A 266962-nucleotide genomic window follows, 5' to 3' on the forward strand; every position below is an offset into this window, starting at 1 on the left:
AATAGAGTAAATAATGTATTTACGGAGGAAGAGTATGTATGTTAAATATCTAATTTAATTTTAAAGTAACATTTTAACATGTGTTGAAGTTTCTATTACACACTACACAGCGGTAAAACAGTCAACATTTTATATACCGGTAATATAACTTCTCATAAGATTACCGCTAGTAATATTTCAGGAATTAATAGTTAAATATTTAATTGTTCTGAATATTTTTAAGTTTGGTTTTCAGAGTATTTTCATAATGGTCACAAAGACAATTAAAGAGTGTAGTGCCATGCAGGAAGTTATGTTTGGTGTTAAAAGGGTAACTTCGACAGTGTCTCATCATAATAACGTGACTAACTATAATGTGTATCAGGTTTTATTGGACTATTGCATTCTACTTCCAAACTCAGCTATTCCAGACCATATATGTAAACCAAATATGGTATCTACTGATCAAACTAAAGCCTTGAGTTCTGTTTCATAAAGTTAGTAGTCTTGTAATACTACTGCATGGCTTATTAGTTAGTGGGGTTTAAACAGAGTGCGTCAGTTTCGCTTGTTATCTTGTCCAATTTTACTGGATATTATTGAATTAACATTAACGAGGTGTGGTGAAATTAGCCAAAAATTAGAAATATTACAACAAACATTAATTAAATCATGTTATATTCAAACACACATCCCTGAAATTATTTAAATTACTTTTTCAATGTTCGAAGTTTGGAAACATCTATATATAATTATAGATTTTATCATAATTCAGATTTTTATTTCATATTTCGTAAAAGTACCATCAGCAGTGGCTCATGTACCACGAGTAGTACGCGTACCATAGGTTGAGAACTGCTAAATTACACTATTAATTTCTTCCTTGTAGTTGTGTAACGTTTATTAAACAGGCCCCTGAACTTAACAACGACCCCTCTCAGAACCGAAATTTTTACCACTTACAACATCACAAAGAAAATAGACCTATATTCATTTGGTTACCTTCTTTGTTATGTGTCAAACATCTCCTACACTAATAGAGAATAAGTCAGTGAAATTCCAAAACATTACAACTCCAATAAAAGAACATTATTCAGAAAAAAGATGTCAGGAATAATTTTAAAATATTATAAAAATTTAAATCTCCTAACATTAGTGTTTGGCTGTAAAACAAAGATCAAGTGAAAATAATAGAAGCAGCTGAAATGAGAGTTTTAAGACATTAGTGTTTGGCTATAAAACAGCGATCAATTGAAAATAATAGAAGCAGCTGAAATGGAGTTTTAAGACAACAGAAGTATATTTTAATAGAAATGAGGACATCCTCATGAATCTAACCTTCAAAATGTTATCAAGAGTCATATAAATTATCGAAGGACCTGTGTAGAAAGTATGAATCCAAACAAAATGCCATATTAAGTTTTAATCTTCGAAAAAGGATATAGGGTGAGCCCAAGAAACTATGATAGATCAGTCTTGACATTCAAACGCCATCAACTGCTTAAACATGGAAATGGGTTAATAAATTTTTCGCCTGGAGGTACTGATTAACCATGAAATGATCAAGTATGTATTTAACGCAGAGCAAATATGTATACACTGACACCGAAATCAGTAACCTCATTACATGAATATCATGACAACTTCAAAATGTTAGTAATATAACTCAAAATAAAGACAATTCAATATTTTTCTCTGCCTTATTTACCTCTTTCTTTTTTATCGACATAGTGTAGAAGAGTATGAAATTAAAAAGTGTGATCTCAAAACTCGATCAGTTCGTTTGAACACTTTAATGATCTATTCATATTATCACCAGTTCTCAATGAGCAAGCAACCAAGTAAGACGTGATTGACAGCGAGCCTGCTAACTTAGCAAAGTGCAGTAGTATAAGGAAGCCGTTTCATAGTGATTAATAAGCGAGGTGAAAGATTTGTGGAGAATGGATACCACAAGTCTAAAGGCAACCATCGATAGTATTAACAAAAAATTGGAAGATCTACAAAAGGAAAACAATATATTAAAAAAGAAGGAGAAATACTTAGAAGAAGAGAAAAGGAGGAACAACTTAATTTTCTTTGGTATTGAAGAACAGGTGAAAGAACAGTCTATGGACACGTATGAAGTGATAGTAAATGTGTGCTGGGAATGGTTAGGCATTGACATTGGGAACGGTCAAGTGAAAGAGGTGTATAGAGTGGGGCATGGGGAAAATAGGCCCATATTGGTCAGACTAGCAAACCGGATGATTAAAGAGAAAATCATGGATTGTAAGAAAACATTGAAAGACTCGAGCATTAGTATAGATGAAGATTTTGAATACAAGGTGAGGTGTTGAAGGAAGGTGTTAGTGGCGTTTATGAAAGCAGCTAGGAATAATGGACATTATGCAAAATTAATTAAGGACAAATTGAAAATTAACGAGGAGTTATTTGATGTTGAATTTTGTTTGGAAAACTTGAATGCGTCGGAAAATGGAGAGAATATTGACGAAAGTAAAAGATTAGAGATAAAGGAGAGAGTTAGAAAGATTGTTAATAATAGTGGAAGAAATAGAAAAGGTAAAGTTGCGGAAGACATGAGGGCAGTGACTCAGGAGATTGTGAGGGAAGAATGTTGAAAGAATCCATCGTCAGCAAATTCCACTCAGGTGGTGAACCCTAAGGCAACAGCTGCACCATCTAGTAGACGACCAGTAATGACGTCACCCCAAGGCCAAGCCAGCGGAACAAGCATAGTATCAAATGGCAACAGAGTTGAAGACAGGCAGAAGGGGAGAGAGAGGAATGCTGAACCGACGAAAGAAGAGACTGGTGAACGAGGAAGCGAAATAAGTGTGGGGAATAGAAGGGGAAGTATTGAGTGTGTAAAGCGTGCCAGGAGTGTGAAAAGAGGGAGAAATAGTGGAGAAAAACCTGTCTATAATCTGAGGAAATGGTGCATCAGTGGGTTGAAATAATAGTAGATTCAGCTAGATAATGGATAAATAGAAGTGAACTGTTGTACGTTTTTCAGTGTTAAATAGTGTTATAAATAAAGTGAAAGCAATGTTGCTAGGATACGAGCACTAATGTGTTGTGTGAGAAGAGTTTAGACAGTGAATATAATAATAGTTCAAGTTTTTAGTGAAATAGTCAACAAGGGTTAGGTCTTATATATTAAATAAGTTATATGTATTGTTATTTAAAGTATTAAGTTAGTTATGAAGGTAGGAATGATTTTCAAGGGAACTGAGAATAAGAAAAGGGAAGTAGAATAGTAGTGGTCAAGTGAAAGTGAAGGGACATGAAAGACATAGCAAGAACAGGCTTCAAATGTCAAAGTACGTCTTGTTTAAAATTGTAAATTGTGCAAGTAAGGAAATGCTGGCCCGAATACAAAAATGTGAAGGGCCAGCAGGACCGAAGATTTTGAGAAATATATATCATATCATATCATATCATATTCATATTATATGATTAAGTTCGAGACATCTATCATATCTAAGCTTGCTTTCTTGCAAAACAATACCAATCTTCGTGTAAAAATTTGTGTTATTCTGTATGTCCCATGAAAACTCACTCAGTCTGCAGAGCAGTGGATAAAAAACTAATTCAGTCCTTTCATAAAAATGGACTTAACGTGTTTTGAGATCAAACTCTTCAATTTTGGACTAAACTAGACTCTTCCGCATTTCGGACTTCCATAATGGAGACGTCACAGGGCAAATACAGTACAAGGAACAAACACCCACTCTATTACAACGAAGATAAGTTACTTCCCATGAACCAGTTTGTTAAGTAGCAGATGCATTATCCACAAAACAATAGTGGCAGACACTTCAATATCCTGGAAATAATTCAGTTAGGAATCTGTATAAAAATATCTGCCAAAACATGAAATATATCCAAAGATGATTGCTTTTCGTAAAATGTTTTGGAAGTTAAAATAATAAAATTTTCGGAATTTCTTTCCCTATTCCACTTCACTATCACTTTACTGCATTTCTTGAAAAAGCACCACAAGTTAAATTAGTACACTTTAAAAAATAACTATGTTATTACAAAACTAAATCATCCCGCTTTTATTTCGAACTTCAGAACCTCTTCCAAATATTGTATTGCACTCTTATATTTCTATTTGAGGTTTGAACAAAAGTAAAATGAGGATTTCGAAAATAAATTTTAAATATTATGTTCGCAAGTCCTTCTTTCTCTGTCAACATAGAGCAACTATCGTAGCCTCGACTAACCATTTCAGCAGTGGCGGCTTGTGGCTAAAAATGAGAGTGTGCTACAATATGGGAAATTCACTTTTAAAAAGTCGTTAAAATTTGGTTGATCTACTCACTAGTGGAGTAGTGTGAAGTCCATGCTGTAGAAGCTGTCAATCAGTGTTGCCAACACATAAATTGTATCCCAGTCAGTCTAAGACGGTCAGAATCCGTCAAAATTAAAAAAAATAATAATAATAAGACTCACTCAATATATCTATATACAAATGAAAGCAAATATTAACCCAACTTCCTTGCCAATCTTGATTAAAATAATAATAATTCATCCATATTATCTGCCTCTAGTTCTGCAGTTGATGTGCTGGGTTGGCCTGCACTCCCCCAAAAATTAAACAATTAAAAATGACAGCAGCTAAAAAAGTCAAAAGACAATGTAAATCGTAATTTCCGCCAGAAAATCAGTCACCCATCAATCTTTTCCCATGCGCTACATGGCAATTCCGTTTTGACGGAACTGACGGAATTTCTGTACAGTTGGCAACACTGCTGCCAGTTACTTTGGAGTTGAACCCCTCCATGTCGGCAAGCAGCAATCAAAATTTTAAATTCTAATAGCATTCCCATGCATTCAGGTCATCTGTTGAATGGTTGAAGGAGTAGAATAGGAGTATAGCATCTTTTAATTAAACTGTATTAAATATCAATTTCATTTTTGTTTTGTTACCAATAAGCTGCTATAATTTAATGTGTAACACTTTTATTAAGCCGCCAATGCTTATCTACTATAATAGTCATTTACATGAATAAGATTTTTACATGAACGTTTTCGATACCATTTTTTGTATCATCTTCAGATGCATTATACCAATGGCTAGGTTTTCAATCATTTACAAATGTTAATTGTTAATTTTAATTATAATGCATCTGAAGATGATACAAAAAATGGTATCGAAAATGTTCATGTAAAAATCTTATTCATGTAAATGACTATTATAGTAGATAAGCATTGGCGGCTTAATAAAAGTGTTACACATTAAATTGTATTAAATATAGTACATATAAATAAGCTAATAATAAATATTATAAACAATACATTTCAGTTTTACAGAAAAGTTTAATAATTAGCATAAGAATAAAATAGTCGTCCCTACATTCTGTGATCAGGACAATTGGCGAAAGATACCTAGAGAAGAATAAAGAAGTGTATATAGTATTTGTGGACCTAACAAGGCGTTTGACAGAGTGGAATGGAATAAATTGATGGGGATCCTAAAGAAAATTGGCGTGGATTGGAAAGAGAGGAGGCTATTCAGTAACCTTTATATGAAACAAGTTAAAGACAGGATAGGAGAAGAAATGTCAGAAGGAAAAGAAATAGAGAGAGGAGTACAGCAAGGATGCCCTTTATCACCTACCCAGTTCAACATCTACTTGGAGTATTTAGTGAAGAACTGTTTTAGAACATGGAAGGAGTGATAGTAGGAGGAAGATTTGCTGTGTATAAGATTTGCTGATGATATGATGTTGGACTCTCACTTTGAGAGAGGAACAGAGACTACGGGTGTTTGAGAATAAGATTCTTAGGAAAATATTTGGGGCTAAGAGGGATGAAGTTACAGGAGAATGGAGACAGTTACACAACACAGAACTGCACGCATTATATTCTTCACCTGACATAATTAGGAACATTAAATCCAGACGTTTGAGATGGGCAGGGCATGTAGCACGTATGGGCGAATCCAGAAATGCATATAGAGTGTTAGTTGGGAGGCCGGAGGGAAAAAGACCTTTAGGGAGGCCGAGACGTAGATGGGAAGATAATATTAAAATGGATTTGAGGGAGGTGGGATATGATAGAGAATGGATTAATTTTGCTCAGGATAGGGACCAATGGCGGGCTTATGTGAGGGAGGCAATGAACCTCCGGGTTCCTTAAAAGCCAGTAAGTAAGTATGATGTTGTTGGCAGAAGAGATGATGATAATAAGGGACATGCTACTGAAGCTAAATGACAGCTGTGAGCAGTACCGGTATGGAATGAAGATAAATTCCAACAAGACGAGACCATGGTCTACGAAGAAAAGTAAAGAAGGTCAACTTGCGAATTCTAAATGAGGCAGTACAGCAAGTGGACAGCTTCAAATACTTGGGGTCTACTAAAAGCAGTAACATGAGTTGCTGCCAAGAAGTCAAAAGGAGAATAGCAATGGCAAAGAATGCTTTTAATAGAAAAAGGAGCATCTTCTGGAGACCTCTGAAAAAAGAACTAAGGAAGGGACTAGTAAAATGCTTTATGTGGAGTGTAGCATTGTATGGGGCATGAAACATAGACATTACGACGAAGTGAAGAGAAGCGACCAGAAGCATTTGAAATGTGGATATGGAGAAGAATGAAGCATGTGAAATGAACAGACAGAATAAGAAACGAAACTGGTTGAAGAGAGTGGGTGAAGAAAGAATGATGCTGAAACTGATCAGAAAGAAGAAAAGGAATTGCCTGGATTACTGGTTGAGAAGAAACTACCTTCTGAAGGATGCACTGGAAGGAATGGTGAACGGGAGAAGAGTTCAGGGCAGAAGAAGATATCAGATGATAGACGACATTAAGACATATGGCTCACATGCAGAGACTAAGAGGAAGACGGAAAATAGGAAAGAGTGGAGAATGCTGGGTTTGCAGTGAAAGATCTGCCCTTGAGCAGAACACTATGAATGAATGAATTAATTAAGTCTGAGTGCTAAGTCGTTGATATATATGTTAAATAAGACTGTGTTTAGTACAGCTCCTTGTGGCAGTCCTGTTTTTGCTTTTTTATAGTTGGATAACTTGTTATTGTATCTAACTGCGATTAATCAATGACCTAGGAAGTTTATTATCCATTGCAACATGATTTTTTATGCCTGATTTTTGTAGTTTCTGTATGAGTTTCTTTCTCCAAACTTTGTCGCAAGCATTCTTGAAATCCACAAATACTGCTAGTATAATTTCTCTTTTATTGAATGATTCTTTTCTAGCTTGTGTGATTCTTACCAGTGGATGTGCAGACGATTGGTTTGGGTGGAATCCAGTTTATTCTGGTACTAGGATGTTCTGTTTTACCAGAAACCAGGAAAGTTTGTTCATTACCATTCTTTCTATCCTTTTGACTAGGATTGATGTAAATGAAATTGGGAGATAGTTTTCTATGTTGTTGCGTGGTTTAATGGGTTTTGGAATTGGGACTATGATGGCTTTTGTCCACCGAAGGGGGAGGCTTTCCTGTTTGGTCCAGATATTATCTCATATGTTTAACAAGATTTTTTTGCTTTGGGTCCTAGGCGAAGAATGAGTTCTGGGAACACCTTATCCTGCTTGTTTACCTTTTTTCAAGGTTTTTACTGCTTCATGTAGTTCTTCAAATTTAAATTTTGAAGTGAACAGATTGTCATCTAATTACTTCTGTCATTGTGTTTTTGTTGAAGTATTTGTTTTTTTCAGCTTTCTATCTTTCTTCCCACCATATTGTTGTAATATGTGTGCTGTGAAATATTATTTACAAAACAGCGTACCTTTCTCTTTGTCATCTGTAATTTCTTTCCCCCAATACAAACTGGGGTTATTACTACTACTGGAGTTGTTTTTGATCTTGTTCACAAATTTTAAGAGCCTGTGGACATTTTTCTTCTTTCCTATATTATCTAGCCAATTGTGACAGGACTTTTGTTTTTCTGCTATTATTTTTTTTTTCATTTGTGCTGCCTTTTGTTTCCATTTCCAAATTTTTCTTTGGTCTCTTGTTATTTCTGCTTCTCTGTGGTACTGATCACGTTCTTGTTTCATTTGGTTTAGTTTGTCTGACCAGAAGGGTTTAAACATTATTTGTTTTCCACGGGGGATGTACTTTCTTGCACTTGTCTAAATTGTGTCCATTAGGCGTTGTAGATCCTTTGAACTATTGTGTGTGGATTGTGTTGTATTTATTTTTTGCTCTATGTAATTTGTGAAGAGATCCCATTTTGCTTTTTTGAAATTCCAAATTTTCCTTTTTTGGTGAGGGACAAGCTTTCCCATGTATTTTCTTTGTAAGATTACAGCATGATGTTCAGTACCCATATCTATTAATAGAGTCGACCTGGTTGGCGAGTTGGTATAGCGCTGGCCTTCTATGCCCAAGGTTGCGGGTTCGATCCCGGGCCAGGTCGATGGCATTTAAGTGTGCTTAAATGCGACAGGCTTATGTCAGTAGATTTACTGGCATGTAAAATAACTCCTGCGGGACAAAATTCCGGCACATCCGGCGACGCTGATATAACCTCTGTAGTTGCGAGCGTCGTTAAATAAAACATAACATAACATCTATTAATAGACGAGTTGCTTTATCTTCTTCAAGTGAGGATGCTACTAATGTCAAGTCTGGATTTGTTGTACTTCCACTATAGTGTGTGAAAGTTGGTTTATTATTTGGGTGTTATACAAGTTCGACATTGTTGGAATCTATGAAGCCTTCTACTATTTTATCCAGTGTATTACTTTATTTGTATCCCCACTTCTTTGATGCTGCACTGAAGTCTCCCATTATAATTGTGCATTCGCTTGTTGTTATGTTATCTAAGTTTAGATCATTATTATTCAATGGAGGACTGCATATCAGAGTCGTGCAGGCTGGCCCACAGTTCAGCACTGTGAGTCTTAATGCATCAGCAGCCCAGCCCAAGCAAGACCAACACTGCTTGACACGGCCGCTTCCTAGCCCATTGCACTGGGCTTCCAAGCCCAAGCCCGCAGCACTGCTCAGCACTGCACTAGTTGATTGCATTCTACTGCTTACCTGCTTGCACACATTGGTTGTGCTTTCGCTTGGCGTGTGGCATGAGCATACAGTTACTTGCATACTGGACACATTACAAAATTAAATTATTTTCCACTGCTGTCGAACACAGATTTAAAAACTGTCCCTATGGTACTTCTGTAATTTCCATCTGACTCTGTTGTTTTAAACTCTCTAGCAGCGATTTTCTCCTTTACTACTTTTTCTCTAGAGAGACTGTATTTTAGCATGTATGCTTTCAAGATCGGTGTCTGTGATGAAGGTTTTCCAGGCTGCTATTACACTATCAAAGTTCTTTGACAAAGATGTTTTATAAAATATATGACAATGTAATAGGTTTTCTTTTATAAACGTTTCTTTCATAAAAGGTATTTTATAAAATGTAAGTTCAGCTTGTTATCTTTGATAAAAGATTTCTATACCTTGAAACAATATGGCGGAACGTAAATGAAGAGTCCACTGCAAGAATGGTGGATGTCACTTTCTTGTCGAAAATGAATCAAGACTGGCAATGCATAGCTTAAGACAAACAGAATGTACATAGAGAGATATATGGCATTAACACTGATAGTCATTGTCCAGTAATGATCAGAAAATCACAGTTAAGCTTTGAGCGCTAAGCATTTCAAACTTTCAATTGCTTCTCCTGAAAAATGTATTCCAAATGACATCCATCATTCTTTCAGTGGACTCTTCAAATATAACTGGACTATTGCTACCACAAAAATTCTGATATGGGAGTATGAAGGAAATGAAATGTTGTAAATAAATAATTTTTGTAATATAATATTAATATTATATAATAATAATAATAATAATAATAATAATAATAATAATAATAATAATAATATTTTATAATAATCTGTATAACTTTTCAAGTCCTCGCATTGTAGCTCTTCCAATAAGTTCTGATGTATACCTCTCTTATCAAGTCTTGGCAGCCATGGTTTGACCCTGATCACATATTTGTATTGTGATCAGGAGTTTAACCCACAGTTGTTTCTTTTTCAGTAAAATGTATATTGCAATAATGGAACTAATTGTAGCTGTTCTTCATTCATGGTGTTATAAACATAACGCCTAAATATTAGTATAAACAAATCATAAACTTAACGCGTAAATATTAGTATCAACAAATCCTGAGAACATGTGTTCACTGTTGTGGAACAATAATTGTTCGGAGAGCTTTTGTTTCTAATTTTAGGTTATGTTTGATAAAAGTGTAATATACCCCAAATCCTATCCTTTATCAAAGATCTTTGATAAAATATTTTATCATATTCTTTGTCAAAGAACTTTGATCTCATAAAGAGTGTATTTTCTTTGTGATTATTTGGACTCATCCTGAATAACCGAAATCAAAAACTAAAACGAAAACGTTTGAAACAATAGCTGATCGTTGATCAACAGCACACACAAGCACAAGCCCAAGCAAAATAAATTCATAAGTAACTGATAGAAGCAGAAACTTTGGCCCATGCCTTAATACAAGTCCACTGTGCAAAACCGTTCCACAAGCAGTTCGCTCTGATCCGTGCGGTGATGCTGACTGCTGAGTGACGTGACGAACTAGTTCTGTGCGACACTGTGGAGCTTAGTGCTGTGCAGTGTGGAAGCAGCCCACGGGCTAAGCTGTTGTGCAGGGCTCTGCTGTATATTCCATAATTTTCTAGGTGGTACTTCTCTTTCCATACATAACATAATCGTTCATCTCCCTGATGAGTATTGACTTTGTTGTTAAATCCTTTTTATTGAAGACTATTATGCCTCTGACGATTTGTCTACTCTTGTATAGTATACTTTCGTGATAGTCTGCTGTAGAATGTTTCGTTCTGTTGGGTGATATTTACTTCTAAGATTATAATTGTGTTGACGTTGTTGGATATTGCCACTTTTCTCAGTTCTGTAATTTTAGATTGGGACAACCTTCCTGCATTACTTTCAATTCCATATTTGATTGGGCATTCAGAAGTGCCATTTTTGGTTTACGACTTCTGAACGCTATTATGTTTTTCTATCAAATTTATTCTTCCCACACTTTTGTCTCATATCAATGTGTTGGTAAATACATACTGTTCTCTGTGATACTAGACTCATTCTATTTCATTCCCTCCAAACACCAGTTCATCAGGCTGTAGGCTTTTCCATCGTTTGTTCCTCCTAGCTTTATTCGGCTACCCTTAGGTGACACTTTTCTAAACTTATACTCCTCTCTTCCTCTCACTTTCGTACCATTGTTTTATGTACCATCATCTCTTTCCTCTTTTCTCCTACGTAAATCTTTACCCATTATCCCATTCCCACCAACTAGTAGTAGTAGTATGGTGGAGCATAGGACATCAATGAGAGATCTCCATCAGACACGATTGGCAGCAATAGTCTTGACCTCATTCCACACTCTTCCAGTGCTCTGAACCTCTTCTCTCACAAATCTTCTCCATGTGCCTCTTGGGCGTCCCACTGTTCGGGCTCCTTGGGAATTCCACTCTAATGCTTGTCTTTCAATAGCTTCCCTCGGTTTCCTTAACAAATGTCCTATCCACCTCCACTCGCACCTTCTAATTTGTAGTTTAATTGGATCTTCATCTGCCAATCTCCATAGATTTTTATTACTTATTATTATTGGCCAAAAAATATTCAAAATTCTTCGCAGGCATCTACTGACAAAGGTCTGCAATTTTGTATTGATAGCTTTATTTGAGAAACAAGTCTCTGATCCATGAAGAAGAACAACTTTGACATTACTTCTAAAAATTTTTAATTTGGTATTTCTGGAGATATTCTGTTTGTAACATCCTCCAATGTTCCTTCCGACTGAGTGATTATACTTCCGAGATAAGTAAATGAGTTCACATGTTCTATTACTTGTTCACCAACCAAAAGCTGTCTTGGATTCCCATACAACTAAGGCACTCTAATTTGGTCTGATGATCTTACCTCTGCCTGTTGCTGTGTCCAGCTATTGCCCTCTTCTATCTATTGACTGCATTCTCCTCATGTCTGCTTTCCCTGTTCCTGACGTTGGCCTCTGCCACCAGCTGGTATTTTATTGTTCATCCATGCATTCATCCTTCATCACCTGACCTCGCTTCCAGTTGACTGATATTTAGATTTTAGATTTAGATTTTATTTAATAATAACATATACATAAAAACGTTACATTAAAATACCCCGAAAGAGCAAAGCTCGTGTTCAGGGACAGTTCCGTTACATAGATATACATACTTTGTAGACAAAATACTTAAGAAAAAAGCTCACATAAAGATGATAATAAAATTAGTAAATAATAATACTAGTAATAACTGAGTGAAAAAAGAGATGATGTTGAGATTGATGGATTAATATTAAATTATTATTAGTAGTATAATTAGTGCAGGTCATGTTGATATAGTAACCAAGATAAAATAGAAAAATACACTTAGGATAGAAATAAACTTGTTTTACAATACATGGTACGTAATATATATACAGGGAAGTCTGTCATATAAATTTTTTAATTCTGGATCTGAAAATTTCATTGCTTAAAGTAGTCAATTCTGGATGAAATTTTATTATTGAATTATATAGATGTGGACCATAATTTGTACTGTGTAGTAAAGCAGCAGATGTGCCGTTCAGCTTCACACTGCTTGTTCTCTCCTGAATGATATCTCCTTGTCTTTCGTCTACATCTACTCTTACTCTCTTAGTTCGTTCAAATATATTCATTGCCTCCATTGCTAAATCCCTTTTTCTCATTGCATTGTCATTTGTCCCAAAGTCCGAGTGATTTATATTTTCTAGACAGAATTCAAAATCATAAAGCTTCCCATTAACTTTCAGCTTATTCTTATACATCCTAGCAAAATGAAATTTATTTTTTGCTACCCTCATGATTTAACCTAAATTCCAGACAATGAACGAACACAGGAACTGTTCCATTTAAGGAAAAAATCCCTGTATACTCTTACTGGGTATTGAACCCAGGACCTCATGAACTGTGGCAAGAAACTCTGACCTCCAGACCATGAGGCTGGTCTATATAGCAAACGTTACTGTGAGAATATTACAAGACGACAGTTCAGGTGTACATTTTTTAATAAACTGTGAGCATTTGAAAATAATCAAGTTTTCCACCATAATTAAACTGCTTGACCAGTCCATGAATTTGACAGGCATTTAGTAAGACCATAGTCTAGTATATATAATCACGAAGCTCAATACATAGTAAATATGCATCCATAGATAGTTGCTAACCACTAGGATTGCTAATATCGCCTCATTACAGACAATGCGAAATAGTACCAGCACAGTCTATTGTTCCTAGCACCCTCACAACTCAAGCTTAGTGACTGTATATACTAGACTGTGGTAAGACATAGTACTGCCATTTTTAACAGATGCTGCAACTTACATGGTAAAAGCAGCTGATTCTCAATACAGTGAAACGATGCATGTGACATGTTTAGGTCATGCTTTCCATAGAGTCACAGAGGAGATTCGTAGTCAATGACAAGGTCCTGGGGGCCCTGGACTAATGTCTGCAGTTATTAGTGAGACATTTTCAAGGTTGTAAAAAATTTCAATTCATTTGAGAGCAGTGAAGCCACTTCAATCAAACATGCTCTGGAACTGATGTCTCAATATGAAATTTCAGTAAACTATCATATATCATATATCAAAGCAAATTTTGGATTCCTACCTGCTGCTTTAACATATTCAGAACAGTTAGGAATGCTACTAACGAAGCAAATAGTAAATAAAACAGCCATAAATTAAATAGTGCTTGTGATGAAGTAGGACAAGTAGTGTCAAAGGAAATGAAGGCAGTTTTGGACAAAAACAGAGAGTATTATTATATGTTGTGTTCCAATGTAAAAGTTTTGCCAGGAGAGAATTTTTCTACTGATAATCCAGAATTAGAGTTTAAATTTGCTCACACTGCAACAGTGGAAGTAGAAAGAATCTTTTCTATGTGTAATTTTGTTAGCTGACAATAAAATATCATTTTAATTTGAAAATTTGCACAAGGTATTCTTTGTATGCAACAACTCAGATCTGATCAAGTAGATACAATAAAAGAAGTTTTTGAAAATATTCTAGCATTTGCTTTTTTCAATAAAATTTAAATTCCTTAAATTTTACTTTTCCTCTGCTAGTTGTTATTCTATTTTAGTTTATACCTCCAAAGTGGGAGGAAGGGGGATCTTTAAATTGAACCAGTAGTTTTGAAAAGGGCTTCAGTCACTATTTTGCGTAAATGGACTTATGCATGGTACTATGTTCTAGAGGTTTTTTTTTAGTTGGTTATTTAACGACGCTGTATCAACTACGAGGTTATTTAGCGTCGATGAGATTGGTGTTAGCGAGATGGAATTTGGCGAGATGAGGCCAAAGATTCGCCATAGATTACCTGGCATTCACCTTACGGTCGGAGAAAACCCAATCAGGTAATCAGCCCAAGCGGGGATTGAAACCGTGCCCGAGTGCAACTTCAGACTGGCAGGCAGGTGCCTTAACCGACTGAGCCACGCCGGTGCCTTGTTCTAGAGGTCTAGAACTATCTTTTTGTATCAAAACAGCAATAGTCAACAGCACAGTATAGCAACAAGAAGCTAATGAATAAAACATGTGGTTTGAAAAAGACATCAGTCAGAGACTTGGGCTCTTTTAAAAACAAGGAGTTTTGTAAAACACATCAAACCTTGCATGATTATTTTCATTTGATTGAGGTTATTATATTATTGTGAACATGGAGAATATCACAGATGGTGGCAAAGTCTAATATTATTTGTAAATTTACAAACACACTGCATAAACGAAAATTTTCCGTTCACTATATGAATTGGTGGAAACAATATTTCAAGAAAACGACTTTGGCAACTGAGTCTTTATGGAAAAAAGTCTCAAGAGGTGAAAAAGTGGATTTTAACATATCCAAATACTACAAAATTCAACAAAAAATGTCCTACCGAGGTAAAAGCTTTTCAGTTCCTTTATGGACTGGTAGTTTATGATTTAAATTGGCTAAAACTTCAGCCATCTCTTTCTCAACTATGAAAGCTTATGAAGGAAAATGCCCAAACAATGTCAAAAAAATTCAGGATGTACACAAGCTAAAATCCTATAACTCTGACAACTTCATAACATTTTATGAAAAAACTTGTAAGTGGCTCAGTTGCCAAAGTCGTTTTCTTGAAATATTGTTTCCACCAATTTGTATAGTGAACGGAAAATTTTGGTTTATGCAGTATGTTTATAAATTTACAAATAATATTAGACTTTGCCATCATGTGTGATATTCTCCATGTTCACAATAATATAATAACCTCAATCAAATGAAGGCATCACTCATGAGACAACGGATATCAGCCAAGGGTAAACGTGATCAAGGATGAGAATGGTGACTTGCTTGCAGACTCTCATTCAATCCTGAACAGATGGAAAAACTATTTTGGGCAACTACTAAATATCGTAGGCCAAATAGAAATGATCGGGCGAAATTGAAATACAAACTCCTGAGCCATTTATACCCAAACCCACACTTTCTGAAGTCGAAATTGCGATAGAAAATCTGAAAAATTATAAGTCTCCAGGTATCGATCAAATTCCAGCAGAATTAATACAAGAGGGTGGAAGCGCATTATCTAACGAAATTTATAAGCTTGTACTTCCTATTTGTGAAAAGGAAATTGTACCAGAACAATGGAAGGAGTCCATAATCGTAGCTACTTTTAGAAAGGGGGACAAAACCAACTGTGGTAACTTTCGGGGAATATTACTTTTGTTGACGTCGTACAAAATTTTGTCCAATATTCTTTTGATAAGATTAACTCCATACGTAGATGAAATTATTGGGGATCATCAGTGCGGTTTTCGGCGTAATAGATCAACTACTGATCAGATATTTTGTATTCGACAGATAATGGAAAATATGGGAGTATAAGGGTACAGTGCATCAGTTATTCATAGATTTCAAAAAGAAATATGACTCATTAAGAGAGAAGTTTTATATGATATTCTTATTGAATTTGATATTCCCAAGAAACTAGTTCGATTAATTAAAATGTCTCAGTGAGACGTACAGCAGAGTCCATATAGGTCAGTTTCTGTCAGATCCGTTTCCAATTCACTGTGGGCTAAAGCAAGGAGATGCACTATCACCTTTACTTTTTAACTTTGCTCTAAAGTATGCCATTAGGAAAGTTCAGGATAACAGGCAGGGTTTGGAATTGAATGGGTTACATCAGCTTCTTGTCTATGCGGATGACGTGAATATGTTAGGAAAAAATCCACAAACGATTAAGGAAAACACGGGAATTTTACTGGAAGCAAGTAAAGCGATCGGTTTGGAAGTAAATCCCGAAAAGACAAAGTATATGATTATGTCTCGTGACCAGAATATTGTACGAAATGGAAATATAAAAATTGGAGATTTATCCTTCGAAGGGGTGGAAAAATTCAAATATCTTGGAGCAACAGTGACAAATATAAATGACACTCGGGAGGAAATTAAACGCAGATTAAATATGGGAAATGCGTGTTATTATTCGGTTTAGAAGCTTTTATCATCTAGTTTGCTGTCAAAAATCTGAAAGTTAGAATTTATAAAACAGTTATATTACCGGTTGTTCTGTATGGTTGTGAAACTTGGACTCTCACTCTGAGAGAGGAACATAGGTTAAGGGTGTTTGAGAATAAGGTGCTTAGGAAAACATTTGGGGCTAAGCGGGATGAAGTTACAGGAGAATGGAGAAAGTTACACAACACAGAACTGCAGGCATTGTATTCTTCACCTGACATAATTAGGAACATTAAATCCAGACGTTTGAGATGGGTAGGGCATGTAGCACGTATGGGCGAATCCAGAAATGCATATAGAGTGTTAGTTGGGAGACCGGAGGAAAAAAGACCTTTAGGGAGGCCGAGACGTAGATGGGAGGATAATATTAAAATGGATTTGAGGGAGGTGGGATATGATGATAGAGATTGGATTAATCTTGCACAGGATAGGGACCGATGGCGGGCATATGTGAGGGCGGCAATGAACCTTCGGGTTCCTTAAAAGCCACTTGTAAGTAAGTAAGTACTTGTAACTGGCTCACTGTTCCAGGCAAAGATAAGGATGATTAAATAGCAAACATTCTTGGAAAATATTGTCAATAAATTGTAAGCAGGAAATTAAAGCAATTTACCAATGTATAGGCTATGTTGTTGTTGTTTAGTCAACTATCCGAAGACAGGTCTGCACCCAAAAGTGACAACCACAAGGCATCACGCATGAGACAACTAGGCCAGGAAATAATGAGGTAAGGTGGCCAGTTCCTTTTCCTCTCCAATCCATATATCGCTGACTAGTAACATATTACACTAATCGGACTTCAGATGTATACAAACAATTGTTCTTCCTCTGACACATGTCAAGTGAGATGTACTGCCTGATAATAGATGTACATACAGCCAGAACCTCAATCAGACGTACACTGTATATGGCACTTAATAAAGAAGCATTATAACTATTTTTTAGTTGTTCTTTCCATTACTTTAGAAAAGGGACGTGTCAGCTCACTTGTTAATGGTTTTAGGAGCCAATTATAGGCGATACAAATCTAAAAACGTTATACAATATGTATTTTTTAGGCATTGTATTCCTGTAACATTTTTACTGATTAATTTTTACAAACATAGGAGAAAAAAATTTTTGATGCCCTTTTCAAAACCACTGATTCAATTTGTTATGGCATATTTTTTAACATTATACAGCATATTTACAGAATTTTTAGGTCATAAGTGTGTATTTTATTCTGCCCCTAGCGATGATTTTTCAACATATTCATGTGTCTAGTACAGAATGTCACCTGTAACAATTGCCTCAAACTAAATACAAAGATTGAATTTTTTTTAACAAGGCTTTTAGTCAATGTCCACTAATAACAGACTTCAATTTTCCTTCTATCTTATATGTAACGTACGGAGAGTTTTTTTTTTTTTTTGCAATGAAATAAATAAAATAGAAATCTGCACATAATGGAATTGGAAAATGGCAACAGATGGAATACTGATGTCTGTATCATTGCTGTTACCACCTTATCATTTGAATTATCATTAACCTCACAATTACCATTGTCATCTCTTCCCATTCACACAGGCCTAGTTGACCTGCCCACCCTCTATACCAAATCTCATGGCAAACTATCTTTCTCTATTTTAATCATTCTCCTCAATTTTGCCTATTTTCCAGAGAGTAAAAACTTGTACTAAAATCGTAACAAGTGTAAATGATTTATGGGAACGTCCACCATCAGTAGTGTCACACAATTTTTATTATTGTATGAAATTTAGCAAGTTATTTTTTATTAATCTCATTTACCAAATGTATGTATATACTCTTTGAGAACTTGCAAAGTCATGTACAAAATTTTGTTAACAACAGTCGAACTTAATTAATCCTACCTCAATTTTTTTACACGTCAGTAGTGTGACAATTTTTAGACTGATGTGAAGTAGTAGAAAACAATTTGATATGTTACTGCAAAATTGAAAATGATGGACTAATTACAGTGACTGATGACACAAATATGAGTCTTTCAGTGTATCTTGCATAATGTTTGGTTTAATTAACTACAACTACTTTAATTATAAAAAGTATTTTAGAATATAATGTGCGTCAGTAGTGTGACTGCCAATTGCATTTTCTATTTGATGTGCAAGACAAGTGTTCTTACAACCAGGGACACACTCTTCTTTACTAGTGATGAACTGGGCGCTTTCTCCCCGCCTCTTACGGACTACAGGGCGAAGATACTCTTCCAATTCACTGGAGTTCTGCGGAAAATATTTATATTTGATCTTATAGGCTGACACAGCAATAACATGTTGAATTTTTTGCATCCTCGTAATAGGTAGGGTATTTTCCCAAGCTTTACCCAGTTTCTGCGTCACAGAATTTATTTCCTCACTCTTAACATGAAACACATTAAACTTTGAGTGAGCTACAGGCTCGAGCAAATGTTTCAGCATCTTGCATGGTTACCTTTCTGGCTCTAACCAAGTTACAAAATTTTCGTTTCATTACAGCACCAATACCATCAACGGCACCTTTGCCATGTGACGTGGCAAAGAATGTCCAAGTCAGATTGGACAGAATGAACTGTTCCTGGCAGGACACCTGAAATCTTGTCATGAAGATTAGAGAAATTCTCATGATAGCGGTATACACACATTATGTGGCATATCCCTGTATGGTTTCACATGTGGAGGGCGCAAAGAGGCAAACTTGCGACAACCAACTTTCTTGTTTGGATATTTCTGCAGAAAAGATTATGGACTTCCCTAATTGGATAGAGAAGGTGTCGTCGTGCTGCTGTGATGAATCTTTGTGATGAGAGACCCTTCAGACTTGGATCAACATGACTGATCTCATCATTTACATAAAGTTCTGTAATGAGATTAGTTACATCATCAAAAAGTCTTTCCCTCTTAATAGCTAATACTTTATTTTCTAATGGAACACCGTATTTTGTGGCTAATTTTACAACCGTAGCCCTCTGCTTCCTTGGAGACCGAGGCATATTTCTATCAACTTTCTTGAATGCCTTTCCCAGTGCAGATGGTGAAGCCTCACTACTATCCTCGAGTAATTCTTTATTTTATTTTTTATTTTTCCGTTTTTCTCTTTTTTTCTGTTTTCCACTCTCTTAAACTAGTACGTACACAACACCCGTGCCCGAGGCGGGACTCGAACCCACAACCCTTCGGAACAAGCGATAGAGACATGCCTTGCCCCTACCACTTCTTGAGCCATCCGGGCCGGCTATTCAATTTGTCTTTGACTCTTCTGCTTCCTAATCACAGCCTTAGATTTTCTTATATTCCATTCCAGGATAGTTTCTGTCGATTTTCTCTTCTCTCTATAACGCTTATCAATGGCAGCTCTATGGCGTTTGTAGTCTTCATCATTCTTATTTTTTTTCTGCATATGCCCTTTGTCTCTCAGCTCCAGTTTTAGTCATTCTAGAACTTTAAAAATAATAAAAAGATGAAGTAAAAATATTTAAATTAATCTACAATAACCTAAGTTGCTTGTAAAGTTATGTTAAGTATGGATTCAAACTGAGGTACTTTAGCTTAAATATTGCACACATAATATAATACAATATTTACTACTTGTTATTAGGCTAGTAGACACAATAGAGCAATTTTTCAGATGGTATAGCACTGAATACACTTCAAACAGCACAGTGTCAGTAGTGTGACCAATGTTTGGACAATTATTAAAAAAAAACGACGTTGCTAGGGAAATAACTTTTTGCACCACCTATGGACCACTCAATAAACTAGCATTTCTTAAAATTTCCAGTAAATTGCACCAGTAATAATCTTATTATGGAAACTTTTAAAATATTTTGTCAGTAGTATGACATGAAGACAACCATTTCCAAAATTAAAAATATTGATTTTTCCTTATAGTGTACTTACATAAAAGGATTATATTTTTTAAATAGAAGATAGAGTGGATAGCTTGGTGCCTAAAAATTATGTGTGCCTCACTTATTAGACTTCTGAACATAACGTGAAATAATGTTATGAATTATCATAATGCTGTGTTGGACCATGTCATATTTCTTATAATGTAGTGTCCAATACATTCTTAAAATGAAGAAAATTGATATGTAGCCTAAAAATAGTAATTTCAAGCTTTCATTTGATATATAATACGTAGACGAAAATATATTTTTATTATTTTCATTTTTGGACATTTTCTCATGGACGTTCCCTTATATTAGGTAAGCTTTTTGTTTCGTTAGAACTGTAGTTTCATTTTGTCATTTGTTTCATTTTTTTCATCCTATCACATCATCGGGGTAATGTAACTCCACCTTCCAGGCGCCCCAACCTCAGGAGTGAGTTACAACTAAGCCACGGCCAGGAGAGAAGATCAGAAATGTCGAAAAGACAACCTGGTGGCATTGGATAAAAAAAAAAAAATTGTCACTTTATTCTACATAACACAAGATATCACAAAGAAAATCGTGTTATGTTTCTTGAAACAGATTGCCATTGTGTGTTTTGATTTCAAAAAGAGACTTAGTAATATTATACCGTATTCTTGATTTAAAATAGAGACTCATTAATATTTTACTGTATTTTGACTGAGGTTCTGACTGAAAGATCGATTATCAGGTAGTATATCTCACCTGACAATGCGTGTCAGAAGAAAAACAAATGTTGCATACATCTCAAGTTCGATTAGTGAACTGTATTACTAGTCAGCGATATATGCATGGAGGCGGAACTGGCCACCTTACTCCATTATCTCCTGGCTCAGCTGCTTCATAAGTGATGCCTTATTGTTGATACTTAAGAGGTTCCAAACAGTCTTTAGACTGTTGACCAAACACACATTCATCATTCCCAGATAAACTGACTAAAGATGCTAAATATGATCAAAATTCTAACAAAAGCTTAAGAAAAAGTTCTGCATACAAACAGGTGGCATTAGGTACACATGAAAGTGTTTTTTCTGTGAAAATCTCGAAATAGACTTTTTGCAGCATAGCAATACTTTTTATATTCTCTGTAAAATGGAAAACATGAAGTTTACTTCTAAATAACCATCATATACCACGTGAACTTAACATTTCAAAAAAAACATTTACCTTGTGAAGACCTTCATTCCAAATCTGGTTCAGTTGACACCATTTTACAACCATTTTCTCGGGGACATAATCAATGATCCATTAATTTTCTTCTTGCTGCAAAAATAAACGTTACTCATTACACCAGAGTCAGAACAATATACACTTGGTCAAAATGAAAGTGGCCGGTCTCTTGAGCAGCGAAAATTTTCTAAGTCTCTTTGGAGGAACGCACAGTTCACTAGCATAAACCTCCGTGCACCACTTTAGTTAACTCCATAATACAAGGCGCTGATTTGGGCTACCTCCCTCCACAACATGCTTCGAATATCCGTAGTGAATTTGTTTTACCCTTTCTTTTATTTTTTTCAACTTCTTTTAGTGTAATATAATCAAATAATTTTGCTTATGTTAATTCATGTTACTTACAGATAATTACAAAAATGGTGAAAATTTGTGGTTATAATTCCAGGAAATCAGAATATATTTTGTCATCAGAATTATGGTTTTTCTTCTTGTTTGCAATTACTACGTTTAGGCCCTGATGATCACGGATTTAGATTAGTATAATAATCATATTCCCTGTAGCACAACTTGCAAATTAATTATTATGAATTATTTAACCATCAACATATATTATTATTTACTGAATGTTCCTTACGCAATAGAGTGTAACGCAACAGGGATTAAGAAAATAAATAATTAACATAGCATTTTAAAACCTCCACAGCATGCTTGGCTTCGAGCAGTGGTTAAGCTACTTAACTTCTATGCAAACAGTTCGAGTTCGAATCTCCGTAGTGAATATTTTGTTTTGTCCTTTCTTTTATTGTTTACAACTCCTTTTAGTGTAACATAATCAAATAATTTTGCTAATGTTAATTCATGTTACTTACAGATAATTACAAAACTTGTGAAAATTTGTGGTTATAATTCCAGGAAATCAGAATATATTTTGTCACAGAATTATGGTTTTTCTTCGTTTACAATTACTACGTTTAGGCCCTGATGATCACGGATTTAGATGAGTATAATGATCATATTCCCTATAGAGCAATTTGAAAATTAATTATTTCCAATTATTTAACCGTCAACATATGTACTGAATGTTACTTAGGCAAAAGAGTGCAAAGCAGCAGGGATTAATAAAATAATTAACACAGCATTTTAAAATTAAAGACCCTAATTGTCGCCTTTAGTGTTACTTCCATCTAGCGTCAAAAATTTCTATTAACACGAAAAATATAATAAAGCGAAAAGTATTCTAAGGATAAAAAAATGACGAAAACCTGTTATATTTTCACTGATGCATTTTAAAGGCAAAAAAAAAAAAAATTAGTAACTCCACGAAGACTTGAATTTGCAACCTCACGAACTTTTAGTTATCGCTCTACAAACTACGCTAAGAGTTTTATTGCAGTCAGAATGGCATTTGTAACGAGTAATGGTCATGCTCCACTTGAGAACCTGTTATACAGTATATAGTGTTAATGTTACAATATTCATTGTTTAAATACACTGAACGATCCGTCTGTTTTAAATATCGTATATGAGTTATCTTCTCGGAAGATTTTAGTGATTAATAGTTGTGTTCCCCATTATAACTACTAGAAAAATATACGCAATCTTTTGAACAAAGCCTGGCTGTCTCGAGAGCTCACAGAAATACCTGATTCGAACTTAGTCTCAGACACCAGCCACTTTCACTTTGACCAAGTGTATTATTATAGCACCACATTCAACAGTAATCACAGAAATAAACGAAGACCCTAATGCAACAAAAAGGTAGAGGAGGTATAATGTTATGGTCTGAAAGTGGAATATGGAACAAGACCACATCCACTTTAGTCACTGACATGGAATGGCCCATTTTGCCACATCCAAATTTCGACAAAAGTGAAAAATAGTCAGTAATTTTGGAGTGCTCTTTTTCAGTCACAAGGTTTTTATAAACACTATAATCTAAGAAATGGGATCCCAACAGGTCCAATTCTTTCTTCGTTTATTCAGATATTATTGCTGATACACTGCTGAGTCTGCTAGCTTAAACTTTTAACTTAAAATACCAGTATCTTTATTAATTAACGAAACTGAACACATTAGTACATCAATAACATAGAACGAATTTTAACCATAAGTTACACAGATAACAAAATAAGCACAATTACAATGTTCAGATTTACAGAAGTATTTAATAAATTTTAAAGAAGGAAAAATTCGTCTAAAGAGCTGGATTCGGGAAGAGTACCTAAAACGCTCCTTACACAATTACAATGTTCAGATTTACAGAAGTATTTAATAAATTTTAAAGAAGAAAAAATTCGTCTAAAGAGCTGGATTCGGGAAGAGTACCTAAAACGCTCCTTACATTTCCGCGTTGAATAGCTATACTTAAGAGTTGATGCAAATAATTTGTTCATCAGCGATCATCAGTAATGGAGATTAAAATTTGGTCGATTTGAGATACCAAAACTTCAGCATCTTGACTCAAAGGACCGAAGGTCTCCACAGCAAAGGGGATAAAGATATAATTGTCTAAAAGATGTGCATATTCATTGACTTTTTTCCTTCACAGCTAATTCAGTAGCAGATGCTGCACATCTGGAGGTATTCGGCAAGTGAGATGGAGCTAGAGTGCCAACGCAAGTGGAATCCCAAATTAAAGATTTTCCTCTAGATCATGGGATTAAGGTGAGACCATCGGGTAGTTTTCCATCCACACAACTAATACCTAGTGGTTCCAAAAGAGACAGGATGCCACAAGAAGTTTCAGAGATCTTTTCATGATATCATTGAGTGATGTATGTCTGGGAATGCGACCCTTCCTCCTCATACAGTTGAGTGCATGATGGTTGTAAATATCAGCAATTCCTCCACAAATACATTGGTGTGGCTGGCAGAGTTCACAACCAAGACATAAAACCACTGCAATTTTAAAAAATGTACAGACCGATTATTTAGTCCTGACAGCTCAGTGATGCAAAAGAGGGGAAGTAACAGGAGTAGTGGAGAGAGCTCCGGAGTAGAGATAAACACGAATGGTCAATAAAGGAATACATTACAGCTTAATTGTACTAGAAACATACTGCTCTATTGCATGCATGACATCCAATCGCTTCAAAGACAAGCGAGTGACTAACCCAAACACCCCTTGATGTAACTAAATGGACTCACCTGACCCAGGTGCACATCTCCGGCAACTGTCAGGACTAAATAATCGTACTGTACCAGTGGTGTGCAGTAGCATGACGTGAAGAGAAGCAGTGACTGTACATATGCCATTGCTCGACTGGGCTTCGATATTTCCGAACGCCCACACCACCTAATTTAATAGGGAGAGAGGCTTGAGACCAACTAGTATCAATAAAACATATATTTAGAATCATTTCCAAACTGGATCAAAAAAAGCATCAGCTTTATGTAAGAAAGATGGAAGAAGCCATAAAGGACTAGTACACATAAAGTAAGTCATCTTAGGGATTAGAAAACAGTTTTTAAGAAGATAGTAAGAAATATGAGGATGTATTAGTTTTAAACGATTGATGAAATATTGCAAAGAAATTAGTTTTTGTTCAGCAATGTGATCGGCAGCTTTCAAAAAGACTGGAATTGTTAAAGTGGATTTTGCCATTAGTAAAATACCCGGAGCAAGTTTTTGAAAGGAAGAGAAAACAGATTGAACTTGGAACAAAAATACATTTCACATTTATCAGGATTAAGTTCTAACCCCATAACTGAACCTAATCGATTGACTTTATTAAGATCTTACAAAACATCTGAAGGGGCCCCATTTAAGCAACCATCATCTAAGTAAAAAAAAGGTTGAATTCACTAGTAAATTCCTTAATAAGGTCATTCGTTTAAAATGAAACCCAGCAAACTATATTTGGTACACTGGTTGACTATAGACATAGATATATGTCCACATAAATGTTCATATCATTAGCAGTTTGGATTTAGAAAATAAAAATCGATAGAGAATGCTGCTCTTAGGTTGGTGGATGGAGTACTAAATTCTTTAAATTCGAAATTACATGTCAGAGGTTTTTTTTTTTTTTCAGCTAAAGAATAAGGGTATAAGTACATAGGGAAACTCTTATATACCCTTATTCCGGGGGAGAGGGAGATATTCATTTGTGTACATCACAATATATTTGTAAAAAAAATTAAAAGTTTTATGGTACTCGTATTAAAGTTGAGACTTGGGTTGGTTTGCAGCTTACTTAGCAAACAGAAAACAAAAAGTTGAAAGAAATATACCAAATAGACACAAAGTTACTTATTCAGAATTTAGAAATATTAAACATGGAGTTCCCCAGGGATCAAATTTAGGTTCATTACTATTTCTTGTTTATATTAATAATTTAACCGTAACCATAAATCATTGATCCCAAGTAATTTTATTTGCAGATGATACAAGTGTGATTATTTCAAGTAAACAATACGATCATTTTATAAACACTACTAATACAATTCTGAATATAATGAATGAATGGTTCTGTGCAAATAAACTTGCACTTAATGTCCATAAAACCAGTGTAGCCAAATTTGACACACATAATAGTGCTCAGCTTTCTTACACTATTAGATTAAATGGAACTCATTCAAAGAATGTATAAGCACAAAGATTTTTCGTTTGGAGTTAAATAATTACTTGGAATTGGAAAACACATATGGAATATACCTAGGTATTACTCCTAAACTGAGCTCTGCCTGTTATGCATTAAGATCCTTTTCTTCTATTAGCGATATAACACGTTTAAAATGTCATTCTTTGTAGACTTTCATTTCATAAGTAAATATGGATTAATATTCTGGGATAACTCGTCTGAAGCCACTAGTTATTTATGTATGAGGGTATTATGTTGATAATTAAGCACAGAGGGCAACAGATTTGATAAACTGAGGGCCTGTGACTCGAAATTTTGTAAGTTGCCCGAGGTGTATTAATAATTATTAATAATTCCCGAGTTGCATACAATAATTTGTCTTACGTTTCTTACTAGAAATTATCTGTAATCATGTAATTTCATTTCAATTCCTCTGAATATTAATTCGTGTTTCATTTTATTAATTTCTGTATTTTGTTCAGTTTCAGAAGTTGTGTAAATTTAAAATATTACTCCCTTGGCTGGTGTACATAATCTTGACCTTACCTTGTGAGTACATTCTTTCCCTAATGATGTTTTATATTAAAAACCAGGATAGTACTACATCAAGACAGTCCTAATTTTAATACAAGACATAAATCAGATCTCCATCTAACTCTCTTAGTCTAAGCTGTTATATAAAGGAGTTCACTATTCATGTATTACAGTCCTCAATGCACTGTCCAATTATCTTAAAGCTTTGAAGGACCATGAGAAAAAGTTTAAAACAAAATAAACCAAATTTCTACACAATTGAGGAATTGTTTATGCCTGTAAATTGAATTAATCTACTTGACATGTATTGTACAATTTTATATAGCTCATCTAAAATAGCTTGTAAATTGAATTAATCTGCTTACTATCTATAGTATATTTTTGTATAGCTAAGCATGCCTATGGATGTGAAATATGGGGAGGAGCATCAGAAACTTATATACAAAAAAATTTCTGTTCAAAATTCAGCCTTAAGATTATGCTTAGGAGTACCAAAAACCACATCAACTGTTGCCTTAGAAATTGAATGTAATATTCAACCAATCAGACACTATGTATTAAAAAAGGATCTAAAAATACATTTAAAATTGCAAGCCTCATCAAGATCTCAGATGTTCTTCAAACTGTCAGATAATATCCTGTGTACTTTCTACAAAATAAAGAAAGAAGAAATACCAATCTATATCACAGACACGCTCATTGTTAAAACTCTAGTTGTGAACAAAATTTCTACATGGAAATGGGTGATTCCAGAACATAGCGTACAAATTCCAGGAAATCATTCCAAAAATGATCCTCCATAGATTCTTAAGTTAAATGCCATGGAACTAATCTGCAGCACATACAGAATCATCTTCAAATTTATACAGATGGATCTCTAAACCCTGATGATGGGACATCAGGAGCAGGATATTATATTTCAAAATTTCAAGAAAGTTACTTCATACCATGTTCATTCAGTCTTGACACTGAATTGCTAGCTATTGATGCTGCTCTTCAGTGTGTTACTCAATTTCTGAAAAATCTACTTGCATACTTACCGACTCCAAAGGGGCTATATTTAATATCATCAAATGGGTCATTCTAAGTTAAAGTGCTCATTACAGGAGGGGAAAAAAATAAATACAAAAGTTGCAGAAAAATTAAATTAACTTTATTTTCGAAGACCTAATAATATCTACATAACTGGAGAAATACTGACAGTGGATTTTTTTTGGCTTAAATATGATTATTTTTATATTTCTTTAAAAATATTTTGGGAACTGTGTCACATAAGTTACCCTGGTCTCTATTTATCACAAATTCAAAACATAACAACTCTTTGTTCAACCAATCTTAATAATTCAGTGTAAAATTACTTAATTGTACATTTTTTTGCAGAATGTACTCAAATTTAAAAGTAAAACTGCTAATCCAGTACGAGTAACTTATGTGACACAATAGTAACATATGTGACATGTATCACTGCTCTTTTTCAAAAGAAAAATTAAACATCTATCAAGAAGAGTGCAGAATGTTGGCAGAGGAATTACTTACAATTTAGAGTAAAGAACTTTTCCCATGTATTTTTATCTAGAGAGAGACAACGCTTGCTTAAATATTTGGGGGGATTTATTTTATAAATGTATCTTCACACCAATAACATATCTTGGCTTCTGATACAGGCCAGATAAACTTGTTGATTGCAATGCAGTGAAGAACTTTTATTTCATTATCATTTTCCCCTGTCTTTGTAATAACTCCTGCATAGTGTTTTTTGCTGTACTTTACTACAACCCACTTTCCTTCACTGAATTCTTGTTTATTAGGTATTATTATTTGAGAAGTTTCTTGGATTTCCTCATCTGGGTTAACAATGTTTTTTGTTCAAATCTGTTAAACCATAACATTTGCAAACTGCTGATGCTTTCTTACAAAAAAACAAGACAATATTCTTCCCTGAAGATACCAAATGCCATTTCGTTTGCCATGAAATTTCATAAAATTATAATAATTTACACTTAAAATCCAGGGATATCTGTGTCATTATTAAATTCTGGGATATTCTGGGGACGAATTTTATAACAAGGAAATTCATGACAAAATTTCTTATGAAGATTTTCCATTGTGTCACAAAGCAGTTTTTTCTGTTTCTTTACCTTATTCTTCACAAGTGTTCGTTTCTTTCCTGGAGTAACATTAGAATTATCATCACGACAAACAAAAAAACTACATTTTGCTGCAGATTCTTGAAAAAGGATCTTTTACGATTCTCAATTCCCTTTACTTTGAATAACAGCGAACAGCATTCATGCATTTTCTTATCAAACCATATTTTCGAAGAAGTTTTCCTTTCAATATCTGTGCAATACATTGTTTTGTTTTCTCATTTCGACTGGATGCACGTAATGATAGCATTATGAAACAGAAGTTTCCTTTTCATAATTTCAGGCATTATAATGCATTCTGTCCCCTTCATTACTTTGGACATCAGTGTCATTTCTGTGTGCATTGATCACACTTTTTTTTTTTTTTTCATCAGTGGTGATAGAAGCATTGACATTAACTTTCTTATTTGTTTCTTCCAACAATTTCTTTCTCAGCCTTTGCATGTTCTTTTTATACCTGTTGGCACATTTTTCAGCAGAAGCCATGGTCTCTGAAAGACTTTTAATTTCTCTATGGGCTTTGTTTCTATCTTCTCACTTTCTTTCTGCCTCTGCTTCTATTTTGACTCCTGAGCCAGTTGATTCCTGATGGAACAAGCTCTGCAGACTGTGGAGGAGTTATGTTGATAACAGCAATTAGTTGTCTGTTGACATTTCTTCTGTTTTCTCTTGACCTACACTGCCGGCATTTTTCTCTTTCAGACATATTATCTTTTACAGATGTATCAAGCTTTAACTCTCTTCTCAACTTTGCTCTCCCCCTAAGTATTATTTTTATTTTTCAGATATTCTGCCCTCTTATTTTCACCTGCTTTTACTCTCTCCCTGTAACGTCTTTGCTTCTCAGATGGTATAAGGGGCATTTTCCTATAAAATGAAAACGGGGCCTTGATAATCTTAATTTAATGTCTGATTAATAAAAAGTGTTATAAAAAATCATTAATAAATATAAATAACCAATGTTAGATTTATACTTTATTCCCTTTAATGGAGGTTTTGATGTTTCATGCCATATACGTTACTCTACAGTCACATACTAAGTTTTAATACAGCATGAGTAACTTAAGTGACAGTAACTTATGTGACATTTTGTGATACAAGGATTAATTCTGACATACCTTCAAAAGATTCGCATTTAATTTCTTGTATTAATTTTTATGAAATCAGAACACATAACAAAATATTTTAAAATAATGGTTTTTGACCAGATTCTTTGTAATTATGGTAACTTATGTGATATGCAATAAACATACTTACCCAATTTTGAAAACTTTATGTCAAATAGCAACTAAACTGTGAGTATTTTAGACAATCCATTATCTTAATCGTTTTCATAAAGGTTTGTTGTTGCTAAGTTAAGAAGTAAAAATATTATACCAATGCAGAGTTTTCAGAAATCATAATCTTTGTATGGTAACTTAAGTGACATAAAACATTGGGGACAAATTTCATTCATAAATTATACATGCATGTTTTAATTAAATACTATACTGCTTCATTGGATTTGACTAATTCTTATATTTTTAATTAATATTAAAAAAACTTACAAAATGTCACTACTGATAGAAATTTATACCAATGTATTGTGGACTATGTTAGGGGGACAGGTAACTTACGTGACAATTTGTTTCTTTACAAATGAAGAGTCCACTGCAAGAATGATGGATGTCACTTTCTTGTCGAAAATGAACCAAGACTGTCAATGTATAGCTTAAGACATATAGAATGTACATAAAGAGTTATATGGCATTAACACTGATAGTCATTGTCCAGTAATGATCGGAAAATCACAGTTGAGCTTTGAGTGCTAAGCATTTCAAACTTTCTATTGCTTCTCCTGCAAAATGTATTCCAAATGACATCCATCATTCTTGCAGTGGACTCTTCAAATATTCTAAACTAAAATAAATTATAATATCTGTTGTTTACTGCTGGAATATTTTTATCCAATTTATACATCTCTTATAAAATTAGAATTGCTACATTCGAAAAGAAGTAATTTTTAAGGGACATCACATGCAGACTTTAACTTAGAATGACCCAAATATTTACCAAACCTATACGCACATAGAATTATTCCAATTCTAACTAAAAAAAAAACTCCAAAAGGAAATAACATTTCAACGAATACCTATTCATTGTGGTATACCTGCAACAATAAAGTCGATAATATTGCAAAACAGGCAACATACTTGCAACCAAGACCTCTTCAAGTGATCTCTCTGTCTAGTGCCTTTGCTTCAGTAAGGTCTCATTTTATAAACCTATGGACCAAAAACTGGCTCTCTTCTGACAAAGGAAAAATTTTACAGTCCATTCAAAAGAAACCAAATGACCTGGAAATGTACAAAAACTTGCCCAGACATGTTCAAACATTTTTAACAAGAACTAGAACAGGTCATATTGTCACAGAATTGTACCTACACCGATTTCACCTTTCTGATATTCCTACTTATCTATGGTGTAATAATTATGAAGACCTGGAACACATTCTTCTATACTGTCCATCCATAAACCACTAAAAAAGTAAATTAAAATCATCAGTACCAGTTGCAGAAGACACAGCTATGCAGTATATATTGACTACACTCCAACTCTGGCTACTAGCCATAGGCATCTATACTGAACACCGATCAAAATACCCCTCATTTCTCATGAAAAACAAGACCTGAAAAGACTATAGTGGACTTTATGTTTTCAGCAAACAGCTGGATACATTAAGAAGATTGACTGATTGAACTGATGAAATTGTATATGCTCTAAACTGAATATTAATCTGCTTGCAATGTATTACATATTATTGTATAGCTCAACTGCTGAATTGTTTATGCTTTTAAATTGAAGTAATCTGCATGACATGTATTATCTATTTTTGTATATCTCAACTGATTGAATTGTTTATGATTTTAAACTGAATTAATTTACTACCTATGTATTATATATTTTATAGCTCAACTTTTTCATTTTTTTAATGTATTAAGTTTATTTAATTTACATAGTATTTGACAAGCAATATTGAAATCATGTTAAAACAAAAAATAGAAGGTGCAAACTATTAAACAGTCGTACATTAAAAGCTATTAAATACATTAAACACTATTGTACATAATAAATATTAAAACATAAAATGAAGTTAAATGAATTTATCCTCGTTTTGGAGTTTACATATTGTTTACTGTATTACAATAACTAAAAAATGTAATTAAGTTTGAGCTGAATGATGGGTTATTTAGAACTGTTGATAAGTCTGTTGATATATGGAATTGATCTCGATGAAGGTGATATAATAGGCATTCAGAAATTATAAGGCATATAGAGATCCTACTATGGCAATTGATGCATGTTGGAGAAAGAGTTCTGTCTAGCTAGAAGATAAGAATGCGTCATTTTGATGTGACCAACTCGCAGGCTGATGATTACAACTTGATCTTGACGTTTAAAATTCTGTAGTGGATATTTCATTCTGGAATGTTGTATTACTTCGTGATGTAATACTGCATTATAGATGGGCAGAAAAGGGAAAAATAGACAAATTTTAAACAATAAAAAGAAAACAGATTACAAACGATATAATAAAATAAGTAGGTATTTATTGCTACATAAAATACAGAGTAAATATATATTACACTGGGTAACAACGAAAACGTTTCTCTCGATGTTTTAATTGTTTCTCATTCAGTTTTTCGCGCTGATTTCAAATCTGTAATCATTTTGCTTGAAATGATAACCATTCCGGAAATATTTTTAATTATGATTGTTTTAGGTTGAAGCATGACTTCTAGAGGTAATTGCAGGAATTTACCGGACTCTTTCTGTTATGTTTGCGGATACTAAATCAGTACAAAGCAGAAGAAGCATAACATAACACCGGGCACCAAATATTATACAGCTTACAATGCTTACTTTGGAGTAGGCCTACCAATAGGAGACCAGGACAAATCATGGGCACCACATGTGTGCTGTGGTTCCTCTAATTCAACATTGGAAGGATGTCTACGAGGATCTCTGAAATGCATGCCTTTTGCTGTTTCCAGAGTTTGGAGGCAACCAACCAACCACCATGACAATTGCTACTTTTGCATGGTCGATTTGTCATCTTTGAAAAATTTAAAACATCGAGGGAGATTGCAGTATCCGGATATCTCATCTTCCATTGCTCCTGTGCCACATGGTCCAGCTTTACCAGTTCCTGAACCACCAACCATTGACTCAAACGAATCTGTATCACCAGTGCGGCATGTACCTGTGCCCGAAAGCAACTCAGACTACCGTGACAGTGACCGTTCCAGTCAGAATCATCATTTTCCAAATCAGCAGGAACTAGATGATCTAGTACGTGATCTTGAATTACCAAAATCGAGAGCAGAGCTCCTAGCTTCCCGTCTACAAGAGTGAAATTTGCTGGGCTGAAGCTGCAGGATCACAAAATATAGGAAGCAGCATCACACATTCGCACAATACTACAGTAATGATGGTCATCTCTGTTACTGTAGTGACATCAGTGGTCTCTTTGGTGAAATTGGAGTAGTGCACAATCCCACTGAATGGCGTCTCTTCATAGACAGCTCACATACTAGTTTGAAGGCTGTGTTGCTGCACAACGGATCCTAGCATTCCAGTTGGTTACTCTGTTCTAGAAGGAGGACTACAACAATGTTAAACAGGTACTAGAAAGGATCGCGTACGAGCGCTATAAGTGGGATGTTTGCGGTGATTTCAAGATGATAGGTTTTTTACTGGGACTCCAAGATGGATTCATGATCCATGATTCCTCTGTTTATGGGACAGTCGAGCAATAGAAAAACACTATATCCAACAAGAATGGCCTTTACGTAACAAACTTGTTCCAGGACAACTGAATATCCTGCATGAATCTCTCATTGAGAGGGAAAAGATTTTACTACCTCCTCTCCACATTAAATTGGGAATGGGGAAGCAGTTTGTTAAAGCTCTGGACAAATTGTCACATGCTTTGCAGCGTATTCGCTCCATGTTTTCACATTTATCTGATGCAAAGTTATTTGCTGGAGTGTTCACTGGACCTCAAATTAGACAGATGCTGGAGTCCACAGAGTTGGAACAAAACATGACACCACTCGAATCAAGTGCCTGACAAGCATTTTGTGATGTTGTGCACGGTTTCCTAGGCAATAAGAAGAGTCCAAATTATCGAGAGTTGATTGAGAACTTGTTACATACATTTCATAAATTAGGTTGCAGAATGTCAACAAAGCTGCATTACCTGCACTCCCATTTGGACTTCTTTAGACAGAATCTAGGCGATGTGTCTGAAGAACATGGAGAACAATTCCACCAAGACATGCAGACTATGGAATTGCGGTATCAAGGAAAATGGGATACAGCCATGATGGAAGACTACGTGTGGGATTTGGTCAGGGATAGTATTCAGCAACACAAAAGGAAAGCACGATCACATCTGCATTTCTAACATAATTAATTCAAGACTGTTATTGTATAAATATGTACTGTCCATCGTAAATATTATATTATATAGTAATTATTCTTTGTGGTAGACCTAATATATATACATATTACTTAAACATATATGGTTAATTTCCCAGAGAACTAATGATGCTACATTGAAAATACCGATATTTCTGAACTCAGCATGTGTGATTTAATGATATGAAACCAAAAACTCATGAGAAATAAAAAGTTGCCAAAAATTTGTTACCCAGTGTTATTTATACAGTACACACCAGTTTGAGTAAGCTCGTGTTCGAGGATGGTTCCTATAAATAACTATTTTGTACTGAAGGATATAACAAAGATTCAATAAAATTACAAAATAATACAATTATTTACAAAAGAGGGATAATTACGAAAATAAAAATAGAGAATCAAGTCAATAACAGAATAGAAGTTGGAATGAATTAGTACCGGTATATTGAAATTAAGGGGGGGGGGGGGGATGGGGAACTAAATAATTTGCTTAATTTTTTTCTTAAATTTATTAAACTCAAAATAACCTAGGTCAGGATTTACTATCGAAATAGAGTTGTATAACCCTGGCTATGATTTATTCCAGTAGTTGTGTAACATCTAGGTTCGGTTAAAGGACATGTCAAATTTCTTCTGGTAGGATAAACATGTTCTTCTTTATATTTCAGGCGATTTTTATAATAGGCTATTTTAATAATGCATATTTACAGTATATATTTGTTCAATTTGGAAAACATTAAAATCGGAATATATCAAATTTCTTGGATAAATCAATTGACTGATGAATAATTGTTTAGGTCTGTAAACTGAATTATCTGTTTCCTATGTACTATAAGCTATATATTATTTTGTAGAGCCACCAACATAGCTTAGTCAGCAGACTCACTTGCTGCTGATCCACAACTCAACTCGGGTTTGAGTTAAGACTCCTGTTTGGGCTGATTACCTGGTTGGGTTTTTTTCTGGTTTTCCCCAATCATAAGGCAAATACCGGGTAATCTATGACAAATCCTCGGCCTCATTTCATCTCTCCAAAAAATTGTATAACTCTTGACTTATTTCATATCTTAAAGCTTCAATGCTAATGTAAGATCTATGGAATACAATAAATGAAATGAAAAATGAACCATAACAGTACTCGCAACTAAGATTATGGTAAGCTTCTTACTCACTGTCGTCAAAAAATGCAGTCTTGCAAATAAGCATAGACTAATTAATATTATTTTATTTATTTTATTTATTTTTATTGGCAGAGTTAAGGCCATAAGACCTTCTCTTACACTCTACCAGGTCATAAAGTGTACACAAGCAGTAAAATTTAACAAAATATGAAAGAACAAAATACTAACATATTACAGAAAATAATAACATAAGAGTTGACACTGTACAAAATGGAAATAGTACGATAGGCTAATAGAAAAAAAAAAGTAAATACAGATCTAAAGACTGGAATATACCATAAACAACTCAATTAGTACAAATAGTTAACACGGAAAATGTAAGGAAGAATATAACAAATGTAATGTAATGTGATAATAAAAATATCTAAATTTAAATAAAAGCCACAATAAAAGGGCTATGATGATAAATTCAACTGGTGATCAAGAGAGTGTTAGTGCCAGCGTCAGTGTTGGTGAACAGAAAAGGAAGAAAAACATATTATTTATAAAACTGTTGCAGAGAAAAGGGCTTATAATTGAAGGGAATCTGAATTGGAAAAGTGCAATTTTAGTTTATTTTTGAAACTAGATAATGTCCAACAGTCTCTGACATGGTGTGGTAGAGAATTCCAGAGATGACCTGCAGAGACAGTGAAAGATGAAGAGTAGAAGGATGTTTTGTGTTTAGGAATGGAGAGTGTGATATGATGTGAACGAGTATCTATTTCGTGATATGAGGACAAATGTTGAGAATGAGAAGCTAAATAGGATTACAGTTCTGAAGAATACTGAAGAGTAATGTGAGAGAGTGAATAGTTCTTCGCTCTTTGAAATGGACCCATGACAGCACATGTAGTGAAGGTGAGATACGGTCAGATCTATGGACGTTGCAAATCGAACACATGCATTATGAATATGCTGTAGTCTTTCTGTCAGTCTCATTTAAACCATCTAACCTATAAAGAAACTTAAATCAGATGTCAGTTCTTTGTGTGGCGTGTGGCGATATCGAAGACTGACAAAATCTGTTCAGAAGAATATTTAAGAAAACTATAATAGATACTATGAATTATTTCGTGAATTTTGGGGTAGATAGTATCTACTCTGTCTTCCCTATCATAATGAAGACGTGCAGAAACAGGACAAAATCTATTCAACAACACAGCAAAGAAACACATTCTTGCTCACTTGTAATTATACATGATGGAAACTTCGCTTCACTGTAAGTTGCCAATGCCACAGTAGGTACACTGACACAAAACTTAGAAGAAAGTTCAGTTCCGTAATTATTTACTTTAGCAATACCGTTTGTATCCATTATTTCTCTACTTCTTCCTCTGTGATTTCCATCCAGCTATGCTTTAGACTATCCCTCTACTACTACTACTACTACTACTACTACTACTACTACTACTACTACTACTACTACTACTACTACTACTACTACTACTACTACTACTACTACGATGGCATCACAGCCCAAAGTCGAGCCTTAACCTCCTCAATTTTCTTCCTCCAACTGTCCCTGTCCTATGCTAATCTCCTCCAGGCAGTTGTTCCAAGATAGTCCTGAGAATCGATCATTACCGCATCTATCCATCTATTTTTGGGTCTTCCAATTGGTCTTTTATCATGTATTTTCTCTTCTAAGATCTTCTTTGGTATTCTGTTCCCTTCCATCTGATAGACATGTCCGGCCCATTCAAGCCTCCTAATTTGATGAAAGTAACAATATCGAAACTTCTATATAATTTATATAGCTCGTTATTATAACGTATTCTCCACTGCATATTTTCTTGCTCCGGTAGACTATCCCTCACTCTCCGGAAATTAGGTTAGATGGTGAAGGCACTATGAGAAATTGCTAAAATACCTTGAAAATGGGGCGGGCTTCCGAACAGGGGCAGCGACATTTTCCCTAAGATTAGAGCCCAGTTTAGGTGTGTGTGTATTAATCGAAAAAATGTCATATAAACATGCATCCTATTCTCAATATTTTCTAGCCCATAATTTTCGATTAATAAATACACACCTAATCTGGGCTCTAACCTTAGGGGAAATGCCGCTGCCCCTGTTCGAAAGCGTCTTGGATTTATATTATGGAGTTACTGAAAACTGGATGTGATCACTGAGAGAGCTGTATGCCCACCCAGCACGCCTCAAATACATACCTTACTTATATACCAAAATCATTGTGCGTGACAAGATTACGGCCATATTTCGTGAATGTGACGTAATTTGAGGGAGAGAATGGAGGGGTTTCAGTGTCGCTAACATAGTAATAATACTACACACCTAACCTAACGTAACCTCTCATAAAATACAACACACCTAATCAAACATAACCTAACCTGTCACATAATACTATACACCTGTAGTAATATTCCTCACGTCTAATATCATTTCGCAGGCGTGGGTACGATTTCCGCTTAGGCTGATTGTCCAGTCGGGTTTCCCCCCCCCCCCGAGATTTTTATCAACCTTAAGGCGAATGTCAGGTAATCTATAGCGAATCCTCGGCCTCATCTCGCCAAATACCATTTTGCTATCACCAATCCCATCGACGCTACATAACCTTGCAGTTGATATAGCATCACCCCTGCGGTGGTATCATTGAAAAATCCATAGTAACACTTGTGGCAGACAAGGTCGTAGTTGGAGTTTTTCTCGGGGTTCTCCCGTTTTTTCCCATACTAGGCATTTACATCATTCCGTCACCATTCCTCCATTTCGTCATCTTTCCATAGCATTCCCTGATTGCCAGCTGGCGACACTCGGAGAGGGCTGGCCTAGGCACGAGGGAGGTTGCCTGCTCAACGGTTGGGTATGCAGCAAACCTTAGTCAGTGTGGGTTTGGGAATGCGCCTAGCTCGAGGGTTAGCGCAATAGACTTTAACAGGTCGCAGTGCTGGGCCATAGTGCCCCCCCTCCCATAAATTCAGTTCAATTCAATTTGATACAGCATCGTTACATAACAAAGTAAAGTATAATCGTTTGCATATACTCTCAACCCTATGTGTCGTGTCGGGTGCCACATAGTGGAAGTGGATCATGATGGCGGAGAGGAAATATGACAACTTTCATAATTACATTTAGTTCGTTCAGTACCGATATATGTTTTGTGAAATAATGTGTTAATGTAGTGATAATTCCATATATATATTTTCTAATACAACATTTTAATCTCTCTCACTTCCGTTAAGCAGTATCACTGTTAAACAAATTTCTGGTTGTGTGATTGTCGAAACGGAGTAAGAGACTTCTAGTTTCTAATAATCGTTGAGAAACTGCTACAAAAGTTCGCCGATTAGTTCTTTGAGGAAAATGTTGACAGTACATCCTTGTCTCACTTGAATTAAGACGACTTTCTCCATAGATTAATAACATACGATATTCCTAAACTACGAATGACATTGTAAGTTGTTTATCGAATACCCTGTACTGAACTGCCATCCGCTCGGCAGTAGAGCTATGGACAGAGAGCTTGAACTCAGCTGACTCGTACTTATGTCTGTGCAGAGTAGCTACTACCTGCTGAACGTTGCCACGTCTCTCACGCCAGAATATTAACAAATTTAAGAATGCATTTTTATTTAATTTCACAAAAACTTAATAGAAAACACAAATATTTATTTAAACTAATATTAACCCTTTGCTAGATATACCTACTGATGTAATTGTTTTCGTAGTTTTACTAACAATATAAGCAATATAACGCAAATAAAATAACAAAATAAATATTTTTTTGGGAAAACTATCAAGTTTTGACCCTATGTTGTATGGACATTTTTTTATCCTGTAGACCGTCCCCGAAGACTGTGAAAAGGACGGCACTTATATCCCTTACACCATATATATATATATATATATATATATATATATATATATATATATATATATATATATAAATTGCAAAGAGAATTGAAGTGTGTTGTGACTGTGATAAAAATGTTGAAAACTGGGGACTGCTTTATAGCGCCACATTGGCAATGATAAAAGTGTGCAATATTCGTTACATTGGCAGACGGATGTCGATACATTGGCGAGTGGATGTTCTACCTTGTCCTTTGCTGCAATTAAAAACAAAACTGGATAAGTAGCAAGGGGCCGCCGGTCTTTTACAAGGTGCGTGAAAAGGTTAGTGGGTTAGTTGAGGGGATATCTAAATGATGTGAGGCCGAGGATTAGGTCTATATGAAAATATTTCAATGATCTTAATTCCTCGGCCTCAAGTCACAAATATCCTCTCAACTAACCCACTAACCTTGTCACATACGGTACCTTGTAAAAGACCGGCGGCCCCTTGTTAATTACTTTTACTGACCGCTCACTATGTCCACATACTCCATTTTTTATTATATCGTTCACCGCTTGTTCAATTGCTTTCATAAATAAGAGACAAGTAGGGTATCACTAAAATAATCGCCGAAAGTTCTGCTCCAGAAGCTCAAGAAACGCCCAATAATTAAATGTCTTTATGTATTTGAAGCATAAATACAACGGATAAACAATTTATCTACTTCACAAGTTACACACACGATTAATTCAGATAAATAACTTAAAACCAGTTGGAAAATACTTTCTACGCGCCACGATTTCATTTGCAATTACGGCGGCAGAACAGCTCAGTGTCGCCAACTGTAGGCTTCGGAAAGTCGTCAAACAGCAGCTCAAAAGTCGGACCAGCGCCATGACTGACAGGAGCTGGATAGGAACGAATTAACGAGTTAGAATTTCAATTGAATTGAATTGAAATTCTAACTCGTTGGAACGAATGAACGGATGAGACATGTTGTTGCTAGGTTGGCAGTTCATGGCTTTCATCACAAAGTGTCTAGCACAAGCGCTTTCCACACTGCAAATGACAAGTGCGTTTGTAAATTCTGTGATACCATTGCTGCAAATACCACGTTCTGATACTATTTCGCATTGTCTGTAATGAGCGATCCAAGTGGTTAGCAACTATCTATGAATGCATATTTACTAAGTATTGGTCTTCGTGACTGTATATACTAGACTGGGAATATACTGTGTCATAGTAGCGATCCTAGTGGCTAGCAACTGTCATTGAATGCATATTTCTTACGTATTGAACTTCGTGACTGCATGTACTATATGGACTGTGGTACTACCATAGAGTTAGTATACACTGTGATACTACCAAACTGTGTGATCCGGGCCAACGTCTTTGATCCGGGCAATGAACTAGAAAGAATTGGCTTGACTTGTACAGCGCTCTGGGTGGTGCCTTTACGAAATACGGCAGCCATTAAATAAGCGCCTTCCGTTGTATAATTTCATCTGCTTCTCAGGTATTTTATACGAATGTGACAGCGAGAAAGAAATGAAAAAAATATAATTACACTGATAAAGAAGTGGTAGATATATGACATGATATTTACTATTTCCAATGTAGTTTTTCATACTGATTTCAAATCTGAAAACCGTTTTGCGCTATCATGTCAGGTTTTGAAAATATCGACGAATTTTTTTTTTTTTTTTTACATGGAACACGGTTCGTCGATTTTTTTTAGATGTGTTTTGATACGTGTGCGGCTATGTAACAGACAAATTCCATCGGAAAACTTTTACACCGTTTCTTAAGAAAACATAATATGAACTATACTTTGATTCGAAAGTGGATAGTGGTAAGTCGTGGACACCACAGTTCATCTGTTTGATCTATGCATGCAACGTGCGGTTGGATAAGGAAGACGAAGAACAACAACCACATGACATTTGGAGTTCCTGTGATATGGCGTGAGTCAAGCAACGACACCACAGACTGTTATTTCTTTTTGTCAAAAGTCACCGGATTCTCCTACAAAACTAGTGCATCTGTAAAGTATCCAGACGTTCCTTCAGTTTCTAAACCAATTTCACATGACCCCGTCACTTGTCCAATACCAACAGCACCTGCAGAATACACAGTTAATGAAGAAACGCAAGAAGAAAGTCCTCTTTCATCTCCTACCAACGACCCAGACTCTGACTACTACCAACCTGGAGAAGATATTCATTTAATGAATAATGCTCAACTTTGCGATTCGTATGGGACCTGGCACTAACAAAAGGCCAAGCTGAACTGCTCGGTTCACGTCTTAAACAATTTAATTTCCTTCACAGTTTCGGCACAGACATAAAGAACTTGTGAAGGTCTTTGCAATGAGTGATACTATTTGATAATGCATGGGCATTCAAGATCTTATGTCAAGCTTCGGGGTAGAATACAACATTGAAGCATGGCGACTGTTCATAGACTCACCTAAGACAAGTTTGAAGGTAGTAAATAATATTAATACTCAATGGAAACAGATCTGCGTCAGTACCGGTTGCATAATCTGCGCTCCTGAAAGATACGTACGAAACCATGTTGCTATTTCTTGAAAAAATACGCTATCGCGAGTGCAATTGGCGTATCTGTGGTGATTTAAACGTTATCACTATTCTCATCGGAATGCAAACAGAGTACACCAAGTACTGCTGCTTCATCTGCGAGTGGGACATCAGAGATAGAAAGAACCATCACATAAAGAACAATTGGCTGTTCAGAAACAGAATGCAGCCTTCGTGTGCCGTGGGTTGAGCATGACAAAGTTATCATATTACCGCTTCATATAAAGCTGGGGCACTAGACACCGACTCAGATGCTTTTTGGTACTGTACCTGTGTAACAAGTTTCCAGAGTTGAATTACGCGAAAGTGAAAGAAGGTGTGTTCATATGTCCACAAATGAGGAAGACCATTGCAGACAGCCATTTCCACGACTTACAGGATAGTACTGAAATATTACTACTATAATTATGTGTCATGTGACGCAATTGCACTATTTTCTTAGCTAAAGCCATGTTCATTAGTACTCCATGTAGCAATAAATGCTCTACTGAAACTCCTGTCTGTGAGTTGTTATACATAATGGTTGATGTCGTATATCTCAAGAACGGTGGGTAATAGAGACAAATGGTTTGCATATTTGGAATCGGCATGTTTCAGTTGTCTTAGAACGCCTGTTGGGCACCAAGATACCCACCGAAAATGTTTTGTTTTTTTTGTTATTCAGTGTTATGCTTACTGTGTGTGCTGCATATAACTGCAGTAACAGAAGAAAAAAGACAAAGGATGTATCATATTTCAGCTAAATTTTATTAAGTTAAGACAAAGTCCAGCATATCCTAAAGTATGTACTATATATATATATATATATATATATATATATATATATATATATAAGTTATTTAAGGTTCACTTTGAAAAATAAAGAACAACTGATGAAACAGTGGTTAATAAATATGAAACGAGACAAATGGTATTCCACTGAGCACGGCACTTCGAAAATAAATATATAGTGAACTACTACGATAGAAGACGCCTGGTGACCTGCTACAACTTTTTAATTTCATTAAAAACAATACACTAGACCTCCGCCTTAAATGCTTTATGTGCTTTATTAATGAACAAAATTGTGTAATGTCCTTTATTTCTGCTCCTTATGTCCTTGCTGCTTAGAGAAAAAGATAGTGAGCTTGGGCCGTAAGAATAAAGTTGAGCATATCCTTTTACTCTACTATTTTGAAGGATGTGCTTCAGATTTTAATAATAAAATGCAGAGCAAAACCTTCTGCTCTTGATGACGCAATAGGAAAAGAGCACTTGCTTCACAGGAAGAAGCATTTGCTTCGAGCGCAACCCTTTGCTTCAGAATTAGAAAAAATGTATGAATAAAGTGAAGCATATCCTTCGATTCCGAAGCATATCTTTCTAAAAAGTGAAGTCTGGTCAGGAGCAGACTCATCTCTGTAGTTTACTGATCTGGTTGAATTACCAGTCGCATTACGTCGTGAAAAATACTACAAATTACGTTGGTGTACTGTTAGGGAGCAGTATAACAGTTTATATACACTTAATGAAGAAAATATCCAATGGATTACATCACATTTTCTGGAGGAAACACAGGAGATAAGAGGAGGGGCCCAAGTGCTAGCGCGCTGTCTACAATCCCGGAGGCCCGGATTCGATCCTTGGCCAGGTCGTGTTGGAATTTGTGGTAGACAAATCAGACGTTGCAAAGAGTTTTCTCGGGATACTCCCGTTTCCCTGCAACATTCCATTTCATCTATTATCTGCAATAGTAAAAATAGGTTAGAATGAATTCTTGGGAGTAGTACGGGTTTCCGATGCTGATATAGGAAGGGCTTGGAGCTCCGGTATTGCAGAAGAGATGGGTATACATTGGACCACTATGAGTAAAACTATTATTAGTGTATTTAAATATAACGGAAAAAGCGAACAAATGGCTCAATTTGTCACCATCATTACAAGATATAAACCTGAATAGTTATAGAAATTAAATTTTCCGAGTGTAATCAGTGTATTAGACTGCACTCATGCGTATTGCTAAACATACACAGCATGGTGATATGGTGATAAAATGAGGAGTATGTTGCAACCTACATGCAAAGCAAAAGAATGCTTTATTAGTGTTGCAGTTGGCCAGGGTCCGTTCTTGACTGTAGAATAAGGAAAAATTCATCAGTTCGTGATGTGTTCAGTGGATTTAAAAATACTTGTCCTATTGAGTGACGGCTTCGAACCATGGCTCATGGTATCATATCGAAATCGGATTTTTAAATAAAGAGACAGTTATTTATAACAGAACGTTCCTTTGGCCAACTATGAAGCAGGTTTCCCATTCTACAATACGCCTGTACAATGCTGCCTCAAACATCCCAACAGTCATATTGTTTGTTGCTTTGTGTTGCACAATGTAAGCTAGCGAAGTACCTATATGATCATAATTATGACTTTACAGACAATATATAGGATTTAAATGAAGATGAAAATACTGAAGAGCAAGAGGAACCTGCCACTGGAAGGACTTCAAATACATTCACGTCACTGCATTGGTACAATTTTACTACTCGTATTTTATTGATGCACACAGATTAACGTAGAAACTTTAATTAACTATCAGTATTTCTTATAGTAGGCTTAATTATAATATTTAATAATGCTGTTATGGGTACTTCAAAGACGCATGTTAAGAGGAATTTATTAGTATGCCGAATTTTCTTACAATAATTTTTATCATTTTCTGAAATGCTACCTCTTTTTTTTCCTTTTCACTTCTGGAACTTGTCACTTTTTTCTAATATTCCAGGATGTGTAGCTAAAAATATAATTGTACTTTCAAGGGGCACAAAGCTACCGCTGTCTGAATCGGAAGATGCAGTTTTAACCACGTGGAATCCTTATTTAGTTGTGATTGAAATGTAAAGTAAAAGTAAATCCATGGCTTAACAGCCCTGAAGGGCCAAGACCGACCAGCCGGCTGCTGGCGTCACGTTCACATGCCGAAGTAGAGGTGGACGATCATCCAACCAGAATGGAGGTATCGTGTGGTTAGCACGATGATCCCCCCAGCCGTCATAACTGGTTTGCGAAACCGGATTTTCGCTACCTATCGTAGCTCCCCAAGTGCATCACGATGCTGGGTGGGTACCGGACCCATACACTGGCCGAAATTTTATGAGAAAATTTCTTCCCTCACGAGAACTCGAACCAGCGTGCATTCCGTAACGCGAGTTCTAGGCAAGATGCCTTAGACCACGACGCCACGGTGCGGGACTGTGATTGAAATGAGTGTGGTTTATTAGCATCAGAAGGAAACTTGCTTTGTCATTGGGATGCCTACCATTGCTGCTTATAGCATTTCTTTATGAAACCGAACACCCGCACTCAGCTGACAAAGAGCGCCGACAAATACACAGTACTGCAACATGAAACGACACAACAACATTCGTGAGCACATGCTCCTGTCTTAGAAGCATAAGGTCGAAGGATAAGGTAGAGGTTATTCTTACAATTCGAAGCATATGCTTATACTTCAACCCCTTGCTTCGAAGGAAATCCTTCAGTTTTATTCTTATGGTCCTGCTTATGAAAAGTAGGCCTATTTAGGAGACAAACGCTAAACCAAATAAATGGCCCACAAATAATGGACTTAATCTAAATACGGATAAAACCACTATAATTTCATTTGAAACCCAGTTAAAACTTAAAAGTAATACAATATTAAAATACAGTAGTGTTTCTTGTCGCGATATGACTTCCTAAGTTAAAGCGACATAAAATAAATTAATTAACCCTTAAATTGGCAATGTATCCTATAAGATACAATAGGTTAATAGGCTATATATATATATATATATAATTTGAGCTGGTAATGGAACCTTTGTCGTACGTACATGGTAATTTTACTCAGTTATTTAAATCATTCTTAAGCGTTCCTTCTAAGAATAGCCTTACGTCAAATTTCGTACATAAAATTCTGTGTTTTAGATTAAGTTGGTACGTAAAGCAAATTTTTTACAAAACATCAGGTTTTTACATTTTACTTGAACTGATTTATGTACACGAAATGTTGACAAATTGCTGACTTCACCCTCACTTATCACCCTGTCCATTTTGTTTTGGGCTCTTATTAAGTCGCGGACGCATTTTCAATTTTCTTCAAATATGGAGGTGCAACAACCACTCTACAAATTCTTTCTAGGCTTGCTGTTTCTTATTTTAACTCTATCTTGATGGACGTTTTGACGTCCTTGTATTCTAGTGAGTCTATTTATTTATTTATATATTTATTTATTTATTTATTTATTTATTTATTTATTTATTCATTCATTCATTCATTCATTTATTTATTCATTCATTCATTCATTCATTTATTTATTTATTTTATTTATTTATTTATTTATTTATTTATTTATTTATTTATTTATTTATTTATTTATTTATTTATTTATTTATTTATTTATTTAGCCTAGAATAGCCTACAATAAAGTAGCTATTCATTTTCATAAAACAGTCATATTATGACTATTGATAAATCTCAAATGAGCTAGATGTTAACAGACTAACCACAAAATAAGATTTATTTAAATTTAAACCTAAAAGTTGCTTTGAATTTCGAGCATTGTGACATAAAGTAGGCTTATACAAACAGTGTACTAAATCTTCAGGAATTATGTAAATTGTCATTTTTTGATAGTCTAATGCCAAATGACAAGAAATTGTAGTATCTGCAATTATAATAAAAGTTTAGTCATTTTCACAGAACAGTTGTCAGGTAAAATTTCATAATCATTTATTGTGTAGATGAGTGTTTCTCAATCAGAGCAGTACCGCTCCTCAGGCGGCGCGTTTGGTTTTAAGGGAGATGGTACAATATAAAGGTGAGTAGGAGAGCATATTTTATAATTCTGAGGATACGTTTAATTACTTACGTTCATGAACACTTAACATAGATTATGTTATAACGTGTGTTTGATTCATGAGTTATGTATAAGTTAATAAGGGGAAAAAACAGTTATTTTGTTTGAATAATTTCGAGGGAAAAATTGTTCCGGAACCGGGTATCGAACCCGGGACCTTTGGTTTAACGTACCAACGCTCTACCACTGAGCTACTCGGGAACTCTAGAGTTAGAGTTCCCGAATATCTCAGTGGTAGAGTTAGAGTTCCCGAGTAGCTCAGTGGTAGAGCGTTGGTACGTTAAACCAAAGGTCCCGGGTTCGATACCCGGCTCCGGAACAATTTTTCCCTCGAAATTATTCAAATAAACTTTACAGGGAGTTATACCTGAAATCTTGATTTGCATAATACACGTCACTGTTCGTTAACAGAAAGCCACAATTTAAGTCACACGGAGTTAGTGTGCACTCGAAGTTGGTTGCTTGACGGTTGTCACCCCACTTTGAGGTCTGTGGATATAGAGGGAAAAATTAGATCGGTGTCGGTTAGAGTTCCCGAGTAGCTCAGTGGTAGAGCGTTGGTACGTTAAACCAAAGGTCCTGGGTTCGATACCCGGCTCCGGAACAATTTTTCCCTCGAAATTATTCAAATCAACTTTACAGGGAGTTATACCTGAAATCTTGATTTGCAGTTATTTTGTTTGTTTAACTAGGTAGTAGGTATTGTCGATCAGGCAACACAGTATTTACTCGAGGATGTGTGAGCAGACAGCCATTAATTAGAAGTGTGGACAAATTTGGGACTTTTGATAAGTGATAAAATCACATTTTCTTTGAATTAAAATGTGTGAATTTATTTTTAATGTTTAGCTTAAAGAAATTACATTATACTTTTGTTCTGAAAGCTTTGTCACATTTTACGAAAATTTTACATAAATAATATTACACTGTATTTCCATCAGTTAGACTTATTACTTGTAGAATCGTGAATTCCTTATATTAAATACCGGCCTATATGGCTATGTGTTTATTTTAATATCCTGATCAGTCTTTATTTAACGTCAAAGAATGGGTTGCCAGCCTACCAATCCAAAGATCTTCTGAATGTTTTCATATTGTGTGCACATAGAATAACATAATTTTTATTCGAAAAGCAACAACAGTTTATTTTAAATCTATAAGCAAAATAACACAAAATGGCGATCTAATCATGATCGTTTATTAAAATGTGTTTAATTTTACTGATATTCTACAAAGATTAGTCTTCAATAATTAAATAACAGTACAGATCTATGGTCTCATTAAGTGTTTGGTCCAGAGCAATGATTTCTTGTTAAACTTGATAGACCATAGAGTACTGCTGTGACAATTGGCTCTTGACCTTCAATGAATAGTCCTCTTACGGTGATCTGACATCTCGTTTACTGGCAAATTATTTATATTTGGTCATAGTGAGGCTAATTGTCAAATAATAATTTTGTTCGAACAAAGTCTGCAGAACTTGTGTTGTCTCCATAAGTTATCTGGCGAATATTTTTTTTTATTAATTAAACAGATAATTTTATTAACAATGATTGAAGAATATACAACATTCAAGGCTTGTAGGCCTACACAAATAACAAGAATTGCACTATTTAATGGAAAATAATCAGTTAAAATTATTCAAGATGTTAGACAGATAGATTCACAGTCTTATATTTTATTTAATCAGATATTTACATTATTATGCAAGAATAAATATTATAAAATAAAATATAGTTTTCAATCAGTCTAGTGATTCAATTGATAATAAGACGATCGGAAGTTGATATTCAATATGAAATATACATAAATGGAACAATATTATAAGTAAACAAATCATGTTGATCCTTAGAGAGAAGCAGCTACAACATGAATCAAAATAAAAAGAGTAATAAATAATGAAATAACTGACCAAATTATAGTTTTAAATAGGCCTACCTAAAATTCAATGTGACTTTAGCTAAAGTACAAGATTTACTAGATACGCCTAAAAAATAATTCAACTTTTTTTTCTGACAGGCATAACAATAAAACGTAGACAAAACTGCAAAAGCGTAACACTAATGAAAATAGCCTATAATTATATTTACCTCCATTTTTAAAGTGATTTTTAATTGGGTATGAATATTGGGGACAAAAGAAGGATTTTTTAAGGTGAATAGGATCTAATGAAATGGAATTCCTTAGACGAAATGAGGGTTATGTATTTCTGTACGGCAGACGTAACAAGAAGTAGGAGGAGAAGCAATCGTAACACGCAAAGACTTAAGTGATGCAAGACATTTTCAGGGAAAAATTTGGAACGTTCATATAAGTTACCTACATGCGTTTGTAACAAGATGGACGTCTTCAGAAAAAAAAAATTGTAACTTCCCGGCGTCGGATATAGAATAATTCTTCTCCGGTCCTCAGTCAGGTGAATTGGATTGTTACTTCCAAGCTTTCGATTACTAGTTCTCTCACGGCACTTCAATCCCTGGAGAAGATAGCAGACCTAGTCATCGAAATCAATCCAACTCACCTTGCTGAGAACCCGAGAAGAATTATTCCAAGAATATGATATTTTTTCCATACTTTACTATGGTGGCTAAAATGCTCAGTGATACAGATTTTAAAGAGTATGTTCAGGTATTAAAAGAGATAGGCCTACACATGAAATAAGAAATTAGGCTATTTAAAATAATTGATGACTATTTATTAATTTACAGATTATTTATACCTCATTTTAAGTAAGTACACATTCTATCCCTACCGAATTTCAAATGAAACTGAATGATCTGAAACATATTCGTAATAAAGAAAAAATTAAGGAGTAAATTTTGTAAGAAGCAAGATTTATGTGACTTCAACTGAAGAGGCAATTTCCAAGACTTTAAAACTGTGCTTCGGATCTTAAATATATTTGGAACCACTTACAGATAAGTACCGATATATAAATAGAGGATAGAATAGTAGGAAAATAATAAGTGATGTAAACGTTGTAAAATAGAGAAAATGGAAATGTAGATAAATAATTTAGGAGGAAATAACTGGAAGGTAGATTTGAGAATAGAAAAGAAAAAATAACGTAAATTATTAAGGAAAGGAATGCATAATACGTATTTAGTACTTGGGAACTAATGCTGACTGACTGATATTCAATTCAAAGAGAACTTTACAGACAGTCCTTATGTTATGAAAGAAAATAATAACGAACTTTCACAACTAGGCTATAAGCGTCATTGCTCAAATGTAGCCTATATTCTGGCTAAAGTAGCACAATACAACTAATTAATAATTTATAGGCCTACCTCATTATGTTACTGTTATTCAAAGCGACGCGACGGTACATTTACTTAAAGATTATTCAATTTAAATATAAGTTTGTTACAAGCAATCTTGCAACTTATTGAAGAATTTCCCGCGCATTTGTTTACATCAGAAACTAACTTACATGAGATGATGTAGTATAGTTCATTGTGGTTTCATAATAGAATCTAGGCCTAATGTTTTCATAGTTTTTAACTTGAAACTTTTCTTGATTATGCTCGTACATTGATAGTAGAACTATGTAACTCAGTCGAGAATTTTCATGAAATTAACAAACAGTTCCTAGTTTGTTGCGTGCAGATCTTATTCACGGGTTCAAATCCTGTCTAGGTAAGGAGATTGATCAATTATCAATAACTTGTCCTAGATGTTGTCTTGGTTGAAAGCTTGCCATCTTGCTGATTCCAAAACACGGAAGTCCGTTATTTATCTATTATTCGTATAAAGCTTAATGAAATACTTAAATTTTCTGAAAGGACATGAGTAAAATCTAACAAAGATTTCTAATAGCCTACATAAATAATAATAATAATAATAATAATAATAATAATAATAATAATAATAATAATAATAATAATAATAATAATAATCAGAAGAGACAAATAATTTATTGAAATTATACCTGTTTATATTGAAGCTTGATTGATTTCATAATTTCGCATGAGAAAGCGATTTGAACACTTCAAGAGAGATTTGAAATTAAGTCTTTCCATTGATAATGAAGCATAAAACATACGACAATTCGAAGACTGGATCTACTTTAGCCTTGAAATGAAAGGGAGAGAGGCATTAAATCCACTTGACTGACCCGAGTATGTCACACTTCTAATCCTTTGTCAAAGATGAAGATAGCACAAACCTTCCAAAATTCATTTCATCGTTATTTCACGAGCAATGGAAAAAGTCTAGCTCATATTCCTCTTGAACAAATCTCTCGCTATCCATACAAAACGATCTAAACACTCATTACACTGACAATCGCAGTCCACACTGATAACTAGCACCATACCTTTCAGTGGAAATTGATGTAATTCCCTGAAGACAGTCAATCAGCAAGACAGAACAATACTTTCCCATAATATAGTATAATAAGCCGTGCTTCATTAGTAGACTACAATAGAAATGTACACTATACAGGGCAACGGAGAAGTCACATTACTCTCTTAGAAATAAATGTAAGTAAGCCTACAATAATAACTTGTTATGAAAACAACGCATGTAGTTTGGTGCCAGTAATTTACTAGTGGCGTTTAATGTTGGTGTCATAGATAATCGAAGTTTTACGAGTTGGTAACGAAACAAAAGACAAACATTTAGGTTGAATTATAAATAATCGAAGTCTTAACAGGTTGATAACGAAACAATAAAGGAACAAAACAAATGACTAAAGCCCAGCGTAGCAGACTGTTGGCATGCGGTAACGTATAGTACATACAGGACCCATGATGCTTGTGGATAAATTCGATGAACTCTACTTCCAACTTTCTTTTAGGGGAAAGTAGCCATCAATGGATCACCTAAGGATTTCTTATTTTATCTAACAAAGGCAATGCCTTAAAATTCCATTCATAGGCTTGAACAATTACATCTATACTAATAATAAATCTGTAGCCGAAATTTTTCTGGTAATTTTCGATTTTCCAAAAATAATTGGTCCTAACATATATAATTAACCACCCTGATACCGAAAATAGTTTTTTTGACGTTTTTGTTTGTATGTCTGTCTGTCTGTCTGTCTGTCTGTATGTTTGTTTGTTACCTTTTCACGCGATAATGGATGAACGGATTTCGATGAAAATTGGAATATAAATTATGTTCGTTGTAACTTAGATTTTAGGCTATAAGGCATTCAAAATACTTTATTTAAAAGGGGGATTATAAGGGGGCCTGAATTAAATAAATCGAAATATCTCGCTTATTATTGATTTTTGTGAAAAATGTTACATAACAAAAGTTTCTTTAAAAATAATTTGCGATAAGTTTTATTCCTTGAAAAAGTTTGATAGGACTGATATTTAATGAGATAAATGAGTTTTAAAATTAAAATAACTGCCATCTAAGGCCGTATGATGAAATAAAAAACAAATGACCTCGTCTATAAGGGGCCTTGGACGGCAACAATCGAAAGCTATGAAAGATACCCTACAGAGAATGTTTCTGTGTTTGTATGAAGTAATATCGGAAGCTAAATTAACCGATTTGTATAATTAATTATTATTTCACCATTGGAAAGTGTAGTTTCTCTAGATGGACATAATGCTATAATGTTACTACAGTAACTTCTGATATAATATAATGTAATGTAATATAATATAATATAGGCTAATATAATATAATATAATATAATATAATATAATATAATATAATATAATATAATATAATATAATATAATATAATATAATATAATGTAATATAATATGTAATATTATATAATATAATTTAAGTTATTTGAAGGGTTCAGAACCATAGTGGGCCAAACGCCATTTACTGAATACGTAGAAAACAAGGGTTAAAATTAAGTTATTACCATAATTCAATGGAAACCTATAACAAGTAAAATAAAGTATACACATTAAATCTAAATGATGTCAATGTTCATTAAACTATGGTTGCATGTAATAAAAATTAGAAACATGTTGAAGGAATTGTCATTGCACCAATGAGCGGTCTCTGGAACAAAATGATCGCATTTTAATTATTTGGATGCAATTTAAATTAAGTAACATATTAAACGATTTATCCTTCTATCAAACACGAATGTTCCCTGGATCAAATGTCCTATTTTAATTATGTAATTACTTTATATTTATTTCTAACGGGTGCAGCGGAGCGCACGAGTACGGCTAGTTACTAATAAAGAATGATAAAATGAAGTTTCAGGACTACATCATATTTATATCTGTTTGAAGACTAGCTCATTTAAAATTCGGCTATTTGTTTAATGAAGACGACAGGGTTCTATGAATGGGCCACTATTGATTCTGATTGCTTCCTAAAGGGAATTGGTTTCCATGAATATTCATTTTAAAAAGCAGTCTATTCATGGGAACTTCAGCTGGTCCATCCATAGCGACTTCGCCGTTTTCTAATCACATTTAAAGAGCGCTGAATAAGTTATAAAAATTTATGAATATGCAACTATATATCCAGCTATATATGTCATTTCATAATTTAATGTCATTAAGCCAATGTGCTCTGTACTTAAAGTTGCTTTAAAATTACAGTAAAAATAACAAAAACGTATCTGAGCTTCTTGTTCAGCCCACGTGTTTGCTGCCACCACCAAAGACAACTCAGAAGTAACATAGGCCTACACGAGGGGGAACCTTGAGGTGATGTTTCACGCATACGCAGTCAATATGATCAAGAATGTGGAAACGGTCCATTGAAAGCAACGGTTCATCGATGGCTACTCTCCTCTATGCTAGAGATATCCGTGTATACTTGGATCGGGTAGGCCTATTTAGGACGGCGTACATCTATTGAATTGCCACCACATTCACCCGATCTCACCTCAATGGATGTGCGATGAAAGACTCAGTGTATTAGAGGAAACCACAAACTCTTGAACAGCTGAAGGGTTACATATGGGACGCCTTCGAGTTTTTGTGCAGGAATATTGAGTTGTGTCACATGTTCCATCAGACTTCAATTATGTGTTAATGTAGAAGAAAAACAATTTGAACATAAAAGGAGTGAAATCATTTAAGTGAGCTTAACTATCACAGAAAATAAGTGTAATGAAAAGTGTAAAGTGACTTTTGCACTATCTGGTATTTTTTATTTAAAAATAGATTCTACGGTCGTCAATTAGGGCTTAGAAGTACATGATTTAGTCAAAATACCTATGTATTTTAAAAAATAATGTATTTTAGCATATGAAAGTGAGCGTGACGTCACAAAACATAGGCCGTTATAGGCCTACACAGATTTATGCAGGTAAAATCAACTAGACGCTAGATTATAAAATAAAATTTTATTATTATTATTATTATTATTATTATTATTATTTTATTATTATTATTATTGCGGGCTACCGGGGCTACCGGCGGTAGCCCAAGGAAATTACAAAAGAAAAAGTTTATAATATAACATAATGTAATAATTTTGTATTATTAGTTTTACCATAGTAATTAAAACTAAAGTAATTGTTAGATATATTTTGTGTAATAATAGGGTCAGCGGTAGCCCAAACCCTTTAACCAGTATACGCCCCTATATTTGACCGTGGTTGAAGCTTGGCTGACTGAGGGGTTGCGTTGTTAAGGGGACACTATGGTGAAATAATGCTAAAAAATTAAGAAAATCCAGTCTTTTTGTTTTTATGATCGTAATTATATTTGAGATTGTTTTAAATATCTAACCATATAAACAAATGTCGTCAAACATACGGTGCATGAGTGAGTTCAGACAAGAGTTTTCTTTTAATCTTTTCATTGCTATTTTCTCGACTTTAAAATTTTAAATAGTTTATTGAATTAAAAAAAAGCTCTTTGCACAACAGTTATTGTCAGATTGGTCTGTAACTTCTCACAGAGGTCAATTAAATGTTGATAAATAAAATGTAATTAGCATTTATATGAAATATTAATATTAAGTTCCTTCGGGGCATATTCCGATTACACTTAGATTGAAAAATGCTGTTGGTAAATTTATGAAATTAAAAAATTTATTGTGACTCCCTAGATAGACTGAGCTCAAAAAAGCTAATTAATTTTTATTCCCATTACTATTTTCAAGCTTTTAAGCAAATATGAACTTTTTTTTTAACTTTGACGCAAGGAACCTTTTTAGTGACGTCAATGTAAAATATATTTTAAAATATAATTTCAAAACAGTGAGCCCTAATGACACCAAATTATGTACAGATAATAGTATTGTATGCCTGTTTATGTAGTTTAAATTCCACAAATTTTGGATAAAAATTGTGAAAGTTTTAAAAATCATATAAAGCCTATGTCCCCTTAATTCGGTAATCTGCTAGAAGTGTATTAGTTTAGAATAGCGTCCTGTGTAAAAGATGCTTCTTGTCGGCCGAAATTCGCGGCAGCAAGGTCACAGGATTTAAGCACAAGCATGGATTCTTTTTCAAATTATAATTCTGTCTATTGTCATAATCTGTAACTATTATAAAGCTTGCATTCTTCTAATTTTGTCGAGAAAATAATATTGAAAATTCTCTAGAAGACGTTCAGATTATTCGCGTTAGTAGCAAGTGTGTTGTGAAGCGCAAAATGGATTCTCACCACAGGTGAAGAGAGCAATGTATTTTTTAGACATGACACATTGTACCAGATATAAAGATATCTTCATGTACATCTTTTCTCCAGGAATAGATGTCATTAGAGCTATTAAGCTGAGGTAGATTACATAGAATACGAAATGGCAATGTAGAACACGGTACTGGTAGTTTTCCTAGTTGCATTAGTGCACGGATGTCAAAGCGCCTGCATTACGTGCTCATACTACAAGCAATACATTTCCAACAAGGTTCACTTTTTAGCAAGATAATGTACAATCATCTCTCTTAAGAAAATGTTGTGCGGGTTCTTGACAACACGCAATGCAGGCGCTTTGACATCCCTGCATTAGTGGAATGCAATGCAACCTTAAATACACTAAGGATCTCCTAGTTGCATAAACAACAGGCAATGTTATGAAGTTTAGTAAAGATTCTCAGAATACGTCCCATGTCTGAAATGTGCACTGTAATAATAATAATAATAATAATAATAATAATAATAATAATAATAATAATAATAATAATAATCCGTGGCGCTACAGCCCGTGAAGGGCGTAGGCCGACCAGCCGGCTGCTGGCCTCACGTCCACACGACGAAGCAGAGGTGGACGATCATCCAACCAGAATGGAGGTATCGTGTGGTTAACACGATGATCCATCCAGTCGTTATAGCTGGCATTCGCAACCGGATTTCGCTACCTATCGTAGCTCCCCAAGTGCATCACGATGCTGGGTAGGCACCAGTCCCATACACTAGCCGAAATTTTATGAGAAAATGTCTTCCCCTATGAGGACTCGAACCAGCGCGCATTCCGTAATGCGAGTCCTAGGCAGGATGCCTTAGACCAGTGAGAACTGTAACGATACAAAATTCATCAACAAGAAGGAAGCAAAAATCCAAATATTGCGTATTGATTTACCATAATACAGTGGAAACTGAACATTTAAGTTACTACTTTCACAATGTAGACTAAGTAAATAAACTGGACTATAAATCTAAAATTATGATAAAGTAAATTTTAACATTAAATCAAATTATATCACTGAGAGTGAAAATAAAATAAAACCCATTCTAACAATTTTATTGCATAACCTAACACAACTGTCACGGTTCAAAGCATAATTTCTAACAATTTAAATCTTTAACTCCGATATTTCATTTTCAACAATTAGGGTCTAAATGAAATTGAACATCTATTCTTATAATTTAAGTTACAATGTGCTTTTTCCTATAGAAGCTCTTAACATGCAATCATTCTGGTAACTTCTGATCTTTACTAGTTCAAAACATTGCATTCCAGAAAAATCTATTTCTAATACCAATATAGAAATATATATGTGATTGTTTAAAGTGGAATAACACATTCTTTCCACACGTCTAGAACTTCTAGCTCAATATCTATTTGACATCTTAAACATACACTCAAATTACCATTTACGCCAATTACAACACTCATAACTAGCTTACAGCTGTACTATTTGATTTGAGTATCCTACAAAAGCATTTCGTTGGTTGTTAAAACAATTCTGTAAACCTTAATTAAATAAAAGTACTTCGATTCCCATAGGTACACTCATTTAGGTTTCTTTACTGACCAATACCGGTATTACCAATTCTACGACCATTTGTACCGTAGAATACCCGATTTTCGTATTCTACCTAAACTACCGGACCAGTATTCTACAAGACCGTAGCTCTAGATATCATGACACATTTCTGTACCGGTTGACGTCTGGAATGAAGACTCTAAATGCGCAGTGCACGAAAGTTTCAGCTAATTTTGGCTTAAGTTGGACAAATGCTGTTGGAGCAGCTTTGTCTATGTGACGACACATCGATTCAATGACATTTTCGAGTCGTGTGATACATTATTTTAAAAACGAAAACTAATTTTATTTGTAATCAGAAAAGCTTAAGGTGTATTAAGTTTTGATTAACTTATATATTATAATATTATGTAATGTTTTCAAATAAAAGATCCACTTTCATTCGACAATAAATCCATGCTTGTTCAATAAAGAAGTGATAATCTGTAAATAGCTCATCTTGTAGGCCTAATAAAAAATAAAAGAGAGAAAAATACGAGAGAATATTAAACGTAACACTAACAAATACGTTCATGAAAATTTAATTTTCATCATGAAATACAGTTCAAGGAAGGGTCTCGCTTTATAAATTACTTCAAAGATTCTTTTTTGGTTTCATATTTCTTAAAAATGAAAACTAATTTTATCTGTAATCAGAAAAGCTTCAAGTGAAGTAAGTTTTGATTAACTTATATATTATAATATTATGTAATGTTTTCAAATAAAAGATCCACTTTCATTGGCCAATAAATCCATGCTTGTTCAATAAAGAAGTGATAATCTGTAAATAGCTCATCTTGTAGGCCTAATAAAAAATAAAAAAAGAGAAAAATACGGGAGAATATTACACGTAACACTAACAAATATGTTCATGAAAATATAACTTTCATTATGAAATACAGTTCAAGGAAGGGTCTCGCTTTATAAATTACTTCAAAGATTCTTTTTTGGTTTCATATTTCTTAAAAATGAAAACTAATTTTATTTGTAATCAGAAAAGCTTAAAGTGTATTAAGTTTTGAATAACTTATATATTATAATATTATGTAATGTTTTCAAATAAAAGATCCACTTTCATTGGACAATAAATCCATGCTTGTTCAATAAAGAAGTGATAATCTGTAAATAGCTCATCTTGTAGGCCTAATAAAAAATAAAAAAGAAAAATACGAGAGAATATTAAACGTAACACTAACAAATACGTTCATGAAAATTTAATTTTCATCATGAAATACAGTTCAAGGAAGGGCCTCGCTTTATAAATTACTTCAAAGATTCTTTTTTGGTTTCATCTTTCTTAAAAATGAAAACTAATTTTATTTGTAATTAGAAAAGCTTAAAGTGTATTAAGTTTTGAATAACTTATATATTATAATATTATGTAATGTTTCCAAATAAAATATCCACTTTCATTGGACAATAAATCCATGCTTGTTCAATAAAGAACTGATAATCTGTAAATAGCTCATCTTGTAGACCTAATAAAAATAAAAAAGGAGAAAAATACGAGAGAATATTAAACGTAACAGTAACAAATATGTTCATGAAAATATAATTTTCATTATGAAATACAGTTCAAGGAAGGGTCTCGCTTTATAAATTACTTCAAAGATTCTTTTTTGGTTTCATATTTCAGTTCACGTCGTCCATTGTGTTTAAAAGCTTCCTAGCTGCATTCTCCTGTGCAGATCTCTGAAGGTCAACTGCGAGCGATGCCGATGCTGAACTGGGATTGGGCAGCCTCGTCGACCACTCGTTGCCTTGAACCAGTCGAGTTGGTTGCGCCGCAGACCGCCAGGTGGCAGGCCGAGCATGACCCTGCGGCCTGCGAACACACACACGTATGCGCCACGTGTGTTCGTAGGCTACGAGCTACAGTGTTGCCAACATAATATTGCTATATGAGTATTCATTTTTCTGTTATGTTCTTATCTCAGATTGTAGGGCAATAACTAACTGATTTATTTTGGTTATAGGTGAATGAGTTATGCGCGCAAAACACAACTTGACATGGAGATTGCGCCCATCGTGAAGATATAACTTCCAGTTTATTGGTGACTTCACTCTTCGGTTCGGATTTTACAGGAGACTCCGTTGCTAATTTTTCTGTCGACTAATCAATCCCTAAAATTAGACATATGATATAATTTTATCAGTAAACATGCTGTCATACAAGCAAATATTTGTTCTCTAGAATTAACTAATTATAATATTTATTTTTTCTTCGTGAACTAATTCATAAGGATTTTTTTTACCCCTAACGGAATTAAATCTAACAAGGGAATATTACACATCAGTTTGATATCACTTTTGAGAGTTTGTACAAAGGTATTGTAAAGGAAAAGTAATTTACAAAAATGTAGTTACCGATACAAAATGTAAGACACAAAAAATTGTTTTGAAAAGTAGCGTAAAATACTTCAGCAACTATTATACTTTTCTTAGTTTATGTTGGCACAAGCGATTAGAACGATAATTTTATTTTATTTTTTATTATTTTTTTTTAAAGATCCGCTTCCACCCCTATGGAAGCAGAATGTAAAATTTTCATTAAGGCTTAGAATTTTCCGAAAGAACTTCGCTATTGTCATATCTTCTTCCTAACTGGCATGCCGTTTCAATCAGTCTGTTGGTGGTTGCTAATGGTGGTGTTTACATTGTGAAATATAAAGCTTTACAGTCAGATGGTAGAGACGGTTCCGCCACTGCTCTATCTAACAGCCACATACTAGGGGTTTCCCACCTCTCCCCAACATATACAGAGTGATTCACGAGGATTTACTGTCCTTTACGGAGTTCATTTCCGAAGACATTCTGAGCAAAAAAGTAATATAAACATGGGTCCTATTCTCAATATTTACAGAGTTACGTTTCGTTACTGGAAGGCATTGCTGTGAACGCGTGATCTTGCTCAGAGTGCAATCAGCAGCCAGCGCTAGCGCTACGGAAATCAAAGATAGCCGTATAGAGCGACGAGTGTCGTTCACAAGCGTGCGGCCAAGTGTACTCAAGCTGACGGCGACATTTTTTTTTAATGTGTTGTACACTCTTCAAGACTGTAAATTAGGATGCAAAACTGAACTTCAAATAATTAAGTCGGTGGAAATGGTGTGATTTGTAATAATTGTTATGATAAGTGCGTAAGAACAATGTTTTTATTTTTTTTATTTTATTGGTTTATTTTACGACGCTGTATCAACATCTAGGTTATTTAGCGTCTGAATGAAATGAAGATGATAATGCCGGTGAAATGAGTCCGGGGTCCAGCACCGAAAGTTACCCAGCATTTGCCACCTGGTTTCGCGGCCAGACGCGCTGACCGTTACTCCACAGGTGTGGACAAGAATAATGTAATTTTCTAGTTAAAATAGAGAAAGATGTCTGTACGAAGCAACTAAGGAGTTCACAGCAGATTTTTAGCTTCATAATACTTGCCAATTAAATAAATGATACTTCTGAATGGTTCATTCTATATTAATTGTATTATTCTTTTACCTTCAAACTAAAGAAAAAAAAACGTATTTTACAAACAACTTTAAATTAGTGTAACTCTGAAAATACTGAGAATAGGAACTATGTTTATGTCACTTTTTTGCACAAAATGTCTTCAGAAATCACGGTAAATCCTCGTGAATCACTCTGTATATTTGTTGAGAGCTTATGGCAACGATGCGGTGCAAGCGAGAGGATGAGTATTTCCTTCTCTTTATAAAAAAACCTGTGCCAACATAAATCAACTGAACTTTAGTGAAGGTATAGTCTACTTTATGGTACAACAAGCCAGATTGGTGTAACTTGTAGGCCTAATTTAAATATAGGGCCCATCAGAATCCAATAGGCTATGAATTGTGCATTATATTCTTGTCGAGCTATTTGGAAGATAAGGAATAAAACTACTTCAATAGTTGTACAACGAACCAGATATTGTGACTGGAATAAAAGTTAATGAGTTGAGATGGCTAGGACATCTGATAAGAATTCTAGATAAAACAATGGCAAAGGAAGTTTTCAATGGAAAGCCAGGTGGACGCCGGTTGAGAGGAAGGCCCAAAAAGAGATGGTTAGACAATGTGGAAGATGATTTGAAGAAAACGGGAGTGAAAAGATGGATATCGAAGACAAAGAAAGGAGCAGAATGAGTTAGAATTATTATTCAGGAGGCCATGGCCCTTCTTGAGCTGTAGCACCAAGATGTATTATAAGTATACTTGTTAACAGTTGTGAGAAATTCTCCACTTTATATGCCAGAATGGTATACAAATTTAGGAACAGATTGTTTTTTTTTTATTTTTATCTAAAGATACAGCTATAATCAGTTAAAGTATCTATAGCTCAATATGGAACAACTAGCCGCTATTTGACAAACATAGCAGCAAATTGACAGCAGCGGAAATGATTGGACGAGACCGAGTTGGAAATTAAAGAATAAGAGAAGTAAAAAAAAAAGCACTGCATAAAGTTGTTGAAGAATGGCAACCTGAAATGGTTTGGACATGCATAGGCTATCGTATACAAAAAAGAAAGGAAAATTAAGCCTAGCATGGAGATGAATGTTGAAGAATAGGAAGAGGAATACCTAGAATTTGGTGGAAGAACGTAATAGAGAGAATACCGTATGTCAGAAGAGAGGGAAACAGTGGTAGAAATGAAGAAAATGTGTACTGAGAGGAGATATTGGAGGAACTGAACGTAAACAGTAAACTCGACGCCTAACGGTATAGTGGTATGAATGGAGAAGAAGAAGAAGAAGAAGAAGAAGAAGAAGAAGAAGAAGAAGAAGAAGAAGAAGAATGTAATTAGGTATATGGGCTTTCTAAGCTGTTTTTGGAAGCTATTCTTAGGTCTTACATTTTCTATTGAAAGTAATATATTGTTTTTTCCATTACAGTACCAAAACGTGTGTAGGTAGACTGACTGTGAAGATCAGACCTGACCCAAACACGCGTAGAAGGAAATGCTCTTCCTCCCTTTCGCCAGCATGTACAATCAGGGCCGCTGACAGGATTTATGGGCCCCTGTGCAATATTGTGCTCGGGCCCCATTGAAAAAAAAAAGTTAAAAGTGACAAGTTACCAATTATTCTGACCATAATAATTATTTGCAAAATAAATAAAAGATAACTCCATACACAGATACGAATCTAAAAATATACACTTTTGTTACATTGAAAACTTTGAGTAAAACTTCACATTAGGACAATATATTATATTCATCACGCTTCATTTTCAGTAGGGCCTACATAGTATGTTTCGTGACGAAACTTTCGTCTTTTCGTTGTCGTTTGTTTCGTTTCATTTTCATAAAACATTATTCTTAAACAGCTGTAATTTCTGACCACAGTATAAAGAAGATATCTTCTTTATACTGTGGTCAGACTTGCAGGCCAACATCTACACACAACTCTCCTTGACTTCATTGATGCAAAATCATCAATTATATCATCAAAATTTAAAGACCTAGCAAGATCGCTCTTCAGACTGAGGAGGCCAAGATTACTCAGTCTTTCTTGACACATTGTTACTGTGAATACATTTTTATTTCCTTCATTTTGTTTGAAGTTGGTGTGAAATTGGGTGTTGCTAGTGAAGGTGCAGAAAATCAATCTCAAGCCCGTCTGTTCAGGTTGTCAAAAATGAAGACAGTTCATACTTAGAAGTGAATACTGATGGTTGTAGCTGCCTAGAAAAAAATTCTGATAATGTTGTATTGAATCAGAACAAGCAAACAATAGTAAAAATGATGTATTAATATGTGCAAGTGAAACAAATTTACCCACACCAGTTCCTGAGTCATGGCAAGTAACATGCGACCTTTGAAAACAAAAAATGGCAGACAAATTGTGTCACTGAATGTGTTGTTCGAAAAAGTACACCCAACCTTCCTAATAACATTCTAAGTGACGGAACAAGAGCCTTTCCAGTATTATTTTCAAAACTCAAGAATGGAGAATGTGTTCCCAGAGACTGGCTAATGTGGAGTGAAACAAATCAGTCACTGTACTATTTTCTCTGATTTTTTAAAATAGTGTAATACTGTTTTTGGAAAGGCTCTTGTTTTCGAACAACACATTCAATGACACAATTTGTCTGCTACTTTTAGTTTTACAATTTCACACCAACTTCAAAGTTCTACTCCCTTTCTTAATCTCTTCCAATTTTTCTGTCTCTCCTTGCGCTTCTCAGCTCCCGACTTATGCTTCTACTTGTCCATTGTCCACCGGTAACACAAAATTTACTAGAAAAACAACGAAAAGACGAAAGTTTCGTGACGAAACATACTATGTAGGCCCTACTGAAAATGAAACGTAATCCTCCGGCTTGGATTTGGGAAAGCCCACTAGCATATTGCGGTGGGCTGACAGGAGTTGTTAGTTAAGAGGACAAGCCAATTGAACGTGTTCGGTACAAGCGACGGGAACAAATTTCAGGCAAATACCGGAGCCCTCAAGTGTCGTGTCGATGATTGTTAATGTGGAAAACCGATATTCTCTTATAGAAAAGAAACATTTACACAACGAAGTGGTAATTGGTATTGATTCTACTATTGTTGGTTAATATGTCAGATTCATGTAACAAATGTTCTTACAAAATTTTATAGTAACGGTATGTATTTGTGAATAATTATTCGTGATAATACAAAGTAATCTGACGGGCCCTTACTGCTCACGGGCCCTTACTGCTCACGGCCCATATGCACTTGCCCCCTTTGCCCCCCCCTTCTCGGCGGCCCTGTGTACAATGAAGATTATGTCACCATAGTCTACTGCGCATACCATGTTTGAATCAGGTTTTACCAAACACGCGGAAAGGGGAAGGCATTTATTTACTCCCTTCCGACAGTCTCTTCAGAGGAGATGGTAATATCATAGCCTACTACGCATATCGATGTTTGGCTCATGTTTTACCTTCCTAGCTGTATGAATTTTCAAGGTTGAAAGGTTACCTTTAAAGCCACCTTTGTTCGCTCTCATGGTAGATGAACACATCATAGGAATACCACGACGTAAGAATAGCGTGACACTAACAACAGACTAGCATCGATGTCCTAGGCGGGAATCGAACCCACGAACATGGCTCTCAAGCATGCTGGAGCTATGCGCTTTAGTCGTTGCATTCACCACGACTCGACCGGCCATTTATTTATTATTTTTTATTAAGTGCTGTAAGTGTAAAGACATTCGAACTATTGTGAACCACTATACTATGATAATCCTTCAAGGACTGCATCATTTTATCCATTCTGCCCTACCTCTCATGGGATCATGTACGTAAGTATCGGACTCAATGTTTATTTCGCAATGTAACCTCTCTCGATAACTCATGCAAACGCAACACAGGGGATATTCAGTCCCTACAGAAGAGAAATATTCACTTCCCTGCCGGTAATCGAACTTTGTCCGTTGGATTTGTAGCCTCTTGAGCTATAATGAAGGACATTATTTTGAGAAATGCTATCAGTAATCGAATGCCTACTAATAGGCTTTCACTTTCTGTACACAATACATTTAACATTTCATTTCCAGATACTGATTTGCATGTAGGAAAAGTGGGTAATATTTGAAAAGAATTCTCAAGAGTTGGCAGCACTGGTCAGGGTCCGGGGCTGATAATAAGAAGAGCAGCGTCTGATTTGATGGTTGCTATTTACATTGTTGAGCTACAACATTATATACAGGCGCACATAGTGTCCAAGATATGTACACATCACAGTCAAGCGTCTCTGTAGAGCAAGGCGCCAGGAAGCACGAACTGCGCGAGCGCGTACAGCGCCTTGGCGTACCAATGGACACCAACAGGCGCGTCGTACGACACCGTGTCGTTGCCTCCCACTAAGTTCCTGACACTGGCCATCAGCCTAAAAGGCGCGTAGGTGAGGTGTGCGAGCCACTGACTGTCCACCACCGCGTAGCACGACGCCACGACGCCGTCCGCGACGATGGTGCCCTCTCGCGTGAGTGGCGCGAACACTCCCTGCATCAGCACTTCCTCGATGGCCACGACGGTGTCGGTTTGGGGCGCACCGTCCCCCGCCGGCACGAGGACGAGATCTCCGAGTCGCACCCGCGCCGCGAACACGGCCTGCGGGGGTCTCCGCCCCGCGTCCTGCACGAGCAGCAGGTGGGACGGCGTCACGGTGAGCGAGCGTCCGCCCGCGGTGCGCAGGCGCAGGAATTCGCGGCGTTGGAGCGGGTCGCGGTCCAGGAACAGCAGCACTTCGCTGTACGTGAGGCGTCCCGATGGCAGGTCCAGCGCCAGGACGCGATCTCCGACTCGCAGGTCGGCCAGGCGCACACGCGCGCCGCTCGACGTCTCGACGGTCGTCTCCTCCGAGAAGCAGCCACCCGACTTGGCCGCTTGCGACGACTCTGTAATAGACAATAAAAATAATCAGGATTCATTGCATCTAATAGGAAAGCGCAATGAGCTCAACACAACTCGACTTCCGTTCGGAAATCATCAACATTTCTTTAGTGTGGCAGTGTGCCCTGGATTGAGACAAGTGGACAATAGGTTTGGAGCTCACATAGATATGTTATTACATCTGAGCTGTACGCGCGTACCTCTAAAATTACGTTTTTCTTTCCCTTATCTATCAATAAAAGATATTTTTTCCGCAACAATTTATTTCAACCCTTAGTTACCATATCGTCATATCTCATGTGACAGCCACATACACAAGTTTTTTCACGAAGACTTGTTGAGGGAATGTATCCTGTATCCCACACTTACACCTTTCATTCCCTGTCTGAAAATGATCCAAGGTCTGTTTCTCTAAACCAGCGTTTTTCAACTTTTTTCAACACGTGGCACACTAAAGGTGTACTTTAAAAACCACGACACACTCAACACACTCATATAATCTAGATCAGTGGTTCCCAACCTGGGGGAGGGGGGAAATTTTAGAGTTTTAGAGGAAATGTGTTCGCTGAATGTTGACTCTCGTGAACTCACTTTTTATACTCTTTTCACTTTAATTTTTCCAATTTACTACGAAAACCTTCACTATTTCCATTTTCTCGCGGCACACCGGTTGAAAATGGCTGCTCTAAACAGTGCGGCAAGTGGAAAAGCCTAGTCACCACATCAGGCTAACCCTAATATAAAATTCTCTAATGCAATGGGAATTAAATCAGTTGAAATCCAAAACTCTATTTTTAATGCTTACACTTTTTATATTAATTTAAGAAAGGATTTTCCTTTCGTTACACTAATTCTTAATTAAATATAACAATCATGCAGAAATCTAGTAGGCCTATATCCTTCTCCAACCTTGTAAATTATTTCGCAGAAACATTGTAGTCCGAGCGTTCAATTAATATCCAACCAGTGTTAGAGACGACGCTTTCCTTTGAAGATATAAAATAGGAGTTGATTGATTCGGATTTTTCAGACGCCGTTTCAATCACGCAGTCTTTTAAACTTACTCATAATTTCTTTGTGCTTTTATTTTTATGTTTTTCTTTCTTTCTTTCTTTCTTTCTTTCTTTCTTTCTTTCTTTCTTTCTTTCTTTTTATTTTATTTTGTTGAGAATGTATGTGTATGTGGTTCCTGTTTTGCGTCATGAGGCGAAATTCTTTGTCACTGAATTATAAATATATGGTTAACAAAAATGCTTGCTTGAAAAAAAAAAACAAACAAACAAAGGTAACAGATGTATCCAATATGTCCTGCTACAAATCATATTAAAATATGCGGTCAGTTTCCACAACAGGTAAATAATTAAATCAGCAGCCTTGGTAGTTCAGTCAGCAGAGCAAAGACTTACGATGACTGAGTTCGAATTCCGATTACGGTAGAGGCGTATTTATAGTGGACAGAGCCAGAGGATTATTTTCGGAGTTCTCCCGTTTCCTTTCATCATCACATTGTCATTCTTCATTTCAGTAGGACTAATCATCATTACAGTCCATTCATTCATATCCTGTCACTCCACGTTGGAGCATAGGGCCGCTGTGAATGTTCGCCATCGGACACGATTTGATGCCATCGCCTTCACCTCACTGCAGGTCTTGCCCTGCTGTCCAATTTCATACAAACAGTTTTCCATCATGAATATTTATGTCGTCCTCTCCTGCAGGATCCGTGAGGGTTCCAATCCTGAGCTTAGGCTATTTTTATATGGCAGAATTACGTTTTCTTAATGTATGGCCTATCCATCGCCATTTTCTCTTTCTTATCTCTTATTCTATTGGTTACTCGCCTGCAGGTACCAATAGAGTTTAATTCTTTATTTTCTCTGGCCAGCAATCATCATTACAATAGCATCAACCAAGACGGTGTCGGTGTGATGTATTATTATGACTGGCGTACAGATTCTACCAGTCTGAGGATGAGTAGGCCTGTACCTTATAGATTTTATTAATTTATCCTTAGATAAGAATAATATCTGCAATATTGACAATTAATATTTGAGGAGAAAAATCGGGGATCGAGCCCGGGTCCTTGGTTCTACGTACCAAGCGCTCTGACCACTGAGCTACGCCGAATTCAATCCACAGCATCGGACCGAACTCTCCTCCTCCAATGTTTCCGTGGTCAGAGCGCTTGGTACGTAGAACCAAGGACCCGGATTCGACCCCCGTCGCCGGAGCGAATTTTTCTCCTCAAATATTAATGAGTATACCTGTTTTTTTTTTTTAAGATGGGACATGACAGAGCGTTGCGATCTAAAAAGCAACTGAATATCACATAGCGTGATAGGCCTGTTGCTATGGTAACAACGGTTGAGCTGCCAAACTTACCGTTCCCATGTGGCGAGTGCTTAATAGCTCTCTTGGCGACATTTATTGTGCACACAATATTAGCATTAGTAGGCCTACGTTTCGTCTTTGATTCTCTATCTGTTTTTGTATTGTTTTTTACCTTCGCGTCAATTGTCAATGAATGTTTTAATGTCAGCCATTTTAACGTCAGTTGTTAGCTTCCATCAGCTGGCAGCGCGGTAGTCCATATTGACAACATGGCACTGTAGTTCCAAGTTCGGCCGCTTAACTGTCATGTCACATCTTTCAAAAAAACAAGTATAGTACACTTTAGGGAAGTGAAAGAGCACTCTAGTGGAACAACCGGAATCTGAATCTTACATGGCTGAATCGACAGATAGCTCCACATAACTGAGTTACGATACTAAAACTCCAACAGAATGATAAATGATGTTTTATTTAGCGACGCTCGCAACTGCCGAGGATATATCAGCGTCGCCGGTGTGCCGGAATTTTGTCCTGCAGGAGTTCTTTTATATGCCAGTAAATCTACTGACATGAGCCTGTCGCATTTAAGCACACTTAAATTCTATCGACCTGGCCCGGGATCGAACCCGTAACCTCGGGCATAGAAGGCCAGCACTATACCAACTGCGCCAACTAGGCCGACACTCCAACAAACATTACTAAGTAAAAGAGTGGTAAGGTACAATTAATAAGCACATTCGAATCTGCGGTGCTAGTCTTCGGTTCCACCTCGATATAAAGGAAATAATGATTTCATTATCTTTAGCACATAGGCCTACTTGCATTAAGAAGTAGAAAGCATATGAAAGGTATGGTATGACGTTCAAAGATCATACATGAGAAACAATTTTAAATATTTATGAAATTGTTAAGTAAATATTTTGTAAGAAGTCATTGTTGTCGAAAAATAAAATATGACTCGTTATGATTCAAGTAATGTTTACTTTCAAATAATACTGCAACATTAAAAATTAAGATAGAATGTCAGAATATTTAAATACGTAGGAGGCCTAATAGAAAAGTGAATAATGTTTCATTAAACTGTTTAATAAGTACATTTCTTTACGTAGAATAATATCTGTTTTCAAAACATTTAATCGCGAATGCTAACATTCTCCTCCTGAGATATGACTCAGTACACGATTTTTTTTTTCGATTCGTTAGAAACACGTCCGGCCACTTTCTTTTTCTTCGAACCGACTGCCTTGCTTTAGGCCCTAATAGTTCATCTTCCTTATTGATCACTTCAATATCCAGAAATAACACATCAGCCAACCACATTGCACGAAATCAGAAGGAAACTACAAACAAAAATTAATATTTAACGAAATGACCGGCTTTGGTATTAAGTATCATGTGAACACAAAACAGCACTTTGTAAGTTTGTCTGTTCTTGTACGCGGCTGTTTACATTGGAGTGTAGTACAACATAGAGGTGCAGCTTACAAGGAAATAACTCGTAATGACACAAACAGGTGCTAATTGAAAGTGGACCTTGATTATTCTTCCTCGTTAATGATGGAAGTTCGAAGTGCATAAACACTTTAAGGCTGGATTACACGAACCCTGACCACTCTTACTGAAGTCCAGTTATACCACTTCATAGCATTCTTCTTACACTAGTTATAACTCATTTCCGAGTTTCTATGGACTTCGACCGACACTACCGTGTACCGAGAGAAATTTATATCGTTTTCCGAAGACTTCAGGAAACATGGTGGGGTACAGAGTCGTGCACAACTGGTTACGATAAATAGAAATTATATATTGCTATTGAACGCCTGGCGCTATAGTCAATATGTAAAGCTCTCCCATCTTGCAGAGGTCTCAGGGCCGGTTTATCAAATATTCGAGTTGTTTCTCTTTCTTCGTAGGTGGACGGCAAAGGCACACCACATTGAGCCATGCAGGAGTTAAACGAACCCTTGCAAGGATGAGTTTATCATCGTGTAGGCCTACCATTTAATTGATAATTCTTCCTCTCCCACTACATTCAATTAATCAATCATCCATCGATTCATCCATCCATCGACTCATTAATTCATTCATTGATTCACTGATTGATTAATGATTCATTGATTCATTAGTTGATTCAATCGTAGATACATTGATTGATTCATTCATCCTATCCAGGTATTACAGTTGGGTATCTTCAATGCCAACACATGCTTTGTGAAAGTACAAACATTTGAGCTACTTTTCTTTTGTTAATAACACTCTATCTTCTCAAAAAATGATTTATTAATGAACTAATAATGCAGCTCTTTAGAGTAGTAATTAAAAGACATATATTAACAATTACCGTTTTAGAGATATGCATTTTGAGTTTAAAACGTAAATATTACACTAGAATGTAGGCCTATGTACTTATTTGCTTTTCCCTTTAGTAAGTGTTGTAATTTATTTTATTCTTGCATTTCGTTACGCGCCAGATTTCATATTCTGCATTAAACTTATTTCTTTTCTTGTTACCAGTGTCCATTTGTTCATTTATTTATTAGTTACGAAGATAAGTGCATTAAAGTGTCCAATCAATAATTGTAGACCTATATCAAGCAAACAAGTTTTTTAATAAGACAAAGTAAATTTCCTCCAATTGTTACATCGTTTGTGTACTCAGAAAATGTCGGTTTCATGTATGATGAAGGTCCCCCGGTGTTCTGTCTGCCTGTACAACATAAGGAGTAACCGGTTGAAAATCGAATATTCGGTCGGTTGTCCGACCTTGACGAATGTTCCCTAACCGGTCGAATCTAAACCGATTGTAAGCGCTATTTTGCAGCTCTCTGGTACAAAGGTCTTCTCCTGAGATTAATTCTAAAAAAATCTAAAGACAATTGGTATGGTATTTTAACTTCATTAACTTGTTTTATCTGAGTTTTAAGTTATTCATACACTTATATTTTATAAAATTATTTATTGAATATCCAGTTTATTGAACCCCATTTTACCCTTGGGTATATTAGGGTTGTTTTTAATAACATTAATAAGAATAATATATTTATTAGTAAACTTACTATATTGTATATCCTATCCCACGTCCTTCTTTATTATACATGGATGGTTACATTGTCACAATCGATAGCCTAAGCTTGGGCGGCATTTACTATTGCTCGTCCGAGTGATTATGTCGCATCCCAGTTTCCCCCACCCGTTTATACTGGTCCCTCTCTGAAAGCTAGTGGCTGGTCTGTTAGATTATTTCCTGAAAATATTTGTTGTACGTATTTGAAAGTCTATAATCTAAAGAAAAGGCCCCCGTTAAGTAAGTAACTGTCACGTGATTTCCCCCGTTTCGACGACCCTGTGACATAACCACTCGGACGGACACTATCTGGTTTAAGAAGACCTGCTTCCCACATTCCTACGATGCGTCCACGCGTCACCTCAGATATTTTCTAAAATTTATTCTCAATAGGTGGTTTATTTAAAGCCTAGCCAAACAAGTTGAATGCCATTATGATTACACCAACAGTAGTATTTACATGCCTTCTGTAGGCCTATATCGACTTCGACGGGAATACTGACACTTCTGTACACTTACGTATTACGCTTGAAAATTCCTGATGCAGCACTCACAGGGTTCAGTTACGAAGACAAAACCGGAAGTAATTCTGTTAAATATAACGCTAAATTAAATAGTAAGGATATTTTTAATATTATAAATACGTTTCTAATTTATGCATATTTTTAATTCAACGAGGGCCATTCAAAAGTAAGAGCCGGTAGAATAGGCTATTATCGACGTTCAAGAGTATCAGGTAGATTCGCGCATGCGCACTTCTTGAAGTGAAACATTGGAAAGCTATGTGTCAAATTGTGGGATTGTATTATTATTTATTGATGTGAAATATGCTTTAAAAATGAGCAATACAATCCAGAAGTTTGTGCTATGATTTGCTGCAATCAAAAACAAAAGACGTGGTATGTTGAACCCTGTTTGGTTGCCCTTGTTTTCCGTGTCTTCCCTTTGCTCTCCTTGTCTTCCCCTTGTTCTCCTTGTATTACTATTGTTCGCCTTGTATTCCCCTTTTCTGCTTGTCTACCTCTTGTTCTCCTGGTGTTTTCACTTGTGAGCAGAAGCGGCGAGAGGGGGTTGCATTTTCATGTGACGGCCAATTCCCAAATTATCCTCTCATGCCTAGTGAGAAGAAAGACGTATGAAAACAAATTGTTTCAACAAACACGAGACTTCTAATGACTTTCTAAAATTAGTTTAATTTGTTTTACCAATTTCAGTAGTTCATCCCTTCAAAGTTGATGGAGATTATTCCGAAATAAAATATATTTGCTACGGATCTTAGCCAAAGATAACAAGTCAGAATTATGTATAGAATATTCCCATAATTACATCCAGAAAACAAATTTGCTCCAGAAACCAAAAGAGCAGATTCTGAAAAGTTTAAACCGTTCATCTCAAAATGAATGTCCTCAATAATTTGACCGTTGTTCAGTAATAATAGGCCTATGCCTAATTTATCACGGAGACTATTGTGATCTCTGAAAAATGTACACAGCGCTCTGCAAGGTCTCTTATGATGATAAAATATAGACAGAACTTTTCAGCAGATACAAGACTGCTGATGATCTTCTAAAATTAGTTTCATTTGTTTCATCAGTTTCTGTAAGCAATGAGCATGCTGAGAGAACTTTCAGCATAATAAGTTGTCCCTCGTCTATATAAAGAAACCACATGTCTCTGGAACTTGTCAAGAATGAATTATAAATCCGCTTGGGTCTAAAGTATACATACACTGAGTTTTTAGTATTTTTGGAAAAAGAAAAGAGCAAAATGTCCTTAAAGCAACTCACACACTATAAAATACGCTTTGGAATAAAATAATGAATGGAAATGTATGTCGAGGACACCACTTATGAATTGTAATGTTAATTATATTTAATTCCTGCCTTGTCACTTGACTGGTCTTATCACCTGAGTGCGAAAGTGCTAACCCAACTGAACTTGTGTTACAGAGGTGCAAGGAGAAGCTGAACACGCTGGCCATCTCGGTGATGAACCAGTGGCCCGACGTGAAGCTGCGGGTGACGGAGGGCTTTAGCCTTATTTGTAGTATGTATGCGAGCCTGCATTTCCTCTTGTTTTTCATTGTTATCAGTCAGGCTTCGAGACTTCGGACTCAATAGAGCAGTTCAGTGGGAAATCCGCATAACGACGTACTGAGTAGGTATAGTGGTAAAGCGTACAGTGGGTGGGGGTACTGTAGAATGAATGCCAACAAATACGCAAAGAAAAACGCTCTGGATTTGAAGGTTCTGAAGAATAATTTAGTTTTCATACAAACCTATTTTCAAACTGTGTCTGAAACTATTACACGGTTAGAAAAGTCAGAGCAAGAGATGCCGGAAGCCCTCAAATTAATTGAGGAAATGACGCAGGGAATTAATGAGACACCAAGTACATCGGTTACTGAACGTGTAAAACAGAAGCGGAAATCAATTTTATGTAAAAATAACAGATATGGAGCATTGTGTAATATAAATAGCAAATTAGTGGACTTAGAGTCACCCGAGAATGAAGGACTGTCTCTTAGAGACTGCAATGATGTTAGGTTTTTTCCGTTTTGCTCCTATAAAGTCATGCGACGTAGAGCGCAGCTTTTCACAGTACAAACTGTGTTTGGCAGACAACTGAAAAAGATTTACGTTTGAGACACTGAAAATGTATCTTGTAGTACATTGCAATTCGGTACTGTAACTGCACTTCCTAAAGACGACCAATAGGATAAATTAAGAAATTAAAATTGCTACATGTTTATTTCCACCATTAACTCTGTAGCCTATATAATTAAACACAAATGCTTATAAAAGACAGGAGAATAAATGTTTTTCAGTTTTTCACATTCTTTTGACAAAGTCATTGTGTAATGTATATTTACTTTCAGAATGTCCATATGTGTGCGTTTCCCCATACTACCGTACTCTATTCTAAATACCAACGTCGCTACCTCAACACATCTCTACCTTTCACTACCTGCAGCGAGTCAACAACCTATAGTACAAGCACAGTAAACTTATTGTATCGGGTCCAAAGTCTCGAAGCCTGGTTATCAGTCAGGTAAGTATCTATGTAGCCTATATGCTGACCACCTTAACGCTAAAATCTTGAATTACGGTATTCTGTACTCTATTCTATATCTTCTTTTTCTTGATTGAATTAACATATTTTTATTTTATTTTCATTTATTTTAAAATCCAACCTTACTCCTTTCCCTGCTAAAATCTTCAAAAACTTCTTCATAACTATTAATGATAAACCGATAAGATAATAAACTCTGCATAGCCATCTAGTAATCAAGTATACAGCTGATGTCAGCTGCCTAATATGTCTAACATATCCCAACACCAGATTAAAAACAACACTGGAACCAGCCCATTACCTTACTTCAATCCTTGCTTTACTTCGAAGGAATCGCCCAATTCTGCCTCAGGGTTGCCAGATAAAGGAATCGAAACCGACGTACTAACTTATAAAAATTGTCGTATTTCAGCATAAAATTGTCGTACATTTCTCAACTTCCTAATATACTTCTAGTCCACCGCTGTGTAGTAATGGTTAACACGTCTGACTGTGAAACGAGCGGGCCAGAGTTGAAATCCCGGATGAGACGAGTTATCTGGTTGACGTTGTTTCCCGGTTTTCCCTCTACCCATTAAGAGCAAATGCTGGTTAACTTTCGGCGCTGGAGTCATTTCACTCCCATTATCATTTTCATGTCATTACGCAGTTGATAAAGAATCGCAAAATAAATATATCTACCAGTAAATTTTAGTTCCAATTAAAAATACTGCTAATTACAGTTCACATCCACAATGACATTCAGCATTGAAACAAATCACCACCCATTTCTTCATCATCAACACTGTCATCGCAGTAAGGCGTGTACGATGACGCTTGGTTAGAAACAAATTTCTTATATTTAAAGTCAGCAGAATTTGATCTTTGGCCGGCGCGGCGGCAGATAGGCCAATAAATGCGGCGGCTGAAAATTATATCACATTAATTCATCTACAGCCGACTCAAACCCGACATCTCTATGTCGGCGCGTTTAGACTTCTAAATGCTACTGCGGTACTATTTAATTTATAAAAGATTTCCTTTATCGAACAATCAAGGAAGTTAATAAAATTAAACTCGTATTATTTTTATATAACTGCGCCGTCTACGTGAAACCTAGTGCTCAAGATGACAAATTATGACTTGCATGGCAAGCATAGTTACAGATCGATTTTCAAAGCATTCCCCCCCCCTTAAATCCATGTTTCTTTCATATTAGTCCAGGACATATAAATGAAGAAAACTTATCTAAAAGGGACGAATTAACCATAAATTTCATTTTAATTATAGACCAACATTATAAGTTCCCAATTATTTTTTCCCCTTTAGTGAAATAGTCGTACAAAATTGCGTACGACATAGAATGCGGTCGTACTTCGTACATTGAGTCAAAATAGTCGTATGCGTACGACTACAGTCGTACTTATGGCAACCCTGTTCTGCCTGATTCCGTAGAGGCAAATGTACTGTCTATTGTTTTAAAGCTGACGACGGAACACAGAAGAGCTAATACCCTCAAACTTACGCACGTCGGCAACTAAGTGCTGTGTTTAGCTTTTCGTGATGGCGTGTCCGAGCTTATGCTACATATGACCAAAGTGTAGTAGGTATCTACATAGTGTCAGCAGAACACTATCGCACGAAGCAGATTGCCAACTATCAATGGAGACGCTTGTCATTAACAGTAGCACAGGTTTCTGAGGTAATGGAGAAAGAAGAGTCTGGCATGTTCTAAAGTCAGGTTCAGAGATATTTTACCAACATTTTAAACTTCACACCTACTTTTACAGCACCGGTGACCAAAACTCGAGCTGCAGTGATGATTACATGCGACAGACAGCCTATGAAGTAAAGAGAAGGAGGAAAGGTACTTGGCATGAAAACTATAACCAGTGGTGGTTTCTGTACTAACATCTTGATCAATCCCGCGGATAAAAATCTCAAGCTTTGCTGTATCAGTAATGTCACTGCTGTCATAAACAGCCAGTGAATAATATAAGATTTTTCTTGCTTTTTTAACCTTTCTCTTGAATACAATCAGGAATTTTCTAAATTCTTCTCTTGATACTTGGTCGAGAAATTCATAGTTTTTCAAAATTAAAAACTTCTTACGGACAACTTATTTAAGCTATTTTAATCATTACTGTTTGATCAATTTTGTTCTATTAAAAGGCTTTAGAGCACGAGATATTTCAAACCCCATTAGGTAGCTGACTTAGGCCTACATTTATTTATCTCATCTTTCTCTTCCTGGCTATGATTTAAAACATGTCAATTCCTGGCGTTTAACAGTGCGTTGGCACATAATATTGAATCGGTTTTTCTACAGTATTATTATTATTATTATTATTATTATTATTATTATTATTATTATTATTATTATTATTATTATTATTATTATTAAATGATTAAGTAATAAATAGTTACCCTCATCTAAAGATTAAGAAGATTAAAATTGAGATAAAACCTAATAATTTTATCCTTCTAGGGAGGAGATCTAAAAATATCAATTATTCATGCACTTACAGAAGAATTATAGAAACACATACTTAGTGGTCAGTAGTAGTAGTAGTAGTAGTAGTAGTAGTAGTAGTAGTAGTAGTAGTAATAGTAGTAGTAGTAGTAGTAGTAGTAATAGTAGTAGTAGTAGTAGCGGTAGTAGTAATAATAATAACAATAATAATAAATAATAATAATACATTATTCAGCGTGGTAATTAATGTTTCAATATACTCCTAATTGAACTGTTGAGCAAAGTAAACTATTACATTTTGTCCGAAAGAATAACAAAAAAGTTCTTTTCATTCTTTACGAAACCACCTCTTACTGCTTGTAGAGACAGAGTTTGCAGAGCGACATGATACCGCCACTCCTTGCCTTCAGTACGTGAATGAAACACACAGCAATGTACAGGAAACCCTCTACCCGTTTGAATGTCTGTGATTGCACGATGTAATCACGACATCCGCTTTGGTAACTGCTGTTTTACAGTAATCTAAATTTTACTATGAAAGTTTTCTACATTTAATATTTCGATAAAATCGAAAGAATAAAACACACGGTAAGAAAATAGGCTCTTGTAGCAAAATAGTAAATAAAAAATGGTGAGAAGTCACGTGTTCAAATTTAAGCCAAAAAGACTTATTCCTATGTAGAATAGAAAGAAGTCTTCTGTATTATAGGCCTGTGCTAAATGTATTAATGACAAAAAAATCCGTTATGGAATTCGCTTTTCGATGCTTCCAAAGCAGACAGCTTTATTACTTGCATTTTACTCTGAGTTAAGTATTAATTAAAGGATAAATGTGTCCTCTATATGCGCTACGGAAGCGCTTGGAGTGGCATGGAGGTAAGCGCTCCACACTTTCTTGATCTCGGCATTAGAATGAGGTAGTGTGGTCGGCACCACTATCCGACAGTCTTTTTACCGCTGGGAAAAGTCAGGTACCGGTACCCAATTTGATAGGAGGATGAATGAACCTCGGGGCCTTTTGGAAGTTGGCAATAAGAATAATTAGTTTTATAATTTTAGGAGACATTTTAATTTAATAAAATTGTAGGCCTACGTTTAAATGTAAGTAAGTGGTTTTTGAATCATTCTGATGTAATGCTTATCCTTTTTACGAAGATATCACTTCTATAAGAATATTTCAGTTGAAAGATATGGCAACTCAGTTCTAACACAATATAAGCTCTTTCTACATTTTTCTTATAGGTATCTTACGTTTATTTTAGAATTAACTGTCTCAGATCTCTATCTTGGAAGTACAATAGAACATCTCCGAGATGACACTTCCCTGCAAATGAAAGTAGAAGTAGACCTATCCAGTTCTTTGCAATCACTATTTCAACGAAATTTCACGCTCTTCATTGCACTTCAACGTAGCATTTAAATGTTAGCTAAATAGTCTAGAGCTATGTTTTTGAGTGCCATTATTCTCTAACACTGCGTACCCTTTCAGGCGTCGGATTTTCATTTATTTTTCTACTCTTTACATTAGGCAAGCTACACACTTCGGACCTTCCTGGGCGTCTGTTTACTAAGACGCAGCACCACAACTAAGACTACAAGATAAGGGACACACACCCAGTCCCTCGGTATGAAGTTACATTTATCCCTTCACCATGCCGAGAATCGAAGCCAAGCTGGTCGGGATGCGCGTATGTTAATACTAATCTGTCACGGCGGCAAAATAGTCTGAATTTATGAAGTAACATATTAACTAAATGTAATAAGTCTGCATTTAAATTGTTATCTAGAATGTCGGACTTACTTCTTAATATATATTTTATTTTAGTGGGTTATTTTACGGCGCTTTATCATCTTAGGTTATTTAGCGTCTGAGTGAGATGAAGGTGAAATGCCGGTGAAATGAGTCCGGGGTCCAGCACCGATAGTTACCCAGCATTTGCTCAAATTGGGTTGAGGGAAAACCCCGGAAAAACCTCAACCAGGTAACTTGTCCCGACCGGGAATCGAACCCTGGTCACCTGGTTTCGCGGCCAGACGCGCTAACCGTTACTCCACAGGTGTGGACTTCTTAATAGATATATGCTTGCCATGAAAATATTAGCTTGTATGTACTACAGTATTTTACATACTTGAGAAAATATCAGTGGAAGTGCCATTTGTGGCTTTGGCTATGTTAACAGTGTGCAACGTGTCCTAAATGAAGAAACATTCATTCTTCAAAGCTACATACAGTATCATAAGCTCCATCATCAGAAAAGCAAGGAAAGGGGATCCTGTTTATGGATCCGTTACAAATGGGTAGTCTCCATGACTCGACTAAACTAAATTCCACCTAAGAATTGTAATTTAATATCCATCCGTGCGCTGACAGTGGCGGAATTATACGGTTATGGTCACGTAAGGGGGATGCGCTTTTACATACTCTAGATCCTCCATAGCATACAATACATTCAATTGAAGAGTGTCATAACACTCATAACTTAACTATGTGTATATTTTGTTTGCAGTAGTAATAAGTATATTATTACGGCATATGTATGCGTCATGGTTGGTCTATGGTTAGTCCTCTTTTTAAATTGAACTCTCTGTACCAAACAACTATTTTTTTCTCTCTGTTATTTACACTCGCTTTAACGTCTTTGGTCATATCGCGAGTTAATCTTTAGGGTGAAATCCGAAGGCCTGTGTACTATTGTTGAGACTGGTTCTATTGTTGTAAACTAGATGGCGACTGTATAGTCTATGTATTACCGATTTGTTGTGAATAGTCTACGATTTCGATGATGGATGAGGCCAGTGATATTCAGGGATGTTGTGGCCCGAATTTCCTGGCATTTGCCGTACGGTTGAGGGAAAACCCTGAAAAACCTCAACCAGGAAACTCAACCCGATCGGGAATCGAACCCGGGCCCTCTGCGTAAGAGACCAGCATGCTGAGCCCTACACCGCAGAGATGGTTCAAACAACTAACTTACTATCCAACCAACTCAAAGTGATTTTTAACGACGCTGTATCAACTATTAGCTTATTTAACGTTGATAGCGGTGATAGCGAGGTGGTATTTGGCAACCCGAAGCCGAGGATTCGCCTTACGGTTGGAGAACACCTTGGAAAGAACCCACCCAGGTATTCAAGAGGGAATTGAACCCACGCCCGAGAGCAGTTCCAGATCAGCAGATAAAGCGCTACTGTCTAAGCTATGACGAATGGATAATAATCGTAACCAAGAAATTTATTTTGTATCGTAAAACTTTATTCTAGAATTTTATAAAAAATGTTCGGCAAGATTCCATGTACTAGTCTATAGACCCTACGTTATATAGGCTATAATAATTTATATTGTAGGCCTACTGAGAGTTTCTTTAATTGCATTCCTCAATCTAGTCGATTTTCTTCTTTTTTATTGTTCAAATCTTGTTGCCTAAGTCCCTATTATATTTTTATTCTTTAAAGTAGTATTTTTCTGTTTTTTTTTTTAATCTTTTATGGCCATCTGAGATGCCAGGCAGACGACTTTAATCAATGAAGTATTTCTTTCTCTAAATATTCAACAAATAAGTATGCTAAATTTATTAAACGTTTCATATTACTAATATGAAACGTGATATTACGGAGTTCAATGTAGAACTATACCGCTCATAGGAAGGTGTGTGATGTCGTTATCTTTCTTAGCTGGCATGGGTTCAGCACCTGGTAACGGATCCAACAGATAAGATCTCCTTTCCTTCACCTTTTCTGATGAGGAGCCTATATCTCTTACAAGTAGAGTGTTTCTACATGTATGACATGGTGCAGAAACAAAAAACCTTCGCACTGCCTTCTTGAAAGTGTTATTTTGAGTAGGACCTATGTTCCTTTGTTTCTCAATAGATTACTTTATACATGAACCTGAATGTAAAACCATGCAGCTTTTTATCATAGCATGAGTCAAGGTCCTAGATTATTAAACAAATTTTATTCTAATGTTATTTTAACCACTAATCCTATCCAAATTAATAAACAAATTAGAAAAATTGTATTGGCTTTATAGTTTGGGTTTAATGATATTTAACTCTTTTTAATCTGTAATTTATTCACTCTTAATTTTATTTTTGTTTATATTGGAATCCTCTCCTGAGCACGAGTCTTACTCATTCAGGAGTGGGTAGTTTATATTATACTATATTAACTTGTATTCATTTGAAATTTACTAGCAATACAATAAAAAATAATAAAAAATAAATAAACATAGGGCTATTGATATGCCTATATAGTCAGTCTTGGACATTCGTTACAAACAAAAGCGAAAGCGGTTACCATGAAAAAGAGTATGTTGTTTGATAAATGGTTATTCCACGTTTGGAATAAAATGTTTGGCCAAATTATTTCATGTTTGTTGATAATAGTTTAGCCAATTCGATATCGTGATTTTTTAAAGAAATTTATGCGGATATGGTGGTCACTGTCATAAACAATTGGATTATGGAGTTTAAAAAAGAAAGAGAGGAGATCAAAGATGAGCATCGTATCGGTAGACCTGTTTCTGTGACCACTCCGAAAAATATTAATGCCGTACATGACATGGTTTTGAAGGATCGACAAATTGGGGTCAAAAGTGTTCATCAGATACTCTGAAAATTTCATATGGATGTGTATTTGACATCGTACATCTTGATTTGAACATGAGGAAATTATCTGCTACATTAAACTCTTAACTGCTTGAACATTGATCAGGAATGACTCAGAGTTACAATTTAAAGTCGCTTTGCCACTGTTTCTAATTTTCTGATCGTACTGTAACTATGGACGAAACATGGATCCATCATAACGATCCAAAATGAAAGGAATGAAACGCTCTGGTACTTCATGCCCAAAAATATTTCGCGTTCAAAAAACAGCAAGAAAGTTCCTCGCATCAGTTTTGTTTGGGACAAAAGTGTAGACCCTATTAATAATTATGTCAGATTAGGTACTTTGAACAAAGTAAAACTTTGACTGGATCATATTTTTCTTCTTTGTTAATTAGCTTCGAGGGGGGAAAAGTGGAGAAAAGTCGTGGTAAAATTTCCAAATGAGTGCTCTTTTTGCAAAGAAAATAATGCACCCGTTCACAGGTTTCTGATTGCATTGCATAATTGACCATCCTCCATATTCGCCAGATTTATCACCCTAAGACTTACATCACTTAAAAAAACACACAGGATGTTTTCATCACATGCAGCTGGAAAAGCGATTTGAAATCCCAGATTTACAATTACTTTTAAGGTTTAGAATTGCTTTCGGCCATTATGGTAGGCCTAAGTGTATAGAGTTAAAATGTGATTACATTGTACAAATACAAATTTGTTTTGAGATACAGTAACTTATTTCATGTTAGACAGCCTGGATTAAATGTTGTCCATAAATTATGTTCTAGTTCATAAACATCTAGACTCTAGTTTATTACTGCACGAAAGTGACCAGATGAGTGAGAAATGAGAGTTGCTAAGTGGTGACAACAAAGCCCTGGACTTGCTCGCTTCGAGTGACAACCCCGGCATCACTTCCCTCTCTTTGTCTGGACACGAGCTGCACGTTCTTAATGCGATTAGCCGCGACTGTACCAGGTGCCAGATGCTATCTGCGCCATCAATCACGCCAATGGACTCGGAACACGACAGCACTCGGCGCCCGGATTCCTGCGCGCTCGGCTGGCCGTGTAGCACGGGAGTCGAAGCCGGAGCCCTTGCGTCGCTCCTGCGCGCATGCGTCTTCTCGTTTTTAAACCTCATAAAAATTTACGATTACACACACAGGACCGGTTCGAGCTCCGTCAAAATGGCCGACACCGGGTCGCCGCTCTATTAAGAAATTAGTTGCTAGTGCTTGATAGATCGTCGTGAAACAAGGCAGGCCTCGCGTCACGTCCGCGTTGTGGGCTGTGATTATAGGTGTTGGAGGGGGCTATAAAGCAGCGGTGCAGGTGTGCGGGCCAAATTGTGGGTTGGAGGCCCCGCCCGCCACGGGACCCCACAGCAACACAGACCCAAGGGACGCATTTCGTGATTTCTTGCTTTCTGCGTGCAAGTAGGCCTATTTCCTTCCTCCATTTTTCACATTTTAGCTTTCTTTTCCCTTTCATTAACCTTTCTTCCTTTTTCAATTAATTTCTTTTTTCTCTCTACCTTTCTTTCTTTTTTCTTCTTTCTTTCTTCCTTCCTTTTCTTCCTTCCTTTCGATCATCCCTTCTTTCTTTTTTATATTATTTTATTCGTCTACATTTCTTAAATTATATTCTCTCTCTCTCTCTCTCTCGCTGAGAGCCGAACGGCCAGAGTGTCATCTTTCCAGTCTGGTAACCCGGGTTCGAATCCCTATGGGTTCAGCTGAAATTTGTGGTTGACGGAGACGTGTTAGGTAGTAGGCTTTCCTGGGTAATCCTGTTTCCCCTACCGGCATTCCACCATTGCTCAATTAATCACCATAATCGTGACACTGGCGCGCTGTAGTTGTCCCATGATGCACCAAGGACAAAGCTCTATGACAGGGATTTTTAACCTATGGTTCGCGATGCAGTGGCTCTTGGGATGGTCCGTCGTAGCTTCTAGAAAATTAAGTAAATTTTTTAAAAAGTTCATTAAAGTATTAAAAATAATGGAGATAATTATTACAGTTGTCTGAACACTATTTTTAAGCTTTACTTATGAACACTGTTGTATTTCGACCTTCTAAGTATTTATTCATTAAAGTAGTTATTTAATTTAAATATAAACCTTTTCATAACTACGTTTATACGAACAATTATGAAAATACGATTATGTCTCTCTCTCTCTCTCTCTCTCTCTCTCTATATATATATATATATATATATAATTACCTATATTCATAAGAATAATATTAATGATATAATAATAATAATAATAATAATAATAATAATAATAATAATAATAATAATAATAATAATGATAATAATAATACATTTCTTATTACTAGAATAGAACTGTTTAACTTCAGAATAGACTCATGGATCGCGCAAGTTGATCGCCAACTTGATTTTGGGTCCTGGTCAAAAGAGGTTAAATCCCTGCTCTTCAGAAAAGACTCTACAAGTTCGGCGTGTTCCTCTTAGAAAAGGGGGGGGGGGCGCTGGGGTGAATGACGCAATAAATATCCCAATTGCAAAAAAAGTTTGTTTTTTTTTTTTTTTTTTTGCTCTGACATTTTTCATATTTTCATCCATTCCTGGCTTTCTCTTTTATTTATTCCATTTCCTTCTATTTTTACTTAGTTGTCCCTTTTTGCGTTTCTTTCATCCTTCATCTTTTTTTGTTCGTTATTTCTTTCTTCCTGCTTTTTTACTTTCTTTTTCTTCCTTATTCCATCGTTTCATCCCTTTTACTTCCCTCCCTTTCTCGTTTCATTTCCTTTCTTTTTATTCTATTTTTATTATTTGAATTCTTCTTTATTTTTTTCTCTTTTTTTTCATTACTTTTTCCCTTTCTTCCTTTTTGCTTTGTTTCTTCTTTCACTTTACCCTTCTTCCCATCTTGCTATCTACTCTCCTTTCTTCCACATTATTCTTCTCTTTCTCTTTACTTCCCATCTTGTTTCCTTACTTCTTTCTTCCTCGAACTCCTTTTTTATTCCTCTCTTTTTTCGGCTTGTCGCAGGCTCGGTCCCCGTTCCCACACAATGGTTGAGGTCGGGCAGCGCCGCACATAAATCTCGGCTGCTTGCGCGGCGGCGGTCGTTGATGGTGTAAAGAAGATACAGCGGGGGTGGGGGTGGAACTCGCCAAAATCATGTCCGTTCCAGGGCAGCACTCGTTTATCTGGCAGATAACATCGCAGGGGTGTCACGTTAATGGGCCCAATTACAGCAGGAATGCGCCGCTCACCCGACTTGACGGAGCAGTGGATGTGCGCTCTGGACTCGTAGTACACCCAGTCGAAGCCCGCCTCCACGGCGAGGCGCGCCAGCATGCCGTACTTGGCTCGATCCCTGTCGGAGGTGGTGACGTCGACGGCTCGGCCCTCGTAGTGCAGCGAGTCCACGGCGTGGTGCCCCTCCTCGTCCCAGCCCTCCGTCACCCGCAGCTTCACGCCGGGCCACTGGTTCATCACCGAGATGGCCAGCGTGTTCAGCTTCTCCTTGCACCTCTGTAACACAAGTTCAGGTGGGTTAGCACTTGCGCCACTCTTGCACGGACTTGCGAACTTCAATTACCTTGTAGATAATTGCAACTCCTCCCTGCGGGATTTGAACCAGCGCCCATCCAGGTGCAGAGCGCGCTGAATAGGACGAACGCTGAGGACAGAATCATACGCATTAAACAACTGCATTTGTTAGCAAAGCTTTCATCAGTTTAACATGGGCAATGGTAATGAAATAAGACAATGGAAGCTTGGCAAGAATTAACAGCTGTGATCTATGATAGCCTATACTGCTCATGTCATCAGTTTCGGTAAGGTAATGAGAAGAGTTTGATCCAGCTAGCTGAGGGCTTGCTATTCGTTTACGTGGTGAATTTTTGTTTACCTATATACCTTCTCAATGGTAACTTCTTTAAACGTAGCGTCGCAATTCTTTCTACTTTATATCGTGCATTGTACGTCAGAATTATCCAGTTTTGGCCGTTCTGCAATGACGTCACGTCTCAATCGCGATGTTGGCACCACTGCCTGCTGGATCGCATCCTAGATCATTCTTACCCAGATTGCTCGGCCTTATAAGCTTTGACGGTAACAACTTTTGTCAGAATAATTTCAAGGAAAAATTGTTCCGGGGCCGGGGTATCGATCCCGGGACCCTTCGCTTAGCGCACGAATGCTCTCCCGACTGAGCTACCCCAGGAACTATACACGACACCGTTACAATTTTTCCTTTATATCCACACAACTCAAATGGGCTGACAAGACGCCAGAACCCAACTTTGAATGCACACAAATACTGTGTGACTTAAATTGTGGCTTTCTGTTAACCCTACCTCCAGTAACGAAAATATTATATATACATATATTTTTTTTTTCCTTGAAATTATTCAAACCTGGTTTACAGGGAGCTACTACCCGAAAGCCAGATTTGCAACTTTTGTCAGGTTTACTATGCTGCCATCTAGTTATTACATAAAGAATGACGTCATAACTCCCATTTGAATTGCATTAGCGACTGTACTGCCATCGTGTTTGTTTACGGCGGACGGGTGGCGATCCTGGAGGTTGTTCTCTTCAAAGTGCTACTGATTTTAACATAGGGATGATCAATCTGTTATATATGTGATCTGGGATCGCATCCTATAGCTGCTTACACTGCCTGCTCAATCAACGCTCACGTGCGAGTAGTCGCTAGATGGCAGGTAGTGCACATCGCTATTAACGTTATCAGTAGAGACTTGAATTCCATGCAAATGCATGTTTTTATAGGAACATAGGACATAGCTGAAACTTAGTACTTAGCCATTTCATTACCTTCCGGTTTTAAATATGTGTACTTTTTCCGTGCATATTTGCATGTTTTGGCCTTTTTGGGGATAAAAACATACATAATGCATATTTTAAGCAATTTTTAGCTTAATCATGCATATAATATAATTACATTATATTCAGTTTAAATGCATGTTTTAATGATTTTGAGTGGACATCTCAGTTTCTCGATTTTATCCTCCTTATTTTAGCTTCAGGAATCAAGAGTGAAGAAAGAAAGAAAGAAAGAAAGAAAGAAAGAAAGAAAGAAAGAAAGAAAGAAAGAAAGAAAGAAAGAAAGAAAGAAGGAAAAGAAAAGAAAAGAAAAGAAAAGAAAAGAAAAGAAAAGAAAGAAATAAAGAAAGAAAGAACTAAATGCCAGAAAAATGTTTATTTAAGTTTGCACCTATAACTTCTTGCGATGTAGAGAGGTCATTCTCTGCTTACAAAAACATATTGACTGATAAGCGTAGAAACCACACAGAAACCATTTTAGAAATGTCGTTAATTGTAAACTAGTCTATGAAAAAAGTGAAGTTAAATAAGAAATTTGGAACAAACATGAAAGTGCATATTTTAATGTATTTTCCGCTTGTTCGTGCATGTTTCATAGTTTGATAGTTCATGAATGCATGCATATTTGGGGATGTTATAGTGCATGAAATTCTCGTCTCTAGTTATCAGTATAGCCTATGCGTGTATTTTAGGGATGTTAAGCAGTGTGCACTGTCACCTATACCTGGTAAGGTTTATCTTGTCTCAGTAGCAATAAAACCAAGTCCCTTCAAATGAGGGTGGAGATTATAGGAGGGTTGTAAATTTTCAGGATTCCTTTCAAAATATTGTTATTGTATAGGCTGCTGGAACTCAGTTTCTTGAAAGACAAGCTCAGTGACGGAACTACACAGTACGAAGAGAGATATTTTGTTACTTTATTTTGCGCTACAGAATGTATCAACTAGTCCCTTCCGCCACTGGATGGATGGACGGCACCGCTCCACTCCCTCATCACCATAACAACACAGACGAGGTAAGACATATCTCCTTTCTCTCTCTTTTCACAGTGAGACAAGATACATCACACAGCCTTTAGCGGCAAAATAATTTTGATTGACCAGACAGTTTACGCAGCTATAGGATGCGATCCAGCAGGTAATGGTTGGCACATAAAGACAGAAGGAGTTTATTGCGGCTAGAAACATCAGTGCGGTAATTTTGCATGAATTATGTTTCTTTCACATACGCCCTACCTTAGATCTACGATTCGGGACATTAAGTTTTATTTCGCTTTTGAAGAAAACAATTGTAGGTTTTTTTTTTTTACTCCAGTACTATAAACAGTCTTTATTGTTAGTCAAAATCGTGTACAATATGTCACATTATTGCTCCAGTACCGTAAAATAGGCCTACTACCATGCCAACTAAAAAGTCACAACTTCTATTATGACGACATAACTTGTGTCATAAAGTAAATAAATATGAGACGATTTGCTATGCAAAAATATTTAATACATCATTGCTGTCAGAGCAACCCCTTCTTCATAGATCATCAAATTACCCATCATCAAGAATTTTATGTTATTTTTATTAATTATTTTATAATGCTCTCGTACAAAAATAGCGTATGAAACACGTTTATAATGAAATACAGTTACTGTTTTTGTCAAAATTAAGAAACCAGAGAAAGAATAACATACAGTAATAGGTCCCTAAACTAGTTTCATATATTAGTCTCTATTATCACCCCGATCTGAATCCGTGATGTTTGAGACCAGAAGTGAGTACTATAACAAACAGTATCAACGAAGACAACATTGTGGTTATTAGCCCTATCCTGATGGGGGGAGTGAACTCATAGCGCTACATAGCCTACGTGAACTATTATGATAAAATCCGGTTAGGCGCATTCTCACCCTCACCAGTCGACTGTGTAAGGTTCTCTGCTTATTCAGGTTCATGCAGGCATATCCGCAAGTCTCCAGGCTAGCCCACTTCGCACGTCATCAACCAGTGATCAGAGAAATGGTTATGTAGATGAGTATGAAATGGAGACCGGTCGCAAAAGTGTTAATATCTAGAAATGGGTAACGGAGAACCCGAGAAAACCCCAATTGGATTTTTCAAATAAAAAGCAATAGCTACACATCTTACTATGATGCATAGGTATATTTATACAGTATCTAAGCTGCACTCAAATCCACCAATAACAAGTTACTGCTTTAACACAATGGCTGTGAGTAATGTAATGGATATGCGGGTGTTAACTCGCAAGCCTATCACATCTGTGTGGGATGGGTCAGATTTTTTGTATTCGGCATATATTGGAGAAAAAATGGGAGTAGGCCTATAAGGGTACAGTACATCAGTTATTCATAGATTTCAAAAAGGCATATGACTCGGTTAAGAGAGAAGAATTACATGATATACTTATTGAATTTGGTATTCCCAAGAAACTAGTTCGATTAATTAAAATGTGTCTCAGTGAAACGTACAGCAGAGTCCGTATAGGCCAGTTTCTATCTGATGTTTTTTCCAATTCACTGCGGGCTAAAGCAAGGAGATGCACTATCACCTTTACTTTTTAATTTTGCTCTAGAATATGCCATTAAGAAAGTTCAGGATAACAGACAGGGTTTGGAATTGAACGGGTTACATCAGCTTCTTATCTATGCGGATGACTTGAATATGTTAAGAGAAAATCCACAAACGATTAGGGAAAACACGGATATTGTACTTGAAGCAAGTAAAGCTATAGGTTTGAAAGTAAATTCCGAAAAGACAAAGTATATGATTATGTCGCGTGACGAGAATATTGTACGAAATGGAAACATAAAAATTGGAGATTTATACTTCGAAGAGGTGGAAAAATTCAAATATCTTGGAGCAACGGTAACAAATATAAATGACACTCGGGAGGAAATTAAACGCACAATAAATATGGGAAATGTGTGTTATTAGGCCTATTCGGTTGAGCAGCGTTTGTCATTTACTCTGCTATCAAAAAATCTGAAAGTTAGAATTTATAAAACGGTTATATTACCGGTTGCTCTGTATGGTTGTGAAACTTGGACTCTCAATTTGAGAGAAGAACAGAGATTAAGGGTGTTTGAGAATAAAGTTCTTAGGAAAATATTTGAGGCTAAGAAGGATGAAGTTATAGGAGAATGGAGAAAGTTACACAACGCAGAACTACACGCATTGTATTCTTCACCTGACATAATTAGGAACATTAAATCCAGACATTTGAGGTGGCCAGGGCATGTAGCACGTATGGGCGAATCCAGAAATGCATATAGAGTTTTAGTTGGGAGACCGGAGGGAAATAGACCTTTCGGGAGGCCGCGACGTAGATGGGAGGATAATATTAAAGTGGATTTGAGGGAGGTGGGATATGATGATAGAAATTGAATTAATCTTGCACAGGATAGGCACCGATGACGGGCTTATGTGAAGGCGACAATGAACCTTCGGGTTCCTTAAAAGCCATAAGTAAGTAAGTAAGATGGCAACGAGCGAGCTGACCAACTTGCCAAAACTGCAGCAATCACCGACTTTGAATAGAACTACAAGAAATAATGTTCATTCTCATATTATATCAAGAAGGTTAGCAAAATCAGAACTACAGAAATGTAAAAATGACAATGGATCAACAGCACAACTGGCGCGTTAACCAAGCGGTTCTAGTTTAATACAGTTCAGGACCGACTCAAGTGCAGAAGCTTATCGACCAACTATGCTCTTACCCAGTTTCTGTCAGGACATGGTAAATGCGGCAACTACTTTTGGACACTTAATATCAATGTCACCAGTGGAAGTGTATGCTTGTGTGAAGAAAGTGATTCATCAGTAGGACATCTTTTGTTTGACTCTCGGTTTTGACACTTAAAAGATTTAATTTGACTGCACATCTCAACGGGGTGAACAGTTGCAGAAATAACTCTAGAACCCCCCTCAGTGACATTTTACTTCACAAGAGAGTTTGTTACGTTCATTAACTTAATATTCACAAATCTTCAAACTCTGAACTGAATTCACCATTCTATTTAACGTCCTCCATTCATTCCTTAAGCCTAGCCTATATGTGCTAAATAATCTGGTATTTGGTTAAATCACGATATGGTCAAGTTTAAATGTATAATTTATGTAGGCCTACATCTTCGTCTAAATAAGTGTTAAGTCACAATAGTTAATGGTATAACGTAGGCCTACATAGTTATTTTTGGAATGTTTCCAACTATAACCCTAATATATTTTGTACAATAGGGTTTTCCTTAACAAATGGTGATTCAATAATATTTTTACGTAGAACTACGTGTGGTTGGTGCGAGAAATAAAACAAGGAGAAGCAAGAATAACGGAAATGCAAAAACGAGAGGAATATAAGGAGAATAATGGGAAACGAAGGAGATACAAGGGTAAGACAAGGGGAACAAGGGGAATACAAGGAGAACAAGAGAGGAGATTGCATTTTTATGTGACGATCAATTTCATAGATACACCTCATTTATGCCTAGTGAGAAGAAACACGTAGTTCTACATGAAAACCCCACGTCTTATCGGGACTCGATCCCTGGACCGCCTGTGTGACATGCTAATGATCTAGACAACATAGCCACAGCAAAGTTAACTGTAAACCTATTTAGGGGAGAGTTGGGCAGTATCGGACATCGGGTAATATCGGACAGTGATGTTTCTTTCATCTACCACCAGATGATAGTACCTAAGTGACATGGTTACGTTTCTGTATGCAACATCTGAACACTGCTAATACCATCTGGTGGTAGATGAAAGAAACATCACTGTACTACCATCTGGTGGCAGATGAAAGAAACATCACTCTCTAATATTACCCGAAGTCCGATACTACCCAACTCTCCCCTACTGCTACGTCTGCGATATCTTTTGTCGTCATTATTATCATCATCATCATCATCATCATCATCATCATCATCCGAGCTCATTTATTTCTTACTCTTGTGGTGATGATCAACTATAAACAGAAATCAGTAATATTCAGGACTCCCTAGCAATGTGGTCAGCATGACTCAAGGCAAGCGCTTCAGATAACACAGGACACACGGAAACCATCTTAACAGAAATCGAACCCTGAGTCGCTGCAGATGGTCATGTCTTTTTCTTGTAATATTATTTTTGTAAGCATCTGTATTAACTACGAAGTAGCAGTTCTGTTTCTTCCGCTCTAAGCCGGATGGAATGAAAGCATTCGGTTTACAGAACGGAGTCGTACAAGTGTTTGAGAGCTTCTAAAATAGTAAACTGAGATCTGTACACAGTACGTCAACACTCCGGCTTCCGAAATTAAACGTTCCTTAGTCACGTGACTTACAAACGCCGATGTGCCACTGTTGCAGCGATGTTGTGGCCGGAGATGACAGGGCCATGTTAACACGACACTCGCGTGCTGTCGTGGTACGCGCTCCCAGGTTGCGTACACAATAAAGAGGAAGAAAGATTAGACGCCCGACTGAAAACTTTCCAAATATTTTGGCCTTTGTGACCGCTGATGGTGGGTTATTGTTTGACAGTGCAGGGCCCCCCGCGGCGCGGTGGCCACAGTTGATGGGCCCCCCTTGTCACCTCTCTCGTGCCCCCATCTGCCGGCCGACATTACCACCACATTTTATAGTTATTGGCTTGAGCTTGGGTACACTCCCGCCTCGCTGTAATGGACCAGTGGAGGCAATTCGTAAGTGAAACCGAAATACTCTGAAAAACCCTATTATAGCATGTACCGGACATCGAACCCTTATGAAAAGACGTCATGTGATATTCGCATTGTTATTGGTTTGAGCCGGGTACACTCGCAATGGACACTGGAGTCAGTTCATAGCTGAAACTGACCTACTCTATAAAAATCTGTCCCACAAAATAATATATAGACCTACAGCATGCAAATGCGCCGATTTCTGGAGAGAGGGGGCAGAGAATTTTCTGCCATTCTCTACCCCCTCTACTTATAAAGTCTGAAGCTTCGCTCCCCTATAAAATTAGTGTCCTAATAGAGGGGCTTTGCCCCTCCAAATAATTCTAAAAGAGATTCATCACGTTAGAAGAAAGTAATTAATTTGCTTGAAAGAGGAAATAGATCTTATGTAGCTAGGACATAAGCCAAAAATATTTATTTCAAGTCCATAGAGAAGATCAGCTGTCGCAATGACCATGTTAGTGACGCAACTCACAATGCCCCTTCCTTTCTCTACTCCTGCATTTGAGATCGCAATTCAGTTTAAATCTATTGTGATAGAACAGTAACAGTGATAAGTAGGGTGATTTCAAGTTGACTATCCGTTCACCAGTCACTATCGTAGCATGTGTAAAGAGTGTACCTACTGAATAATGCCGAAGGTTAAAGGTTCTCAGGCGCATACTTTTGCACCGGAATTTGGTAAGTGTCTTGAAGTGAATGACGGTAACATTACATGTAAATTATGTAATACAAACATACGAGGTGACAAGCGTTATTATGTGCAGAGACATTGTAGCACAAGAAAAGAAAGGAGGAAACTCAAACCCAAGAATAATTCTATGATAATTCCTCTGCACATAACGAAATGTAAGCTACGTAAAAATATACCTTTGTAATGCTATGTAGGCCTACTTACTGGCTTTTAAGGAACCCGGAGGTTCATTGCCCCCCTCACATAAGCCCGCCATTGGTCCCTATCCTGAGCAAGATTAATCCATTCTCTATCATCATATCCCACCTCCCTCAAATCCATTTTAATATTATCCTCCCATCTACGTCTCGGCCTCCCTAAAGGTCTTTTTCTCTCCGGCCTCCCAAGTAACATTCTATATGCATTTCTGGATTCGCCCATATGTGCTACATGCCCTGCCCATCTCAAACGTCTGGATTTAATGTTCCTAATTATGTCAGGTGAAGAATACAATGCGTGCAGTTCTGTGTTGTGTAACTTTCTCCATTCTCCTGTAACTTCATCCCTCTTAGCCCCAAATATTTTCCTAAGCACCTTATTCTCAAACACCCTTAACTTATGTTCCTCTCTCAAAGTGAGAGTCCAAGTTTCACAACCATAAAGAACAACCGGTAATATAACTGTTTTATAAATTCTAACTTTCAGATTTTTTGACAGCAGACTGGATGATAAAAGCTTCTCAACCGAATAATAACAGGCATTTCCCATATTTATTCTGTGTTTAATTTCATCCCGAGTATCATTTATATTTGTTACTGTTGCTCCAAGGTATTTGAACTTCTCCACCTCTTCAAAAGATGAATTTCCATATGCTATGTAGCGTATATTTACTTTTAAAGTTGTCCAGATTTGTTTATGTGCACCTTGTTAATCGCGTAATCGATCGCAGAATCAAGTCAATGTCCTCGTACTTGCTTACGTCCCCGGCGTATGTGCCATGCTGCAGTCAACTTGTGTAATCGATCCCCAACATTATAAGCCTAGTGATAAGTATTACTAAGCGGAAATCAAAATACGAAATATTTTATTTTGTATCCGCCTGTAATAACAGATGACCATATAAGTCCGGAAAACAATTAAAGAAATGCATATGTGGAATAGAGAGAAAAATCAATACAGTAGGTAGCAATCATAGTACAATTTACAATTTAGAAAGTTTGAAAAATTAAATGATTATGTAAAATGCCTAAGGATTTCTTTAAGATGTTTAAACAAATATTTGTAATATCTTGGGATGTCATATCATATTGTTTTAAAATGTCAGTAGTAGGCCTATAATTTATACGCCGATCCGCGGGTACCAAAAAGCAAACCCCTCACATGCCATGTGTAATGAGTTGCAATATTTAACAGTCCAATTAACCGTGTATTTGACTATGTTTTTATCTTGTATCCCTTTACAAATTGAGGCGGTAGTCGGAAAATGGGTCCATAGGTCTATAGGCCCTTTTGGGAGAATGTTTAATTCAATTCTCCGTTTTAAAATCTACTTGCTTACTTAGTTTCGTTTCAATAGTCTATCTTGTAAACAGAGAGTAGCGTAGCTAATTGAATGAACCCATGTACCCTTGCGTAGTTATGGAACTCAGCAAACATCAGTAAAGATGATCCTCAGAGTGAGTGTGAGTCCATCCAGGATGTGCACTAAAGTGTAAACTGCACTCCGAAGATAAACTTTGAAGTCAGTGTGAATCCATTATACTCGTAGGCCTACATTAATACTAAATAACCTGTAATCTATATTCTGCACCCAACAGATATTCTTGATTTTTACGTTTTCGATACAATTTATGGTGTAACTATGAGATATTATGTAAGAAATACAATTTTACTAAAATGATTTTGAACTTGTAACCTCTGTAATGTGTGCGCTGTTCAATGCTGATGTTTAATTTCTGATAAAATATAATCATATTGAAAGTATTTCGATAAAATTAACTTGTTTCCTGGAAAAAGGGCCTATAAAATGCTCTAATAATAATAATAATAATAATAATAATAATAATAATAATAATAGTAATATATTTATAACACTATTAAAGTCGGAATGTTACTCGTATTTAACAAGAACTTGTAGACAAATATTACTGCAACAGTATGCAAATTGTTATTTTTATAAAAGTGCATTCAAATCGCAATTACGTAAAAATAAATATTTCAATCTTTGTTTTCTTAAAACATGACTTCTGCTTAAGGGACCCTTTTTCCGGCTATCGCCTCAATTATTATTTATGTTCAATATTTTTTATAAATAATTACTTTTTACGTCATTTAAAATAATCGTTATCAAGATTCACCTTTAGTGATAGTTCCTTGTGATGATTTTCGTCGCGGTTGTGTCTTCGTTAAGTGATCACTGTGATCGGTGATTGTGATGTAACTCTTGATAAAGGATAAATTCTTAATCAAGAAAACTGTCCAAAATAAAACTCCAATGAACGGCAATAGAATAATAAATTTGATTGTAGCATTGGCAGTTATGTGTTCGGCATGTGTAAATGTATTGTGTCCTCTGGGTATTGCTTTAATGTGTTCTTTGTATCGAGTTTGGAATGATCTGCCTGTCTGTCCAATGTAGTAACTGTCGCAACTATTGCATGTGAGCTTGTATACGCCTTTGTGGTTGTATTTATTTGTTTGTGTTGTTTGTGTGTTGAGATGTCTTTGTAGTGTATTCTCTGTTCTGTATGCTATGTTGTATTTCTGTTTTCTGATGAGGATGCCGAACACATAACTAATACTAACCATACATACAATAACATAAATACAGACATGGAAATCCTACACATACAACCCAAAAACGAAAAACTCAACACACTAGAACAATATGAAATATACAGACACACTAAAACACACCCCAATCAAATTCTCAACACACAGATCAATTTCAGAACACACACACTATTTGACTCAACTCTTCATCACACGAACGCACCCACACAACAGGCAGAGATGTTGAGATGACGCCGAGACACAGAAGGCTCTGAAGATGGTGTCAAATTAGCACCGAAACAGCTGTAAGCCGCACATGCTTACACAATTAACACGAGTAAGTTCGCCATTTTATCAATTATTTATAGCAATTTATTAATTCGCTTCCAAGAAAATAATTTATTACGCCACCTAGAAAATCGTATAAAATTAATTTTTTCTACACGACGTAAATTACATGTAGTAGTTCCTGAGTTAATGCCAATTTACTCATTTACAAAACATATCTACAGACAATCCCAAGTATATAATACCGACTGAATTTTTCTTATAACTAGTAGGCTACGTATATCTTCGTAGTACATTCACATATTTCTCAGTAGAGCTCTCTTTTAAAATTATGCAATGCTGTCTTTTCCAGGAACATATTTCAGTTAATTTTATAGCGAATATGATATATTTCCAATTGAGCGAATAACTGGAGGTGTGATGTTTGCTCTAGTGTTCCGTTTACGTTGTATTTCTAACATCAAATTCTTATACTTCCAGATATTTTTAGCATTCATGCTCATAACGTTACTATGTAATGAAATTATAATTAAGCATGCCCAACTTCTGTTTCATGTTTCTATGGCAGGTTTATTGGATATACCACGCTCTAACTTATCTGTATTTATAGATCTAGATTGATTCCAAATCGCTGTTTCCTGTCTATCTTCACTTGTCGATATTGGGATGTCTTATGTTCATACCATTTGTCTGTTCCCATTTTCATTCCAACAACTTTACAAATATTACAGTGGATCTGCCAACACTCTGTCAAGCCGGTATAGGCATACACTTTGGCGAGAGCAAAATGGAACGTTCACATCTTAGTTGTACTATGATTTTATCAGAGTTCTTGCAGACCTAAAACCTGCACATCATGTTTTCGTCTTTTGTAATTGAAGCCCTATCTTCCCAAAGGAGCTAAGCACCTAAGACAAAAATTTGAGATATTAATTACTAGACTTCGTGGAATTGCCACGAGAATCGTAAGGTTTACTACGCACGCGGTATAGACTGTATGAGAAGGGGCCGTGCAACGGATGGAGTATGCCTCTTATGTAAACACTGAGCAGTATACTGCGGTTACAATAAAACCCGTATCCTGAATTCAAGAAATATAATGAATGGTCATTGACGTAGGAAATGTCTAAACATGTACATACACAATTATTTTGTAGTGAGATATATTAACTCTTAAAATGTAATGTAATATACTCACATCATCCTTGAATATGTGCATTGCAGTGAAGAGTTACGTACATTTTGAGCGACTGCAAAGTGAACCTCCTCCGATGGTCACTCAAACAGTTTTTATATTGGGAAAATGTACGTACAACATCACACGATGTAATAGGTGCATATTTGAAGAACGGGAAGCCACTACTTTTTAGTACACCAACTTCAGACGTCTTGTCGTGACCTGATAGTACATCATTTATAATACGAAGTTGTGAATAGGCAGAATTTTTAGCAATAATGTTTCTCAACTTACATTTCACTTTTTCTGAAATTAGTGAATTGTTATTTCCGATAACCATTTGTGATAATTTATCCACTATATTAAGGGCTTCTGAGAGTTGTAGTTTAGACGATTCTAACAGGGTGATGCTTTTGGACACGATTTTAAAATTAGAATCAATGAACAGAATATCTTCCAATAGCTGTTCAGAAGGCAATGATTTTATAGCTGCAACATCGGAACTGTCTGTGCTATCTAATACATCAATTACCTCCATTATTTTGCCGTAATATTCTGCATAATAATTAACAGCATCCAACCACGTTTTCCAACGGGTCAAGACTGGCTACGAGGGTAAGGGTATTCCAGGGGCAATCGTTTGGAACAGAAACGCTCTCATTGTAGTATGTTTGATTGAATTCTTGTCTGCACTGAACAAATGTTAAGCTTTGACTATTCCAACCACAGTAATGCAAAAACAAGTGCTTATATAGGTATACATTAGCTGTAGCTACTCTATCTATTTGGACAGGTCACATCTCTTAACACGAATTGCTTATACTACGAGACCGGGAGGTCACTCACCTCTTCTATACTACCATAAATCGGCAACCTGATTGCATGCTGCGTGTGGCAATTCAACGAAGTCTATTAATTACAAACACACTGCCAAATGCATGTTGAGATGCCTCCAACACCATTTTTGGGTGTGCGAATGAGTCACTTACAGTATACGTTAAACTACAATAGAGACCATTCAGTATGATATGCTAGTATGGATTGGATAAAATGAATTTCGAAAAATTGGCACTTAGTCCCTTTGGAAAGATAAGTAAGTCTTCATTTATGTATGCTGCACGATCTTCAGCTGTTATAATAATATTTTCTATTAAAATTACCTGGTGTAAGCATATTATTATTATTATTATTATTATTATTATTATTATTATTATTATTATTATTATTATTATTATTGTGTTGTTTTTGTGTATGCTTCAGTCATTCATTCATAGTTTTCTGTCCAAGGACGGGTATTTCACTGCAAACCCAGCATTCTCCAATCTTTCCTATTGTCTGTCTTCGTCCTAGTCTCCGCATCTGATCCACATATCTTAATATCGTCTATCATCTGATATCTTCTTCTGCCCCGAACTCTTCTCCCGTTCACTATTCCTTCCAGTGCATCCTGCAGCAGGCAGTTTCTTCTCAGCCAATTGTGTGTGCTTATAACATCAAATTCGCCATATCGATGGCTGAGAACCAGACTGTTCTAAGTCCAACGTTTTATAAGAAAGAAATCTGTGTTTCATTGTGTTCCAGTTCTTGTCTGCATATATGAATCGAACAAAATTGTAAAAATTCCTCTCCATAAGGTTGCTATGAAGCTATTATAAAGCTTTGAATATCAGGAGCTTAAAATAGCTTTCCTGAAACAAAAAATATTAAAATGGACTTGGAACAATCTGGTTCTGAGCCATCGATATGTCTAATATGTAGGCCTACAGAAAATATGTTAGTCGCATAAAACTGATTCAATTTGCAACCAGACTTTCAAAACGTTCGTGATGAAAGATTTCCTCAATTCGAATCATGTCCACCGCTGTGGAGTAACGGTTAACACGTCTAGAGGGTCCGGGTTCAAATCCTGGTTGGGGCAATTTAACTGGTTGAGGTTTTTATTCCTGGGTTTTTCCTCAACTCATTAAGAGCAAATAGGCTACTGAGTAGCTTTCAGAGCTGGACCCTGAACTCAACTCGCTAACGCTATCACCTTCATCTTTTTTTCACGACGCTTTATCAACATCTTAGGTTATTTAGCTCTGAATGAGGTGAAGGTAATAATGCCGGTGAAATGACGCCGGGGTCCAGCACCGAAAGTTACCCAGCATTTCCTCATATTGGGTTGAGGGAAAACCCCGGAAAAAATCTCAACCAAGTAACTTGTCCCGACTGGGAATCGAACCCGGGCCACCTGGTTTCGCGGCTAGACGCGCTAACCGTTACTCCACAGGTGTGGACTACCTTCATCTTATTCAGACGCTAGATAACCATAGCAGCTGATAAAGCGTCGTAAAATAACCAATTACAAAAATTCGAATCATAGGCCTGCAAATATCTACGGCTACTGCCCATCAGATCTTAATTTTGATGGAGATGAGAAAAGATCAATTAATTCTGCCTGCCTGCCTGCCTGCCTGCCTGCCTGCCTGCCTGCCTGCCTGCCTGCCTGCCTGCCTTGACTTTGGTAAAAGTACTAGAAGTCTACAGACATTATGTTCGGGTCCCGCCTTAGGAAGAACGGAACTCACATGTCTCGGTTTCGACCCCCGATGATTCTGAAGAGTTAGCGCTTCTGATATGTGACCAAGGCGGAACCAGAACCTGTAATTTAAGAACACCAGATCTCATCAACTAAAGTTTAGCGACAGATTTCGCGCCTTTTTGTGTGTCCTAAGAGATTATGTCCTCTATGCGGGTTTCCCCTCTTAAAATAATCTAACATCCTTCAGTTGGACGAGAAGTTTGGTGAGAAAAATAGTTAACAAGCTTGGCTCTCACATAGGTAGGCTACAGCCATCAATTCGGATTCCCTGCAAAAATACGAAATCTCGTGTGCCTTTCATATTCGTATTTTGTGCCTGATATAACTTATCATTATACGTTATTTAATATTGAAATTAAAACATAATACAACTTAATGCGTATTATTATTTTGTATTGGACGTAATAAAATTATTCTCCGTATTTCATGAGTCAACTTCACACTTATTGAACTCAATGAGAAAAATATTAACCCCGCAGATGAAGAGACTCTTATGACAGGTCATCCGCGGTATAAGTTCTAGACCTCCTGTAAAGTACGCATTCCGATCCGGTGTGGCTCAAACGCTAGCATGCTGGTCTTCCATTCAGGCGGCCCGGGGTCGACCCCCGGCCGGGTCGTGATGGAATTTCTGGTGGAAAAGGCATATGTTGTAGAAGGTTTTTTTCGGCACACTCCCGTTTCCCTCTATTCCTCCATAAAAATTGTCCACATCCTCTCATTTCATATATTATCTGCAATAGTTAAAAACAGACAGACGGACAGAAGGACGGACGGATAGATAGACAGGCGGACGGATAGACGGATAGATAGATAAGCGGACGGATAGACGGATAGATAAAGAGACAGACAGAGAGACAATCAGATTAACAGATAGATAGATAGATAGATAGATAGATAGATAGATAGATAGATAGATAGATAGATAGATAGATAGATAGATAGATAGATAGATAGTGCCAAAGACATGCATAAAATTGTCAGGTTAGGCCTATATCTGACATTTGGGACATGTTGCAGGTATCTCTTCAGGTATTTTGTTATTTCTGGTTCATATTCTGTTCGACGTTATGATGTAAACAAGCATGAGCTTTTGACGTGATGCGGCCGGAGTCTGTGATGTGTCCGGGTGAAGTGCTTGCAATGTTTTTCTTGCTGTAGGATAGTGGTGAAATGTAGTCATGGCAGGATCGAGGCTTCTTGAAGGCAATCCGACGAAAATTTCTGAACATAGGTATGCTACGTTGCTGCGGAGAATTCTTTTCTTAAGGCATTTCCAAGATTTTATTATCACCGGGCGGCAATTTAATACTGTTAATAACAACAGAGTTACGATAGTAGCACGGTGCTGTGTGGTTTGGCAACGCCGGTTTGTTCCCGTCTGTCAGCGAGGCGCGAGGCTCGAACACCGGACGTCAGACGTACTGCAGCGACATGGGAGGTAGAGGTTTGTAAACACGGGGTATTAGCTTAGGTTGACAACCACAACAAAGTCAAACACAAGGGTGGAGGGTTGAGCACACAGAGCCTGCCAGCCAGCCAGCGAGGTACAGCACTCACCGAAAACATGGCCACAGCGTCTTGCCGGTCACGCAGCTCAGGTAATCCGAGTCCGAAGAACAGCGCAGAACGTTCGATGGGGCGAAATCTGAGGAATTTAAGTTTCATTAAAGCACTTCTGCAAATCGTGCTCGATGAGCCATTGGTTACCGTGAGGTCTGAGATTCAAACCCAAAGCTTGAAGATGAATTTTAAGGAATAATAAAATTATTCATATACTTTCCTATGGGAAAGAAGCTAATCTGGATCCAGTGTCACAGATTTAGGCCTACAGTATCAAAATAACTCTGTCCCTGTATGAGAATATGCCTACTCTATTTAAAAAATATTTTAGCTTTCCAACGCACCTTTGAAACTGGGACTCAAACCCGGGCCGCCTACATGACAGGCTGAATATCTGACGACTCAGCCACCGCAGGATATGTTTGGAATACAACATAACGTGAGTAGACCAATTTATGACATAAGAAACTCTTGTCCCTGAATGTATGTGCCACCGGCGTGGCTCAGTCGGTTAAGGCGCTTGCCTGCCGATCTGAAGTTGCGTCCGGGCGCGGGTTTGATCCCCGCTTGGGCTGATTACCTGGTTGGGTTTTTTCCGAGGTTTTCCCCAACCGTAATGTGAATGCAAGGTAATCTATGGCGAATCCTCGGCCTCATCTCGCCAAATATCATCTCGCTATCACCAATCTCATCGACGCTAAATAACCTAGTAGTTTATACAGCGTCGTTAAATAACCGACTAAAATAAAATAAAAAAATGACTGTATGTTTATGTTATATGAGCACATAGGGGACAGATTTTTTTTTGTTTTAATTTTACTTGGTTATTTAACGACGCTGTATCAACTACGAGGTTATTTAGCTTCGATGGGATTGGTGATAGCGAGGTATATTTGGCGAGATGAGGCCGAGGATTCGCCATAGATTACCTGACATTTGCCTTATGGTTGGGGAAAACCTCGGAAAAAACTCAACCATGTAATCAGCCCAAGTGAGAATCGAACTCGCGCCCGAACGCAACTCCGGATCGGCAAGCAAGCGCCTTAGCCGACTGAGCTACGCCGGTGGCTTAGGGGACAGATGTAAGTCCTACATTCAGACCGCATTTCTCCTGTTATGACTACAACTCCTCATGGATGAGGGATGCGTAGTGGACTTTTATCTCCAGAGATCAGTTAGTTTCCTAGTGGTCACCAGGTATTACAGATATTCCTACAGGACAGTGAGTCTCGCCTATTGGCGCACTCCGGCTTGTACCGTGACTATCCCTCAAATGCTAACGAGTCTCATCAACAGGATATCCGTAAACTATAGTATCACCGGATACATTCCCATATGGCAGTGGATCTTGCCAACTAGGCTCCCCGACTTGCGCCGTTATTCAAGTCGTAAGAGTTTCGCCATAAGGAAGAGTAATCTGGCTGGTCAGCGTCTGTGGCTCAACTGCTAGCGAGCTGGTATTCCATTGGAGCGGTCCAGGTTCGGTCCCCGGACAGATCGTGATGAAATTTGTGGTGGACAAAGCAGACATTGAAGGGACTCCTATTTTCCTATAACATTCCACCAACATTCTCCACTTCTCCTAATTTCATCTATCATCTGTAATAGTTCAATATAGGGTGGGGTCAAGTCCTGATGGTAGTACATAGTCTATCGATTTTCGATGCATATATAGGAAGGACTTGAGCTCTGGGATCTAGGACTTAGGCCCTACCAGGTATTCGTCTGAGGATGGGACCTAACTCTGTCAGAGGCAGGATGGCATACTGTGAACATAGTACTCACGAATGATTGCATAGGACGCACAATGGCCAAAGCAAGCTTAAGTGCAAGGTTTATTCCCCTAAAGACTCAAGAAAAGCCAAGCTATGAAGGTCACAATAAGGCAAAAGGCTGGAACATATCCGTGGATGGAGAGTGGACGGACCACAGATAACGAATACCTCTGTTGCCTGAGTAGATAGTAAGTGCAAAAGTAAGTAGGGCAAGAGGCAATTCATGTCATTGTTGATATTCTTTCGAAACAAAAGACAAGCTTACATTACTTCGACGAACGTTATCTACTGTACATAGATTTTTCAGCGCTCTAAACTTTTGTCCAAGACTTTTTTATTATATGTTTAATTGATACTTGATAATTACTCCTCTGAAATTAATATTTTTAAAACGATACTTTACTGTTTTATTCCTCATTGTGTTTTCGAGTCGACATTTTTATTGGTTCATCTCATTTCAAAATTTGTTTCCTTTTCAGCTCCGAATGCACTGCAACTCATTCAATTATCTTGCCCGTCATCAGGGTTTCCAACTTCTCTTCTTTTTTCGATAAAGGCTCTGCGGTGCTGTTCTGCAGAGGCATCTGCAGTCTGAGTCAAGACATTGGCCTGTAGAGACATCTATTCGTAAAAGAAGGAACTTCATGCAGCTAGGAACAGCTGGGCAATAATTTAGCTGAAGCCATCCAAATCAGGAACAGAGTTTTACGTCTCAGATCGATTGCGAGTAGAATATAGCCAAAGGTTTAGGAGAGAAATTATACCAAATCCTGGTAAAATTAAAATATATATTCCTGGATGTCCGAAAACAAAAATATGTGATATTAAATTAGATCACCTCCTGCAACTGGAACAAAAATTATGTTTTTAAGTTTCGATCAGTTAGTAATATAGTAATTACCCAGAATTTTGAGAATCATAGATCCTGAAAATGTATATATTCGTAAAAATTTCAATATCGATATTTCAGTACCTTAGTACTCTCTACACCCATTATAATTCTACTTCAGAAAACAGGGATCAAATCCGAGTAAGGCCGAGTTTAATTTCTGAAGAACAATATCAATGCTGGTATTAGTTATGTGAACATAGCCTACCAACATTTGTTCTGTCATAAGTCTTCAACCTATTTCATAGCTCAACATCATTAGACTAAATATCAAAGGGGCAGAAAACACTGTGATATTCCGAGAATAACATTACCTAGGGTTTCTTCAGTAGGCCTAACATTAATTTTATGGAAGTAAATGAGAAATTGTGGATTTTTTTGCCAATATCTAAGTTAAATGAGATCTTTGTGTAATTGTAGATGATAGGCCTATCTATGCTTGATTATGTTGTAATCTGTCGAGATCGGGATGGTGATGAGGATGGCAATGAGATGATGATGTAGAGTTGGTCGAAATGTGGCAAATCAAATAGAAATTTCCAACAAATGTAGGGATCGAAAATCTTCTTTATCCATAATTGCCGGAATTTGAACTCATTTCTTCGCCGTGGATGCAGGCTATTTAGTCTCTCTCTCTCTCTCTCTCTCTCTCTCTCTCTCTCTCTCTCTCTCTCTCTCTCTCTCTCTTAACCTTTAAACTTCAAGTAACTGTTTTATGACGGAGGTTAGCAAGTTGAATAGGCCTACTTAGTTACGAAACGTTGGTAACAAGGTCATTATGGAAAATTGGTGACAATATGAGAGGGGAAACGGAAAAATATGCCTTCAATTCCATCTTTGTCCATCACAAATACCATTTTATCTCTCTGGGATTAGAAACCGGGTTTCCAACGAAATGTTAAACGCCTATATTTTCTGATGATCCGCCAAAGCAATTTATTGTCTGTTTGTAAGTCTACTACAAGAATGGAGTTCGTCTCCTGTTTGAAATTTGAAACATCTTTCGAGACGTTACGAAAACTCATAAACCTCGAATAGGCCTAACTGTTTGTAAATTTCCGCTTTTTGTCCATAAAAATCGAAAGACTATACACACTTCATCGTTGGACCAACTTTAAAGCGACCAGAATTTCGCCCAAAATAGCTATTGCCCAGTGAATATATACATAGATTTTTTTTCACTCTCTGAGGACGAGAAATTAAAAATCCTTATCCAGTGATATTTTATATAGTAATCGTAACTTGCATCTAATCCGCCACGACCAGATAAATGTTTGATGATATAAATAAATAAAAAAAATAGTAGAGTAAAATTATCTGGATCTTCTAGAATATAAGATTCTTTTAATGATAAAGTGATTAATAATCTAATTAAAATGATGAATTCTACAACGTCTCTAATTGTGTGAAGTTTGGATGAAATAGAATTTTTCAATAGACCTATTTCTATTTAATTCAATTGAAGGATTCAGAGCCATAGTGGGCCAAGCGCCATTTATTAAAAACGGAGAAAGCAAGGGTTAAAGTTAAGCGAGTATCATAGTTTAATGAAGATCGACATATCATTTAGTTTGAATGTCTATACTTTATATTACTTGCTATATGTTTCCATTGAATTATGGTGATAACTGCATTTTAACCCTTGTTTCCTACGGTTTTAGTAAATGGCGCTTGGCTCACTATGGTTCTGAACCCTTCAATTGGCTTACTTGATTCTGTCAAATAATGAACAAACCTACACGGATCAGACACCCTTTATTTAAAATTGCCAATAATGCATTAATTGATCCACGAAAATGAATAAATAATTAAATAAATAATAAAAATTAATAGTATAAATGCAATAAGGATAATTTTTAGACGGACATTCAGGATTCTCATGAAGTGATATCAGTATGACTTTAGTCCTTCACCTCAAACGGTAGAGAACATTATACTCTTGGCGGGATTCAAACCAACAACCCTAGCGTTAATCACGCAGCGACAATGCTACGTGTTTTGCCTGTCGAGTATACTGAAGCCAGGAACTATAAAATTTTTCAGATAAAAGTTGCGCGACTTTATGAGAAGTAGGCAACTTTAACTAAAAATTTCGTTATAATTAACATGGTAATGGTTTCCGTGTACGCTCAATGAACAACGCGTGCAGTTGATGCGGGCCGCAATGTTTTGGACACAGGTAGTAGCACCGGGATCTCTTATAAGTGGAATTTGTTTTGAAAGGCGTTCTCAAGAGAGTGGAAAGAAAAGGAAGAAGACAGAAAATTCATTACTCAGGTCTGAAGGTTTACACAAAGGTCGGAGCCTTTGCAGCGAGTACCTGCCATTTCCGGCGAGGAGGAGAGGAGGGTGTGAGGGTGTGAACTGGACGAACCTCGTCTCGCAACTCCGGGGAGTCACAAGCCTTCAAGATATTTTGCACTCATACAACTTCTACTTTCATTCACAATTGACTGCGCATGCCCCGAACAAACAAAAAGCAGTTACCAGGACAACAGGAATGACAGTTGCCTGTCGCACAAACACGACACAATGGCTCTTGTTACAAAGGCCGAGCTTTGGGGGTTAAGCCAATCATCTTGAGCTATTGATCTCGCCATGTAAGCAGCAAAACATTTACAATAACTGACGCCCGGGCATTGTTGACAGGATCTGGATCTCGCCGACAGACACATGGGCTGGCGGCACAACCGCTTAACTCACATTGTTAACTTCTTCACGTACTGATGAACCTAACCTCTATAACTGCAACCGTTGCAAGACGGTGCCTTTCTTTGACGCGTTGTAAATAGATCCATGTTTTCTAAACATAAATTGTGTTTCCTTACACTCCAATAGCCTTGAATGGAAGAGAACATAATACTAAAGATATATTATTGTAAACAATATTTGGAATGTTTCTGATATAGAAAATTTCCCCACGAAATCTAAAATAATTATATTTTGGGACAACAGTCCATAACAAGTAAGTAACACAATCATAGCGTCGTAAACGATTCAGGCTAGAATAAAGGCACATTCCGATTTCGGAGAAGTAAAGAATTATTTGTGGTGTGCCATTTCATTGTTGGGCTCCATCAGAGACAAAAGAAAAGAAGTAATTCCATGTGCCAAACGAAAACTACATAATATGCCATTCGCTTTGCGAAAGCTATATCAATATGTGCAAAAGATAAGGACAAAATTCATTCAAGAATATACAAAGTAAAGAGTGAAGAACAATCCAGCACATTCGTGTGCATTTATACTTAGTACATTTCTTTGTTACTTGGATGTTACACTTTTCTCTTGCTGTAGGTCTGTATTCAAACAACAGGAACAGAATTACGTGGAAATTCGTGAACTTTGAAAAAAATGAAACTCATTTATGATATCCTTGGAAGATTTGTCAACTGACTTGACGTTTTGCAATTTATTTATCTTACAAATCTCCATATTGATTCTTTCAGTTCTTAGTTTGATCTTTCATCGTTGAAGCCTCTGAAATACCGTATTGCAAGCATTGCAAGAACTAAATTACATCTAATCTTTCAATGCGTAGGAAGATATCCATTGTTTCTAAGACGCATCGAGTCTTAAAATTTTGTCCTTGCCATCATCGGAAGTGTGAAACAATAGGCTATTAACTTTCTAAGTAAAAAAATAGGCCCTACTTGTAATACTTTTGTACTACTACAGTATTTTTATTTTAAGAAGAGCGTTACCGTCTACATTACTGTCTACTTCAGTTTTCATCAACATCATCATACTCAGAGACGGGAGACTTCTCTTCGGAACAACACGTCATAATTTTCCCTTCAGCTCCATCCATCAACTTCCTTAGAGCGAAGTGACTCAATAGGCTACAACCGCTACACGAATATTATATTCCAGTACTGTACTTCAGCAGCGCGATAGTAGACTGCGTTTGAAATGAGTGCTCCTCCATACCAATTTCACAAGGAAACGGAAGATGAATACTGTTTGTGTATGTACCGTAATTATATGCACATGTACCATCGATAATCAAACAAATGAACAACTACAAGAGGTCTTATACCTGAGAGGGTTTTTAAAATATAAATTGATGAAAGAAGAACTATGCCTGTTAGAGATCCTATGTCGTTCAACCCGACCAAAGCTTCGGAATTTCTACAGTTAGAACTAATACAAGTAAAAAGAATACATTAATTGGGTGTCGCGGTAAGGTAGGACTTGATTTATACAGGTCCTTATCAGACGTGACTTTCCCTGAAGTTAGTTCATTTGCAAGACATTTACTTTGTACGCTTGGCTCTACCTGTCTAAGTAAGCAGTCATTTTCTAAGAAGATTAGTAGACCTATCGAAAGTGAGTAGGTGCAGCTACTAAACTACACTGCGTGCTTATATTTTTAGTGCATTATTTAACGACTCTGTGTCAGCTACTAGATTATTTAGCGCCGACGGAATTAGTAGTATTAGTATTTATTTATTTAACCTGGTAGAGATAAGGCCGTCAGGCCTTCTCTGCCCCTCTACCAGGGGATTACAACTATAACATGAACAATAAGATTACAATTAATATTAAATTTACAATTACAATTACAATAAAAATTAAAGTACGACAAGAATACCTGATTAATGAAAGCTAGACATTTTATCATAGAAATTAAGAACAAAGAATATTTTTGAATTTACTAAATTACAAATTAAACCTACAATAACAAAATTCTATAGTGATGAAATTACCGGATATTGAAATATTTTGTGATAGATTAAGAGAACTATTTACAAGAAACCATGTCTGAACGAGTCTCAATTACTGACCAAGTGCCTAGTAAGTTTGCATTTGAATTCAATTTTATTTCGACAGTCCCTGATGCCAGCAGGTAACGAATTCCAGAGTCTTGGCAGGGCTATTGTGAAAGAGGATGAGTATGAGGAGGTTCGATGGGATGGTATTGTTAGTATTGTTTCATGGCGAGAGCGTGTGTTCAGATTGTGGTGGGAAGAAAGGTAAGTGAAGCGAGACGACAGGTACGAAGGAATAGAAGAGTTCAAGATTTCGAAGAGAAGGAGAAGTGAATGTAAATTTCTTTTCTTATCTAGTTTAAGCCAACCTATTGCTTCCAGGGATGGGGTAATGTGATCATATTTACGAACATTGCTTACAAAACGTACACACAAATTATGAGCACGTTGAAGTTTCGTTTTGTTGTCGCTGGAAAGGTCAGTCAGTAAAATGTCAGCATAGTCAAAATAGGGAAATACAAGTGTCTGCACAAGGGACTTTTTTAAGCAAGAGGGAAGATGAACATTTATCCTTTTTAGCACATGAATAATAGAATATACTTTTCTGCAGGTTTCTGTGATTTGCATGTCCCAGTTGAGATTATTATCCATGTGAATGCCAAGATTTTTTACTGAAGAACTGAAAGGGATATGCACTGTACTTACTTTAACGGGGGAAATGTCGAGGTGTTTTACAGCGTCGGTTTGCCGTTTGTGTCCTAATATGATTGCTTGTGTCTTTCTAGGATTGATATTAAGATGGAATTTCTTTGTCCATGTCACAATCGAGTCAATGTCTTCGTTCAATTTATCTATAGCGTCATTTATTCGATCTAAGCGGGAAGAGATGTAGCATTGAAGGTCGTCAGCATACAAGTGATAGTTACAATGCCTTACATGAGATGTAATATCATTGACATAAATTGTGAACAACAATGGTCCGAGTACCGAACCCTGTGGTATACCTGATGTTATGTTAAGCCAGGAAGAGCTTCGATTCCCGGATACAACACATTGTTGTCTTTCCCGTAAGTAGGATTCGAACCAACTCACAGCAGTCTCTGACAAATGCAGATTTCTCAATTTATGGGTGAGCATGTCAAAATTTACAGAGTTGAAAGCTTTGCTAAGGTCAAGAAGTGTTAGTATTGTTACTTTATTAGAGTCGATTGCTTCACGAATGTCTTCTGTCACTTTAAGTAGAGCAGTGCTTGTGTTGTGTCCAGCTCTGAAACCTGACTGATACTTGTCGAATAGTTTGTGTTCGTTCATGTAGTTGAATTGAAGATAGCGAGATGGTACCGGTATATAGCGAATGTTACAGAGGGTTCGCCATGGGATTACCTGACTTTCGCGTTAGTTGGGTAAAATCTAAAAATAAGAATCCAATCAAATAATTAGCCCAAGCAAGAATCAAACTATCACCCCGAGCGCAGCTCCGGATCATTTATTTATTTTTATTTATTTATTTGTTTATTTATTTATTTATTATTTATTTATTTATTTATTTAAGGGAAGCTACTAGAAGCATTTGAAATATGAATATGAAGAAGGATGGAGCGTGTGAAATGGACAAAGAGAATAAGAAATGAAGCTGTGTTGGAAAGAGTGGGCGAAGAAAGAATGATGAATGATGATGAAACTGACAGGAAGAGAAAAAGGAATTGGTTGGATCACTGGCTGAGAAGAAACTGCCTACCGAAGGATGCACTGGAAGGAAAGGTGAACGGGAGAAGAGTTCGAGGCAGAAGAAGATATCAGAATGACAGACGACATTAAGATATTTGACTCATATGCGGAGACTAAGAGTAAGGCAAAAAATAAGAAATATTGGAGAAAGCTGGGTTTGCAGTGAAAGACCTGCCGTTTGGGAGAACAATATGTATATTTATTATACAAATCTGGCCTTCAGGTAGTAGCTCCCTGTAAAGCAAGTTTGAAAAATTTACAAGGAAAAATTGTTCCGGGGCCGGATATCGATTTTTTTTAATTTTATGTTTTTATTTAACGACGCTCGCAACTGCAGAGGTTATATCAGCGTCGCCGGATGTGCCGGAATTTTGTCCCGCAGGAGTTCTTTTACATGCCAGTAAATCTACTGACATGAGCCTGTCGCATTTAAGCACACTTAAATGCCATCGACCTGGCCCGGGATCGAACCCGCAACTTCGGGCATAGAAGGCCAGCGCTATACTAACTCGCCAACCAGGTCGACCCGGGTATCGATCCCGGGACCCTTCGCTTATCGCGCGAACGCTCTACCGACTGAGCTACCCCAGGAACTATACACGACACCGTTACAATTTTTCCTTTTATATCCACACAACTCACATGAGCTGACAAGACTCCAGAACTCAACTGTGAGTGCACACAATTACTGTGTGACTTTAAATTGTGGCTTTCTGTTAACGTACCTCCAGTAACGAATGTATTATACAAATCTGGCCTTCAGGTAGTGTCGTGTATAGTTCCTGGGGTAGCTCAGTCGTTAGAGCGTTCGCGCGATAAGCGAAGGGTCCCGAGATCGATACCCGGCCCCGGAACAATTTTTCCTTGAAATTATGTAAGTATATTTATTGTTTATTTATTTATTTATTTATTTATTTATTTATTTATTTATTTATTTATTTATTTATTTATTTATTTATTTATTTATTTATAAATTCACAGCAAAATATCATTTTTATTACAAAGAACTGAAACTGAAACACACAGAAAACAATTGATAGAACAAAAAGCAATGGATAGATAGGAATGGACTAAAATACTAAGGGAGGCTAACGCTAGACTACAAGGGCCGTAGTGCCAATGAAGAATGAGAAGCAGAAGAAACAAACACTATGTTAGATTTTGTATAAGATGAAAGCTATAGGCCTATATAAATGGGTATAATTTATTTAATATTATTTTGAAGATAATAATTCATGTTACGTTCTTATTGTATAGACTATTTCATAGTGCAATAACATTATTAACGTAGATTGTCTTTTGAACAAAATCAAAATATAATTTCATCAGCTATGTAGGATATAATGCAACGAAGCTAGCAAGCGATTAAATAAGAGTGGCTCAAAAATACCATGTGAACACATGTAGGCTTATAGAAACGTTGTAAAGCGAACGTCTTTCAGTCTAGTGTACACAATAATACGCACACACACAAATAATTACCGGTATAAGTTACTAAAATATAAGACTTTCTTTAGTTATTTTCTGGGTTAACACTACATGGTCAACCATATTAATAGTCTAAGCTGTTTAGCAAGTGCATCAGTTTGTATTACTATTAAAAAGGTATGCCTATTATAGACCATGGAATCTCATATAGTGGCGGTAAGTTAAGGTTCCCACCTTTTCTAGACAATCGGCATTAGTAGCAATAGGGATGTTAGTCGAACGAGCTTGTCGCCTCTATCCCCAAGAAAACATCTCTAGTAAGTGTTCATTTTTTTAGGAGCTAACTAAGCCGGAAGGATTAGATCAATGGAGAAAATGCATGATCCCATCGGGAATCGAAGCCGCAACCTTCTGGCTTGTAGCGCAACGCCTTAACCGCGACGTTACTGACCGCCTTTTACTATTAATAACGTGTAGAAGAAATACTAGCGATTAAAATGGCATTTCAATAAGTACATAGGCTTATCGAGAGTTCCTTCACACACCCATTGAGCACAACTCAAAGTTTGTATTTTGGGATTTTTTTGCTACTTGCGGTAGACGGGGATGCAGTGAGACTCCCCCAACTTAGAGTCAACATAAAGCCGGAAGTCAACCTGAGACAACACAGGACATTGACAACAAAAAACATCCATGTCTCAGGCACGATTCGGATCCAGTTTGCCTTAACTGTTACGTACACCGTGGTCCGTCCCATCCGGTATTACAAGACTTGAGATTCTGGGGAATGAACTATCTGCCATGTTCGCGATGGCTGCAACACTGCAACACAAATTATTCAAATTCTTGTAACTTGTATTTATTGAACTGTCTAGACGTGATTAGATTAGAACTGTGTACTCAAATATCTAGAGCTTTGTAGACATGAGGATTCCAATACTGATTCTCTCAAATTTCTCAGCACTTTAGTAAAATATGTTTATGGGATCATGATGGGTAATCGTGTATCATTTGGAAAATAATAAAAATTTATGAAACTCTTCACTGCGGTTCCAGCAGTGATATACATCTTTTTTTTACTTCTTTTTATTGGGTTATTTTACGACGCTGTATCAACATTTAGATTATTTAGCGTCTGAATGAAATGAAGGTGATAATGCCAGTGAAATGAGTCCGGGATCCAGCACCGAAATTTACCCAGCTCGTATTGGGTTGAGGGAAAACGCCGGAAAAAAACTCAACCAGGTAACTTGCCCCGACCGGGATTCGAACCCGGGCCACCTAGTTTCGAGGCCAGACGCGCTGACCGTTACTCCACAGGTGTGGACGACATACATCATAGGCGCCGACTACGTGGGTGCTTCAGGACTCAAGTACCCAACGGTATATTTAATCTGAGCGCCCATTGGATTTTTGTGCTGAAATTAATTTCGATTTTAATTTCCACCTTTCGTGCCCCGATGGAATGGAAAAAGAATTTTAATGGAATAGAATGTTTTATTTAACGACGCTCGCAACTCCAGAGGTTATATCAGCGTCGCCGGATGTGCCGGAATTTTGTCCCGAAGGAGTTCTTGTACATGCCAGTAAATCTACTCACATGAGCCTGTCGCATTTAAGCACACTTAAATGCCATTGACCTGGCCCGGGATCGAGCCCGCAACCTTGGGCATAGAAGGCCAGCGCTATATCAACTCGCCAACCAGGCCGACTTTTCATGGATCATGTAATACAGGCTTTCGATCCAATTTACATGATGCAATTTAAAAAATTAGCCATAATTCTCGATAGAGTTCTTTTTTACCGCAGTGTACGGTAGCATTCATTAATATTCCCAGTCGAGTCGATATCCAGTTGAATTATCTTATTACACTCTTAGAATGCACAAATAGGCCTACTGTTGATTGTTTTATGTTTCATGTATTTTTCATGTCTCATTTGTAATTCTGACCTTACCTTTCTACAAAGAGCTTCAGTCAGTCGTTGTACAGATAGTATTTATTTATTTATTTATTTATTTATTTATTTATTTATTTATTTATTTATTTATTTATTTATTTATTTATTTATTTATTTATTTATTTAACCTGGTAGAGATAAGACTATTAGGCCTTCTCTTCCCCTGTACCAGGGGATTGCAACTACAATATTAAGAATACAATTAAAACTATAATTACAATTAATACAGATGCACGTTTACCAGTTAAATGCTTCAAATAGTAGTAGGCTACGTAGAGTACTGAGTGTTATAGTGGCGAAATTAAGAAAGTATAGGCCTATTGTGTTATTTACGAGCGATAAAGGATGACAATAAATTCGTGATAAAATTGCCGTGTAACGTTTATGCTCGAGTGTCAAATGGTCAAAGTGTTACAAAAATTTCAATAGATGACGTTAGCAACGGTAATGAGTTATGTCATACTATTTTGACGTTAAGTTTACTTCCTTAGCAAGGAGTCATTCAGATTATATCTGCAGTGCTTGGCAAAAGTGACATAAGTCAATTTTCACAAACATTTTTTGATAATTTATTGACAACTTACACTGGTTTATGTCGATTTGCTTTTTTCTGTATGAATTATTGTAATGGGAGGAATACCTATGTATTTTTTTTTTTTCCAAGCGAACAGATGTTCCGTAAGTTGTCAATAAATTATCAAAAAAGGTTTGTGGAAACTGACTTGTGTCACTTTTCCCGAGCACTACAGATATAGCCTACAATAAATCCATTATAAATAATTTTAGAGATAGGCCTATATGATATTAAAAGAAATAAAGGGAAATTAATAATACAACACACAAATTGCATTACATTTATTTCGCTCTCAATAATATTTTTACTTGTTTATTTAGTGACGCTCTATAAACTACTAGGTTATTTAGCGTCAATGGGATTGGTGATAGGGGGAAGTATTTGGGGAGATGATGCCGAGAATCCGCCACAGATTACACTGGTCAACAATGATTTTGTTAAATAAATAATTTCGGGTGTTTCTTGTGTATTTCCATCTGCTCCAAAAATGAAGTCAGAAATTTTCCATCACCCACCATTTTTTTTTTAATTTTGAAAATAAATTTGTTCCAGTTTATTAGTATTTGTGGTGTATAACATGCTGATTAGAAGGCGTATTTTACATTTATATTTCATTACATTGTGTCAACAATTGACTTGTAACGTTTGGTATTGTTGCCTGTGAATTCACGAATAATAACAATGACATTTCCCTCACAAAACTTGATTTTAAGGTAAATTTCCCAGATGAATAGAAGCTTTCTTCAAAGATAGAAGCTAATCCTGTGTTCTCTTTCGTTGTCAACTGAATTGTGATAGAAGTATATAATACCGTACCTAATAGTGCATTGTAAGGTGTAGTGTATAATGTATAATGTATAAGAAACATATCTTGAAAGAGTCTTATAGATAGAAACAACTTCTGTTAAGTGTGTGGTGAGCTCACTTTAAAATGGCAGAGGCCAAATTTTACTCCTCTAGTTAGAAGAGCTTATGACTGTTATTTTAACAACAAAATAGACCAGAACAAGACATGGGCCCCGGAAATCTGTTGAGCTAAATTTGTAACACTATTAACTGTCTGGTTAAAAGGATCCCGTCATATGTTTTTGCAGTCCCTATGATATGGCGCGAACCTAAGGATCATTTGACAGATTACTACTTCTGCTTGACAAATATATCTGGAATAAATTCGAAGTCCAGACACTGTTAAATATCAATATTTAGTTTCTGCAATTCGGCAGGTGCTTCATAGGCCAGGACTTCCCATACCAATTCCACCAGATGACATAACATTGACTGAAGTAATTCAAAGTGTTCCTGATGTTCAGACTGAATTACAAAATGATCCAGATTTTGTGGAAGATGATACTATAAATGAACCTCACTTTCTAACACAGGAGGATTTAAATGATTTGGTTCGGTATCTTGGTTTAAGTAAAAGCAAGGCAGAATTACTCGCCTCAAGATTGAAAGGGTGGAAGCTGCTGCAGGTAACACCAAAATAAGTTTCTTTCGCCAACGCCAAAAGGAATTTGAGCATTTATTTTCTAAAGAGGAGTATCTAGTTTTCTGCAATGATATTGAGAATTTGTTCGAGTCAATGGGTATTGAGCATAAACCTGAGGATTGGCATTTGTTCATAAACTCCTCGAAAACAAGTTTGAAAGGAGCGTTACTACATATGGATACAAATATCCATCCATTTCTTTAGCCCTTGCAGTTGGTATGAAGGAAAATTATGAGAATATGAAGCTCTTACTAACCACTGTCAAGTGTAACAATTTTTCTTGACAGATATGTGGGGATTTGAAAGTAATAGCTATATCACTTGGGTTACAGCTTGGCTATACTAAATTTTGCTGCTACTTGTGCAAGTTGGATAGCAGAGATAAAAGTAATCATTATATAAAAAAACTGGCCACAGAGAGAATCACTTTAATTCAGGACAGGATAATGCTCTTCACCAACCACTTGTAAGTTCTGAAAAAATCTTATTGCCTCCATTGCATTTCAAATTAGGCTTGATTAAGAATTTTGTGAAAGCAATGGATCGTGATGGCAGTGCGTTTCTCTTCCTGAAAAATAAGTTCCCAAGAATCAGTGAAGCTAAACTAAAAGGACTATTTGTTGACCTCAAATAAGGGAACTGATGAAAGATACGGAATTTGAAAACCAGTTAAATATGCAAGAAACAGCTCCATGGGTGCATTTCAAAAATGCTGTCACGAACTTTTTAGGAAACTTCAGGTCTGAGAACTACGAGAAATTGTCAGTGAGATGATTGAGAACTACAAGATCATGGGATATAATATGTCTTAAAATATACTTTCTGCATCCCATCTCGATTTCTTTCCTGAAAACCTAGGGCTGTGAGCGACGAACATGGGGAGCGTTTCCACCAGGACATCGTGGAAATGGAAAGGTGCTACCAGGGTAAATGATGTCCAAATATGTTGGCAGACTATTGTTGGATAATGAAAAGAGATGTTCCTCAAGCAAAGTGCAGCCGAAAATATGCTTCATATACATTTTAGGCCAATAAATGTAATTTCAGCTAAGATATCGTAATACTGAAATGCATAGGTACGAAAAAATGTTTTTCATGCGATTACTCTAAAAACCTTGGGTGATGGAAAAGTTCTGTAAAAAGATTTGAAATCAGCACAAAAAGGTCACTTAGAATCACCCATTGTTTCCCATTTAACAGACAAAAGTTTAAATTTTGTTGACCAGTGTTATCTAACATTCGTCTTAAGGTTGCGGAAAACCTCCGAAAAAAACTCAAGCAAGTAACCAGTCCAAGCGAGAATCGAACTCACGCGTGAGTGCAACTCCTGATCGGCAGGCAAGCACCTTAGCCGACTGAGGTACTTCGGTAGCCTCAATCATATTCACAGTCCTTACAAATATAGCCTAAATACTATAACAATAACATCCAACGAAGAGTAGGCCTTTAAACGTTTTACACAATTACAGGATTCTATATATCCCTTATCATTTTTTTCTCATATTCCCCGGATGAATATAGTGGAGGAATAAAGTAGGCCTAGCATCTATCAGATGAGGAATTGATGGGCAAACTTATATTTAAGTAACAAACTGGGCTGGGAGGAACAAGTCACTAATACCGCAAGGAAAGCCTGGAAAGCACTACATTTCTCTATGCGTATTCTGATGAAATCTAACCTAAGATCAAAAGAATTAGCGTACAAAACCCTTGTTCGCCCAATTATGGAATATGGAGCAGTAGGTTGGGATCCGAACAGATAAAACCAAATTGATTCAATAGAAAAAGTTCAACACAAGCCAGCAAAATATGTCAAAATGGGAAAGGGTCATGGTGAAGAGATAGTAAAAGACTTAGAGTGGGAATTTCTCAAATCAAGGCGACGAAAAACCAGATTGACCGCATTGTTTAAGGCACAAATAGGACACAAAACATGGACCGACATCAATGCTAGATTAGTGACACCATCACACTTAGGCAGGCTTGATCATATTAGGAAGTTTAAATGCAGAAAACAAAGAACGAACGTGGCAAAATTTTCCTTTGTTAACCGCACAATAGTGGACTGGAACAGCTTACCTGCGGCAATCTTCCAGGGTGGTCCTCTCAAAATCAGTACATTCAAGGAAAGGTTGAGAAATTAGACTGAAAACTTAATTGGAGGTGCAGTGTAATTATCTGAGTTGTGTCATGTAATTAATTAAGTTGATATGTAATTATTAATTAAGTTGGTAATAGTTGGGTGTAATAGAAGTACTTATAAGTTAGGTTTCCTTTTGCTTATTGTAGGCGTTATTATAGCATAGTTTTTTATTTATAGTCCTAGGTTTATTGCATCTATTTATTTGTAGTTAGAAGTAAATTTACGTTTATTTTATTTTTTTGCTGTAATTATTGTAAATTTTATTAAAGTAATTATTGTAATGTTATTATTGTATATCACTACCACCGGGTGTATACTCAATTGTAGTGTTAATACATACATACATACATACATACATACATACATACGTACGTACATACGTACATACATACATACATAGATACACATACATACATACATACATACATACATACATACATACATACATACATACATACATACATACATACATACATACATACATACATACATACATACATACATACATACATACATACATACATACATACATACATAAAAATAATGAATGGATAGACAAATTCTCGATAAAAATTAAAAAACAGAAACTTAGTTATTTGGACTTTTAAAATATTCTTTCTTTTTTTCTCTTATTTCCCCGGACGAGGTTTTGATGTAGGAAGAGAGTAACATCTTTCAGATGAAGAATAGGTCTGCATAGATACATTTTGGATAAAAATTTGAAACCAGAAGCCAGGTTATGTGTACGCACTTCTTTAGTTTCCATATACAATCCTCCTGTCTTCTGTGTACACTGCCGACCAAGCAACCTCAGTTCAGCTTAGGCAACCCAAGAATTCCTAATGATGAACATTCCTGAATTCTCAACAAGTACTAGATGCTGCCCAAGACATCGCATCGGTCTATCAAGGCCGGCGAGAGCCTCGCAGCGTCGAGCATGTTCGGGCCGGATCAGTATTGAAACTGTTAAATTGTTATGGTCCACCAAAGTGCACTCCCAGGTGATCTTCCTCCTGCACACTGATGTTTAATCTACCCCTCCCTATTCTGGATACCCCTTTATCCCTTTCCGTGTATACCCCTTTGAATTGGGTTACTTTCCAGGTCGTTTTTACCCCTTTATTTGGAATTCTAAACAGACGTGAGATATATCTACAGCTATAATGTATTCAGGCAGCTTTGTTTTCTATTCTTCTTACCAAAGTATAATTTTATTGAAAGAGAATTGGCGAATTCCAAGATTAAATACCGAAAACACTGTTTCGTAATTTACATTTTAAGTAAAAATTTTACTTCAGGCGCAAAGGATTCACTTCGATGTTAAGCATAATTTCATTAGTCTAATTATAATACCGGAATAATAATAATAATAATAATAATAATAATAATAATAATAATAATAATAATAATAATAATAATAATAAAACTGTACATTTTGAAGAAATACGAGATATAGCTACAACAGCGGGTTACCAACCTGGGGTCCGCGGAACCATGGCGTGTTTTTAAATGGTATTTTAGTTAAGCTTAACTTTATTATGCCCTCTGATTTTTCTAAACTTGGATTGCATGTCTTGCTTACGTAATTGGTATTTTTAGCTGTAAGTTTCAGTCCTTAGAGCAGGGCTGGGCATCGAGAGTGGATCCAAACTCTAAACGGGGACGCTTAATATTCATCCGTCACTGTATCAATGATGCGCGGTGTTCGGCAGGGAAGAAAGGGGATGAAGAGAAATCATATGGCTCCCCGTGAGAGTGTAGAATCCGCTCTTGCTGCCCACCCCTGCCTTAGAGTCAAGCTTTAATAGAATACAAGGCAGACACTCATTGTGGGCACAGCACATGATAAAGGACAAACACCCAGTTCTATAGACGGAAGATAAATTTCTTCCATTGCCCACGCCGGGAATCGAACCACGGACCGTTAGTATGGGATGGGAAGCGAATAAGCTATTACACAGAACCAATATGAAAGACTTGACGCTTATGATATATAAATATGTAGGCTAGATATATATTTTTTCACTTATGCACAAAAAGGTGATTTATTTCGAAAAGGCTAGCGATGATAATTTTCTAGTTCGGCATTGCCTACAGAATAATATATGGAAATATGATCTAGGAAATAGGCTAATCCAATCAGTATTAGCCTGTGAATATCGGGAATCATATGTTGGACAACATACCACTGAAATAATAGTAATTTGTGCGAAAAATGTAAGTCTTAGATTAGACCTACATTAACTTAATTTAGTATAACACCAAAAGTTGTTCGTATTGGCAACCACCACATTGCATCGTAGGCATTGCATCGCTAGGAAAAACCCTTGCGTACTCTCTCAATTATCCCAGGCATCTTCCGAAATCACGTAATATGCTGCAAGTATTCTTGCTAAAAAGTTTTTTTCTGGGTCCTTCACCGGTGTCACATAAACGAAGCTTATAATATGTCCCCAAAAGAAGAAATGACGAGCCAAATCAGGAGAGTAGGATAATCATTCAATCGGCCACTCTGTTCCGATCCAACGCCCTGGATATGCGAGATTTAGAACGTCTTGTACAGCATGAGTAAAGTATGCTGGTGCTCTATTCTGTTACATCCACAACTAACTGCTGTGCATGATAAATGGCAAGTTTTCTAACAGCTCTAGAACAATTTGTTGCAAAAAGTTGTAAAACTCTCCATTCAAACGTGGTAGCAGGATATGAGATGCAGAGAAGACTATGATTATATAAGCAATATAGGTCCTGACTAGAGATGAACAAAACTAACTGCCGCTCTCGCTCGCTATGTTCGTTGAATTTGTCTTTCGAGTCTCGTCTCGTCATTCTCGTGCGCTTCGAGTCTCGCTCATCATTCTCGAAATAGCATTTGGTCGGCGAGGACAGATTTCGTAACTTTGAATAACATACATTATTGAAATAAATAAGATTATAAATGTTTAAATGAGACAAAAAGACAAAACAGAACAGTATTTTAATTATCAGAAAGTTCTGGTTCTATTATATATCACCTATAATTATATAAACAGAAAAAAAACAATTCTCAAATAAATTTGCATTTCTAAGAAACATAAAACCTAACGTTAATATATATATATATATATATATATATATATATATATATATATATATATTACTTGAGATTGCATACTTGATCTCAAACATATGAAAAGAAAATTCCTAGCTTTTTAATAAGGACCTAGTAATTAAATAAAGACTTAGGGAACGGATTATTATACACTGAAAGATAGAGGTGATGTTTCAAATAGGCTACTTGATTGTTTATACATATATAACAGTTGCCAAAGTAGATAAAAGTTCAGTCAGATATAAACAACTGTGGCGATTCAAGGCTGCTTGACGTTCGGGACTTCGGGAGTGATCAATCTCGACATCTCCAAACACTCACAAGCAGTCTTTACATCAACGACGCGACGTATACAACATTGTCGTGCGGGTTTTCGACTTTGCGGGCGCTGTTAATCTTGCTTTCTCAATCGTTGTTCATCTCTAATCCTGACATTACGGGCTTTTATTGACTGAAGATTACATTGGAGACCACAGGTTTCTATTCGAAAACTTATATTTCGAACCCTCTACAAGCTCCTTCAGTGTGAGCACAACATTTTGAATCACCCTGTAGATCTCTGCCTAACCTCAAGACAAGAATAAAGTCACTAGAGTTGTGAAGTTGTGGGGCAGCCATTCTGTCGTCACAACACGACTTCGAAAACATCGATAATTGAAGTAATGAATAGCACTAGTTCAAGTTGTTTGGACAATATCAGCTCTGTCCTCAAAGCCGAGTTCTGTAACACTTCCTCCATTGGATCAGTTTACAATGTCTCAGTACAACGCGTGTACAAACAAATAGCCTTCTTAGTTTCCTCTTACATCAAGGAAAACTAATCCGACCTAAATGTGTTAAACGCCGAGAGAAACAAATTGTTGTTACTGACTGAATGGGTCCTTGCGTTGGCAGCGTGCTCTAAACCAGTGGTATTCAATCTATGGTACGCATAGAGCTACGCGGGGTTCTCTGAAGGGGTACACATTCAATTTACTACGTATATAAAAATGCTGACATATTTATTTTATTATACTTTTTGATAATTATTGCAAGTTGTGGTACACCATAACTAATATATAAATGTTGTTCTCCATGTCTTCTCCTTTGTTTACCTTGTTCTCCTTTTCTCATTGTTTCCTTGTCTTCGCCTTGTTCTCCTTATCTTCTCGTTCCCCTTGTATTCCTCTTATTCTCCCTTCTCTTATTGCGTTCCCTTTCTTCTCCTTGTTTTCGTCTTGTTTTCATATTCTTCCCTTTTTATCCTTGTCTACCCCTTTTCTCCTTGTATTTATCTTGTATTCCCCTTGCTGTTATTGTTTCATTTCTCACACCACCCGCATACAAGCTATGTTAAAGTTGTGGAGCACAGCAAAGCTGTGCACCTGTGGACAGGCGATCGCACCCACACGTAGTTCTAAGTAAATATATACAACATAGTTACGCTATGCATCTGCAGACTTTATCATGAGCAACAGCTGACGGGATTGACCAAAGTTTAAATCTGCACTCTGAGTTACCTTTACGAACATTCTCATTTATTACGCTCAACTATGTTACGTGTTCTTGACAACATGTCTGTGTTTACTGCTCGATTAATGTGCTCATAAACAAATTCTACACAATGGAATGTAAGATTATGCATGAATAAACATTGGCTGCAATGACTTATGGCTGCAGTATGTAGGCTTACGTTTTCTTGCGTCTTGGTTTCTCAAGTGATTAGTTACCATGCTATTGAATCCGAAGTTTTATGGTTGAAATCCGGATGAGGTTAATGAATCTCTGAGAGGAGATAAAAATGAATACTACTTTGACTTCCGGTACAATGGAAGATTTTTAAATACTTTACATTCAGTAGATATTAAAAGTATAAAACTTTAAGCAAAAATAAAAGTTAGCCAAAATAAACCAGTGGTAATTATAGTGTCGTCAGATAAGGTTGCTCTTTTATCAACGCTCTTTTTAATTTGTATGTATGTAGATAGAGCTGTTAGAAATTGGAAAAGTAGAGTGATTGAAGGTACCAATATAGCGGACACAATACCTAATTGAAATTATGATACTTGCAGAAAATTGGATTTATTGATCGCAAAAGAAGACGATTTAAAAGAATGTTCTATTGTTTACAGACTCTTAGGTTTATAGCTGGGTATTCCGAATTAGACGTGGAAAAATATCGAAGTTACGACAAGAATTAGAAGTACCATATTTATTCGAATCTAATGCGCACCTCAGTTTTTAAAGGCCTGAAATTAAAAAAATGTTTACCGGCGAATGTAATACACAACTGCAAAGAGGTGTACTAAAATGTAATTTTATTTTATCTATCTACCAACACTTGCTTTTATATACCACGGGCTATAGCCACCTCATTAGTTTTACTTCTAATTTTATTGTGTCACTGGTCATAAGGAGCCCATTTTTCCTCCTTTCCTGTACGAATTTCAAAACCTCTACCTAAGGATCCTTCCTTTTCGTGGGCCGATAAACTTCTTCCTCGTCGCTTTAGAAGCAAATATCGTCATTCAATGTTGGCGTAATCATCACAACACCATCACCATGATCAATAACAGTATTATCACATCACAATCAACCGCTGTGGAGTAACGGTTAGCACGTCTGACCGTGAAATGAGCGGGCCCGTGTTCAATTCCTAGTTGGAACAAGTTACCTGGTTGAGGGTTTTTCCGGAGTTCTCCCTCATTCCATTAAAAAGTAAATGCTGGGTAACTTTCGGCACTGTACCGTGGACTAATTTCGCTGGCTTATCACCTTAATTTCTTTCACACGCTAGATGACCAAAGCAGTTGATATAACGATGTAAAATAATCAATTAAAATATTATTATTATTATTATTATTATTATTATCATCGCCATCACCACCGTTAGGTGTACCATCGCCACACTTTAACCACTACCATTATAATTATCATTGGTATCAACACAACAGCATTTATCACCACCAGCATCATCTTCATTAACATCAACATCATAACTACATCCATAACATCTTAAGGGCCTGAAATGTTTTAATCCCTATTACGCTCACTGAAAATTAAAAATCCTTTCATCATTTCGAAGACATAGGCTACGTACAAGCCAGCGAAATGAGTTCGGTGCCCAGCGCCGAAAGTTACCCAGCATTTGCTTTTAATGGGTTCAGGAAAAATTCCGGGGAAAACCTCAACGAGGTAACTTGTCTCAACCAGAATTTCGTTTCACTATCAGACATCCTAACCGTTACTCCACAGCGGTGGTCTGCATGTATTAATTTTCACTATTTTTCCTATTTTTATGTTCTATTCAGCGTCGAAGTTCTTTAACTCTATTTCGTTCACTAGGAATTAAGATGATCATCTTAGGGGAGATTGGGTAGTATCGGACATCGGGTAAAATCGGACAGTGATCTTTCTTTCATCTACCACCAAATGGTAGTACAGTGATGTTTCTTTCATCTACCACCAGATGGTACCAGCAGTGTTCAAATGTCGCATATAGAAACGTAACCATGTCACTTAGATACTACCATCTGGTGGTAGATGAAAGAAACATCACTGTCCAATGTTATCCGATGTCCGATACTACCCAACCCTATGTCCTCTTCCCGTTAAAATAGCGGGGGTAATAATTAAGAGTCCGTTCGGACAATAAGTCTACTCTGTCGTTTTAATGTTTCTTCTTCTTCTGCTACGGTTATAGAGCTTTTTAAAATATGTAGTTCATGTTTGAATAGGAGATTATTGATTTAATCTCGCCTTGTACACTGAACAATGTAGTGCGAGGTTTTTGCATATTATCTTACACCGTGTCCTAGACGTGGAGACGTCCAGCGATTCGAAGGCATACATACATACATACATACATACATACATACATACATACATACATACATACATACATACATACATACATACATACATATATACCTGTGGAGTAACAGTCAGCGCGTCTGGCCGCGAAACCAGGTGGCCCGGGTTCGATTCCCGGTCGGGGCAAGTTACGTGGTTGAGGTTTTTTCCGGAGTTTTCCCTCAACCCAAGTTGAGCAAATGCTGGGTAACTTTCGGTGCTGGACCCGGACTCATTTCACCGGCATTATCAAATTCATCTCATTCAGACGCTAAATAACCTAAGCTGTTGATAAAGCGTCGTAAAATAACCTACTAAAATACATACATTTTTAGTTGGTTATTTAACGACGCTGTATCAAATACTAGGTTATTTAGCGTCGATGAGATTGGTGATAGCGAGATGGTATTTGGCTAGATGAGGCCGAGGATTCGCCATAGATTACCTTCCATTCACCTTACGGTGAAAAATCGGAAAAATCCAACCAGTTAATCAGCCCAAGCGGGGATCGAACCCGCGCCCGAGCGCAATTTCAGACCGGCAGGCAAGCGCCTTAACCGAGTGAGCCACGCCTGTGGCTACATACATACATACATACATACATACATACATACATACATACATACATACATACATACCCATACATGAAAACTAAATGACCTTCAACAAATTTCTTTGTTGTGTACATCGTCTTTGAAACCGGAAATTGAATTCTGAACTGTTTATGAACGAAAATTTATTCTATTAAAACTCTCCTAAGACCACAGATTAGTCCACCGCTGTGAAGTAACGGTTAGTATGTCTGATTGTGAAACGAGCGGGACCGGTTAGGAGAAGTTACAAGGTCGAGGTTTTTTCCGGGGTTTTTCCTCAACTCATTAAGGCCAATTGCTGGATAACTTCGGCGCCTGGAGCCCGGACTCATTTTGCTGGCATTAACCTATCATCGTCATTTCACTCATTACATAAACATTGCAGTTGATAAAGCGTCGTAAAATAAACCAATCAAAAAGCAAATTAACATATTTCGTCATGAATATAATTGTAATATATTTCACAGATAGGTCAGAAGGAAAGTTTATCCCGGTCGTTCATTTATTTCAATAGAAAGAAGAGCGAGGACTCTTCATATCCAGTTTTGCCGTGGTGCAAGATCGAACTGCTAAGTTTGTGGAGTGTGTGTGGTGTTTATCTTCTCTTTCCTTCTTCTGTTGCAATAATTCTCCTTTTTTCTTTGCGGCACCTGACCTGTAATATGACAGTGACTATAGCAGCACCAACATTCCGTCCTGATCCGTTCTTTGTCACACGTAGAAGCAGCGCGAGGTCAGAAAAGACCGCAACCCATCCACAATCCTGAACATGAGTCATACCGGGTCATTCTTTTATCTCTTTACATTACTTGATGGATCTTATGACCAATAAATACACTACACAGAGAGTTTGCTTAAGAATACCTATACAATTGCAATAAATAAACAAATAAATATAAATAAAAAGCCATAGTCTCAAATCTGCCGGCTGAGATTAAATAAAGTGTTTGCTGCCTCGTAGAGGCTACGGTCGCTGATTTGAATCTCGCTGAAGGCCTAAGTACGTGTTCCCAACGTCAGTCCGTTTGCCTGAGGCCAGTGTTTGTTACATGTTTTTAGCTGTGACACACATCAAAACAAAACAAAATAAATAATAAATAAGCAGATAAATAAATAACTTCGCGACTCGTCTATAAATCGTTTCATGGAAATCTTGTTGCTGCTGCAAAGTTATCGGTTGAGATCCACAACCAACTCATCAACCATGGACTGATAAAACATTACACTACAATGTACATTGCAATATTCAGGTAAGATTGGCTTATCCTATGAAGTGAATACGGAAATTTAGTCACACACCTAATACATTTCGCCACGTCTTATCTACTTCAAATAGAGCTTTTGTTGTTATTGTTGATTAGAGCTGAAGAGAATAAAATTACAAAGACTATTATTGATTACAGGTTATTTCAGGTAGTAACACAAACTCATTAAAACATTATGATTGTGTATTATAAACCTATTCTTAAAAAAATTGAAACAGTATAGAGAATAATAAAACCGAAGTTTGGATTTTGTTTTATTTAACTTATGTATGGTTTTGATAATATGACAATGTTATGTAGAGGATTTCTAAAATAGCCAACGATGTACCACATTTTGAACAAATAATAATTTAGTAAATTTAAATAGGCTAATTAAATTCGTACAACCGGCTACCAACCAAGGTTTCTAAACTTCTCATAGGTTGCATTAGTATCGAGCTTGTTCGCGAGGGATCGACGGGGAAAGGAGAGCGATTCTGACGTCACTAGATTGCTGAGCGCGCCAAAGCTCAAATGCTTCAAAGCAGTATCTCGTGTTTATTCTTGTTTATGTTGTTTTGACTGCATTATGCCAGGTCAAAGGTGTGCTGTTGCGGTATGCAACAATTCTAACGATAAAAATAAAGTGTTGTCTTTCTTTACTATTCCTAAAGATTTAGGAATTAGAAAAAATGGGTAATTACGTGCAAAAGACAGGATAAATTCAATCTTGATACAAGCAGAATATGTTCTGATCGTTTTAAAGATGATGATTTTGTTCCTGATTTTCGAGCAGAATTAATGAAAATAAAGCTGAAACGACAGATTAGGTTCATCTATGTTAACCTTCAAATTATTTTCTTTCTTTTGTAATCTTTGCTGGGTCGTACATAACTTACAATTAACAAAATAATCATGCTACTGATACTAACAGTCGCATACCAAAGGGGTGGAGGGTTAGCGACTGATACCAATGATGTTTTTTCACTATAATTCTCATTATATTGATCTTATGTATATTAACGATTTATGACATTTTATCCTTATGTCATATTCAATGGGTTAATCATAAAAGCCTCCAGTGACAATTCATTGTTGAGTTATAGTGATTATTATACACGAACTTGTAGTTGACATTTCATTACCGATACATGCCCCTTCTTCCAAACTTTAGAATGAGATATTAAAAAACATTCAATGTTAGAATTTTTATAAACACAAGACTGGAAACTAGCAGACGAAAACGGACGGCAGACAGTGGGAGCAGACGAATTGTTAAGAAATGCAGAAAAATAATGCAGTGACAAGTGTAAGTACAGCTTTTATATACACGGTATAAACACTTTCAACGTATCTATTAATTTATTCCATGATACGTACAGTACATATACTCATTGTAATGTTTTTATTTCAGGCGATTATGTTTATAATGTACGCTGATGTCGCTATCAATTTGAAAATAAAGGACCAATGAGCATGGACTTTTCGTGCGTCATCAGCCAACTAACCATTTGATTGGCTAGTGAAAAATAAGATAACCTATTGAGTGTATAGAAACCTTAGCTACCAACAGGTACAACCCAGGTTGCCAGGCGACGATAGAAAACAAAAGCTGTGAAAACAAATAAACGAGATGTAAGTTATAAACAATTGAATACTCTTTCAAAATTAAGTATCATAATACAGAGGTGACCAAAAGAGGTGGGAGAGGAGGGGTGAAACCTAAAATGCAATTAACACTGGTTTTACATTTTCCCCTTAATATTAAAATTGACGTATTTTTTTGTTTAAATTAAATAAAATTGAAAAAAAAAAGTTATTTAGATTGGCAAGTTTTGAAATCAAAGCCAGGTATAGCCTATGTAATGTACGTAAATCTATGAAACATTAATTGTATATATCTATATTTTAACAACACCGTTGCGTTAGCTGGACGGCTAGAGCTTCGGCTTTCCGCGCTTGTAGCTCGGGAGTGAATCCCAGTGGATCCATGTGGAATTTGTAATAGACAAAGACTGTGCTCGATGCTAGATTTTCGCGGGATACTCCCATTTCTCCTACCGTCATCCTACCATTGCCCTATTAATCATTATCACCCGTTCCTATTTAGAGCGTCTCCCATGATTCACCGAATGCAACTCCACGGCGGAAAAAATAACTAAGTTACACTTCGGCGTGTTATTTCTAGAGCAGAATGCTTGGATGAATGGCGCAAAATCAAGTACTCGCTATTGGACAAAATACTTTAACAATACTTCCTTACTTACAAATGGCGTTTAAGGAACCCGCAGGTTCATTGCCGCCCTCACATAAATCCGCCATCGGTCCTATCCTGTGCAAGATTAATCCAGTCTCTATCATCATATCCCACCTCCCTCAAATCCATTTTAATATTATCCTCCCTTCTACGTCTAGGCTTCCCCAAAGGTCTTTTTCCCTCCGGTCTCCCAACTAACACTCTATATGCATTTCTGGATTCGCCCATACGTGCTACATGCTCTGCCCATCTCAAACGTCTGGATTTAATGTTTCTAATTATGTCAGGTGAAGAAAACAATGCGTGCAGTTCTGCATTGCGTAACTTTCTCCATTCTCCTGTAACTTCGTCCCTCTTAGCCTCAAATATTTTCCTAAGAACCTTATTCTCACACCTCCTTAATCTCTGTTCCTCTCTCAAAGTCAGAGTCCAAGTTTCACAACCATACAGAACAATCGATAGGCATAATATAACTGTTCTATAAATTCTAACTTTCAGATTTTTTGACAGCAGACTAGATGACAAAAGCTACTCAACCGAATAATAACAGGCATTTCCCATATTTATTCTGCGTTTAATTTCCTCCCGAGTGTCATTTATATTTGTTACTGTTGCTCCAAGATATTTGAATTTTTCAACCTCTTCGAAGGATAAATCTCCAATTTTTATGTTTCCATTTCGTACAATATTCTGGTCACGAGACATAATAATATACTTTGTCTTTTCGGGATTTACTTCCAAACCTCTATCGCTTTACTTTCTTCAAGTAAAATTCCCGTGTTTTAACAATACAATTTTTAAATTAAATCAAATGTATTTTATTTTTGTGATTTGCCTATAAAAAACGTCTTTAGTATGTAATCTAGAAACAGGAAGTTCATCTATTTTGTATGGTGCATTTTAAGCAATATCATTCAAGGATTATTTTTTACATAATTGTTTAAGAAAATTAACTATTTTAGTTTGGTGCATATCTAGTAACTGATTTTAATTTAGAATGTAATTGTTAAATAATCGTTTAAGAGGATAATCTATATATGGTAATATATTCACACATGATAATGATAAAGGAACTTGTTTCGAAACGAGTAAAACGTATAGGCGTAATGAGACCTGCGTGGCAGTCACTTTTTCTTATATATTCTTAAATTATATATTCGATCTCACTTTCAAGGAGGCGTTTAATTCCGAAGCCGTCCGGACTTGTAATGAAACTGGATTGTGTGAGAGCCTTTAGCAAGAAACGTGGAATCCCTGCAAATACATGAATCACAGTTTGGCTCGTGTCCTTGCGCAACACAGCGTTTGTAACAAGCACATGCTGGTGCGAATTGATACGTTGTTCTACAGTACGTTATGTTCGCAGAAATAACAGCAATCAAGAGCAAATCGATACTTGCATTTTAATGACGTCGTTTGTGGATCTATTACTCTCGCAACGAAATACGTGTGCATGATTTGTGATTAAATATCGGCGTAATAACTCAACGATAGTTAATCGGAATTCTTCGAACTGAAGATATGGAGATGATAATGAAAGGGGAGATGTGGAATGTGTTAATGAGATGTCAAGGGAAAAACGGGAGAATCCCGAGATACTTCATTTTATTCATTTGATACTCGAAAATTGCGGGAAAAAGTCGTGGTAAAATGTGTTGTTCTTGCAAGAAAATACACCCGCTCACAAGTCTCTGATTACGTTGCACAAAATTGATGAAGTGTGCTTTGAATTGATTGACCATAACCCCTCCCTCTTCAATATTCAATCACTTACTTTCGAAAGTTAAAAAAAAAATTGGAAATAAGCTTTCATCGAACAAAACAGTAATAACTAAACGAACTATGGAAGTAGGGTTGCCAACCCTCCCCTATTTCCGGGGATCTCTGGTATTTTCCCCTAATTTATAACAGTCTCCCGGCTCCCGTATTTTTCTTCTCTTCAAGCATTTTTCTCCCTTATTTTTGCACAATGTAAAAATCTTTATTCTAAACATTTTATTTTCCCTTGAATATCGATTGTTTATATGATGAGTTTCGTTGTTCAAGAAATGCATTGAAATGCGCAATCGTTATAAAAAGTAGTCTAATGCTTGCCAAGAATGGGTTTTTGTGCCCATCCCTTTAAAATCAAATAACAATAATAATAATAATAATAATAATAATAATAATAATAATAATAATAATGTTATTATTAAAAATTATGTAAAACTGGCTAGTTTTATTCTAAACACACCAAATAGTAATGCTTATACAGTCAAAGAGGGTGTTTCATTTTATGAACAATAATTGGACAGACGTTCAAAACAGGAGCACGACACATCAAATCAAATCAGAGCTGCATAGTGCAGTCGACTTCAACTATTATGCGAGACAAAATCTGTCTCAAAATACTCTTAATTTAAGACTATCTTCTGAAGTATAGAATACAGTTGTTTTTAGTAGCCTAACTGAACGGAATAATTTGTCAAATTTTCTATGTGAAATTTTATCGAGTCTTTAACCTCCTGTATTTTCTTCAAAAAAGTTGACAACCCTATGTGGAAGATTGGTTTGCAGAGCAAGACGAATCTTATGTCAGAAGGCAAAAGAAAGTAAGTTGATTCATATAGCTTATAGGATTTTGTGCTTGTTTTGACGTTGGTACTCGATATTTGCAGGGATGGATATTTCCGTACATATTTTTCAATATTCGAAGGTAGTAATTGACAAAGTTGTTTGAAGATTTGTTTGTTGATCGCTCGAAAAAATAAGCAAGACACATGTACTTAAACTCCAACTCTGTCATTTAAATTAAATAATTAATACCATGTTTCATAAAACTTTGGTAGGGTAAAGTTGCCTAATTCCGTGAAACATTTCTTCTCTGAATGTAACGGGATTGAGTATCTTGCTAGGAAGTTCACCGATGTCTCCAAAGTAGGCTAAAGATGGCGCTATGATCGAACGGCAAACTTTGACTGGCATTCAATTTTACAAAAGTATCACGGGATTAGGGGTATCACGGAATTAGGCAACTTTGCCCTATATTGTTTAGAAAGGGAAAAAGAATGGAACATTCATCTTACCTTATCTCAAAATGGAGATTTTGGACTTACTTCCTTCTGACGTTAGATAAGAAATGCTCTAAAAGAATTAGAATTGCTTTATGCCCATTGTGGTAAGTGTACTTATTGAGTTGAAATCTGAGTTGAAATCTGTTTATGTTGAAAAAATAAAAATTTGCTTGAAGTAGGCCTACTTTTTCATACAGTACTAAGAAGTTGTCAATAGCTTCTCGTAAGTGACATGTAGATCTACACAACTTAGGAATCTGAATATATTTACTAACTACTACGTATACAAGATTTGTTAGTTTTTACACTGCATTGTCGGTGCAGATGCAACTTAAGTTTGGTTACTACGTAGCCTGTAACACCGTCATCGGGGAAGACAAAGAAAACTGCTGGATCCGTTACCAAGCTATTCTCCAGCCTTGGAACTCTTGGTGACGTAATAAAGAGATAACCAATACGTAGCTTCGAAATTTTTTAGCTTTCTGGATGTAAGACGCATCTTATAGGCCTATAGGATGTTTCAGAAATAAGTTCCGAATATTTTTAGAGCTTGGTTGAGTCTAGGCAATCATTTTAAGTAACTTTAGAGGACATAGGTTCTCTGACTTGTAGTAATTTCGGCACTTTGCAATGCCAAATTGCAGTCTATCCGCCTGGATGTTAGGCAACCGGCGGAGCACTTTGAGGACTGCTTTCATATTTTGTTTGCGTACGTCGCACCACTTTCGAGGACATGATACTCTCCAATTTACCAGCTGTCTGCTCATTTCATGTTGTTTCATCTCTAATGTATTATCTCTTTTAGACATGCTGTGCTTAGGACTCCCTAATACTAGTACTTTGAAAATGACTTCGCATTGTTCTCTCTTTCGTTCCACGTCACATACCACGGCATCACTAGGTTATCCAATGATGACTTTAGCGTCGCGTACCGCCAAAATGACTAATCGGAAACACCATGTTTTTTTTAATAATTTCGAGGGAAAAATTGTTCCGGAGCCGGGTATCGAACCCGGGACCTTTGGTTTAACGTCCCGGGTTCGATACCCGGCTCCGGAACAATTTTTCCCTCGAAATTATTCAAATCAACTTTACAGGGAGTTATACCTGAAATCTTGATTTGCACCATGTTTTTTACCCTTAAAGTGATCGCCTACACCCAACTTATCACCCCTAAAAAAATCGGTACTTATTTCTGAACCTTGCATTAACTTAGGTTATACTGTATAGTAACTACGAATTCATCATACCGCTGGCTCTACATACAAAGGCTTCTTCTACAAAGATACATGTTGATGTGGGATTCCTGTGACACTGATAATGTGCAGCAATCTAGGGTTAGCCAATGACTAATTCGTGTCGGTTAATCAGAGGTCAGTATTATCATCTCTCTCAAATGGTTAACGTCGGCAAGTCAAAGAGTTAATGTTTGCTATACCGCAAACACTCGCAGATCTTCCCCGCCACACTGGATGATTATTTTGTTTATTACAAGTCATCCGATACGTGACACGCTTCTAGGTGAAGATAAGACGTGATTGTTGACCTCGACCTCTCCCTGTACTAATCCAAAAGCATCTATCTATATATATGGCGACAATTAATTGTTGGTTAGGCGAGTAAGCAACACACGAGTAAAATAACAAACATACGGCGACTTGTGTAAACTTCAATATTAAAGGGTATCCGACGTTAACCTTTCGAGTGCAACAATAATACTGCTACTAACAGGAATGATGAACACACCGAAAAACGGTGGGAAAGAATGTGATAAGAGAAACCTACATTTAGTTTAATAAATATTATTTAAAAGCCCAAAAAGAAAATAAACAATAGAGAGGAATTTGAAAAAGTGGAAAGTTTTTTGTGTAGCTTAATTCGCCGGGAATGCTTCTAAATTTACGCAAGTGCACTTACACCAACAATTTCAGAACTGTTAGTACGCCTCGTGAAAGTCTCTGAATTATTCTCATATATTTCGCTCAAGTACACCGTGTCCCGCTCAAAGGGATCGACAAATAAATGCTCACCATTTAAAATCAGATGAAGATATTGTTTTGATTTACATCTGACAAGATGCAGAAACTGTCCAAGTTTATGCACCAATGGTTTAAAAACATTTGCATGTTCATGCGCATGCGCACTAACATTTTTCGTGAAAACAAGCCTGGCGCCATTCTGTAGAACATTCCGTCATTGGACCATTCTACTTCATCGAGGCTACAATCAAAGGGAATGTGTATCTGGACATGTGCAGAACTTTTGTTGTTGATCAACTCCTACCAGAATCGGTTTTTCAGCAACAAAGAGAACCCTTGCCTGGCCACCTAGGTTATCCGACTTGACGCCCATTGACTTTTTTCTGGAGCTTTATGACGAATGTTGTGTACCAACGTGCTACAGTTTACACTTTGGAAAAACTGAGACAACGCATTATAAATGCCGCTGCGCTAATCACTTCACAAATGTTATGAAACACTTGGCAGAAGGTTGAGTACATTTTGGATGTCTTCAGGGTAGCTCGAGGCGAACACATATCGAGTTGCACTGACCATTCTCCGAAACTCGGGGAGTTTTTACATCCAGTTGTATAAAAAGTTATGTTATAAAACCATTATTTAATAACTTTAAATTAGCACTTATTTCTCGATGCCTCTAAGCGGGACACGGTGTATTTTGGACCTTTCTTCAATAGTTCAATCACGCATAATAATTTATTTATTTATTTATTTATTTATTTATTTATTTATTTATTTATTTATTTATTTATTTATTTATTTATTTATTTATTTATTTATTTATTTATTAATATTTGTGTGCTGAACAACAGCCAGAGGCCAATTATAGTTCAGCACAATACACAAACAGAAGATACAAAGGTGCAAAAACAAATAAATAATATCTTAATTAAACAAAAACATACATAAATAAAATAGATAACAAGAACAGTAAATACTAATAATCAAAACGAAACTATACCTTAAAAGGATCTAAATTGTGTCCATGCAAATTGGCATATTTTATGCATCTACAGACTGGAGAAAGTGATTTAGAATTTCTGTTATAAAAATTTGTTTGAAATCTTAAACCTTTGTAGGAATACGAAGGCTGATGTTGTTTATGATAGACTCACAATCAATATCACCATTGATAACTTTGCAAAGAAATTTATAATCAAGATTTTGACGTCTAGAATAAAGGCTACAACAGTTAAAATATTTACAGGTAATCTCATGGTTAAAGTCAGAGGAATTGGGTATAAATCGAAAAGCACATAAGGAAATAAATTTTCTTTGAATATTTTCCAATTTAACCGAATCTGTTGAAGTAATGGAATTCCAGGCTACAGATGCATATTCAAGTTTAGATCGAACCAAAGTAAAGTATAGAATTAATAGTGACTCTGGAGTAGAAAAAGAATAAGTTATAGACCTTATTAAACCAAGCATTCTTATTGAATGATTATAAATATATTGAACATGATCGTGAAAGTATAATTTAGAATCGAGTAGTACACCAAGATCTTTAATAGAATTTTTCCTAATAATACAGACGTTGTTAAGAGAATAGTTAAATTTTATGGAAGTAGTTTTTCGTGAGTACGAAATGACAAAAGTTTTTGTTTCATTGATTTTCATTCCATTATTGTCAGACCAAAGTTCAATAGAGTTAATATCATTTTGAAGAGTTTGGCAATCGGCAGGACTGTTTATTGAGCGAAAGATTTTGAGATCACCAGCAAATAACAGGTAGTTTGAACTTATTTTTTTACATATGTCATCTATAAATAATAAAACTAATAGAGGGCCCAATGTAGATCCTTGGGGAACTCCACATAAACAATTAAATGGGTCCGAGAGAGAATCACCTAGACGAACACAACATTGTCTATTAGTTAAATAGTTTTCAAACCAGCTCACATAGTTAGAAGAGAGACCAAAGTTTTCTAATTTATTTATCAAAATATTGTGAGGTACAATATCAAACGCTTTGGTAAAGTCGATGTAGATTGAGTCAATTTGACCTTGCGTTTCAACAACCGGCATAACAAGATTAAGGTAGGATACTAAGTTAGTAGTTGTTGATTTACCTTTAGTAAAACCATGTTGGGCTGAATTAATTTTATTCTTAACATAAAATGAAACATGTTTGTGGATTATTTTTTCAAACATTTTTGAGAAATTGTTTAATATTGAAATAGGTCTATAATTGGAAACAACATTTTTTTTACCATTCTTAAAGATAGGAATAATGGATGCTTCTTTCCAAAGCACAGGGTATGTACCAGTTAATAAACTTAAATTAAATGTAAAAGTTAAAACCGGTATTAGAATATTAGAACATCCCTTAATAATAAAATTAGGAATGCCATCAGTGCCCTTGGATTTATTAGGTTTAAGCTTTTTTATGGCTAATGAAACGTCTTCAACTGTAATTTTAGGTAAGGATAAGAAGTCAGTAGAATTATAATCCAACAAACAGAGATTAGAATTAGACTGTTTTTGAATCGATTTAAATTGATTAGCAAATGCATTAGCAATTTCTTTCTGATCAGTAATGTGAACCCCATTTATTAATAATTCGGTGGGATAATTATTGGATTTTCGAAAAGATTCTACATATTTCCAAAATTTCTTGGGTTCATTCTTCAAATTTTTATCAATGGATTGTAAGCACTTAAATTTATCATATTTAACCATAGCTTTAACTTGTTTTCTGTAATTGGAAAAAATTTGATAATGATGATCAGTTTTGAATTTCTTAAAATTTCTATGTGCTTTGTTCTTTTTCTTAATAAGTATACGCAAGCTATTTGAAAACCATTTAGGATAGTGCGATTTTTTTACGAAGGTGACAGGAACAGCAAGAGATATAGCATTGTTCATAACATAATAATAATAATAATAATAATAATAATAATAATAATAATAATAATAATAATAATATAAATATCTTTAAGGAGACAACTCTGCTCGGACAAGTGGTTTCGTCACGATTCAGATTTTAAAATTTAAATATTAGCATAATATTGCATAATGATAAATACGAGAATTGTTGTTTAATTATATGAATATTTAGGCCTACATAAACTTAATAAGTTACGTTCAGAAGGATACAGGATAATTTATTTGGACGAAACATGGTACAGCACGCATGATGTAGTGAGAAAGGGGTGGGACGAGTATGGTACATGTAAATGTGCATGGAATATTCTGGTTACTAGGGGAAAGAGGATCATTGTTTTACGTGCTGTCAGTAAGGAAGGTTGGGTACCAACATTTTGTATCGTTGAAAGACTGATTTCCATGATATGATGCAGAGACGTATGAAAACTGATTTGTAACTTACTTAATATTTCTAAAAATGAAATGTGTCGTTGTTCTAGACGTCAGCTATCGCTCCAAGAAAGTTTTCAAATTTTCATTATGTCTGCAAAGGAAGAAAAAATGCTGACGGTCATGATTGATCACAACACAGATATTCCAAATCCAGTGCCTTTCAAATTTGTATTATTACTAAAAATTAAGAAGCAAATGTAGGAAAAAAATTCGTTGCAGACAACATAATTTACCACCATATCATTCCATATTAAATGTGGTTTAGAACTGGTTTGGGCACGTCTTAAAGTAGATATGAGGAAGTATAATGTTATGTTAGGTGCTAGTGCTTGTGAAGTTCTTAGAAACAGCACTAACTGTTTGGCCTGACTTTTGAATAGAACGCGTAAAGCATATTATTAAACAAGAAAAAGGATAGTACAATCACGATCGTCACCGAAAGCAATGATGGAGACAACAATGATGAATGCACCGTTGTGGAGTAACGGTTAGCATGCCTGACCGTGAAAAGAACGGGCCCGGTTTCAAATCCTGGTTGACTCTTTTCCGTGGTTTTTCCTCAACCCATTAAGAGCAAATGCTGAATAACTTTTGGCGCTGAACCCTGGACTCATTTCGCTGGCATTATCACCTTTATCCCATTCAAACTCTAGACAACCACAGCAGTTGACAAAGCGTCGTAAAATAATCAATTAAATAAAAGTGATGCAGATTCAAATTTCTCCCTCTACCAAAAATTTTATCAGGCGATGAATTTAAAAGGGATAGAAAAACATGAATCTTAAAATTAGGTGCGGAAATGTGTGGTATTTCCTAGAACAGTATAGACTGATACGTACTGCATAGCAGGCGACTGCATGAATCATACAAATAGGATGATTACAAGTCTCATTCTTAACATATTCTTTCATTTAATGTCGATTTAAAATTTGCGTTATTCGGCAAGACGTAACAACCCTGCGTCCAGCCGCGCCAAGCTGCTCGTCGTTTAAGAATAGTAGGCCTATCTGTATAAAGATATTGTTTTTAAACAAGGTTCTATCTCTATGTTCGCAGTGCTCATATATAGCCTACTGTATTTCCATCCCGGCAAGCTTTGTGTTGGATATATCTTTTTTGCACGCATCAGTTTTTTATTTTAATAGGTTATTTTACGGCGCTTTATCAACATCTTAGGTTATTTAGCGGCTGAATGAGATGAAGGTGATAATGCCCGTGAGATGAGTCCGGGGTGCAGCACCGGAAGTTACCCAGCATTTGCTCATATTGGGTTGAGGGAAAACCCCGAAAAAAACCTCAACCAGGTAACTTGCCCCGATCGGGTGTGGACTTATAAATATTGATGCGTGCAGTCCACACCTGTGGAGTAACGGTTAGCGCGTCTGGCCGCGAAACAGGTGGCCCGGGTTCGATTCGCGGTCGGGGGCAAGTCACCTCGTTGAGGTTTTTTCCGGGGTTTTCCCTCAACCAATATGAACAAATGCTGGGTAACTTTCGGTGCTGGACCCCGGACTCATTTCACCGGCATTATCACCTTCATCTCATTCAGATGCTAAATAACCTAAGATGTTGATAAAGCGTCGTAAAATAACATACTAAAAGTTTATATATATTTAGGCATATAATGTCAAGCGGTGTTGTCACGTTTTCATTGTAAAAAACATTCCTAGTTACAATAATTTCATACCAACAGGACTAATAATATAATATACATAGGCCTCTTGTTTCATACCGACATCTGTACAGTGATTTCTGCCACCATTCAGCCACAGTGAATACATTAAATACGATGACTTTTAATTAAAATTAAATTCAGGCAATACATCTCACTTGACGATATGTGTCAGAAGAACAATTTATTGTTTGTATACATCGTAAGTCTAATTAGTTAAATATGTTACTAGTTAGCAATGTGTGCAATAGAAGGCAGAAAGGAACTGGCCACCCTACCCCATTATTTCCTGGCTTAGTTGCCTTATGAGTGATGCGTTATTGGTGTCGCTTATAAGGGTCCAACCTGTCTTCGGATAGTTGACTAAACAACAATCATTCTTGTCATTATCAATCAACTCGAGATATGAGAACGTTGTTTTATATCCCACATAGAGTTGACATGGGCACGTCATTTGAAAACACTAACACATCATTGGAAGACATAAATGTTGCTACTTTTTGTGATTGGAGCGCTGAGAAGGCCTAAGCAATAAACAAACTTTTATCGTAAGCCTAGACCTACCTATTTCTTCAAAGAAAAGTGTCCACTTTGACAGAAACTGGTATTGAACGAGGGCACTAAATCAGAGTTGCAGGCTGAGGAAGATGGAAACTAGGCTACTATACAAACAAACTGTTACATGATTTGATAAGCTGAGAATGTTGTGTTACTGACTGTGCACATATTACAAGAGTTTTTGTCTTTATTTCCTTAGTCACTACAAATATAAGTTAATAGATATGACAACAAAGAGTGGCCTCTGGCACGAAAACGGCACTCATACCTAAACATTAACATATCGTTAAACCTATTCAACACACATTTCTCTCAGTAATCAAAGCGCCAAGGTCGCTCGTATGTTGACATTTTTATTCGCACCACATTGTAAAATTTTGAGGTGTAGGATGATACAAGGAAAACGGAACTTAAATTGCACATTTCCGCATATGTGTTACGTAACACCATAATCATCACCATATTACTGCTGCTACTACTACTACTGGCTTTTAAGGAACCTGGAGGTTCATTGCCACCCTCACATAAGCCCGCCATTGGTCCCTATCCTGAGCAAGATTAATCCAGTCTCTATCATCATATCCTACCTCCCTCAAATACATTTTAATAGTATCCTTCCATCTACGTCTCGGCCTCCCCAAAGGTCTTTTCCCCTCTGGCCTCCCGACTAACACTCTATATGCATTTCTGGATTCGCCCATACGTGACCTGCCCATCTCAAACGTCTGGATTTAATGTTCCTAATTATGTCAGGTAAAGAATACAATGCGTGCAGCTCTGCGTTGTGTAACTTTCTCCATTCTCCTGTAACTTCATCCCTTTTAGCCCCAAATATTTTCCTAAGAACCTTATTCTCAAAAACCCTCAATCTCTGTTCCTGTTTCAAAGTGAGAGTCCAAGTTTCACAGCCATACAGAACAACCGGTAATATAACTGTTTTATAAATTCTAACTTTCAGATTTTTTGACAGCAGACTAGATGACAAAAGCTTCTCAACCGAATAGCCTAATAATAGGCAATTCCATATTTATTCTGCGTTTAATTTCCTCCCGAGTGTCATTTATATTTGTTACTGTTGCTTCAAGATATTTGAATTTTTCCACCTCTTCGAAGTATAAATCTCCAACTTTTATAGTTCCATTTCGTACAATATTCTGATCACGAGACATAATCATATACTTAGTCTTTTCGGGATTTACTTCCAACCGTATCTCTTTACTTGCTTCAAGTAGAATTTCCGCGTACTACTACTACTACTACTACTACTACTACTACTACTACTACTAATAATAATAATAATAATAATAATAATAATCGTCATCATTACAATAAATAAATATTATGAACCAAATATATTTAATGCACTTCAAATTGAAGAAATGTGCAATAAAGAAAAATATACACTTAAATATACTACTAAAGAGAAATATACACTTAAATATGCCATTGAAACTAACAAAAGATGTTACTTAGGCCCTGTTTAATATAGGCTAAATTGAAATTAATGCAGACATTCACCTTCATCTCACTCAGAAGCTGAATAAATATCGCAATTGATAAATCGTTGTAAAATGAATAAATTAAAAAAACACACTTCGGTCCCACTTTGCGTATCATGTGTCAGAACAAACAAAATAGGCATTTGCATTAGGTCTACATTTGACGCATAATAATAGTAAATAATAATAATAACAATAATAATAATAATAATAATAATAATAATAATAATAAGTAATATAAAGCCACCGGCGTAGCTCAGGTGGCAGGCACATTCGCCTGTTGATCCGGAGCTACGACGGGCATGGACTCCGGGTTGAGTTGATTACCTGATTACACTTTCTCCAAAGTTTCCTTCAACCTCCAGACGAATGTCACGTAATCTATGGTGAATCTTCGCCATGGATTAGATTCAAGTTAGATGCTAAAATTAAATTTAACTATAGACCTTACATTTTATACCTTTTGCGGCGACCAAGAGACAACCTACTTCTAGACAAGCTAAACAATGTGTATAGAGCAATAAGTAACTTGAATACAGTTTCAATTTGTTAATACAACTTATTTCCAAAACCACAGGCGTAGCTCAGGTGGTAGCTCATTTGCTTATTGACGCAGGGCTACGCTTGGGCATGGATTCGATTCCCAGTTGGACTGGTTGACTAGTTAGGTTTTTTTAGAAGTTTCCCCAGACTGTAAGGCGAATGCTAGGCAATCCTATGACGAATCCTCGGCCTCATCTCGCCGAATACCATCTTGCTATCAGCAATTTCATCGATGCTAAAACAATAACCCATAAACTGATATAGGGTCATTATAATAAACGCTGCTACACACACTTCGATTATTACGACGTTTTGTTCAGTGATCTCAGGATTGATTTCTCCCAGAAACTACAGCGTGTTCAGTGGCGCCAAATTTTTTAAAACATTGGATGGGCTCAAACACTTGAGGTATAAGTTAAGATAAGTCTCATAAGTAATAATGGTAAAACGACACGAGCCCACATAAGTTGGCGCCACTGTCTGTATATTTAAATGCTAGGCCTACATTTGTTAAGTAATAGCTAGAGTTTATGGAGTGAATTGATAACATTTACATAAAGGTAATTCAGTGACTTACTAATTGTTGTTTATTGTTAGTAAAATAACATGTACAAAAATACAATCTTAGTTCTTCCCTGAAGGAGTAAAAGCTCGTGCTCAGGAAGATATCTAAACACAAAGATAAACATAAACAATTGATATTGAATATATTCTCAGCATTATTTATTTTAAAAATGATTTGTCATTTCTTACTTTGTTACATTCACCTGCAAACATAGACTAATAATGTAGTCTATATAAAAACAAATAACTGTCAAGCAATTTTATGTTCCCAAAACTTTACAACACTGAGGACAGGATGATATTGTGATCTGTCGCACTTCCGGTTTGTTCCACTTCGGTACAACATAGGCTAATATAAAGATGTTGTGTATTTGACTAATACACCATTTTCATGGAAAGATTCCACGTAACCTTGCAATATTACTTCAGTACCAAAATATAAAATAAATTCAGGTTATCTGTGAACAAAGACTACACATTGTTAACTATACACATACACAACGGCCGGCGTATTCACTCTATAGGTCCTATAGACAAGGGCCTAGAGCGACAAACTTTGAGGAGCGGCGTTTGTTAAACACAAAACACACACTTTATGCCGCTCACGCTGAACACATCTGCCATTTTCTATTGTTGACTGCAAACATATCAACACCGGGTAAGATTCTTGTAAATACACACTCGAGCGCAATGCTAATTATTGTTTAAAACTTTACATAGAGTTCACGACCCACGACCAGGACAGCTTAAGTATAAACAATAGCTACATTTACGTCTCAGGTATAACGAACAACCGGCAAAAATGACCCTGTTGTGAACATTTTACATTTTATTATCATAACAATTTATAAGTTTAGTGCAAACGAAGTAGATGAACATAATAATCCTATTAATGTCATATTCATTAGGAGAGGCATTCATTGCGAACCTGAGCTCTAAAAATTCCTTAATACATTACCATAAGTCGTCAATTTCTTCTATTTCACTTCCTTTACAAATGTGTTGACCCAATACTAACTCTTTCTTCGATTAATACGACTGTCTAAAAGGGTCTATATAAAGACAAATCATGCACCATTAACATTAAACTATATTTTTCTCACAGAATAGCTAAAATAAATAGAGATTCAGCTAATTCCGCAGTACTAAGGGATATTTGTATTCAATAGACCCTTATGCTATAAAATTAAGATAAAATTAATAAAGTGAAATGTCTGGCTTCTTACATTCTTTGGAAGAAGGTGTCCATTGTCGATTAGGCCTAGCCTATCTTTCAAAACTGAAATACCCACTGGGGTAAAGCTGCAATAAGATGAAATTGAAGTTAGTCCGGAATTAGTAGCAGAAGCGTGTTAATGAAATCGGAAGAAAAACTGATCTAGTAGCATCACCTACGTAGTTCAGGCGGTAGCGCGTTTGCTTGATGATCCTGGGCTGCGTTCGGGCTTTGGTGATTGGGCTGATTACCTGGTTGGCCTTTTCCGAGGTTTTTCCAATTGTAAAGAGAATGTCAGGTAAACCAAGGCAAATCCTTGACCTTATCTCGCAAAATACCGTCTCGCTATCATCAATTCAATCTAGGCCTACGTTAAATTACTTAGAAGTTGATACAGCGTCGTTAAATAACCAACTAAAAAAATTAGCAGTATGAATTATACCACATTATAATTCGCAGACTACACAAAACATGTCAGTATGAAACTGAAAATTGTAACCTTAATTCTGATATTTTTGTATGTAGCCTATACCTTATAGATCTATATACTCCCATAAAAATTTTATGGTGTGAATAGACCTAAATAAGTGGCACTTCGCCACGTTGATTAAGCTCTGCCCAATCGAAACTCCTCCCAAGTTAAACTTATCGCGCCGCCACTGGGATTCGACTAGTCAAATAATCTAATGCATAATATGTAGGCTATGTAGACTATAACATGTAGGCCTATAGATAGTTTATAGTTGGGATTTGGCTCTGAAATTTGTTAAAGTTACTATACCGAATTTTGAATGCATTTTTGTGAAGATTACATCTTTTATACTAAAATTTCGTTTCTCTTATTTTGAGTTTGTTTTTTATTGTAAGTATTTAAATCTCCGATATTTCCTCCTAACCTAAATTTAGCATTGCAGAGTTAGACCCCTACAAAGTCGTCAGAAAATAATTGAACAGTTCTTTTCGAACAGTCCTGAAAATGGAGTACTTCCGGAAGATAACATTACTCAATTCCACACAAACGAAGAGAAATAGCAATGCATTCTTTGTTTATAGGGTTTATCTTTATTCCTTCGTCTGTTAGGCTACACTACTTCCTTCTTTCCTGCCGACTTACAATACAAAGTAGTGTAAGGAAGATAACACATCTTTTGACCAACACTTGACAGGCACACATTGCTGGTCTACCTGATCGTGTAGTCAACATGGCACAGACTCATCGCTGAGACTGTATTCTACAGACAGCACACAAGGGGCATACACCCAGTCCCATGGATGGAAGATAAATCTCTTCCTATCGGGTTTATTTGAAAAGTAAATGTGGAATATAACCTGGTGGCTGTGTTTATTGGCCTCCAATTCTTTCCGTTGCGTTGTTAAAGGTAACTCATCAAATTCAATACTATCAACAGTGTGAAATTAGGATTTTATTAGCTTTAACGATGCGTGAAGGCTGAAAGAAGTTATAGGCCCTAATATCTTATAGGTTGTATGATACTCCGAAGCCTAGTAACTGCAGGATATATTTAGCTAGTTCTATTCAATCTTCTTCTTCTTCTTCTTCTTCTTCTTCTTCTTCTTCTTCTTCATGAACGAATTTAGGTATAGTATCACTATCAAGATCTCTTCCTATTGATCACAAGATTCTTATGATCTGGCTGGCTCTTGGCTCATACGAAAAGGATAAATATGGAAAATATTTTTTAATCTTGTGGGCATGATTGCTCCAATTTTGTTGGTATTGTAATACATAATCCACTAAATATAGCATGTAGCTCGTATGGGTGAAACTGAACCCACATAAAAGTTATTACTTGGTAACCCTGGTGGACATAAAGAATGCCGACATCCTAAACTAGGACAGCTAGAAGGAATCGAGGAAATAATAAGGACTCTTTGAGGTATAAAAATTGGACAAGACTGACTGAAGATAGGAATATATGGCGACTCTTAATTGAGGAGTCCTGGGTTCACTGATGATGATGTTCTAAATGTTCAATTTTTCACGAATGCCAGGTTATTGTCGGTCCACCCTAGTATATTCCAACAATGGCCATAAAAATCTCATTCTTGCAGCTTCTAATTTTTGTAATCAGTAGATTACCGAAATTTCACTACTATAGGACTATTTAAGACTTGATTTTAAAGTGATATTGTGTAAATTTAATTTTTGTACTTATCATCTGTCTTCAGAAACGTCACTTTATTATTCTACTTAATTCATTATAGGTAGGCCTATATAAGTAGGCTTCGTATTCCAGCTACCTAAAGACTGAAGTTAAAGACACATTGGATATAAGCTTAGTATGCCGGACACAGGTAATGAATGCAACGGATAAGGATTTAAACAAACAGGTCGTCGCTGCGTGTTCGTGGAGTACAGTCAACTCCCGACACTCTGAAGCTATACTAGTAAATACATGCTTGAGCCGTAATGTGCGGATGTGACTTGAAATGATTTTAAATATATTTCAAGAAATTATTTCAATAGCACATGACGTTATTGGTGCATGGTGTAGTACAAGATATTCATATTGTCTGATATTTTTTCGTGTTTAATTAGGATATTGCATATGTCGCTTATCACTGAAAACCCACTAATTTTCTATATACTTTTCTAGAAATTCCCTAAAATGTAGTTTATCTAATTTATTAATTACGATGTTGGCGCCGAACATCATGGTAGGCTACAAAAATCCATGGTAAACGTCGAGTTAATATCTTCATAATTTTCAGATTTTCATGGTACTGGTTCTTTTGGTTTAGGTTCAACACACTTTCTGTGCCTTTTGGTATTGCAGTGTCTTTCAGTGGGTCTTTTTTTCACTTTTACATTTATTTTATACAATTTATATGTAATGTTGTCTATAATGGCAGTAAAAATATTACTTCAATATTCTCAACTGTGCCCTGCAATATTACAAGCTTAAGCTTCTTACCTATGTTCATACAGCTTTTTACCTCTGCAATGAACCTACAATCAGCTAAAAGGATGTGGTTATTGAAATAATACGACTAGTAAGAGCAGTGATCAGTAAGACTACTCTCTATGTCTGCGCCCCGGTTTTGACTTTCTAGAGGAAGAGGGTAGAGCAGGGCTGGGCAGCAAGAGCGGATTCTACTCTCTCTCACGGGGAGCCATTTGATTTCTCTGCATCTCCTTTCTTTCCCGCCGAACACCGCGCACCGTTGATTCAGTGACGTATGAATATTAATTAATATCCGTATTAAGTTATATTAGTAGCCTACATAATAGTTACTTTATGTGTTACGCTGCGGTTACAATTCAACATTATAGTCAGATAAATATAAATAAATATAACATATGGTGTGACACATGAACTTGGGTGATTGATAGAAAATGAGCACAGAGGCAGGAATTATAACTAGAATAGCAAAATTATTAGGAGTAGCCTAAGTAAGTAGTCTTAGGCATATATTTCAAAATGGCATTCGGTTTTCGGAGTTTGTACTAATCATTTCACGTGATCAAACAAAATACATTTTTAGGTTAGGTCTCGTGAATCGTAAACTGTTTAGTCAAAGCAATGAATTTCATGTTGTCAGACAAAATACATATTAATATAGGCCATATTAATCTACTAATTACCAACATAATGTGCGAGAGGTCCAAGAGGAAAATATAGGCCTACTCTTTCACAAATTATTGAACCATTCAGAAAACGTCTCCCAACATAAAGATGAGATGTAGTAAATAAGTAAGACATCGTTATTGTTAATAGATATTATTATTATTATTATTATTATTATTATTATTATTATTATTATTATTATTATTATTATTATTGTACATGGCATTGTGATTTTACCCTCTTTGGTGATATCTGGTATTAGTTGGCAACACTGAAAAGACGGCCAAATTAGCCTTTTAGGAACTGCTCTTACGCGATCCTCACTAACTTATAAGTTGGTTCCTTTACATTTTCTAAATCTGGTTATTACGATTTCATGTTCGTGAAATAATATGTAGGTCTACTGTACTGTAGTAGAGTACAACAGTTTTCTCTTCAGCGGAAGTTGTAATACTGCCAGAAAACTAACTCATTTTTCTTTATCGACCCAACAGCGCTACGCCATACAATCTTCTAAAACTTTTTCCTAGAAAATATACTTATCCACATCTGTGAAGTAATGGTTAGCATGTCTGACCGTGAAACGAGCGGACCCAGGTTCAAATCCTGGTCTGGAAACGTTACCTGGGGTTTTCTTTCACCCATCTAGAGGAAATGGTGGGTAATTTTCGACGATGGATCATGAACTCATTTCGCTGGCATTATCACCTTCATCTCACTCAGACGCTAGATAACCATCACAGTTCATAAAGCGTCGTAAAATAAACCAATTAAAATATACTTGTGTTTAAGTTCCAGTTCACAGGCTATTTGCCAGACTGTTACTTCGGAACTGTTATTTTGAGCTGATATATGTGGTGAATGTAGCAGTTCTAGAAGAATAACAACTTTTTCCATCGCTACCAGCAACTCCCACATAGGATGAAAATGTCCTGTGTGTAATGCGTGGAGCTAGCCGTTGCCAACAGTCCACTTGCTCTCACCAACACCTGGCTGGAGGTTCTTCGAGCAGATATCTGACATTTCCTCTTGTTCCATGAACAGTTACGCAGTCACGTCGTCCGGATCGGGGGTGCGCAAAGAGAGGCCGGGACCGGACCCGACCGGTCCGATCAGCTGCATCTGCGGGGTCGGTCGATGTCCGAGGTGCTTCGCCCCGCCTCTGAGGAAGCGGGCCGGCCTACAACGTCCGGCGCAGGCGCGGACCGACCCGGATGAGATGAGCTATGACAGACACCGTTGATGCGCGTCGCCATCTTGCTGGACAGCCCTGAGGTGAGTCAGGCTTTTTATCAGCCCTCGTGATAAGACGATCTTTCTCCAGCTGACGGACGGAGGGGCCTTGGAACAAGCGCTCTCATATTTTACGCATCTTAGACATCGAACACGCCGTCTTTACCCAGTGGTCTTCAACCTGCGATTAGAGTAGCCAGGTATCCCGTATTGTAGTGTACGGGTTGTTCCGTATTTGAGGCCGGAAAAATTTGATCCGTATGGAACACAAACAATTATGGACATATGTTATAGAAGGTCAACAGTTTTTATTTTTATTTTATTCTTTTTCCCAATTATTTTGTTAAAAGTAATAATTAAGTATGTTTCCAACCAATGCTTTCCATAGTTGTTTTTTTAATTGACTTTTCGTCTTAACACGTGTTGGCTATAATGACAGAACACGGAATGTGCCGCCAGCCAGAGGTTGAAGACAAGCAGAACAAGTAAAAGGTACAGAGAATAAGAGGGAAGTAAGGAGAACAAGAGGAATGCAAGGCTAACATGGTGAAACAAGAATGCAAAAAGAATAGTAAAACCAGGAGAACAAGTGAAATGCAAGAAGGAGAAGAAGAAGAAGAAGAAGAAGAAGAAGAAGAAGAAGAAGAAGGGGAAGACAAGGGAATGAGGGGAATGGAAGGAGAAGAAGGAAAGATAAGGGAAACAAGGAGAAGATAAGGGGAAAATGCAAATGCAAGAAGAACAAGCGGGAGGCAAGAAGAAGAATGGAGATTGCAAGGAGAACAAGGGGGAAACAAAGAGAACACGAGGAAGGCAAGAAGAACAAGGGAAAGGCAATGAGTACAAGGGTAAAACAAGGAGAAAAGGAGAAAACAAAGAGAACAAGGGGAATACAAGAAGAATAAGGGAAATATTATACAAGAAGAACAAAGGGGAATGTACTGTGAAACGATAAAAATGGAAGATAGCCTAATTAGAACAAGGGGAATGGAAAGAGAACAAGAGAAAAACAAGAACAAGGGTAATATCAGGAGAAAAGGGGAAAAACAAGGAGAAAAAAGGGAATACAAGAAAAATAAGTGGAACACAAGAGGAACAAATTGAATACAAGGCGAATAAGTGACAAGTTTCGAAGTGAGCCACTCACCCATACCTAATAGAGAAAAATACATAGTTCTACGTCAAAAGTATGTCACATCTATTAAGGTATTGTTGTGGGATGCAGGTTTATGGGTATAAAATGGACCCTCAGGTAGGAGAAACTCACAGTTTGCTGTGATTCTACAGGCCTACATGCACACAGGCAGCTAACTGAAGACAGTGTCCACCGTTGCGGCTGAGGTGTTAGCGAGTCTAACTCCGAACTCGATTCCCGGTCAGGACGAGTTGCCTGGATGAGGCTTTTTCGGGGTTTTTTCCTCACTCCTATGGATGAATATCAGGTAACTTTATCAGGCGATTGGAACCCCACTCATCTTCGCTACTTCCTTTCCTCCCCCACCATCCTTTCCTTATCATCCCGTTTCTGGTTTTCAGATCACTCTACAGGCGGCCTCCCGGAACTGCTGGCTCTCTCGACCGGCCTCCGTGGAATGTAGCTAAACGATGTTGGATGGCTTCTGCAACGACCACCCAAGGCGGACCTACTCGGGGGAGCAGTTTCGCCTTGGACCGACAGGGGGGCCATGGGGGAAGTTGCCGAAGCAGGAATGGTTTATGGATTTCTGTTGGCTGTAGGGACCGGTCGTTAGAGAGTTATGTGGTTGGATTGGTGCGCGTAGGGGATCTATGGCACGCAACTCATTCCATATCGAGAGTTAGAGCAATAGATCTCAATAGGTCGCAGTGCTGGGCCATCCGTGCCCCCCTCACTTAAATTCCATTACATTCCAACTGAAGAAAGTAAGTTATGTGAAATCTCTCTAAGTAGGCCTATCTTCTGAATTTTCCATGTCAAGTTAAAAACTGCATTGATACAAAATCAGTTTAATAAAATGTTCTTTTCAACCGGCTGTTATTCTATCATTGGTGCTACTTATCCACAGAATATTCAACTGGTGGATTTGCCTTTCTCTGTTTTATTTTAAGTGAGGGGACGAGTCTGCTACTCTCGAGTGGATGCCTGCCTACGCTACCGAATAGACTCAATAAATTCCCCAGGCTAGGCTTATTCTCATCCACATCTGCTGATTGCGCTAGCACCCTTCGATGCAGGCTTTCGCCTCACGTCACTGACCGGTGATCGGTGAAGTACTATGTAATTATTTTGCAATGGAGAAATGTTAACGGAATTGTACCTTCTTTTCCTTTTTACTTGAAAACCTAGGATAAAATCCTACTTAGGCCTACTATCTTTCCATCTTTTCTTTGCTCGGCCAATGCTCCTTCCTTCTTTTGGATATTTTTCTCATGCGAACTAAGTCTTCTATTCTTCTCGACTTCTAAGTAGCCTACCTATTGTACTATAGGTTGGATATTAGGTAGTATGCATGCTTCTCTTATGTTTACGTTTTTGGCTTTATCAAATCTCTTTTCTCCATCAGCCCTCTTCAATATTTTTGTTTCTACAGTTTCAATTGTTCTATTTGTTTCTGTTGTACCTGGCCTGGTTTCAGAAGTATACCGGTAGGCTATATTAAAATAGGACGTAGTGTACTAGGTACACATTTAAATATTCTAGTTTTGAAACCAGATTGTAATTATCTTACTTATTGCTCCAGATGTTATTACCAAGACCCCCTGATATTCTTAATGCGTTGTTAGCTTGTTAAATTTAAATAATGTTTTATTTAACGACGCTCAAAACTGCCGAGGTTATATCAGCGTCGCCAATGTGCCGGAATTTTTTCCCACAGGAGTTCTTTTACATGTCAGTAAATCTACTGACATGAGCCTGTCGCATTTAAGCATACTTAAATTCCATCGACTTGAGCCGGGATCGAATCCGCAACCTCGGGCACAGGTCAGCACTCTACCGACTGCGTCACCAAGGTTGACTTGTTAGCTTATTCAGAATCTACTTTCGAAAACCACCATAGGCAGTTAAGAATGATATTGATACACATACGCTATTTGGAAAACGGAGAAACATCGAGAAGGACCCCAACTGCAACCTTATCTACCACAGGGACTCGAACTCGGTACCAGCTGCATGATAAGTTGATGGTCTAGACCACGCAGCCGCCAGAGTTAATTCTCTCTTACTATAGCATGCAATGAGACTCATTTGGATAGCTATTCTCGTTCATGAAAGCTGCGATAGCCCTCACTGTCTCTGTAAAATGTGAGCAGTGAAGAAATGCTTTCTACTGTAGCCTACGTCACAAGATGTATATCATTTACAGACGTTATTCAAGTGAAATAATGCAAGGTGTAGTTTATGTTTTTCGTACAAAATTAAAATTATATCTTTGGCGTCTGAAAGTAAGTAAGGATAAAATCCTCGCCGTAATTTAACGGCAAAGGCATAATTTTCAGGGAATATAAATTTTGTGTGAGTCTCACCATATTACATGATCATTGAATAGGCCTATAAAGATCTGTTTGCAGCCATCGCACTACTTTTGAGCCTTGGCTTAGTTGCGAACTGCGACATCTGTGCTAGCACCCCTCCTCCGTCACGCAGCCGAGGACCGGGCCACTCAAAGGAACAAAGTCAGCGTTTTTCGTCGCTTATCTCTGGGTTTGTTGTGTTTACACTGGCCTTGCTCTCGTCATCAGACTGTAGTCAGCACTGAGTCAAGCCCTCGTTCTGTGTCTGGGGCTCAGTTACAGGCTGCTTTGTGAATGGATGCAATTATCCGTCAAATGTAATCACACACCAATTTCAAATAAAGCTTTCTAGAGGGACTCGACCTCTGTGTAAACTAAGAATTTCCATTCTGTGGTCCGACCAAGTTAACGCTTTTCAGTTCTAGTTCACTATTTGAAGGAAATTACGCATATTTTGTAGCTTGGCACATGTCTAACAACAATCTAACACGTAGGCTATCTAAGGTGTAGACTGTATGAGAAGCTGACTTTGTTGTGATGAACACGGCACTCATGCCAATTTTGATCAAAATACATACATACATACATACATACATACATACATACATACATACATACATACATACATACATACATACATACATACATAGGCCCTACTGTGCATACACACAGTACATGGAGTCCACACCTGTGGAGTAACGGTTAGCGCGTCTGGCTGCGAAACCAGGTGGCCCGGGTTCGAGTCCCGGTCGGGGCAAGTTACCTGGTTGAGGTTTTTTCCGGGTTTTTCTCTCAACCCAATACGAGCAAATGCTGGGTAACTTTCAGTGCTGGGCCCCGGACTCATTTCACCGGCATTATCACCTTCATTTAATTCAGACGCTAAATAACCTAGATGTTGATACAGCGTCGTAAAATAACCCAATAAAATAAAATAAAACAGTACATGGAAAACGAATGGCATTCTACATCTCCTGGGGGAGTAGCTAGGACACTGCAAATGTCTCTTTTTCATGCGATTCATTTTTCATTAACGCACCATCCAAACACGGAATAAAAATAAATTAACTGAAGCTTCGCCATGTATTGTGGGTCCCTATCACCACGGCATGGCGCGTCCTCAGGTTGAGGATAGAGGAGACGGCCTCCAGATATGGTGGGTAGCTGCGAATAGCCTATATTGAATAAGCAGTATTGGACAGTCGATAAGGGCTGATCCTCCAGCTTGGGGGTTGGGCGAAAGGATAATAACCCATCATCGTAAAAAACAGTTTGTTACGAATCCATACAATAAGCCTCGGAATGGGACTGATTCTCTGGCACGACCACAGCAAAGGAATAAGGTTACTATGTCTCGTGATCAGAATATTGTACGAAATGGAAACATAAAAATTGGAGATTTTTCCTTCGAAGAGGTGGAAAAATTCAAATATTTTGGAGCACAGTAACAAATATAAATGACACTCGGGAGGAAATTAAACGCAAAATAAATGTGGGAAATGCGTTTTATTATTCGGTTGAGAAACTTTTGTCATCTAATCTGCTGTAAAAAAATCTGAAAGTTAGAATTTATAAAACAATTATGTTACCGGTTGTTCTGTATGGTTGTGAAACTTGGATTCTCACTTGAGAGAGAAACAGAGATTAGGAATGTTTGAGAATAAGGTTCTTACGAAAATATTTGGGGCTAAGAGGGATGAAGTTACAGGAGAATTGAGAAAGTTACAAAATACAACTGCACGCATTGTATTCTTCACCTGACATAATTAGGAGCATTAAATATAGACGTTTGAGATGGGCAGGGCATGTAGCACGTATGAGCGAATCCAGAAATGCATATAGAATGTTAGTTGGGAGGCCGGAGGGAAAAAGACCTTTGGAGAGGCCGAGACGTAGATGGGAGGATATATTAAAATGGATTTAAGGGAGGTGGGATATGATGATAGAGAGTGGATTAATCTTTCACAGGATAGGGACCGATGGCGGGCTTATGTGAGGGCGGCAATGAACCTGCGGGTTCCTTAAAAGCCATTTGTAAGTAAGTTGTAAGTATGATGAAAGATGAGTGGCACCGGGATTTGAACCCGCGTTTTGAGCTCTACGTGCTGACGCTCTACCCACTAAGCCACACTGGATTCCCATCCCGATGCCGGATCGAATCCTCTCAGTTTAAGTTCCACCTTTTGGGTTCCTTCTAGTGGCGTACACTCATGCACTGCGTCATAGACGTGTGACAGTGGCACAATATCCACACATGTGCAGAGGTGCACTCCGATGGAATAAGCGCCGTCTTTTAAATCACTAAGTGATTATTATTTTTCGCATATCATATAATTATTATTATGATGTACCGAAGTACCGGAGAGAATTTTTCTCCGTTCCACTCATCTTTCATCATATGATAACGCAGAATATCCGCACGGAAATATCTTATGTACTTCGGTACATCATAATAATATAAGTTGTAAGTATTTGAAGCTATGTATATGCCTAGTTGAACGAAGAATTGATGGATAGAATGTGAACCCTGTCACTTTCTGTTCAGCGATAAAGAGCTGTGAACTGTATATAAAGAACAAGGAAAGTAAAACAGAAAATTAGGTTGGAAATGTTATGAATTACTTCATAACTGCAATTTTAATAATTTTCTGGATCAGTGACTAAAATGTGAACACAGATTAATATTTGGTGGTACTAGCCCACCGAATCCCTCTCAGAAAGCAAAACTATCCCATTACAGGTCCCGAAAAGCCAAAAGAGTGGCGGGATGTTACCGCTCCCACCTCACGAGACAAATGGCACTGAGGAGCAATAAAGCATATCCGCCTTCGCTCGCAAAGGAAAACAGTAGTCATTTCTGTTAGCGCCTGAGTGAACACTAGGGCAACAGTGTGCCCGGAGAGATTAGACCAATGGGAAAAATCCATGACCTCATCGAAAATCCAACCCGCGGCCTCCAACTTTTCACACAGTCCCCTAATCCATCTGGTTTTGGTAATCTGAAAATCTAGTATCACTCGCGAACTTTCCGAATGTCAATCTCTTAAAGAGAAAAAATAAATAAATATTAAGACAACCAATTATTTTCTATATTATAACTGAAATTCTATTAGAATTGTTTTGTAATGTGTCTTATACATATATTGTATTCTGGGGAAATGATTCTAATACGTAGACGCTTGGAAGCAGCAGACTTCCTTCCTGCGAGTAGAATCCCCGGTCTGATTCAACATCGGAATATTCCTTAAATGTATACCGGAGGGCGCGTAACACAATCTCCACCATGGCATGGTACACAGCCGGTTGTGTTCCGCTTCACGCCAGGAAACCCGAGCCCCGCGCAGACACGCTCAGCGCTCGCAGCGTGCCACAAGGTATTTGTATAATGAGGAAACCTAATCCAGGGACGGATCAGTGTCAAGCGGTCTCATTAGCTGCGAGGAATGTCGCCACCCACGTGCGGACGGATCGGGGCAGTGTGCAACAATACACCAGACACTGGACAACAATACGCAGAGCTGCCCAGAAGCACTGTTCGACAGTATACGAAACACTGTCCATCAAGACACAAAGCGCTATACAAAAACACAAGCGGCACTGTCCAACAATTCATGGAACTATGTGCAACAATACACCAGACACTGGACAACAATACGCAGAGCTGCCCAGAAGCACTGTTCGACAGTATACGAAACACTGTCCAGCAAGACACAAAGCGCTATACAAAAACACAAGCGGTACTGTCCAACAATTCATGGAACTATGTGCAACAATACACCAGACACTGGACAACAATACGCAGAGCTGTCCAGAAGCACTGTTCGACAGTATACGAAACACTGTCCAGCAAGACACAAAGCGCTATACAAAAACACAAGCGGTACTGTCCAACAATTCATGGAACTATGTGCAACAATACACAAAACACTGTCCAACAATTCACAAAGCTTTGTCCAACAAAACACAACATACTTCATTAATGCAAGAAGAAACGGAAAACAATACTCCACTCTGTCCAACAATACACAACATAATGTCCAATAATATGCAGATGATTGTCCCATATTGCACGAAATTCTGTTCAACAATATGTGAAACATTTTCAACAATATAAGAATACTACCCAACAATTCACACAGCACTGTCCAACAATATACGAAACTTTAGCCAATAATACACAGAGCATTGTTCAACAAAATACGAAATACTTCACTAATCTACAGAGAGCTGTACAATACTCAACTCTTTCCAACATTGAACGAAACGCTGCCCAACAAAATACAACGTAATGTTCAATAATACACAGAGAATTGTTTCACAATAATCAAAACGTTTCAACAGTGTAGGAATTCTATCTAACAGTAGACTACATTGTCCAACAATACACGAAACATTATCCAACAGCACTCAGAGCACTATTAAACAAAACCTTGAATATTCCATTAACAGAGAATTGCCCCATAACATCTGAGATACCTTTCAACAATATACGAAACACAGTCCAACGAAACACGAAACACTATCCAACAATACATGAAACAAATTTCAACAATATACAGAAAGACACCCTATTACAATACACGTACACAGCACTTTCTAACAGTAACGCATTTCACAATACATAAAACACTGGACAGCAATATACGAAACACTATTTAACAATAAGCTTATACACACTGAGCACTGCCCGACAATACAGGAGCACTGTTAAAAATATACGGAGCACTGTCAAACAAAGCACGTATCAATGTCCAGGAATATGTAAAGCACCCTAAATAACGGAGCACTGTCCAACAATACATGAAACACTATCCAACATTACACGGAGCACTGTCCAACAATCTACATTAAACACTGCCCAAATACAGTAAACACTGTCAAGCAATGCATAGATCATTATCCAACAATATAAGAAATGCTCTCCAAGAATGTCAACAATATAAAAAATACTTCTGGCTCAAAAATGTCTAGAACATTGTTCAAGAAATCATGGAACACAGTTCAACAATAGACCTACAAAAAGCAATTCAAGAATGCACTGAGCCGTGTTCATACCAGGGCCTAACGGCACACTCTCCGACGATATACTGAACAATGTTCAAATACTGTTGAACAGTGCATGCAACTGGTTACATTTACAAAGAAGAGGTGATCGGGTAGGTCAACGTAACGAGGTCACAAAAGCGAGAGCAGCGCAGCGCAGCGCTCCGGCCGTCTTGACGTCACGCAGCGGGCTGGCCGGCGTGGGAACGCGCGCTCGCGGCCTTGTCCAACATTCCCAAAATATTTTGACTCGCTCTCGCGTGAATGGGCGCGCGGTCGCCGGCTCGGGTTACCATGGTGACGGTGTCATCGCACACCGCCTCGCCGTGTAATTATCCAGCGAGCCACTCAACTTTTTCTTTTTCGTTCTCTCTCGCTCTCTTCTTTCTTCCTTCTTTCTCTTTGTTCCCCTGGCCCCACACCCCTTGTTACCTGTCTTTGTACCTTTTTGAGTGATGTACTGCAGGTTTACAACTGTGGCTGTAAACTTCATTTGTCTCACCATTATTGTCCCCATTTCGTTTCCTGTGTAAACTTGTGCATTGTTCCCTTCACAAACAAAATATGGAACAACAAATCAAAGTGACTGCAGGCAGCCAGTGGCGGCAGGCGAGACGGGCATACGAGCTCGGAGAGCCAGTTCCACCGCCAAGAGATAGGATTTCAAACTCAAGATGTGATGTTTTGCGCCCGTTAAGATCATTCATACGATAACAATCTTGTAATTCAGGATTTCTAACACTTGGTATTCTAACTTGAACATTAGATGATTATTCATTTCTTCCAAAAAAAATCTCAACTCTTCTGATTTGGCCAAATCTGGTGAAACGAGAGTCTGCTCTCTCCTTATGAATTGATACGGTTTTTATACTTCGTGAAATATTCGCTGACAAAGATGATTACAAAATTATGATGAAATGTTAGCAGAGGAAACGGCAGTATCCAGAGAAAGCTGTCTCATTATTCCCTTTGTTCACCGCAAATTCAAACTCGGGTCTTCGCCCTGGTCGTTTGGTTGACGGCGCGGTCTCTTTTCAACAGCATTACTGCAAAAACTGACACGGGATTTAAGGACGTCCCAATGATTGCGTGAAACATCGAATTAAAGCAATAAAATGCAATACGTACTGTACTTAACACAGTAGTGTTTCTTATTTGATATTCACGTATAGGCCCATTCATACCCCATCTTATATTTCCATGACTATTGTGTGGAAAACATCGAGGCACATTAATTGGAAAATGAGGCGAGACGGACTGCATGGAAAACCACCAGACATGAAGTTCATCTTACAATTATGTTTCCATGGTATCACGAGTGACGTCAGAGTAAACTTTTGGTGTCAAAATGTTACAATTGTTCTCTCTTGTATCTCGAACATAGACTTTTCGCGTGAAAATTCAGCATCGAATAGTAAACATTATTGCCTACATTTGTTTAAGTATTCGTAAACATAGGTCAGTTTAAGCGCTTTGAAATGTGTGACTACTATGATTTCATGACTGTCACCAAAACTTTCATACTTTAGGTGAAGACAATTTCTTTCCTTTACCGAATAGTTTGGGGTTCACGTTCAGTTTTACAATCAGGAAAGTCAAATTTTACAATTTATGGTATGCACATAAGGTAAAGGTATCCCTTAAGCTATGTATGTTTTAAGGGCGATTGTGGGGAATGGAGTTGAGCTCCATGCTTTCTTGACCTCGGTAGTAGAATGAAGTGATGTGGTCGGCACACTCTCCGATCGCCCTTCACCCCCGGGAAAGACTCGGTACTTAATTTGATAGGAGTTGAGTGACCTCGGGGCCGTTCTGGAAGTTTTGGTAGCGACAAAATTCCATAACAACCCAGGGTTGAACCAAAGATCTTCCAGTTCATAGTCAGTTGTTCTCTCATCTAATCGACCGCAAAATTTATGGTGAATAGAGAAATTTTAGGACAAGTTTTCTCGGGGTACTCCCACATTCCCTGCCATCATTCTACCATTTCTCTGCAATTTATAATGTCTTTATTATCTGTGTATGAGCAACGGAAAACTACTGCACCGTAAAAATTCTGAGAAAACCGAATCACTAGTCTATATAGTGCGAACGTTCTAGAAAGCAAGTGCCTCCTTCACATTATGCTGATTCGAGTTCAATCCACGGCTTTGACCGAAAGATAGATTACTTATGGGGGGAGGAGCAGAATCGGATGAATGAATATATGTATTATGGGTGAGACAAGCCCAAACACACTCAGACCACTGACATGGACCCATTGTCCTACCTCCGAATTTAAACTTAGAAGAGAAATGATGACAAATTTTACTGAAGCCGTATCCCTGTTTCCCATTATTCCTCTTGTAGTCTCCTTGTTCGCCTTGTATTCGTTTTGTTCTCCTTGTCTTCCCCTTATTTTCATTGTACTCCCCTTTTCCCCTTATATTCCTACTTTTCTCCTTGCATTCCCGTTGTTATCCTTGTATTCTCATCGTTCTCCTTGTCTCCCTCTGTTCTTGAATTCCTCTTGTCCTCTTTGTCTTCTTATCTATCTATCTATCTATCTATCTATCTATCTATCTATCTATCTATCTATCTATCTATCTATCTATCTATCTATCTATCTATCTATCTATCTATCTATCTATCTATCTATCTATCTATCTATCTATCTATCTATCTATCTATCTATCTATCTATCTATCTATCTATCTATCTATCTATCTATCTATCTATCTATCTATCTATCTATCTATCTATCTATCTATCTATCTATCTATCTATCTATCTATCTATCTATCTATCTATCTATCTATCTATCTATCTATCTATCTATCTATCTATCTATCTATCTATCTATCTATCTATCTATCTATCTATCTATCTATCTATCTATCTTTCTATCTATCTATCTATCTATCTATCTATCTATCTATCTATCTATCTATCTATCTATCTATCTATCTATCTATCTATCTATCTATCTATCTATCTATCTATCTATCTATCTATCTATCTATCTATCTATCTATCTATCTATCTATCTATCTATCTATCTATCTATCTATCTATCTATCTATCTATCTATCTATCTATCTATCTATCTATCTATCTATCTATCTATCTATCTATCTATCTATCTATCTATCTATCTATCTATCTATCTATCTATCTATCTATCTATCTATCTATCTATCTATCTATCTATCTATCTATCTATCTATTTATTTATGTGAAATGAAGTTTTTTAAGAAGAATTGCTGGCTACACTAGATTAGACAAGAAGAAAAGTTTGAATATTATGAAAGAATTAAATATTGACCCAATTTTAGAGAAAATTCAAAATTATAGACAGAAATGGAAATTTCATATACTCAGGATGCCTAGAAGAAGGATACCACGCCAAGCACTAAATTACCGCCTTTAGGAACAAGATCTTTCGGCCGTCCGCTGAAACGATGTAGTGAGACCGTAACAGGCCACCAGGCTTAATACGTTATAGATAGAAGAAGAAGAAGAAGAAGAAGAAGAAGAAGAAGAAGAAGAAGAAGAAGAAGATGATGATGATGATGATGATGATGATTTATTTATTCTGGTGTAATTAAGGCCATCAGGCCTTCTTTTCCACACCACCTGAAATACTCTTTCACTTCTTTACAAAATTTTACATAACTCTTCTCCAAATTACTTGTCTTCACGCTTTCAGTTCCTAACTACTTCTCGAAATCAGCATCAATCTCTCCATTCTATTCCTCGTCACAAAACTTGCCTATACTCATCCTCCTACACTGTATCATTGCCTCGCCTCTGGAATATGTTACCCAGTGACGTCAGGGATTACCGGGCATTGTCACAGTTTAAAAGTAAATTATAACCTATGTTTTATCTCACGAAATCCGTTTCTGAGAAGTTGCTAGATTTATGCCGAAGTTTTTTTATCTTTAGTATTTTGGCAATAATTTCCTTTTGTTAGATTAGCCCTTTCTCTTGTCTTTGTGCCAGGATACTAGAACAGCTTATTGTCCCTTAGTTAATAACAATGATGCTGAGTGACACTGTTATTTTGTGTCTGTATTTGTTGCATATTTTTTCACTTTTGTTTGTTCTTTTTTGCATCATTTAGTATGTTAGACTAATTTTTATTATTTTCAATTTGTATTTGAATGTTCAGTTGTTTTTTTAATGTCATATCCATTATGTAACTCATTATTACTGTAGATTAATTGCATTGATGTATAATTTTTCTTGTAGTTGTATTGCATTTCTGGTGGTGTGGAAGAGAAGGCCTGATGGCCTTAACTCCACCAGAGTAAATAAATAAATACTAATAAAAATACTAGAAATAAAAATAAAAATCACAGTATACTAGTAAACAAAGTAAAGCCACACAAAAATATACACAGGTTGCAGTCACATAAACTTTGGATGAGTCCTACTTTTGTCTTTGTATTCCCCTTGTATATTCCCACGTACACGTACAGTTGTTCTACATAAAGATAAGAAACATACCAAAAGTAAGCAATTGTCGATTTTGTATCGATCTTAAAAATCCATTACCTTCGTCCGGGTTAGAACTCCCGAATTTCGGAATGGCAAGCTCGGTAACCACTGGGACGACAAGTACGACCGGAAGATAGGGTTTATTTTCCGGGGGTCCTGTTTTCCATAACTTTACAGATTTCATTCCAACACTCTCCATTCAACCCTACCTCTCATTTCACCATACAATACTGCACGGAGAGGCGTACAAATCTCTGCGATATAGGCCTATTAAGCCAGGTTACCTAACACAACTTTCTCTCTGTAATGCTCACGATCATGGACCGCTGAACGACGCCTAGCACGAGATCTGTTTTCTAAGCCGAAATTCGTGTTTCAGTCTGGTGATCACAGCTGTGGAGTCTGAGTCGGAAGCAGTTTTGGATGTAGGAGTCGCTGAAATCTTACAGACTACTCTAAGATCTTATAATAAAATGCTATTTGAACACTTTGGTATCTCGTAAGCCGCCGGAAATCTCAGATCTAGAGAGGTAAAATGATGATGCCACATGTTGATGTGATGGTATTCATTCATTCGTAGTTTTCTGCCCAAGGTCAGCTGTTTCACTGCAAATCCAGCATTCTCCAATCTTTCCTATTAAATGACTTCCTTTTAATCTCCCACGATCCATTTATCTTAATGTTGTCTATCATCTGATTTCTTCTTCTTCCCAGAATTTTTCCTCCGTTCACCATTCGAATGATGATAATTATAAGAAGTCGTCTCTGTAAAACTTGTGTCAGAATTTCCCTAACTTACTTCTATTCAAGAATATGAAAAATAAAAAATAAAGTTCGTAGATAACACTTATTATTTTAAATTCTTTTAATTACTGTGTATATTAAAATTTTGTTTTAAAAATTGTGGCTTTAATAAAAATAATATTTAATCTAAGTCATCAAATATCGTATAATGTACAGTCTTTTATACCTGCAATTTAAGAGTCCTTAAATTAAACTTTCAAGTGTTTTGTATCATCCCGAATATCCTCTTCCTCTACATCTTCAATGTAACCCTACAATGTAAATGAGTTGGTTAATATTTCATAGCAGAGATTTGCATTTAGGCCTAACACTACTAAGTCTAAAGTCTTCTCCTTTCCACGCATAGGGCCTATATAGCCTACTCTGACAAGGGAAAGAATAGGTCTACTGTAATGTGATGTAAACTTGTAAACTATAGAATACGAATAATAAACCGAAATGTATCACTATAGTTACCTAACTATGGCAACCAATCAAGCAGAGATCCCAAGCCCAAATGCATAATATGTTTACATCACTTTATTAATTCGTTGGACAGACTTCAGTTTCAAAATTTACAAAGAGCATTTATGATGTTCCCTTTAAGTAGTATGCATTTCTTGCCCCTCAAGTCTCTTACAAAATTGCCTGAAAATTCGTTCTGTTTATACGGGCTTTGCAGGAGCAGAAATATCCAAACACCATACCTTGTTCTCTTCTAATTTCATACCATAGTTCCACAATATGCTTCCCTTTCAAATTCTTTAGTTCACGTGCATCAAATGCATATTACAATCCCCTGTATTTCACTATTATAAATTAGGTATATGCTGTAACTTTAGATTACGCGTATTTCTTTTCAGAACTCATCTAAAAAAGCAGATTATCGATGGGGAGAGATGCTGTTACATCTCAATGGCGGCAGTTTTATCAAAATTAATTTATCTAGATCAAAATTCAATATCTTTCTTACTGTCGTGAGGCTTCTTTAACGACTTTTTGAAACTCAGGTTCCAAAAATAATTCTTTATAGTTTAAGATAATGTTTGGCGTTGCAAATAAAAAGATTAGGCCTATAACTTCTATCACAGCTGGCTGAATAAAATAAAATAGCGCAAAAATAAACAAAAAACTTAGTTTGCAATTACTACGTACAGATGTTCCTTAAAACAGGCATAGAGCATTAAAGTAGGCCTGTAGAAATAGATGGGTATGAATTTTAAAAACAAAAGATCGCAAGGATGTCTGTTTCAAGAAGTAAGCTACGTCCAATCCTGCAGCGTGAAAGGGTATAACTAAGATTTTACCTTCGAAGTAATAAATAAATTTGGCGCCCGAACATGTGCAGAATGGTAACCATTGGCACATTGATTAATTTGTTTTTATTTTGTTGGATATAATATCTGGTTATAGGCCTAAACGTTTTACATTACTATGCCAAAAGCTATGAAATACTCTAGAGCTTCTTGGCTAAATGTTTATTTTCCCCCGGAGAGAGGGGAATTTAATTGCTTACGCCTGCGAAAAGAATGTACAGTCGTATGTTGATAACAATGGGCTTAATACCGATGTGTGTATTTTAACTACGGTTACACGAAACATCTCATTCTGTTTTACTCAACATTGCTACTGTCATTGGAATTTTTAACACACTGTACATTCCGTTCACTTCTAGAGTACCGATAGAGATGGGTCGTATTTGTGACTTAAAAGGGAAGGATCTACAGGAAATCTCTTTTCTCATATTATTTTAAATAGAGTCACTATTTCCCTAACATAGCTTCATATCAATGTATGAAGCTTTCAAATACAACATTTTCACTTTTGTCCTTTATGATAGTCACAAACATAAAAAAAAATGTAAGAAATGCAGTATTGTAAAGAAAATTATATATCTACTCTCAAAAGTATCACAGAATCACATATCTTGTCTTAAATGATACCGGTAGCTATTTATTTTTTATAACTTTTAGAAATTTTAATTTTGATATTTATATTTTTATTTTTCATTTTTGCCCTGAAAATATTATTCAATTATCTCTATTATGTCTGAGATATTACATATTAAACGCTGAAAAATGTAAAATAAATAAACTCCGGATATTCAATGGAGAAGTTTGAGCACACATATTTAAAAATGGCGTAAAAGCAATTATTTTCTTCCTAACGATCTTGAAATTTCGCTCAAATGAAGTCAATACTATGAAATATTTTTAGGCTAAAGATAAAAAAATATTAATTTTGACACATATGAAGGGTACACGGGAAAAACGATCAAGGTCCATCAAAAATCGAAATTGAGTTAATAATGCTATCTTATAGTGGAAAGGAAGTACTATCATGTGGTCTAGCTAGTAATAAGAAATCATCGTTCTTGACATTCCACTACGTCAATTTCTATTAAACACACACATAACAAAGTATTAAGTGCTTAAACTTTAAAATTAGTTTTTCTCGAAACTTTCTAAAATGGACCTTGATCGTTATTCCCGTGTACCCTTCATATTTGGTCATTCCTGTAGGTCTTTCCCCTTAAGCGCTAGCGCGCTGGTAGTAGATAAAACAGACGTTGGAGGGTTTTTTCTCGGGATACTCCCATTTCCCTTTATCATTGCAGCAACACTCTCCACCTTCCCCTCATTTGATCTATCAACTGCAATAAAAAATTAAGCTGGAGTGAAATGTTGGCGGTTGTGCGGTTTTCGTTGTTAATATAGGATATAGGCTTGGGGCTCCGGGCTCTGAGGCTTATCAGGTACTCGTCCAAGGATCGAACTTTGCAGAGCTGAGGCAGGTCAACATCGGACTCACGAAACCTGTCTGACTTAGAAAATCATCGTGTATAGGCAGGGTGCGAATTAACGGGGGGGGGGGGGCATGGGAAGGATTTCCCCACCTGTTGGAAAGTTATCCCCTCCTCATAAATTCATATTAACATCCCTGCCAGGGATAACGTCTATCCTCCCTCACAAAATATAATTATTTAATACGAGTATATGCACTTTATAAAGTATAAAGTAAGCAAAAAAAATAATATTGATGTATTATCATCACCGGCAAGCTGACAACAACCAATAACTTAGGATGTATACATATTATCTTAAGCCTGTTCATGGATATAATTATTTATATGGTCAAGATGCAAGACAAGCAACTCAGTGCGACCAAGCGTCGAGCTGTATAGAATGAGGATAATAATAATTTTATGTATGGTATTCTCTAGCTAGGATTCTATCCCCCCCACCATCAGAAATCTTAATTCGCACCCTTATATAGGCTTCTAGAGCGCCTCAAACTAAACTTAAGTTCAAGGATCCGTCTAGGGTCCGGCTCACGAAAATCCAACCGAAGCAATCCGGTAGGAGATGACGAGACGACGCTAGTGTTTAGTTTTCATTGGTACAGGCGTACAGGGATATGCAGATAGAGGCAAGCGAGAAAGCAATCCTGCCTTCGGCAACTCCAAAACAAAGCAACTGCACACATCACTTACGCCAAGCACGTGCTGTATATGTATTTACTCGGCTTCTACACCCGTTTGTTTACAAGAACGTTCTCATGTGAGATGGAAGTCTACATTAGGAGAAACTACTGAATAGACACTTTCTCTGCCTCAAAACTGGGCGATTAGAATTCAGAAACAACACACCCGTAGACTATTTACTGCAGAGCCTCTTTGAATTCTTAATCTCTACCTTGAATCAGAGGAACAGAGCTCACATCGTATAGCTTACTTCAATAGACGTCACGCCACTAGAATTCGCTTATAGGCGGGGCGGAAGGAACAGACGCATTCACACTATTGTGGTTCACAAACATCTGAGTCCTGAAAAACAGAACTGACAAGACTTTCTTCAATAGAGACTTTAATACAGTTCTTAGTGATTTAACTCTAGTGTTTCATGATTGATTCGGGTGACTGAATTGAGTAGTAGAGGTGGAATGCAATCTTCATACGTCCTTACATTGAAGTCTAGTTACTGCTTATAAAATTGATAAGCTATAGTTGACGACATTTCAGTTTATCTTTAAACACGAACACACTTTTTGCGACAAACAAAATTTAATGGGACAGTGAGTTTACATGCGTGCATGATACATGGCGTATCTCGGACACTATTAGAGATGTCAAAGAAATTCCTTCAACACAAGGAGTAGTGTAGGCCTAAGCATATTCTATAAAAGAATAACTTGAAAAATGTTGATATTTCACCCCATAAAGATGTACCACTTCTATTAATTCTTCAGTTATTGCTAACTTTATAAGTAGAGCTAGGATTTTGATGACCTAAAAATCGTTCAAAAATGTCCTTAAAATGCCCTAAAAATTGATCTTATATAATTGGCTTGGTAGGAATATTAATATTTAGGCTAGTAATTAAATTAAATTTAGTACCAACATTCAAGTTTATTTAATTTTACATAATGTTTCTAAGTAGTATACTTTAATTAATTATTTTATATGATGTAATTCCATGTAATGCACTACAAGGCCACTCTTATCCGGAACTAGCAGGGGAGTCTATTATTGAAGAGGTAGTTGGACTGATCCATTACGTACTATGTTAAAATGACAATATTTGTGTAGGAAAACGATTAAAATAATATACATAAAACTGGGTATTAATGGACAAAATATTTAGAGAAAATATCAAAGGAAATAAATAATATTTTACATTAATAAGGGAATTTATGGTTAAACTTAAATGAAAATATCCCAAAAATGCTTTTAGGAGTTGTAAGAGACAAAAAATGCAAAAAAAAATCCCTAACAAATGTGTTTTAAAACACTCAGTTTATCATATAACATATAAATATTAAAGCAGTAATGTTTCTGGCTAACTACAAAAAAGATGCAATTTCATCAAAATCCTAACCCTATTTATAAGTATTCGTATTGATACTATTAGTCTACTACTACCACCGATGGTACTACTGCTGCTATTGCTAAGTTTTTACTATTATTACTGATTTTAAAAAAATATTACTGCTATACTATTACTACTACTAGCCTATTTTTAATTATTGCACCGTCATAAATCCCATCATGACCTAGCCGGGGATCATGTAGGCTACTGTGTTCTGGACACGAGCCGTAATTATATAGACTACTTTGTTTTTTTCCAAGTTTACTTTATGTTACAGTACCATAAAGTTTAAATCAAAAATTTCAATGTTTGTCAACAGAAAACTTACGGTACTGCTATTTATCGAAGAGTCTGAACACACCATAGGCATGAGATTCCATTATCGATGCTAGGAAGGTCAATAATTATTTTTTTTTTATTTATAGATATTTACGCTATCCATTTAATACCATTAATACTAATTTTATTACGACTAAGTTTTTCAGATAAAGTAATTTTTTATTGTGAATAATCTATCTGAAAAGCGGCATTAGCCATTACGTTAGCGTTCCCCAGAGAATTTAGAAAACTCGGCGGCGCCTATGATACTATTATTACTGCAATACTGTTATTACTACGATGACTACTACTATAGCAACTTACACTGTTGCGTTTCAACCAAATAGTTTACAAACTTTGTGCAAAAACTTCAAATGAATGGACTGAAGAGCAACGAACGTCCCGTGGCTGCACGTGTCTCGAGCGATGAGCCGCTCTTGCGGGCACGGGTCGCGCGTGGGAGACCTGCGGTTCCCACGACCCGATGGATGGACGGCCCGACAGGTGATTTACAGCTCCGCAAAGCGACGCGGGGCGGCGCGGCGCGGCGCAGCTTCACAGCCTGCAAGCTGCACAGTCACGGCGCTACCGCGCTGCGCCTGGTGCATACATTATCATAACTAAGCATACGAAAACAGCAGCAGCGCGGTGGAAGTCAGGATGCGCGGGGAGACTCTGGCACTTGCGTCTGTCTTACACAGAAATTTTAATAATGACTCAAGTTCACACACATCGACAAGGCCGCTAAGAACAATAACAATGTTTACTTAGTTTCGAGGCAGAAACTGGTGCGCTATCGCCGCTGCACACTGCACGTCGCAACTCAGGGTCTATACCAGCTTTAAAACTTAAAATAAGTTACCGGATCAACACAAAATAGGTTGTTTACGACTGTGCGATTTGATATCGTGGAACTGTTTCATTAATAGAATCCTGTGAAAGTGACTTTATTTTCAAGAAAAATTTATTTTAAATTATGTAAAGATTTCGATGTTATTGCCAATTTGGCAGTACTGTTTTAAAATTATGCACGCATCGCCTTCATTACCGAGAATGTAAGAAAGGGGAATCTATCTGTTGAATAGGCTTTTAAAATAGCTCTTGATCACGTGTCTAACAGATTGCTTTCTATCCCCTTGCTTTCTCTGATGAAGCTTCAAAACGTTGAATGTTTCTGTATTTTATCACTTGGGCAAAAAAAGAGGAAAGGGATAATAAGGGTAATACAAAGACAACAAAGGAAATACAAGAGAACAAGCAGTATACGAGGAAAGTAAAGTGAATACAAGGAGGACAATGAAAAAAAAGGCGGATACAAGAACAAGGAGTATAGACTAATAGAGAATGAGGAGAATACAAGAAGAACAATGGAAATAAAAGGAGAACAAGTGGAATAAAAGGAGAACAATGGGAATACAAGAAAACAAGGGGAATATAAAGAAATAATAGTACACATGCCGAACAAGAGGAATACAAGGACAAGGAAAATGTAAGGATAACAAGGGAAATACAAGGAGAGCAAGGAAAATACAAAAGAACAAGGGGAACAAAAGGAGAACAAAGGAAACAAGCGAAAAACAAGGGGAACACAGGTAGAGCAAAGGATATACAAGTAGGACAAGGGAAAAACAAGGAAAACAAGAGGAATATAATAAGAACAAGGGGAATACAGAGAGGACAAGGGACATACAAAGAAAACTGGATAGATATAATAATAACAAGGAGAATAGAAGGAGAACAAGGGGGAAACAGTGAGAATAAGGTAAAGACGAGGAGAATAATGGGAATAGGATAAAGGACATACAAGAAGAATAAGGGCAAGACAATGAGAAAAAAGGGAATGCAATGAGAACAAGGAGAAGAAGAAAAAAACAAGGATAACAAGTGAAAGACAAGGAAAATAGGAAAAATAGAAGAAGAAGAACATGGATTATATAAGTGGGACAATGGGAAGACAAGGAGAACAGAAGAAAGAAGGCCAACAAAAGGAATATAAGGGCAGTGGAAGACAAGTAGAACCAGGGAAACACAAGGGGAACAAATAAAATACAAGAAAAAAAGGGGAATGCAAGGAAAATAAGGGGAATAGAAAGAAGACAAGGGAACAACAATAAGAATAAGGAAAATACATGGAGAACTAGGGAGAGGGAGTTGCATCTTTACCTATAGTCAATACTCCCCATATCTATTGAAGAGAAAGACGTAGGTAAGTAAGATTTGCAACAAAAATCTCGCACCATGACACAAAAAGTAGGGCTATCTTATCTACAGAGAGACAGAGCAACTAATATGCATAAGCAGTCGCGAAGCTGTGGAACTCAACATGCAACTGATTGTATGAGGTCAGTTTCATAAGACCGATAGGCCTATCCTGCAACTTGTCATGGAAGGTGTGAAAGCTGACCTGCACTCAAGCAGTACTTCAGATGCCTGCGTCCGCACGAAATCTTAGAACTCTTGGAAATAAGATGACCAAAATTCTTCTTGTTAATGATGAAACTTATAAGAAGTGAACATGAATACAGACAGCAAATTCTGCAAGACAGCCTAATGGCAGTATTCATCCTCTTACATGGGTGTGGATCTTAGGTAACGACACAAAAGGATATGAAATCGTGAAGAGGTGTTCACGAGTGGGTGGGAGAGAATATAACGACATTATAAATGAGCTGGTCATACCTTCTATAAATAAAAATGATACACTAATGCAAAAGAGCTTCAGAGATCACTTGAAAAATTAAAATGATGAAATGTCTACGTTAATGCTGTAACTCGACTCATAGGCACTAGAGACAATAATAATAATAATAATAATAATAATAATAATAATAATAATAATAATAATAATAATAATAATAATAATAATAATAATAATAATAATAATGTCAGAACAATATAATACAATGATATTTTAAATATACAAAATTCTAACACTCGCTTTAAAGAGACTGATCTTGTCAGGAGAGGATTCGATACATAGGCCTAATGAAGTTACATGCATAAATTACAATAAAAATTGCATTTAAAATTAAATTTACTCATAACAAAATACTTACATACATTTTTAAATTTTAAACTTGGGTTAAATAGAAGAGGTTATTTCTTAATTAATTTGTTATTAATTATAGGACCGATATTACTCAGGGTTTAAGCCACAGTCGCATTTGTCGCATTTTGCTACTCGACTTCTAAAAATGCAACAAACTTTGAATGTAAATGTGCAAAAATGCGACAACCACATTGGACTTCAGAAACGAAGATGGCAATGAAAAAAAAAATGAAATCAGAGAAATGTTTGAACTAATCTGAATTTAAATGAAATGCTAATGACATAGGCAATGTTCAAAAAGGAATTGAGCAATAGATGTTCAGGAATGGATTTCAAAGTGTTGGTGCAATTCATGTCAGTTAAGTGAATAATTTCTTCTAATTGATTTACATAATTCCATCTCATATTTTAAATTGTGAGCGAGGATTTAGTTGCATAAATCTTGTAAAAACTGGAATTATAAACCTCATTTCAGTAAAAAGAGTTAGCATTCTAATAACAATAAATCTTAAAGGGCCTACTAGTAAAGAATTTCAATGTTTACAGTGTCCATAAAATAACGTATTTTAATGTGATGTAAATTCAGCAGTAATTGATTCCAAACATACCTACGTCTAATGATTTACTTACATAAGTATGTCTAGAGTGTGATAAGATGGACTGAAAGTAATAAAACGCCAAGAAACAAATTACATAAATTTTTGTTTCTGGATACTTTATTAATTTTACCTTTCTCTAGAACTATTTATAAGATTGTATAAGCTTTTCGCAAGTCGCACAAATAGGATTTTTCATTTGTGCATTTTTGCGACAATTATTTATTTTCTAGTTTAAACCCTGAATTACTACTATGATTGATAGGCTAGTATTAAACACTTCGGTTCAAACAAAAGGTATTGCATCCATACCTTTGGGTTCGTGTTTGTCAATATATGATCTGAAATATGTGTGCTTTTTATGTAAAATTTAGTAGTAGGCTACGAGTACATTGATATAAATTTGTTGTATTTTCAAGACTTTAAATTCTAAAAACAATGTTTCGGTAGTAAAATCAATAACTTTTTAAGACATATTTTAATATTATTCTTCTTTGTAATAAATCTAGTGGATTAAGGTTAGTTTTATAAGTAGGCCTACTACCCCATCCTAATATTCCATATTGGGTTATAGACTGAAATAAGGCAAGGTGAACTGTAAGTAGTGCATCTATTAGTAAGTAATTTCGTAACTGAACAAAATAATATAGAGCCGGAACGAATTTTTTTCTCTATTAATAACCAATGGTAACCATAACAGATAATTCTGTAAGATCAAAAAATTAATATAGGCCAATTTTACGTAATTTGTTACAAAGATAGTTATGTTTTCCCCATTTCAGATATTTATCAATAGCCTAATGATTCTGAAATATTTAGGTTCTGAAGATTAATTTATATTGGACAATTACAGTTAATTGCGAAACAACCCGAATTGTGTAGTTTAATGTTTAAGGGAGAATTAGGCAATTTATAAGATTTACTAGTTAATGAAAAAGGAATAGCTATTTTAGACTATTGTCAATGAAAAGACTGAAGTATGGATAGAACAAGAAACCTAACCCCTAAGAGACAGGAGAATAAACACAAAACCAGAATGATGCAAGAAATGTAAAAATTGCCTTACTAAGCAAAATTTCAAGTTAAAAAATCTGCAGCTATCACGTTATATAAGTCTACGACTAACGATGATCATGTTTTCCACATGATCAGAGGTTTGCTGATTCAAAGTCGGCATAGCGCGATGGATTTTTAACGCTATAAAAATCCTTAGCATTGATTACTCCCTAAGATAGTAGATTACTTTTACGGCACATAAAAGAGTCGTATTCCTGAACGAGACAGCTCAAGGAAAAATTTACAGGCTAGACTCTCATCCACATCAAAATCCAGTTCTGAAGATAGGTCGGGCGGTAGCACGTTTGTTTACTGATCCAAGGCTATGATCGAGCATGGGTTCTTGAGCTTCTTGAGCTAAATACCTGGTTGAGTTTTTTTTTTTTTTGCCGAGACTTTCCCTAAATGTAGGCCGAATGTTAGGTAATCTCAAGGTGAATCCTCGGCCTTATCTCGTCAAATAACATGTTGCTATCATTGCTATAACCTCGAAGTTGATGCAGAATAGTTAATTAACTCAATCGCCTCATCTTATTCATTTTAGTTGGGTTAATACAAATGAAGTAAGGGTGTATGCCAAGTAGACTACTAACATATGTTCAAAACCAGCGGTGAACAACCCATATATATATATATATATATATATATATATATATATATATATATATATATATATATTTGAACAAACTTGTATTATTAATTACTATAAATTGCAGCAATCACTAATTAGTAAGACATTTATGTAAATTATTTGTTATTGGAGGATGTCTGTGGCCCTTCAAAAGAACATTTTTTTAAATATTGGCCCGCAGTATTCATGAGGTTGAGCATCCCTGTTCTAAACCATGCCATATTTTCAAGAGCCATCGGCGTAGCTCAGGCAGTGAGAGCATTTTCTTGCTGATTGTGGGTTGTTGTCGAGTGTAGGTTCGATTCCCGCTTTGGCTGATTACTGCAACTGATGGGGTTTTTTTCCCGAAGTTTCCCCAACTGTAAAGCGAATGTCTAGTAATCTATGGTGAAACCTCTGCCTCAGCTCACCAAATACCATTTCGTTAACACCAATTCCAACGACGCTAAATAATCTATTAGTTGATATAGCGTTGTTAAATAACTGGCTAACAAATTTCTTTCTATGATATGAGTACATGTTGTTGACACTGATTCTAAAGTGTAACACTATCTAGGTCTATAATTCTATAAATTTCCACCATTCAAAATATGCTAAGAACAGTCGTAATACAAGAGAAGTCAGGATGCGCGGGGAGTCTGTCAGCGTATACGCCACTCTTGCACAGCAATTTTAATAATTATTCAAGTTCAAATGCATCGACAAGGTCAGTGAGAACAATGATTAAACGTTTTCTTGTTTTGCAACGGAAGTGCAATGTAATCGATTATTGAATTATCGGTCATTTGTAGTACCACAGTAACTTGAGAAGGCAAAACATGAAAACAAATGCAATAACGAGGTCTATAAAAGTCGAGAGAGAGATTTATTGCGCAGTAAGGGACAGGAAGCCGCGATTAGGCAGTGCGGCAGGCGCGCGGGCGCGGGGTCACAGTCTGCTCCATCACCTGTGCCGCCATCACTATCATCATGGCGGCTGGCGCATCGTCAATCATCCCGCAAACGACGACGAAAAGATACAAAAAGGAGAAGAGGTAATTGAATCGGCCATCTTGATTTGACATCAACTGAAATATACATACGCTACTGGGATTGTTCCTCTGTCCTCCCCCCGCCCCCCGCACCCATGGAATGCTGGGAGGTATCAATAGCGAGGAGCGTAGAATGTTCCTTCCAGCCAGCGTTCCTGGAAGCCCGAGCAAGCAAGGCTGCCCGGCCGTCTGGCTGGCCTCGTTTCGACGAGAGCAGAAGATTTCGCGTCGTTAAAGCAGCATCCCATCACGCTTCTCTCAGTAGTCAGTCATTTCCCCTCCCAACAGTACTGATCGTATCTCCTCCTCTACATCGGTAACACCTTGTATTGTAATTGTGTTTGGAGTCTTATTTACGCTGATGTATTCCAATAGGAGATTGAAACAGCAATAATTCTGTCTCCTCTTGTATCATATTTCCATAACAACTTGTACTGTAATTGATGTTTGAAGTCTTATCTATGCTCATAAATAACAATAACAATAAAAAATTTCAAAGGCAAATCTGTCGTCAACTTTATTCCCTAAGCAACTTCTCTTACAGCCTACTTAATGTTCAAGTATGTTAAAAGTAAGTGATATATGAAATGGAGGGGGAAAGGAACTGACCACCTTACCCCATTATCTCCTGGCTTAGTTGTCTCATGAGTGATGCCTTATTGGTATCATTTATGAGGTTCAAACCTGTCTTAGGACAGCTGACTAAACAACAACAATGTACAAACGTTATTTACACGTCTTGACATTCTCATGTCAAACAATAAATCTCATTCTTTTGTTTTATAGGCTCTAGATGTGTTTCCACATAAACTTGTATTATAACTGAATTTTAAAAGCATCAAATATTACAAGAGACACTTAGATTATAGCAACGAATTTATAGTATCATGTTTTACCTTTCAAGTTAGTCTATCTTATACTGTAATTAGGGCTCGGATTTTTAGGTGCATAAAATCAAGAAAATATTCACTGTATTTTTTATTTGCTAACAAAAAAGGAAAAATATTTTATTATGTTTCAATTATTTTATGTGAATACTGTATAAATCATATGCAGCACTCACTATTATAAATTACGATGTCTCGTCAACTCCTGAAGCATTACAGTACACAATGAGATTCATCCTCAAGTTGTCCATCACAAATTACTGACGATTATCCCGGAACACTGCCTTGTACTAGGAAAAAGAGCGCCCTGGCCATTGAGAAAAAACATGCACTCCCTAGAGACATGTGTATGATTGGAAACGAAAACAGAGGCAGCTGATGTTTTATAAATTATAATTGCTTCCTGAATCAGCGTTATGATAACTTACAAGAGAATCCTAAATGACACATCAATGTTTATGTGTGTTAGTTACAGTACAATTTTTTTGTGGTGACAGTTCTTATCGCTTGTGGTGAAAGAGCAGACTGCAGTTCCACAGGTCCACAGATAAGCCAGATAAGCAGTTACGGGAAACAGCTGCCAGCTGTCACGTCTGAGCAACTGCACTGAACATTCGGGTGATGATTAATGGGCCTTTGGCGAAAATTATTTGATGAAAACTTAATTGTTATGTGTTTATGTGAATATTTTAAAATATGTATTTACATTTTCTTAATTAAAAATATGTGTTATGAGAAATAAAATTTAAAATATATGTTCAGGTGACCTTGTCCGAAACTTAAAACACAATTACGAGTTTCTGTTACAGTGCAAATAAAATATTTATTTACCTACAAGTCCTAGTCCTACTTATAATTATTACAACTGATGTTCAAAGCAGGGACAGCTGTCGAAACTGGGATTCTCGGATGTTGCGTTCGCAGTAGAAATAATTAAAAAGTTTCCTTTGTTTTTGGGTGCTTATTCGACCTAAATAAATGAGTAGTTGTCACTATGTTTCTGCCCAACACTATGCCAAACTCCACACAAAGTACTTCACTCGTCTTTTTAATGATTTTTTGAAGGCCCGCAGGATATGCTTATTTTTCTATTAAAAGCTTTCTTTGCCATTTTATTCACCTTTTGATTTCCTGGAAGCAGCTCATATTACTACTTATGGTACATATAAATATTTGAAGTTGTCCACTTGTTCTATTTTCTCATTTCAAAATTATGATATTTTCACGGGATACTCTCGTTTCCCCTCTCATTCTACCATTTATCCGTAATTCACAGCCTTAATTTGTCACCGTTTCGGAAAGCAATGAAAACAATTATTTAATTAACTTACATCACTTTTTCACGAGATAGATTCCAAATTTTTACGGCCAACTTCCACGATGTATCTACCAGTAACCCGTAACTACTACTAAGGAACCGGGGGTTCGTGGGAGTTGGCTTTCTTAGCCGGATCTTCAAGTGTGTCATATTAGGATAAGAAGACTAGTAATCACGGACAGGCACCTGAATGGCAATGATTATGAGGGAGGACTACATTACATAACAATGGATTCAGCTGTAAATGAGTCGTACTGTGTTATAAACAATACATATTTTTGTCCTCAGTGTCAATGACACACTTCTAGAAATAGGCCTATTCACATTTCCTTTGCAGTACTCAAGCTGTTTTTAAGCTTCGAAATTAAATATAATTATCTTATATGGAAAACTTTTCTGAGATAAAGTCTGTTCACTGTACTTATCAAAATAAATTGTAGAGCCTGCCTATTCGTCCGCAAGCAACGACTGTGACTGAAGCAATAACGAGGGATACTGATACTACTTCAAATACCATGTGGCAAGGTGCGAGTACTACAGCATTAAAATGGCCCACAATCAAAATAAAAATTTGATCATTGTAAGATCAAGATTAATATGCACTATGAGCTTACAGTAACTAATAGAGCCTAATTCTAAATTCATAAAGGTAACATTGTTTACATTAACAACCACTGTCAAATATTGGAAAGATCTCTACTAAATCTGTGTCAGGTTCATTCTCCACTTTTCAAAGGTTTTCCTTGTTTATATTTTGACGTAAATGTCTGTAAGTTCGGTCCAGTACTAGAATGCGATCCCAGAAAGTCAACCGACACATTTTCAGGCCAGTGTTGTCGCGCCTATAATTTCTAAACTACGTGACTTATCCCAATGAAGTAACTAGCGATCGACAAACGAAGGATCAATGTATCGAATATGACCTAGAGTTGGAGCGAGTGACGTCACCTAGCGAGACACGAGACGGGATAAGTAAAGGCATGAATTGGCGAGTCGCGCAGCAGCCGAGGCAGAGTAACTCAGAACTGCGAAGCGATAGAACCTTCGCAGTGGTGTCAAACGATTTGTAACGAACCAGGCTTAAATCTTACTTAGCAGCAGCAAGCAGCAGTCGACAAGTAAAATTTAAAAAAATTCGCAAATGAAGTTGAATGAAGAGAGACAATTCACAATGTCGAGGCATTCATTCATTCATTGTTCTGCCCAAGGGCAAGTCTTCCACTGCAAACCCAGCATTCTCCAGTCTTTCCTATTTTCTGTCTTCCTCTTTGTCTGCTCATATGATCCATATATCTTAATGTCGTCTATCTTCTGATATCTTCTTCTGCACCGAACCCTTCTCCCGTTCGTCATTCCTTCCAGTGCATCCTTCAGAAGGCAGTTTATTCTCAACCAGTGACCCAGCCAATTTCTATTCCTCTTCCTGATCAGTTTCAGCATCATTGTTTCTTCATCCACTCTTTCCAACACAGCTTCGTTTCTTATTCTGTCTGTCCACTTCACACGCTCCATCCTTCTCCATATCCACATGGAGAAGAATATACAGTGCAAATGGGAAAGGGTGTGTAAGCAACGAATACCTTACATTCCACATGCCATCCCGAGAGACGTATTCACGTATAAACCTCGCAGCCGTGTGCTCGATACAGCCTATTCCGATTTTTTTAAATCCACAAATAGTTAATGAAAATGGTAGTTTTTATGTAGGTATGCTGAAAAAATCTTGTATATATGACGTAGTGCTGCCCAATGTTGGTGTGTCAGCAAGAAATTCATATCTGGTCTACAGAGAGGAGGTCTACCTTCTGTATATTTTTTATTGTTCTCTGTCAATTTCGTCCATCTAGCCATATGGTAATCCCATCAAATTTTCAGTTGCAGAACTGATCGCCTCTGATGGCTATTTCTCTTCCAGGCACTCTAGACTAGAGAAACTGTTAGTTTTCCAACACCTTATTCTCTGAATTTTAAGAACTTCGATACGAAGCACCCAATCAACATGGCACATACCTCGCTGACATTTCACTAAAGACATTGCTTTTACAGCTCCTTTTGGACTTAAAATATGTTACATGACAAAATTCAGTTTTAATCTGGTCCAGTCTTTGTAACTCTCATGCAAAGTACCGGAACTAGTCGAGGAAGCTCATCTGGCATGTAGGGGTTGATCTGTATGTTTAGCGACCGTTAAGACACTGCCTGAGCCTATCTCTTTGATAACTCTGGGCTGTAAGTCCACACGTACAGTTCTCTCACTTTACCACACCCCTCCTCCCCAAGGAGTTCAGTCAAATTTACGATCGAATTGCAGGTTCTCCGTCTGCCACTCCCATAAATTTAAAAAAATGTCTAGAAGAAAACATAGCGAATATGTTGTCTTATTGTTTATATTAACATACTAACCACTAACCACAGAGAAATATCATTATGTAATACTTTAATATCCATGTAGTTCAGATATTTCATGATATAGGCCTATCTATAGCCTTCAGGGATGAAGAAAGTTGATCGCAAAATATTTTGTAATCTGCGGCAAGTAGAGAACATTACTGACAATAAACCATAAACAATAGGAGCAACAAAAATATGTAAGGGAATCATTCCTTTCATTACAAAATACTGTTACAAATTTCCTCCGAACAGAAAATACAATAACGCAAACATTAATATTATAAATTTAATAAACACAAATAAATTCGTGGCGCGATAGTCCAAGGAAGTCAAAGGCGACAAACCCACTGTTGACCTCGGAGGTGAACGATCATCCAACCAGTACAGGGTAACATGTGGTTGCCACCGGCGTAGTTCAGGCATTTGCTTGGCAGTCCGAAGTTGCCGAGGTTTCACTCAACTGTAAAGCAAATGTTAGGTAACCACATGACGAATCAATCTCATCTCGCCTAATACCATCTCACTATTACCAACTCAGCCGTTATCGCTGGCTCTCGTAACAGGATTTCGCTGCTGATCGTATCGTAGCTCCCCAAGTGATGCTGATAACAGCAAAATACAGTTGGAATCAAAATTAGGAAGACGTTATTCCAAAATGGATACAATCACCTATTAGTTATTTCCCCTAGTTGTGTATACGATATCTGGAACCTCTGATTTTAGATGCAGAACTCTAAATGCCTCCTTAGTGTCACGAAGATACATAAAGTTTCACCACCCTCGCCACAAACAATAGACGACCCACTCTCTTCCTCAAGGGAACTCTTTTGTCAGCTGAACGGAGCGAAGTTCGCAGAAAAGAGGGTCATGTAATGTCATGAATCGAGGTGCTGGATCATAAAACAACGTCAGATGTATTATAGGATTGAATTTACAATTTATCTTGAAACACATTAACCTATTTAGGTTTATGTGAAAACAGCTTGTTACACCAAGGATCATCACGATGGTTCACGAAACAATGTAGAAGACGGATTATAGGCTCTCTACAATATAATGTATAGGACAGAAAGTTCGGGTTAATAAAAATACTTCTCTTTTCCGAAGGATCTGAGAGCATTTTGAAAAGTACCATCCATGGGTAGATTAATTTAAGATAGCGACGTTCGTAAGCTGATACAGTATATTATAGGGTCTACATCCTATTATCAGGAAGTACGTCTCACTTACGATATGTGTCAGAGAAAGAACAATAAATTGTTCGTGTACATGTGAAGAGTCTGATTAGCGTAATATTTTAATAGTCGGCGATGAATGCAATGTAGGGATAAGGAACTAGCTACCCTACCCCATTACCGCCTGGCTTAGTTGCCTCATGAGTAATGCCTTGTCTGTGTCACTTATGAGGTTCAAAGCTATCTTCGGGCAGTTGACTAAATAATAACATAGGCCTATTGTATTATATATTATATTATATATTTCTGTATTTTACGTATAGTACATAGTAGGCCTATTTTCTACACAATTTGACAATATAATAATAATAATAATAATAATAATAATAATAATAATAATAACAATAATAATAATTTTATTTGAACGATAATAATAATAATAATAATAATAATAATAATAATAATAATGATTTATTTTAGCTGGCAGAGTTAAGGCCGTAAGGCCTTCTCTTCCACTCAACTAGCAAAAAGTATACATACGTATGTATCAACTTACAAAGAATTCAACAATTTGATTTAGATAAGAGCTACATGTATGCAAGAGTTATTTACGAATTAAACAACAAAATACTATGAACTATTAATTAAACACTGAAATACAAACTATGTAGCAGAATTAAGCTAAAATACATAGAATGTTAATATATTTCAAATAATGTTAGATAATAGAAAGAAATTATTATGAGACAATTTTGAAAATATAGCACTATAGGGAGCATGTCTAAAGGAGGGAGTAACAATGTAGACAGTGATAGTTTAAGTCAGTATGATTGGAGTGAAGTGCTAAGAAGGTTATCTTTTAGGCTGTTTTTAAAAGTGTTTATTGTCTTGCAGCCCCTAATACTTTGTGACAGGGAATTCCATTGTCGCGAGGTGGATACTGTAAAAGATTATGAATAACGAGATGTTCTATGAAGAGGTATACTTAACGCGCCACAGATAAGTGATCTGGTATTTGCATCGTGGTTAGAGTATAGATAAGAGAAACGAGACGAAAGGTAATTTGGTGTTGAAGTGTGCAGAATTTGAAAGAGCAATGACAAGGAGTGTAAAGTTCTACGTTCTTTAAGTCGGAGCCACGAAAGACTTGCGAAGGACGGCGATATGTGATCGTATCGTCGGATGTTGCATACGTATCTGACGTACATATTCTGAACTCACTGTAACTTGACTGACAGTTCAGAACTTAGGTCACTTAACAAAACGTCACAATAATCGAAATGCGGCATTACTAGGGTTTGTACTAGGGTAAGTTTTAGTTGCTGGGGCAAGAAGTTTCTTAAGCGACTCAAACAGTGAATGGAGGAACAGATTTTTTTATCGTTTCTTTAACTTGAAAATTCCAATTTAGATTATTATCGAAAAAGAAGCCAAGATTTTTTACGACAGATGAATAAGGGATTAGCGTATTGTTAAGGGTAACAACTGAAAGATTATTGTTATTAAGAGAGTTAACTAAACGCTTATGGCCAATAATTATAGCTTGAGTCTTACTTGGATTAAGTGCCGAAATTGGCCGCCCAAGTGGAGACAGTGGCTAGGTCACAATTCAACTTGTCAATTGATTCATTGATCGTATTGGGTCTGGAATGTATGTAAAGTTGTAGGTCGTCGGCATAGAGGTGATATCGGCAATACTGTAAGTTCTTTGATACGTCATTAATGTAGATAGGGAAGAGTAGTTGTCCTAATACGGAGCCCTGCAGCACTCTCGCCTTTGTGCATCGCCATTGGGAGAACTGATTACCAAGTGAAATACACTGTTGGCGGTCACGTAGGTAGGAGTCCATCCAGCTCTATGGTACATTTTTGGTTGGCACTCCCGATGAAGCAAAAGCTGTGGCCAGGAGTGGAGTTTACATAGAACAATTAGAAAATAATATTACAAGTTGAAGCCTACACAAAAATAATTATTTAATTGTTTAATTTAATTAATCAAATATATGTAAGCAAAAGTAAAGTGATGAAAATCAAAATAATAATACAAGAAATACAATATAATGAAATTATATCAGGTAAAACACAGAAGATTCGGTTCACTAGAAAGTTCAGATGGCCCCTTTAAACAATAATAAAATGAAAAGAAAAAGTATTAAATAATATTGTAAAATAAATACAAAATATTATGCAATAATATAATGGAGTAATATATTATATACATAAATGATATTTTAGTTCTATTTGATTTATTGAATTTTGAAAGATTCATAACATAAAAAATATTTTTTTTTTTCAAAAATTTCATTTAAGTGAGAAATATTAAAAAAAAACGAAAAATATCAAAATGTATATATATATATATATATATATATATATATATATACAGTATATACACACAAAATTGTTAGAATACTAATCAGTATTTAAAATCAGTTGAAGTGCTTGCTTTTCAAATAATTTATTATTGGAAGTTGCTAATTTTGAATGTTTTTAATGAAGTTATTATACAATGTCGGGCCGAAATTTGTGCCATGCCTTAGTCCTGTTTCAGAATTGCATTTTGGTTCAAACATAGGACATGATATAGCCTAATGTGTTTTCTTGTACTGTAACCATGATCATAATAGTTATTATTTTTGTGGTAATATTTTAATAAAGTATATATGTGTATTTGTTTAATATTCATGATACTGAACTTATGGATATTTGGGAGTCAGGTTTTCCTTTGTTACATTTTGCCAAATCTTGTGACAGTCGATTTACACATACAGAAATTGTTAGCCAGCACTTACCCAAACCCAAGTCATTACGTAAACTTCTCAACTGTAGCGTTTTCCTTATGTAATGTATGTGATTTACAACGAGGAAGATCTCTCGGTGTCAACATGAGGACATCCCACGTATTCGAAATATGTAAACACAGTGCGACATTGAGGAAGGTCTCAGCTGCGTCTCACAATCACGCTAAATGCTGTATGGAGATTGATCTGTACTGCTTATTTATCTTCTTTATCTTATTATTTAATCTCCTTTTACCAACTTACAGTGTAACGCGGTGTCTTTAGACTAACACTAGACTCCCGCTCACAATGCATGCTTCTCTGTGTGCAGTCCACCGCGGAGACGTCACAGGACAAGTACAAGCCAAGGGACAAACACTCTATGCAATGGACGAAAGGTAAAATCTCTTCCATTGCTCACAACGGGAATGGAACTAAGGATCCCTTGGATGGAAAGCGCATATGAATCTGTACACTACAGTAAAATAAATTCAGAAAAATCAAGTTAATTGGTAGCAGTATATACGGAAAAAGCTACTCTTCCCTTGGTGTAGGCCAGGCCTACTTAAATCAACCCAAAGGGAGACGAGACGTTGGACGCCCTAACAAATGAATCAGAAATTAATTTATTCTTGACTCGGAAGAAGAATAAACTGAATAGATCTCGAAAATACAAATAAATTTGTACTAAATGCAAGTTTTCTAGAACCCAGAGTAATAGATTATTCATCACCAACGTCGTCTTCTCCTTATCGTCATTATATCTTTCGAGGTTTTGAGAATTGTTTTTAACCGGGTATTTAAGGGCACATAACAATATAATTTGAAATTAACATTTCTTATTAGAATGGATGAATGACTTAGCCCCAAAATCTCCTAAATATAAACCCAAGAAGTCCGAAGAAGCACTGAATTTATTTATTTATTTATTTATTTATTTATTTATTTATTTATTTATTTATTTATTTATTTATTTATTTATTTATTCACTTATTTATTTATTCGTTCATTAATTTATTTATTCTGGCGGAGTAAGGTCGTCAGGTCTTCTCCTTCACTCAGACAGAAACAAAGGAATATCGTAATGTACAAATTAATAATTATTACAAAGTATAATCACAGTCTAGTATATACAGTCACGAAGCTCAATACGTAGTAAATATGCATCCATAGATAGTTGCTAACCACTAGGATCGCTACAATGCGAAATAATACCTGCACAGTCTATTGTTCCTAGTACTCTCACAACTCACTGTATATACTAGACTGTGGTATAGTATTAAAAATAAATACAACTCAAACTAAATTTTTAAATAGATAAAGATACTTAAACAAGTCTATGAGGACAGTATAGATCATCAAGAGATAAGAAAACAAGACAAAATTAGATACAAATTAAATACGCTATTACACAATAAAATAAAATACAAAGTAATTGTCAATTAAGTAATTCTCGAATAACATTAGGTTTAAGCAAGAAATTAGTGAATGAAATTGTGTAACGGTACAAATTAATAATACAAATAATGTTGAGTGAAATTATATCCGTAACACTCAATGAACATTAAATCAGCGAGACAAAATTTAACACAATCTAGCACGTACATAAAGAAATAGAGCTTCATAAAATTGTAATCAATGAATCATTTACAGCTCTAGTAATGAAGAATTTAATAAATTAAATAATATGACTAAAACAAAAAATCTGGTAAATAAGATACGAGTAAATAATTCTTAAGTTTTTGAGATATAAGTGTGTTACTATTGTACACATTGTCTGTTTGGTCGTCAAGTGGTGTAAACTTGTTCTGAGAAAACATAGATTTACGTTCCTTACATTTTAAAAATTTCTGGAAATTCTAGTAATAATTTCTTCTACTGATGCTGCAATACTATGTATGTGATGGAGTAAATGCATAGGCTGACTGTCCAAATATGTCAGCGGTACCTGACTTACGTCACTAGGCACAACACGCGAGACGAAAATAATTTTTGTGCTCAAACTTTTAATTTGCTCTGTTGATAGATTTATGTACTATGGACTTCGCCATATGGAGAATATGATGGCACACTACACTTTCGATCATTTCTTACTTACATAACTTAGCGACCAAGCAGCCCATATATTGATAGTTTCCACTTAAATTCGACTGTTTCTGAGGGAGTTGAGTAGGGAGCTCCACAATAGAACTGCTGATACTGTAAAAAGGAGTAGAGTAAGCTGATCTATGGTAAGGCACAGAGAACAGAGGATCAGAACAAGTGTCCAGACTGAATAGAAGACAAGGAATTGAAACGCATTGACAGATAATTTGGACATGAAGTGTGCATTCAGTATGCGGTATAATGAATATCATCGGTCGGTCCTCCAATCTTACCCACTGGAGAGTTTCAATGTGATCATATTTACGGATACTGCGTATGAAACGAATGGAAGCATTATGTAACTATATGGGCTAAATAAAATTTATGTCAGTTTTAAAGGCCGTAAATGCTTGAACTTCGATGATAATAATTATGGCCCTATACCCAATAAAGAAGATGAAGCAGCTGAGGATGACTGAATACTTTAAAATTTACTCAGATTCAGTGTTGCCAACACGGTGTTTTTCCCACTAAATCTAATTTTTTTCTCTCTCTCTATCGGTGGGGAAAAATTGAAGCGTCGACTGGAACAACGTTGTAAGTTACAAAATTTTCATTCGGCGTGTTTCCGTGTAATAATGTTGTATGCCATGTTACCTTGCTATACTCTTTGGCTTGCAACTGTCCATCAATGCAGTACGTGAAATTTGTCCACTCAAAAGTTTGCTACCCTATAAGAACAACGTTGTACGTGTACACATTTTTGCAGCTCCTGTAAATTTTATCAAATGTAACTTATAACGTTGTTCCAGCCGACGCTTCAATTATTGAACGGTAGGCAGTGGGAAATCTATTTTTTTTTTTCGTGCTCAGATCATTGAAAATTTGTTTTTCCTTAAACAACTAAACTCGACTTTGTCCTGTGTTAGCATTCCTCTCGTCAGAAGGCGAAGTTTCGAATCATACATAATACGTGGAGGCACCACACCATATTTTAACAGTGGTTTTTGGTGTGCCGTTTTTCAGTAGTCTATAAATATGCTTCAGATTAGAACCCATTCAAAGAATTAGCCGAATTCGCACTTTCTATGCTCTGTCTTCCCTGGTCAAGTACAGAAGTAGAAAGGCTGTTTACCCAGATGAATATAATTAAAACCAAAATTAGAAATAGAATGGGGGCAAAGGTATCATGGTCAATTTTGACAGTTAAGGCTGTACTGAGACGTTCGTGATAAATGTTGCCATGATTTTGTCTTGCCTGAACACATCGTTAAAAAATCGGAACAATGGAAACATACAAACCAGAAACTGCAGGTGCTTCAACTCTTCAACTTCCACAATTAAGGCTGAAATTTAAGAAGAAGAAGAAGAAGAAGAAGACGATGATAATGAATCTCTTCTTTTGTAGTTTCGGTAAGTGTTTAATCATTATTTATAGCCTATTATTACTATTTTTTTAATATGTAATATACACCAAAAAATTCAGTGGGTTTTTAAAGCGTTTAGTGTAATTCTGCAAACTGGAGTTGGCAACGCTGCTCAGATTCTGTTGAATTGAAACAAGACAAATTATGTCAATATGGAAGCAGTGCTAAACGTTGAATTTGTAGGAAAGAAGTCCATAGGTTCTGCTGTAGGCCTACATAGAGTATCTGAAGTAATAGAATAAAACGAAAGATCAAGTAAGTTAATGTGAAAAACAATTGAAAGATCATTGGCAAGGGAAATTAAATAGCAAGTTTATGGTTGTAAGTAATGGGCCGTATTATTATTATATTGAAATGAAACAAAGCCAGCCACAAACAAACAAATAAGAAATCAACATTCCACAATAAAACAGAGAGAGACAGAGATATGAATTTATTCGAACACGATCGCTTCAATAACTACGTACAGAAGTTTACATCTGCTCCGAACGTTGCTATATGGGAGAGACTGAAAAAGAAATTTGCCCTTCTTCGACGTACGAGTACAAGGTACATGCATCGAGCATTCCGCATCGAAGACGGACGAGAACCATTCTCTGGTGGAATATTTTGGGGACATATTATTATTATTATTATTATTATTATTATTATTATTATTATTATTATTATTCAGCAGGTTGTATAATAAATTTAAAAGTCATGTTGAGGTTAAAGTTCAGATAAGCAGAATAATATATCATAAGGAAAACTGTATTGCACTTTCAGTCAACAACTTATCAGATTGGTACAAAAACAAGTTTTGTTACAATCATTACATTATAATTCTTGGTTACAATAATTATAATGTGATTATTGTAACAAAACTTGTTTTTGTATCAATCTGGTAAGTTGTTGACTGAAATAGTAATATCATCATCATCTTCACTTCATGGTTTAGGCTTAGTGCCTGTTCCGTCTTCACATTTTATTCAGTTCCACCTCTTCCTAGGACGTCCGACATCTCTTTTGCCTTTAGGTTGGTATTGTTGTATCAGTGCTGGAATTCTTTCATTATCCATTCGAGATAGGTGTTCTTTCCACTTTTCAATAGTAATATAATTTTCCTTATTATATATAGGTTGTACAATGTTATTACATCTTCCTGCGCTCATTTAGTTACTGTATCTCCATGCTCCAGTTGTTTCTGTCCTCCCAATCTTCCTGTTAATCCTTCCTTTCTCATCTTCCCACCAATTCCTTGTAACCAAGTAAGTCTGGGCCTGTCTCATTTCGGTGTTCCTAGTGGGTACCATTCCATAACATCTTCCAGTAATCAGCCCTATCCATCCTATTGACATGTCCATATAATTTTAATTGTTTTGTTTTTATTATCGCTCAAAAGGGAGCTAGTTACTGTACGTTAATTTTTTGTTTAATTGTTATAGCTATTCTTAATTTTGTCCTTCCTAGAAAGACTAACTGGCCGTCATCAAAAATCTATTTCTAATTAAATTAATTCTATTCATTTCTTGCCATTACATTCTATGTTTCTGCTGCATATGTAATTGTAATTTTAAATATTGCATGATAATATGAATATTCATTTTAGAAGTAGCAATCCAGTCACACGAAACAATGTTTAGTTTTAATATAGCTGTTCGTCCGTTAGTAATTCCTTCATTAATTTTTTATTAATGATTTTCATCTTATTTTCACCCCCCAAAGAGTTATATTATTTTACATGACGATTATTCCTTTTTTCCGTCTTCTTGTGATTATCATCATCATCATCATCATCATCATCAGTATCATCCTGAAGGGGAGGATGAAAACTAGAGCGCTACGTTCAACTGAGAGGACTATTACGAGCTATGCTCATTCCCAAACCCAAACAGCTGACTACTCTAAGGTTCGCTGAGTATCCAGGTTTCAAAGCTAGTGCCTAGAACAGCCGATCCATGCGTTGCCAACCACCGATCGAGGAATGTTATGGAATGATTATATTTTAAGTCGGTTATTTAACGACGCTCCATCAAACAGTAGGTAATTTACCATCGGTGGAATTGATATCAGCGGCAGGATACAGAACAACCGGTATTATAATTATTTTATAAATTCTAACTTTCAGCTGTTTGAGAGCAGACTGTATGACTAAAGCTTCTCAACCGAATAATAACAGGTATTTGCCATATTTACTCTGAGTTTAATTTCCTTCCGAGTGTCATTTGTATTTGTTACTGTTGCTCCAAGATATTTTTTTGTCCTCTTCAAAGGATAAATTTTCTATTTTTATATTTCGATTTCGTACAAAGTTCTGGTCAGGAGACAATTTTTCAGATTATTATTTTTTTTTTTTTTTAAGATTGCAATGAAGAGAAAAGACTTCGCTGGTTTGAACATACAAAAAGAATGCATAGAAATAGAATCCTCCCAAAATGGAATGGGATGCGCAGGGAATGTGTAGGAGGGGAAGGTCGAAAAAGAAGTGAATAGAGTCCAGGGAAGTAGGCCTATGCATACGCATGGTACAAATAAAGAAGACGCTTAATAGAAATTTATTAAATTTAATAAAAATTAATTCGTGGCGCGACAACCTAGACCGACCAGCCGGCTGGTAACCTCGCTTCTACATGTCTCAGCAGAGTGAACGATCATACAACCAGTAGGCTACTGGAGTAACGTGTGGTCAGCGCGATGATCCCCCAGTCGTTAGCTGGTTTTCGAAACAGGATCTCGCTATCTAACGAAGCTCCCCAAATTCATCACGATGCTGGGTGGTCACCGGCCCCATACACTGGACGAAATTTCATGAGAAAATATCTTCCCTCATGGGTAATCGAACCGGCGTGGGTTCCGTAACGCGAGTCCTAGGCATGATATCTAGACCACGACGTTAGGGTGAGGGACAGAAATTTACGATGATATAAAAGTAATACTAATAGTTTTGTGTAGCTATGGTGCAAACATTCTTAAAATATTGGACAATGGTGTAATATGTTTTAGTAACAAGTATTATTAGAAACAGTGTGTGTTCGATATAGACTAAGTGAATTGAAAATCAAGAACGGAGTGATGAAAGTGTCAATTTTGAATGAATTAGAGGAGTGTAATAAGAAGTTAAGTAAAACGATAGAGATAATGAAAATAGGTGAGGAGTATGGCGGAGGAGGCTAGCTAGGATAGCGAAGTATCATATGTAGAAAATTAGTGATGTCTGAAAAGGGAATGTACACAAGAAACAGACATAATAACGAACATATTGGACGATGGTGTAATATGTTTTAGTAACAAGTATTATTAGAAACAGTGTGTGTCAATATAAGTGAACTGAAAATCAAAAACAGAGTCGTAAAATTGTCAATTTTGAATTATCTAAATTAAGTTGTTAGGTTTTAAAGGTGGGAATACTGATCAATTTAAATGGGGTCGAAAGTTAAATTATAAGAGCGTCTACAAAAGGTATATCTGTAATGAATGTAATTGTGGCACGGGATACAAAATTGTGAAGTCCACATTACATGGATGTAAATGTTGACATCAAATATATCAAATAAAACATTCTTAAATAAAAGAAAAACTTAATGCACCTAAAATCCCCGAAGAAAGTATTTCAGCTCCGGAAGAAGAAATTTCTCTCGCTCGGCATTCATTAATGAAGAAGATAGACAAATTGAATTCTAAAAATGACAAAGTAAAAATCTGTCAATATAAAATTAAATATAATTAAAAGTTTGGATGTATTGGCGAAAGCGACGCGAGGCACGTGGAACTCACGCAGCCCACTTGCCTTGACATCGCGAAGTGAACCGTGTTGTTGGAGCATACAGCGTCCTCAGGAGCCAGTGGCTGCACTTGTGTTTGTCTTAACTGTTAACTCTACTGGCGCTGGAATTCCCATTGTTACCAACTTAACCACGCCGCCGCAGCAAACTGGTCTCCCACTTGCGAATTAGACCTCCTTCACGTGTTACTATACCGACTGACCATGAAAGCGAGTAAGCTGTTTCTCTTCACAATTTTACTAATTTTATTTTACCTACTGCTGCATACCTGCATAACTTGCTCTATTTGTAAGGCGAAACTAATTGCAGCATTCTCCAACGGCCCATACAAATATGTCAGCAGGATAGTTAAGGTGACAATAAAACATTTTGAACTATAGACTGACTCAAACTCTATGACATTTGTTTACGTTTCGTGATGCTGTCATCGAAATAAAGAGTCGGACCTGGACGGGAGTACAAGAACATATACTATAAAACTTGAGGAAGGAGCTGTGTTGCCAGCTCGTTTCGTTTGTACTTTGACGGGATAAACGTGTTCGAGCCTTGTTTAAATCATGCTCTGCCCATACTTAGGCTACTACTGCAAGTTAGTAATACTGTACTGCATGTAACGAACGCTCCATAAATAATACAAATACGGTAACACTGAACACTGACGAATTACTACGAATAGAAGTTTCTTTAGAAAGAGATATAGATTCAACAAATAGGCCTATCTACTGTAGACCTACAAAGCGTGCATATTTATTCTGTAATTGTCCTTTTTCTGTGTTTAAGAGGCTTGGAATACCTACATCTATTATTCCGATTGTAACTTTAGCTGCATTGAAAGGATCAATTGCTCTCCTGAAGCATCACCTATATTCGAAATGAAACCAAGTTCATTAGCATTCTTTACTTTTTTGTAACATTTACCTCTCTAAAACTAGGTATATTTCCACTAATCTCAAAATGTATTTGCAGCTATGTACTTGTAGGAGTTTCATTATCAAAACAAAATTAAAGGTTCACTGAACTTGTAAACATTTATATGGTTAAGTACTCTTAGTCTCTTGTGGCAGCTCACGAATAGTGAGAAGATTTCTAAATTATTAATTATCAACAGCAATAATACCAAATCTCTAACATACGATCATAGGCAGAGTTATGATTAAGATTCTGTGCTTAAATTGACGAAACAATGTCTTCAGATCATGTGTCTAGACTATAATATTTATTCTAAATTTCTGAATTTATAAGTATTTCTATACCTCGTTTGAGGAATAGAAGCACTATAATGTTTATTTTGTAACATCCTGTGCTACTGTGTTGAAGTCTGCAGCGGCCATCTACTGAATTAGGTGTTAGTGGGGGGGGGGGGGGGGAATCATAGCCCCATACTAAAGGAGTGAAAATTTTCAGTAGTTTCATAAAACAAACATAGTCCAAAGATTTTTTTGTAAAAACAGCCATTTTCCAGGAAGATGGTAGGCCTACAATGGTAGCATTTACAGTACCTACAAATAATATCCCATTCATAAACAAAATCAAGAAAAGTATTTTGAATTCAATATTTTGTAATGTTAATAATAAAAAAAAAGAGTTCAGACAAATTTCGGGGGGCAGTGATCCCACAATCCCTCCCCATAACTCTGCCTATGATTATGCCCTATTATAATTTGTAGTAGACCTACAGTTGAAGCCCTATACAACTCGGTCCGAAATATCGTGGCTATGGATGTAACACTATAAGTAACATGCACCCCAAAAATACTTTTATTAAACGATCATATTCCGATATACTGTACCACGGTCAAGCTATAACAGGGGAGTAAGTAAATGTTATCCCCCGTAACCTCGTTATATCGGGATTCTATGGTTTTGCTTTGTCCCTCCCCCCCCCCCCCTCTCCAAGGAAACAGTTCTCTCTCCGCCTATGCATACGATATTATTTTCCAAGTGTCAGTGCCAAACAAAATGAAAACTAAATGATGTTCAAAAGACGACATATAGGCCTACTTTCTATTATATATTTCACGCACTTCTCTACAGTTCATTTTGTTTACCATGTCTTCTTTATGTTGCAGTTGATCTAAGGTTACGGGAACAGTATCTGAATTTTGGTTTTTGTACCCGGATTTAATAATTTGTCCCCAGATATTTCGAATTTTCAGTGTTAGTTATTAATATGGTTTGATGATCCTCACACATTGCTATGGATGAATTTTCCTAATGTAGCTTTGCCGCCTTTTCAAGATGCCATAATCAAAACTGAAGGTGAGGGCATAACTGCAGTCGAGTTTTCCATATTGTTACCAAGCTTAATAGAAAAATTTAACTCCAGGAAAGAAGAAAAAAATTTATTCCATGATTAATTAAGCAACTTTGAGCATCTTCAGAAGAAGGTGGTTCTAATTCCACAACAGAATTTCTCAGTGACTATTGTGAATTTTATTAAAATGCTGTTAAATACCTCAGTATCTAAGTTATTCTTCCAGAAGATAAGATATCTAGGGAATGTAGCTATATTCCTGACATCTGCTCCACAAAGAGAAAAATTTTAAGAGACAGTTCATTATTTTTCTTCGAATGTAGATGGACTTGACATGAATGAAGATAATTTATTTGATGAAATTTCTTGCTTGCAGAAATATGTGACTTCACAGAAAACATCAAAGTGGAATGAAGAAAATGGTAAACTTACACTTTGCTCGAAATGGAGTGAATTTATTTCGATTTTTCTCTGAGAAAATGGCTTCCTATGCATAGCCGTATTCTCACCTCGTCATCTTGCGGTTTTTCTTAGACTCATTTGAATTTTCATCATTATTGCTATGAAGATTTTCATTTTATTGACTTATTTTTACCCACTTCAACATACTTCATCATATAAAGTCTGTTAATAATTTTGAATAATCATATTTACAAAATTATTTACAAGTATTTAAAGGCTGTATATATATATATATATATATATATATATATATATATATATATATATATACACACACACTTAACGGATTTATTAAATAAAACCATTTGCCCTTCAATAAGAGTGAACACAAGGATCCAAAAACAAATACATAGATAGAAGTTTACAATGAAACAATGAACATACATACAATAACTTTCAAAAGAAAATTAAAGTGAAAAGGTGAAATTATATTACATGGAATAGAGATGCAATTCAGAATTTGAATTTAATTCTTCAGAATTTCTCTAAGGTTTTTCTCAATGTTGTAAAATGTGAATCTCATTGATTTTAGCAGATTATAGGTGTACTTGGAGATGGTACCACGAACACGAACTCCAAAAAGAAGTTCGTGTACTGACAAACGATTAGCCATGATGTTATATGCTTGCTAAAATAAGGAATGTAAGGTTCATAGATAAAATTTTCATCATCAGTAAGTTTTAGCTGTTGTGTATCTTTTTCAAACCTGATAGTTGGGTCTAGTATTATTCCTGTGTTGTTTTTTCTATTAATGACAACAATATCTACTCGTCTTGTTGAATCATCTTGCGAGATATAATGCACTTCTTCATGGACTTCTAATCCTTGTTGTCTTAGGATATCAGCAAGGATTGTCCTTACCATGTGCTAGCGGTTGTTCAGCTGAAGTCAGTCTTTCGGCAGAAACCCAACACATATCTGTCTTGATAAGCTCCATGACTGTTTATTTTAATTAAAATAATTATTTTATTTTATGTAACGATGTGATATGAATTTGTAATGGATCTGACAATACGTAAAACATGTTTTTACTTTATTTTACATGGAAAGTGAATGTTTCACAAAGATTCTGTGAACACATTAAGCTATGAAATATTCAGACATTTTACTACACATTGTTATCTTATTTTCACACTAGAGTAAATATTTATTTTTAATAGTGTGACGTGTCTGTTCTAAAAGAATGGCCGATCCCTGGTCAATCTATTTGCCTGACTCCTGGTCTGTAAATGAAAGAATCAGTATAAAAACTCATAACTTCTACTAGTATTTTATGTAATGTCAATAGAGAAAATACAGTCGGCCATATACATACACATTTATGAAATAAAATTGGTCAAAACTGTTGTTAAATATTTAATATCATTCTGACAAACCAAGAAAATTATGTTTGTATATATAACTATTACACTATTTACCTTCGAAGAACTTGATAGCTACCAGAAACAATTTTTGTGTGCATCTGACGCTCAGCAATAAATTATCTTACTGTAGATTCAGTGTCCAACGAGCAGAAAGTTTGAGAACGGGGAATAGGCAGAGCAAGAACATCATTGTTGGTTTTGTAATTTCTCATGTTCGCATAGTCAGTCCTTAAACTTTACATAGGCCTATCTGTGATTGAAGGAAATGTGTTGCTATAACAAATGTTTATTCAGACACTTGTGACTGTTGGCCTGGCTGGATGACACACAAAAATCGATCAAATTTCATAACAGCTGTGTTTACGTAGGATATTCTGCACGCCTGTTCCTGGTTTTATAATAGATATCACAACCGGGAGGCCAAAATATGCAGTTTAATGTATAAACAATCTGCACAAATACAATGATTGTTTTCAGAGGGGTATTCTCTTACATCGGCCTAGAAGAGACAAGACGGCAAAACGAGACACTCCTCTGAAACATTTCAAAACATCTTCCTCTACCAAGCAAACATTCTCATGGGAGCAGATAAAAAAGTTTTTTTTTTCTTTCACAGTGTTAATTATGTTAACAAAAGTGCTTATACGAATTTTGGCCACTCGAGAGCGATGAGGGCCGTCCCGAATGCGAGTTTTCCTGGGGCCGTTTACAAAAAGAAAACACAATTTCATGGAAATATTTATTGGAACAGATATAGCAATTGTTGAATTATTTTTCAACGTATTCCACACCGGAATTGAGAAATTTGTTATATCATGGGATAAACAGAGAGGTGCAGACGGCTGTCAAACGATGGTTCCGATCCCAGTTAGCAGGCTTCGACGACATAGGGACATAAAAGTTGATCCCATGGTATGACAAACGTCTCAATTCCAGTGGGGAATACGTTGAAAAATAATTCAACAATTGCTATATCTATTCCAATAAATCTTTCCATGAAATTGTGTTTTCTTTCTGTAAACAGCCCCAGGAAAACTTACTTTCTGGACGGCCCTCATAATTACGCTCGAGTGACCAAAATTTGTATAAACCCTTGTTTTGACATTATTAATACGGGGGGATTTTTTTTTATCTGGCCCCATGAAAATGTTTGCTTATAAGAGTAAAGCACCAAAATAAATCTCTTTACTACCTTCGATATTGCCCATTGTGTACAATGGGAAGAGAATTTTGTAAAATAGCATGATAATTATTAATTAAGAAAGAAATAGTGGAATGTTTGCAGGGTAAAAAATAGAGTGCCTCGAGAGAACCTGCACCAAACAACCACTCGAGTCACTAAGATTTTAACGTGAGTCTCCTGATAAAAAATCAATGCTTTTGCTACTGCTAAATTATATGTGGTCTAAGGCATTCTGCCTAAGACTCGCGTTACGGAATACGCGCTGGTTCGAGTCCTCATGGGAGAAGAAATTTTCTCATGAAATTTCGGCCAGTGTATGGGACCGTGCTCACCCAGCATCGTGATGCACTTGGGGAGCTACAATAGGTAGCGAAATCCGGTTGCGAAAACCAGTGCTAACCACACGATACTCCATTCTGGTTGGATGATCGTCCACCTCTGGTTAGGCATGTGGGCGTGAGGCCAGTAGCCGGCTGGTCGGTCTAGGCCCTTCATGGGCTGTAGCGCCACGGATTATTATATAAATTATATGTATAACACTTATTTGAAATGTCTTTTGATAAGCGCGTCCTTAAAATAAATAATATTACCGGTTGTGATAGCCGATGTTCAGAGAAAATCCACAGAAAAGCCAATACTGTCAGTTTAAAATGGGGCGCGTTTGGAAAGATGGTCCAAGAGTCAAGTGCGTCCAGTTATGTCATTTTTGAGGGAAAAAGCACATGAGATGCCCGACATTCATACAAAATGTTACAGATAAGTTATACGACCAGAAAGATATAAATGTTCGTAGCGTGTCGAAAAGGTAGCGTAACTCAAATTTGTAACTAAAGGAAGTTTACTTATGGACAGTGAGCAGCATGACAGACCGTCAACAACCACAACAGACTAAACACGGCTTGATGGAAGAAGATTTGTCCTCTGGTCACATTGCGTAATCTTCTCGCTAATGCCTCGTTCACATTTTTCAACCAACTTGAATTCAAGTCACGTGATTTCAAGTACCTGAATTCAAGTCGCAGTTCAGACATATTCAAGTTATTTTGTTTTCAAGTAGGATAAAATGGCGTCCATGGATGTTGTGCAATTAGGAATTTCTGTAGTAGCAAGCCTCCGTGCCAGGGAAATGATAAATATATTGAAGAAATGGAAGACGCGTTGTTCAGTATGGGTTAGGAATTAGATTAGTAAGAGAATTACATGACCATTGACTATTACAAATAGAATAAGTGAAGTCTTCAAGCAGATTTAATAATTCTTATCGCAAATGTAATAAAATATAAGCGAGTCTGATTTACCATAATTGAAAATGATTATCTTGAAGCTGTTACAGTTTCCCAAAAAAATCTATCAACCACATTGAACCATGCCAGTTTCGGCTATAAATGTCATCCCTTCAAGCAACGCTCTTCTCTTCTTAATTCCTCTTATCTTCCTCACTTCTTTTCTATCTACAGTGTAATAGTTTTTTAGTCTTTTTCATAGGCTATCTCATCTGTGTCCACGTTAAAATCTCTGCTGTTCAGTTCTTCAATGAACTATTCCTTTCTTGGCAGCTTCCTTTGCATTTCTATTATGAAACTTTATAGTTTCTATAATCCGCAGGCCTTCGTGAATTTTATACAACTTCAGAAACTCAAATATTTGGTCATTATTTCACTTACTGCTGTTTCCTATTATTCTGCGTTCCCAGTAGAACTGAAAAACAATGAGTTGTTAATTTAACGCTCTTAAAACAGCTGTTAATTTAAATTCCCGCTGTTTTCTCCTTGAATTCAAGTTATCAAGTGACGTTCACACTTTTCAAGTGTCCTTTCAAGTCAAGTAAAAAGTAGAAAGGGATCCAACTTCACTTGAAACTTGAATTCAAGCTGTTAATTGATTTCAATCGACTTGAAACATAGTTCACACTTTTCAAGTGACTTGAATTCAAGTTACTTGAAAAGTGTGAACGATGCTTAATAGAAGGCCTCAGCTCGAGTATAGAGGTCAGTTTATCTTTCCGCAAGTGTTTATATTTATGCAGGTGGCAGTGTATTAAAGGCTCTGGAATTTTAAATACGACGTTGCCACAATTGAATTGTGCAGTAATATGAGCAAATGCTGGGTAATTTTCGGTGCTGGATCCCGGACTCATTTCACAGGCATTATCACCTTGATCTCACTCAGACGCTAAATGACCTAAGATATTGATAAAACGTCATAAAATATCCTACTAAAATAATGGTTAGCATGTCTGACCGTGAAACGAGCGCCCCCGGGTTCAAATCCTGCTTGGTACGAGTTACCTCGTTGAGTTTTCCCAGGGTTTTCCCTTAATCCACTAAGAGCAAATGCTAGGTGCTGGGTAAATTTTGGCCCTGGACTCATTTCGCTGGCGTTATAATCTTCATTTCACTCGGACGCTAGAAAACCATCGCAGATGATAAAATGTCGTAAATAAATCAATAAAGAAGAATGTTCACTTGATGCACACCTACAAGGCACAGTTACTTCAAATGAGAACCGTATTTCAGTTTCGTATCATCAGATATTAGCAAATCTACTGCAAGTTATAGGCTACATTACACTTCTGATTAAATTTTAGACTAATGTTTTTGTCAGTGTCAATAATGATCATCATCTACGTTCAAAATACTGGTCCTTAGCCCTGTTTCATTCTAACTGAGGACTTCGAAGAACACTAGACATCCACAAGTAGCGGAACTTTTTTTGTGATGTAGTCAACATGGCGCAAGGTCACCTCTTAAGACGACATAGAACAAATACAAGACAAAGAGTAAACACCCAGCCTCTGTGGAAAAAGATAAATGTCGGCTTCTCTACAGAAAATCGAAGCTGGATCCCCTGCATTTGAACCATCAACTTTACTACTGGAGAAGCCGCAGCGGAATAATAATAATAATAATAATAATAATAATAATAATAATAATAATAGTCTAGCCTTAAGTATTGAGCCTCAGGCATTTTCTTTCCTATGTTCAAAATTATTAACCAAAATTCACTTTAACAAGTACTGCCACCAGACACGAACTTCACGAGGGGGACCAAAAGGCCTGTACTTCTTCTTCTTCTTCTTCTTCTACTGTTTTTCTTGTCATATACTATAGTAAGTATGTCAGAGAAAAAATCTGTACACTTAGGTTATGTAGACACAAATTAGACAGAATAGCGCTTTAGGTAAGTTGAATATTCTTTTAGTTTGTGTGTTTATGGAGAAGTTGGACAATAATCAATTGAGTAGAATCTTTATGCATATAACTCACAGGAGATAGGGATGAGATGAATGAAAACTCTATGGGTGAATTTTCTGCACAGAAGATAAAGCCTATCTGAGATGAACCAGGCAGGTACCTAACGATAACCATACCACAAAGCCTACATCCACAAATATCAGCAGGACGCTATTTACATGACCTCTGACTTGCAGCTTAACTATGCTAGCAAGACTCGCCACAAGGCGTCCTCCGTTTAGCATCGGGAGCATTGTGGGATACCTGCGTTTAAGTCTGGTATCGGCGCACGATCGTGATGTTTTTACAGAGAAGCAGTTGTGTCAGTGATAATTTCCATCCGGCGTCACCGAAGCTGGTAAGCCTACGTCTTACTTTGAAACCATATTTCTGTCGACGTGAGATATGAAATTAGGAGAAAGATAGGACAAAATAGAGAGGTTTGGTAGGATGAAATTGGTAACATGAAATATAACTGGAGAACTTATGAAAATTCTCATTCTCCAGTCTTGTCCACAATACGTATCATTCCAATCATCGAGTCCGAGTTAGCGGAATTGCAAGTCCGTGCTCTAGTATTCATCAGACGGACCTGCTTTTGGTGTAATGTAGGGGCGGATGTTGATGACAAGCCATCTTCTTATTTTTCACATTAGGACGATGCCATTAATATAGAAATCCCTTCTATGTTAATATCAACGTAAAAAAGTAATTTTTTTATATTGCATTTTTGTACTTTTTGACGTTTTTTGAACTAATAGCTCATTTTTATATTTTTTTTCGCATTTTTGGTCATTTTGGAGAACTTTTAGATCATTTTGAATGCATTTTACTTTCTTCTTTATCGATAAGTCTGTTAAATCATTTTCTAACCAAATAGGTCAGTAGTAATTACCTACTGAATAAGCGAATAATAGTGAAGTTTGAGTTTTATAGTTTGGAACAGACTCTAAAGTCCATCCCTCATTCCACTGAAGGCTTCACATCACACAACGGAAGTAATATAAAATGCTTGACAGTAGCTTAGTTTAAGTAAGGACTTTGACCACTACTGTTCTTTTTGTCGGTACGAGGGTGTCTTTAGAATTCATGTTTGGAAGTGGGGAAACTTTCACCATGTCCTGGACAGGACGTTGTGTCCTCAACATGATTCGGAGATGATGTCTACTGCACTAGACAGTATTTTTAACACAAAGATTGCAAGAATGCACACTGCGCCCACAATTTGTTTTCTCATTCACACTCCTTCATCTGGAAGATCTGGTAACAAAAATGAAGAGCGGAAGGAGGAGGAGACGGAGAATGAAGGCACTGACATGGACCACCCCTGATTGAAACACATTGTAAACCCTCATTAAAATCTTAATTTTCCCTTGAAAACTTCATTTTGTTGCATGTTCTTTTCCTTCTTAGCCAAATTCCAGGAAGTTGCCTCCTCTCTCCGAGATTTGCAGGGCAGTCATTGAAACAAGATCACTAATTTTTAAGAAGCTGTGGTGCGAGTACGGTGAATAACATTTAAATGTCATTTTCTTTTAATTTCATGTCATTTTTCCATTAGTTTAAGGGCATTTTAATTATCATTTTAAGTAGATTTTTAGGTCATCAACATCCGCTCCCTAAATATAAGCTTAGTCATGAAACGGAAAAATACTCTCAAATGAAATTAATGACAACACCTATTACACTTTCTTTGACTTTGTAATAACACAACGCACTTTCAACTGAACTATAATGAAGAGGTGATCAATCGTGTTTAATTCTAACGGCACAAAAGTAAGACAGTGTCATTTAATATCGTTAGTAATATAAACGTCCATCTCTATGGATCAGTGCACAACGCATGATCTTTCCAACAAGAGATCTGAGGTTAGATTCCCAGATTGGGCAAAGATTGAACTTCATTACACGGGACCGAAAGTTTGTCCTTTCTCTTGTACGGTTTGTGCCATTTTTTAAAAAGCCTTCGCCTACAATCAACAATTCTTGATATTAATAATAGGCTAGAAGATGTGCTTAAGATAACGAAACCATCATAACCTCCGATTTTACCTCCAAGGAGTGCAAGAAAAGCATATAATTTACTGTGGGTGTATTATGTCTTTAAAGTAGGCCTACTACGACGTTGCCACTTCTTATGAATGACTGTGATGTCAGTCTTACACGCGCTTGCAAAGGGTAGGATAAGATAAGACAGAAAGAAGTGGCAATTCATTGAGAGCAAGATCACTGCACGTGTCTGTCCTACTCCCGGTGTCAAGCAAACACGATGGTGTTATAATAAAGACTGAGTTCTTTATCCTAAGCGAGGGTCTTTTAAACATGGCACAACTTTGACGTCTCGGTGGTGGACCTGCATCGTGCTGACCACACGCTCAAAGAGGCCCGCAATATGAGAGGGTCTAGTATTGGTCCAAAGACATAGGCTAACCTTCTCTACACTGCATTGGCACGTAGGTCGGTACAAAAAGGTGGAGATTAAACAAGACAAAGAAAGTAATATAGACAATATAACATATGACATACGATGCTTGCCTCCTCCCCTTGAAAATGTTCTGGATCCGCCTATGAGCGGAATTGTTTGGATCCCTATGAAGAATGGTGCAACAGACAAGTTTGACTAAGTCACTCCCCATAATTACGAATACTGCTCTGCTCATAATTAAAGAGTTAAAAACTACTTGTTTCTGTGATTATAAAATGAACATGAAATAATAGAAGACTGCTGGCGTGAATATCGCCTTAAAACGTGCTTTGCGTGGCGAAAGATCACCGTTTAAGACAATTTAGTACAAATACAGTACTGTAAGTAGGCCCTAGGGAATTGAAGTAATCGAAATAGTGACCTACAAAATTGTAAGAGTAAAAATAAAAATGTAAAATAAGTGTAAAGTTTTCCGTACTTCTACTATTTCCGTAAATGGTGTATGTGTCGCCAGCGAAGGCACACCTGACGATTCACAGAGGCGCAGTGTTGTGCTATTGTATGTACAATAAGTGAGAAACTCCCTATCATATTCCAATATGTCGTAGAAAGTCGAAGACAGTAAGTTTATACTTATTTAGTCTGCAGTTACAGCTAATGAAGGATGAAGGCTCAGGAGCATCCGTATCAACTTCATGTGTTTCAATGACCTATAAAAAGGCTATTCAAATTCAGATTCAAAGCTATTAAGAAGCATCTTGTCGTTCGTGCTATTTTTTTTACATTGTCTAGCTGTCAACAAGTTTCAAAAGAGATTTCGGCATGTTAATATTCTTTTATAACTTTCTCTTGCCTTTTCCAATAATAATAATAATAATAATAATAATAATAATAATAATAATAATAATAATAATAATAATAATAATAATAGTGACACTCATTCTTTCAATTCCTAATCCACTGTCGAAATTTGAAATTTCACTTCATCATTCCATTGTCCTTCTATTCCCTTCTGCTTCATTCTCTGTTGAAAGTCGTATTTGAGTCATTCCACGTCAAATACAAATTTTGACCTTCATATTTCTGATTCCGTTTATATTTTTTTACCAACTCTATGGGTCTAATAAATCAACAAATCTGTTTTTATTTCGTCGTAATTCCACATGTTTTTAAAATATTGCATGTTAAAATTCGTTAAAAATGTCGCACAATGCAACATTTAAAGCGTCATAGTTCTGAGGATATTGATGTTAAAATTTTTTTGAAAAATGTATTTAAAAGCTTAAAGTACTGTCTTTTGTTAAATATTTACTAACTAATTTTAATATAATTATTACAAATATTTCTTTATGATTCAATTTTTAAAAGTTAGATATCAATGTGAAATAGCCGTATTAAAAATCTGAAAAAATTCCTACTAAGTGCACTGAAGTATTCTTAATAATTCCAGAAAACATCACAATGGGATCTCCAATAGTTTAACGGAAATTTAATTACTTACGAAACAATGTGTAGCGGTCGGTGCAGCAGCAAAGGACGGGAAGCGTTGAAGCGCGCTGGGAGGTTTACCGGCGCTGGATGATCAAGTGAATTTTGCAAGATTAAACCCAGTACGGATCAAGTCACTCGAGGAAACACTGCTAATTTACTTATTATGATATCTTCAAATTATTTGTACATTATGCTTTTTAAACGTTTGTTTTCATTCACACTTTAAATTTTCATTCGCCTACCTTCTTTCGCGAAAGAAAATTGTTTTATTAAATCTTCAGTTTCTTACAACGGAGTAAAAGAATGTAATTTTAATGTACCAGTTATTGGTTTTAGATTATGGTATCTGGCCTGCAAATTTTAAGTGTGGTTTTTGTGCTTCTTCAATGGACAAAGTATAAATGACACGTTAGAAATGTTTTTTTGTGACCAATCAAACAGTTTTTTTTGGTGTTGTTATAGGATTTTATATAGGCTGGCTCTCGTGGTAAGTCTTTTAACAGTTCCTCCAATGCCATCACATGGACCTTTACCATGCGACATTGCAAAGAAGTGTCATTCGGCGCCAATTCCATAATCGTCTTCATGTAAGCAATTATTTTTTAAATTCTTTTTGTTTTTGTATTGTGAACTTGATCCATCGGAAAAGTATTTGATTCTTTTCATATCGTTGAATTCTTGGTTTAAGAAATTAATTGCTTCGGATTGAAAAAAGTGAAAGGAATCGGTGTCATGTTTCATGCTTTCTGAGATGACAACAATACTTTTGTGACGAATTTCTGTATCTTCTTTGAAATATACTACGAAAGGATGTATTGTGGCTTGGCATTTGTTCCAATGCACACCTTGTAATGAATCTTGTATTACAAATGAATAATTTTCAGAAAAGTCTGCAATAACTATGTAGTTTTCAGGTTGTACATTTTCTTTGCATTCCGTCAAAAATAAAATATGGCCGACTTTTGAAGGGATGACGATGCATTTTCTACATGGAAAAGTTTACTGGCTAGGGAGCCTTTTACTTTTTGAAACTTTTCACGGGGCTATCGTTTTTGTTGTGGTTTTCTTTTCTTGATAAGGGATTCTATTGACATCAAACTCTTCTTTAATTCCTCAATATTACTGATTTCTAGCGCTGTATCCGTATAACTGCTAGAAGAAGAACTGGGATAATCACTTCTCTGTCCGTACTTTCATTTGATTCATGTTTATTAATATCACAAGAACTACCGGCTTCACATATAATTTCACCTGACCTATCCGGAAGTTGATAGATTTTTTACGGAAAGAATCACATATTCGCACATTCAAAGACTCATTTAAATTGAGCTTTATCAATAAATCGTGACTTACGCGTCATAGTGTACTTTTCTTTTTAAAAGCGTGATTAGGAATGTGAAATGGATTTAAACACTTGTTATATATTACGCGTCACTCATGTTGTATAGAAGTCACGTCACTCCATAAAATTCAAACCCTGACTGATTATTTTTCTCTTCTATATTTTGTCTCCTGCCATCCGTTTACTGTCATGAAGTTTACTTGCTATCGTTAAACACTTGGCTATATTACAGTATAAACATTCAACATTGTGAAGGGCTCCCCCTCTTAGCTGAGCTGACTGACAATAATAAAATAACTTTAGATTAGATATTTACTGTTATATGCAACGGGGGATTTCGTAAAACTTTCCGCGGGCAGCCTTCTAGACTACGGCCACAAGCAGTTCATTAGCTGGGGATCGCGAGCGCGTGCATGCCTCCGGAAAATAAATTGTTACAAATGTATGTGTGCAGATCCCACATTTCTAAATGCAGTAGTTTACAGATAATACATCAGGGAACAAGTCTATATTTTTTTCAGATTTTTAACTTAGCTATATAAGATAGTAATTTTGCTTTGAAAAGTAAATGTTAAAAAATTAGGCCAAATTTTAAATTTATTTGTAATAAGCCTAAAGTAATAAAAAGTGTTGTATTTAGTCTTTCAAATGCACCAAACCGAAAATCTCAATTATTTTTAGACACAGAGTTCCAAGAGAATTTTTGTAACAGTGCGCGCATAATTTGCGTAATTTCAAGTAGTCATAACTACACAAATAATTAATAATTGTGAAAATAAAACAATACGGGTCTCCTTATTTGATATCTTGAATTCATGAAAAAAAAATTCGACCATTTACGAAAAATTCGTGTTTTATTGCTGTGCGATTTGACGTGGAATGACTCATTTATATCCACATAAGACGTGGTCTTCCTCTCTACCTCTTTTTTTCATGTGGTATCCATTCCGAAATTATCTTGGGTAGCCTTTCTTCTGACATTATTTAATCTTAATAAGTCTCTTGTAGATGAAGCTCTTAGCTGTGGTGAAGGTATTTCAACTAGACTAGGGGATGAGAACCTTGAAAATAACTATCCTGGTCCTCCAGGCTGGGAGTTGTTGCGTAGAGCCACAGCTCCTCGACCAACAGAAAAGATATGAAATGCTTAAATGTCCAATTGAAGGGTTCAGAGCCATAGTGGGCCAAGCGCCATTTATTACAAACGGAGAAAGTAATAGTTAAAAGTAAGTGAATACCATAGTTTAATGAAGTTTGACATATCATTTAGTTTTAATGTGCATACTTTATATTACTTGCTATATGTTTCCATTGAATTATGGTAATAACTTCATTTTAACCCTTGTTTTCTACATCTTTAATATATGGCGCTTGGCCCACTATGGCTCTGAACCCTTCAATTATTATTACTATTATTATTATTATAGATCACTGGCGTAGCTCAATCGGCGGAGGCGTTTTTTGCTGATCCGGAGTTGCATTCGAGCATTGGTTCGATTCTACCTCCAGCTGTTTTCCTGGTTAGGTTTTTTCTGAGATTTTTCTCAACCGTAAGGTAATGCCAGGTAATCTATGGTGAGTTCTCGGCCTCATCTCGTAAAATACCATCTCGCTATCATCAATTTCATCGACAGTAAATAATCTAGTAGTTTATCAGCATCGTTAAATAACCGATTCAAATAATAATATACATACATACCTAGGTAATAATCATCATCATTATCATGAAGAGCCCTAATAGGACCAAGCCCTACCAGCCGGCTGTTAGCCCCTCTACTGAACAGAGGTGGAAATCATCCGACTAGTACGGAAGTAACGTGTAGTTAGCATACTGAATTCTCCAATCATTGAAACCGGTTTGATAGAACGGATTACTTTACTCATTACAACTATCCATTTTTTGCATATAGCCTATCAACCGAACTTCATGTGAAAATTTCTTTCTGCTTGAAGACTCGAACCAGCGTTCACTACGTATCGCTAGTCCAAAGCATTTTCATAGCAGGACATTAATGTTCAGCTCCTTGTCGGGAATCGAACCCCAGGATATGTAGTTAGAAACGCTACTGCTTAACCCCAGCAGACTCCGCAATGCGTTTGGTTCTATTTCATTCAGCACTATCACGTTGCTATTGTTCAGCACACAGGTTAAACTTATGTACACATCACTTACGTCAAGCACGAGCATGTACCTTCCAACCAATTACACGGTGTATCTACAGACAGCTTCTCCACCCATTTGTTTACATCATGAACAAACTTATGTGAGATGTACTTTAGTTGCAAGTGATTCAGTAAATTATGCAGGAAGAAATCTACTTGCGCGCAAGAGGTCAAGATGAAAACAGAGAAACTGGCAGAGAGGCGCAACGGGTAGAGGCCAGATCGTGACCGTCGCAGAACGCTCATAAATGTATTTAATGTACGCGCAGTCCCTCGATGTGAATCGAGAGATACAGTGTCCTGCTGGACCCAGGTTCGATTCCCGGTCAGCGATCTAGAGATCTAGATCTTGCATAGAGATAAGGTGTGCCTTCATCTTGTGCGTAGGCCCTATCCTGGATTGTATTGCGATGTGCTTTATTAGTGAATCTAGCCTTTTGTGAATGTCCAGTAAGGGAGAAACGTAGGACATTTGTTTGAATCTACCGGGTGTCCCAGAATTTAACCGAAGAAATTTAAGGAGTTGTGGAGGGGTTCTAGGCAAGTCTTTTGAGATGGGGAACTAGGGATATGTGGATTCAAACTTGCACGTAATGGCGTGAATTTTTTTTTGGGGGGGGGGGCTAGTGCGCCACTGATTGAGGTGTTGGGTTTAAAAAAACTGCCACGGTGAGACTCGAACGTGCCAACTTTTGCCCTGATGTCTAACGCGTTATCTATCACACCCTAACTTCATACCGACAGTTCTCTTCTAAAATAGGTACAATAACGAAAATTAATCACAGTGAAACAGAAAGGAGTGAAGTAGTGTACTGTGTCATTATATGCCGGCAATTTTACAGATTCCATAACAGATTCATTTTAACAGTGGATTATGAGTAACAAATGTAAAAACTTTAACAACTGATAACTTAGATATTTTTCGTCGGAGACCTGGGTTCTCCGTCTCAAATTGCTTGTCTACAACCCCTCTATAAATTTCTTCGGTCGAATTCTGAAACACGCTGTATATGAAATATTTCAAAATAATTCTAACTACAGCTTATCTGGTATTCGGTAAGGTATTGCTCATAATCATAAGGCAGTTAAGTCAGGAGGTAATGGGGAAGGGTGGCCAGTTCCTTTCCTCTCCTTTCGCATACTAATCAGACTTGATGTTTGCAACATTTTATTCTTCCTCTGACATATATCGTCAAGGTGAGATGTGAATCTACTGCATGAAAATAGATGTACATATCAGCCAGAACCTCAATCAGAGGTAATCCAAATTTACACACCAAATAAATACCAAACCAATATTTTTGGTCAATGGAACATCTTTGATTCTGTTGAATTAATTTATATGAGTGGTCATTATGACCCAGCACGTATACCACCGCTGATCCTTTGTACTAACTATCAACTTGGCACATTCTCACCCATACAAGCTGACTGCTCACTTCGTATCTAGATGACATGTAGCCAACCTCAAATGTCTCTAGATCAAATAATTCCCTTCGCACATCACCAAACGTTGATCTGAGAAATGCTATGAAGATGAAAATGAAATGCAGAGTGGACTGACTTATGTCAATGTATAGGCTATAAAGAGGAAATGGGAATATTCCGAGAAGAATCCTACTACAAACTCGTCCACTACAAGTAGTATCACTATAGACCCTTCAAATGAAACATTCCAAGTCTGTCCGGGACTCGAACCCGATGCCGGATAGACTGATAGTGTACACAACGCTGTCACCAAAGAACACCGAATTGCTTTTAGAATCTCCTTCTTCTTCTTTTTTACGGTTTGGATTATTTAATCTGCTCCAGCTCCATACTGTTCGGACCATCTTTTCTTTGGACTACTCAGGTTTCTTCTGCCTTTATGCTGGAATTTTAAGGCTAGTTTAGGGTTTGCGATTTCCTTCATGCTCTCTATGATTATGTTGTCGCCAGTTTTTCCTATTCTTGTTTATTTTTTCATCCGGTTCTTCTATTTCTAGTTCTTGTCGGATATCGGTATTTATTTGTGTAGCCTGTTACTGATCTGAGAAATCTCATTCCTTCTTCTTATAGTCTTATGAATGTATGCCTTACCATTAGTGTCCATTTTTCTCCCGTAGATTTACCTATAAAGCTCAACTTAAACTCTTTATTTGCTTTGTGCTGTGTGCGTTGTAATATTTCTGTTGTTGTTGTTGTTTAGTCAATTGTCCGAAGACAGGTCTGAACCTCACAAGTGATACAAACAAGGCACCACTTATGAGGCAACTAGGCCAGGAGATAATGGCGTAGGGTGACCATTTCCTTTCCCCCTCCATTGCATACTTCTCTGACTAGCTACATATTACACTAGTCAGACTTCAGATCCCTACAAATAATTGTTTTTCCTCTGACACATATGGTCAAGTGAGATGTAGGCCTACTGTCTGATAAAAAAAGTATACATCGGCCAAAACCTCAATCAGAGGATATATTTCTGTTATGTTGTTAAATTTATTTATTTTATTATTTATGTCAACTTCATTTTGGTGTGAATTTACAACCTAAATATTTGAACTATGATACTTGCTTTGGGCCTATTGTCACGTTATCCAAAGTTATTATGGATCTAACAGGGTATATGCCTTTGAAGGTCTTTCTTTTTGCGCTGGATATTTCCACTTTAAATTTTTTGGCAACATTGTTGAAGCAACACAACGTTCAGAATCAGATGAACAACACACTGGAAAAATACACTAGTACCGTAAGTACATACAGAAAATTATTTATTAAAAACATTTGTGAAAACAAAACGGAAACGCTTTTTAACAGATGACAGGTTAGATTAATTTTACAAAGAAACATTACGTAATATTTGACTGTCCAATAGCAGTCTAGACTGCAGACTTTGTGGGAAGGACATAGTTACACCAGAAATAGCGCCACATAAAATGTGCTCACTTTAGTTTTTGCTACCCACAACATGTACTAAATGTTACGTCAAATTTCGGTCTTATGATTTTCACTCAGGGCGACTCTTAAAGAAATGACATTTCGCTTCATAATAATCCTGTCATAAAAATAAATTTCACAAGGTAAGGTGAGGTAGAAAGTATATTTTCACTAATGACATATTGTTCAACGAGAAAAGTACAAATTTAATGGAGAAAAAAATTTCAGAATGATAGAAATTTTGGCTTTATGTCTATCCTATCATCATCATCATCATCATCATCATCATCATCATCATCATCATCGTCGTCGTCGTCGTCGTCGTCGTCGTAGAGCTAAAAAAAGTCAGTTCAAACATTAAAGGTCAGTCCAGACTAAGTTCATAAACATTTTTCATTAAAATGTTTACTATTTTATTTAACTCTGTGTTCACACCAAGATAAAGTTATGAAATGAACGTAAGATAAAAGAAATTACCTTGGTTAAAAAAAATGCCTATGAAGACGGACGAAAGAGGAGATTGGATAGGGTTTTCAAAGTTAAATTAGCAGGCTTTGGTAATATTTTATCAACTTCCCCTACTAATGTTGAGATATCAATAAAGAAAATAAATAAATATACAGTATGATTCACGAGTATTTACTGCCACTTACGGAGCTTATTCCGAAGACATTCCGAGCAAAAGATGTCATATAAACATGTGTCCTAATCTCAATATTTTCAGAGTTACACTAATTTGAAATAGTTAGTAAAATACCTTTTTTTTTCTTTAGTTTTAAGGATAAAATAAAAAATATGTACAAATAAATAAATAAATGATTAAATAAGTAAATATAGATATACAAATAAGTAAATAAATATATACAACTATTTCAGAGATCTACTGACTGCAAACTTGATGAGATCTAGCAACTGCTGAGTCATACATTTCTTTATATAGACTTCTACTTGCATTGTTACATTTAAATTCTTGTGAAAGTTGAATGTAAACACCTTCTTCTGATTTTTCAATCCTTTTAATATCTTGTTTCCTTTCGTTCGTAAAACAGGGTAATTAATATGACTCCAATAAATCAACCACATTGTAATTATTTTAATTGATTATTATTATTAAATAAATAGGCTACATAAAAATGGTTGTCATGTTCTGCCAATTTTTGCACTTTGAAATGACTAAATAACAGCCAATTATCGATAATTATCAATATAAACGAGATCTCGTTTAATCGCACATGGGCAGTTGAAAGACATGGTGAACATAACAAAATTACAAAATTAAATGGAAAGTTATTTCCAAATGCATATGAAACTGTGATCATGAACAAGGCAAAGAAGTTAAATGACATGTGATTTTGTTAATAAACAAATAAAAATTTTTATGAACATGATTACTTACGAAACCTGACGAAAACTTCCGGGTGTGGACGCACTGTAAATCTGTTTATGTCACATTAATAGAGTATAAAAAAGCGTTTGACATCGTTAAATATACAAAACTGTCTCTCGCATTGTAATTATGTGAATTGTAATTGCATATTTATAATGCAAATGCAGTAAATTGTTGTGTGTATTTGCACACATATTTCAATGTTTGTTTATGTACACTAAGGTACATGTCTGGACAGTAATAATAGTAATGCCTATTTGAGTCAAATGAATCTCCATTTTCTAGTCATGAATCACATCCTTGGTCTTCTATATTTGTAGCTATAAAAGCTACCGCTCGAGCCAGAGCTGCATTCTATTATGGTTATGCTAACTGCAATTGAATAGGCCTATCTAAAAGCGAATATTTCTGTAAATTTTTGTGATTACTTGCATGTATATTTCTGGATTTGTTTCTACTTGCGCATCTGCACAGCAATAACGTAATGTTTCTTCGGTACCGCATCTGAATTGTTAACGTCGCAGGGTACAAAATTCTGTCTTGTGTAAACACGGAATAGGAAAGTTGCGACATAGTCAATAACACCGAGGAAAATAAATAATACACACGTGACATGTACAGAGAGTATGCATAGTTATGAGGAGGTCTCTTTGTTTACGCACAAACGCACAACAACTTCACAACAGTCCAGCTGTGGCCGCAATCACGGGCTCGCGAACACCTGCATTGCCGTTACTGCCGCTGCGGTCCGCTTTGCCTCCGAAACCGGCACCTGCAGCATGAAGCTCTACCACGACACAGATAGGCATCATACATACATACATACATACATACATACATACATACATACATACATACATACATACATAGGTAAAGTTTGGTAATATTGTGATAATTCTTTTTGAGAATTTATTACAATTTTACTGAGCGAGAGGAAGATCAGTTTTTGCGTCAACTTTTTAAGGGAATTTTCGTGGACAAGTTTCTGCACAAAACACGTCCTTCTCTAGCTCAGTAAAATTGTAATAAATTCTCAAAAAGAACTATCACAATATTACTCGTATCACAATATTACCAACCTTTACACTATATTACATACATACATACATAATCTACATACATACATACATACATAATCTACATACATACATACATACATGCATGCATGCATGCATATATACATACATACATACATACATACATACATACATACATACATACATACATACATACATACATACATACATACATACATACATACATACATACATACATACATACATACATACATACATACATACATACATACATACATACATACATAGGTAAAGTTTGGTAATATTGTGATAATTCTTTTTGAAAATTTATTACAATTTTACTGAGCGAGAGGAAGATCAGTTTTTGCGTCAACTTTTTAAGGGAATTTTCGTGGACAAGTTTCTGCACAAAACACGTCCTTCTCTAGCTCAGTAAAATTGTAATAAATTCTCAAAAAGAACTATCACAATATTACTCGTATCACAATATTACCAACCTTTACACTATATTACATACATACATACATACATGCATGCATGCATGCATACATACATACATAATCTACATACATACATACATACATACATACATACATACATACATACATACATACATACAAGCCACCGACGTGGCTCAGTCGGTTAAGGCGCTTGCCTACCGATCTGAAGTTGCCTTCGGACGCGGGTTCGATTACCTGGTTGGGTTTTTTCCGAGGTTTTCTCCAACCATAATGTGAAAGCAAGGTAACCTATGGCGAATCCTCGGCCTCATCTCGCCAAATATCATCTCGCTATCACCAATCTTATCGACGCTAAATAACCTAGTAGTTGATACAGCGTCGTTAAATAACCAACTAAAATAAAACATAAACAAATACATACATACATAGCGTAAAGTTTGGTAATATTGTGATAGTTCATTTTGAGAATTTATTACAATTTTACTGAGAGAGAGAGGAAGATCAGTTTTTTGCGTCAACTTACTAAGGGAATGTTCGTGAACAAGTTCCTCACAAAACACGTCCTCTCGCTCAGTAAAATTGTAATAAAATCTCAAAAAGAACTACCACAATATTACTCGTATCACAATATTACCAACCTTTACACTATATTACATACATACATACATACATACATACATAATCTACATACATACATACATAATCTACATACATACATACATAATCTACATACATACATACATAAATACATACATACATACATACATACATACATACATACATACATACATACATACATACATACATACATACATACATACATACATACAAGCCACCGACGTGGCTCAGTCGGTTAAGGCGCTTGCCTCCGATCTGAAGTTGCCTTCGGACGCGGGTTCGATTACCTGGTTGGGTTTTTTCCGAGGTTTTCTCCAACCATAATGTGAATGCAAGGTAACCTATGGCGAATCCTCAGCCTCATCGCGCCAAATATCATCTCGCTATCACCAATCTTATCGACACTAAATAACCTAGTAGTTGATACAGCGTCGTTAAATAGCCAACTAAAATAAAACATAAACAAATACATACATACATAGCGTAAAGTTTGGTAATATTGTGATAGTTCATTTTGAGAATTTATTACAATTTTACTGAGAGAGAGAGGAAGATCAGTTTTTTGCGTCAACTTACTAAGGGAATGTTCGTGAACAAGTTCCTCACAAAACACGTCCTCTCGCTCAGTAAAATTGTAATAAAATCTCAAAAAGAACTACCACAATATTACTCGTATCACAATTTTACCAACCTTTACCCTATATTACATACATACATACATAGGCCTACATACATATATAGGACCTACTGAAGTTATTGTTATTGTACTGTAGGTACGTTAACACAGAGTTTCTGTGCATTCGATGTGGGTCTCTGGTATCATGTCAGCTCGCTTGAGTTGTTTGAGTTGTGTGGATATAAAGGGAAAAATTGAGACGATGTCGGGCGGAATTCCTGGGTAGCTCAGTTGGTAGAGCGCTGGTACGATCAACCAGAGATCCCGGGATCGATACCCGGCCCCGGAACAATTTTTCCCATCAAATTATTCAAGTATGCTTCACTGGGAGCTTTACCTGAAAAACTAGACTTGCATAACTTAGAAAAACCCAACCATAAGATCAACCCAAGCGGGAATCAAACCCACACCCTGGCGCAGTCCCGAATCAGCAGAGAAACGCGCTGCCGCCTAAGCTATGTCGGTGAATAATATTAGGTCTAACAATGTTAACTACATATAGTCTCTAGGAAGCAGAATCATGTAAACATAACAGCTGACGTAAGAAAATCGCTGTCGGAATCATTTTTATGGGTAGGTAGGCCCTACTATTAATTTCAATTGATCAACAGACCAATTGTGGTACGTTGTATTACTCCAGTTTATGTCAACTAAACCTCGTTGCTATACAAAATAATGTTAACATTAAGGGTAACATACTGAAATCGCTGTTAAAGTAATTGTATGGACAATATTAATTTTAAATGAACTTCAGAGTCAATCTAGTAGACTTATGTTGTGTTAGCATAATGTAACTTATGTTAATAATACATAGTTGCTAGAATAGAAAATCACGTTAACAGTAAAGTCGCTAATAAAATCATTTTAAGGGTATTTTTATTTCAATTGAACTCCAGAGTCAGTCTCTTATGTTGTATTAGCATAGCGTACGTCAGCTATAAGTTAGGCCACGTGGTTTCTGGAATGCAAAATCGTTTATCAAGAAGACTAACATAACAAAATCGCTGTCGAAATCACATTATAATAGGGCTATGTATTATTAATTACAAGTATTGAATCTTGGAGTCAGTTTTATAATTATGTCGAGTTAGTAAAGAGTACATTAACTACATAAGGTTGCTAGGATACAGAATAGTGTTAACACTAAAACCGACATAAGAAAGTCGCTGTTAAAATCACTTTACTTGCACTATTCTTATTAATGACAAATGAGGCTCAGAGTCATTCTCTAATGTCGAATTAGCAAATTATATGTTAACTAAGTAAGCTGCTAGGATACAAAATACAGTTAACATTGAAACTGACACAAGAAGTCGCTGTTAAAATCGCTTTATGTGCATTATTAATTACAAGAACCTCATAATCATTTTCACAGGTCTATGTCAAATTAGCAAAGTATATGTTAACTACACGTGACTGCTAGGATACAAAATCATGTTAACATTGGACCTGACACAAGAATTCGCTGTTAAAGTCGCTTAATGTGCATTATTAACTTCAATTGAACCTGAGAGTCAGTCTTGTTATATGGTGTGTAATATAATGTTGAGGAATTCGGTGCTGTGCGACTTACGCCACTGGTGCACACAAGGCGCCTCGCCCGCGGCGTAACCGCCTCTGTTCGCCCCTTCTCCTTCCCTGTACGAAGCATTCCATTTCCATTCACAATGTCTAAAATGGCCGTCAGCCCAGACTGTGAGAGTTTCGCCTCTCATCCTGTAAGATGGCCGGCGCGGTGTTGTAACCGAAGCTGTTTGCTCTCGTAATGGCCGGCGATAGCGTACCAAACATTTACTCAGTGACGTCACGCGCCCGTCCGGTGATTGAATTTCAACGCCAGCCGCGTTGTCGGAGTCGAGGCTCGAACCCGCGCGTGATTTATGTGGATGGAACGTGCTGCGGACAATACTGCATCGGCCCGTCTCGGCCGCTTCCAAATTTGGAAGGAGATCGCTCCTTTGTGTGCGAGCGCGCACAAAGCGGCTCGATGGGCAAGGCGCTCAGCACGCAGACAAAGAACATTCATCAACAGGTTTCACCACATTAGTCGCAGAAAGTAAGGTTGCCTGGTTGGTTGGTTTCCAATGCCGAGCACTTGACAACTAAGTCACCGGCCGGCTTTCCGACTCAACTCGGATTAACTCACTTATTTTCAGTTTGTGCACCTCGTAAGTGAACTACAATCGGTGAACCAATAAAATTTTGAATTTATATGTTTTCACTCTTTTCTACCAGAGGCCTCCACAAGTATTATGGTCACATCTTTCTGCAAAAGTTGACAATGAAGTAAAGATGAACCTCGGCATAGAATTTCGCATTGGCTAATCTACAATAAATAACAGTATTCTTTCATATTTATTACATCTAAGGTGGCCAGATTTGTTTTAGAAAAAAAAAACTAGATTTTCACCAGAAAATAAACAAGCGAACTACGAGGAATTTAGTAGCATATAATTTAGTGTTAATTCTTAACTCTATTTTAGACATTTAATCTTATAAAACACACTGACAGAAACCTGTACGTTAGGCCTACATATATTTGCAGTATAAGTGTTATGAAGCCATTCGTACCTAGGAAAACACGAAGCATTGCTGACATCACTTATATTTAACAGATGATCTGGCAGCTTGAAATAATTTTATATCACTTATTTTTAATATCTAAGATAAATTCTCTGCATGACTGATTAGAGTTGAGAAATATTTGTAGTTCAGCCTTTATCAAGTCCACATATCATTTATTTGTTATATCTGATCACTTAAACTTCATTAAATAGAAAACTCTTTCAACATTAAGCATTGAAGCCTGATATATCTACTTCCAATATTTGAAACTTTTGCTACATTCACTGTAGAAAAGTCAATCTACTTCTCATCAACGCTGATTTCCTTATCCATGTAACTAGGTAACAGTTCTTTTGATTCACAAACTCTTCAAACAATTCATCAGTTAACAAAATTCTGTAAGTATATATAAAAGAGACATACAGCAACATCAAGGTCTCACAATATTGGATTTTATTTCTGTATACAGGGCTATTAGACTCCATAATTGAAAAATAATTATATTGTGAAGGAAAAAAAGTAGATAACCCTCAAATTACGGAAGACGTATTTTAAGGTAAAATAAAAATTAAAATACGGGAAAACCGTAGCCTACAATCTGGCAATTCTAATTACATTAGTAGGCCTACTTAAGTATTTGAGGAAATCAGATCACGTATTAAATTATACCGGTATAAGTAATTACGTATAATAAATCAAGTTTTAATTTACATGTTCTCGCTCTTTTCTACCAGAGGCCCCCAATCGATATTGTGTTGACGTCTGTTTTGAAAAGTTTAGAACGAAGTAAAGAGGAATCTGTATATAAAAGTGTGCCTTAGTTCATCTTTAATAAAGAACAAAGCGTTGTTTTATCATGTATTACATCCAGTAGGTTCTACTGGTACCGAAGTGTTTTGAGGAAACCTAAACTCGTATTAAATAATACCTGTCTTCAATTTCTATGCCTCATGTTATGTATGTAGGTAAGACGGAGAGCATCACTATACATGGGAATAGATGGACCAATGAAAATTTGAATGTATATGATTTTCTCTTTTCTATCAGAGACCTCCACAATTCTTATAAGTATTGGCGTCATGTGCTAATAAAAGTTGAGAACGGATTAATGGCGGGCCTGTACGTATAATTTTGGTTTAATTAATATGCATTAAAGAACAAAGCTTCTTTTATCGCAGTGGGCTAGGCCTATCTACTCGTAAATCTATTATGTGTACCCAACGGCTTTGCTTTCTTGTCCGAAGGAGGTGAAAGCAGACGAAAAGTAAAACGACGGTGGAACTGACGTGTTTTAAGAAAACCTACCACATAGTCTGTTTAGGTCCTATCCATCACAAATCTTGTGTTGAATATTTCGGATACTAAACTAGGTTCCTTTGTTAGATAGCTATCATCTGAAAAGCGTCTTATTTCCAGTTCGACAGCACTTGATGTGTGAACTGTGTTTACAACAGGTAGTCTCAAAGAACTTCAAGCTGGCCGCATCACTAGTGTGTAAGACCACGGGTCGGAGATGAAACTATTAGGCATAATCCCTCACTAACTCCTATGTCACCTTCGGAATCCACTCAACCTCTCATAAATTTAAGTACCGGGTCTTTCCAAGTGTGAAAAACGGCCAGAGCATTGAGGTCAACACATATTATCCCTCAATCGATTTTTTTTTTATTTCAGTATGTTATTTTACGACGCTGTATCATCATCTCAGGTTATTTAGCGTCTGAATGAGATGAAGGTAATAATGCCGGTGAAATCAGTCTGGGGTCCAGCACCGATAGTTACCCAGCATTTGCTCGTATTGGGTTGAGGGAAAACCGCGGAAAAAACCTCAATCAGATAACTTGCCCCAACCGGGATTCGAACCCGGGCCACCTGGTTTCGCGGCCAGACCCGCTAACCGTTACTCCACAAGTGTGGACCCCTCCATCGATGAGGTCCAGGAGCTCTACCGCCTTGCTTCCGGAGATTTAATGAAATCAACTATCAGACTGGTTGTTCTTATGTCATTTTTGCTCTCTTTGTTAAATGATTCTTTTACTTTGATTTATGCTTTGTAATATATGTTGTTGTTGTGACATCCCTAGTTCCATTTCATGAATAGCTCTTGTGGATGAGTAATTGTTAACGTCTGTCATCTATCATGGGGACCGTTGGCACAACAAAGTAACATTATGACTCTGTCCATGTAAGTATTATTTAGGACTTTCAAAGTTGTTATTTTTTTTTTAATTTTGAGCTTTTTTCGCAGAAGCGTAAACATTCAAAGTTTATTTAAGAGCTATCTATCGACTTCATATGCAGGTAAGAGGTAAGACAAACCCTAAATATTTTATTGTTCATATTATAGTTGTAATCCCCTGGTAGAGGGACAGAGAAGGCCTGACGGTCTTATCTCTACCAGGTTAAATAAATAAATACTAAATACTAAATATTGAATACATTACATTACTAAGAGCTATTTTCTACTCTAAATAAGAAGAAAAATTAGTGTTCTTATAAAAAGACAGTTAAATGAATTAAAAAATAAACACATTTTAATTTAGCCCCTACAGTGCAGAATACACTCCTCTCTAGTCCTGCAGAATAGCTCTTGGTAATGTAGCTCCGGAACGTTGCACTTTTATGCTTCTATGATACGGTGCAATACCAAAAGTTTTGTCCATATACAGTAGGCCTACTTCATTTTACAGATGACAAAGGGTTGCTGTGAGAGGGGAAATGGGAGTACCCCGAGGAAAAGGAAATCTACGAAAACATCTCTTTCATCCATTACTGATTCCACTTGTCTACACATTGGAATTTGAACCAAAATCTCCAATATCGAAAGCCGACGCACTATGGTCCGGCAAACTAACATAAAATAAGGTTCAAGGAACAAAAGAAAATGAAGTACGAACTGAAAGGTGAATAAAACGTTATTTTAATATATTTATTTTACGTTCTTTCGAAATTTGTTTCTCTGCTTTATGGATCCAACAAGGACGAGGTCCACCACTGTGTAGTAACGATTCGCATGCCTGACTGTGAAACGAGCGGGTCCGGATTCAAATCAATGGGATAAATTACCTGGATGAGATTTTTTCCGGGAGTTTCCCTCAACCCATTAAAAATAAATGCTGGGTAACTTTCAACGTTGGACTCTGGACTCATTTCGCTGGCATTATCACCTTCATCTCATTCAGATGCTAGATAACCATAGCAGTTGATAATGCGTCGTAAAATAACCAATTTGAAACAAAATAAAATAAAAACAAGGGTGACGATTAACTACAAGAAAGGTCCCGGCACGTAGAAATGCAACTAGAAGTGCTGCTGTGCTCCTATGCAGTGAAGGAAGACTTTGGGCAGCCTGCCGTGCGTGATAAGATACGACGGAAGTCTGTTGAATTCTCGGCCGGTCCAGTGGACGCTTCCCCCAAGTTCATTATCTGCGCGGTCCATCAGGCGCAATAAAAATTAACCTCAAATGAGCAATAAAGCCAGGCCTCCGGGTGGCGGGCGCGCCCCTTTATAGCGGTCCGATTCGCCGCTAACAAGTGCACAGAATTAATAAGGCCCGCTTAAGTAGGCTTTATAAAACTCTGGCGGCAGGGATGTCCGGCCACGCGACAGCAACGCCACACTTCACAACTGAAGAGCGGGGAATGACAAATGACAGCTATAGCAGAAGGTGACACAGCAAACGAGTTGTCGTTAATATTGCTGGGCTGACTTGAGTCTCTCTTGCATGGAAGCTTTTGTCATCAGGCCGTCTAGCATTACAAAACCTATTGGAAATCATAAATAAAACATTCTGCTAATTGCAGGCAGTAAGATACTACTTGTAATTGATATCGGTTCGCAATCTTTTCAATTGTGAGGATGAATCGGAATAAAGGACCCAGTTATTATTATTATTATTATTATTATTATTATTATTATTATTATTATTATTATCATTATTATTATTATTATTATGCTCATTCACCGACACTACTTTCCTCATTATGGTCCAGGGCAAATCTATCTGCTCGTCTGCAATCTGTCTGTCTACCGTCCTACCCACCCATCAAAAGGGTAAGCCTATACGCAAGGCAACCAAACACCTGAACAAACCAAATCTGTCACTGATTGCTTATTATTTCTGAAGTTATTCCGTCTCTCACTTTCAGTGAAAGAATGCAATTCAATTCAGGCATGTTGTGTGTAGCGAGATCAAAGTTTCAATTTATTAAATTATTATTATTATTATTATTATTATTATTATTATTATTATTATTATTATTATTAGTATATAGGCTAATAAAAACTAGGTTAGGTTAGCTCAGGTTAAAACACAAGTCAGAGATTAAAGCATTACCATTCTAATAACTTTCACAAACTGCTTAAAACCACAAATATTCGGTTCTCCACTGTCACTGGTTCTGAGCACGGCATGCAAGCACAATAAATAGTTCCGCACAAGAAATACTGTACTCAAGATAGTCGATGGATAGGCCTACTAAAGGAAATAAGTACTGGGAGCCGATAACAAACGAGCACTGACCTGCGTCATGAGGCGGTCGGCGCCCGTGCCTTCCTCGTCCTTGAACACGATGTCTGCGTTGTAGTTGGGCACCAGATCCCTGAAGCGAGGGTCTTTGCGGGTCACGCGCCCCTCGGTGAGACCGCTTGCTGGAAGGGTGTTTTCGCTTACGTTGGGCACGTGCTGTTTGAACACGAGGGGGGTCAACTTGCGGGGCACGGGACGGCGCCCTCCCCCTCGTCCGGGCCCGCAGCCCGACGCCGACGCCGCCAGCAGCAGCAGCGCCCCCCACATCAGCGCCCCCGCCCTCATGGCGGGTGGGTCACATGTCACGCGCGGACGAGCGTCTTGCGGGAACTGCAGAGTGCAGACGAACCGCGAGGCGCGCGGCCAGGCCGGCCCGAACTCCGCCCCCCGCGCCAGGTGACTCCCCCTGCATGACGTCACTGGTCCTCTCACCTGCGATTGGCGGAGGCGGGGCCGCTCAGGTGTGAGCCAAGTTCGGATCCTCGCGGAGCGGTCAGGCGTATGGAGGGCACGGAGGTTAACGAGTAGTCACTCATCCCTTAACCTCATAACTAGAAGTCACACTCACGCTCCGACTGTCTTTCCTTCACGTTAGCCTCATTCTTTGACAAGCCGAATTGCTGCCCATGGATAGTCCACATGGGTGTAGTGGTTGCCGTGTTCGCAGCGTGAGTTGAAACTCGACTGATGGCTATGGAGTTTTAGTGGGGAATAAACATTCTTAACAAAGTTCATTCGGAAGGAAAATGAAATTGAGGACCGTTTTTGCAAAACTTGCTAACTGCAAAATTTGCAAAATTGAGATTTTGGTGGATTCGTTAACATAAAGCAGGCCTCTACACGATGTTAAAGTTATCTTAGTAAAATTGAATTATTTCTCTTCATTATAGTGTGTCAAAGTGTGATGGTTGCACCTATAACCTATTTGTCTTCATTCAGTTTTTTGTCTCTCCTGTAAAATTTAGTTTTTTCAGTTAGCAAGTTTTGCAAAAACGGTCCTCAATTGTACATTTACGGAACGTGAAAGAAGTCTAGCTGTTGTTGTTGTTTAGTTAACTGTCCGAAGACAGGTCTGAACCTCACAAATGATACAAACAAGGCACCACTTATGAGGCAACTAGGTCAGGAGATAATGCGGTAAGGTAGCCAGTTCCTTTCCCCCTCCATTGAATACATTACCGATTAGCTATATATTACAATAATCAGACTGCAGATGCATACAAACAATTGTTCTTCCTCCTACATATAAGTATCGTCAAGTGAGATGTACTGCCTGATAATAGATGTACATATCAGCCAGAACCTCAATCAGAGGTAAAGCCCAGCTTATTCAGTTAAAATTACCGATCTGATGTTTCTCGACCCACATAGTTTCCTGACTTACGAACAGAGCTCTCTGTGAATCAACGTTTCGCATGAGACTGCAAGTGTTTTTGCAGAACGTCTCGTAAAACCTCAGGTGTGTCCGGCAGACATAGCAGGTAAAAGTAGTAGAAAAAGTATGACGCAATAGACCTCGGAATACTGCATCATTTCCACAGTTCTAAATAGAAACCGACACTACATAGGCCTAGATTTAGATGCCTGGTCTGAGACTGTAAGCGGCTTCCTTTGGTAGTGACAGCAGAAACAAAAATGTACTGTCTGCTGCTCAAGGTGAACTTGCCCATATCTGCTGCCGACGGGCCTCGAATATGGGACCACGGCCAAGCTCCAGTCGAGGTTTCGCGTCTGACCCACCGTTCAAGTCTCCGTCGCTGCGAGCCCAGGGGCCGCGATTTGTGACGTCATAACCGTGTTCCGTGGTGGTTTACTGCGCCCCAGACATACACGCGCCTTCTCTCCTCACCGTTTAAAACCAGATTGAATGAAACAAAGCGACTGCAGAGCACATTTCTTCTGAAACGCCGATCTCAAGTTTCCTCCATTACCGTCACCGTTAGGCTACACGCTACCAGTGTTAAACATGCAAATAGCGCATATTGTTAAATTACGATGTATAAAGCGAATACGTCCCGTCAGAGAGACAGGTTTAGTCATTATTGCTCTATTTCACATTCCAACTAATGGAAGAATTCCAGGTTGATAACTGATTAACTCAATCAGAGCTACCCTAAAGAACGAACATGTAGAATTAAAACTCAAATCCATATTTCTGAACTAATTAAGCGCCGGTAAAAGACTGAGACAAGCAGACGCACTTGCATGTCAGCTGTTTAATATTGCACTGGAATGGGCTATTACAAAATCTGACATAGATACTAAAGGCACTAGACTATAATTTTTATTAATAAGTCGACACAATATTAGCCTATGCGGATGATAATTATTATGGGCAGATCTACCAGTTAAGATATTAAAGTAGGCTATTCTAGGACTTAGAGCAGCTAAAGAAACTAAAGAAATTGTGACAACAATAAATGAAAAAAAAAAAAAACTAAATTTATGGAAGTTAACAGGTTGACCTTTACATCTAAAACACTTGGAAGTAAATGAATGCAAATTTGAAATAATAGCATATACAATTTAAACGCTCTGTCACATAACAAACAATAATAACATAACTGAGATCAATCATCGAATAAGAGTAACAACATCGAATTATAGTAACAGTTGAATGATTATTATGAAATGAAACGATGGCTAATATCCCAATTTCTTTAACAGTAGCTAACACTAAGATCAAAGTTGATAAATTTTTGATCAGACAGGGGGGACAAAAGTTAATTGGGTCTCTGATCGGATCAAAAATCCTGATAGAACTTATATTTAACCATTGTGGTGAATTTTGGTGAAGTTCGGAGAGCCTAATTAGTTAATATACTCTCTTCACCTCTATGTTAGAGCCCTCTACGATCTTTTGAGATGCGAAAGAGAGGGTGCGGAAAGTAACGGGCAGCTACCGTATCTACTTACAGTATCTTTTCCAAGAAAAACTGCAAACATGGCATGATGAGTCTTTTCGCGGTAAAAGGTTCCGGTCGTAAACTAAACTATCCCCTTTTTAGAGAAAATTAAATTCACTGGCTAAGAATAAATCGCCTAATGAAGGATGCACTCGAAGGAATGATGAACGGAAGGAAAACTCAGGGCAGAAGAAGATATCAGACGATAGACGACATTAAGATACATGAATCATATGCGGAGACTAAGAGGAAAGCGGAAAATAGGAAAGACTGGAGAAAGCTGGGTTTGCAGTGAAAGACATACCCTTGGGCAGAATACTATGAATGAATGATCAGACCGGTAAATATATACCTAAACTAGGTCTATGTGCGGAGAGCTGGACATTCACGAAATCCTATGAGAATAAGCTGTTCAACTTCGAAAGAAAAATCCTGAGGAAAACATTTGGTCCTATAGTCTACAAGATTCAGGAACAAGCGAATCAAGTACAGGTCTAACCAAGAGTACACCGTAAGCCTATACAAATACCCAGACTTAATAAAAAACAATTCAAGTCGTTAGAATAATACGGCTGGTACGTATTATTGGAGAAAAATTCGATTCGGCACCGGGGATCAAACCTAGGACCTCTCAGCTTTATGCGCTGAGCGCTCTTTCCATCTGAGCTATGCCGGGACCCGGCTCAAGGTGCCGACCGAACACCCCTCCTTTTGTATCATCAATGGCCTACAACCTGAATTTCAGACATGTAAGTCATGTAAGCAGGAGTGCATATTTAAATGACTTTATGGCCATTTTCGACAAGTTTTCGAATCACTGTTAAACTTTAAATATCCATATACCCTCTATGGTTGGGCCAACAACATCGGAACAAGAAAAATAGGAGGATATTGGAAGACAGCAGCTACTGTCAGAACATTTGGAAAAGACTATCTTGGCCTGAATTAGGCTATTACACCAGAGAAGGAGAATCTCTGAAACGACTCTCTTTTAGCTTTAGTTTTCTGTTTGTATTTTCGTGATTAGTTTTCGTGGCTGCATATTTATTACGTCTGCTACAGTAAGAGTTTAGACCTGTACCTATATGACTATTGCTGCATTTATTAAACGACTATAGTAATTACTTCAATTTAATTAACCTTGTATTGATCATTTCTAGCTCCCTTAGACCAAATCCATGTGTACCTCTCGTGGATATAAGCAATTGTTATCTGCCGAGCATCATGAGTACATCACAGTGACAGTACGAATTTATACATTTCCTTCATTGTGTGGTCTATAGAGAATTATCCATAGAGAATAATTACTATAATAACAGAGGAGATGGACGTAACTCGAGGAAAATTACTCGACGTGCAATATAGCCTTCGTCGAACATAATATATTCCAACTGGACTCGTTGCCCCGGATTTCCGGAATGATGACGATATATATACATTGGGATAACGTGGCTTTAGGTAATTCGCTTAATCTACAATCTACATCACTATAATAGGTATATGCACTAAGAATATTGTCTTGTGAAATTTCGACTTAGAGTCGGACCATATTTAAAAGTTCTGACGTCCTGAGCTGTATAGATTTTGTCGATCTTTGCAAATGAAAGTAAGAAAAAAAGTTAATTATGTCATATGTATGTACCAGTGACATTCTTATTCTACAATTTTTATGCTTTTTTAAATATTAAAAAAATCTAATATGTTGCGTTTATTTAAACATAATGCTTAATTATATTAAATAGTACTAACAAATAAAATTAATTTCTGTTTCATTATTATTAACCAGAATTTCAAACTTTCTGACGGTTTGTGAATCTAAGTTAATGACTAGTGAAATATAGAGTAATATTAACGTAGGCCTAATGAAGGAATGCTCTTCTTTGTATCATTAGTCATAAGTGCAGTTCTGTAATTTTATTTTGACGAAATGAAACTATATTTTCTATGGTCCTATCATTTACAGTTGAATGATTTAACATAGGCTACAATAGCTTAAATACCTAGGCTTCCTCCGTGACTGATCGATCTTGCACGAAAAAAATTCGTCAGGTCATCTTAGTCAACTGTTCTTGTTAGTTATGTTTCTATTCCGAGCACAGCAGACTTGTTGAGGCGATCGAGTGACATTTTGGACTTCAGGTAATTTTTTTACTCTTCTCAGCATTGAAGATCTCTCTAGAGAACACTGTGACACAGTACTCGGTTCCCCTTAACCTTTTCCGTCTGTTATCCATTTTAAACTAAGCAAAAAAAAAAAAAAAAAACTAACATTGCATTGTTTACTCAGGATTCGCTCCTTATAAATAGATTGAATTTATTATACAATAAACTTCCGTTCCTATAACAATCACTTTTAATTCGACCTACGCAATCACTAAATCAGCATGCATACAGCTCTGCCAATTGGCTGGCAGAAACGGCATTGCAACAATAACTGTAAGGTATCCGAGCGTAAAGGAAATGTTGCTTTCAATGGAGCGTGAAATTTGTTCGCCCTAAAACGTTTCCGCCCTAGGTTACAGCTAGGGTGCGAACTAAGATTTCTGATGAGTGGGGGATAGAATCCTAGATAGAGAATACCATACATAAAAAATTATTATCCTCATTCAATACGGCTCAACGCTTGGTCGCACTGACTTGCTTGTCTTGCATCTTCATCATATTAATAATTATATCTATTAGCAGGCTTAAGATAAGATGTGTAATTTCTAAGTTATTGATTGTTGTCAGCTTGCTGGTGATGATAATACATCAATATTATTTTCGTTGTTTACTTTATACTTTATAAAGTACATATACTCGTATTAAAACAATTATATTTTGTGAGGGGAGGATAGAAGTATCCCTGGCAGGGATGTTAATATGAATTTATGAGTTGGGATAACTTTCAAACAGGGGGGAAATCCCCCCATCCCCCCCGTTAATCCGCACCCTGGTTACAGCACCTATATTTAGTCCATTTACCTCATACGTAAATAGAGATATAGTTAAGTGTTTAGCTATTAAGTCTTACTTCTAAGCTTCTTTCCACAAATAAAAATATGGGAGAAAACAATGAGAAACTGGGTTAATTCAATTAAGTTGCTTTTATGATTTCCTGGAAGTCAATTTATAATAACCTGCAGCAATTTATCGAATGAAAATTCCAATAATCCGTGTGCTTACAGCTTGGATTAACATGCTCTTCATATTAATCAAATCTGCCAAACGATAGAGGGAAGAATGAGTTTATACTCTTGCTGTAAGATAAGCCAAAAGTCTTAAGTGATATTTTCTCACCTCCCCAATGCTTCCCCTATACAGCGCATAATGAGAATGAAGGTAGACGCGAACAGGAATCGTGTCCTCTACACTCGTTAAATCTCAGGTCGGAAGGATGCTGCATAGTTGGGTGCACGTTTCATCGTCGGCAGAGCTCGGGTAGGGTCGGCAAGGCTCGGTCGCTGGACCACAGTGGTAGCAGCACGCGCCATCTGCTTGGGTGGCACTGCGGTCGCTCTCTTGTCAAAACATGTAGCCGCTGCTGCTGCCATCTCTCTCACACTGGTAGCGTCTTATCCTTAATAAGATTCCAATTTGTCAATTACGAGAAAGACCACCCGGACACCCGTCCGACGGGTCGAAAACACGTGGCGCGCGCGCGCTCGGTCATTTAAACACCAGCTGCCCGGCCATTTTGTGCTAATTTACCGTATATTTGCGAAGTAAAAAATCTGCACGTTATAATTTTTGTTCTTTCACAGTCTTAAGTAATGTTTTCATACATATTTTATCCATATTAATGAATATCTAATTCATGTATTAATATCATGGTATGTATGTATGTATGTACGTATGTATGTATGTATGTATGTATGTATGTATGTATGTATGTATGTATGTATGTATGTATGTATGTATGTATGTATGTATGTAGGCCTACAGTTCCCTATTTAGGTAATGTTACGACCATGGGCTCGAAAAATTTTTGCTGTCCTTCCACCAACTACTTTACGCAAATCTTAGATATTTAGCAGTCAAACTGTAAGGAAAAGTAGCATGTAACAACAATAATTTAACATTATGCTGCTATTTAAAGCGGCATCTGGGTATGTAATTTTTTTTAAACTCGATTTCCTTTCTTTTCTCAAAATTTTGTCGCCGTTACGAATTTTCCTCTCTATGGACCCGGAGCCAGAGGTACATAGGCCTACAGGTCTGTATATGTTTGTATGTAGGACTTATGTAAGCCGCCTTGATATCCCAGTTCGCAGAGCGATGGCTAACGACGTTTGTGAATCTGAGTTCAAATCCCGGCGATTGCGGAGATGTATTTGTGGTGAAAGAAAGCCAATGTTATCAGGGTTTTCCCCTCGTCACTTCACCAACATTTTTCACAATTCCTTTTCCATCACCATTTCCGTCTCGAAAAATAGGGTACCAATTGCGTTTGCGTGACACCGGATTGATGGTCTGCTATGGTGGAAGTTCCTTGTGGTTTGCCCAAAGATTGGTTGATGGCAATAGTGGTGAATTCTAGACGAATCATAAATATACATGGGACACGAGAACCACTCATGATGGCTGATGCAGCTATGTGAGATACGACAGCACGACCAAAGGTATGGTAGTCTACGGATTTGATGGCTGGAGAGAAATGCATGGTGTCATAGTATGACAGATGGTGGAGCCAGCTTAGGCGGGCAGCACAGTCGACACGCAACATCGATCATTCCTAGGCACTCCAGTCTAACTAGACTTTTTTGTGCACCCGTGATCGAAAAATACCAAACTGGGTGAACATTATGCAAATCTGACTTTCAGGTAGTAGCTCCCTGTAAAGCAGGTTTGAATAATTTCAAGGAAAAATTGTTCCGGAGCCGGGTATCGATCCCGGGACTCTTAGCTTAGCGCGCGAACGCTCTACCGACTGAGCTACCCCAGGAACCATACACGACACCGTCACAATTTTACGTTAACAGAAAGCCACAATTTAAGTCACACAGCATTTGTGTGCACTCATAGCTGAGTTCTGGCGTCATGTCAGCTCTTGTGAGTTGTGTGGATATAAAGGAAAAATTGTGACGGTGTCGTGTATGGTTCCTGGAGTAGCTCAGTCGGTAGAGCGTTCGTGCGCTAAGCGATGGGTGAACATTGTTAGCCAACCATGGATGTACTAAAATCTAAGAGATTGACGTACATAGAGGTTTGATCTTTTCGCCAAATTTTGTATACATCTTAATCCAAATTAAAACTTCAAAAAACTTCGAATTTAGTATTTTAAAATAAGATAATACGGTCTACATTTGTCTAGAACTGTGTAAATATAGACAGGTTCTAAAGTTGCCTTTTTTTGCTTGCTAACCGGTAGCTGCAATCGGACGTGTATTTGATTCCCACGTGGGCTGATTATCTAGTTGGGATTTTTCCTGAAATGTAAGAAATATGTTAGATAATTCCATGACAAATCCACGGCCTCATCTCGCCAAATACTATCTCGCTATCATCAATTCCATTGACGCTAAATATTTCAGTAGCTGACACAGCTTACCAACTAACAATAAAAAAGTAAACAAATTACAGAAGACATTGAAATATGATAGCACAATTTCAGTATCGTCGTCGTCAGTAGGCCTACTATTATAATCGTAGTCATCTATGCAATCATAAAATAAGCTTATGGCATGGCATGATCCTCTTAGGCGTAACACTAGGGAACACCAAAAACAGTTCTTTATAGTCAATATGCATGCGTAAGCACATAATGTTTAAAGTGGCTTGTGGTAAGTTATCAGCTTTTAGTTACGTTCGATTATCGACTAAGGCAAATGAATTTAATGGCATATAAATGTAAAATAAGTAAGATTTTTGTTAGTCAAGTTGAAAAAAAAATCAACATTTGCAGTTTACAGTAATATAATCGTATTTGTACTGGGTGGTTTTCTTAATCCCAGAACCTATTGTGGGTATCACGTACCAGTCATATTGGCACCTTTTCCTACCTGGGATGGGAGGACCTGAGAGGAAGGTGTAAATTGTTTTGTATTGACAAAAAGTGTTTCCATAACAGAAGAATATACTGCAATACATTTTATTATTAGACTAGTTGTAAAATGATTTTGTGTGAAAAACTTTCTTTCGGTTTGATGAGTCACTCTACTGGTGGAGTTCATCAGGGGAGATAATGGTGTCTTGTAGTTCGTATTAGCGTTATATCTGTATGTTTTTTTGTGCTCAACATGGATAAAGTTGTCCACGTCAGTGTTGCAATCATCGGACAACTTTTGTTATGTCTATAGAAATTTTACATCTAAACCTCAGCGGAAAAGATTAATAACGTTAGATCTACTAAAATTATATCAGTGTCGCAACCACCCAGACAACTTGTGTTATGTTTGAGGTAACATTACTATAAACCTCACAGGGGAAAAATTAATAACGTCACTAAAATTATATCAGTGTTGCAACCACCCAGACAACTTGTGTTATGTTTGAGGTAACATTACTATAAACCTCACAGGGGAAAAATTAATAACGTCACTAAAATTATATCAGTGTCGCAACCACCCAGACAACTTGTGTTATGTTTGAGGTAACATTACTATAAACCTCACAGGGGAAAAATTAATAACGTCACTAAAATTATATCAGTGTTGCAACCACCCAGACAACTTGTGTTATGTTTGAGGTAACATTACTATAAACCTCAGAGGGGAAAAATTAATAACGTCACTAAAATTATATCAGTGTCGCAACAACCCAGACAACTTTTGTTATGTTTAAGGTAACATTACTATAAACCTCACAGGGGAAAAATTAATAACGTCACTAAAATTATATCAGTGTCGCAACCACCCAGACAACTTGTGTTATGTTTGAGGTAACATTACTATAAACCTCACAGGGGAAAAATTAATAACGTCACTAAAATTATACCAGTGTCGCAACCACCCAGACCACTTTTGTTATGTTTGTGGAAACTATACTCTAAACCTCAGCGGGAAAGATTAATAACGTTAGTACAATTACATTAGTGTCGCAACCACCCAGACAACTTTTGTTATGTTTAAGGTAACATTACTATAAACCTCACAGGGGAAAAATTAATAACGTCACTAAAATTATATCAGTGTCGCAACCACCCAGACAACTTGTGTTATGTTTGAGGTAACATTACTATAAACCTCAGAGGGGAAAAATTAATAACGTCACTAAAATTATATCAGTGTCGCAACAACCCAGACAACTTTTGTTATGTTTAAGGTAACATTACTATAAACCTCACAGGGGAAAAATTAATAACGTCACTAAAATTATATCAGTGTCGCAACCACCCAGACAACTTGTGTTATGTTTGAGGTAACATTACTATAAACCTCACAGGGGAAAAATTAATAACGTCACTAAAATTATACCAGTGTCGCAACCACCCAGACCACTTTTGTTATGTTTGTGGAAACTATACTCTAAACCTCAGCGGGAAAGATTAATAACGTTAGTACAATTACATTAGTGTCGCAACCACCCAGACAACTTTTGTTATGTTTAAGGTAACATTACTATAAACCTCACAGGGGAAAAATTAATAACGTCACTAAAATTATATCAGTGTCGCAACCACCCAGACAACTTGTGTTATGTTTGAGGTAACATTACTATAAACCTCAGAGGGGAAAAATTAATAAAGTCAATAAAATTATATCAGTGTCGCAACCACCCAGACAACTTTTGTTATGTTTAAGGTAACATTACTATAAACCTCACAGGGGAAAAATTAATAACGTCACTAAAATTATATCAGTGTCGCAACCACCCAGACAACTTGTGTTATGTTTGAGGTAACATTACTATAAACCTCACAGGGGAAAAATTAATAACGTCACTAAAATTATATCAGTGTCGCAACCACCCAGACAACTTTTGTTATGTTTGAGGTAACATTACTATAAACCTCACAGGGGAAAAATTAATAACGTCACTAAAATTATATCAGTGTCGCAACCACAGAGACAACTTTTGTTATGTTTGAGGTAACATTACTATAAACCTCACAGGGGAAAAATTAATAACGTCACTAAAATTATATCAGTGTTGCAACCACCCAGACAACTTGTGTTATGTTTGAGGTAACATTACTATAAACCTCAAAGGGGAAAAATTAATAACGTCACTAAAATTATATCAGTGTCGCAACCACCCAGACAACTTGTGTTATGTTTGAGGTAACATTACTATAAACCTCACAGGGGAAAAATTAATAACGTCACTAAAATTATATCAGTGTCGCAACCACCCAGACAACTTGTGTTATGTTTGAGGTAACATTACTATAAACCTCACAGGGGAAAAATTAATAAGGTCACTAAAATTATATCAGTGTCGCAACCACCCAGACAACTTGTGTTATGTTTGAGGTAACATTACTATAAACCTCACAGGGGAAAAATTAATAAGGTCACTAAAATTATATCAGTGTCGCAACCACCCAGACAACTTGTGTTATGTTTGAGGTAACATTACTATAAACCTCACAGGGGAAAAATTAATAAGGTCACTAAAATTATATCAGTGTCGCAACCACCCAGACAACTTGTGTTATGTTTGAGGTAACATTACTATAAACCTCACAGGGGAAAAATTAATAACGTCACTAAAATTATATCAGTGTCGCAACCACCCAGACAACTTGTGTTATGTTTGAGGTAACATTACTATAAACCTCACAGGGGAAAAATTAATAACGTCACTAAAATTATATCAGTGTCGCAACCACCCAGACAACTTGTGTTATGTTTGAGGTAACATTACTATAAACCTCACAGGGGAAAAATTAATAACGTCACTAAAATTATATCAGTGTTGCAACCACCCAGACAACTTGTGTTATGTTTGAGGTAACATTACTATAAACCTCAAAGGGGAAAAATTAATAACGTCACTAAAATTATATCAGTGTCGCAACCACCCAGACAACTTGTGTTATGTTTGAGGTAACATTACTATAAACCTCACAGGGGAAAAATTAATAGCGTCACTAAAATTATATCAGTGTCGCAACCACCCAGACAACTTGTGTTATGTTTGAGGTAACATTACTATAAACCTCACAGGGGAAAAATTAATAACGTCACTAAAATTATATCAGTGTCGCAACCACCCAGACCACTTTTGTTATGTTTGTGGAAACTATACTCTAAACCTCAGCGGGAAAGATTAATAACGTTAGTACAATTACATTAGTGTCGCAACCACCCAGACAACTTGTGTTATGTTTGAGGTAACATTACTTACTATAAAACTCACAGGGGAAAAATTAATAACGTCACTAAAATTATATCAGTGTCGCAACCACCCAGACAACTTTTGTTAAGTTTGTGGAAACGTTACTCTAAACCTCAGCGGAAAAATTAATAACGTTACTAAAATTATATCAGTGTCGCAACCACCCAGACAACTTTTGTTAAGTTTGTGCAAACGTTACTGTAAACCTCAACAGGAAAGATTAATAACGTTACTAAAATTATATCAGTGTCGCAACCACCCAGACCACTTTTGTTATGTTTGTGGAAACTTTAGTCTAAACCTCAACGGAAAAGATTAATAACGTTACTAAAATTACATCAGTGTCGTAACCACTCAGACAACTTTTGTTATGTTTCTGGAAACTTTATCCTAAACCTCAGAGGAAAAGATTAATAACGTCACTAAAATTATATAGGCCTACTTACACTAATAAGGGTCTACATCCGTGGAGTAACGGTTAGCGCGTCTGGCCGCGAAACCAGGTGGCCCGGGTTCGATTCCCAGTGGGGACAAGTTATTATCTGGTTGAGGTTTTTCCGGGGTTTTCTCTCAACTCAATATGCTGGGTAGCTTTCGGTGCTGGACCCCGGATCCATTTCACCGGCATTATCACGCTTATCTCATTCAGACGCTAAATAACCTAAAGTGTTGATAAAGCGTCGTAAAATAACCTACAAAAATAAACACTAGTAAGGTCGCAAAATTCATAACTAGGACAACAATAACAATTGAGGAACTGGCTGCAATAAGAGTGTTACCGGTAACCAGTTAACGGTGTTATTGCGTAAATAGCTTATCTTAAATATTAAGCATGATAAAATCTTGAATTTTACTAAAAAATAAACCCTTAGACTAACATAAGATTAATTATTAGCAAATGTAAAGATTTTGTTCGTAATAATTTTCATTTTTCTAACTAATTTTTTCTTAAAAACGATTTTTTTACATTAACACTTTTATTGCATCCAGGTTCTCGAAATATTTGTTGCCTTACTTGCACAATTAATTTGGGGAAGTGGTTATACGGGAAATAAAAGTTGTTGCTATTCAGTGTCCCCATGAGGTTTGGCGAGAAAAATCAAATCACGTGAATGAATGTTATTCCTGTATGGTAAAAATATCAGGTTTGAGTAAGCAAACCAAATCCAGTAATTATTTATCCAATTCAACAATCAAGCTCGTCCCTCATAGTAAAACTTTGCTAATACCAGTTCCCTCACAGTCATTTAGAGTACAAATTTGTAACAGTTGGCCTGCAGGCAATGATGTTTGAGAAAATTCCTAAGTTCGCGACATCCAATATACCAATATTCTACGAACACCAGTCGTGATGCAATATATTTTATCGAACTAGGATTAAATGATTTAGTGCGGGAATTAAATTGCGGAAAGATACAAGAAAATATGTTGGGTTCGAGGTGGCAACAGTGAAATACCTTTTTTGAGAGTATGATTAAGAATAAAATTACAATCTAAAGGAAACGGCATGAAATGTCTACAAAATTTTTCGAACTTAAACATCATAAGGTTTTGTAGGCCTAGTAATGCATGTATGTATGTATGTATGTATCATATGTATCTAATGCCTACCCACTTCACTTTACGTGATTCGGGTCCCGCATGTTGCGAATAGATGGCAGGACTGTGACCCATTTTCTAGTTGCACACCACTTCGGAGGGCCACGCTATATATGTTATGTTTTATTTAACGACGCTCGCAACTGCAGAGGTTATATCAGCGTCGCCGGATGTGCCGAAATTTTGTCCCGCAGGAGTTCTTTTACATGCCAGTAAATCTACTGACATGAGCCTGTCGCATTTAAGCACACTTAAATGCCATCGACCTGGCCCGGGATCGAACCCGCAACCTTGGGCATAGAAGGCCAGCGCTATACCAACTTGCCAACCAGGTATATACGAGTATGATATCTGTGGAGAATTATGTCGTGTATTAAGGTGAGTGTATGTGTAAGTGTTCGTGTAAGTGTAGTATATGGAATGAGTGATGATGATGAAGATTAGGAAGGGAGAAGGGGAAATCCAGTGCCGTCACATAGCCTATTCCTGTCGAATAGCACCAAGGGGACCGCCAGGCTTAACGTCCCCATCCGACGGACGAATCACTACCAACAGTGACATATATTATGCCTTCTCTTCACATGCACTGCGGAGAGATTTGGGATTTAACCCGGCATATTGGTGCACAGTCTAGTGATTAGAAATTGTGCACCGTCATCTCTCCTAGTCTACAGGTAGAAATTTTAGAAATTCTAGTAATGTTACTGACCCGATTATTAAACTAGTCTCTAGCAAGATACTTAAATGAATGACGATAATTTTTGGAGCCCTCATCGTTCATATTGAAAACAGCTTCTTTCAACAATGGAAGGAAATATTGTTCTCTCAGTTTCCTTATTTCACAAAATAGGCTCGAAGGAAACACATGAAACTAAGTTCATAATTTTATTCTTACTTCAATTAACTACAAACAATATTGTTGACAAGTATGGAGTAATCTTATGACAGAGGTTCCCAATCTTTTCAGTGTTACGGACCTCTTATAACTCATAGGCTATTTCATTTTGACTGACTCCCTAAATGTTTCATACTAATTCATATCGATAAACATGTTTTACTCATTAAGTATTTGCGCAATGCAGTGAATTAAACAACGTTAATAATTATTTAATAGAGATATTAAATATTAATTCTAGATTTGAATATAATTTCAAAATACAGCCTAAATATTCAAAGTTATTTTATGTTAGGACTATAGGCTATCACGTCTTTGCTGTGAAAAATGAAATTAGTGTTTTAGACTTAAATTATCGTAGGTTTATGGGATGGCTGATATTTCCTTGAGCTGTCAGTTTTGCGCGGTCTGGTTAAATTGTAAATACTCTTAAGTCGCAAGTCTAACTATGTTTTAAAAAAAGGCTAGAGCAGAAAATGTGACCTCACACAAGTAGGCCTTTATGTTGTTGCAAATGGCATCAAACGTTGTACTGGAATTAGGAAAACATCGGAATATATGGTCATGCATGGAACCAAAATTGTACTGTATTTGAGTCATTGCCGGAACCCCGATTTTTAATCGCTCTAATCAGAAGATTATTCTAACAGTTTTTTTTTTGGACGGACAAACCATTCTGTTACTAAGAAGATCTTTTATCCAGTTCCTTATTTCAATGTAGGAAATAAGGAGAATATAGCATTAATTTTAATGTAAATAAATCAATATTCATTCATTCATTGTTTTCTGTACAAGGGTAAGTCTTTCACTGCAAACCCAGCTTTCCCTTTTAAATATATTCTTCTACGTATATTCCTAGCGATTTTGAACGACAGATTATCATCATTTGCTGCTAGAAAGTCACTCAGAATGGGAAATTAATGAAATTCTTGACTGTCAACGCGGAAAGACCATAAACTAAGTTTAATTTCTTTATCGTTGCATCTATCTTAACCTCAACGATGGACACTGTTAAATTCAACATTGAAGACTGGAATTTATAGAATTTATAAAGCTAGAAGTGTCCAAGATAGGTAAGACATGCAATCAAACAGAAGTCCTTCAAGTGATCGCATTCCTGTTAAGCTCTGTCTCAAGAGCCTGAAATAAAGAACAAGAAAATATATAGGGTCTACCAATAAGTTGAGAAAAATCAGAGAACGGGATGAAATTAGGGGAGAGTCGGGTAGTATCGGACAGCGGGTAATATCGGACAGTGAGTTTCTTTTATCTACCACACGATGATAGTATCTGATTGACATGGTTACGTTTCTGTGATGTCGCATAGAGAAACTTAACCATGTCATTCAGGTACTACCATATGGTGGTAGATGAAAGAAACGCACTGTCCGATATTACCTGATGTCCGATACTACCCGACTCTCCCCTAAATGTAATTAAAATACCGTTTGAAAATGCATCTTAGTTCCGCGAACGCTTTTGAATCACTCCCGGACACTAAGACGTTAGCGGGCCTTAGTTAGAAACCTATGCCTTACGGTGATACGACTTCTTGCAGGAATACAGACAGGGTATACCAAATACTGTTGCTTCATTTGTTTGTGGGACAGCCGTGATAGAGAAAACAGCATAGGCCTACTGTAAAAGTGTAAAACATTGGGAAACAAGAAAGGAAGTCATCCCTGATCAAAGCAATGCGAAGATGAACTTATATTCCACTTGTGAATCTCGCAAGGGTTTTCATGCTCCCATTTCACTTAAATTAGGACTATTGAAAAAACTTTGTTAAAGAGTTGTGTAGAGAGGAGAGTGGTATTTGTTACAGTATAAAAGAATTATTTAACAGGGAATTCTAAGGAGTTTTTAAAATATCAATTGTTTGAAAGTAATCCAAGCAAGTGTGAAATTGGTGGAGTGGTGTACTTTTAAGGCAGTTGTAAAGGGATTTCTTTGCAAAAAAAAAAGAATGAGGAGTATGAATCTTCAATAAATACCTAATTTCCAAGTTAGGTCTGTATGTAGACCTTAGGATATCGGATGTAGGCCTAACTCAAAACGTATTTCCTCCATTCCCACCGAGACTTTTTCATGAAAATTTGGCTAGGCCTACATTACTGACGAACAGGGAGAGCACTTTTATGAGAACAAAGTCAAAGTAGAAAAACGTATAGGCCTAAAGATCACTGGGATCCTGAAATGTTGAGTATTATACTTATCTGGCTTCTTTCAGAAGGACAGCAATAATTGTCATTGTAAGTATCAAGTATTTCTGAGAGTTAAAAAAATCGATATCTATTTCCTTTTTTTAATATGAAATATAGAGAGACCCAAAAACATCGGATTTAAAATATGAATAAATGCAACAAAAACAGATAACAGAACAGATAGCAATTTCGAAAACCCAACAATAACAAGAAATTATTGGTACGTTGCGCCATTGTCTTGTTGGTTTGGCGGTGTTGTTATCTATGCTGTTATCTGTTTTTCTTGCATTTATTCACATTATTAAATCCGGGGTTCTTGTTGGGACACACTTTATATAGTAGTTTATATTAATATAGTAACCATTGTTTCTAAAAATTCCTGAAATTACCATTAAAACTTTATTATTCAAATTGACATTGCATAAGTGGAGTAGTTCCTTTTTCTTTATTCTTTTGAATTCTGGTCAGTAACTTCAATAAGGATTGGCGTATCGATTTCCATAGTATTAAGCTATTTTATCCGGAGGTATGACATTTCTTTTTTTATATCATAGTGTAATTTAAGATTGTCAGTCTGTTCTCTGTAATTCCAACAGCACATTAATATTACTTCCTCAGTATCAAAATCTATTGTTTCACTACCAGAGAATTTCAAGATCGTTATATTTAACAAATTCTTATTCTCTTATTTTATTGACCTATATATCTAAAGTAGGTCTAACTTTGTCATCTTCTCAAGAAATACATTTAATTTGACTTAGTTTTCTTTCATAATATTACTTCCTATGAACCCAGTATTCGCTTCCACAGAACATGGTATGGAATAAGCCGCATTGACAGACCGCTGATTTCAACGATCGCTGACCCAAGTTCAAACCTCGGCGATGGCTTAAATACTGTAGGCTATATATTTGGTGGACAAAGATTGATCTTTGGGTTCTTCCGTCTTTCCCCCGTCATTACACTAATATTTTTCACACAATTCTCCTTCCATTATCATCCCCGTCTCCAAGAATAGGGCACCACTACGCTGAATCGATCGTACACCATGATGGACTTTCTTCATGATTTGTGCAAGATTGATAGATGACAGTGGTGGTGACTTCTAGACTAGAGTTTTCCAATCTTTTTGATGATGAGTCACACCTTTCCTTCACAATACTTCAGTGCGGTCTCCTGCCTAAGGTGTAGAGTAAAATGTAGAACATAGGCCTATTAATGTGAAATTGGTGTGTGTGTGTGTGTGTGTGTGTGTGTGCGCGTGCGTGCGTGTGCCTACTTACTTCACTTACGTGATTTAGGTTTCGCATATTGCGGATAGATGACAGAACTTTGACTCATTTTCAAGTTGCACACCACTTCGGCGGACCACGCTGTGAATGATGTGTATCTGTGGAGAGTCATGTCGTGTAATAGATGAGTGTATATGTAAGTATTCGTGTAAATGTAGTGTAGGGGATGGGTGAGGATGATGATGAAGATGAGGAAGGGAGAAGGGGAAACTGGGTGCCAGCACATGGCCTACTCCTGTCTAATAGCATCAAGATGACCACCAGGTTTAACTTCTCCGTCCGACGGACGAATCACTATCAACAATGACATATGCACCACGGAGAGATTTGAGATTTATCCCAGACATATTGGTACACAATCTAGTGATTAGAAGTTGTGCACCGTCATCTCTCCTAATCCCAAGATATACGTTTTACACGAAAATCTCTGATCCCGCCGGTAATCGAACCTGGACCGCTAGTCTGGAAGCAGACTTGCTACCACAGAGCTAACTCGGAGGACATATGTAATTGGTATGAATTTAATAAGAAAACAGTTTAATTATATTTCTATTTAATGCAACATAATCGGATGTTTATATTTTCATAGAATTTTTAAAATTTATTTTTTATTTTATTCGCGGCCTCTTTAACCGCTCTTTGGACCCGTAAGGGGCCGCGGTCCTCCGGTTGAGAATCACTGTTCTTGACCTCTGTGATATATTATAGGTTACAGGAAGAATATAGGACAGGTCTATGTCTATTTATTCAGCTGATATGGGTTCATTGTGGTAATTCCAAATTTTGACTTGACATCATGCCTGATCTGGCGTTATGAAATGAGCGCTTGTTCGAGTCCTCGTGGGAAATGAATTTTCCTATAAAATTTCGGTCAGCGTATGGGACCAGTGCCAGAATTTGTGGAGCTACGCTAGGTAGCGAAACCCGGTTTCGAAAACCAGCAGTGTTGATAGCGAAAGACAAGACGTTGACACAATGATCACTACATAACAGTTGACGAGTCCTTCGCACCAATTCTGATGCCTGACTATTTAATGCTATACCACAGTCTAATACATACAGTCACGCAACTCAAACGTATAAAATATGCCAACATTTGACAGCTGGTGCGACAGTAGCCCTCTAGCGGCAGGCAAGTTAAAAGTGTGCATACGATATACGATAACACATCAGAAAAAGGGTTTTGCGTAATTTATTTTATATTTTTATGCTATACAGTAAGTGTATACGGTTCTTATTAATTTTACTTTAGAATCCTAGAAGAATTTCACACGCAGTTAATCTACAAGTTTCAGAAGCTGGGAATAAACTTACAACTGAATCACGGCCCTGATCACGTATCATGGTTTGAAATAATATAATCGTTCGTACGTGGACGGTTAATTAAATTCATTCCCAAATATATTTATGAATCATTGGAACTCTATATTTCCTGTGAGAAGAGTCAAAATTAGTAGCTTCAAAATTGTAGGGCATATCTCGTAGGGTACATAGCGTGGTGAACTCCTCCCCCTATTTCCTGAGAAATTAACTATTTTCCATACCGCAAATTGGGGTAAACTCAGCCGCTGAGGTAAACTTGAAAATAAAAAAAGGGGGGATTTAAACCTTAATATGACAGACATTGATTTATGAAGTTCATTATTTTTCATTTCTTAGGAACCGGTATTTCCTTTATTATTTTGAGTCACAAATAGTGCTGATATTATGGTCTAAATTTTTATGGCAAGTTTACCGCATTTTACATTACATTTCCAGTTTTCACATATACGCTTAATTTTAACTTATCATACCTGTATAATATGTAATTTACATGCACTTACTGTTATTATGACGTAGGTGAGAACAAATAAATGAACACACAATTTTGTTGAAAAAAATTGTAACTTCAATTAACTCAGAAAATGTAGGTCTAATTTTATTTTCAGAGCAGAAGTGGTGTAAGTTAAAAATGGGTAATGAGGGTTAAAGTAAACATTCTGTAAAATACAGCGCAAAGTAGCAGTTAATATTGAATTTATTTAAACTATTAGTAGTCAGGTGAATAGCTCGGAGGATATATTAATTGCTACTTTGCGCTGTATTTTACAGAATTTTTACTTTAAACCTCATTACCTAATTTTGACTTTGCTCTGAACGGCTCAAATAATCACTGGGAATGTAAAATCAACACCAATAACACTAATGCAAATTATTACAGAAAAGATTGCTTTTTATATTAAATTTAAAAAGGCTCTTTTATTTCTTGAGAATTTAATACGTCTGCCACATGAATCTACACCAACACATCAGAAATTTATCGACACAGTCTGGATTTATTCAAGAAGTGAATATTTTGCAAAAGGATTACAATACTCCATCAATTCTCGAAAAATTAACACCATGATCCCTACTTGAATGCAATATAACATTCAACTTTAGAAAAATATAAAGAAAAAAACACGAATACAAAAATTATGGAATTACTTGCATTAAAAACTGTAGATAAATTCCGGGAGAGATGCCCCACGGGGAGAGTCGCCCCACCCTCCTTTTCTCCTTATCTCAAAACCTCTAAGGAATCGACCTTGGGACCATTTGTTTAATTCGTATACGACCTTCGAAGGCAAGCAGTGCAATATTTGTGACGGTTTTTTTGTGTACGAAAAGTGAATAGAAAAAGAAAGTGCTGTTTTTCGTAGGCTTTGTTATAATATTTATAAGTTTTCAAAATTCGTAATTTGGATAATGGCTCTGTATACGTCGCTTAATCCAATATATTTGACAAGTACATGCATTGTACTCCATTCTAAAAAAAATTAAGTAATTGTCCATTACGGTTATCCTTAAATACAAAAGGCATAATGGTCATGCTAAAGGGAGAGATGCCCCACCTGTTTGAGGGAGAGACGCCCCATGTACTTAAGAGTGATATTACCGTACATAACTAATTATTATTAGTGTCCTTGCTGCATTTATTGGAATCTTAATAGAATTATTATATTAGAATATTATTATTATTATTATCATTATTATTATTATTATTATTATTATTATTATTATTATTATTATTATTATTATTATATATTAGAGGCCAATAGGCCTAATTTTTAAAGGTGACCAAAACTTGCTAGAGGATCACATATTTTCAAGAGGTGTCCAAAATTAAAATTCATGAACATTTTAAGAAATATCGATATTCTAAATTTGTTGGAGCGACATTTTCAATAGGTGCCAAAAAGTTGAGGGCTTTCAAAATTATAAGGGATGTCCAAAGCTGTGTTTGAAAGACACATTTCACGACCAAACGTTAGTCACTGCAATCCCAGAGATTTCTTCAATCTTACTGTAACTTTTTGAGGAATTGGGAATTAATGAAGCATCGCGTTGTTATGGAATTATTTAGACTGAAATCTAGTGGAGTCTTCAAGAAACATCCAATGACTGCAATTCTTCCTACAGCGAAACCTTGAGTTACCTGTCAGGCAGTCAGAATGATCATCCATCTCTCTGAAGAGGTCAAGGTGTGTCGAGACAAGAAGTCAAGCAATATTTTGACCTACTGGAAACAACTCTATGTGAACGCTGTTTGTAGGAAAGCCACATAAAATAGAGGAAAGTGGCATCCAACTAAACAAATTTACAAGGAAAAGTGGTTGAGAAAAAGAGATCCAAAGATGTTCAGGTCTAACTTCAAGCGAGAAAGGTGGAAATGATTCTGTCATAACATGTTGCAATTCGGAGGGAACATTTCTTCCACCGACAATGTTTGAGAAGGAAAATGGAAGTTTTTTTGACGGATTCCTAGCAGAAACGGGGGTTTGTATGAATCCAAAGTCGTCCTATGTTCCATCAGAATTATTTATGAAGCGATTGAAGGAAAATTTTACTCCAAAAAAGAATCCTGGCAATATTCTCTTAATTTTGGATGAAAATTCAGCACACTTAGATAACATAAAATGCTAGAATGAGGATAATGAATCACAATTGTTTGCCTATCAACCTATGCAACTCAGGCACTTCAATCTCTTGACCGCTCACATTTTAAGTCTGTCAAGCATTATTTCAAGAAAAGAATCACAGCAATGGATGGCTTATGAAAAGCAAGCCTGACTATCCATCCAGGAAGCTGGACAAATGCTGCGTTGGTAGCAATAGAGAGATTATTCAGATTTCGAGCCAGAGGTTTCTATCCTTTCAATCCAGATGCAGTTCCTGAGCACCTCTTCAGTATTTATGATGCATCAATTAACAACACAGCTGTAAGAATTCGTTTCTGTGCCTCTTCAGGAAATCTCAAGGAAAATAAAACTTTATCGGCTACAAGTTCTAATGATAACGGGATAATAAGTTGTAATTTTGGCTCAAGTGCTACAATGGCAAATTCAGCGACAGCGACTCCTTTCAAATCCCTTCATGAAATAAACTATGTGCCAACAATATCTTTTGCTGTGAACAAAATAAAGCGATCGGTAGAACGAGTTACAGGTGGAGGTAAAAATGGAAACACCATCTTTGAAAGCCTCCCATTTCCAAAAAACTCAAAGTCAAATTCTTCAAAATCTAGTAGATATAGAAGATACTTTTGGAGAAAATATGAAGAGAGTGTCGTCAAATGAAACAAAGTAGATAGTTTCTACTTTGTTGAGTGCCTTGAAGATTATTATCAAATGAAGTGATTGATTGGATTCAGTGACTTTCCTGCAAGAAGTTGCACAACATGTGGGCTAAGTGCCATATGTATGGTCGCACTGAAAAACGAGCTCAGAAAATGAACTTATTGCAAAAATAAAATAAGAAACATTATTTAGAGTGTTATTTATCAAATTAATAGTTTAATTTGGCAATTACCACAGCGGGGCATCTCTCTCCTATATGTATGTATATTGCAGTGAAATCGTATCTGATTAATTTTTATTTTACCACTTATTGTGTACGAATCATCGATTGTTTCATATTTTACATAAACCTTTAATGTATTTCACTTGCTATAACACATGAATAAAAGATCTGCTTTGGTTTGTTTAATTTTTAAACGATAAAAAACTTTAGTGGGACAACTCTCCCGGAATTACTACATTATCCAAAATCGGAATAGTTACAAATTTACACATATGTTCTCTGCAAAAAAAAAATAATATACTGTAACAGGTATTTACTTTGTTTTTATTTAAACTCTCCTTCCTGACATACAAATAGGTAACTGATAACCAGGGAACGGATTTATATGGACTAAAAATATATGAAATATGTAAATATATATGTAGTTATTTTTACCAAAATATGGAATTAAATATGGATTTTTACCAAAATATGGAATTAAATATGGACTTAAAATTATAAAAAAATGACTATGTACGTTAAATATTGGTACATTTTAATCAAACTAAACAAAAAATATAATGGACGTACCTTATCTTCCAATGTAGTTTCAACAAAACACAATTTTTATTGTCTGTTACCATAACAATAGGTTACAAACATTTCTTTCAAGTGCTGAAAAGTGAATCTTCTTCTATTGTCTCTGAGGATAGATTTATACTGACTAAAAGAGCGTTCGACGTCACAAGAAGTAACTGGTACATAATTCAATTTCACAATGTCTGCTGGGGATAAGTCCAAGTTAATCTTCACTGTTGATTCACCACTCATCACAGCAACAACCTTTTGTAGTTCTTCATATCCAGGGTTTTTTGAAAGTACAGTGTCCACCTTAGCTCTTACTGCATCTGCAACTTTACCTCTACCACGATTCAGTTGTTCCACAGTACTATTTATAATTTCAAAACTTTCAGATAGTGAAAGGTGCCTATTTTGGAGACTTTTGAGCGTTTTTATGATGCATGAAAATGTATGCTGAATGTGAGCTAAATCATTCTTCACACTTATGTCACAGGTAACTGTTTTCGCAGTATCAATTGAGACTGCATCTTCAGAGTCCAATGCAAGGAGAACATTGTTAATAGAGTCTATATGTTCGGCATAATATTCAACTGCTTCTAGCCATGTACCCCATCTAGTTAAAATTGGCTTTGGTGGCAATGGAATTTCAGGGTACATTTCTTTCAACACGTTAACTCTACTGGGAGCTTTGAGAAATACTTTTTTCACTGATGAAATCAACAAATCTACTTTAGGGAAATTGTCTCTGACCACTTCTGCCACACGATGAAATGCATGCGCCACACAAGTAAAATGAGTCAATTTAGGATATACAACAGATAATGCTTGTCCAGCTTTGACCATATAAGGGGCAGCATCGCTAATAAAGAATAACACATTATCGTACATAATACCCTTTGGCCACAGGATACCCATAGCTTCGTTGAACAGTTTAACTATAGTTTTGTTATTGCACTTTTCTAGAACATCACAATGTAAAAGAATTCGTTCAGAATATTGTTCACTTAACAAACCGATAACTACATTACCAACAAGTCTACCTTCTTTGTCGGGAGTCTCATCAATGGAAACCCAAATTGAACTATCTTTAATTTCATCTCTTATCTTCTGTATTGTCTCATCGTAGATGGATGGAGCATACGTCTTCCTAAGTGTTGACTCATCCGGGATTGTATGTTGAGTATATTTTTCAAGGAATTCCCTGAAGACCTTATTCTTTAGTTTGTAGAGAGGAATATCAGCAGAGATGAGAGAACGGCACAGGTCGATGTTAAACTCAGATCTTACATTCGATGTTGTTGGTTGTGTTAAAAACAATTGTCTCTGCTTGGAATTTAGTTGTTTGTTGGCCTGATGTTTACTAGTTGTAATGTGTTGTTGCACCAGGAACTTTTGTGTAGATGATACTGCACACTGACACAAATTACAAAATAATATTTTATTGTCAGTTGATAAACCATCTTCTTTAAATTCTGAAATGTAACTTGTTAGTTTTGATTTTAAATTGACCGAATGACGTACTTTTGGCATATTTACCGTCTTTATAGTATGATTTACAAAACTGAACCTATGTGTACTCTGACTGGCATTTAACTGTTGAGCTGCACAACTGAAGTCTGTTAAAAATTTTAAATTAAATTAATACAGTTTTGTAACTTACTTTCCCATTGTTGATAGGACTGCTAATTTTCAAATAACTCTGATGTTAAAGGGATTACTGAACATGTGTTTAAATCTCTATTGTTGAAATGTATTTTTAAAAGTTAATGGAATTTTGTTTTGTTTTATTGTTAAACCTAATATAATATGGACTGTTTTATATGAAATATGGAAAATATATGGAAATTAACGAAAATATGTACTAAACTCTAAAATATGGAAAAATATGGAAAATAAAAGTAGGATTTTTCAACCCTACACATTGTGAAACATAAAGATAATGCAAAATATAAATTATATTAGCTTTATAAGTAAATATGTATTTACATATAAATCCTTTCCCTGCTGATAACTAATAAATGTTTTATAGAACACAATACGTAGGCTACCTACAACGTGGATTATTGGTTATGACTGAGTTATGATTTCTCTTGGTCTTTAGGGAATCTGAAGAACGACAAATTCGGAGATTTAAACTTGTTGTTACTGCAATTTTCGTCATTGCACACATTGCCTTTATTCCGACGCATATTAAAACGTTATTATAACATCTCGCATCCCTTTAAAGCACGTGCTGGCTGAACGAGATTGTATCAACCCTATGACCAGTGCCTTGCCTGCCGCTTGGGTGCTAATGTCGCGAATGTTGGCAAAAAAAAAAGTGTTGAAGTTGCGGGACTGTATGTATTAGACTGTGACTATATCTTTACTCAAAGAATTCTGACTCTGTCAAACGAAGTCTTTTTTGCTACATTTGACAGCAGCACTACAAATTAATTATAACATTACACACAAATTACGCACGTGTAGCAAACTGACAACACAGCAGCCCTCCGCGTAGCAGCAGCTAATAGAAAATGCTCTGTTCTGGTTAGTTATGTCAACGCAAACAACAGCATTGTGAAGTGCATAGTTACAACGGCTTGGGTATAAGCGGTATTTTATACTTTTAAGACCAACTGTACTGCTTAGAAGAGTTTTTGGAAGCATAAAATTATCTGTAGAATGGATTCTCCCTTTACAGATTAAAATATATAAATAAATTAGGATAACAACAGCGGTTCAAGGTCATCCAACATCGTAAGATGAAGTTTACATTAAACTCTAGCTTAAATTAACATAACGTTACCTAACGTGATCTAACCTAATCTAACTTAATTCAAATGTAGTAATATAGTGAGAGTGGATAAGAAAGACTGAACACCGATTTATGCTTAATCGACTGTAATTCGTGACACTAAAGGTGAAGGAATGGAACAAATGATTGCCGAATACTAAAGGTCAACTTATTGAATTAATGATACAGTGACTATATAACGGAATATAGGCTTTAAAATTTATATTAATGTATTATGCAATAGAATATTACATCGACATGAACAACAGATACTAACATGTTGATTAGTGATTGCATTTGACTACATATAATTTACGATTTAAATTCTATTCAACGTCAGATATTCCATAATTACTTTCATATTGCTGTATTTACAGTGCCAGGCAATATTACGACACTCACACTATGCAGATGGTGTAGATAAAGCAGTTGGCTTCGTAGGATTTTCCAAATTGTCAACGAGTCTCACATTTTCAGCTTCTGTTGTTTGTGGTGTTGCTACCGCTATTATCCTCAGTATGATTAAGAACTCGTTATTCTAAACCAGGTGTTCTGGTGCTCATTGGTCTTCACAATCTTAAGCTCTTTTATTCAAAAGAGTCTTTTTCCACAAGACGTTCATGTATTCTCTAGAGTCTAGAAGTAAGGACCGGGCCCGGGTTCAAATCCTGGTTGGGACAAGTTACCTGCTTGAGTTTTTTTCTGAGATTTTTCCTAATCAACTGGGTAACTTTCGCTGTTGGATCTCGGAATCATTTCGCCATCATAATTGAATCGACGATTGCAAAAACACCCTAAGTCACAGAATACAAATTCTCAGAAAGCTTAAAGAAACATTAGGCTATATCGGTTAAATGAATTGATATAAAAAGTTAAGAAAATTAATACATTATAGAATGCATTGTTTCACACAATATCCCAAAAGTTGTAATTAAAAATGGAATTGAAAATGTAAAAAAATATATATATATTTTTTTTTTGTTACGTGGACTTTGATTGTTTTTGCGACCAGTTCTAAAAAATTGGTATTTGATCTAAAAAAATATATTCAGATTCTTTAAATTATAAATGATCTTCATAGAAAATAGGTTGGTAAGCATTTCTATTGTATTAACACTACACTTTTTACGTTTTAATATTTTCCACATTATTTTATCATTTATTATATGAATTTTGCTTGCAACTGAACATTAACAGAAGCATTTTTTCCTATTCAAAAACCTTAGGATACACACACTACAAAATTGATATTAAACAAAATATATTCTATATCTTTTAACACATTACACTACAGCTGTTGGCTATGCCAGTATTTCACTCCAGAAAGAAGATGATTTATCATCACGGATATATTGTAATGTCTCCCAGTTTCTTTGCACGTTTTGGTACCCTTCCATCTGTGTAGGCTTCTTTTGTTGGTAGCTCTGGTTTTCTCTAGTGGTCTATTTTTAAGAAAAAGCTGTGATTTTGAAGACCATGAATGAATTCCTTAGCCACAACAACTCCTGGCGTTGACATGTTATAGCAAAAATGGTGAAATGATATGTTCATTTGGACCTTGTTGGCTCTTGGTACATCTCTTGTTGAAGTCTCCACAGAAAAATTAAGTTGCACTATATTCTTCTATTTTGGTCGTTCTTTGGGTAGTATCCACTAATTTTGAGTAAAATTATCGTCGTTTTAAATTTTACAGAGATTTATATTTTTCGAAAGGGATTAAGCACCCTAACATTTTGGTAATAGGGGTCGCATACAAAATTCTCGCCAGCACCATCAAAAAGTTTGGGAGCCACTGCTACATGTTGATTGTAAAAACAACCGGAATCCAGGACTTCGGGTGTTTTTACCCTCAACGCAATATTGATCCCCCTTCTTCACTGTATTAATATAATGACATCGGTTGTTTTTCTACTCAGACTGATGCATCTATATGCGAGGTAGCGACTACAGTGCATAATTCATTTTTGACCAAAATGTAACTTAGGGTGTTTTTGGAATCAGCGATTCAATTACACTTCTGTCTTTCATTATATTCTAATAATGTTTTTCGACTGCGGGTTGCCACCGAACTTGACCCAGTGATATATAATCGATGGTAGTGTTATTTACCGTGGGTTCTCTCCTGGGGCTCATGGTAGCTTGTGGGACTGAGGTTGAGGGATCGCAGTGATGCTTACGCGGAAAGGTAGGCTGTAGGGGAGTTCGGAGGCGGGCCTTGGGGCAATCCGTAGCACGGACGGTCTTTGGGCATGCACACTATTCCATTCCGGGTAGTACAATGTATGCGAGGAGAACCACAGCCTGTACCTCTTCCTTAATGGGGACTACTAGATGGTTCTTTCACGTGATCTTCACTGGATCGCATTTTACACTAACGAAATAAGTGCAATTATATGTGTACATTACACCGATTTACTTGTATGTGATGAGAATATTCAGAATAATGCTATTTAATAGCAAACTACACAAAAGTGAATTTTTTCGTATTCATTCATTCATAGTGTTCTGCCCAAGGGTAGGTCTTTCACTGTAAACCCAGCATTCTCCAATCTTTCCTATTTTCTACCTTCATCTTTGTCTCCACATATGATCCATATATCTTAATGTCGTCTATAATCTGATTTCTTCTGCCACGAATTCTTCTCCTGTTCACCATTCCTTCCAGTGCATTCTTCAGTAGGCAGTTTCTTCTCAACCAGTGACCCAGCTAATTATTTTTCCTCTTCCTGATCAGTTTCAGCATCCTATAATGTGCAGTATTAAATACAGAATCATCTATGAACCTTACATAGCAGTATAACATCATGGCTAATCGTTGATCAGTACACGGACTTCTTTTTGGAGTTCGTGGTACCATCTCCAAATATACCTATAGCCTTTTAAAATCACATTTTACAATGTTGAGAAAATCCTTAGAGAAATTCTAAAGGACTCAATTCAAATTTTGCAATTTCATCTCTATTTCAAGTAATAGGATTCACTTTAATTTTCATTTGAAATTTATTGTGTGTATTTTCATTGTAAACTTTTATAGGCCTATAATTATTTGTTTTATGGAGCCTTGCGGTCACACTTATAGAAGGGCAGATGGTTTTATTTTATAAATCCGATGTGTTATTAACATTAACAGATTTTTTTTTTTTTTTTTTACAATTTCCGTGGACGGATATCGACATATGAAAAAACTACTTTCAACATTTTTGTTAGTTTGCCATTCACTTATATTGTTTTTACGCACTTTAACTAGCTAAAATACTCATTCCATTTACACACTAAGAATGTGTGTGTGTCTAATGTCTACCCACTTCACTTGCGTGATTCGGGTTCCGCATACTGCGGACAGATGGCAGGACTGTGACCCATTTTCAAGTTCCACACCACTTCGGCGGGCCACGTTATGCATAATGTGTATCTGTCAAGAGTTATGTCATGTACTAGGGTGAATGTAACACACTAAGAATGTTCATTCTACTTAACTAGTAGGTATTTAAACTACTGCCATTTTTCCAGCAGAGGGATTTTTTTAAGCAGGTCTTTTCTAGATCCCCAATTCTGGAGCAGATTCCTGGCATGTCGTGTTGAAGCTGGTTCAGTTATCAAGCATGGCTCGAACAGTTTCCAACTCATTCTGGATTTTTGGAATGTCCACATCATGTTCATTTGAATGTCTTACTTTCAGGAAGATAAAAAGATAGTTCAATCAACTTTTGGAGTTGTGTAGGAAATCATCTTCTCAGACAAAAATTTTAAATTTCATTTCATTTTGAAGAAAGAGAAGCATTTTCTTCATTCCACTTTGTTATTTTCTCTGAAGTCAAGCAAGAAATTTAATTAAATAATTTATCTTAATCCAGGTAAAGTCTATTTACGTTTGAAGAAAAATAATGGAATGTCTCTTCAAAAATGTCTCTTTCTGAAGGACATCTCAGCAATATAGGCTACATTCTACAGATATTTTATCTTGCGAATGAATATTCCGGGCACGGAGATATTCAACAGCATTTTCATAAAATAGTAATAAATAATACTGAAAATCTAGGGATGCATGAGAATAAATTATTAAATACCGGTCATTCTGGGGACGAATTTTGTTCGTGGACAAAAAGCAAAATTCGGCTAGTGTCTCCGGAAAACGAGGACATGTAGTAACCTTATGTTATACCGTATATTTAAATGGTCAAGAGAGTAGCGTCTGATGCCACCTCAACAATAAATATCGCATGTTACGAAACTCTCGTTTTTATGTCACTCCAAAGTGCGTCGAAATGCTTCACTTTGCTGAAAAGAGACGAGGTTAAAGAAACCAAAACAAGGTTGTGTAGTCTTGATTGAAGTTTCCAAGGCATGATTAAAAATCAAGTGATGGGAACACCAGCCATCAAAGCAAGTTTCGTGAGAGCCAGACAGCCAGCACTCATTTCTTTGATGAATAGACATGGAGATCAAGCGATTTTCTTTTGGCTCTGAAAATTTAATTGTCTTCATTGATGTTAAGCAATGTTTGATAATTGATCACCAGGGCTGGCGATTTCGGAACCCAAACGAAAAAAACAAATTATATGCACATAGGGTTGTGACTACTGGCTACATCATCCAGTCCCTGTTTATACTGAGCATAAGACAACCATCGATTACAGTGATATTAAGGCGACGGTGTTGTGTGAAGGTACCGGGAGTTCAGTTGTTCAGTGCATACAGCGGAAACAATGTGCTCCAACAAATAAATATTAAGTAAAATATTGTGAAGGAACTGGACAAGGCAATTCAACGCAAAGTTTTTCAGTTATAAGACGACGAAAACGCAAATATGTAGGCCTATTGTAACACTAATATAAGAAAAATAGGTCTATTGCATTAATGGAGAAATAAGGATGTTGTAGACATGCATTGCATTCACAAACAAAATCGGACGGCAAAATTGACTTTTCCAGAGAGTTGTGTAAAATTCAAGAAAATCGAAAAAAAAATCCAATGTAAGGCATTTTCAAATGTTCGACGTTTGAAGTTCTATAAGTACACAGACACTAGTCCTTTCATGGTACAATCATTTATCTTAGACTATAGGGATAGGGAAAAACATCGAATTCCAATCATAATCCATCTTGAAAATGTGTATACATCGGCTTTTCAGAAATTCGACTCTTCACTTGTAGATAAATAACATTATGTACATAATTTATTTAAATTATTTATATGTTCTTCTTTTAAATACAGTATGTAGGTATGTACCGGTAAGTAAGATATGTAGAGATTTAATGTTAGTGCAAGTTATGTATCCTTACAGGGATGTGCAACTTAGCCTCGACTACCTATTTTAGGAACAACTTATAGTTCGTGTAAGTAGTAGGTATGTAGTTGTAGCCTCCTAGAACTGTCAGTGCACACAACCGATAGTTCACCGGTGCATACACACCTTTGTTTATATGACCGTCTGCTCTTATCACGCGACCAACATCTAGACTAATATGCTATAGTAAATGTACCATTAACCTTACGTCCATGGGACCGAAACCTCCATCCCTGTTGATTACTGTAGATTGTAGAATTATTCTGATAGCTGTTATCTTTAATAAATGTACTGTAAGAGGGAATAGGACCTTTGGGGAGGCCGAGACGTAGATGGGAGGATAATATTAAAATGGATTTGAGGGATGTGGAATATGATGGTAGGGACTGGATTAATCTTGCTGAAGATAGGGGCCGATGGCGGGCCAATGTGAGGGCGGCAATGTACCTCCGGATTTCGTAAGTAAGCGTACGATGTGGCTAGAAGTATAGAGATATCTCTCCGCCATCTGCTAGCATAATATAGAGTTAGCCAAGAACATTTTTCACCAGGTGGCACTTGTATCAACGTGAATGTTTTAATCTGTAGTTGTTAGATGGCGCACAGTTCGTACGCAGTGTCCGTGGATCCACGGACTCTGTTCATACATACCAAAGTAGTTTCGACGGATGACGACAGATGCCGGTGAATGCATTTCCTAATTCGTTATCGTTTCTGTATTGTTTTCAGTCCAAAGTATTTTTCATCTTCTGGATGGCACGTAAGCCGTAACGCCGTGTCATGAAAATAATACTGTATGTACATCCCAGGCAGTGGTGCAGCGTGACGATTTATGAACTTGAAGGTGGATAAAGATATGTTATAAATAATTAGATTGTGATTGTGATTCTATTTCAAAGAAATGAGCATCGTTTCGATTTGAATTTTTTTTAAATGCTCTTTTTAAGATTTGTCCATCTCTCACACTGTGCTATGTCTCCACTTTATATCCTGAAATAATAATTTAAATGCGATTTCATTAAACAAATATTTAACCATCCGGAGCTACGTATCCGATCCATAACAGACAAAGCAATAAAGGGGTGATTTATCTGCTGAATTCGCTACGAGAAGCTATTCCCGAGTTTTAGTATGATTTTGTTTACTTTGCTAATTGTCATAGTCGCTGAAAATGCAACGCTTCCGAGCTACGCATCGTTTTCATGACAACTCTCTCTGGTAACTCAGTAGTATTTAGTGCGAACTCGACTTCAATTTTCGGTTGATTACAGTGGCATTTGTGTTGGAGAAGGTGGGATTATGAGTATTTTTCTCAATTTTTCACTTCTCCCTCAACACAACAAATTTTAATTCCACGAACATTCTACATATACATCATCCTATCCTTTGATAGGCTATATCAGTACGTAAGTTTGTCATAAAATGGACCTGACTGTGTATGAGTGAGTGTATGTGTGTTCAGGGTAAAGTGTACGAATTTCTATGATGTGGGATTGTTGCCGGAAAACACACGTTGAAATCTGGAAAGATTTTCCGACAACGGAAGAAAGAAGCTTAACGGTGATATTTACTAGTATCAAGCGATAACAATGATACCATTGGAAGTCACGTGGCGACCTGCTAGTATTCGGGGATGGTCTGTAATACTTGGTGACCGTTAGGAACTTGTTTGAATTATCTCTACGTTATCTCTGGGGTTGAACTCGCAGAATTTTCCACTCATCTCACTTCTGCTTTCTGGGGATTACATACACAAGATACCTACCTAAGTGTGCTACATATTTTTTCCATACACATATAGGTCTACACATTACACAAATCTACTGCTTCATCAGGAAAGGGAATGAAAGAGAAACTTTATGTTATATATGTTACCAAGACCTCCAGGTAACTTCCTTGTCTTCCCTGGTGTTGCAGCCGATACGTTGCTCTATGACACGGTGTAGAACACCAGAAATACGCTATGATTTTGTGAAATGAGTAGGCCTATAAATAGAACTGCCATAGAGTATACTTGATGAAGATAGAGATGTTTGTTAAATTTACTGCCCGAAAAATCTCAACCTACATATGAAAAGAAGTATGCTTTCTGAAAGGAGAAGATGTAAGAACATTAGAGAGCATGAATGAGGAGATTTTAGTAGCCTACTTTTTAGAAAAATCTAAAAGGTATATGGACATAAAAATTGCGCTGGCAGAATTTGCTACTTTATTCACTAGTGATTAATGTAGAAGTTTATCCATCTTTATTCTCTAAGCGTGTTTTAGTAACGATATTTCAGTTATTAAACTAACTTTATAGGTGAGTGTGGGAAATAATTTTTTAAGTACAGAGGATTTACAAATACTCGTAATGTAGGATGTTTATGATGCATCAATTTATCACGCTTCCATTAACCCATTACTGCATAGCGTCCTAAAAATGGGACTTGCGTAAAATACTGATTTCTATGGAACTTTTTCTTGTTTAGTACATTTGGAGGCATTGTTTAGAAGATAAATTATTACATTGTATTATAGTGTTGCAGTGTTTGAATTCTGCATGAACATTTGTTCATACCAGCTAATTTTTTACAAGATGGCAGGATAACAGTATTTTGTAACGCACCGCGTGTAAGTTCATTCTTATTAACTCTGTAATGGTGATATAGAAATCTGATTTTTATTTTCACACAATGAGTTGAATACTTCAGTTTTCATGTGGTATATAACAACAATAAAATTTTCTTATATGTTGCTAGGTACAAGGTGAAATAAAGTGCCGTCCTAAAAATAGGACGCCATGCAGTGTGCACTCCTGTAGTATTCTTCATAACATGTATATGATTTCCATTACATTGTTTTATTTTCAGTCTAACCGTGAATGAAATTCTGGGGTTAATGGAAAATCAAAATAATAATAGTGTGAGTCTAATATATGTGACCCCTCCAGAAGTTTCCCATGATGCAGATAAAGACAGTGATAAATCGGACGACGAGCATGAGGCTTATTTGAATAATCTTTGCAGTAAAATGCCACTTAGTGAAGCGGAATTACAAAAAAAAAAAATATGTAATGATGATAATGAAGAGGACATTGTTGATGAAAGTATGCCAGAATCTTCTAACATAAAAGCTGCAAGAATTGATTTTGAAAGTACATTAGACAAAAATGAAGCTGAGGTTTCTCGCACAAGTTATTGCCGTACGAAAAGAAGGAAGCTAATATATGAAAATTTCCAAGATAGGGAAGGTAATTCCAGGCTAGAAGGCCATCGTACTACTACAACTACAAGAACTATTATTACTACTATAACCACCAACGTACCGAGCCGTGCCATCGTGGTCTAAGGCATCCTGCCTCGGACTGGCGTTACGGAATGTGCGCTGGTTCGAGTCCTCATGGGGGCAGAAATTTTGTCATGAAATTTCGGCCAGTGTATTGGACCGGTGCCCACCCAGCATCATCATACACTTGTGGAGCTAGGATAGGTAGCGAAAATCCGGTTTCGGAAACCAGTTATAACGGCTGGGGGGCAATCATCGTGCTGACCACAAGATACTGCCATTCTGGTTGGATGATTGTCCACCTCTGTTTCGGCATGTGGACGTGAAACCATCAGCCGGCTGGTCGGTTTTAGCCCTTCATGGGCTGTAAAGGTACGAATTTTTTTACAATCACCACCATCAGCACCAGCGCTAACAGCAGCAATAGCAGTACCAGCTCTACCACAGAAACAGCAGCACCAGCGTTGGCAGTACCGATGTTAGCAACAGCAGCAACAACAGAGTGGTGGTCCATCTTCGCTTATTTTCTTGATGTTGCCATAGTAAATGCTTTGTTTCTGTACAGAAAAATGAAGCCTCAAAACTCTTCAGAACCGCTCCTCAACTTTTGCCGTCTCCTGGCTTTTACACTACTGAAAAGGCATGGGGTGAATTCCCACTAAGGAAAAATTGTTCCCATTCCATCAGGAGACATAAGATTTGATGGTCAACACCACTGACCAGTTGAAAATGAAACTCAGCGAAGATGTGCTAACTGTACAGGGAAAGCAAAGTTCATCTGCAGCAAGTGTCAAATTGGACTCCACCCTAAATGTTTCTACCCTTACCACACAAAATAGTGTTGTACAATGCGTAGGCTTGTGTGAGAAGGGCAGTTGAACCACTGATTCTAATATGTATATGTATTTGCTACATAAGTACATAAATACTATTTGAACTAGAAGAGGGGTTATTCTATTCAACTACTGTATCACTGACCATTATGCATAGCGTCCTATTTATGGGACGGTCCTTAATTTTTATCCCAGAAAGTAAATAAAGATGAAAATGGTAAGAAAGCATTCTTAAGTCACCAACTGGCAAACTTAAACTCAGAAACGCATTTTTCAAGTCATTAATAACTTTATGCAGTAATGGGTTAACATATTAATCATTGAATGAATCAATGTTCGTTTGACCGTCAGTTCATCTCTACATCCATCCATCTCTTTCTCTCTCATACTTTCGTCAGTCCATTCATCCATCCACGCATCCACTTAATCGTCTTTATGTCGATTTGGCTTTATTTATTTAGGCCGATATCCTTATTTTATTTTTCATAGTTTTTAATTTTGAAGCTAATTACAGCTCCTACCAAAAGTTTAAGGGCATCCCTTCATAAGTGATGTTTCATTCCTGTTCTTATACTTACGTGAAACCGCCTGATGTTTATACAGGACCAAATGCCTATGAAAAGTGAAGTTTTTACTGCAAACCCAATCTGTCTATATTCCAAACTGTGGTTTATATAACAATTTGTCTGTTATGAAACTTATTGAAAAATTACATATTTTGTAGGAAAAAAATCAATTACTCCAGAAAGGGTTGACCTAGATCAATGAATTTTGGAATGGAGTTAGATATTATCTCCAGTCATTCTTCCATATCCCAATAATCTGCGACTTCACGTCCACACTCATGAATTTCGACCTATTTGGATTTTTTTTTTCAAGAAAGAAATCTAACCTTTCCACAACACTTATAGCAAACTCCACAATTGATTAGTAAAAATAGAGAGAATAAGCTGATTGATCAATGTTACCAACTCACAATGTTATGATGTAAATGGCAGTGGCGGAACCGGGTCTATTTGCTGCGAATTTCAAGTTCAAGAGAATTTTAGAAAATGGCAATGTTTCCTAAAGGGAAAAGAAAAACAATCTGGAATACAATGCCTGTACGAATTATCACAAATTTGTTTTAATAAAAAGCAATAATTGCACAAGAAGTCTTTCAGATATGTTTAACTCTATCCCAAAATTCACTGATCTAAGTCAATCCATTCTGGAGTAATTAATGTTTCCCTACAAAATATATAATTTTTTAAGTTTTCATAACAGAAAATTTGTTATATAATCCACAGTTTGGAAGATAGAGAGATGGTGTTTGCAGTAAAATCTTCACTTTTTACAGACATTTGGTCCCTGTATAAACATAATGAGATTTCACATAAGTATAAGAACAGAAGTGAAACATCACTTATGGAGGGGTGTCCTTAAACTTTTGATAGGAGCTTTATATAGGTTACCCTAGACCGAAGACTTTTGACGTCAGTAAACACCCAGTTAAAGTTATTCGTGATTTGTCGAAATTCAAAATAGCGGATGGGAAACTTCAACTGCCTTAGATTTCATAGAAAGATGGCTTGGATTTCCCATAACCTTCGCATTGCTTATGTCACTGATCCCAGTCCGAGAGAATAGTTTACGCATACCGAATATAAACAATCTGCCACGAGAAGTAGCTATGCATTTCAATTTTACATCATATCCGCTTCCATGAAATGTTCTACGGAGAAATCCCTCGGAGAGCACAGAGCGCGGATTAACCATTCCGCTGACTGGTTCATTCTGCAGTACTGACTGGATTTACTGTATACTCGTGACGAATGATGAGGGATCTTTCGATGACTTTTCATCAACACTCTTCAATCTATCTTCCATTTCACCTGATGTCACAGCATTTCATGTCCTCAAGCAGTACAGCTGGCCACCGGAGTAGTCTAGAGGTTAACCAACGGGACTCGTGCTTCGAGGCTGTGGATTCGAATCTCGCTTGGGCTAATTACCTGGTTAGATTTTTAACCTGAAACATTTATGTTCGAGATACAAGAGAGAAAAATTGTAACGTTTTGACATGAATGGTTTACTCTGACGTCACTTGAGATACCATGGAAACAGAAGTGTAAAATGAGCTTCAGGATACCTGGTTTTCCACGCGGTCTGTATCGCTGCATTCTCTATTTACTGTGCCTCGAGGTTTTCCAACACGGTCTCCTTCTTCATATAATAACTATAAAGCTACGTTACATCAAGACAAATGTCGGGATGAGCCCTAGAAGAAATGGGCCACGGACATACATCTCCCTCCCCACTCAAGTTTCGGCTCTTTTCCGAAATTGGAGCTTTCAAATAGGAGCTTTGGTTTTCTCATATTGCGTTTGGTACTTGGGACGGGTTTACAATGTTTACGAGATTGGTAGCTATTAGGTTACGGCCATTTTCGGCTTCTCTTTCAAAATTCTCTAAAGTTCTTTGTGTGAAACGGCGAAACTGGAAATGAGACAAGTGACCAACAAGCTTGGAGCTCACATATTCAATTTTTCTCAGCCCCAAACTCCCTTGCAAGGATGAGTTTTGCGTACCTTTTTAACCTTTCTCCTCCCATTTCCTCATTGACATTGACACTTCCATTTTCGGCTTTTCCCTTCAAAATTCTCTTTAGTTCCTGTAACAGAACGATGAACAACGGAGTGAGACATAGGTTAACGAGCTTGGGAGTTCATACAGTTTATTTACTCACATCCCTAAATACTCTTGCAAGGACCTAGGCCAGAGCCTGCCGAGCAATTAAACCCCAATCCTGTTTACAGTGTAAGCGTCTTCTCCACGCTCTAATCCCAAGCCCTTAATGTCTTCTTCGACATCTTCAACTTTCTTTCGCACTCTACCCTTATATCTCTTTTCACCTGGTTTTCCGTTAAATATATTTTTTAATTGGAGACATTTCTTTACTTCTTTCCACATGGCCGATTGACTTACATCTAGAACTTTCGTATAATGTGTAAAATTGTTTATTATTTCTATTTTTCAAGCACCATTTTCAATTTTACGTTCAAACATTGTCTCTAATAGGCCTACTTTTCTCTTGTAAAGACTAATTACTAAGAAATAAAACATTGATAATATGATAGAAAGGTGAGTTGTTTCAAAACATATAGAGGAAAATATAAGATCTTCAAGGTATCTAATTTTTTACTTTGCAGTAAACAGAGGGACAGATAATTTTATGCTTGGTCCTAGACATCAAAGTTAAAAAGGCTCTGACTGTAATAGATTTTAAATTATTTTGTACACGAGAATGGCAGGGGCGTATTTTGCGAACTACCGGGGCTACCGGCTGTAGCCCAAGGAAATTACAAAAGAAAAAGTTTATAATATAACATAATGTAATAATTTTGTATTATCAGTTTTACCATAGTAATTAAAATTAAAGTAATTGTTAGATTTATATGCGCTCTCTGCTCTCGAAAAGAAACAAGTTGTCAAGGCGGCATCGCTGGAGATACCGCTTGCTACGTGAGGTAGCCTGTGACCGTTTCGCGCACGCTGTCCTGTCGCACAACTGCCCGTCCCCTCCGCTCCCTTCTGTTTCCATCGTGCAGTGTAGGCCGGGCGAGTTGCCGCTCTCGTGATCGGTTTCTTCGCAGGAGCGAAGCAGCAATACGCTTAGTACGCTAGCAATTGAATGTGATTGTGTTCTTTCAGTGCATTATTTTAAATCTGTGATTTGTTCGAGTGTCTAAGAGTTATATTAATTGTGAATTATTAAGTTTTTTATTTCCCAATTACGTGATATTGTGAAAAATATGGCAGAACAAGTTTCTGGAGAGGTTTGTGTTGAAAATGACTGTGTAATAGAAGGTTTATTAAAAGTGCCTTTTAACCGTCCTACATAACAAAGAGAAAGTTGAAATTGTGAAAATGGAAAGACCAACTCCTGAGTTAAATTTGTCCATGGACGTAAAAGAAAAACAGCGAGAGTACACACGCCATTTCACTTCAACATCATATGGTAAGTGGAATTGGTTGTGTGGTACTTCTAAACTGTCTAAACTATTTTGCTGGCCATGTTTGTTATTTAGCCGCGAAACTAATGTGTGGCCAAAAGAGGGGTTTTCTAATATGAACTCCCTTCGAACGGCAGTCCTAGAATACGACAAATCAAAAGCTCATATTTGTAGTAGCATGAACTTTGCAAACTTTGGGAAGACAAGAATTGATTTACAGCTAGATAAGCAAAAAGCTCTACACATCAACCAACACAATGCTCTTGTGAAAAAAAAAATCGGGAGATTTTACTGCATCTTATTAACGCAGTCTGCTTTCTAGGAAAACAAGAATTGGCTTTTCGGGGTCATAACGAGAGTGTGGAATCAGACAATATAGGAAATTATATTGAATATTAAAGTTCCTTAAGTGAATTTGACCATTTACTGGCCAATCATCTTGAGAGTTCAACAGTATTTCGTGGTACTTCTCTCGTAATTCAGAATGACTTAATATTTGCTATAAGTGGGGTTATGATAAAGAACATAAAACCTTTTGTGGCCATTGTTGTTGATGAAACAAGTTACTGCTCTAATCAGAGTCAATTGTCCACTGTTTTAAGATACGTCGACAGTATTCACAAATGTCAGTTCGGACAAAACTGCTGCTGCTTTGTTTCAGCATGTGGAAGGTGTTATAGCAGAATACAATGTCGGCAATAAGTTAATTGCACAGACATACGATGGTGCTTCAGTTATGGCGGGAAATATTAATGGCTTAAAAACAAAAGTTCAAGAAAAGTATCCTCAAGCACTATTTGTCCATTGTTACAGCCATGTTCTCAATTTAGTTTTGCAACAAACTACTTCATCCATTCCAGAATGCCGCATTTTTTCAAAACACTGTCGGGTTTAGCTGCATTTTTCTTATCATCTCTTAAAAGATAAAAAAAACTCAAGGAATTTATGAACAAGAAACTCCCAAAAGTAGCACCAACTAGATTGAATTTTACATCTCGGCTTGTAAATACAGTAAAGGAATACAGAGAAAAACGGACTGCTTTCTTTAAAAATATCATTTGTAATGACTCTGAAGAAAACTGGGATGATGCTGTAAATGTGCAGGTTCAAGGATATTTTAATTTTTTCACACAGTTTCAGAATATATTTCTTCTTGAAGTCTATGCTAGAGTGTTCGCACATATAGATGTGCTCTACAATATTCTTCAGACAAAAAGTCTAGACATAGCATACTACTTGCAAGAGGTATCAAAGTTAAAAAAAATACTATATCCGAGTTCAGACGTAGTGGGTTTCCGTCCATATGGAAAATGAAAATCCTTCAGCCAATACAATGGAACCACCATTAAAGCGAAGAAAAGGAGATGATGAATTGAAATACAGGCAGCTGTACTACAGCATACTAGATCGTATGCACATGGAAATTACTGACAGATTTTCTGATTATGGAAAGCTTCAGTTCACACATCTTCTAGATTCTCAAACATTTTCTGCTTATAGAGAAAACTTCCCGAATGAGGCACTAAACAAATTATTTCAGTCCTAAAACAGTCACTTTGATCAAGTACGTTTGAAAAATGAATTAAGTGTAATATATTCAGCAGAAGTCTTTGATTTTTCGAACAAACCTATCCATGAAATATTATCTGCCATATATGAAAACCAGCTGAACCAAGTTATTCCTGAAGTCCTTAAATTGGCAACATTAATTGTGACAATACCAGCTACGTCAGCATCGGTAGAAAGAACATTTTCTGCGTTGAAGAGAATAAAATTCTACTGTAGATCAACTCACACACAAGAACGTTTATCCGGCTTGGCACTAATATCCATTGAAAAGTCATTTATACAGAAACTTTGCAAGTGGCCCAACTGTAATTTCAAGGACGAAGTCATCAACGTATTTTCGTCCCAATCAAGACGTCTGGAATTCACATAAATATGTAAGGAATTTTATTATAGGGATTTTAAAATATATTTTGTGTAATAATAGGGTCAGTGGTAGCCCAAACCCTTTAACCAGTATACGCCACTGGAGAATGGCAGAGAGTATAATGACTTGAAGAACTGCAATATGCCAGATTATGGAACAGTGCAAACGTGGCATTAATCACCATACTGTCTAGCCGAAGTTGTATAAATGACACAAACACTGATGTACTGATGTTGCTACGTCAAGGATCACTTGCAGGATGACCTCCGAGATAAGTCTCGAGAGCACGAATATAATAAAAAAGTTGGCAGACATTTTCCTGGCTACATTCCCTTGTAGGCCTACATTTAAAACACGATAGTTCTGACAACAAAATAGCAGGAAAAATGTACTACCATAGTGATATACAGTGAGATAAAAAGCAGCCTACAGTACGGACAAAATACTCAGTCAAAATTACAACACTGATTGGAGAGTAAAGCAATATTGATAGGAAAGTGACAGTAGTTAAACGTATTTTGCTTTCTCACATGCCATTTACCATCAATGAGTATCTTAATTTAAAATTACAAGTTTAACACCGAAGAATTATTTTATCTTTTTTTATATACAAATTCTTATTTTTATGCAGTTAATGTAGTTATTTAAGAACAAGAAGAAGGAGAAGGAGAAGAAGAAGAAGAAGAAGAAGAAGAGACCTAAAATGGCAACGGATTAAACAGCTTGTGGCCTGGAGAAGACTGCGGAGAGAAAACTACATTTATATCAGAAATTCTACGAGTTGATACAGAACTTACTATTTTATGTTTAGGGAAAATAATTGTTTAAAAGCGACTACATTGTATACCTTCCTGATTTCAATTAATAATTGCTAACAAGATATGCGGATTTATGAAATGAGAGTGGTCTAAAAGAAAGAGAAACACAAAGAATTTGTATTTCATTTGTTTGAAGTTGATTGTTTTGTCACTACGATGCGCAACAATCATAACAATCGCAAAAGCAAAAATAGAGACTCCGCAGCAACGCGGGAAAACGGTGGTGTGGTATGCGGAGACGAAATCCACGATTTCAACGCAACGAAATTACAGACGAATGTACGGAGAAGTTGCATCTGATGAAAAATCAATTAGGCTCTGGTTCAATGAGTTGCTTACGATCGGCAGTGTCCTAAAATAATCTGGTGGAACTCGGCGTTCCGTTACAGAATAAAAGGTGGAAGAAATTCGAGCGGGATTTCAGAGAAGCCCGAGTAAATCCTTTCGCCAGGCATCAATGTAATTCAATATGCCTCCTACAACTCTGTAATTTCGTTGCGTTGAAATCACGGATTTCGTCTCTGCATATCACATCACCGTTTGCCCGCGTTGCTGCGGAGTCTCTATTTTTGCTTTTGCGATTGTTACGATTGTTGCGCATCGTAGTGACAAAACAATCAACTGCGTTCCTGTGGAGTCGCCATTTTTGCTTTTATTTATATATTTATTTATCGTTTTTTGGTATTGTTGCGCAACGTAATGACAAAACAATCAACTTCAAACAAATGAAATATAAATTCTTTGAGTTTCTTTCTTTTAGTACCAGTCTCATTTCATAAATCCCCTGTTAGTAATGATTAATTGAAATCAGGGAGATTTGAATGAAACGCCGTGTACTATAGCACTGCCATGAAGATTGATAAATAGAATAGTAGGACTGTTCATAGGAAACTGAAGAGTACAGTAAATATGTGTAGTACAGTACTGGTATGGAGAGTGAAAAGTAAAACAGTGCTGATACAGAGTGATCAGATTTTGACATCAAAAAACCGAAACTTCCTGAAAGTGGTCCTGTACAGCGTGACCTTAGTTTTTTCCTATTCACCTTTCACATAGGCGTCGACTTCATTAAAATATGGGGGGGGGGGGGACTCTGCATAAAAATCTGAAAAATCTTTAATTGGTGTTTCTAAAAAGTGTCCTTACGTATTTTTCAGAAAATAATATTGTCTGATTTTTCATATACAGTAGTAGCCTATTCATGGGAGCGAGAATGACCTATGCCACTAATGTACAATTTGCTCACTTCATGACCCATTTACTCAAAAACCACTTTATGCAACTTAATGGAACGTTTGCAGGTAACTTACAGTATATATGCTTTGTGAACTTACTCCTCTACTTTTATTGAACTGCATAGCTGGAAGTTGGGATAGAACTTTTTTTTTCATTTGTGAAAATATATATATATATATATATATATAGACACACACATATACATATATACACACACATACATACATACACACAGAGTGAATCTTCTCATCCTGCGGATTGGTAACTAGGCAAACCTGCATTTTACAGACGATGCGAAATGCAGGTGTTCACATCGCATTCTCCAGCCCATCCGATAAGGCTACGATGTTGACCTGTGTTAATGTACTGTGATAGCGCAACGGTTAACACCTGGATTGTCCCGGTGCAGGTTCAGTTCAAATTACGGCTCTGGGATACATACTTTTTTTCCCATAATCTACCTGTGTTTCGAAAATGTTCTAGAAAAGCATATTTTCTGTCTGAATACGTAGAACATTCTAGACATTGAGTTTGCCTCTAAATAGGTAGTTCCAGCCGCTCGTGCTCAGTGCGGTACGTAGCAGTCAATTCGGCCGAAAGTTATACGACGCAGGGAATTGTGTTTACGGTATAGTCTGTAAAACGCCGGTACTGCTTAACTTCTCAATCCACAAGATGAGAAGATTTACCCGGTATATATATATATATATATATATATATATATATATATATATATATAGGGTGTTTAAAAATACGGGGCATAATTTCAGGTATGTATTTCCCACATGTAGACAATCAAAATAGTTCATTAAAACATGTGTCCGGAAATGCTTCATTTCCGAGTTATGGCCTTCACAACATTGAAATTCACCGGAACGTTTTTCTTTCCGCAGGTCGTTGTCATTACAGAAGATGTTCAAAATGTCCACCTCCTGCTTGAATACAGACCTCACATCGATGTCTCATTGACCTGCGAACACGATCCCAAACTCCAGGAGTATTGAGTATGTACTCAGAGCCTGCCACAATTCGATTCCGAAGGGATTCCAAATCAGGCACCGGAGACGAATAAACCAATGATTTTAAATGGCCCCACAAGTAGAAATCGAGAGGGTTCAGATCAGATGAGCGTGGAGGCCAAGTAATTGGGCCACCTCTACCTATCCATCGATCTGCCAGCTTTTGATTTGAATACATGTCGCACAGTCTAACGCCTACACAACACTGAATGTAACCTTCGCCTCGGAATGAACTGTCAGAGTGCCCTCTTAATGTCTCCTTTGACGGCAACGACCTGCGGAAAGAAAAACGTTCCGGTGAATTTCAATGTTGTGAAGCATTTCCGGACACATGTTGTAATGAACTATTTTGATTGTCTACATGTGGGAAATACATACCTGAAATTATGCCCCGTATTTTTGAAACACCCTGTATATATATCCCACAAGGGTAGCTGCCCTTCAGTAAGGGTTGCCAAAAGACACAGCATACTAAACCAAATAATTAGAAATAAACATTTGTGTTATCAGTATTTATGATTATTATTTTCAAATGGAAGCTACCCTTGGGAAAGTACTTTTACTCAATAATTACCAGTAATCAAACAGAATATAAGGAAATTTAGGTGTACAGGTGATTACGCAAAATCTGAACAGAATATTTCACCACGTCTATAGCAATAATTTTCAAAATATTTAAAGGAATTCCAAAAGACTTAAAACATTCAACTGAGAATTTTGGAATTGTTCCCCTTGCTCCGAACAATAGTCCAAATACTTCAATCTGTCCTTGTATATGATAATAATCCCAAAAGTATTGAATTGTAGGGTTATAAATGGTCTTCTTTTCTTCATGTACTGCTACAGGTTGTTCAACTGCAATTTCATCGGTGGGATCGATGATAATTGCTCGGTCATTTAACTTCAACACATAAGCTATCCGTACCATCCTAGAGCCATAGAATAAGAAGTAGGCCCTATGTTATAAATGAGCTGTAAAAGTTTCATTAATTTTCATGCAGTAGTTCTTGAATAAATGGGCCATGAAGTTAGAAAATTTAACATTAATGGGATAGGCCATTCATATTCCCATGAGTAGGCTACTGTATGAAAAATCAGATTCGCCTATAGATGTCATCTATCTAGGGGAGTTGCATAGATCTGAGGGAGGCGTAGGGGCTCTTACAGCGGATGACGGCAGACCAGGAAGTCACCAATTTGTGTAGCTCCCTCGGACAGATGGCACCATGGTGAGTACGATATCTACGGTGCTGCGATCTTTCAGTCAATATAGGATGCAACAGGAATTAGTACGGCATTTGCCAACAATGTCATAGACCTGAAGAGGCTGCGGAATATCAACAGGAAGAGACTGTTAGATCTGAATGCCATAGCTGAATGGATGAAATGGCACCGAGCAGTGAATCACGTATTCACAGGAATGCGATCCTAAGTAGTTCAATAATCATAATCCCACAATAAGGAGATCGGCATAACAAGCTTCTGCTGTGTTGTAAGTCTTCGGGCCCTCCTCCTCCTCTTCCTCCTCGGAAAGAAATAAAGAAAGAAAGAAAGAAAGAAAGAAAGAAAAAAGTGACTGAGAAATAAATAATAGCCTTCTACTGTAGAAATGCGAATTGTGGTCAGTAAATAGTTGCACAAGAGTGAATATATTTTAAGGAGAAATTATTACTACTGTGCTTTAATTACTTTGGAAAGGTTATTGTAAGTACTTACTGCGTAGTGGGCCTACATGATCCGAAGATACAGTTGTTTTTGTCTTAAATTCATACAACGTATTGAGCTTTTAAAAATATTTTATTATAAAAGTTATTGTACATGAAAATAAAATCCCCCTACGAATACTATACTGCCCTCTACCGGTAAGTCCTCAAGGTACTTGTGAAGAGAGAGCTGGTCTCTGTTTATAAAAATATATAACAGCTTTATATACAGTGCGAGATAATAAATAGTGAGGCTTCGTTCACAATTGAAATAAATCTAAACATGACGTAAACTTACCCTTAAAATTAGCGTGGAATTTTATTATTGTACAATGAAAAGAATCGTAAGTCACAACAGAATCATAAAAGACACGGATTATTAACACAATTATATAAATATTTCATTTATTCATGTAATACTTTGTTACAATTCTAATAACTCTATCTATAATTCAGACATCTTAGTCCATAATGTGACATTTACACTCCTGATGCCACTTCTTTTCATCGCTTAGGCAAGGATGTTTTGAGGAACAATGTTTGTAATTTCTGACGCTGCTTGTCTTTTGTGCTGTATGAATGTACTGTTCACACCTCATTCTGTCTTCTGATTAGTAGTTTCATTAGTTTGACGTGTAACACCTTCAGAAGATCAGACAACCTAGATGGTATCTAGTCGCCTCTGTACCGAAGGTTCGCAGTTTCAAACCCGGCAGAGGTCGATCGAAGTAAAACTTATTTTGGAAGGAAAGAAAGGCTGACTGTACTCTGCTTGATCCAATAATCAGTGCATGTTAAAGAATCTTACATAAATGTATAAGGTAATATCTTTGGTAGTCGCGTAGTTATAGTCCTTGCATTAGATCCGACATTCGCGGGTTCAGAGCAGGCCGAGGACATAGGTGTTGCGTTTATGGCATATAAAAGAACTATGTCCTTGAATGAAAGGGCCCAAAGCTATTTCTCATCCCAGTTAAAATTAAGCCTTAATAGGCAACATCTTCATGTAGCATCCATGTAATGACATCCATCTTTTGAGATGCTCGTATCAAAAAAAGGAATTCTTCACACTGCCAGACTAGCAAAGTCCAGGAAGGTCTTCATCGTACATATCTGCAAGTGTTTACAACGAATTATATTAATGTAAGTACACTATAAGAACATAAACACCTCTGAAGATCAATACGTTGAAAATGCATCTAATTGTTACAGAAAACATTTCGAAATTGAACTCAGCTGGTCTGAGTTGTTGGTTGGGAATTTTAAATATCTAAGCCAGAAAATCATAGATCAAAACTTAATGGAAATACAAATTTATCAGCGAATAACAAATAACTACTAAACTGCGATGTTACAAGACAATAATAATAATAATAATAATAATAATAATAATAATAATAATCCGTGGCGCTACAGCCCGTGAAGGGCCTAGACCGACCAGCCGGCTGCTGGCCTCACGCCCACGTGCCGAAACGGAGGTGGACAATCATCCAACCAGAATGGAGGTATCGTGTGGTTAGCACGATGATCCCCCCAGCCGTTATAGCTGGTATTCGCAACCGGATTTCGCTACCTATCGTAGCTCCCCAAGTGCATCACGATGCTGGGTGGGCACAGGTCCCATACACTGGCCGAAATTTCATGAGAAAATTTCTTCTCCCATGAGGACTCGAACCAGCGCGCATTCCGTAACGCGAGTCCTAGGCGGGATGCCTTAGTCCGCGACGCCACAGCGCGGGACACAAGACAATAATTCAACCAAAAAGGAACAGAAATATGAATGACTTCAAAAAGAATGGAAAGTACTCTTATAGTTTTTAAAATTAATATTTTAAGAAACATATTTGGTCCCATGAATGAAAATGGAGCATTGGGA

General features: G+C 36.6%; 2 protein-coding genes across 3 annotated transcripts in view; one reads left to right on the plus strand and one right to left on the minus strand.

Annotated features, from left to right (window-relative positions):
• LOC138699672 (protein takeout-like) overlaps nt 1-1669 on the plus strand; it is a 42460-nt gene extending 40791 nt beyond the window's left edge. For both annotated transcript variants that reach the window (XM_069825719.1, XM_069825720.1), the window contains exon 6: nt 1-1669. This exon is cut by the window's left edge and continues 223 nt beyond it. The gene's annotated coding sequence lies outside the window, so the exon portion shown is untranslated.
• Nucleotides 1670-64562: 62893 nt separating this feature from the next.
• hh (hedgehog signaling protein) lies at nt 64563-219047 on the minus strand. Its single transcript, XM_069825721.1, has 3 exons — nt 218675-219047; nt 84074-84335; nt 64563-65304 (listed from the first exon to the last, which is right to left on the minus strand). The coding sequence occupies exons 1-3, from the start codon at nt 218963-218965 to the stop codon at nt 64649-64651; spliced, it is 1209 nt and encodes a 402-aa protein (XP_069681822.1). The 5' UTR covers nt 218966-219047; the 3' UTR covers nt 64563-64648.
• Nucleotides 219048-266962: the final 47915 nt, after the last annotated feature.

The sequence above is a fragment of the Periplaneta americana genome, chromosome 5, assembly GCF_040183065.1.
Source record: "Periplaneta americana isolate PAMFEO1 chromosome 5, P.americana_PAMFEO1_priV1, whole genome shotgun sequence".
NCBI lineage: Eukaryota > Metazoa > Arthropoda > Insecta > Blattodea > Blattidae > Periplaneta > Periplaneta americana.

Bases quoted from the DNA above. Each gene is read 5' to 3' on its own strand.
- hh (XM_069825721.1), bottom strand. From the start codon at position 218,965: ATGAGGGCGGGGGCGCTGATGTGGGGGGCGCTGCTGCTGCTGGCGGCG. The intron at 84,336-218,674 runs GTCAGTGCTCGT...CTTGTGTTACAG, and splicing joins CCGACCGCCTCATGACGCAG to AGGTGCAAGGAGAAGCTGAA. The intron at 65,305-84,073 runs GTGAGCGGCGCA...TGTCTATTACAG, and splicing joins CCACTGCTCCGTCAAGTCGG to AGTCGTCGCAAGCGGCCAAG.